This window comes from Gopherus evgoodei, chromosome 4 (assembly GCF_007399415.2).
Source record: "Gopherus evgoodei ecotype Sinaloan lineage chromosome 4, rGopEvg1_v1.p, whole genome shotgun sequence".
Classification (NCBI taxonomy): domain Eukaryota; kingdom Metazoa; phylum Chordata; order Testudines; family Testudinidae; genus Gopherus; species Gopherus evgoodei.
In genome coordinates, this window is record NC_044325.1 from 12,729,275 (window position 1) to 12,977,296 (window position 248,022).

The 248,022-nt window shown below is 45.1% G+C and overlaps 1 protein-coding gene across 6 annotated transcripts; it reads right to left on the reverse strand.

Moving 5' to 3' along the window:
* Nucleotides 1-3,005: 3,005 nt before the first annotated feature.
* Nucleotides 3,006-190,055, reverse strand: SLC35F4 (solute carrier family 35 member F4). 6 transcript variants are annotated; one of them, XM_030558455.1, is made up of 8 exons: nucleotides 189,939-190,055; nucleotides 42,229-42,417; nucleotides 36,804-37,101; nucleotides 26,110-26,329; nucleotides 10,971-11,096; nucleotides 8,580-8,772; nucleotides 5,487-5,576; nucleotides 3,006-3,343 (listed from the first exon to the last, which is right to left on the reverse strand). In XM_030558455.1, exons 1-8 carry the CDS (start codon nucleotides 190,039-190,041, stop codon nucleotides 3,102-3,104), a joined length of 1,461 nt encoding a protein of 486 aa, XP_030414315.1. In that variant the 5' UTR covers nucleotides 190,042-190,055; the 3' UTR covers nucleotides 3,006-3,101. The 6 variants fall into 6 exon arrangements, with proteins under 6 accessions (XP_030414315.1, XP_030414320.1, XP_030414317.1 ...); XM_030558460.1 differs by lacking the exon at nucleotides 189,939-190,055 and adding an exon at nucleotides 67,399-67,474; XM_030558457.1 differs by lacking the exon at nucleotides 26,110-26,329 and having other exon boundaries at nucleotides 37,010-37,101.
* Between the last annotated feature and the right edge of the window lie 57,967 nt (nucleotides 190,056-248,022).

The window sequence follows — 248,022 nt, forward strand, 5'->3', positions numbered from 1 at the left end:
AGCTAATTCCTTTAAAATAGCAAGCTATAATTTAAAATGTCATTGTCTGACTGTAATAACAGTCATAAAAATCAATCAGTGAAAGATGACTGTTATTTGGAAGCAATTTGGCTACAGAGTGATTGTTGTTTTTTTTTAAGAATGTACCAAATGACCTCCAATATCACTCAAAAAGCTATATTACTTTCACGAACATAGAGTGGAATTGTGATTACTATTTAGCGTTATTTATATTAGAAAGGAATTCAATCCAAAGATTACTGAGAACAAGCACCCATAAAAAGGAAGTGTTTACATGAGCTAATCATGTCCATATAATCACTGCATGACTAGAATTTCAGAAAATGCATCACTAACAATGGTATGCACTTGAGATCTGGAAATCACAATAGTCCTTATTCTGGACTCACTTGCACCAGTTTTTTGGGGGCAAAACTCCATTAATTTCAATACAAATACTTTTGATTTGCACCTGTGTAAATGAGCTCAGAATCAGGCCCCAATATGTCAGAGGTTTAAAAGAAAACCAAACCAAAAACATTTTAAATGATTCAGAACTGTCAAGTTCCGCATGTTGCTAACCTACATAAAGGCATGACATATGTATCAATAAGCTACCACAGGCTGTGCATTAGTAGGCATTGGTGTATCCCTGAGGTGTGTGTGACGGATGCTTTCAGTAACCTGTGAAGTGTACCAACAGCTTCCTCGTGAACACTTCTGAAGAGGCTCAGTGACCAAATCTTTCAACTTCCACCAAATTATGAATGGCTCCATCTCTATTTCACAAGGCCCTCCTCCCATTGCCCCCGCACGTCATAACCCTAGCCCACTAAATGGCCCATCCCTAGTCAAGACCTGGGCTCATAAACAGTCCCCAAATCTAATGTAGGCCAAGACCTGTTCACAACTCTAAATACGTGTAGTGCCCATGAGCTAACCCTAACCCCAGCCCTGGCCTGTTAACCCTAACCCTATCCCAGGGCTAACAGCTGGCCAAAATCCTAATGGTAGCCTGCTCAATGTTAGTGAACTGAGTAGTGTTGGAGCAGTGTTCCAGGGCTTGAACTAAGGTTTGCATTGGGATGGGCTTAGTGGCCCAGGTTAGAGGTGAGATCAGTCCATACAGCTGAGTGAGCAATACAGCTGTGGGTAGTTTATAGACTAGGAATAAGGAGAGTGGAGCCCTGGTATGAGCCTCAGCTAGGGCTAGGTTTCAGACTGGTATGGAAGCCTGGATTGTGTTAAAGTTCCGTGTTTAGGCTCAGGTGTGATTAGGGTTCCAGCGTGGCTGGATTTTTTTATGGGTGTGCCAGTTGCCAAAAAACGAATTTAATCTTTCATGTTTGTTTATTTGTTTGTTAATGTAGATCTAAAGCGTTGCATTATTCCACAGTACACTGGCCGAGCTAATGTTAACGGTTTCTGTGTCCAGCTGAAAGTGCTGCAGTGTCCCAGGGACGCAGTTTTAGCAAGAAGAAGATGGTAGCAAGTGTATTTATATGTGTTAGCTCTCTACATACTATAAGTGGCTGTTGAAGAGGGTGGGTTGCGATGTTGCCTTATGATTAGGGCAGGCTTGCCTTGTGGCGATGGAGATGTTGAGATTTTTGTATTTCGAAGGTGGTAACCTTAGGTGTGGTAATGTGAACTAAAGGTAGCATTGAGTTATGAGGGGGACAGATTCAGCAATGCAGGCTAAAGTTATGCTGAGGTGATTTCAGGAGCACGGGGGTGGGGGCAAGGTTAGGGTTAGGCTTCTGGCTGGTTTGTAGGCCTGAGCTAAGATTGGGGAAGTGTGCAGCGGTGCAGGCATTTGATGCGGGAGGACTCAGCAGTCTGGGCTGTGGTTAGGGTTGAGGCAATCGTGGTGGCCCTGCTTAGTGTTGATTGTGCTGTTCGTGAGGTCAGGTTAGATTTAGGGCTGGGGCTGACTAGTGAGCATAGATAAAAGTTATGGGTGGGGCCAGTTCTGGGACACTGCTAGGGTTAGGGTTGAGTTACTTCCTGCTCTCAGGTAAGGTCTGAATCCTCATTAGGCGTGGGGCTACGCAGGGGGTTGGGCAAGGCTTATAGCTGGGGCCTGCTTGAAGCTTTGTGCTGTGGGATAGTTGGGGCCTGATTGCTTGGATAAAACTTGCCGCCAAGCTGTTGGCCTTGACTAGGACTGGGGCAGATCATACGATTACAACTGGGGCCAGTTCTTGGGCACAGGGCAAGGTTTAAGGCCAGTTAGTATGAGCTAGAGAGGCTTGGAGCCAGTGAGTTGGGCCCAGGCAAGGATTAGGGTTGGAACCGGTTTGAACTGTAGAGCGCAAGGTATTACTCAGTGTGAGTAAGAACCTGGTCCTTTGTGGGTATCAAAATCTGGCCCTTAATTTATAGCAGATATAGGCCAGTTGTAAAACATAATGTATGAGATACCTTCACACCATCACATTTAATTGTGAGCTAAGAAATGACACTGTAGTATTTCCAGATTTTGCTCACCTAGCTTCCTCTGCACATTTAGCAGCACTGTAATAAAATTACATAGGCTAATTTATATCCTTGAGAATATATTTGTATGTTTTAATAAAAATTCAAAACTTTAATGGGAGACCTCAGTTCCCTTCATAGTTTAGGGTTCCAAGATTCTTGATTGGGTGTTTTAAAATGAATCCACTGCCTTTTTGGTACCACCCTGTAAAAATGTCAAATCATTAAATTTGAAAAGAACACAAATGCTTAACTTTGGATATAGCTGCCTGCTGGAACTAAACAAATATACAAATCAGGCCTTTGAAGACTTCACCCTTCCCCTGTTTTGCTAATAGAAGCACAGCTGTCAAGTTGCACAGTGAATTTGATTTTTTTTTTAAAAAAGGCAAGTAAACAGAATGCAGATTAATGTTTCATTACAAAAAAAATTTATTGTGGTTATTTACACCCATTCCTTTGTAAGTGTATAAATGTAAACATTTATTATTGATATGTTTATCATTTATTTTATAAGTCATCCCCAGTTCAGAGTAATACTGTCATTTTAGCATACAAGTAGTGAGAAAATTAAATTATATTCACAGAATATACATTCACGTGCAGTTAAATGTTCGCCAGCTTTAAGCCAGTGGTATAGACACTGTCCCATTGGCTCTGCTTCTGCTCCTTGTATGCACACTGGAGTCTGTGATATCTTCTGTGTGGTCTTCACTTTTCTTTTCCTTTAAGCTGTTGATGAATCGCAGGGTAATTTCATCCCATTCTTCTGGCAGCAGCATTAGCAAAAATCCAGTGCAGATGATGATTGTGGCACCCAACCTTACTACACTGAAGATCACCTCGTGTTTTAGGAGATCCACAGCTACAATGGGGGAAAAGACAATGAACTCAAATACAATCATTCTGCATGGTACGGCTTCGTCGAAACGAGCCTTATATGGTTCCTATAACTTTAACAGTGAGTTCTATTGGAAAGCCTCGTTTTTCCTCTGTGCCTTTTAACAGAAACGTGTACTGTAAGTCATTCAATATTAAGGCTAGATTGAAGAAGTCACACATGACTTGAGTAAAACTCAGAGGTACAATCTGGTCCTTGGTTACTTTCCCCATGCAGCAAGGAGGACGTCATCTTTGCTAGTCCTATGTTTGGCACAGATTACTCCTCCATCGGCACTGGCTCAGCTGTGCTGGGGAGGTGGAGTCAAAGCTCCACCCACTCCCCACCCCTACCCTGCCTCAGACCACGGCAACAGAAAGCTCACCCAGGTGCACAGCCTAGCCCATAGGTTGTTTGGGGAGTTACATGTACTGGAAAATCATATATTGACTTTTAATTTCCCAGTGAAAAATTGCACCTGCAAAATTTAAACCTCTTGCACATCTCTAGTGTTGGCAGTTTCGTGTTTATTTAAAATGTGAGTTAAGTTAGTGTAAGCAGGGTCTGAATGAATGCTTCACTGACCGCTAGCTAGGAGGGGGAGAGATTTGGAGGTGTTTATGTAAATAGAGTTTGCTCCTATTTTGCTTACATATTTAGCAGATACAGCGGTGTCAAAGTGGTCAACTTTGGCTGGGATTGGGTACAAATCATCTTAGTACTAAATGCAGGGGTAGTGAAATATGGTTACAGATGTTGTAATTATTGTGGGAATACAGAAAAGCAGGACTGTGCTTAACCTGTCCCAAAGGAGAGAGTCGGCTGAAAGAACCCCAGTAAGCCAAGGGCTCCTATGTCAGAGCCCTGTGAAAGTAAGGGGCAGATGGGTAGGCTACCTACCTGTCCAGGAGGCTGCCACACCCTCAACAAGGGTCCTCTTTAAGACTGGTTCAACCTGTTCCTTCTAACAGTTCAAAGAATAGAGCTAAATGGGCTTCATTAGGCACCTCTTTTGTTATTTTAAATTGCTAAATGAGAGCTGCAACCACTTGTGGCAGGACTATGTTACTGGCCAGTCTGCACAGAGCTAAAATCACTAAGAAATTGATGTGCAGAGGTCACAGCAAGGGGCAGCAGAAGGTGACTGACAGAGATCTGGTGAACGAGTGGTGGAGAGGCACAACAAGCAGCCAGCAGGGCGGCAGTGGAGAAGCATTACGAGCAGCCAGCAGGGCGGCAGTGGAGAAGCATTATGAGCAGCCAACAGGGCGGCTGGTGGAGAGGCGTGACGAGCGGCTAGCAAGGGGGCTGGTGGAGAGGCGTGACGAGCGGCTAGCAAGGGGGCTGGTGGAGAGGCGTGACGAGCGGCTAGCAAGGGGGCTGGTGGAGAGGCGTGACGAGCGGCTAGCAAGGGGGCTGGTGGAGAGGCGTGGCGTGAGCAGGTGACCGGCTGGGCAGCGGCAGAGAGGCACCACGAGAGCAGGGATCAGGTGGGTCAGCAGGAGTGGCCAGTGAGTACCCGAGCAGTGGAGTGAGTAAGGTGCCTCTTTATCCCCACCCCAACCCCAACCAGGGAGGGAGGTGAACTCTGCAGATGCACCTCTGAACTCTCACAAAGGACAGCAACTGTGAGTGGTGTGCAGAGAAGTGTCGAGCATGTGAAGGGGGCTTTTGGGTTGCTGGACTTAAAAACCTGAGGGGACAAGGACGCTGCCCAACCTACTTGGGAGTGGGTCTCTTACTCATGGTTTATGTTTATGAACCCTGTTTGTGGTGTTTTCCCAAATTAATGCCGAGTCACTTCCCTCTTTTTATTAAAAGTTTATTTTCTACCCTCAGACTCTGTGCTTGTGAGTGGGGAAGTATTGCCTCTCAGAGGCACCCAGGGGTGGTGTGTAAATTTCCCAGGTTACTGGGTGGGGGCTCGAGCCGGTTCTGTGCTGTATCGATGGAAAGGAACCCCTAGATATTGAACCCGGCCCTGGTTGCTGCTGGTTCCACCTGGCAGAAGGGTTACATTAGGAAACCTTTCTGAGGAAATATGGCAACATCATGTGCCCTTAAAAATTACTTCAGCTATTAGTACATTTGTTCTATGATTTTTATTCATTAATTGCATTATTGGTACCTGCATTTCCAGGAACACTGAGCACTGTCCCGATAGAAATTAGGATGGGGTAGGTCAGCACAACTCCAACATTTACCAGTATGTTAAAAGCTGTAAAGAAAGAGAATGATACATGAGACGCTGGAAGTAATAAAATAATAACAAACAGATTTTCTCAGCTTTTAAATTACATCAGGCATTCTAATAAGTTCTTGCCCATCAAGGGCCTGATCCTGCATGTGTCATGAGCAGAACGTGAATGTCAGTTTAGCCTGGGGAAGGAGAGAAGGGTTGGCTGCAAGTTCATATTAAAAAAACCTGCTCATTGAAAATGGACCACTTTCCTGTTTTGAACCCTGAACCAAAGCTGCAGCCAGCTCCGAGGAGCAATGCGTGTCTTCGAGAAGTGCTTTACACCCTGCCCACAAAAGAGACCAGGATTGTTCTCCAACAGGCTAGTCCCTCTTGGGTCAGGGTGGAATTCTGCTGTCTCAACAGGCCAGGAATGGAGTAGGGGGGTAGCATTTCACCAGCTAAGGAGGTGCTGCCTCTGGCTACACAATCCACGAAAAGAACATGGCAGCAAGAGGCACGTGCGCCTACCAGTTTTGAAGGGGAGCCTGCCCTGTCCTTTTTGTTCAGCCACTGAAAAAAGAAGGGAGTCAACCACTCTGCAGTTCACGGGGAAGTGGCCAGTGGATGAGAAGAGAGCGGCAGCGTAACTGGAGAGGGTTCTGAATTCCCTTCAAGTGCAGGTACTAGAGGCGAAGTGTTCTTTCTGGCTGCACAATCCCTTACATGTGGGGCTATAGCTACTAAATGGATGTTGCAGCATGAGGAGGCCTAGCCAAGTGAAAGATGAGCTATTAGAGCTATTAAAGTGCAGGCAGTTGAAGGACAAGGCAGGTTATACTGCCCTGTATTGTATGATCCAGCACCCATGGGAGTACTGGGTTCATTCAGGCTCACCAGTTATTCGCTTTTCCCTTTCCTGCTTCCCCTCAGTTTTGCGACGTCTTGAGCACCTATCCCCTTGGAGCAGCATTATTTCTACTACGCATTGCTGCTACCACCACCACCCAGATATACATCACCTCCGAAGGCAGCTAAGTTAGATCCCCCTGAGCTCAATTAGACTTCTGGGGCTGAACCCTCAGGTGCAGCCAAACTATGCCCCCATGCCCCAGTTCTGGAGCTGAGTAGTAGAGAGTTTGGCCGCAGTACAACTTAGAGAAGCCTCAGGGCTGCTGCTGCAAATTGCACTGGTTGGAAACAGCTCCCAAGGGGCATTTCTCTCAGTGAGGGAGTATTGTTGTGCAGTAGCCCCTTGCACCCCAGCCAGGCCCCTCTGCTCCATGGCCACACCTCCTGCTCCTACCCTGACGTTATCAGGAAGGGACATGGCACAGAGCCAGCAACACTGAGGATTTTATGTTGGCTTTCTGCCTGCTTTGTGCAACAGCTGCTCTATCCTACTTTAAAGTCCGTATTCAATCAGTTCCCTGGCTGATAAATTACACCTACCTTGGTGCTCTTAGAGTGGATGTAATTAGGTCTAGGGTAGCAAGTAGAAGAGAGTCAAATCCCTCAACACCTCTGCCATCCCTTCTGATTCAGTCTCTGAGTGGCTGGAAAGCCCATCTAGGTACGAACAATAGTTTTCCCAAAAGTATTTCCATGTAGGCCTTGGCTACACTTGGAGATGTGCAGCGCTGGGAGTTACAGCTGTGTTCGTACAGCTGTGTGGGGAAAGCGCTGCAGTGTGGCCACACTGACAGCTACCAGCGCTGCAGTGTGGCCACATTTGCAGCATTTGCAGCGCTGTTGGGAGTGGTGCATTGTGGGCAGCTATCCCAGCGTTCAAGTGGCTGCAACGTGCTTTTCAAAAGAGGGGAGTGGGGTGGAGTGTGACAGGGAGCGTGGGGGAGACAGAGAGAGTGGATTTTTGGAGCTGACACTGTTCTCAGCTCCCTGCCTTGCAAGTTCTAAGGACTGGAAGATACACAGCACCTACCTTCAATCATTTTAAAAGTTTCGACCCCTTCCCCCATCCCTCTCTTATTCACTAAATGCAAATTATGCACTCCTAAATAGCCTTCAGACCACATAAGCAGCTGTTCCAAAATGGACTCCCCTCTCCCCATCCGCCATGTGGCTTCTCTACTCAAGCAAACAGCTGTGAACATTCCAAAGCAATTTCCCTGCCTGCCTCTGCTCGAACAAACAGGAGCTGTGTTTGTTTTTTAGATAAGCAGCTCCGGGAAGCCCGGAGTTCACAACAAACCGGAAGAGTGGCTGAGCAGGCATTCTGGGATACCTCCTAATACCCTGGAGGCCAATTACAGCGCTTTTGGTGGTCACACTTGCGGAGCAGCGCTGCATCACGAGCGCTGCAATCCTTATACCCGAGGCAGAGCAGGAGTACAGCCAGCACTGCAGCCAGGGAGATGCTGCACTGTATGTGCCCTTCAAGTGTGGATGGTGAGTAAGTTGCAGCGCTGGTGGTGGGTTTACAGCGCTGCAACTCTCCAGTGTAGCCAAGCCCTTAGTGTACTTATGAGTGAGACTAAAAAAAATCTGTTCGATTCCAAACAGATGGACGCTTTCATTATTAGCAAAGGAAATAGAGTGTAAAGCAGAACAGGGTCAATTTCAATGGTTCTCTTCGCAGACTCACTAGCACTAGTGACAGTTCTTAGAAAGAGGAAACTTTGTAAATGGAGCAGGGGAGTAAAAGGAGTTAAAGGCCATGCAGCTTTTCATTTGCACCAAAGTGGAGCACCAGCTATTGCAGCATTTAGCATCTTCGTTGCTTTTTACAGCCAGACTAACACGGCTGCCCCTCTGATAATAGAATTACTAGAGCGGCTCAGCATATTTTTTTAAAATTTGGACTTTCCCCCACCCCCAAGTTTTCATGAGCTATGTTAACCATTTTCCAAGCAGGCCTAGTGGTGTCCCTTGGGATATGAGAGGGAGATTTTAGCTACAAAAGAACTCTGCCGTTGAAACATTTAGAGAAAGGATAATTTTCATGGGTGCAACTGTTTCAAAGTGATTCTGCGGTAAATAAAATGAGGCATTAGAAAAATGAAAAAAATGTTCTGCAAATACCTAACCAGAGGCCGGCTACTCCGCACAGATATCCCCACGGCACAGCAGAGAAGGGAGACCAGTATTCCACTTTCGTAAAATACAATATGATCGGGGTAAACGAGATGAAGATTAAATTGAAGAAACCCAGAGTGGAAACGAAATGAGCAGCTTCCCCAAAGTTCGCACTTCCAAGAAACATCTTGAACAAAACCTGTGGTGGAAAGGGAAGATTTTAAAACAGTTACATCCCGCTGCAAGTGAAGTTCTCCCATGTCTGCAAAGCTCTGCTGATGGGATGGATTAACCTTTCCCCTTGATAACAGAAGAGCTCTGCAAGAGGGTCTTTGAGATTTCCTCCCCCCCAGAACCCTCTCCAGGGAGTATTACCACAGAAGGGACTGATCTAGGCCTTGCTCTCCTGGGGACCAAGTATTATCCAGACCATCCTGACAGGTGTTTGTCTAACCTGTTCTTAAAAATCTCCAATGATGGAGATTCCACAACCTCCCTTGGCAATTCATGCCAGTGCTTAACCACTCTGACAGTTAGGAAGTTTTTCCTAATATCCAACCTAAACTTCCCTTGCTGCAATTTAAGCCCATTGCTTCTTGTCCTGTCCTCAGAGGTTAAGAAAAACAATTTTTCTTCCTCCTCTTTGTAACAACCTTTTGCATTCTTGAAAACTGCTATGTCCCCTCTCAGTCTTCTCTTTTCCAGACTAAACAAACCCAATTTATTAATCTTCCCTCATAGGTCATGTTTTCTGGACCTTTAATCATTTATACATGTGAGGAGACCCTTTGGCTTGAATGGTACTGCTTGTGTGAGTACTCATGCACAAGAGGAATGGTTAAACAATCTACCCCTTGCTGTCAAGAGACAGCCCTTCTGGCTGGCTCCTTCATGTGTATGATGTAACTTCTGTCCCACTACTCTCCAGGTCTCTGTCTGGTCTGTATCCCCAAGGCAGGCACTTCATTTGTGCCTATCCAGCACCCAGCAATGTTTTTTTCCAGAGGTGCAGAGCTGCCCCAACCATGGCTGAAGTTAGCCGATGCTGCAGGTGGGCACCCAAAATTGGAAGCCTTCATGAACCTTTGGGCTCCCGGCCCCAATTCATTAGAGTACTTAAGCACATGCCTCATTTTAGACACCAGCAGTCCCACTGACTTCAGTGGCGCTACTCACGTGCTTAAAGTTAGGTACAAGCTTAAGTACCTTGATGAATCAAGGCTTAAATCAGTGGTTCATGGCCTCAAAGAGTTTGAGAGAGAGAGAGAGAGCTGGGATTAAAACTCAGGTGATCCCCATTCTCAGTTTTGTGTCCACACAACTCAACCACGTCCTTCTCACAGTACAAATGGGGCCAGCTTTGAGCCAGCAACGGTAATGTTACCATATTAAAATATTTTGCAAGGAACAAAAGGTAAATAAAATACAACCCTGGAGCCAAGACAGGTTAAATATTTAGAGTGACGGGGCTCGACTCTCACCTACTGCAGATGTAAATCATGAATGACTCCATCAAAAACCAATGGGGTTATATCAGGGTAAAGCTGGCGTGAGAGGAAAATCTGGCCCATAGGTTCTCTGAAGTCAGGAGGGGAATCACAAGCGGTGTAATTCACTGTTGAGTTCATCCCCATAGAGCCAAATTCATATATTTTAAGTGATTAGTGACTATTCCCAGTGAGCCTGACACATACAATTAAGGATGAAGCTGGAAGCGAGCTTTCGATCCCTTCCACGTCACCAAGCCACCTTCTGCATCACACTCCACCCCATTAATGGCAGGGAACCTGCATGCATGTAGTGTTGTTCTCAGTAAATGTCAACCAAGGTACAAGGAGAGCACTCCTTCGAATAAAGCCTCAAAGTAGAACGTCTTGGGTAGAACTGTGCAATCTCATGTCCTGTGCGCCTCTAATCAAATGCTGCATGTACTACTTCCATTGTCCTGGATGGGAGTTCCCAACCCAGAACGGGCACAGAATATGCAATAGAGATCTGCAGTGCAGAAGAGATGAGGATTTTGCCATCATCAAAGAAACAAGGTGTTTAACAGCATTTAACATTTTCTCATTGTTGCGTGTTGCAAGCCCATTATAAATAGTGTCAATAAATTGCCATGGCAAAAAAACAATGAAATCACAGATGATAATCTTCTGGCAGTATAATAATAGAGATTTCATTAAAGGCTCATGAAGCAAAGCCCCTCTGAATACTCAGTCATAAAGTAATTATCTCTGTTGTAACTTTTCTGACACTTCCTGCTCAGAATATAAATTATGCAGCAAAGGTGAGCCTTATATATTTTTAACCTGGCTTGCTTTCAACTTGTGCATTTTTTAACGCATGATATAGGGAATAAGAATATTTCCCTGCTATTAACAAAACATTATGACCCACCTTATAAAGTGCAGAGGTGGATGCTGATCCAACAGCATATGCTACCCCGATAATTGAATCGCCATGGAAACCATCTGCATATGCCATCATAACAATTCCTGTGATTGCCATTATTGCTGCAACAATCTGTACAAGCAAAACAGAGAAATTTAAAGCTCAGAGGAACTTTATTGCTTGGAAAGAGATTAGATTATCTCTGTGTGGTTTTATGATAGTTACCAGCTACTTTCTCTAACTTTAGTTCTTCTAGTTTCCTCTTAAATAGGTGATTATGTAACTATTGAGAAAGATGTCAAATAGGAATGTAGGTATACGCATCACGAACTATATGGGTCTATAACATCACACAGTCTCATGGCACCTATTGATAGAACTTTTATCGTACATTATTTTTAGATTAACATCCACTTTGGTGCAATGATTCCCAAGATTAAAACTGTTCTAGCACATTATTGTCTATACAACTTAATTTGCTGCTAGACAAAACAAGTCTTTAGTAAAGCTACAGATAGTGTCTTGGATTTTCAAAGGAACATACAGGAGTTTGGTGCCCAACTTCCAATGGGATTTGTGATTAGAATTTCCAAAAGCACCTAGGCGATTTTGGCTCTTAAATCTCAGTGAGATTTAGGACCAGAAGGCCTTGTATACAGAAGGGAAATGACCAGCGCAGCACTGCAGAATAAATTTTCCTGCCAGACCTCCCTGTGTGCACATTCTGTTCTGGAACAGAAGTCATTTTTATTGTGGAATGGTATCCACACCTGGAGTTATAGCCTGTGCAGAATAGTTTATTCCGCAAAAGCTATGCCAGCCAATTTCCCCATGTAGACAAGGCCTTAGGGTCCTAGATCCAATTGTGACTTCCCCAGGTAGTCAAGGCCTAAATCACTTAGGTGTTTTTGAACATTTTACCCTGCGTGCCCAACTCCCATTGGCACTAAATCCCAGATAGCATTTCTCACTAAACTTAGAACAAGAGTTTGGGGATGTTCTGGACTGGGTAATATTGAACGTGGATATTACCTCAACAAGTACTGCTAGATTGTGCGCCTCTCCTCAAGTGCAGGAGCACTTTATCCAGGGGGACTGCTTGTCTGGGCAACAGTTCACTAATGTGAACCAGAGCTTCACAAACTGGCCCTTTACTGTGTTCAGAAAGCCATAGTTTGTAATGATCTATTACATTTAAGGAGCTAAATTTTCAAACATAGTTGCTTGAAGTTAGATACCTAAAGCTGGGGAGATTTTCAAAGGTGCAGATGGTAGTTAGGTTTCCCTAGGAGTTGGACACCTCTCTGCTCTTTGTGCCTTTGAAAATCGTCCCCTCTGGATTTAGTCATCTTGACCAAGATTAGATAGGTAAACAAGTGGTCTGAATTGCAAAGGGGCTGAGTGTCTGCAGCTCCCATTGACTTCTGAGGGAGCTGTGGTAGCTCAGACCTTCTGAAGATCAGGCTACAGTGTTTAAAAATCGGGCTCCATATGTATAATTTCATTACATTGTTAAACAACATGACACCAAAATATTCAGAACATAGTTGAAAAAGCCACATTTCACCAAAGATTTGATGGGTCGGTTTTAAAACAGGCATTTTGCTCCCATGACTCTGATCCTATCATAATCAACTACTTTTTATTTGTGCTCACAAAGTTGCAGGTTCAAAATAATCAGAGGATGGACTGAGGCTCCATTTCAAAATCACTTTGGATCTATTTGTCATAACATGGGGAGTCCCTGAAGCCCAGTTCTGAGTTTTTCAAAAGTATATTACAAAAAAGCATGGAAACTTTTCCATATGTTTGAGACTGTTAATAATTAGCAAGAGAACATTGCATTTTGAATAAGGCATGGAGGGAGAGTGAGGACTGTGGGGGTGGGGGCAGGAATGGTGTGGGGGAAAGGGTTAGTTGGAACGGATGTCTGGCATTCTTTGAGCCAACTCAACATTTTTTATTCAAACATATCTAGAAATGGGGCCGAAATTCCTATAATTGCTCTCTATGGCATGCAGCTAGCCTTTCCTTGGCTGCCCAGTGAGACAGGTCCCAATATCGTTGCTCTAGTCTGGGCATAAACCTACTCTTCCATTTTTGTAAAATCATAGATTCATAGATTCTAGGGTCAGAAGGGACCAATGTGATCATCTAGTCCGACCCACTGCACAAAGCAGGCCACAGAACCCTACCCATCCACTTCTATAACAAACCCCTAACCTATGCCTGAGTTATTGAAGTCTTCAAATTGTGGTTTGAAGACCTCAAGCTGCAGAGAATCCACCAGCAAGTGACCCATGCCCCACGCTGCAGGGGAAGGCGAAAAACCTCCAGGGCCTCTGCCAATCTGCCCCGGAGGAAAATTCCTTCCCGACCCCAAATATGGCGATCAGCTAAACCCTGAGCATGTGGGCAAGACTCACCAGCCAGCACTCAGAAAACAATTCTCTGCAGTAACTCAGATCCCATCCCATCCAACATCCCATCACCGACCACTGGGCATACTTATCTGGCGATAATCAAAGATCACTTGCCAAAATTAGGCTCTCCCATCATACCATCCCTTCCATAAACTTATCAAGCTTAGTCTTAAAGCCAGATATGTCTTTGGCCCCCACTACACCCCTTGGAAGGCTGTTCCAGAACTTCACTCCTCTAATGGTTAAAACCTTCATCTAATTTCAAGTCTAAACTTCCTACTGTCCAGTTTATATCCATTCATTCTTGTATCTACATTGGTACTAAGCTTAAATAATTCCTCTCCCTCCCTAATATTAATCCCTCTGATATATTTATAAAGAGCAAGCATATCCCCCCTCAGCCTTCTTTTGGCTAGACTAAACAAGCCAAGCTCTTTTGAGTCTCCTTTCATATGACAGGTTTTCCATTCCTCAGATCATCCTAGTAGCCTGTCTCTGAACCTGTTCCAGTTTGAATTCATCGTTCTTAAACATGGGAGACCAGAACTGCACACAGTATTCCAGGTGGGGTCTCACCAGCGCCTTATATAACGGTACTAACACCTCCTTATCTTTGCTGGAAATACCTCGCCTGATGCATCCTAAAACCGCATTAGCTTTTTTAACGGCCATATCACATTGGCGGCTCATAGTCATCCTGTGATCTACCAATACCCCAAGGTCCTTCTCCTCCTCTGTTGCTTCCAACTGATGCGTCCCCAATCTATATCTGAAGTTCTTATTATTAATCCCTAAGTGCATAGGCTTGGTGATTACAGAAGCCCTTAAGAACCTTAAGAACCAAAGTCTTTGTGGCAGAGGTAAACGTCCAGTCTAGTAGATAAATAACAGAGGATATGATTTTCAGCTACGGTTTGGCTGCGTAAGCCAAGCCCCCTTTCAACTCTTGCATCCATCTCTTTTCACAGCTACCTGACCGTTGGACAGTCCCACAGCACATACAGTAGGGTCCCCCCTTCTTTATTACAGGGTCAACACAAGCAAGCTGTAAGTCATTTACATTTTTGTACTTTTCACTCTGTTTCTTTATGAGAAAAAAAATCCACACACACAAAAAGAAGAACGAACTCCACCACTTTTTGTAACAATGTTTTTCCCATGAAAAAAACTGTCTGATAATTTTGATAGGTTTTTAATTTCCAGAAATTAAACAAAAACATATTTCAAAAAGACCAATACTGTATATTCTCTTCTTGCCTTAACATCAATTATTATTTCAATTTAAATGCTAACATTAGCATCCCACCCCTGCTTATGGGAGTAAAAAGCTAACTTCACCAGGTGCACTTGTTTTCTTTCCAAGCATAACTTCACAACAGACTGGCAGAGAGCCAGGGTAAACATGGCCAAACAGATTCTATGTTTATGTCACAAAAAAAAGTGTGCGGAATTTGTTGTATAAAGCAGATGCACAAAACTGTATACAACTTGAACGAGAAACAACATACTTACTTGGCAATGGACTTTGCATGGAGAATCATATATAATAGTGGCAAGTGGCAATTAATCTTTAAAGGACAGGTTGTTCAAAGCAAGCCAGTTTGTGCCAAGTAGAACTTATATTCTCGTTCAGTTCCACTTACCCCTATTATTAATAATAATGCCTATTTCTTATATAGCACTTCTCATTAGGAGATCTCATGGCACTTCGCACCCTTGTATTTTTTCCTCACAACACCCCTGTGACACAGGGAAGCATATTATCTGCATTTTACAAAGGGAAACTAAGGCAAAGAGAGGCTAAGTGACTTGCCCAAGGTTACAGAGGAAATCAATGGCAGAGCAGCGAACTGAACCAGGGTTTCCCATGTCATAGGCCAGTGGCTCATCTTTCCCTCTTACCTTCAATGGGAGATGTCAATGGGAATTAGGCATCTAAATACCTTTGAGGCTCCGGACCTAAGTCTAAGTCTCTGGACCTTTGAAAAGAGGCTTTGGGAGGGCCAGCTTTTCAAAGATATGAAGTGCCTAAAGCCCCAAAGAGGTGCCTAATAAGATTTTTCAAAAGTGCTTAAATATGTTAGGTGCTTAACCTGCTTAGATCAATGGACGTTAGGTCCCTAACCTGCTTGGGTCCTTTCGAAAATGCTATCCTATACCTCTTTTTACTAGACTATGCCTCTTCTTCAAATACCAGTAGGTGTCAGCAACCAACAGTACAAATGTGCAACCGCAGTATGTGGCAACACTTCATTTGATCCACAAGTTTATGGTTCGTTCTGGGACCTTTCTGTAAAACAGCCACTACTACGGAAAAGTAAACCCCAGAAAAATGCAACCTTGTACGAGCACTCTGTGTTTGGATGGGAGTAGTGAGGCCAAGCTGGACGGTCAGAATAGTCCCTTCAGGCCTTGGAACCTGTGAATCTATACATCCCACTGGTCATTCTATTCCTCCATAGGGGAACAGGCTTACTTGCATTGACCTCAGCATGCTCATAACTCTTGTAGTTCTTCATTAAGACAATGGCTACAGTCCAGTCTTATGCTTCAGGGCTTCAGCCGGCTCCCTGAAGGGATCAGGAAGGAATTTTCCCCAATGCACAAGAGGAGATGTATCCGGGGTTTTCTTTTTTCCACCTTCCTCTGAAGCATCAGAGACTGGCCACAGCAGGAGATGGGACACTGGATGGGGTGGAGCAGTGTTCTGAGGTAGTATAGAGAATCTTCCTTCTAGATGTTTGGCTGCTGTGTCTTGCTCACGTGTTCAGGGTCAAACTGATCGCTACATTTGGAGTTGGGAAGGAATTTTCCCCCAGGTCAGATTGCCAGGGACCTTGGAGTTTTCTCACCTTCCTGGGGCCTGGATCATTTGGGAATATCTCACCTAAATCAATTAACTGATACTGCAAGGGCCTTGGGCATTGGTGGCACCTAGGTCGTTCCTATTCTCTGCGACACATAGTCTAGGTACGTCTTACACTTAAAATGCCACAGCAGTGCAGCTGCTGGAGTTCTCCCATCGCTGTAGTAAATCCACCTCCCTGAGAGGCAGTACCTAGGTCGACAGAAGAATTAGACTTAGGTCAGTGTAACAACCTTGCTCTGGGATGTGGATTTTTCACACCCCTGAGCAATGTAGCTGGGTCACTCTAATTTTCTAGTATAGACTAGCCCTCAGTCTCCTGAGGACTGGAACGCTTTGGTTTAACTGAAGTCATCGAGCTCAGTATAGAAGTATTTGGGTGAAATTTCCTGGCCTGTGATAAACAGGAGTTCAGACCAATGGCCCCTACTAGCCTTCGACTCCATAAAACTCGATCTTTTGCCTTCATGTGGGATAAAGATTATTCTTATAACATCATATGACACAGTATGTCATACTCCTAGAATTGACAGTAATATTTCATAGCTAGATCTACATGTACATGGCATGTCATCAGTAAGCAGGATGCAGAACTCAACTATAATCTTGAAAAGCTAAATGGAATCCTTGCTTTGCAGCAATCATCAATGCAGAAATTCTACATATTAGCTTCCACTTAGCTGAACAGTCCATTAGTTACTATGCATAGATACGTAATATTTCTGTTTTCCTTTTCAACTTCCCCCAGGATATGAATTAACAAAATAAAAAAAAAAATCAGCTTTATAACAATGCAGAATTATAACCAAATCCCCTCAGAGATCAGAACTACAACTCACATCCAGAGGCTTAAAAAACTAAACAGCTACACTGGTGTGTCTTTTTAAATTTTGGGTTGCATTATAGATTGGCCATATTCTGTCACTGGACAAGTATAATATTGCAAACCTCCTCCCCAAAAGACATAACAAAAGGCCCTGAAGTAATCATCACCTACTGAAAATGTTAAAGACTCACATGTTCATTTTTATGTTACGATTCCGGGAGAATTATTTGTGAAAAGAAATCAGTAGAAACTGGTGACTTACTTCTGGAAATATAATTGTGATAAATAAGGTAGCTCTGTTACACTGGATAGATAATCAAACACCTCATGAAAACTATGGGTTCCATGCAAGTATAGAGAGATTTTTTTTTTTACCTATTTCTAATAGAGTTATCCCAGATTTGTAAGTGAGAGCGAACCTTGGCAGAATGTACCTGTTTCCTCAAAATCACATCAGTACCATTCGTCCGATGCCAGTGTACTTGGCAAAAGGTGGCACATAAGGAGGTATACAGTTTCCTGCTTCCTCCATACAGCTCTCATCTCATCAATGGAAAGCACTGTTGTTTCTAGTCTTAATGACTGGAGCAACAGGAGTCACAGAAAGTGTTCTTCAGCCTCATTGTTCAGATGTCTTTACTTCCCCTTTGTTGAAGTTCTTCAGTCTTTGCTCAGGAAAAATTCGCACTGGGAGTCCAACCATTGTGCAAAACACCATTCCCGGCAGACTCCATGACCATTCCCACAGAGCCTTCTCCCCACCTACCAAGCATAATTTAATATCCTTTCATTTGTGGTCCCTGTCGGAAAACCAACCCTGTTTTTCAGATCCGGTCATCTCTCTTACCTCCCTGTTATCTGAGGAGGTGTCTCTGTAGTTTTCTTTCCTCCTTCTGGGGATGGTCACCTAGTTTACTTCTTTCCTACATCTTTGGAGAGCTGGCCTGGTAGACTTCCCTTAAATCCCAATGGAGCCATCTTCTGGGGACTGACAGACAGCCTGTCACTCTCCACCATCCTACAGGAGGAGGATCCTCTCCTCTGCCAAAGCTATTACAGCTACTACTGACTGGGCGGGGCAAAGGGGAGATCCAAGTTCATGGAACTTCCAGTCTCTCTACAAAAATAACTTATGTATAGGATTGTTTGGCCTCCAGTCTTTCAGCCAAGATGGTGATGGCACATGTGGCTGTTAGCTATCATTTTAAATGTCTACATACCAGGAACTATTCCTAAAACTAATTTTGCACCAGGAAGACTTACCCATTGCATGTGACACCACTTCGGTGCTGTCTTGTCAGTTTAATGTTACACCCTTGGTATGAAGAGTCATATGTATTTCTATGGATGTGGATCGGCTGCCTATTTTGTTGGCTAGTTATGTGGCAGGAGCAATACCATGGATCTGAGTTCTTACACACGTGATGTTCTGAAAACCCACATGTTCACCGAATGCAGCTAACACATTTTTGCAATAGTAATACCTTTTCTGTGATCTTGGGGTCAAATCCCACTCCCTCTGAAATCATCGGTAAAACTCACTGACTTCAATGGGATCAGGATTTGATTGTTAGTGAATAGCACCTCACTAAGAACCATATTCTGGCCCTCTTCCTCCCATTACTGAGTAGTTCCTCACATGAGTAAACCCACTGACTTCAATAGGACAACTCAGGTGAGTAACTGCTCACCAATGGGGTGGGAGCAAGGGGCTCTCAGTCCAACTCTACACTAATTTTAGGGCCAGTTTTACAGTTTGCCAGGATTTTAGAAAGCCAAGCCTTTCCCTCGCAGCCTTTAGAAGACAATGAGCACAAAATGAGCATCATCTCCTCAGCCACAGGATGAATAAGACTTGACAATGGAAAAAACGGTAAGAACATTATTTTAAATTTCATATGAAGAGCTACTTCTGCAAAGGATACATTAAAGCATTGGAGCGAATGACTGGTGAGCAGTAATTGTTTTATGCTTGCTTGAGAAGCCCGAGTGCGTATCCTTCAGGCTCGCTGTGCTGGCAAGTAGCAGCAGGGGTTGAAGGGAAGAAAAGTGGCCTGTTGTAGCTGACTGCTCTTTAAACAAGGCTTTCAATTAATGGAACAAGCTGGAAACCTTCTAACAGACAATGACTAAAATCAGTTTGCATTGTCTTTTTTGGAAGGAAGTTTTGCCAGGCAGCATTTCACCAAGGAACATCTTTGTCCATGGGGCGCGTAGTACAGCCTTAGTCAGTGTAATATAAGGAAACCTGTCTCCTATCTACAACCAGCTTTCCTGAAAAGACGCTCAGACCCAGGGGTGGCAAGAGGTCCCCAAAGGATTTTCTTCTCAAATATGAGCATTTAAATAGAGCTCGGAGAGGAACACAACCAAGGCTCCGAACCTGCAGACATGTATGCACATCCTTCACTTTAAGCATCTGAAGTCAATAGGCCACCTTACAAGCTTAAAGAGTTTGCAGCACTAGGACCAGCTCCAGCTGTAGTCAACTCCCCTACAGGGAGGAGTAGAGCAATGTGTATACATTGGATACCCAACTATGCCATGAGGAATTCAGACGCTTCCAAGGAGACAATGTAGGCCTGCTGGTTATGGAATACTTCCCCATGGGACACAGTGAGTGCCCTCTGCCTATCACCCAATCCCACACTATTGCCCTCAGACCAAGTCACCTACGGCCTGTCCTACGCTGGAAACTTTTACCAGTTGCACTTCTATAGTTACACTGTTATGGTTACAACAGTATATGCACAACATGTGGACACTTTTATTTCCGTATAAAAGTGCCTTTTTTCAGGTTAGCTTAAAATCATTCCCAAGCAAGGCCTAAGGCCTGATGTCATAATCTTTATCAGCTAGGTGGGGATAGGGTATTGCAAACATGGTATGTCATCATTTTGTTTGCAAAACCTGTTAAACTTCGACCCATCTCTTCCCCCAGATAATCATTATTCACTAAAGGTATCCTCAGAGCAAGACTTACTGTTAACCTTTACCAGAAAAATAGCATGTGGGTAAAAAGTCAGCTTTATACAAGAGAAGAAAAGAGTGACCAAAACTCTGGAGAGCTGGGTTCCATCCCAGGCTCTGCCACTGGCCAACCAGGAGACCTTGGGCAAGTCACTTCCCCTCCCCATGCCTCAGTTTCCCACTGTAAAATGGGGATAATAATACTGATCTCAAAGCACTTTACAAAGGAGATCTACTGATGAAAAAACATGCTATTGCAGAGCTATGTATTATACCAGTGGTTGCCAAACTCTTCTGTACTGTGGCCACATGGTACAACAAAAAAATGTTTCTAGCCTCCTCAGACATAAAGAACGGGAAAGTGACTGTGAACCCCTGGGCTTACTAGGATCTTGAGAACAGCATAATTTGTTAAGTGATCCATGAAACGTTAAATTTGCTAGGCATTTAGTGATCATTATATTTTCATAATATATGTCTACAGGTTTTGCATCTGATGCCCTGGTCTGTGAGGAGCTTGCTTCTGAGGATGAGCATGAAGAGGCTGTAGGGTTGTTTGAAAAACAGAAGTGGGAGGGGGAGGGTTCAGGAAATATTTCTTTCAGGATCTGATCCCCACTGAGTATGGACTATAATTGTATGATGATACTCTGTGTAGGTTCACCAACTCAAAGTGCCACCCGACCGTCCAGAACAGATAAAAACCCGTAAACATATCTCCACTGCTACAATGATCAACACTCCTCACAAAACACCTTTCTAGATCCATGGGTCCTACATATGCCTATCACACATGGTGTACCTCATCCAATGGACTAAATGCCCCAGCAACAACTACTATGTGGTGATACCAATCACTATGCTCTCAAATGAACTCACACAGAAAAATGATAAAAGGCAAAAACATCCGTCCCCTGTGGGTGAACACGTTTCACAAAGCAATCATTCGATATCTGACTTCTCGTCCTCAAAAGAAATCTGCACACCACCTTCAAAAGACAAGCCTGGGAGCTTTACTTTGCAACTTTCTAGATACTAAAACTCATGGATTGAACAGACACACTAGATTTATTGTTTATTACAACAATCTATAACCCACTAAAGCCCACCCCTCCAGCTTCCCTCCCTGCCATGAATGGGCCACTTTACCTTGGTCCCTTGAACTATCTGTTAACTAGTTTTGCTCTAAACAATCTGTTCCACCTTGCTGTTCCACCTAGCTGTGACACTGAGTACCTTTTCCAGACCTGAAGAAGAGCTCTGTGAAAGCTCGAAAACTTGTCTCTCTCACCAACAGAAGTTGGTCCAATAAAAAATATTACCTCATCCACTTTGTCTCTCTGATGTGATCCAGTAGCAGGCCAAACCAGACAAAGCCAAATTTGAAAATTCAAGCGTAGCCCTAATGACCCCTGTTGACAAAAGCACTTAAGCGGGTGCTTAATTTTAAACTCTGAAGTCAATGGGATTTAAGCATGGGCTTAAAGTTAAGCGTGCGCTTAACTGCCATCCGGAATAGGAATGGCCTTTGGCACATGCTTAAGTGCCTTGCTGAATCAGGGCCCAAACTGCAAAGAATTACACACATGCTTAACTTCGTGCACGGTGAATAGTTCCCTTGACTCCAATGGAATTACATAGGATGTGCTAAGTTAACACATCAGCACATTTTTGAAGGATTGAGACCTTTGTGTGCAGTATTTAGAGGGAGTGTCCTCTATGACTAGTTATACAGATAAAGCTTATGCAGAGTAACTACACCATGGGGCCAGATTCTCAAGACAGCTCATTCCTCAGCAGCACCCATTGAGTAAGCCCAACAAGAGCTGAGTCCTTTTGAAAACCTGGCCCTGATTGTGGGTGCTGAGTATTTTGTAAAAACCAGCTCAGGGAATATTATTAGCCCTGTATTTTTCTGTTCTCTTATTTCTCAGATAACATAAATACACCTGTTCTCAGTGTGTCTCAGGAGTGAAAGCAGAACAGATCTTGCCAAAATACAAAAGGCTGGATGTCTACTGGAACTTCTCACGCTCCTTTGTCACATTCCATTTCCCAAGCACTCACCTGCCTGATTGTTATCGTTAAAAATTATCCTTGTGCACATACTGCTGGAAAAAGTACACACATGCACACATACAAAATGAGGAATGACTGCCTAGGAAGGAGTACTGTGGAAAGGAATCTGGGGGTCATAGTGGACCACAAGCTAATATTAGTCAACAGTGCAACGCTGTTGCAAAAAAACCCGAACATCGTTCTGGGAGGATGATTAACAGGAGTGTTGTAAGCAAGACACAAGAAGTAATTCTTCAGCTCTACTCCGCGCTGATAAGGCCTCATCTGGAGTATTGTGTCCAGTTCTGGGCACCACATTTCAGGAAGGATGTGGACAAATTGGAGAGAGTCCAGAGAAGAGCAACAAAAATGATTAAAGGTCTAGAAAACATGACCTATGGGGGAAAAAAATGGCTTGTTTAGTCTGGAAAAGAGAAGACCGAGAGGGGACATGATAACAGTTTTCAAGTATGTAAAAGGTTGTTACAAGGAGAAGGGAGAAAAATTGTTTTTCTTAACCTCTGAGGATAGGACAAGAAGCAATGGGCTTAAATTGCAGTAAGGGTGGTTTAGGTTGGACATTAGGAAAAACTTCCTAACTGTCAGGGTGGTTAAGCACTGGAATAAATGACCTACGGAGGTTGTGGAATCTCCATCATTGGAGACTTTTAAAAGCAGGTTGCACAAACACCTGTCAGGGATAGTCTAGATAATACTTAGTCCTGCCATGAGTGCAGGGGACTGGATTAGATGACCTCTCGAGGTCCCTTCCAGTCCTATGATTCTATGCCTAATATATTACACCTAAAGCATTAATAATTACATGTACTTGTAACAAAAGCTGACACTTTTTCTCACTCAATACTGTGCCTTTTATGGTACAAGTTAAAAAAATGGAAACAACTTCAGTGCACTTTCACAGCTAGTTCCTTTATGACATCTTTTTAGCACAATTCATCAGTTGTGTTTGCCCTTTATGAAAATTTGTTACTTTGAAATGGAGATTACTAAAAAGGGTATATGATGTCTTACTTTTGATGCACTAGATCATGTCATGACCACGAGCCTGGAGTAAGTGGCAGCATGAGGCTTCAATGTCCCAAGAGCAGACCAGTGACCCGGTGACTCAACTTATTTTTATCACTCACCATCTAAAAGGTAGGAGTGTTTCTTCAAGCTGCTACTCAGTTATTCACAGTTCAGTCCTATTTCTTCTCTCACTCAAGAGAAGTTAGATGTGCTAATCTATACTTGATTCAGCTGACTTATCCCTCCATGGCAGCTCAGTTGCTGGCTGGTGCAGTAGGGAGGGGCTGGAAGACAAGGCTCTGTCTACCCCCCTGCCCACTTTCCTCCCAGTTTTGACACCTGTTCTACCTCCCCCATAGCCAGTACAGGTGTGAAAGGAGACTCACAGCTAAGCCTTATGTTAGCATCATAGAATATCAGAGTTGGAAGGGACCTCAGGAGGTCATCTTGTCCAACCCCCTGCTCAAAGCAAGACCAATCCCCAACCAGTTTTTTTGCCCCAGATCCCTAAATGACCCCCTCAAGGATTGAACTCACAACATGGGGTTTAGCAGGCCAATGCTCAAACCACTGAGCTAGCCCTATTGTTTTAGAAACATGCCCCAGTAAAACCCCTGGAAAGCAAAGTCTTCTATCACTGCAACTGCTGCCCGCTGTGCATGGAATACATTCCTTGATTTAGTCAGTCAGCTGGGTTCATGTATTTGAAAGAATTGTTTTTTATCTGCAATGCTGATACGCCTGGCTGGGGTGCTGGCAGCAGAAATTGAACCTGAGTCTTTTAGTACTTCCTACAGGAGCCTCTACTGCCTGAGCTGAAAGAGCCCCTCTCTGATTTGCAGGGACACTAGCCTCTCCTCTTTCAAAGCCTTCCTCAAGGCATACTTCCTTCCATGATGCCCACAAGGAATTAGCTACAGAACTACAGACAGCTCGAGGGGCTGTTGATTACAGCTGATGTTTGTTGATTTCATATTTTCAAACGGGGTATATAATAGATGTGCTTCATATATATTTCGGCCCTAACCCTGCCAACACTTACTATTCCCATCCTTCCCGTAATGGGACTACTCATATACTTGAAGTTGAGCTCCTGCATAGGTCTTCGCTAAGCTTTCTGGGGACGGGACAATGGCTAGCACATTGTCAGCACTGCCATTATGTACAATAATAACTGGCCATGAAAAGAGACAGTATAGACATTAGTTACAATACCACCTAGCTCTTACGTAGCTTTAGTAGATCTCAAAGGTCTTCACAATGGAGGTCAGTATTATTATCCCCACTTTACAGAGGGAGAAATTGAGGCACAGTTGCAATACAGGCTTCCCCACAGTGCCCTGGTTCTAATATGGCCCATCTCTATTCTCAAAGGATAACCTCTGAAGGTTAGTGATTAATTACCTCTCAATGCAAACTTAATCCTAGGCATTGGTGCTGGGACTGCGAAAAATGATGCTGATTAGTGGTAACAGGGCTCTGACATATGGGTACCAGTCTGCTGGAAACTGGGCAGAGTCTGCCAAACTCATTTCACGAGTGCAACAGGACACCCGCCAAAGGGCAAAAGGTTAAATTCATTACTGATCTAGTCTGAATTGGGATGAGTCGCCTGGACCTAATTTGGCAAAACATGTAAGCATGTGCTTTGCTGAACAGAGATGGCTTTACTCATGCTTACAAACACACACATGCTTAATGCCATACCGATCTGGAGTTTATATCTTCATTACTAGGTTGGCAAGCCATCCAGCCCCTTCTCCGAAAAGGAAGTTTTCCTCTCAGTCCCCAGAACCCAAGAGCAGATTTTTCACTCAGTTTACCTGCCCCCAATTCCAAAAGCCAGGTCAGATGTCACAGACCAGGGTTCTCCTGCTCCTTCATTCCAGGATCATTTCCCAAATTCATCATCCTAAAAACAGTTGTGTCTATCGTTTTATAAAATGGCTGGCAGGAGTCCCTCAGTGAATGCACAGCTCGCCATTACCCTCCCACAGGAACTCAAATGCAACAGATCTGGTGGCCCATTCCAGTTCTAGATGCCTGAGCTGGGCCCCGCCTTTGACATGAACGGCTAAACTCACCCTGACTGCAGTGGGACCAGAACAGATCGTTAGGGCCTGACCCAACTCCCATTAAAGTCAATGGGAATATTTTCATTGACTACAATGGTGCAGAATCTGGATGTTTTTGAGCAAAAATTCAGAGGCGGCTCCTCATCCATTCTGCAAACTCAGACGTGCATGTTATATACAAGAAATAATGCTCAGTTTTCCCCAAGTCCACTTGGGGTTGACCTTTCTCTTGGTGGGAGGATGGGGACAGAAGGTTACAAAAAATATACATCCCACTTCTATTCCTATCCATACTGTTGTATCAGACTTATATACTCAATGTGAAACTCACCCCTGCATAAACGGCCTGTGCCCACTTAAGTCCCATGTAATCCCTGGTGTGTGTGTGTGTGTGTGTGTGTGTGTGTGTGTGTGTGTGTGTGTGTGTGTGTGTGTGTGTGTGTGTGTGTGTGTGTGTGGTCCTTAGAAATACATAGTATATTGAAAAAGCATAGAAAAATCTTTAAAATGATTAATTCAGTATCAGCCCAGAACTACCAGCAAAATTGCTCTAGTAAGGGCCTAAGAGTTTATCACAAAGTTAAAAAATAAACTTGTGTAAAAGTGTTTTCCGCTTCACTAATGATATTTCAGAACTTTAAATTCAAGGGCATCAAAGGCCCTCTTAGTTCAATCAGCTAATTCACCATCTGAAATTCAGTGTCACGGTTCTGCTGGACTTCGCACTCGCACCCTAGTCTCTTAAGAGACTGAGATCCAGATTTAGATTTGCACCACAAAGTTAATGAGAAATGTTTCAAAATATACATCCATTATACTAAAAACAATGAATCTTTAAATCATGGATTTAAGATTGATTATGAAAGTCAAGATGGTTGAAAATCATATAAGTCATTACCCTTACGCCCATGAACCTGTCTTTCAGCACAATCCAAGAAAGCAAGAAGACAAATGCTTTGTTACAACAGAACAGGGCAGAGACGTCTGTGGCTGTCAGCTTCTTTAAAGCCAGTAAATACAGGTAATTAGTCAAAGTCCACAGAATAGAAAAGGGAGCAGTCCTTTTAAGAAAGAGTTTCAACGTCAGACCATCTTCACCAAAAATCCGACTGCATTCCCTAAGAAAAGAAAACAGTTTAATACTCAACTAGTATTTTGTTTAATGTTCACTTGAGCATGGAAAACACGTTCTAGACTTTTATTATGTTCTAGACATAGTCAAGCGGGCTTCCTGAATACTCGGTACAGTCACATGAAACGGTACTGATCATAACGTAGCCTACTTTTCTCAGCCACTTAAAGCAGTGCAATATTGCAAATAGATTAGGAGCCACTTACCTGGAAGAACCAGCCTCTATGCAGGAACAATCAGTCATGGGTAATGTGTTCTTGCATGCATAACTCAGGGGTGTTGCTAGTTTGAGCTCCTGCCTACTAAATCCATGGATTCAAGGCCTATAAATGCCTTTCTTCTTACTGGCTTGAAAACAGGCCCACCCCCAGCGTGGAGATTTCTCTTTTCTCTTTTATAGGAGTATGGTCTAAAGAGGGACAGGGTAAGAGACTAATAACCTTCAGTACCCGGAAATAGCCAGCTATCCCCTCTAACTCGAGTACTCTAGAGCCTTGAAATAGTTAACTTCTGAATGTAATACTTCCAGACAGCTCCTGCTAGGTATGTGGAAAAATTCCCACCATCAGCAAAATTGACCAAAAAAAGACTGTTTTGCCAAAAAAAACCCAACCCACATTTTGCGGCTCCACTTTACTATATTTCTGTCAGACACACAGTGAAACACGTTCACTACGAAAAATTGAGACATTTGCTTGCAGATAAAAATTGAGAACAAAATGTGAAGATTCACAAATACTCTCTTGTTTCTTCACACAGCTCTGAATGAAGCTGTTTGGGCAGCCAGTATTGGGTGACGCAGGGATGTCAGTGCTAAAAATTCTCTTTTTAGATACAATCTAAGTGACGCTATTCAAAATGGTGTCTCAGATTAGAGGATAGATTGGGTAGGTTAGCGCCCAACCTGCTTAAAGGCAAATGATTGCACTTCTTTTGAAATTTCACTGTCTTTCTCAAACCAGGTCGGCCCGTCTTTAGTAACTTTTCTCTCTTCTTCATCAAAAGATTCCATGAGATGCTCAAAGTATGACTGAAGTCTTGTCACAGCAGGTAGCTTAACATTACTGCTTCTTATCTCACCAGTGAATGCATCATAAAAGTCAGACCCAAGTGGACTGAACCTAGGACCCATGAAACTGGAACATCATCAATACTTGGTATTATTAAGAAACCAGTCTAAATTCCTTGTAACCTTAAACCCAAGAGTGTTCCAAATGCCATATGGCAATGTTTAGAAGACTCCAAAGTATATGGGATGACTCAGTATTCCTGAGAACGTGTTGTAGTTTAATTAAAGCGCGTCAAAAATGCCAATTATTTTTGGTGTGGAATTGTTTAAAAATTCAATTTTTCAAAATTTCTCACAAAACTGTTTGGTTTTTCAAAGGAAATTGCAATCAAAACTTTTTGGGGTTCTATAAGGTGGGTTCAAGAAAATAAACACATTAATTTTTTTTTGCTGAAAACTGTTTGTTTTAAAAAAACCAAAGAACTACGATTTTTTCCTGAAAACTGAAAATGTTTTACTGAAAAATTTCTAGCAAAATGAAAATTTTCCATAAGAATGTTGTTTGATTGAAAAGCCATCTTTCATCCAAAAAAAAAAAATTTGGAGAAAAAATTTTGACCAGCTGTAGCTGTAGCACAGGTAACCAGAAATACGAGGGATTTCTAATAATCACCAAGTTCAAGAGATAAGGTAGGGAGCTACCACAGCCCTCTGGAAGTAGACATTTCATGGAAAAGCCCTTACTGCCAAAAGTAGTGGAATCATATGAAAGGTCAACAGGCTCACACTCTGGATTCTGAAATTGGACAAAGGATTTGTCATCACTGGTCAGACCACTGGTCCATCAAATCCAGTATCCTCCTTTCTTGCAGTGTCCAACGCTTGAATCCATAACAACCTAGACAATTGTGCAATGCAATACATAGCAAATGATTTTGCTTCCTGACCCTTTCAGGCAGTTAGCTTGTGTCATGAAACACGATGTATCATTCTGCTTAGCTTAGATCACTAAAAATACTACTACTAGTTATCAGCGGTCATAACAATATTTTGGTTATCATCAGCCATTTGATGACTGATGATAATCAAATTATCCTATTATTTTGGTTATCTTGCCATTTTGTCAGTACAGCCATTTGAATCGACTTTTATGCTAGTATTTGGCTCTACTTCCTGCAACTGAGATCTGCATATTAACTGTCGTATATACTGCATTCAGCAATTATTTCTTTGTATGTGTTCTGAACATCGGCATAAACTTAATGGAGATGCCCTTTGTTCCTGAACTAAGGCACAAAGTAACAAAAACAGACTCACCGGTAGAATTTACTGTGCTCTTTGGAATAACTCAATCAAGTCCCTTCTAACTCATGTCTTGGCTAAGTGCAGTATGCCTAGTTTTTTCAATCATAAGACAAAATCCCATCATTCATCCAACCACCAGGCTTCTCATCACCTTTTCAATCTCACCTCTGAAAGTAGTTGCTTTCAGGCAGCTAATAAGCCATTATCCTCGTGATTTTTAAAATCTGCCCTTTAAAAGGTCATGGTCACTGTGATAGCACTCAAGGAGGTACTATTATGCCATCAAATTATTTTTTTCCAGGGGAGCACCTATATTCACCTCCTTTATTAATTCCCACTTACTACTTAAGAGTCATCTCTTCCTTTGCAGCCACTAAACCAAGGTGCTTTATAAAGCAGTAAACTTCAGTAACAATAAACTGCTTCTCCAAACTGCATCCTGATGTGTCGTTCAACAAGTTAATGCTGGTATAGTGAGATTCACAAATAACCTCAGCTACTCCTGCTGAACAACAGATTCTTAGTACTTCTTAGATTTTGCAAAGACCAGGTCAGAAATGCTGTCTGTAGAAACAGAGAGTTTTGCATGTTCCAGAATTGTAAGATGATGTTTTGTGTCTTACATTTTTTATCTTTTTTGCCGCCCCAAGCACAGCAGTCAGGCAGCCTTCGGCGGCTTGCCTGCGGGAGGTCCCCGGTCCCACAGATTCAGTCCTTGCCTGCGGGAGGTCCACTGGTCCCATGGCTTCAGCGTACTCGCCGCTGAATTGCTGCCGAATCTGCGGGACTAGCGGACCTCCCGCAGGCACGCCATCGAAGGCTGCCTGACTGCTGGCCTCGCAGGGACTGGCAGGGAGCCCCCGTGGCTTGCCGCCCCAAGCATGCGTTTGGAGCACTGGTGCCTGGAGTGCTGCTGTGAATAAGAATGGACCTGGCATGTGCTTAAAGATGAGTACATGACTAAGTATCTTTTGTTCCAAGGGATATATGTCCTGATTCCAGTCTCGCTAATAGCCTGATCTTTTACCATTGGAATCAATGCAAGTTTTGCGACTGACTTCAGCGGGAGCAAGACCAGGACCATACATTATTATAAATCCAAGATATCTCAACTGCCGCCAGTGGAGTGGATTTGGATTTCTGCTGGTGTAAACCAAATCAGAATCTGTCTGACCGCTCATGATTCTGTACTATATAAAATATGAAGGTGAGAGGTGGTATCAGCATAACTTAGGGTGGGAGATGACACACAGCGCCAAACCCACCAGTGTGTTATGCAGGTGGTGCAAAGTGAGTGATGGTGAAAGCTTCGCACCACATCACACCCTTGTGCACTCCATATAGCCACGTCCGTTATGGGGAAATCTGATTTAGAAATGTGCTGTGGGAGAGGTTCTCTCTGACTTCCTCCATAGTCAGCGGGGCAGAGAGCTGGTCACTGGCAGACAATGGGAGCCAGCACTGGGAGCTGGAGAGAGGTCGGATCACTCACTGTTGCATAAGAGCCAGTGCCACACAAGGTGGTGTGAGTACTCTACAAGGGGGATCTGCAATCTGCCTGCCTCATCCTGTGGGCTCAAAGGCTATTCCTGCCTAGGAGGTCGGCGGAGGGGCAGGGCCGGCTCCAGCTTTTTTGCAGCCCCAGGCAGCGAACTGAAGGGGAAAAAAAAAGAAGATAAAGCCAATCGGCGGCACTTTGGTGGGAGCTCAATCGTGCCGCTCCACTCTTCTGCGGCAATTCAGCAGTGGGTCCTTCACTCCCTCTCTTCCTCTTCGGGGACCCACGGCCAAATTGCCACAGAAGACCCAGACGTGCCCCCCTACCCCTGCTTTCCATTGGCTGCCCCAAGCACCAGCTTTCTTTGCTGGTGCCTGGAGCCGGCCCTGGGGAGAGGGCAAGGAGAAGGCCCTGGAACCTCAAAAGCCATGCCTGGTGGATGGGGGAAGGAGAGAGAGCCCTGCAGGTTGCCCCCTCTCCAAACACCTCAGCGGCTTCCCCTAACAGACAGGCTTAGAGGAAAACTGGAATCCAAAGTGTAGTAAAGCAAACCGCTCATTTCCAAAGGCAAGAGCATTTAAAAAACCTGCTCTCTGGCAAACCATGTTTTTTCTATTGTGCACACAGGCCTCAGCCTCAGCTTTGCACAATGTACCACGTTCTCCAGAGCTACTGCACCTCAGGCAATTTTCTAGACCTTGCCCTTGGAGCCTGTAAAACAGAATGCAGCCTATATTACTTCATCCTCTCCATATACCCGCAGAGAAGCCACTTCACTCACCACTAACATGTGCCAACCTCTGGAGTGTAATGCAGCAGCTATTTTTAACAGCACACGGCAGCACTCCACCACAGAAGTGAATACCAAATGCAGTGGAATCTGCCAGGGAGTAATGTAGATAGGTAGAATCTAAATATAATCATGCAGATTCAAATTTGCCAGGGCATCACTTATGTTACTCTTGCAAAAAAGTACCATGAGATATTTAATGGCCACAGGTTGCCACTACCTTGCTTTTAATGTCTTAGCCAGGAGATGGCACTCCAGCAGCACAATGCTCTCGAACACCATTCTAGGCAGAGGTGGATTAGGGGTGTGTGTGAGGCCCTGGCCCAGAGCCCTCCCAGACCCCACACCCTAACTCTCTCCCTGACCCCACACCTGCACCCTGACCACCCTCCCACACCCTAACTCCCTCCTCGACACCGCACCCCCACCCTGAGTGCCCTCCTGCATCCTAACTCCCTCCCAGACCCCACACCTGCACCCTGAGCACCCTCCTGCACCTTAACTCCTTCCCCGACCCTGCACCCCACCCTGAGTGCCCTCCCACACCCTAACTCCCTCCTTGACCCCGCACCCTAAGCACCCTCCCAAACCCTAACTCCCTCCCTGACCCTGCACCCCATCCTGAGCACCCTCCCACACCCTAACTCCCTCCTCGACTCTGCACCCCACCCTGAGTGTCCTCCCACACCCTAACTCCCTCCTCAACACCGCACCCCCACCCTGAGTGCCCTCCTGCATCCTAACTCCCTCCCAAACCCCACACCTGCACCCTGAGCACCCTCCTGCACCTTAACTCCTTCACCGACCCTGCACCCCACGCTGAGCGCCCTCCCACACCCTAACCCCTCCCAGACCCCGCACCCCCAGCCCTGAGCACCCTAACTCCCTCCTCAACCCTGCACCCCCGCCTAAGCACCCTCCTGCACCCTAACTCCCTCCCCGACCCTGCAGCCCCACTCTGAGCACCCTCCCGCACCCTAACTCCCTCCTCGACCCTGCACCCTACCCTGAGTGCCCTCCCGCACCCTAACTCCCTCCCAGACCCTGCACCCTACCCTGAGTGCCCTCCCGCACCCTAACTCCCTCCCAGACCCTGCACCCTACCCTGAGTGCCCTCCCGCACCCTAACTCCCTCCCAGACCCTGCACCCTACCCTGAGTGCCCTCCCGCACCCTAACTCCCTCCCAGACCCTGCACCCTACCCTGAGTGCCCTCCCGCACCCTAACTCCCTCTCAGACCCCGCATCCCTAGCCCTGAGCCCCAGGAGGAGAATGGAGAAAAACAGAATGAAAAACGGGGGAAGGGGGGGGGTGGAATAAGAGAGAATGCTCCCCAAAAATGAAGCTGAGCACAGGGCCCCAAAAATGAAGTTGAGCACAAGGCCCCACTAACTCTAAATCCACCACTGGTGGGAGGAGGAGGAGTGGGGAAGCGTCATGTCTCCGCTCCTCCCCCTCCTTCCCAGAAAGTCCTAAGTGCTGCCAAACAGCACAGTTTGGCAGCAGAGAAGTGCTAGGAGGAAGGAGGAGGAGCGGGGACGCATCATGCTCCGGGGAGGATGTGGAGTGGGGGGGTGGGAAGAGGCGGGCCTGGAGTGGAGCACGGATGGGAAGAGGCAGGCCTGGAGCACCCCCCGGCAAAGTCAGCACCTGTTTTTCTGGGGGGTAGCTGCTGCTGCACAAGGTGCTTCCTAGTGTCCATGCCTGCCTCATTGTCTGCAGCAGGCTGTGCCTGTGTGGGGTAAGCCAGGGGCACCTCCCCACCACAGTACACTATAGTACTGTACAGTACATAATGCCTTTTGTCTGTCCCCAAAACATTTCCTTGGAACCTAACCCCCCACATTTACATGAAATCTTATGGGAAAATTGGATTCGTTTAACATCGTTTCACTTAGAGTTGCATTTTTCAGGAACATAACTACAACGTTAAGTGAGGAGTTACTGTATCTCATTATCCTGCGTTGTCCTTGTCACTTGAAATTTGATACTTCCCAGCGAAGTCGTCTCTTGCTGGCACCCGCAGCCATAAACAACGTTTGTTTTCAGGGCCTCAATGCTACTCAGCACTGGCTCGCTTTCCCTGGACACCTAGGTGCAGTAGATATTCTGGATTGAGTGCTTGAGGGAACACGCTCTAGAGCCTACAGTGCCCACCGTTAGGGAACCAGCATTTGGTATCAGCATTTGGTGCGGGGTCGGGGAAGGAGTTAGGGTATGAGAAGGCGCTAGGGTGGGAGTGTGGGGTCGGGGAGGGAGTTAGGGTGTGGGAGGGCGCTCAGGGTGGAGGTGCTACCAAATGCTGGTATGTGAGATGCCATCCAGCTATTTCCAGGGAACAACTGCAGATATCACTGTGGGTAGACTATTGGCAAAGGCTGACTTTTTAATGAGGACCACTTTCCCTGTGAGGTCCACAACATTTCATTACTCGCCCTTCGTAAAAGAGTTCGGGCTTCATGCTTCCCTCACATTTCAGGCTCTCTGGCAGGTGCTCCTTACGCTTAATCTACAACCAGTGGGAAAACGGCAGGAGCTGTGTTAAAATACTCCACCTTGGGAAGGCTAAAATGGCAAATTGAAATTCAGGGGACAGGTTGCAACAGTGAGTCACTTTTGAGACTAAAAAATGGAATCTCAAGGGTAAGCGGTGAGAGTTTCAAAACCTTTAATTTTCATAATCCAGCAAACCTAAGGCTGAAAACCAAGACTTTTGTCCTAACAGGACTTCTTTTTTTTTTTAATGCAAAAGCAGCAACAAAGGCTCTGTTTGGCTTTGGGAGGCTGGGGTGATATTTCGAAAGTAGATGACATTATTACTGCCATAGGGAAGATGTTATGGGCATAATTTGTTATGGTCTGTTGCGGAACCTATTGGACAAAATTTCATGCCTCTTTAAGCCATCAGTGAATCACTCTGTCCTACAGAAATAAAAAACATCACACACACACACACACACACTACTAGCCTAGGGATAAGCATGGGCCAGATTTGATTGAAACAAATTATCTGTTTCACAAAAATAAAGCCACCAAAGGAAATAATAAATGGTAGAAAACGCAAGTGAGAGCTCCTTAACGGGGATAATGCTTAGAGCACAAAAGTAATAACTATAAATACATTTTAAAAAACAATAAGTGATGTTTTAGGATGGTAATAATCAGAAAAACAAAAATCCTCAAGAGACCAGGAGAAGTCTGGATAGTATTATGGGATGATTTTTCACACCTAGACTTTCCCAATTACGTAGATAGATTTGGGTTCACCCAATTTATGAACCCAAATAATAATACTACCTAATTTCCCGATGCGCCTGTGTAAATCAGATACACTGGCCACTATTACAGTTCCTCCCTCCCCCCCACACACACACGCAAGCCTGAAATACCAAAATTTCACCATATGCCTAGAATTGGAAACACTCTGGGAGCTGTAGAATATCTGTTGGCAAATTCTGATGTTCTACTATCAAACACACATACACATTAGCCCTGGCACCTAACTTGCCATTTGTGCATGCTCACATACTTAATTTGCATTTGCTCATCTGGTATTTGTGTGCATAAAATTCCCATATGCGCACACATCCATCCATCCAACTTGGACAATTGGGCTCTAAAGGTTTGGATTGTTGGGGTTTTTTTAATCCGTGGGCCTTTTGTGAGTGTGGGTCAAAGCTCTCAGAATGTCCTAGTTACATTTAAGTGGTGCATGTGAGGGAGATCCCTGGAGGGCATTGTGGGGGTGGGGAGGAGCTGACAATAGAATCCTTGTAATTTGGATAAGAATATATTGAAACTCCACGACACCAGACATATGGCCCAGAGGCAATGGATTCCTCGAAGTGCTGAGCACTCTACTCTCAGGATACTCAGCAGGAGATGCTCCTCAGCTTCCAGGATCAGGCCCACACAGTCTACATTCAGCTGATAAGTATTATACATCCAGCCAACATCAACCAAAGCACCATCTTCCTTTTCAGGGCCTGACCCATTGACTTCAGATCAGGCCCAGAGAGTGCATTAATTCAAATAAAATTGTAAAACACTGTTTCACCATGTCCAGGAGCATACTACAGGGCATAAAAGTTTTAGTGAGTACGGGGTATATGAACAGGTAAAGGGGAGATGGGCTTTCTTAATAATATAAGTATTTGCAGGCTGCACAAATGTGGTGGATGTATAATCAGACACTGATTTACACACAGAAACGATTTGTTCACACAGATAATGGCACAGCATTCACCCTGACGTTCATTCATTTGCTCTGTATTTACCATTATTGGACTACGTTCCCCTTCCTAGCCTCACACACAGAAGCCAAGCAGATAGTGGTTGATGTTCTCACAAACCATCCCAGTTTAGGAAGAAGCAGGATGAAGGGATCGTTCTTGCACAAACCATTGTGATCTTTGGCTCAGCAATTAATTAATTGCAACTGTCCAATTTTAGATGGACTGATATGATGTAAATAATAGCTTAAGTCCAAGTTCAGGCCTGGGATCCCTACAAGAGCATCAGAGTGAGGGATTTGGGCCATAGGCCCCAATCCTGCTGCTGTTAAAACTCCTAGTGTTCTCAATGGAAGTATCATTCCACCCTCAGTAAGGAGTCCAGACCAGAATCTGATACCCATATATTGACTAATACCTTACTTCACAGACACTGTTGAAACCAGTGGGGTTGCTTGCAGAGCAAGGTGTTACCAACAACAGTAAGGGTACCCGACTCTGGTCCTTGTTTAAAATTGTCCTACAACTGCTTTGGCAGGATGTTTTACCCTTGTGAGTTGAATTTGGTTGCAGTCCCCAGAGCAATTGCAAATTGGCTACTGGAGAGGAACAAGGATTTGTATAGAGTTGCACCTTTCTAATGTCTGGTAACCAGATTGCTGAGGCCTCACCCCCTGCTCCGCCTCTTCCTTCAAGACCTCACCCCTGCTCTGCCTCTTCCCCCAAAGCCCCGCCTCTTCCCCTAAAACTCCACCCCCTTCTCCACAGGCCTCATCCCCTTCTCCAACTCCCAGATTTAAAAAAAAAGGGACATCAGGGCTTCTCAAATGGCACGCGGACTGACAAGCCGAAACCCAGACTATCTGAGTAAAAACCAGACAGGTGGCAACCCTAGATGTGTATGTCATTGCCCATATAACCTAAAATTATAACTGCAGTTATGCTCCCAGCATTTCTTCACTTCAGGCTAGACTGACTTTGCTCTCAGTCCATAGCAAGGGGCAGCGTGTAGCTGCTTTGTCCAAAGCGCAGACTGTGACTCTGTAGTTCACAATTCCTTCCCTGGCTCTCCCAGCATGAGGGGGAAGCAGCCTTTATGGAAAGGGGATGAAAACCATCTCTCTACTCCCCTCAAGGCAGACTGTGGCCTGATATGTGGATAGCCAACACAGGGGCGTGGGGAAATGGTTTTCATACCACTATTCCCCTACAGGGGCCCTTAAGACAAGCTGCAATCTTCCATCTCCCCAGCTTTAAGCTTCTTCTTGGCCAGCTCTGATTTATTCTGGTCAGACTTTATTTTAAGGTTGTATGTTACAGATGCAGATAGTATCTGTTATAGATGGCTACAAGCACATCAATACAAGGTATAAACCATAAGCAAGCAATTGACCTGTTGAACTCAATAATAATCTATACAAATTAACCATTTATTCAAGCATATGTAAATAATCTATTAACTTCTAATAAACTATATATGACTGGGACCTTAAAATAAAGTGTGATCTTTATTCTGCACCATCACACCAAAAAGCAAACTATATAGCTAGAGTCTAAGAAAACAGCTGTCATTTGAGTCAACAGTTATGGAGATACTTAAAGGGACATTGTCACAATAAAACCTACCTGAATTTTTTGATTGGAGACTGCTTTTCCTGTGCAGTTGCAAGGTGCCCAGAATAATAAACGGGGAAAAACATAATGTTCCAGTTTGTTGAAAACCAAGTCATGAAAAATGGATAGTCAAAGTTCTTATATGTGATTTTCACAATCTGTGTGGTTCCAACCCAAGAGGATGAGACTGATAAGATTATTAGAAATCCCCAGACAACCTTAAGAAATGTAGATGTGCAAGACTGACACCGGGTCTGTGCTTGGTTTTCTTGACTGTTGTTCTCGGTATGGGTTTGTGTCCCTTCTTCTCCTGAAAAGAAAAAAAAAAAAAAAAAAAAAAAAGAGGAGAGTCACAGGCAAAATGGATCCATTTCTAGGAATTCATAATTTCTGCCATAGTATCGGTTTCTTTAGCACCTAACCCCCCTGGACCAAACACAATGCCCCCCAGCCAAGGATTTGGAATGCTGCAAAGAAATACTTGAGTAATAAAACAACCACAATTGCAAGGTGATGGGAACAAAGCACAACCAAATTACAGTGGTACAAGGGACCAGCTGTTGCCACTGTTTCGGGTCCTTCTTTTGTCAGTCAAGCCTGTAGCGTACAGCCGCATCCCTCTCTTAAGGCCAACTACGTTACAAAGCCAAAAACTGTCTATGTTTGCTAGGTGAGCCCACAGATCTGAAACTAGGAAAAATGATTCAAAGGTCTTGACTCAGAAAGCACATTTTTATTTACAAGCTTAGGAAAAAATAGTTTGGTCATTTCCTTTTAAAAGTTCATCACATAGAACGAGACAGATTTGTGGACTAAAACTAGATCTTGGTAATAAAATCACTAGATAGAAACAAAGAAGAGCTAGATAGCTGTCATTCCCTACTCTAGTTACTGTGGAAACAGTGAAACAGTTGATTCATTTTGCGCCTTGGTCTGATGTGCCAGTGGAGTAGTGAGCTCAGCCTATCTTACTACATGAGAACGTACCATGATGGTTTGGATTCAGGGTTAATATTAAAAATCACTACAAGTAGCTACTCCACATGAACAGCAGCTACCGTAACTACATGATTTTACTGTCAACAGGTTTGACCAGCGTATGACATTAATATTGTGGGGATCGATTTGTTTATTAATGTGAAAAGGAACTATACACCAGCTGTGAAGATAGGATACATCATCATGGGTTCTGTTATGGAGCAGTTCAACATAACAACATGTGAGAAAGGCAGGATTTCAGACCAAACCTTGACTTCCCTTTGATGCAGTTGCTTTTGATATAGGATTAACATTATGTAAACGTAGTGGACCAAGTTAGTAGAGGTACATCGGGGTGAATTTGATCTTGGAAGTGTTTCTTTTAATTATATCAGAGAATGCATTATAACCAAGAACTTTATAATGAGGAAACAGTGCATTTTGCAACTGTGCAGTGGCCTCTTTCTAGAATATAGATAGTACGGAGGTACACCAGCAGGAGTTTTAACTCCTCATTGGGCCACCCAAGCCAGAGAGGTCAAAGGATAGGGACCAGGCCCCTCCAACCCCCAAGTCCCACTGGACCTCCAGGTTGAGCAGCAGGCCAACAATCTAACCTCATAAAAGGGTTAAGTTCAGGGCCGGCTGTACAGTTTTTGCCGCCCCAAGCAGCGCATCGAATTGCAGCCGTGGGCAGCGGGGGCAGTCCGTGTGCCCTTAGGGCAGCAGGCGCGTTTCCACGGCAGCAGCAATTCGGCGGCAGCTTCTATGTTTAGCTGAAGCCGCCACAGACAGCTAAACATAGAAGCTGCTGCCAAAATGCCACCACCACAGAAACTCACGTGCCACCCTACGGGCACACAGACTGCCCCCACCGTCCACGGCAGCAATTCGGTGCGCTGCTTGTGGGCAAAATAACAGGGACTGCCACCCCTTGCGGATTGTCGCCCCAAGCACCAGCTTGGAATGCTGGTGCCTGGAGCCGGCCCTGGTTAAGTTATAGAAACACAACACTGCAGCCATTCCAGCAAACTGCACGACAGACAGGGACAGCAGAGCCTTGTTCATGCCCAAAGTGACAGCTATTTAGCTGTTCCATTGTTCAATAGTGAAAAAAGAGTTCCAATAAAATTAAAGGTCTATTAATAACATGCAGAGAATAATTAGAGAGTGCTTTGAAAAGATAGTTTTTTATAAAATGCAGTCAGTTTAACATTCTCATTAACTGATGGGAGGCAGGAACCAGAGCATGATATTTTAGTCATACTAATAATGACTGACCGCTACCACTGAAAGGTAAATTATAGTTTGTTTGCAAACCAGAGATGCTTGCACAGAACATGATATATAATATCCACAGTTGGGGTTACCTGCAAGACAGAACTACCAAGCAATTAACTCTCATTGATCTAATAGTTACAGTAATGACAGAAACAGAAGGCATAAAACACCTTTGCATGAGCCCTACATTTTCCAATTACCAAACAATTATGTAATTACTATAACTGTGCATGAAGCTATTATTAGCATTTGGTGTGGATTTTGCAGTCCGGATGTGGATTGTGACAAAGTTCCTCCTCTACCTTGGTGGGTCCTGTGCTTATTGGCAGGTTTGCTCACCTCAGAGATCTTCCCCTCTGGTGGAACCCACAGTCTGGGTCAGCTCCTCCTGTGTCTGATCAGGAGTTGGGAGGTTTGGGGGGAACCCAGGCCCGCCCGCTACTCCGGGTTCCAGCCCAGGGCCCTGTGGATTGCAGCTGTCTATAGTGCCTCCTGTAACAGCTGCATGACAGCTACAACTCCCTGGGCTACTTCCCCATGGCCTCCTTCAAACACCTTCTTTATCCTCACCACAGGATCTTCCTCCTAGTGTCTGATAACGCTTGTACTCCTCAGTTCTCCAGCAGCACAGCCTCTCACTCTCAGCTCCTTGCACCTCTTGCGCCCAGCTCCTCACATGCGTACCACAAACTGAAGTGAGCTTCTTTTTAAAGCCAGGTGCCCTGATTAGCCTGCCTTAATTGATTCTAGCAGCTTCTTGATTGGCTGCAGGTGTTCTAATCAGTCTGTCTGCCTTAATTGTTTCCAGAAAGCTCCTGATTGTTCTGGAATCTTCCCTGCTACCATACCCAGGGAAAGGGGACCTACTTAACCTGGGGCTAATATATCTGCCTTCTATCTCCTGTAGCCATCTGGCCTGACCCTGTCACAGGATGTTAATGAATATAACAGAAACATACACTCCTTGTGAGTTCTTGCTTGGTTCAAAAAGGTACATGAGCCTCCGGTCTGATTAATCTTATATGGTGGAATAACCTAAGTCGCAAAAGTTCCTTCAAAAGTCCATGGGATTTCTGCTCCTGAATCACTTAAGCACTTCAAAAGTCTCATCCTCCAGCAAAGATAAAAAAACAACAACAATACTGAATATCGAGCCTGGGGCCTGGATTCCAAGAGAGTGGCCTGCAGGAATAACGGGCATAAATAAATCCATGCTAAATGGGTAGGATATTTCCAAAGATTCCATTTCTACTGGTCATCAGGCTGGAGCCAGGCCTGGGCAGGGAAGTAGAACCAATGGGCAGATGCTGAAGCGTGAGCTACCACAAAATAAACACACACATCGGTCAAAGCAACCAGTAAATAACTTTTCACAACCACCAAGATGGCAGAGCTCCTCTGTGTCTGCAATTAATCCAATCAGCAACACAGCACTAAACATCACCAGTCATGGACACAGAAACAAATTTGGAGAGCCAAGAAGCACAGAGGGAAAGGGACAGAACTGATAAGACATTGTTGCCAGCGGAACACGGTACTGGAAAGCAGCTAGTGACCAGAAAACCCCATACATTCTGTGTTTAACTTTTCACAATTGCTAACAGTCTTTGCTTACGATGCCTGACTGATAGTATGGTTTAAAAAAAAAAAAAAAGGTTTTGCAAAGGAATGGTACGTGAAACAGCATAACACACAGGTTGCTCTTCTACATGCATCAGTGTTTGCTATCCATCTTGTAGAGAGAGGGCAGCTTTACCTGAAGTTTAGGTAACTATGCTTTCTTTGTGACTACTCCTCGTGCATCTATACTGTCCCTGTGTAGCTACAGTACTTTCCCAAGACAACCTTGCTCAGATCTTATTCCTTAGAAAGGGAGGCCCAGAACTGAAAGGGGATGCAGTCGAAAGCGACAGGGTGCCAAGTTCAAGGAGAATCAGGTCAGGGCACTACCACTCCTCAGAGGGACCAAGGTCCTTCCTTAGAGAACTCACAATTGATTCTGATTTTGGTTTTGCACAGGTGTTGGCTTGAACGAAGTCAGTCATGTTCACCAATATAGGTGAGATCAGAATCAGGTCTCCAGTATCTTGGGTATGATCCTTCTTGCATGCTATGCACTGTTGTCTTAGGGTATCTCAGATATTTTTCCAGGATATCCAGCAGTTCTCTCTGCAACTCTCTACTGAATTCCCTTTTTGCCATCATATACGTTCTTTCTACAGGACTACTAGCTCCCTCGGTTTACCCAGCTGATTGGGACACTAGAAATGGCTGCCTCTTCTCAGAGTTTGGACAATGGAGAGACAGAAGCGGAGATTCATCTCCCACATTCTCAATGTGTTTGGGAGGTTCAGTCTCCGCCTCTTCCTCCTCCTCTTGCCATTTTGACGCCACAGTTTTCCCAAGGAGCTTGGGCAATGACGCTATTTCAGTCTCAACTGCTCTCCTCCTTCTAGAAGAATTCAGCAGACTTGAAAACTCTGCCTCAGGCCAATACATCATAGCTGTGTCCATCCTACCCACATGGATGAAGGAGCCACCAATGCCCGGCTGATTTGCTAATGGAGAAACCAGAGGCAGCACCATACCTACAGGTTCACTTGGGCTACACTGTTGCAGTAAAGGGGGAGGCTACATCCTGCAGTAAGCCCTGATGTCTTCCTCAGCAGCTGACTGGTGATCTGAGCTGGGGTTGGTGGTCTTGCCTAGATATCATTCCACCTCTTGCTCTTTCTCTTCCTCCTCTTCAGAGCATCCATGGTCTGAGGTGAGAGGGCCAGTGGCATTGAGAAGGAATAGAACCGGCTTTTAAGAGTCCCTGGGCTCTGGCCTGGCTGAAGCTAAGGAAACACAACCATTATGTAAAACTGCGTGTTATTATTTATCATCCTTTAAAGGTCTTCCGTGACTATTGGGCTTATACAGCCAACTTCTCAGATACTAAAGCATATATTTCTATTAGGGACCATGCCTCTTTTCCCCCACCACTCTTCAATCCCTCCAAACCCCAATTTGCAACAGATAAAGGAATGGCTTTCCTGTGGCTGTGTTGCTCACGGTACAGGAAACCATGTCAATGCTTTCTGACATTGCACCAACCATGGCATCCTTCCAAGACAGACGAAAGCGGCCTTTTACAGGCATCTCACTGTGCCAAATATGCAGCTGTTGTTCCTACCTGATCTGATCTGCCTCTCGACTCTGCTGTGCCGGCAAATTCCAGAGGGGCTTCGACTCTGCAGCTCAAGAATGGGAGCAGCAGAATCTTCAGCAACAGATAAAGGGGAGAGCTGCCTACTGATGCCAGTGCGTGTGATGGGGCAGTTGGCTCCTGGCTTGCATCGGGTGACAGATGATCGGGAGGCACCTGAGAAGAAAGAGTTTGCATAAGTTTGACTGTAAGCTCCCTTGAGGAAAAGGCATTGTGGGATTTCAAACATCTTGACAATGAAATGCATACAAATGACTCCTGGGGGAGGGGTTCACACCATAATAATCAAAGACCCCGCTGGCCAAAAATGAATTCTTAACTTCCCCTCCCCCATACATAGAAGCTCCCTACAAAGATTAACTGTTTTTCCTGAAGGAATTAGAGTCCTAAACTGGAACACATTTTTAGCTACCATGTGCCATCCATTTGGTTTGAACAGTCAAAGAGGCACTTGTACTCATGCAGGCCCTTCCTGACCACTGACACTGAAACAAGCAAAAGTGGAGGATACCATTTCCTCATGGCATGGGAAGGGATTTTTTTGGGATGATCCTCCCCTGGTGTCATCAAGGACGGCCTTACAAGAGGAAAGTTTCCTCTTTGTTACATCCTGCAGTGTCCCACCATTGGTACTTGAGGTCCTTGATGGCTGTACAGAATGAAACAGAAGCCAGTAATAACCATCTGAAACTAGGACAACTGTTCTATCACTGGAAGGAGTCTACTTTTATGACTTCAGACCCAGTTAGGGCACTGAAATACTTTCTGGCAAGCCACATCAGAGCCGCAGGTCTTCAGAGAAGTTGTCTTTTCTCATTCTGCTGGATGGAAACAACACCAAGGCGGAATAGGAGCCTATTCTTAGGAGGCTGGAGAAGAGGTAGAAGATGGCAGGTAAGACCCAGAACCCAGAAATACATGGCTGGAATCAACCAGATGTTAGGTTGATATAAATTTTGCCGCTGAGGAAGACACCATGTTCTATGAGCGAGAACTTGCAGGAATGAATGAAGAACCAGCAGATGACAGAGGAGAATGGACACATCAGCACGATGGTCTGAACCTGGCCAACTAAGCCTGGCTTGTCTCTTCCATGTTTTGTACATCTTGCCCAGATTCACAGATTTATTTTAGCCTGGGGGCTTATTTAACCGGTCAGCACGCAAGCAGCACATCAGTCACTAAGAACATGGAATAGGGAAATAAATGTAAGACATGGATTTGGAAGTTAATTGTGGCTGCCTATCCCCTCTCCTAGCAGCTGGATTTTCAATAGGTAACTTTATCACCCAAACTGGTGGTGTTATTTACACCTACACTGACAACTGACGGCTTTGCCATGACTCTAGTGGCCTTAGCATGCCAATCAAATCTGTTTTCCAGTGTAATTGAATACAAAACCTGCTTGTAAGATGCCAACTGTGCAACGATATAGCAGACTAATAGAATAGAATAGACTTCTTTACATAACCAGCAAGCTTCACTCAGGATTTTTGGGTGCGCAGGTAATTCCATGCCATAAGGGGTAGGAAAAGTTTTAAAGCTCTTCAATGAGGAAAAGCACAACATACATGCTAAGTATTGTGATTGATCTGGAACATTTCCCTCATACAACACAGCACAATGCCTTACTCTACAATAGTCAAATGGTACTTGCAACATCCACAGTCTGAAATCCAAGGGGCTAAAGTGATCAATATTTTTACTCCTAAATTTTCAAAAATTCACTAGTTATTTTGGGGGTCCTGCATTGAGGGACCTTAAAAAAGCCTGTGCTAAGCACCCACCCTCTGAAAATCAGCCTTTACGATGGCTCCCCCCAAACCACCAGTCACTTTTGAAAATGCAGTCCTTGGCCTTTACTTATCAATGATAAAATAAGCATAATACAGAAATATGTATCCCAAAGAGATTGCACAAAATAAAATTAATTGCACAGGTAGCATCCCAATTCATGAATCCAGATCTAGTGCTGGATAAAGCATCAGGATTAGCCTCAGCACAAGCTTAGTGGAATATTTGCAACTAAAACCGCAGAAGCATTTTTTCTTATACACACACACAAACAGCTCCTAGTTATTTAAAAGCTGCATAACAGTGTGGCATCAATCTTTTGGCATGTGTTGAGAACCTCGAGCAGTTGAGACTGAAATTGCCAATTAAGAGCCCATATTTAATTTGAAGACACTACTTGTTTTAGTGCAATATTCTTCCCTGATCTTCGAAAGCAATCAAGAAGCACAACAATTAATCAATAGTTTGTTAGAGCTGGAAACATAACATAACATAAGAACGGCCGTACCGGGTCAGACCAAAGGTCCATCTAGCCCAGTATCTGTCTACCAACAGTGGCCAATGCCAGGTGCCCCAGAGGGAGTGAACCTAACAGGCAATGATCAAGTGATCTCTCTCCTGCCATCCATCTCCATCCTCTGACAAACAGAGGCTAGGGACACCATTCTTTACCCATTCTGACTAATAGCCATTTATGGACTTAGCCACCATGAATTTACCTAGTTCCCTTTTAAACATTGTTATAGCCCCAGCCTTCACAACCTCCTCAAGTAAGGAGTTCCACAAGTTGACTGTGCGCTGTGTGAAGAAGAAATTCCTTTTATTTGTTTTAAACCTGCTGCCTATTAATTTCATTTGGTGACCCCTAGTTCTTGTATTATGGGAATAAGTAAATAACTTTTCCTTATCCACTTTCTCCACATCACTCATGATTTTATATACCTCTATCATATCCCCCCTTAGTCTCCTCTTTTCCAAGCTAAAGAGGTCTAGCCTCTTTAATCTTTCCTCGTATGGGACCCTCTCCAAACCCCTAATCATTTTAGTTGCCCTTTTCTGAAACTTTTCCAGTGCTAGAATATCTTTTTTGAGGTGAGGAGACCACATCTGTACACAGTATTCAAGATGTGGGCATACCATGGATTTATATAACGGCAATAATATATTCTCAGTCTTATTCTCTATCCCTTTTTTAATGATTCCTAACATCCTGTTTGCTTTTTTGACCGCCTCTGCACACTGCATGAACATCTTCAGGGAACTATCCACGACGACGCCAAGATCTTTTTCCTGACTTGTTGTAGCTAAATTAGCCCCCATCATATTGTATGTATAGTTGGGGTTATTTTTTCCACTGTGCATTACTTTACATTTATCCACATGAAATTTCATTTGCCATTTTGTTGCCCAATCACTTAGTTTTGTGAGATCTTTTTGAAGTTCTTCACAATCTGCTTTGGTCTTAACTATCTTGAGTAGTTTAGTATCACCTGCAAACTTTGCCACTTCACTGTTTACTCCTTTCTCCAGATCATTTATGAATAAATTGAATAGGATTGGTCCTAGGACTGACCCTTGGGGAACACCACTAGTTACCCCTCTCCATTCTGAGAATTTACCATTAATTCCTACTCTTCGTTCCCTGTCTTTTAACCAGTTCTCAATCCATGAAAGGACCTTCCCTTTTATCTCATGACAGCTTAATTTACGTAAGAGCCTTTGGTGAGGGACCTTGTCAAAGGCCTTCTGGAAATCTAAGTACACTATGTCCACTGGATCCCCCTTGTCCACGTTTGTTGACCCCTTCAAAGAACTCTAATAGATTAGTAAGACACGATTTCCGTTTACAGAAACCATGTTGACTATTGCTCAACAGTTTAGGTTTTTCTATGTGTCTGACAATTTTATTCTTAGCTATTGTTTCGACTAATTTGCCCGGTACTGACGTTAGACTTACCGGTCTATAATTGCCGGGATCACCTCTAGAGCCCTTTTTAAATATTGGCATTACATTAGCTAACTTCCAGTCATTGGGTACCGAAGCCGATTTAAAGGACAGGTTACAAACCTTAGTTAATAGTTCCACAACTTCACATTTGAGTTCTTTCAGAACTCTTGGGTGAATGCCATCTGGTCCCGGTGACTTGTTAATGTTGAGTTTATGAATTAATTCCAAAACCTCCTCTAGTGACACTTCAATCTGTGACAGTTCCTCAGATTTGTCACCTACAAAAGCCGGCTCAGGTTTGGGAATCTCCCTAACATCCTCAGTTGTGAAGACTGAAGCAAAGAATCCATTTAGTTTCTCCGCAATGACTTTATCGTCTTTAAGCACTCCTTTTGTATTTCGATCATCAAGGGGCCTCACTGGTTGTTTAGCAGGCTTCTTGCTTCTGATGTATTTAAAAAACATTTTGTTATTACCTTTGGAGTTTTTGGCTAGCTGTTCTTCAAACTCCTCTTTGGCTTTTCTTATTACACTCTTGCACTTGGGCTGGCAGTGTTTGTGCTCCTTTCTATTTGCCTCACTAGGATTTGACTTCCACTTTTTAAAGGAAGTCTTTTTATCTCTCACTGCTTCTTTTACATGGTTGTTAAGCCACAGTGGTTCTTTTTTAGTTCTTTTACTGTGTTTCTTAATTTGGGGTATACATTGAAGTTGGGCCTCTATTATGGTGTCTTTAAAAAGTGCCCATGCAACTTGCAGGAATTTCACTTTAGTGGAAAGCTTTGGACTATGCCATTTTAGGCTACTGAATCTAAATATATTTCAATGATATATTTTGACACTGAAGGTGAGCAGATATATTCCAGCTAATTTATCTAAGTTTACTATTTTATTAACAGCAAGGACAACAAATCACAGATTGCTGTACCATGTAAAGAAACCTCACATACTTTTTTTTGCAGGTCACAGATGCCTTCATGCACTTTACGAGTTCTGGCTTACATTAGAAGAACCAAAAGCAGAGCTTGCAAAGCCTCTGTTCTTTATTTTCCTAACAGAGCAGTTGTGTTGTCCCTCTGGATTTGCACCAGAATACTAAGAGCAGTATTTGCCACTGAGATACATATCCTTCTCTCTTTCTAGGAATTGTCACGTGGCTATTGAAGGATAGCCGATGGGTTTGGCCACATGGCTGCCCAGAGGAGTAAGAACCCATCTCTGCCTAGCAGCTCCTGGATGTGGCAAGAGCAGGGCCGGCCTTTGCAATGCAACACTAGACAAGCAAGTGGGTGAGGAGAGAGCAGAAGCAGGTGAAGTTATGGCTCTGCCCTCCCATGCACAGGCTGTCAGACGCTGCCAGGTGAGCGTGGGATGTAAGCCATGCCCCAAAGAAGGGTGAACTTACCCTCTCCTCAGAGCAAAAGAAGAGCATGGCCCTCAGAGCCCCTAAAAGCCAACTGGCAAAAGGTTCACTGTCATGGAACAGCAATTTCCTAGTAAGCCTGATAAACTCACTACACTTAACACATTGCTGTCATAGTATTTACTTATTAAAAATGCTATGTGAGGTATCAAATGAAAGCTTATATCATATTGGTCATCACGAGCATTGTGTGATGTGCATATGACTGCCAGTCAAGAAGCTGAATGTACATACTAAAAATAGGTTTGAACTATGTAACCAGGCAGAGTTGATAAGTTTTTCCCAGACGCAAAGGAATGTTGATATACCCCCGTGCCTAGATCTCTGATGTACATTGATCAGGATAAGCCAAATATGATGGAAGTTCATTTGCATCTGAGGCTAAACATGAAAAGCAAGTTAACAGGTGGATGAGAACGCAGCCTGGTGTCAAAGCACCCCGGAACACACTGCAGCAGGAAACAAGGAGCTTATCTAGGGGTACAGTTCAAAGAGATTCATTTCAAAGGTTTGCTGGCCTATAAGAAGGGACAAGAACATTTTGGTTACCCATTACTGAGGGAGCAAAAAGAACAGCACCTTTTGCATCCAAGAAAATTCGATCCTGGCCCGGAGGGATGTTGATACTGAGCGGTTCCTTTAGGTTAGAAACTTATCTTAGACAAAGGTTTTAGCCTGTTAAAAGTAAAGATCGGTCTCTTAGAAGCATGTTATACTTCTGTTTCGTTTGTAACCATCAGTGTTTCCGTTATTCTTACTCAATACTCACTTGAATCTGTTCTTTGTTAATAAGCTTATTCTCCTTTTACTATAAAGTCATTGCAGGGCTGTGATATTAAGTAGCATATGCCTTCCCAGTTGAATCAAGCAAGCTGGTGTGTATGCAGACTCTTGGGAAGCAGCAGACTTGGAAATTACCGAGAGTGCCCAGTGACAGGGGCTGCACTCTACAAGGGAACGCTTCTAGGAAGTTAGGGAACAGGGGTGGACCAAGTATTAACCTGCAAGGCAAAGTAAGGGCTGGCAGAGTCCTGAGAAGTCTGTCTGGGGTGGTTAGCAGTCAGACCTATCACCCAGCTTAGCACCAGCAAGTCTCTCTCTTGCTGAGGCGGGGGGGGGGGGGAAACACATCCCTACAGGGAGCCTGGGAGGAACTGTGACTTCAAGAGGGGTCCCCTGGGCTGGTGTTGGCACAGGGCAGCTTATGTAACCCCTATCATCTGCATGGAGCCCAAGCTATCTATGTACTTCCCAGGCTGCCATCACTGAGTATCTGAGTGCCTACAATCATTAACAGATTTACCCTCACAACACTCCTGTGAAGTATTGCTCCCACTTTACAGATGGGCAACTGAGGTACAGAAAGATTAAGTGACTTGTCCAGGGATACACCGGGAGCCTGTGGCTGGTCATCAAACCCACTTCTCCTGAATCCCAGCCCAGTGTTTTATCCAGTAGGCCAGTGGTGGCTCTTCAACTCTAAGTGAATGAATTTCCACTTATTCCTCAGAATGCAATATCAAACCTTTCCACTTTTTCTGCAGATCGTTCTGTTCAAGGAACTGAATGACGTTGCTAACTATTGTTTGAGATGTGTGCATCACACTCTACATCCCCCAAACAAGGGTACATTTTACCCCATCCACCCCATTTACCCACCCACTCCATCCATACCTCCATCAGCTCCTCTCTTCAGAACCTCCGCACTTCCCATCAGAACTCCTCACATTCCATCATGTCATTTATCACTCCCACTGAGACAGATCCATTTCTAAACTAAGCAACAGGATTCTTGTGCTTAGTTCCAGTGACTTTTCCAGGCTTTTCCTCCCACACCTACGAGATTTCTCTCCCTAGACATGGTCTCTCTGTTGCAGGTGCTGTTGGTTATGGACAGGAGGTAAGATTCATAGAGACAAGCAGTGAAGCAGAAAGCTGTATTCTGTCATGTTCGGCTCACCCTCCACACTTCTGAATGACTTTTAGTTTCACTCAGTAAAAATCAGTTTTTCAAAGGAGAACATGGAGTTAGTGTAATTGTCCATTCACTCTGCCTAGCAAATCCATTCTTACATGATTACTTTACATAAACACAGATAACTGTTGCATAATCTGTAATTTACTGTGTACCAAACCCTTACCTGACTTCATCAGAATACAGCAGAGTAACACCAGGATTGAATTTGGCCCAGGGCTTTACATTAGATGAACCACCGGTTTAGAATGAGTCTGTATTTTGCACAGAATTCGGCGATTTATTTTAACCATTTATCGTAATAGATATTGGTGCCAACCTTGCAAACAGCAGAGATGCTGCAAGACAGTACGACATCTTGCTGTACGACACGTCTCTCACCTCAGAAAGCTTATAATATAATTTTATGACAATACATAAACCCACAACTGGGTTTAACAAATAATACATGGGAGAACCGATAGTGACATCATGGGAGCACACAGAGCTAGCAAGAGCATAACTTAATGCTCTGCTATGATTATTCAAGTAAGCGAATGGTTAATGTATGATCTTAATTAGCTAACTGGTTCCTTTGTGGATTCCTTTTGTATTCTGCCATTTAGGAATTTCCAAGAACAGCAGTAAATCCAAAACTTGCTGCTCAGTTCAATTGTGTCCCATACATATGAGTATGTAATTAATTGGATTGCTCATATGAGTGACAATTGCAGGATGGGTCTCTTACACCAGGTGCTTACATCTAAGAGCTTGTAGATTAAATCTAAAAGAGATTGTACCCTACTACAACAATAAGAGGGAATAAATCTTAATAAGAGGGAATAAATGTGGATAAATGTAAAATAATGCACATTGGGAAAAATAACCCCAACTATACATACAATATGATGGGGGCTAATTTAGCTACAACGAGTCAGGAAAAAGATCTTGGAGTCATCGTGGATAGTTCTCTGAAGATGTCCACGCAGTGTGCAGAGGCGGTCAAAAAAGCAAACAGGATGTTAGGAATCATTAAAAAGGGAATAGAGAATAAGACTAAGAATATATTACCCTTATATAAATCAATGGTACGCCCACATCTCGAATACTGCATACAGATGTGGTTTCCTCATCTCAAAAAAGATATTCTAGCACTAGAAAAGGTTCAGAAAAGGGCAACTAAAATGATTAGGGGTTTGGAGAGGGTCCCATATGAGGAGAGATTAAAGAGGCTAGGCCTCTTTAGCTTGGAAAAGAGGAGACTAAGGGGGGGATATGATAGAGGTATATAAAATCATGAGTGATGTGGAGAAAGTGTATAAGGAAAAGTTATTTACTTATTCGCATAATACAAGAACTAGGGGTCACCAAATGAAATTAATAGGCAGCAGGTTTAAAACAAATAAAAGGAATTTCTTCTTCACACAGCGCACAGTCAACTTGTGGAACTCCTTACCTGAGGAGGTTGTGAAGGCTAGGACTATAACAGTGTTTAAAAGAGAACTGGATAAATTCATGGTGGTTAAGTCCATAAATGGCTATTAGCCAGGATGGGTAAGGAATTGTGTCCCTAGCCTCTGTTTGTCAGAGGATGGAGATGGATGGCAGGAGAGAGATCACTTGATCATTGCCTGTTAGGTTCACTCCCTCGGGGCACCTGGCATTGGCCACTGTCAGCAGACAGGATACTGGGCTAGATGAACCTTTGGTCTGACCCGGTACGGCCGTTCTTATGTTCTTAATCCCCCCTCTATGCCCTCGATGCACCCACATAGACTATGCTCATGTTGAGGGTCCTGGACATAGGGATTGGGAAATTAGGAGCTTTGAAGCAGATACAAGTGAGGACAGCATGGGCAAAGTCATGGCTTAACCCACCCCACACGCCAGTCAATGATGCTCACTGAGCACGGAAGAGGGGTTTGGTAATTTATCCCCTCCCAATGCAAGTGGGAAGCCCAGGGAGAAATCACACCCAAAGTTAGAGAGAGAGTCCGTATTACTGTGCAAATGGGTATTGATCTGTTTGGCACTATAGCGCTCCCCTTCTAGCTTCAAAACCCATTGAAGCATTAAATATAGAAATGTCTTTGTGACACATCTGCAGGTCAATTCAGTACAGTATGTTCCAGTGTCTATAACAAAGGGGGTCCTTGCCAACCTAGGCAGACTAGGAATAATAGAAGTGTTATGTAAAAAATGGAGCAGCATTTCCATACCAGTGAGCTACAAAAACAATCCTGGAAGGCGAGGTAGGTCAGTGGGATGGGTTGACTCAAATCCTCTAGCATCCTCAAGAGTATCTGCCACTGGAAACATATTGGGTCAGACTAGAATCACCTATTATTTGCTTAGAATTTGAAGATACCAGTGTCAAGGCTAGAGAGCTAGCTACATCTTTGCTGCCTCCTCTGGTGTCTCTGAGTGCACCGGCCTTGGCCCTTAGGCCTCGTGTACCTCCTGGGATGGAATTCTGAGATTCCCCCACCAGATCCCAGGCTATAGTACACTGAGGATCAACTGTGCTTACCCAGCGGGTCCGACTGGGTTCATCACTGGCTGTAAGCCTTCCCTTTGGGAGCTCTGCCCAGTGGCTTATTCAGTGACCAGACACTTTTCCTTCTCTTAACAGCATGAACAAAGGATAGCAAAAGAGAGAAAGGTTTTTAAAACAAGAAAAGGTCTATGCACATGCCTACCTTACCTCAAGGCTTGCCATTCCTTGGCAGAGACTCTCTTCATTGTCTCTCCCAATAACCTCCCAAGAGTGTCACTTGTATCCTCCCAGACGTCCTATGTGTCAGGCATTTGGTTCTCCTGTGTTTACAACCTGGGCTCCTTTCCCTTGGCAAGCTAGGCTGGTGAGCTCTGCAGGTAGTCGGAGGTAGAACCTCAACGCCAATGGCTCCTGAAGGGTGGTTTAAGTGTTGGCCAATGGGTAGCTATCTGAAGCCATTATACTCTTTATTGCCTTGAATCCACCCCATGTTTTCATACAGTTACCTCCCTTAAAACAGACACACATAGAGCATATAGTATTCATAAATGCTGCAGAGCAGTCTCATATCCTTCACAACTAAAATACTGCAATAATCCAGAAAGTAAATAAATATGCAGGGCCTATTTCACACAATTGGTTCCAAACAAATAATTTAGTGTGTGCTCTGTGGCAAGCTCGACCAAACTGTATGAAAGGACCCGAGATTGGGCTGCACACAGATGGAACAGACTGAAAAGAATCTACGGCAGTGTCATAACATTTAAAAATTAAGGTTTTCCATTAATTTAATATAAAAATCACTAATGCATCCGCACAGTAGCCCCGTTTTACTTATTCTGTTTTGAAATCCATTTAGTTTACACTGTTTCCACATCTTCAGTTTTCAATATGCCGCAGACTTTTGCATCACCAAAGCATTGTCTTTGTATTGACAAAGCCTATTTGCGTCAGAGAAATCACAAAAACAGCTGGTGGGTTTTGACACCATGGTGCGGTGTAGAAGGCGGTTTTGGATTGAGGAGGATAAGTACATTATTTGGATGTTTCTGCTACAGCGATTAGTAGTGAAATGCCATTTCAATTCTAAACTTTTGCTGTCAGAGTTCACAGCACCTGTTGAGACAAAGGAGCAGCTCATACATCACAGAACTCTTGTTTCAGGCTGTCCGCAAATTCAGGAAGACATCACTGCGTTGGTTATACTCCACTTTACACTTCCAGAGTTATTTGCACAACCAGGAAGGCTAGACACATTTTTTAAATGAAAGTTAAGATTCTGGTGCATAATTCTGCAGCAATACAGAGAGGAAGAAGTGAATTCTGTGGTCAGGGAACCATGGACTATATATGGCCTGGGTAAAGAAACCCAAAAAACTTTGAGTTGTAATGCTCCAGGGGAAAGTGAGGATAGCGTATTCTGTCCCTTTTAAAGCAACAAAACATCATCAGCTGTTGTGGCTTTAAGATTTTATTTTCATAAACTATTTTGCTTGTTAGCACAATTGGGGGACACAAAAATTGACACAAAAAAGCCCCACTCCATTCTCTTCTCCTCGCACTTGCCTCTATCGCTCAGCATTTCTATTATACATACCTGACCTATCCTTGACAGAGAGCATAGCCAGTAAAAACAAGGGCATTTCTAGGAGTTAACAAGCAGTCTGAGTTACAAGTGTAAGCAGAGTCAGGATGAGCTCTACCCTGACATCTGGTGGTGAATTATGGGAAGTGCGGAAAGAATTTCAGGAATTGTGAATTCTCAGATATTTGCATGGGCATCCCCAGCATAGAATTGTTACAGTCATAGATCATTAGGGTTGGAAGCCCAATGCAGCCTGGGATGGTTATTTTGACAGCTCTGGGATCCCCAATTTCTTTGTTATTGGGGCAGCATAAATAAAGTGTTGCCAGGTGGTTATGCGAATGAAGAACTACGAGACTGCTTTATGACAGAGATGTCTCAATATACCTTAAGTGATACTTGCTAAACAAGGGACATGGGTTCCAATACCCAGTGAATGGAGAGAGAGGTTGGGGACTGGTGTGTGTACCTGATGGTATTGGCCCCTTTTGAGGGCCTGGAACACCAATTGCACAGCCTCCTCTCTCCACTGTAAAAGAGTAGAACTAATTTTGATTCCATTAGGAGTCTGTCTAGAGACGGCTGAGCTGAGCTCATGTTGGGCCAATGGTGCACCAGCACCAGGGCTCCCCTACTAAGAGCTGAAATCACTGAAAGAGCTGAGCTGAGATCACTGAGTGCCGTGTTAACTAGTGGGGGAGCCTGAAGACCTATCGTTAAGCGGCTGGCAGAGCGGAGCAGTTTGCAGCGTGTTGGAGCAGCCCATGGAACAGTGAGCGGAGTGAAGCAGCACAGCTGGTGGAGTGGAGCTGGTTGTGGTGGAGGCTGCAGCAGAACTCCACGGAGAGGCAGAGCAGTTGGCCCTGGCCCACATAAGGTGCCCCTTAACACCCTGTGTGGACTCCTCCCCCCATTTCCACCCAGGCTGGGGGGGGCGTAAAACTCTGCAGATAAACTCTTGAATTCTGGGGTGGCACTGACCAGAGACTTTTGGGTTGTTGGACTTTGGGGTGATTGGACTTAAGACCCTAAGGGGAAAAGGACGTTGCCAAACGTACTTGGAGCTGGGTTTTTGTTTATGGTTTGTGTGATAATCCTGTTTGTGGTGTTTCTCCAATGGGATGCCGCATTCTTTCCTTCCTTTATTAAAAGAATTTTGCTACACTCAGACTCCGTGCTTGCGAGAGGGGAAGTATTGCCTCCTAGAGGCGTCCAGGGGGGTGTGGTATGTAAGTGTCCCCGGTCACTGGGTGGGGGCTCGAGCCAGTTATGCATTGTGTTATTGAAACAGAACCCCTGGATACTGAACCCGGCCCTTGTTGCTGCCAACTCAGAGGGGCAGAAGGGTTACACAAGGTTTGGATCTGAACCCAAACTTCAGAAAGACTGAGAGAGATCAGATATGGGGTTTCATTATGGGGATAGAAGCCATCTGCATTGGTCAGACAGGGGACTGAATGTCAGTGCTGTGAGTTGTTCAGATCTGGGGTTTATCCTGTTACAGTGATAGGGGCCAGAAACAGGGCTAAATCCTCCCATCAGTGAAACCAGCGTAACTCAGCCAAATAATTCTGTACTTACATTGGTGTATCTGAACACAAGATTTTCCCATGAAGTTCAGATCTAGGGTCAAACCTTCCCCAAGTTTGGGTGTATTCAGATCCAGCATTTTGATTCAGTTCCATGTGTGTGTTATTGTGACAAAAAGTGAAAGGGAGCAATTTGAAAGAGAAACATCAGTAATTTTTGCAGACTGCACAATGTTACACTGATTTGAGGCCTACATTTATTCTTCTATTCATTAAAGAAAAGTCTGCTCATGGCTCAGTCTTGGTATAGTTAAATATGCCACAGCTTGGTGGTATATCTGAATAGGCTACCTCTGAGACACCAGGAACACTTACGGGAAAAAATGTGTTACATTTACAGATATATTTCCCTTCAGAGTGATGCACTTTTTATTAGTGGTTTGCTTGGTTTGAGGGGTTTCACTTTTGAAGAGGAAGGAAAGGTTACACCATTTATTTTTCCTAAGGGGAAAAAAAACAAAAAAGACTTGCAGATTCTAATGAAAAACAAATTGCTCAAAGGTGGAGTGTGGCATTTCTCTGCTAGACCACGGTTCACTATTATCAAGAGCGAGTGAAAAGCAGATAGTTCTATTGTACCTTAATAGTAACATCCATCCACAATTCTCACCAATTATCTCATCATCGGCCAACAACAGCCTTTCATTTGGAAGTCAAAAGACTGCAACTTTATGCATAATTAACAATGAAACCCCTACAATTTATACATGTCTTCCTGTTTCGGTTATGAAATGAACAGGGTGGCAGCAGAGGACTATGGGTGAGGTATCCTACATTCTACCGCTGACTCTACAACTAGCTTGCTGTGTGATCTTGGGCAAGTCACTTTACCTCTCTGCACCTAAATTACCATGTCTGTAAAACAGGGATAATAATACACACCTGCTTGTATCAAGTGCTTTGAGGTCCTCTGATTCTGAGTGTTAAATAAGTGCAAATTATTGTCAGAATTTTCAAAAGAACTTGGCAGAATTGATCATCGGATAGCCCCCCATGCAATGAAATATCTGTTTTTGAGCTGGGGCATGCAGAACTGCACACAGTATTCAAGGTGTGGACAAATCATGAATTTATATAGAGGCAATATGGTATTTTCTGTCTTATTATCTATCCCTTTCCTAATGATTCCCAACATTAGGTTCGCTTTTTTGACTGCCGCTGCACAGTGAGGAGATGTTTTCAGAGAACTATCCACAATGACTCCAAGATCTCTTTCTTAACTGGTAACAGTTAATGTAGAACCCATCATTTTGTATGTATAGTTGGGATTATGTTTTTCAATGTGCATTACTTTGCATTTATCAACATTGAATTTCATCTGCCATTTTGTTGCCCAGTCATCCAGTTCTGTGAGACACCTTCGTAACTCTTTGCTGTCAGCTTTGGACCTAACTATTTTGAGAACTGTTGTATCATCTGCAAACTTTGCCACATCACTGTTATCCACTTTTTCCAGATCTTTTATGAATATATTGAACAGCACTTGTCCCACTACAGATCCTTGGGGGGACCCAGCCATTTACCTCTATCCACCATGAAAACTAACCATTTATTCCTACCCTTTGTTTCCTATCTATAACTAGTTACTGATCCATGAGAGGACCTTCCCTCTTATCCCATGACAGCTTACTTTACTTAAGAGCCTTTGGTGAGGGTGTCATAAACAGATAGCTAAGGGTTAACGTCTCTTTCACCTGGAAAGAAATAATCTGAACCACCGGACCAGAGGACCAATCAGGAAACAGGATTTTTTTCAACTCTGGGTGGAGGGAATTGTGTGTCTGAGTTCTTTGTCTTCTGCCTGACTCTTTCTCAGCTATGGGAAGGATTTTTCTATTTCCTGCTTTCTAATCTTCTGTTTCCAGTTGTAAGTACAAAAAGATCAGATAGGATTTATATGTTTTTTTGGTATTTACATGTCTATAGTTGCTGGAGTGCTTTGAATTGTATTCTTTTTGAATAAGGCTGTTTATTCAATATTCTTTTAAGCAATTGACCCTGTATTTGTCACCTTAATACAGAGAGACCATTTGTATGTATTTTTCTTTCTTTTTCTATAAAGCTTTCTTTTAAGACCTGTTGGAGTTTTTCTTTAGTGGGGAACTTCAGGGAATTGGGTCTGCAGCTCACCAGGGAATTGGTGGGAGGAAGAAGTCAGGGGGAGGTCTGTGTGTGTTAGATTTACTAGCCTGATTTTGCATTCCCTCTGGGTGAAGAGGAAAGTGCTTTTGTTTCCTGGACTGGAATTACAGAGGGTGGACTCCCGCTGCTTAGATTCACGGAGGTTGCTTCTGTGTATCTCTCCAGGAGCACCTGGAGGGGGGAAGGGAAAAGTTTTATTTCCCTTTGTTGTGAGACTCAAGGGTTTGGGTCTTGGGGTCCCCAGGGAAGGGTTTTGGGGGGACCAGAGTGCCCCAAAACACTCTAATTTTTTGGGTCGTGGCAGCAGTACCAGGTCCAAGCTGGTAACTAAGCTTGGAGGTTTTTCATGCTAACCCCCATATTTTGGACGCTAAGGTCCAAATCTGGGACCAGGTTATATGACAGAGGGACCCTTTCAAAGGCTTTCTGAAAGTCCAAGTACACTATATCCACCAGATAACCCTTGTCCACATGCTTGTTGACACCCTCAAAGAATTCTAATAGATTAGTGAGTCATGATTCTTCCCCAACATATCACGTTCATCTATGTGTCTGATAATTCTGTTCTTTACTATAGTTTCAGCCAATTTGTCTGGTCCTAAAGTTATGCTTACAAGTCTGTAATTGCCAGGATCACCTCTCGAGTCTTTAAAAAAAAATCATCATTACATAAGCTATCTTCCAGTCTTCTGGTACAGAGGCTGATTTAAGCAATATGTTACATACCACAGTTAGTAGTTCTGCAATTTCATGTAAGAGTTCCTTCAGAACTCTTCGATGAATACTATTTGGCCCTGGTGACTTACTACTGTTTAATTTATCAGTTTGTCCCAAACCTCCTCTATTGACACCTCAATCCAGGACAGTTTCTCAGCTCTGTCACCTAAAAAGAATAGCACAGGTATGACAATCATTCTCACATACTCTGCCATAAAGACCGAAGCAAAGAATACATTTAGCTTCTGCACAATGGCCTTGTCTTCTTTGAATGCTCCTTTAGCACCTCAATTGTCCAGTGGTCACACTGATTGGCAAGGTTCCTGCTGCTGACATACTTACAATTAATTTTGTGTCTTTTGCTAGTAGCTTTTCAAATTCTTTTCTGGCCTGCATTTCACAGTCACCGTAACCATCCTGGTCAGGCAGTCAGTAGTCTTTTTCTATATTGTTATTATTCAAGCATGGAATTTCTATCCATAGAGATTCTCTGGTACAGTTTGATTCATTAAGATTTTACTATATATGACTCTATGCTTTCTTTCACATGTAATCCTTCTGTCCCTCTGAGTTGGCAGCAACAAGGGCCGGGTTCAGTATCCAGGGGTTCCATTTCAATAACGCAATGCAATACCGGCTCGAGCCCCTACCCAGTGACCTGGGACAATTACATACCACCCCCCTGGGAGCCTCTAGGAGGCAATACTTCCCCCTCGCAAGCCCAGAGTCCGAGTGCAGCAAAATCCTTTTAATAAAGGAGGGAAACAATGCGGCATCACGTTGGAGAAACACCATAAACAGGATTATACAAAAACCATAAGCAAAAAAAAAACCCACTTCCAAGTACGTTTGGCAATGTCCTTTCCCCCTTAGGGTCTTAAGTCCAATCACCCCGAAGTCCAACAACCCAAAAGTCTCTGTCTTTGGTCAGTGCCACCCCAGAGTTCAAAAGTTTATCTGCAGAGTTTCCCCCTCCCCCAGTCTGGGTGGAAATGGGGGGGCCACACAGGGTGTAAAGGGGCACCCTACGTGGGCCAGGGGCCAACTGCTCCGCCTCTCCGTAAAGTTCTGCAGCAGCCTTCACTACGACCGGCTCCACTCCACCAGCTGTGCCGCTCCTCCAGCTAACCCGTGAGCTGCTCCAGCCATCCCCGCAAACCGCTCCACTCCGCTCACTGTTCCGTGGGCTGCTCCAATGTGCTGCAAACTGTTCCATTCTGCCAGTCACTTAGCGATAGATCTTCAGGCTCCCCCACTAGTTAACACAGCACTCAGTGATCTCAGCTCAGTAAGCTTAGCTCTTTTAGTGATTTCAGCTTGTAGTAGGGGAGCCCCAATGCTGGTGCACCATTGGCCCAACGTAAATTCAGCTCAGCAGCCTCTAGATGGACTCCTAATGGATTCAAAATTAGCTCTGCTCTTTAACAGTGGAGAGAGGAGGATGTGCAATTGGTGTTCCAGGCCCTCAAAAGGGGCCAATACCACCAAGTACACACACTGGCCCCCAGCTTCTCTCAGTTCACTGGGTTTTGGCACCCATGTCCCTTGTCTAGCAAGTGCTACTTAATTGATGGTGAGACATCTCTGTTATAAAGCAATCTCATAGTTCCTCATTCACATAATCAGGATGACACCACTTTATTCCTCCTTCCCCAGTAACAATGTAATTGGGGATCCTAGAGCTGTCAAAATAACCATCCCAGGCTGCCGTGGGCTATGCTAGGTGGGGTGGGTGTGCCAATGCAAATACCTGAAATTCCTTTCCACACTCCCCAAGATTCACCACCAGATGTCAGAGTAGAGCTCATCCTGACTCTGCTTACACACATATAGTGCCACTCCTCCAACAGCGCAAGCTACTCTGTCATTCCTATATGTTTTGTATCCTGGTATTACTGTGTCCCATTGATATCATTGTTCTACCAAGTTTCTGTGATGCCAATTACATCAATTATCCCCATTTTACAGATGGAGAGCTGAGACACAGAGAGGTTAAGTGACTTGCCCAGGGTCACATGGAAGGTCTATGGCAGAGCAGGAAATTGAACCCAGATTCTCACAAATCCTAGGCTAGGGTCCTAATAACTGCACCATCCTCTGCATCCTTTATTGAAGAAAACTTTTGAAAACTCCCTTGCAGCCTTTAAAACCCCAGCAATATAAGATGTAACATTTTTACATGCAGGGCCAAATTGGGAAAAAAAGGAGCTAGAGGTCTGTGCACAAAGCATGAATATATGCACCGCGTTATTAATAATATTTAGCATTTAATGCACATACTTAATATATTTAAATCACTTTTGAAACCTTATTTAATCCTCAAAGCCCCCATAGGAGGTAGGTAAATAGGTAAGTATTATTATTCACACATAACAGATAGGGAAACTAAGAAACAGATGTTGAGTGATTTGCCCAAGGCCACCCAACGTGTCAATGGCAAACTCTTGACAAGAATCCTGGTATCCCAACCCCCAAATCCCTCACTGTAATCACTGGATGAAGCTACGGCTCACTTGGATGTGTAGTTTCTACCCTCCTGACTGCATGTTCAATTTCCCAACCTCGGAATGCCACTGAAGTAACTTTGCCTACAAATGTGTACATACATGTGCCGTGGGATGACATAAAAACCTGGTCCTAAGGGCACGTTGGTCCTAAGTGCATGTGCCCTTTGCAAACATGGAAACCTGAAGGGCATGTGTCGGACATTAACCCTTGTGTGAGTGTGGAACTCTTCATCCTGTGCCCGATCCAAACCACAGCAGGACTCCTTGCGCTGACTTCAGCAGGTTTTAGAGCAGGCCCTTCACCGGAAATGTAACAAGAGGAGGCAGAGCTTGCCAAAAGCCAAATCACTATTCAAGTCCGTGCTCCATTATTCTTAGCTCACATGGTATTTAGTTCATACTGGTACTTTTATCTTGTTATTTAAAGCCCCATTAGAAGCTTGAAAATATATGATCTTTTTCTTGTTAATTTTCTTCTTCTCCACTAGCCAGATTCTTCCTCACTCTCATTTGAACCATACTCAAATGAATAGCACTGTTTCTCTTTAAACAGCAATAACTTCAATTTGTATGACACCAAAAATAAAAATCTCTATGCGCCAGCATCAATGAAAATATCAGCACAGCCCCAGGAATAATGTTTATGAGATAATTCCTGCTGTGGGGTTGGCAGATGGAGAACGAAATGCTGCATTTTGAAATATATTGGCTATATATTTTTTTTAATTCTCTCAATGAAGGAGAATGATACATTTTAGTGTACTTAGAATTTGGTCTTGACCCAGCTCAGTGGAAAGGCTTGTATTGACTTAAATGGGAATTGTACTGGGCCTATTATCTGGACCTGGAAGGTCATGGAGTCCAGCCCCCTGCCTTCACTAGCAGCACCAAGTACTGATTTTGCCCCAGGCCCCTAAGTGGCCCCCCTCAAGGACTGAACTCACAAGCCTGGGTTTAGCAGGCCAATGCTCAAACCACTGAGCTATCCTGCCCCCCTACACAAGCCCACACACAAACTCTTTGATGTCAATTTAATGGATTTTGAGAGAGATGATTTAGTTGGGGATTGGTCCTGCTCTGAGCAGGGGGCTGGATTAGATGACCTCCTGAGGTCTCTTCCAACCCTGATAGTCTATGATTTCCTGCAGAGAGGGTCTGTGGGAAGGCAGAAACTAGGCCACTGAGGGTATGTCTACACAGGAACTCGACACCCACAGCTGGTCCCTGCCAGCCAGCTCAGGCTCTGGAATTGTTTCATTGCTGTGATAACATCCAGGCTCGGGCTGGAACCTGGGCTCCAGCACTCCGTGAGGTGGGAGGATCCCAGAGTCCAGCCTTACCCTGGAAATCTACACAGTCACGAAAGCCCCACAGCCTGAGCCCCATGAGCTGAGTCATCAGTCATGGGCCCGCCAGAGGTTTTTCTTTGCTGTGTAGACGTACCATCAGTTTACCTGAGTAAGAGCTTCAGAATTGGGTCCTGGTATTTCACCTCTCTCTCTAACATATATTTTTAAAATAATGGAAAAAGGGATATCTTTTGCCACAAACATGGCAGCACAAAGTGTGCCTATCCCACTGGGCGTGACCCTATACTGACTGAAGTTAATGGAAAGATTCTCATTGACTTCAATCGGCTGTGGCTCAGGCCCCTCATCTGGTGCTCATGCCTTGGCTGTTGGGATACCTAAACACAAAACACTGGATCTACAGCTGAGCAACACATATCAAAAGCAAATCTCTTATTATGAACCATCTTTGGAATAAAACTTATTGTGCATTGCCTCTTCTAGCTTCCCAGATTTATACATTTTATTCTGAAAATAAAAGGTTATAAACCCCCCAACACAAAACACACAGACACACACACACGCAAAATAATCATTTTGAAAAGCTCAAGAATCCAATCAATGCTATTATTTAGTGCCATCTTCAGACAGACACAGCCCTGTCTATGGGCTGGATTCTGATCCCACTTTTATGGCAGTAAATGAAGAGTAGCTCCACTGAAATCTATGGTTTTACACTGGCATAAAACTGCTGTGAGAGGAGACTCCTGCTCAGTTTTTGGATATTATGAGAGAAACCACTCATATTTCAAATAATAATAATATGATTGACGGTCTCTACTATTATACAGTGTAATAAATTCACAGAGCTATATAGACCTTACAGTTTTATATATATATTTGCATTACACACACACACACGCAGAGTGATGGGGTCTATAGGCCCTGCACTGAACCCAGACTGGTAGTAGAGCTATACTGGGCTAGGGAGGCCCTGCTCCTCAGCAGATGCAGGGCACGTTTCCAGTGGAGGAACAGTTCCACAGGACACTGGTAGAAGTCCAGGAGAAGGGGGGAAGGGGCTGCAGACTGCACCAGAAAGCAAGGCTGACGCTGAGAGCTGGGTCTGAACTGGCAGCAGCCTTGTGAAGGCTGTTCTAGCAGCAGCCACTTGGATTGTCCCCCTCTTTGGGAGCTGAAAGCCCTAAAACAGAATGCTTCACAAGTCACTAAGAGATGGAGGAGAGTCTGAAAAGCCAGTGACCATGCCTCAAACTGAGGAGCTCCAGACTAGTAAGAAGTGACCCAGGGGAGATATAATTTGGGGTAGCTCAATAACTGGGACGGATGCTTTAATAAAACCCTAAGGCCCTGAGTTCAGACCCACTGGAGTAGATGGGCCTGGGTCCCCCTACTTTTTCCCCACCCCACCCCATTCCTCTGTAGTGGCAGAATCTCTGTGGGAGCAACTGGAGCACGCAGGGGGGACTGAGGCCACAGCTAGGCCCCCTCTGGCATGACTAGGCTGGCAGAAACCTGACCACCAGGCCAGCTGGTCATCGGATCATCCTGCTACACACACACACACACACACACACACACTCTCTAGGGTTGCAATTCGTGACAGGATTAAGGCTGGGTTTAACTGTGATTTGCCTAACTTGTGACATAAATAGACAAATCAAAGGATGGAATAAATGAACTATTCTTATCCTCATTTTACAGACAGAGAAGGGCCAATGGAAGGGCCAATCCATTATTTCCCAGCACCCTGTAAAATGCGTAAGTGGCATTCTGAGACAACGAGAAAAATATCAAAACTTTGCTAATATTTCCTTCCCATGGATGCCTGGAGAGGCATGACCTGCTGTGCAGACTGAGAGGGTAGCTCTAGAGATGCTCAGTACATTTTTGACTAAATGTATTTTCACTGAAATAGGCTGTTGCGTTGAAGCAAAAATGTATTGTGGAGATGTATAGATTTCAGCAAGAAAGTTTCTGAGGTGACACTAGAACTGAAAATTTGCTGGTTTTGCTCCAGAGATGGACATTTTTACACTGCTTCATGAAAACATTTGAAGTGTTTGCTTTCATGCCTCATTGGAACAAAAAATTTCAAAACCCTGAAAGCTGTCCCGAAACAGAAAGGTCGTCCTGTAACCAGCTCTAGGTGGCTCCCCAGGAATTCTCAGGTCACAATCCTGCAGATTCCTCATGAGAGACACAGAGTAGAAGTTCCTCCACACAACCCCAGGCAGCAGGTACTCTGCTACCATTTGCTCTCTCACCACGGTTGCATGCTCCTAGCCTCACCTTGGCATACTAATACTGCCAGACCAGCATCAAACTCTATGATAAATTGCCTGAGATTAAGGCCAGTGTTTTCAAAAGCAGCCTCTAGTTTGGGGTTCCCAACTTGAGCACCTCAGGCATGTTTCCAGGGCTGCTGAGCACCTACAGCTCAGAAAGATTTAAGGCTGCCTTGGTTTCTTTTTCCAGAGAGCATTCTATGTAAAGCAACTTCTCCTTGGTTCACCCCTTTGGCTGACCATGCCCCAAACCTAAATTCCTGTAGAGTCTCTTCCACATGTTACGCTTTCAAAGGGAATCCCCTGGGCTTGGTGAGGGGAAAGACAGTCAAGGGAGCTTTCAGACTTGCAACTCCTGTCCTCTCAGACCATATCCAGCACCTTTCTTTCCAACTTTGTTGCTGTTTTGTTTCCCTCCATGCTGGCCAGTAGAGGGGAACGTCATTAAGAAGATTCATGTGGAATTCCCTTCCATCCCAAGGCTTTCACAACACAGAGGAAGTCCACATGAGATTTCAGACTGTCCAATGGTGAGAACGTCCCTCCTAATTTCATCATGTGCATGGAGGGTTTTGAAGAGGCTTCTGTCACTGGGGATTCTTGGGCCAAAAGACAGTCTGAGACAACTCTGCTGTTTTTAGAGAGTGATCCCTAACAGCATTTTTCACTGTTGGTACGAGGCCCTCTTGTTCCAGGGGGATTTATACAGGTAGGAAAAATCTCTGCCACTTACTTTGGGAAAGGCCTCTCTTTCATCAGGCTTTTGGGAAAAGAGGGACAGAATACAAGATGGTATTTGTTGGGGTATCATTTAGATTTGATTATGATCTCTGGTTGGTTACTGATCAAGAAAGGTACTGGATGGAAAACTACAGACACTCCAGTTTCTGTTTATCCACAAAAGAGGTACACCATCATCGACATCAATGCACGTGTATATCTGCTCCCCCACCCACATGCCTCACTACCCAAAGATCACCTCTCAAGAACAGCTCAGCCACCCTGCTAATTCAATCCTTGGCCTCTACTGAGGCTCCCAGTAAGGTTGCAAAAATTGCTGCCAGTGGCCATTTGCTATATGAACACCTATCCCTAGGAATTGGGCAGAGACAAGCAAATCTCTTGGCGGGTCACTGCTGGTTCTATGTTGCTGTTGAAAATGGTAATTTTGAGTCTTCGTACATGGTAAGTCATAACTAAATAATTTTTTATGATGGTGTCATAATTTGTCAAACTAGGTCTGACCAGTCTGAGGCTGGGATTTTCCAGAGGAGCCTAAGGGAGTCAGGCACCCTAAACTCATTCATTTGAAGTTGGGTGCCCGTCTGCTTGAGGAATCTTTGGAAAGGTCAGCTGGAATCTTTGCAGACCTGTCAATCTGGCTGCACATATTTGCATTTAATATATGCGCTAGCAGGAGCTTTGATTTTTGTTCTGCCTTGCTAGTTTTATCTGTAGGACAAATACTTTCATCCTTGACCTGTCTGAAATGATAAATTCTGCCATCTGGCCACTTCCCCATAGTCCACAGCCTTGTATTCTTATTTAAACAGCTGGGTTTTCTTCTTCTCTGTGGAAGCGGGCCAGTGTAACCGCAGGTGGACTACAGACATTCCCGTCCCCCAGGGGCTGCAGACCAGTGTCCAGATAAGGTGAACACTGGCCCCTGGAACTGCTATTCCTCACAGTGTTTTGACCGTGGCAACCTGTAGGGAACCATCTCTTGTCACATACTTCATTTGTAAGCTCTTTGGGGCAAGGACCGTTTTTTGTTCTGTGTTTGTCCAGGACCTAAACACAATGGGGTCCTGGGCCATGACTGCTGCTCTTAGGTGCTACCACATTTCAAATAACAACAAGAACCAATAATAGCAGCTCACCAGTGGCGATGGTGAGTTAACTGAGCTGAATGATTATAATTTGAATACCATTTCTTAAAGAAAGACATTTACCAGCGGTTGAATATATGAATTAACATTTAGCACTTCTTTAAATCAGGTGCCACAGGCCCAGAGAGGATCAACACAAGAACTCATCTCTAGCGGCACTTTTGATTTTCTTTTAGACTTTTATTGGCAAAAAAAAAAAGCAAATTTAACTAGACCAGCTGCCAATATACTGTGTAAATATTCATGTCACATATCATACCTATGCCCAAGCCAAAGTGCAATAGATGATTTCTAAAATAGCTGCACTTGTACAGGAAACTAGTCCCACCTGAAATTTAGCCAGTCATGTCCTTATAGATTCAGGAACTTTAAGTCACACTACTATCATACTTTTGTTGACAGGCACTATGCAGTATTTGAAAAAGTGCCATAATTTTCTTTTCATCATGAATAAAGTACTGAATTTAACATACAATGCCAAGTAATAACATTTCCATTGCTAGCAAAAGCCACAAAAATCAGACCAGAGATACAATGCCACAGCAAGAGCATCCTTAACAACGTGCCATAAATAATACATTTAAAATGTATTTCTGCGTCAGTAAGCAACTTTCAAAAGAACTCCTCTGTTCTTTGAGATATTTTAAATTCAAATATAGTAAACTCGAGAGAAAGTACTTAAAGCTTGGAATTCCTATGGACATATATTCAAATGAAATGAAGTTGAACAATAGTAAAGGCTTTTTCAAACCTTCTTTTAATTTATACCCAGAAATACAGTGTTATACATTTTATGTTCCAAGCTTTTTCTCTACATCACAACTAACGTATAGCGATCATCTGTGACGCTGAGCAATAAGAGTGACGTGAAGTTAGCACTCAGCAGGGAATGAAAATGAGCATTCTGCTTCACTTTATGTTAGGTTGTCATCTCAGTTCAATAACATAGGAAACATTTTCCCCCCAACTGCTATTCTGTAGCGTATGTTTATTATGCAGTTGTTCATATCCGCTACTGTTCTAACAAATAAGGGGAAGGGGGCCAGTGTAACGGAACGATTACTGTCTCTTCTGTCTTAAGTCAAGAGATAGCAAGCATAGGAAGTTAGTGCCACACATTACAATGTTTAAAACGTAGGGCTAAATCTCGAGCATGGTATACAAATACTACGGACAACTGGGGAAGCTAGCACAGAGCTAAATTTTGTACCTTTTCTAACAGGGAAAACAAAAGCAAATCAACTTTTTCAGTTCTGCCTCATTTTTAATATTAGTTTCTCCACCTAAAATTGTTCCCATACCAGTTGCATATTGAAAAACTAGACATTTCTGACTGCACTCATTTTAAAATAAAAAATGAAATAAAGTGCTAGAAATATTAAAGGCTTCAGTTACTTTTTTAAAAATATAAGATATATAAATTGGAAAAGAACAAGAGTAGCATGTAAACTAATTGCAGCCCTGAGGGTAGATATGCAGTAAAAGAGCATTTACCGTCCGGTATAGGTGAATTTAATTCAGAAACACTGTAAGATGCTAATGGTGCCACTCTCGCTGAATGTTTCTTCATCCTTTTAAATTGTTCTCCTAAGACGTACACTCACTTCGTCTTTAGCCTCTGCATTGCTTTTGGTCCCCAGTACAATAGGAAACACTCGGCTATGGCTGGAATCTAGTGTTGTTCTGGAGATGCTGCAGCAAGCTATGAGTACTGATTTGCTGTTTCCCTGGGAAACCATTTGCAATACATTCAAACAATGCTTGACCTCTGCTAACACTTTTCTTTCATTCCATTGTTAAGCGCAGCAGTTAAAATATAAATGTATTAGCTAATGCTCTCCTTCAACTTTAAAGTAAGGCAACCCCTTTGGATTAAGGCAATGGTTTCACATATAATATCAGCAGACAGGAGCTTTCTCAGTGACAACTGCAAGAGAGTTCTGCAATACAATTTTCTGGTCCCCTTATTGTGAAAATATCCTACAATTCAATTAGTTGTTTTTTTTCCAATAAACTTTGAATAATGTGTCTCCTAAAGGACACTAAACTCATAAAAGCCCAGGGCAACAAAATATATATTATCTATCTATCCGTCAGCTAGCTAATCTTTATACTGTAGACATCTTTCTAGTATTTTAGGGCCCTAAACAATTGTCATAGTCTCAATAAATATATATAGGCCACACTTGGTCTAGATTCTTTCCTGTTTCCCGTGAGGCAGCTCCTACACCTTCTCCCTTTCTTTGGTGGTGTTTGTTTTGTGGCTGTGAGAAAGTTTACTTGAAGAAGCCAGTTTGTGTGTCTTTCTATGGACATACGGTGGTGGCCCGTCATATCTTGCCAACCGTCTTAGAAGACTAAGGGTCTGACTCCACCATCTTTCCTCATTTAAACAATACCACAGAACTCCATGGGGCTACTTCAGTCATTAAAGTACTATTCAACATTTATTCATAGATTCATAGTGTAACCCTTCTACTCGTCTGAATTGGCAGCAACAAGGGCCGGGTTCAGTATCCAGGGGTTCCGTTTCAATAACGCAAAGCAAAACCGGCTCGAGCCCCCACCCAGTGACCTGGGACAATTACATACCACCCCCCGGGCGCCTCTAGGAGGCAATACTTCCACTCTCACAAGCACGGACTCTGAGTGTAGCAAAATCCTTTTAATAAAGGAGGGAAACATTGTGGCATTATGTTGGGGAAACACCACAAATAGGATTCATAACACAAACCATGAGCAAAAGATCCACCCCCAAGTAAGTTTGGCAGTATCCTTTTCCCCTCAGGGTCTTACGTCCAACCACCCAAAAAGTCACCCCAAAGTCCGAAAAGTCCAACACCCCAAAGTCTCTTGAGGCCAGCAACCCAAAGTTCACTCAAAAGTCCAACAACCCAAAAGTCTCTGTCCCTGGTCAGTGCAGCCCCAGAGTTCAAAAGTTTATTTGCAGAGTTTTACCTCCCCGCTCCCAGCTGGGTGGAAATGGGGGGTGGGAGAGAAAGGGGCACGTGGGGTGTTAAGGGGCACCTTATGTGGTCCGAGGCCAACTGCCCCGCCTCTTTGTGGAGTTCTGCTGCAGCCTTCTCCACGAGCTGCTCCACTCGACTCACCGTCCCGTGAGCCACTCCAGCCATCCCACAAACTGCTCCACTCCACTCCACTCGCCGTCCCATAAGCTGCTCCAACCATCCCACAAACTGTTCTGCTCTGCCAGCCACTTAGCAATATATTTTCAGACTCCAGCACTCAGTGATCTCAGCTCTTAGCAATTTTAGCTCTTTAGTGATTTCAGCTTGTAGTAGGGGAGCCCCAGTGCTGGTGCACCATTGGCCCAAAGTGAATTCAGCTCAGCAGCCTGTAACTAGACTCCTAATGGAATCAAAATTAGCTCTGATATTCCACAGTGGAGACACAAGGTGGTGCAATTGCTGTTTCAGGCCCTGAAAAGGGGCCCATACCACCAAACACAAATGCCTATCCCCAGCCTCTCTCAATTCACTGGATTTTGGAACCCATGTCCCTTGTCTAGTGAGTATTACTTAGTTGATGGTGAGTCCCTCTGTCATAAAACAGTTCCACCGGCCCTGATTCACATAATCAGGGCAACAACACTTTATTCTTCATCCCCAATAACAGAGAAACTGGGGATCCCACAGCAGCCAAAGGGACCATTTGGGCAGCTGTGGGCTCATGCTAGGTGGGATGGGTGTGCCTATGCAAACAAGACCAGCCCCTGAAGTTCTTTTCCACAACTCGCCACGATTAACCACCAGATGAGAGGGCAGAGCTCATCCAGACGCTGCTTACAATGATTCTAGGGCTGGAAGGGATCTCGAGAAGTCATTGAGTCCAGTCCCCTGCCCTCAAGGCAGGACCAAATACTGTCTAGACCATCCCTGATAGACATTTATTTAACCTACTCTTAAATATCTCCAGAGATGGAGATTCCGCAACCTCCCTAATCAGTTTATTACAGTGTTTAACCACCCTGACAGTTAGGAATTTTTTCCTAATGTCCAACCTAAACCTCCCTTGCTGCAGTTTAAGCCCACTGCTTCTTGTTCTATACTTAGAGGCTAAGATGAACAAGTTTTCTCCTTCCTCCTTATGACACCCTTTTAGATACCTGAAAACAGCTATCATGACCCCTCTCAGTCTTCTCTTTTCCAAACTAAACAAACCCAATTCTTTCAGCCTTCCTTCATAGGTCATGTTCTCTAGACCTTCAATCATTCTTGCTGCTCTTCTCTGGACCCTCTCCAATTTCTCCCAATCTTTCTTGAAATGCGGTGCCCAGAACTGGACACAATATTCCAGTTAAGGCCTAACCAGCGCAGAGTAGAGCGGAAGAATAACTTCTCGTGTCTTGCTCACAACACATCTGTTAATGCATCCCGGAATCACATTTGCTTTTTTTGCAACAGCATCACACTGTTGACTCATATTTAGCTTGTAGTCCACTATAACCCCTAGATCCCTTTCTGCCGTACTCCTTCCTGGACAGTCTCTTCCCATTCTGTATGTGTGAAACTGATTGTTCCTTCCTAAGTAGAGCATTTTGCATTTGTATTTATTAAACTTCATCCTGTTTACCTCAGACCATTTCTCCAGATAATTTTGAATTATGACCCTATCTCCAAAGCAGTTGCAATCCCTCCCAGTTTTGTATCATCTGCAAACTTAATAAGCGTACTTTCTATGCCAATATCTAAGTTGTTGATGAAGATATTTAACAGAACAGGTCCCAAAACAGACCCCTGCAGAACCCTACCTGTTATACCTTTCCAGCAGGATTGGGAACCATTAATAACTACTCTCTGAGTATGGTTATCCAGCCAGTTATGCACCCACCTTATAGTAGCCCCATCTAAGTTGTATTTGCCTAGTTTATCGATAAGAATATCATGCGAGACCATATCAAATGTCTTACTAAAGTCTAGGTATACCACATCCACCGCTTCTCTCTTATCCACCAGATTCGTTATCCTATAAAAGAAAGCTATCAGATTGGTTTGACATGATTTGTTCTTTATAAATCCATGCTGGTTATTCCCTATTATCTAGGTACACGCAGTGCCAATCAGCATGGCTTAAAGAGTGCCTTGGCAAGGGTGCCAGAATCAGGCTCTATACAAGTATTTGCAAGTGGATATTGTCAGTAATTTTTAATAGATTCTAAGGCCAGAAGATACCACTGTGATCTGACTTCCTGCATAACACAGGCCTGAGAACTGCCTCAAAATAATTCCTGTTTGAATTAGACCAGATCTTTCCAATGTTAAAGTAGTTCAGATACTTCCTATAGTAACCAGGGCAGAGTGCAAGGGAATGCTGCAGGCAAGGAGGTAAATGTGCTGATTTGTCTTGGGTAAAGCTGGCAATATTCTAAGGGCCATCACCAATCACACTTCATGTCCATCACACGTGTGGCTTTGGTAACAACCTAGAACAGGAGTTCTGCGCCTGTGGTTTGCAACATACAGTTGGTCACAACCACTCTACCTTTCCCAGCTATGTGGGAGGAGGGCCCAGGACTGTCACAGTATGAAAGAGTTCAGAACCCATTGATCTAAAAGGTCACATTTTAAGTTTCCTAGGGAAGATAGCTTGTAGGAATCACAAAGTTGTTTTAGACACTTAATAAGCTACTTTGTCCAGTTGTACAATGATTATCCCTCTCCTGCTCCTACTTACTCATGCACTGCTCCCTCACTTCAATGGGTGTTGCGGAGTAGCAGCCAAGGACCGAAGTGGGTGCACGGTACCCAACAACCTCAAGAGGTTCTTGAGCAACTCCAGGAGAGGTAGGTGCATCAAGGCGAGTTCTAACCTGAACTCTGGTGCTTGGTGGAAGAAAGCCTGGGGTCCTTCTCCCCAGTCTGCTCGAGTTTTTCTTGTAAAGAGTGGGTTACCAGAATTGTTTCCTCCATGCTAAGGAGGAGCTGGGATTAGCAGGGGGAAGACATAGTGCCATGACCCCACAGTGAGCCCTGCACCCCAGGTGGGCACCCCAGCAGAATCAAGCTGCCCCATCCTAATGGATGCTGGTTTCTTGTTCCTGCTTGGAAGAGGGTTGGTGTGAAATACTATTTTAAAGAGGCACTCCTGGAAGACACTAAGGGCTGGATGGTGCCTAGCCCAGTCCCTGCCTCTCCCTTTCTATTCTCCACAATTGAATACCCTGCATTTCTCAGGACACTAAGGGCTGGATGGCCCCACTCCCAGAACCGGTACTACTCGAGCACTTGCTAGGGAGTTCAGGTCTCCACAACACTTTCTGTCTCTGATAGGCATGAGCTGGTCTCCACTGTGATCATGTCCTTTCCACAGCGTATTACACTGCAGCACGCAATGGAAATCTACCCACTTTTTAAACAATTATATGTACTTAATAGATTTCCAGTGCTGTGCGGCAACCAGCGTTCTGAAGTTAAAATTTACAATCGATTTTTTTCCCCCTCCAAAGGATAAAAAGACAGCCGCCTTTATGATGGACTCATCCCATTTCAAAGAAATTTTCCATTATGCAAACATTTAACCATCCACTAATAAACTTCTAGTCATTCTACATTTGCATAAAATAAACACGGCATAGAGATTGTTTTAAGAAAAAAACTTCTGCAAACAGGAATTTATAATGGAATCATTGACAAACCTTAGCTATAGCAACACTGCCACAGGATTGTGTGTAAAGCATAGTGCAATTTCAAGCATTCCACGCCACCTCTTTCAGACAAGAGCAATATATTAACACCAGGAAGGGGCCAATGCAAATAAAATTTTGAAAAATAAGCTGTAATTGCATTTTCAAAACAACTCGGGAGCCATATTCCAAAACATAAGGAGCCCTTCTAGACTTACATCACAGCAGAATTTGCTTTTGGATAACAAAAGAGACTAGAAAGAATGGAACAAAACTGATACAAAAATGTCTGCATTTACTATTTATAACTCTAGTTGCAGATTTCAATTTGAAAAAGATCAGCATCCCTGGCTGAGAAAACATGAGCTCTGGCCATCTGGTTCTGCTCCAGTTATGAATAGGCGATTGGTTTTATGTATAGGCGGTAATGTTTAGATAGGTGCTTTGATCCTGCTTGTGTGCTTTACATTTTTATATCTGCATTGTCACTGCTGTGGGAAGGACCTAAGATCACTTGGAACAAAAGGGAGACAGACTTTGTCTCCCTCACCAAAAGTACATTAGTTCATGACCTCATGTTTATGCAAGCAGCAGAGCAGGGAATTATGCCTCACTCTGCCTAAATCCAACATAATTTTACCTCAACAGCTGGTGAGTTGAAGGCCAAAGTGTTTCAAAAGTGACTAGTGATTTTGGTTGCCTCACTTGTGGGCACCCAACTCGTGACACCTGACAATGGCCTGATTTTAGAGGGCGGGTGCTTGGCACTGTCTGAAAATCAGGCCCCTCTGAGGCATCCAAAAACTGAGGTACCCAAAATCATTAGCCACTTCTGAAAACATTGGCCGAATGATTGACAATTAACAAAAGCTTTCCTTCCAGTGTTTTATGTAACTGAAGTATTTCTAATCTCTTCACTCAGGCTTTTCCCTGCTTGTTATAAACACTGGAAATTGTAACCCGGATAAACTCAAAGTGCATGTTGAATACACGTATTGATATTTCAGATTTAAGGTAAAGAGATTCAAATATTGACTACAGCTCTCAAGCCACATCTAGTATCCATTTCCTTGCACTGATTTTACTGTATAAGGATAATCATCAAAAAAGGATTGACCTATCGGGCATATTACACAGTACCCATGAGCTCCAGCCGTTATCTATCTAAAATTCTTACATGGCCCCATCATCAGAGCATCTGAGCACCCCATAGCCATTAATGTTCTGAGACTGAGGAGCAGGAGAAGACTGTTACCTCGGTTTTGTAGATGGAACTGAGGCAGAGAGAAACTAAATGACTTGCCCAAGGTTATCCAGGAAGCCTGTAGCAGAGCAGAGATTCAAACATGAATCTCCTGAGTTGCAGGATAGAGCCACAGCCAATGGATCCACTTCCTCCACTTATGGCAGGGACTGTAGATTGTGGTGCAGCAGTCAGTCCCTGTACTTGAAGGTGATGATGCATAAATAGCAGCCAAAGTCATTTAGCCCCATATCCTGCCCCCTGCACATATCTCACTGCTTGAGCTGAGCCCTGGGATCTCCTCAAAGGACTGGAGAAAGAACACTTCTCTCCTGAGGGGAGCCATTCTCTGGCTGCAATCCCAGGCTCAGAACTGGAGTAGCTCCTGCACCCCATGTGCCTTGTTTCTGTGGAGGCAGTAACTGGTTGATCCACACCCAACCCTCTGGCCCTTCTCTGGCTCACTTCTAATTTCCCCCTTTGTCACGGTGCTCACAAGCAGAGCTGGATTGTGGACTGCCGTACAGCCCTGCATGCAGTCCAGACTGCCTGATTCACCCTGTCACGAGCAGGTGGAGCCCTGCCCGCAGCACAGCCTGTTCTGTGACTCAGTCAATCTTAGCCCAGATGGGGACACAAAGGCACAGTGATGCTACATGATGTTCCCGAGACCACCCAGAAACTCGGTGTCAGTCGCAGGGCTAGAGCGCAAGAGTTGCTCGCTCCCATCCGTATTTTTAAAACATCTACACCCCGAGCCCACAACAGAAATGGACTGTTCCTGCTAGAAAATGCGGCCAGAAAGATCATGTCCTGCTAAATCTCTGACATTACCGTGCTAACGTAACCACCTGGCGCATGCATGTTACAGATCCTCATCAATGCCTGATCCACGCCCTCAAGGCGTCTGTTACGGCCCCAGCTGGAGAACGTTGCCTCTTTACCCCGAGCCGTAGCAGCTCATGCTTTTAACTCTGGAGATCCCCACTGCAATCCTTGATGTGTCAGCCAAGATGGCGGCCATCACACTAAGTAGTTTTAATTCTGCCTTTTGATGGCAGTAACATGACAATCACTTTTAACTGGCCTTGGCCACCAGTCAGAGGTGTTGGAACAATTTGTGCAGTGGGGGTGCTGAGAGCCATTGAACCAAACTGTGAACCCTCTATGTAATCACTTCAAGCCAGGGGAGTGCGGCAGCACCCCTAGTTCCAGCATCTATAGTGCCAGCCATGAAAAAATATGAACACAAGCTTCCGATATGAGGTTAGATGCTACTGGGCTGGATAGGTGCACTGCAGCGACCCTGGGTGTACCTTTTGTTGTACCTCTGCCAAACCATAGTCAGAAGGCTCACCTCACGTTCTTCCCCCAATTTCTATGAACTCCAATACACTTCTACAATGGCCATCAGATCACATACACTTTCTCGTGCCCTACACTGAGCTCTCCCTTGGCTGTTTCTGCAGGAAAGAGACTGGGGGCGGGAGGGTTCTGTACAGTCTTCAACAGAGTTTCATCTGAATCGGGCGCCATTAGGATGGGGAAGGAATATTGCTCCCTTGTGGGACAGCCAGCAGTTCTGCCCCACAACCAGTGGATCTTAGGGAAACTGCAGGAGGGCAGTGCCATCTGCACAGAGACCCCGCCTTCCCATGCCAGCTCTGGAGCTCCCTGTCCTCCCCAGCTCTCTAACAGTGCTGCTGCAATGGAACTGGCTGCCAGAGCTTTCCCAAAACGCCAATTGCTCTGGAGTGGGTATAACTGGGGTGCAATCAAATCAGTTCTGATGGGTGGAATAACTGATGGCAACTTGCCTGCCAGTGCACAGTGCAAGGGGACTCCGAGCAGAAGCCAATGAACTACCCTATGGGGGAGGAATTGCAGCGACCAAACAGCTGGCAATTATCTGTCTTTCAGCTGGCACCTAGCTCGCTGTTACTGTATCTGCTCCAGGAGAGGAGCAAAGGTTCCTCCCAGCCTGATAGAATTTAGCTCTAACGTGGCTACGAATACCCTCCCCACCTTGGGTCAGGGCTAGTCAACGGTCCAGCATTGATGCTGTGATTAATATAATTTCCAAAAGCACCTCCGTCACCCTTCATTAATCTGCTGCTCACAGGAGTATGTTGTATATTATACTCGCTGTCAAATGGTTAGTGGAAATATTGATAACACTATAAGAGCCTGCTCCAGAGCTCATTGAAGTCAATGGAAAGATCTCCACTGACTCCAATGGGCTTTGGATCAGGCCCCAAGTCTCTCAAGGGAGTCTTTGTTGCCTGAATATCATTAATACGATAGCTACATGAAATGCACCGTGTATAAATCCGTTGAGATTGGCTGGCCACTCAGCAGCCAGTTGCTAGACTATCAATATGAGACACTTATATTTCACTGGCTGTTTTAGGCTGAGCATGAGTTTCAAGATGACAGGCTAAAGGGCCGTTATCAGTTCATTTTATGTTGTTGGAATATAAAAGAGATGAATGGTACAAAAGAGAAAAAAAATTCAAACAGAGACAAAAACAGACGTAGCAAACAAATGCAAAGAAAGGGGATGCTAGGTTCGGGTATTAGATATAATTGCAGACTAAAGCAGTGTAATTATGAATCTCACTCCCCTTCTGGGAAAATCATCACAAAGAACGTGCAAGTGCAAAGCACACTGCACATGCGACAGATTTTAAAAGCGAAAGACGTTCCGAGCAGCAGGCTCTGTTTTCAGTGGAAAGGATCGCAAATCCTGCTAGCTGTTCCAACTCATCCCAGCCAGGCTAAGAGCCCAACCCTGAATTCCTTACTCAGTCAGAACTCCCATTGGCTTACAGATCCTTTCAGATCACCCAATACAGCTTTCCAACAGGATGGTATTTTCCTTTAGTGAGCAATGGATGCTTATACAGTCATACAGATGTCAATAGCCACACCCACTGATTGATGCTGTCAGGCACAATCCACTCTACTCCAGCAAGTGCTCTGAGCACCACATTCACATGGCAATCACTACTCAAATTAACACAGGCTGCTTCTCCACTCTCCTCACTGCCTATAGGAATCAGCTGTTCACTGAGTTTTAGTCCTATTTTTAGTCACGCTGATTGTCTAATAGGCCTGATCCTGCAAACGCCTACTCATGTGATTAACTCCTTACTCATGTGAGTAATCCCATTGCAATCAGTGTAGCAACTGGTGTAAGAGCTAGTCTTGTGAGCAGAAGCAGGATTGGGCCCCAGAGTTGTGTTAATGATTTTAATGTAACAATTACAAAAATAACTCGTATACAAGAAAGTCACTGCACTCACTGTCATTTAGCAGCCAGTTGCTAGACCATCACATGTATGTAGCTTATTTCAAGGGCCAGGTCCCTCAGGTCAGACCCCAGTTGATTTTGATGAGAGTTACATGTACAGATTGACTGCAGGATCTGGATCTTTTCATATTTTTAACCATGTCTCTCAAAGTCAATCTCTGCATAACCAGTTACATACGCAGAAGTGCTCTCCCATTCACCAGCTGAGATCTTATGATCTAAGAGCACAATCTGGCCCTGGCCGGTGCTGCTATACACATCAGGGATGGTGCATTGTGGGTCTTCTGCTCTAAGAATTTTGCAAGCCAGCGCAGGATTCCACAGAGTAGGTTGAGTAAAGTTCCCCCACAGCTAGACTAGCATGCTGATGACTGCAGTTTACTCACTAGGTGCTTGATCCAAAGCCCAGTGAAGCTAATGACTTTTATGGTCTTTGGCTTAGGGCCTAGATGGCTGACGGCTACACACTTCCTCAGAAGATAGGAAGATCACCCTATCTGGAAGACTATAATTTTCAATGAGGTGTGAAGGCTGGCTCACATGAAGCACCAGGGAAATATTGTGCCCTGTTATTTGCACATGGACAGGATAAAGTTAAAAACTCTTTCGCACCCTCAAACATATTGGAGCGACAGAGGACAGGGTTGAGCCCCTGCTATGTGGCATCATACAGAGTTAAAGAAACTGTCACAGAGTGAATATCAGAATGAGATGGAGCTTGGGGAGCATTGTGGAACTGGAACCACCAAAATCTGATCAAATTTAGCAATTTATTACACCAGTTCCTGGAGAGGGCCAATCTACAAATCACTGCACCTCTGGATGTTCCCAAATTGCCAGAGAATCAGGATCACATAGAATTCCTACTGCTGTGAACAAAAGCAGTAAATACAGCCAAGTGAGTCATTCTGTGCAGTTAACATGAATGTTCAAGGGCTCATTCCACTCAAAAGTGGTGTTGCATGCTCTTTGGCCATGTTGCCAGGATGGACAAAAACATGCCAGCACACCGTGCTCTCAAATTCTGTGTTGATGCCAAAGGGATGCACACCCTGACCCTACCTGGCACCACCCATGGAGTCATGCCACAGATTCATGGATTTGCAAGACTGAGCCAGATCTGGGAACTTGACTACACGATGCCTGGTGCGACGCCATCAACAGGGCTGGCAGAAACGATCCTCATAGACGATGCATAGTTGATGGCGATGAAATGCATTAGGTATTTGATTGTAAATTAAAGCAAGGTAAACACAGTCATTGTGTCATAAAGCAAAGGGCAGCTATTGGCAGTCTCAGCAGCGAGGCTGGGAAATGACCAGAGGCAGAATGATCTTCTCACAGTGCCAGAGGCTGACCCACTAGGTTGGGTTTGGGAGTGGGAGTTATGCGGGGAGGGATGATAGCTGTTCTCATTACCCAGAGTTCTCTACCACTCACCAACACTCAGACCCCAGTTCTGCAAGGTACTTAATATAACGGTCAGAGGAGGGAGGTTCTGGAACAGGCTTCCAATTAAAGTTGTGGGGGCAAACCACCTAACTAGCATTCCAATGGAGGTTGATAAATTTACCAACAGGGTTATGTGATGGGGTTGCAGTGATTCTTTCCAGTTCTATGGACCTGAAGTACACGCCTAACTTCAAACAAGTCCCTCTGAAGTCAATGGCAGTATTCATGTGCTTAAATACTTTGCTGAATCAAGGCCTGCAAACCCAGCACTGTGTGGCTCAGTGCTGCTGCAAGGAATTGTGTGCCCCTCCGTATTGTGCTCAAAAAGACAACTATGTTTTTGATGCCATCAGGCAAATGCATTGTAACCTAGTGATAAGCTTCCCAGCCATGGATTACAGAAATGAACCTAGTTAATGGCACTGATGAAACACTTCCTACTCCATGCCATTCATCCATGGTATTGTTCAGGACATACCATAATATCTCCTTGGAGATACAGTGCTGCTTCTGAGGGCCTTGCGACCTGATGGTGCCCATTCAGGCTTTCAGAAGTATTACATGAGCAGCTGCTAAATGGATGGCCATTATGATTCTCTGGGACTGGCTTAGACCATGGCAAAATCGTGAGTTTTTCAGATGTACAGTCAACCAGTGTTGAGCACTAGATACTAGGGGTCTGCTCCTGAAGTCACTGAAGGCAAGAGCAAAACTCCTACTGATTTTAACGGTGCAGAATTGTAAACTACTACATTCCATACAGTTCTGTGTATGTTATCCAATAAATGACAACCCCAAGATTTAAAAAATCATGGATGAGGCCCCAAAAAAACATGAGACTGGCTTAGAAATCATAAGATTTGTAAAATAATCAAATGGGGTTCTTTTTATATGCTTTCTGGGGTTTGAAACTTTAGGATTCACGATTCCAAGCCTTAATCTGCAACCATAAGGGCTAGAAAGTTACTTGAAAAAAAAATAAAGCTGGTTCTGATGTGATCGCATGACTCCAGGAACTGGGGGTTTAAGAAAAATACCAATTATTGTGAGAATTGCAATAAAATAAAAAGAGTTGGCAGCACTTGTATGAGGGGGGCACTGAATTTTATTTTAATATAAAAGTATATGATTATATTACATGGTTTCCTGAGATAGCAGGGGATTGCACTTGATGACCCAGTACTACGTTCCTATGAAATAATTATAAGGTAATAAATACTAACCTCTGGCGCAGATAAGAATCCAAGGATGTTCCAAAAATATGAAATCTGTGTGCGGAAATCCTTTCTTTGATTTTAATAGCTGGTGCTAAGCACTTTCACAGACATGACAGTTAAGTCAGCTAATGCCAAATGTATTTTTAGTATCTCGATACCACCTAAGGTTACACCAAGCTTCAGTTTTGACAAAGGGACCACAAAAATCTCAGCTATTAGACACTCATCAAGATCCTCATTTTAAAGGGGTAAGCAAGAAAAAAAAGGGGGAGTGAGAGAGAGAGAGATGCTTAAACAGCAGGAAAATAGATCTAAGCAGAATTGTAGAGCTCTTATTTAAGCCACACTTTGGGTATGCCTACACTGCACTAAAACCCCCATGGCTGGCCCAGGTTAGCTGACTCAGGGACAGGGGGAGGGTCCCAGAGCCCAGCTCCTGCCTGATCCCAGATGTCTACACTGCAATGTTATAGCCCTGCAGCCCAATCCTATGAGCCCGACTCATCTGCCATGGGCCTGCTGCCAGTGTTTTATTGTAGAGCAGACAAACCCTTTGATTCCTGTGCTCAGAGCCTCCCTTAGGCTGACCCAGCTCTGCTGTCCTAATCAGCAGGGCTGACTGTCAGCCTCCCGTCTTCACTAACACCCTGTGACGGGTGCAGAGCAAGAAACTCATGGGTGACACGTCCACAAGGTGACCCTAAGCAGTGATGACAGAACTATCCATAGACCCCATTTAGCCAGTGAGAACCCACACAAGCAACCAGCCATTTAAGATGTCCCATTGAAATCAGTGGGATGACCACTTTTGTAATAATTATTGGCCAAAGTGAGGGTCTGTTGGATCAGGCTCCAAAAGTCCTCCGGTTTCTGGAAAACTGTCATTGGGCGTCTCACCAGGGCACAGTCTGGGAGCCTTTGCTTTAAGTGTGCCTGCAATTCAAAGGTTTATCACATTTAGAGAGATTATTAATATTCGCAAGGCAATTCAGTAGCACACCGGCAGCAGAATACAGAGTGAGTATATGCTAGAAAGACAGTCCCTTGTATCAATGGGAGTAAATCCATTTTATTAATTTCCAACATACTGTACTGAATCTCTAGACATCATAATGAAATTGGAAGCCCAGCACATAACTTATTTTGTCAGGGAAAACTTCTGAGCTGTAATTGAATGTCAAATAATTATTTGCTTCCCCGAAGTTTTATTAACAAAACCGGCATGAGTGAAATTAGCTGTCTGCATTTCCTAATTCGGTAATTATGAAGTGCCTCTTCTTTATCAGATGAGATCCTCTGTGTTGAAAAAACTTCTGTTCTGTGCTTGTCATGCTGACAGTAGCGTATGTCAGTGCTATGATAAATCCCTTCTCATACTTGTGTATATTTTAAAGACTCAACAATTAGATAGCTGAGAGCATTCTTTAGTACCTTAATAAAAAGAGAGTATCAGACGAGAAGAACCCAATGGCTGGCTAGCTCCATGGGACAAGTATAAGTACGTTTCACAGCACCTTATTGTAGAAGGGTTTGGGAGAGCACTGCAAGCTTGCAACTTCTCGTATGTCACTCGCACTGTCCCTAGATGGCACCGCAGAGTTATTTGCATTTGACATGGGGAAATGTAAACTTTCTACATTTAAAGTTATCACATTGGTGATGTAACATTGTACAGTGGCATAATGGTTACAAATGGTCATAATAACCTTTAAATGGTTTGGCCAGTTTTCAAAAGAGTCTAGTGATTTACGGTGTCTCCAGTTGGGCACCCAAAGGGGGCCTGATTCACAGAAAGCACTGAGCACTCACCTCTACAGATCAGCTCCCTTCAAAGTCTCTCAAGTTGGGCATCCAAATCACTTTTGAAGGTGGATTTTTGTTCCTCTCTTTCCCTTCTATTCTCTCTCTAAACAGTTGCATCACCTAATCACAACTGAACCAAGGAACGTTTTCTGTTGAACGAGGCAATGAAAGAAATGCACCATGAACAGAGAATGAAAACTGGAAGGAGGAATGTTTAGCAGCGGGTGAGAATCACCAAGTGACTATCCATTTATTTTGCATCCAGAGGACATGAAGCATCCAGGAATTGTTCTTAGAAATATCCCTGGGTTTTATAAAATGGAAGATTCTAGACATCGAAGTAAAGACTAGGTAAAAGACTGGAGAATCGAGCCCTTACAATGTAAAGGAAACTGGAACAGTCTGTGTTGTATCTTGATTTGGCTTCAAGGAATTCAGAATTGAGTCCTTGTTAAGTAAACTGTGCTGTATCTTTTAGGAAGGGATCCAAGCCACAATATTCTGATCCAAACTTCTACAAAGGTTGGAGATGTTTGGATGATGTTTGGTTTAGGTTGAATGCTACTCTCTTTACTGCCAGAATTGATGGCCTTGGCTAGTCAAGAAAGGCTAGTCAAGAAAGGATTGTTTTTAAAAATTTATCTGGTGCCAGGGGAAGCTGACCTATGTAAAAATTCAAGCTATGTTTACTTAGTAATGAAAAAATAAGGGGCCAGATTCTCAGATGGTGGAAATCAACATTGCTCTGTTGAAGTCAATGTAGGAAGTTAGAGGTTAGAGTCAGTGGAGCTAAAAATGATCCGCACTGAAAGACTCTTTCGCCCATGTGAAGCAACGGATTTCTGCATGGCTGTAAGTGCCTGCCCATGCTGACCTGACTGCAGGATCCATTTTACTCTACATAGGCAGCACCACAGAATCCCGACTTGGACTTACACCCTGGGACATGACCAAGGCCCTGATCCTGGAAACATGTACACAGGAGCATAACTTTACTTGCACAAGTAGCCACATTGAAGTCAATGGTGCTTCAACGTGTGCAGGATTGGGGATCTCACTGATTCATGTGAGATTAATCCTCTTGCCTTTTCCTGCATGTAAACTGCAGAATTTGGCTTGTTTTTCAAAAAATAATTTTTGGAGTTAAAAAAGAAAAATTAGGAGCCATTCGGTGTTATCGAATTTTCCACTGGAAAACAATCATTCCTCTACAAATTACTTGAAAATGCAAATCTCAATTTTAAAAAAAATCCCTGAAATGTAGAAATTCAAAATGTCAGTATTAAATATTATCCAATTTTTTCTGCACAAATCTTGTCTAATCTTCATATAACCCTTCCTAATACCTTTCAGTGTAAATCTCTCTTACACTCAACATTTGAAAAGCAAGACAACAAAGACAGCATAGCAAAGTCTACTAAACGGCATTAGGAGATTAGAAAAGGATTAACGGGTAATGACACCAAGAAAATTTTGGCATTATGCAATCACCATGATTAGTCTGATTTTTAATATTCTCACAGAGTCAGACGTGGGGACCCTTTCTCAGATTGAGCAGTGGGAGTAAGGGTGTCAGAACCTAACCCCTAGTCTCATGGCTAAGGGCTGGCCTTCCCACCCAAGAACCTTGGAAGAGGAAGCAGGGCTGGACACTGGTTCCCTGCATTGTCTGTGTAATGCTTCCCAGGAACACCTAGCATTGAGTGGCACCTTGCTACCATCTCCCTTTAGCGTGAGGAAGCCTCGTCTGTGCCTACCAGGGGTCCCTGACTCCACCAGCCATGTGCTACACAAACGCTCCCCTCTCCGCTGCTGTCCCTCTGCAGGTTGGCAATAGGTGCACTCGAGCTTCTAAGCATCTCTCTGGAATGTCCAGCTCCTGGTCCACTGGACACTCTCAGAATTCACAGGTCTGCTACTCAAAGCATGCCACACCCCAGCTTCCCAGTCTCACCTCGTGGTCACCGCTCTGCTTAACACACAGCACTCAGGTAAATTTACAGAGAACAAAGAATAGGGATTCGAGGAGGAACAAGTAGAATTAATGGAAACAAATGGTTACATAGAAAGTAAAATCATAACACACATTCTAGAGCCTACCCTTGTCTAGCAAGATCTTTTCAGGCCCTGTAGCTTTTCTCTCACCCCAAAGTCTTTCTCCCAGCGTTGTACAGCCTGGCAGGCTGTGAACCTCCATTCATAAGACATGCATGCTGGCAATTTGTCTCCTAGGTATTGGTACAGGTACACCTGGGACCCGTAGATACAGTCGGACAATTTATTGTCTGTACTTGAGAACAAGACACCCAGCACCCACCCCTGGCTGGTATTTTTTTTCCTGTACACTTCTTTCTTTTCGATTTAGCAAACTTTGATTAGCTGGTGGCTCACATTTTAAGACTAACAATACAGAGTGGTCAACCGGGGGGGTAAGTGTCTCCTACCCTCCTACTCAGAACCTGTTCATCACCTTCTGCTGACCTGTCTTAACTTACCGACTTAAAGAACATAGTTTTCATTATAGATACATAACTCCTTAAATATCATCTGTACATACATCTCGCAATGATTAGGATGACCAGGGTGGACTGGCTATTGGTAGAGACTTCACGGGCCATCCTTTGGCGCATTATTATGCAGACATTGGACTCCGGGGATTGCTGTAAATCCCTAGGCATCCCTTATGCCACCTGCCAGTTAGCATCAAGGGGTCCCTGAGACACTGTGAGCCTATCACCTGAATGGGCGTGTGTGGCATTGGCTGATGGCACAAGGCAAGGCAGGTTTTTCCCAGATGGAACAGGCTTTACATTTCCTTACAGTGACAATCTCCCCTTTGAGGCACAATTTTGTGATTACAGCCAGGAAAACTTGCCTCTCGAAAAAAAATCCCCTTGCATGGTAACAAGACGCACTAAAGGGTGTCCTTGCTCTTTATCCTTGGGCCACAATCCTGCCTCATTTGTAGTACTGTGATTCAGGTGCTTTCTCGGGGATAAGACAGAGGAATTCTCAGACCCAGAGGCAGTGAATCTGCTTCAAAGGCGCTTCTTCTGCATAACAGCTGGAAAAGCCTCTGCAAACCCATCTGCCCCCACTTCGGTCCCTGAGTGTGGAGGAAGTACAATATATCCTGTAGCCCAGCCCCACACCAGCCCTCCCCATGGTACTAGCACACAGGAAGTTCCTGCACATAGGGTGACCAGATGTCCCGATTTTATAGGGACAGTCCCGATTTTGGGGTCTTTTTTTTACATAGATTCCTATTACCCCCCACCCCTGTCCCAATTTTTCACACTTGCTGTCTGGTCAGCTGACCTGCACAGCTGGGCACCCTGGTGCACACTCCAGGGGCAGACACCTCAGATTCTCACTCCACCCCTTACGCAGAGGAGCCACACTGGTTCCATTTAGAAAGGGGTCTGCACAGCTGGGGAGTGGCAGCGCCAGGTTAGGAAGCACAAGATTTGATCCAATGCCCGCACCGAAATCAGTGGGAGTCTTTCCATTGACTTCACTGGGCATTGGATCAAGCCTATAGTGCGACATGGCTTGGACCATGACTCTACACGCTGAACAATTAATCAAAGGAAACCTCAGGGCCCTGTGATAAATTTACATTCAAAAGCACTTTCAGTCATCCCCCCTCGCAGGACACACACAGGCAGAGGAGATCATCCTCATACTCTGGATGACGTTCTTTGCACCGGAGATCCGCGTGGAGCCATGCTCTCCACTTTCAAAATCAGCCTTTAATCTTAAACAAATTATACTCAGCCAAGTATATAAACCCAAGCCAATTCATTGCGATGGGGTAGGGTATTGATCTGGTGGTGTTTTCACTTGTCAGCTATAAATCAGATGCAGCAGCAGGATTTTATTAAGTTATCACCAGGGCCCATATTCCAATTAGAAAGCAGGCCGTATTAGTACCGCTGTGTTCCAAAACAATGAATTCTAGGCAGGTGTGTTCCCAAGACGTCCTGTGATTTGTGCCTAACAGCGAGCAGTGGCGTGTGCAGGGCTTGAGTCCAAAGACAGTATTTCCTTTTTAAAAACTGTGTGCCAACAAGTTTCACTTTTAAATTGCTTGGCAGGAAGATAGGAATTGCCAGAGCAGATCAGAGCAGGGCTCCGCCTAGCCCTGCGTGTTATCTCCAGCACTGGCCAGCAGCAGATGCTGGAGTAGGCACTTATAGAATAACCTCCTCAAAGGGAAAAGTTTCTTCCTATCCCTGTTACTTAAGCCAGGTCCCCTATCCCCCCATTAAACAAGATGGTTTAGATCCTTCTCTCAAACTCATGGTGTTTGGAATCTGTACTATTGCAACAGGAATTGCACGCTTTATTTCTTTCCTTCCCGCATCATAAAAAGAAGCCGTTTTTCAGTTGAAACCTGGCAAGCCATTTGTCCTGTTAGTTCAGTTGCAGCCAAACAGTGGCAGTTCATTCCTGAGTTACACAGAGGGGACTGCAGGCCAGCCTCGCCACATTTGGGCCACTCAAAAGTGCCGCACTCAGCACACAAAGGGAGTATGCCCACTGCACCAGCCTATACCAGGGCTCCTCTCTGGGGCTGGTTAACTGTTGTCAAGAGGGCAGTGGGATTGCCAAGATGTGTGACGCTTGGATTTACAGCATAAGGTTCCTTAATAATAATACCTAGTTCTTGTACAGGGCTTTTTATCCATAGGTCTCAAAGTGCTTTACAAAGGGCAGTATCAGTATCCCCTTTTACAGAAGGGGAAACTGAGGCACTGAGTGGTGAAGTGATTACCTAAGTTCATCCAGCAGCAGCTCAGACTAGAACTCAGGTCTTCTGAGTAGCACTCCAGTGCTCTATCCACTAGTCCACACTGCCTTCCAAGTGAGCCTTTCACTCTCTGGCCTACTGTCCCCCTACGCAAGGGCTGTCTACCACCTGTCTTTAACATTCAGCTAGAGTTCCAAGCCTATTAGAATGCCAGGGTGCCGCTGGCTGGCAGCGTGACATGCTCCCCGCACCCTTCCGTGAACAGTTCTGCCAGCTGTTCTCAGAACCCTTGTCTCCGGAAAGACAGCATTGGGCTGGTGTGTTTGTGACTAGACTGATAACCTCACGTAGCTACAATCGCAACACTGCAGAATAGAGACTAGAGCATTTGGGATACTGGAGAAGGAAGGGCTGGTACTGCATGATTTGGGGAGGGGGCAGGGAAGAAGCAGAGCAGCAGCCAGGGGACATGGCTGGCTCCCTTTGGACAAGGACGATTAGTCAAGGAGGAACCCACCCCAAAATTACCACCGTGACTTCCCCCATGTGGCTGCAAGTCCCTTCCTGAGGGGGTGTTTGCCTCCAGCACTGGGTGGAGAGCATGGTAGAACAGGTCCAATGGGAGCTGTGCTACTATGGCTACGTCTACACTACAGCATAAAATCGAAATTACTAAAACCGGTTTTATAAAACCGATATTATAAAATCGATTTTATGCGTCCACACTAGGGCACATTAATTCGGTGGTGTGCTTCCATGGTCCTAGGCTACCATTGATTTCCGGAGCGGTGCACTCTGGGTAGCTACATTAAAGGAATGAGACCAATAACTTCGATTTCCGTCCACACTAACCCTAAATCGATATAGTAAAATCGATTTTAGGGTTACTCCTCTCGTTGGGGAGGAGTACAGAAATCGATTTGAAGAGCCCTTAAAATCAATTTAAAGTGCCTTGTAGTGTGGACGGGTACAGAGTTAAATCAATTTAACGCTGTTTAAATCGATTTAACTGTGTAGTGTGGACCAGGCCTATGAGACAGCAGGAAGTCACTGAGGCCCTGGGGCTGTGCACAGACTGTTCTGCCTCTTGCTGGGTGTCTCAGGGTCAATGTGGACCACAAGACCTAGGTGCTCATTTAGGGGTCTGTGAGAGACACAACTCCAATTTTTTTCATTCACCTCAGGGACTGCAAGTGGGCTAGATTCACAATGGTTCCTACCAACACAGCTTCCTGTCAGAGGTCAGCCAAACATAGATCCTTTTATCCTACCCACACCAAGCCTCTTGTGGGTTTGGTACAAAGGATACAAACATCGGTTCGCTGGGCTCATACGAGTGCTCTAGCTGTGCGGCCAGCACTTTGAAACTGGGTCTCCTTTGTATCAAACTCCCCTCTCCTTATCTCGACCAGCATTTTCAATTTGCAAAAGCAAAGCCGTCCTGGTGAGGTTTGGCAAGCCTCTCATACAGCCCCTATGCTCATCTCTATTTACTGCGAACGCCAAGTCTTCCCTTCTCTCTCTAAATAAAGTTACTTCAGAATAGCTTCTATCCAACTATTACCGGGAGAGGTTGCAATTACAGGAAACAAGCGAGTTTGACTTTGAGTTTATTTCCAAAAGCCATTACTGAAGGCTTCACTCCACTTGTTCTTTTATCTCCCCTTCTCTTTTATATATTCCCTGCTCACTCTCTCTGTCCATCATGGGACTTGGATGTTTAATACAACCCTCTACGCTCTGTGTCAAATGCAACAACACTGGCGCTGAAGAGCAGTCAGTGGTACCCCCACAGGTCCATCCAAAACCAGGCTTTTACCCACGTTAACAAATCATTTTTTAAACCAATTTAAACCTTGAAGGCTGCTCTAGCTTACATCCTGGATGCATTGTTACCCTAAGGGATTGTCTGTCTAGGTGATACTAGATAGAACGAAGCCCCCTCCCACTGCATCCCTGCCAAGTCCCTTGTGCCGGAGACTGGGAGGAGGGGTGCTGCAGTGTGGGACTGGCAGTTCTCATGCAATGGGTAATTGCAAGGATCACGTCCGGCCCTTTACACAGCTCCACAAAACAGATCCAGGCCTGTGTTCTAGGGCGCTGTGGGGTCTGTCTCATAGCATTTTGGAGCAAGCAGAAGTGAGCCTCCCAGCGCGGGTCAACGAACTTAGGCTAGCCAGGCTCGCACGCGTGCTCTGAAAATAGCTGTGTAGCCAGGGCTTTGAAGTTGTGGCTTGGGATGGAGCTCAGGCTCAGAATCCCAGCCCCCTCGCTAAACATCCAAGTTGCAGCCCAAGACCCAGTTTCAAAGCGCTGGCCACACAGCTATTTTAAGAGCACTTGTGCGAGACCTGCTAACCTAAGTATGTTTAGCCAGGTGGAAGAGCTCACTCCCCCTCGCTCCAAAACGTAGACATACTCCCAAAGCCGGTGTTAGGTGGATCCATAGAAAATTGACGCTGACTGGACTGTTCTGTCCTCAGAAAAGCTTAGAGTAATATAAAATGGTGCCAAGCCTTTCATTTGGCTCCAGAGCATACAAAGGACTTCCTGGAGGAAAACTGGCAGCTTTTGGACCAAAACAGGGAATTGCTTTTGCCCAAACATGACATAAAAGCTCATTTATCCCTCGTCTGCTACATTTTGTACTTCAGGGTGCAGGGGAACATGTAGCAGCAATTGCTATCGATATTACGGAGATTGCTATTGATATTACAAACACAGTCACTGCGTTCTTTGCCGCTTTTATGCCTTTTTAGCTCTCCAGCCATGCTTCCCAAATTACTGGCTCAGTTTAATTACAAGCAAATGTGTCTTCAATACAGCTGCGGAAGCTTCCAAAACCCCTAACTTGTCAGAAGCTCTGACTTATTTTTCCATCTTGGCGGGTCTCAGCGGATGAGATTGTGTCCCTTTCCAGGGTAAACAGTCGCCTTCCCAAATGTCCTTTTTGTGTTTTTCTCTCCCTCTGCCATTGCAAGTGGAACTCCGCTCACTGAAATCCCTCTTCAAGGTGCCCGTCCCATGCAAGGCCTGCGTGCGCGATCCAAGTTTAAATAAACAAGTGAAGCAACATTAAAACACCAAAGAGATTTCCACACTGCATTGAGGTTTGACCATCATACGTATAATAATCCAGTAGATCATGCATCTATGTTCTTCCAGGCCCAATACTACAACTCCTATGCATGCAAAGAGCCTGTCATAGGACTAAGGGAAGAAAGATGACTCATTTAAAGGGTTCCAGGACCAAGCTTGTGGAATGTAGCTTCCAGAGGGCAGGTTCTGCTAGCATTAGGGTGACCAGATGTCACGATTTTGGGGGCTTTTTCTTATATAGGCACCTACCAGCCACTCCCTGTTCCAGTTTTTCACACTTGCTGTCTGGTCATCCTAACTAGCATCAATCACATTGATGCTTCCCAGTATAATCAGAATAGTACTTCAGTGATGACCATTTGCTTTGGGTTCTGTCAGGTTTGTATATGAGTAGTGGTATTTGTTTCTTCTTCCCTTTTCCCAAAGAGTTTATCAGCCTCTAACACTACAACAGAGTAAACATGCTTGTGTTTATTTTCTGACAAGCATCTGTGCCAGTGAGCCTTGCAACTGGAAGGCTACATCCTGTTATGTTTCTATAACTGCTAAGGAATACAACCCCCGACCCCACCCAAGCCTCAGCTGCAACTGCAGAGTGCCCTGCGCAACTTCAAAGAGGGATACAATGGTGGCTATAAGCCACTTGTATGTTCCCCTGATCCTGGACTGCTGTGCTTGAAGCCATTTAAAGGCTGCTCTAACTTGTGCCAACTGCCACTGACCACAAGAGGCCATTGGAGCAGCTGGAGGTCACAGCACAGAGAAATTCCGGTTCACTAGCAGGCAGGGAAGGGAGGTGATACATGATGCTGTTCTGCGGGCACTATAACATCAGAGTACCCTACCATGTGGTAAATCTTCCAGGGCTGGCTGCAGAGGCTTTAAGGCAGCTTTGCACCGGTGGAGCAGCAGCATTCAGTCTGTCCAAGGCAATATGTACAGTAATCTACACCTCCAAAAGATTCTCACCTCTGGTAACGAAATAATGGGCACGAGTGTTTCAAGTATAAACAGCTAAACTGTTCTGATAACACTGACATACTGTATCCCCTTTTAAAATGTAATGCCGTACGCACCCTACACAATAAATACAAGCGAGGCAGCCATCATTTTGGCTCTTTTCCTGCGAGCGGTAAAAAACAAAGCGAGAGCATCTAGCTGAGATAGTCATATGGAGTATGATGAGGTAAGTGAAAAATGTGATCTATAGATGGGCATTTTTACTAGTGCCCATCAGCATAGTATCACAGTGCTGTGAAGAGAGCCATGCATTCTCAATTGATCTGAATCATAACCAGTGTTATCACCTCTTATCTTCGTTTTTCCAGTGGCACATTCCTAGATTTCTGCTTTCAACAGTGAAATCATTTTCTATATACTTGTCAGCGTATTTGAGTCCCGTTCTGCTCCAGCTGAAGCTAATGGCAAAACACCCAATGACTTCAGGAGCATTGGACTGGACCCACGTTGTGCTAACTCTAAAACAATAGTTATATGGCTGCACCATCCACAGACGCCATCACCGCAGCTCCTATTGGCCACAGTTCCCAGTCAATGGTCGCTGCAGAGCTGGTGCTTGGGGCAGGAGCAGTGTCCAGAGCCCCCTGACTCCCCCTATGTGTAGGAGCCGGAGGGGAAACATGCTGCAGTTTCCGGGAGCTGTGCGGAGCCACAGCAGGCAGGACACCTGCTTTAGTCCTACTGCGCCACTGACCAGACTTTTAACGGCCCAGTCAGTGGTGCTGTCCAGAGCCATCAGGGTCCCTTCTCGACCGAGCATTCCGGTTGAAAACCAGACACCGGACAACTCTCTTGCTTCATATTAAGATCTTCTTCTGGCTGAGGTATGTTTTCTCCATAGGTGGTGAGTTATATGGGCCCATGGTGCCTGTGCTCCACCAATATTTAGGAACAGGGGCCCAGCTCCACCAATGTTTGGGCTTACCATGCTTTGGGGGGCCCTACGCTTCAGGGGGATGCTGGATCTAGGGTAGCCTGGGAGGGTTGCGGGCAGTCTGGTGTCGGCAGCAGCAAGCAACCCAGCCCCAGCCCACCCCGCTCTGCTTTTTCCCACCCTGCTGGCTCCCAGCGTCGCTCAGGAAAGGGGGCATGAGCTGGAAAGAGGAGGAGCGGGGGCTTGGGGGAAGGGGTGGAAAGGGGGTGGGGAGGGGATGGAGCAAGGGTGAGCTGGGGCCGGGGCTCTTGTTGCTGCCAGCACCAGGCTCCCTATGGATGAGATGGCTCTGCTTGGATCCGTTCTGGCCACCACCAAACATTATACAAACCTAGCACCCATGGCTCTGCCTCTCCCCCCACTACTCCAGTCTCAGTTTCACCTGCCTTGGCAGTTCCCAATCTCCTCCAACTTCTCCCCCACCACAATGCCGGTCCTCACTCCTGACAGCTTCACATGTCTCTACTGCTGCCATCCTGCCCACCCTGGGTCTTTCCTTCACAGCCCCACTGACTCTTGTAATGGGTATTTTATTACCATTCTCGTGCCTCAGGAGCCTGCATCGCATGGAGCTGGCCACACTGCTGGACCTGCAGTATCCTATCTGAACCAAAAAGGGCCGTAGCAAGAGGGCTAGTGGGAAGATGGCTCAGTACGAGTGAGGAAGACAAATTGTTGGTGTCAGGAAAAAGCAAATCAGATCCTCTTGCTGCTGTAGCACGGACCCTACGGTAGCTTCACTGAACAGGCAGAGGACTTCTGGCACACTAGTTAAAGGACACCCGAGGACAAAAGCAGACTAATCTTCAAGCACGTACCAGACACAGCGTGATTAACAGCTATGCTGTGCCTATACATCAGTGGAGAAGAGGATGTCTCCTTTTACCCCAGTGCATGCTGGGAGCAGACAGAAGTCAGGAGAAGGAGAGAAGAACAGAACTCAGAGACATTCTTTGTAACTGTAACGAGGCGGTGTGGCTCCCCTCCTCACCCGGGAGGGTCGAGCCCCATCAATCATCCATGGGGCGGGGCCTCTAAGCAGAAGTCCCGCGCCCCAGAGGGTAAAGCGGCGACCCGGAAGGATAAAAGCCGGCCCTCAGCCCTCAGTTGGAGCCCAGCCACCGTCAGGAGCAGACCTGTCCGCGGGAGCTCCTGACTGGGAAGCTGCTGAGGCCGCAGGCCAGTGTCCGGACTGGCCGGAGCTTCCCTGCGCTCGCTATAACGAGGAACTGCCAGAGCTTCCCTGCGCTCGCTATAACGAGGAGCTGCCAGAGCTTCCCTGCGCTCGCTATAACAAGGAACTGCCAGAGCTTCCCTGCGCTCGCTATAACGAGGAGCAGCCAGAGCCGCCCCGTCCCTGCTGCAGCCCCGAGGACACCCCGGAACAGGCCTGGCCAGACTTCCCGGAGGAGCTGCCGGACATGCTGCCCAGCCCTGGCCATGAGGAACCTACGTGGTGGGACATCCCCGAAGCTGATCCCATGAACCAGATAGGCCCGGAGGGGGATATTGGAAGTAGTCCGGGGGCAGCTGACCCGAGTCCGGCTGCAGACTTCCCGATACTCATGGCAGTGTGTTGTGGTCAGGATCCCCACTGAACACCTGCAGCGGTGATCACCACTACTAGGGCCCCGGGCTGGAACGCAGTGGAGTGGGTGGGCCTGCGTTCCCCCTGCCACCCGTCCACGGGTGGCAGAATCTCCCTCCCCGGCCTGAAGAGGCCAGCTAAACTGAGAACTGTGTATCTGGTGCCCGCCTGAACCAAGGGCTGGGCCTCCTTTGACTGTGCCACTGCTCGGTCCTGTCCCAAAGGGCCCGAGCAACCCGCACTCCTGCCAGCCCGTCCCTGAACCAAAGGGCCGGAGCTGAGCTAACTGTGTACTGGGTGCCCGCCCGAACCAAGAGCTGGGCCGCCTTTGACTGTGCCACTGCCCGGTCCTATCCACAGGGACCGAGCTACCCGGGGCGGTGGGCGACAGTTCCGAGAACCGAGACCTTCAGACGACAAGTCGAGGCCGGTGTGGCTCCCCTCCTCATCCGGGAGGGTCAAGCCCCGGCAAGTCTCGCTTACAGTAACAAAACTTGGATTGAGCTAGGTAGGCCTAGAAGCAGCGGGGGAGGGGTCAGACTAGGCCCAGCAGCAATAAACTATCTAGGATGACATTTAGGGGTCAGTAGACCCTAGCTCTCATTCTGACTTGCTGGGTGACTTTGGATAAATTACTTTATGTCTTTGTGCTTCATTTTTTACATTTGCAAATTGAAACAACAATTTTCGAAACTTGGGTGCCTGAAATCAGGCTCCTAAATCCATATTTGGAGACTTAAAAATTAGTGGCCAGATTTTCAGACCTTCTGAGCATTCATAAACCCCACTGAAACCCAGGGGAGCTACAGTGCTCATCACCTCTGAAAAATCAGGCAACTTGTATAAAGGAGCCTAAATATGAATTTAGGAGCCAAACTTCCAGCACTTGGGTTTGAAACGCTGGGCTGCTATTTTGCCTTCCACTGAACTGTGTTTCATTTAGGATTTATACTGTAAGCGTTCTGGGCATCCAGCTACAAACCTGAATGACAGACAAGAAGAACATGAAGAGAAATGAAAGCAGATGTATGAAGAGTGCTTTAAAAGACACTGAGGAAAGCAGAGCAGAGCAGAGGCAGCACGTTTCCTCAAGCAAAATCACATGCCTCAGAAGAGAACCAGGCAAGTCAATACATACTGCACCAGCACACGGGGAGGAGGGACCTTCTTGCAGTGAGCAGACACAAAGAGGCAGAAGCAATATGCAAGTGAGCAACGTGTCATCCAGAACCTAAGACTGAGAAAACAGGAACATGGAACATGGCTTTTGGTTCCTCACTTAGTGTGATGTATGGCCCATTAGTCACCAAATGCACACAGATGCTGTGGTAGTGGAACAAACCAGATATTGAAAACTCTGCGAAATACCACATAACCTATGCATTATAATTTTCAGTCTAATGACTTACAATGTATTTGATCAAAGCCAAACATTTAAAAAGTGAAGAGGATGAGAGCTGCCAAAGAACACACACAACTGGACAACTACATCACATACGCCACTGTCATAAACAGATAGCTAAGGGTTAAAGTCTCTTTCACCTGGAAAGAAGTAATCTGAACCACCTGACCAGAGGACCAATCAGGAAACAAGACTTTTTCAAATCTGGGTGGAGGGAACTTTGTGTGTGAGTCCTTTGTTCTTGGGTCTTCTGTCTGCCTGTATGCTCTCTCGGCTATGAGGAGTGATTTCTATTTCCTGCTTTCTAATCTTCTGTTTCCAAGTTGTGAGTACAAAGATCAGATAGTGATTTCTATATTTTCTTTTGTATTTACATGTCTATAGTTGCTGGAGTGCTTTGAATTGTATTCTTTTTGAATAAGGCTGTTTATTCATATTTCTTTTAAGCAATTGACCCTGTATTTGTCACCTTAATACTGAGAGACCATTTGTATGTATTTTTCTTTCTTTTTATATAAAGCTTTCTTTTTAAGACCTGTTGGGAGCTTTTCTTTAGTGGGGAATTCCAGGGAATTGAGTCTGTACTCACCAGGGAATTGGTGGGAGGAAGAAGTCAGGGGGAAATCTGTGTGTGTGAGATTTACTAAACTGACTTTGCATTCCCTCTGGGTGAGGGGGGAAGAGAGATTAACTCTCGGTACTTCTGTTTTCCAAGGCTGGGAACGGGGAGGGTGGAGTCCCTCTGTTTAGATTCACGGAGTTTGCTTCTGTGTATCTCTCCAGGAACACCTGGAGGGGGAAAGGGAAAAGGTTTATTTCCCTTTGTTGTGAGACTCAAGGGATTTGGGTCTTGGGGTCCCCAGGGAAGGTTTGGGGGGACCAGAGTGCCCCAAAACACTCTAATTTTTTGGGTGGTGGCAGCTTTACCAGGCTGGTAACTAAGCTTGGAGGTTTTCATGCTAACCCCCATATTTTGGACGCTAAGGTCCAAATCTGGGACTAGGTTATTGACAGCCACCCTTTCTGTATTTAGATTTTGGACTCAGACGCACACCACACCAAAAGTTAATAAAATACTTTGCATTTCTTCATTAAAGCCTTTTGTCTAAGGATCTCAAAGCACTCTGCAAACACTAACTCATTAAGTGTACATACTGGTGGGAGATAGATTGGGGAAACTGAGGCATAGAGGCATCCAGTCAAATTTTCAAAAGTGACCACTAATTTTGGTTGCCTCCGTTTTTGTGGGGCCAACCTCAGGCACAAATGTAGGCACCAAACTCAATGGCCATTCTTGGAAAATGCTGACATGAGAACCCTCAGCTACCAATAAGTTTAAAACTGGTGTTTTCTTTTCTAGTGGCAGGTAAAAAACACAGTCATTTATTCCACAAACACAGCAGAAGCCTTTATTCCCTCCACCCAGTCGGTCTTTGGTACTTCGGAACTATGGAAAACTCTTCCCTTGCATTTCAGTAGTCAGCACCAACTTGCCCTCACTGATGGAAAAAGCCCCCCTTCCAATCTATTTTTCAGTTATTTTAGGGGACCAACCTCACTTAAAGTGACCTCAGCCTCTCCAAAACATTACTACTAATAGATGCCTAGACTGTCTTCCAAGAAACGGTCTTGTTTTGATACTCATTTTTCGGTTCAATAGACATGCTTTTATCCCTTGGTGAACTACCTGCTGTATTTTGCAAACCTCTCCTGAGATTCTATAGCTCCCTCTTATGACACAAAAGCATTGTTTTCCCTCACATGTACTGAAGATGTACATTTGTTGACCTCTGTGCTATCTGTTCTACATCCTTGCATACACCACCCCTAAGCACAAAATCATTCTTTTGCATCAGAAATATAATACAACCCACAAGGTCTCTTACTAATATTCTCATGGTAAAGCCTGCAATCATGTATTTTTCATGCATCCTGCTTGCATGCAATTCTTTTCTTCATCAGAGTCATAAATTAAGACCGTCCAAGGCAGTGTCCAGTGATGCTGGGCCAACTGATGAAGCCAGTTTCAAGCAGTATTCTCTGAGGTCGACTCTAGAGCTGAATGAACTAGAAAGTGAAGCCCAACAATCCCGCACTAGGAAAGGAGGCCAGCTGTAGTACTCGGAGTACATTTGAAGCTAAGCTTGGAAATGGAAATTTTTACATTTTAGAGGACTGAATTATTCATTTTCCAGATTAAAGAACAAATTCCTTCCAAGCTAAAAACAAGTCCTGAGAGAGAAGAGGATCAAATATAGGAGATGCCCAAACACTCTCCCTTTCTCAGATGCGGCAGCAACGCAAACATTTCAAGATCCCTTCTTTTCACAGTGCAGAACTGTCAAGCTGTCCAGTTAGATTTACATTAAAAACAATGCATTTTCCATGACGGTCTCAAGATGATGCTTTTCACCTGCTAGCTTGTTTTAATAGCCCCCTGCAAATTCAGAGGAGGTGAAGAGTTATGTAAGGACGAGCTGAATCAAAGCCATGCCACATATGTACCCAATCTTGCCCACAGAATATTGCTGATTTATTATTAGCTTCGGGTACTGAATGGGAACACCTTGATGCTGGGTGAACAACAGTGACAGAGAAATCTGCACTGTGCAGCTGTACTTCACAGCGAATCTTTGAGGGATGTTAGCTTGATATTAGTCATCATAAAATGAGCTTAATGTCGTCATGTGCAAACGCAGGTAATGAGAACTTGGAACTTCTTTTCAGGGTGACTTCATCCCACTCACAAGCAGAACTCTGGATCCTGTGCCAGATATATATGTGGAATAAGTCAACAGCTGGAAAATTCAAACATGGATTTTCCAGGTCTATTTTTCTTTTGTCCCTCCCCCTGTGTAGAAGGAGGTGCCAGTTACTGTTCCCTAAGGATGCTGGAGTGCGACAAGAAGAGACAGGCTCCCCCAGTGTCCCCCAGTACCAGCCTGGGGTGGATTTCTTTCCACAGTGCCTTCTCCATAACAGGGAGACTTGGGGACAGCTATGGCCAGGGAACACACTGATAGTGTGGTCCCAATGGAGCCAGTCTGCCCGATGGGGCTCCAGAGCCACTGCAGAGGCACAGCACCTCCCTGCAGAGGTGTGAAGAGAAACAGTGTAAAGTGAGGGCGAGCAGGGATTAGAAGGCTAGAAAACCTTCACAAAGGAAGCAGAATTAGAACATTGCAGAAAAGCTTTACATTAATTTTGCACGCTTACAAACTGTGATGGATGCACCCCTGTAGTCACACCCGACACACCAGGGTAATCTATGTCAAGAATATGCCTTACGTGGTATCATTTGAAAACTAAGAGCTTGCTGGTCAATAATATCATGGGGAAATCTGTGTGGAAATGTTATATGTAAAGATACGAACATAAACTGAAATTATGAGTGAAATGTGTTTACCAGACAAGCCTTGGAAGGTGGCAAACCCTGTTCCTCAAATACAAAAAGCAGCTGAGGCCTCTAGTCAGGCGTCATCAAAGCTGACTGGCAATCACCAGTCAAGTGGCCATTCTTCAGCAGTAGAGGGGAGCAAGAACAGATCGACCTGCATTTTAACAAACAACAACATGAAACCTCTTTCATTACAAGAGTCCATGTCTCCGTACTCACAGTGGGAAGGAACTTTATCAATGGGCAACGCTCAAGAAAATGTGTTTCAAAAGGTGAGTGGACTATACAAGTGAGGGGCAAAAGCACCCCAGGTAGTCTCTCTCTCTCTCTCTCTCTCTCTCTCTCTCTCTCTCTCTCTCTCATTCTTTCACCTAAGAGGCAGATCCTGACTCTAGAATATGGTCAGGTATATTGCTGAGAACATGTGGTAAGGATTTTACCTTGAACCAAGTCTAGTTTGCTAAGTCTTAGCTACTAGGAAGTGCTTTATCTTTATTTCTCTTGTAACAATTTCTGACTTTAATACTTTGTAACCACGTCTCTCTCTGTAGTTAAATAAACATGTTTTATTATTTAATCCGACCAAATCCAGTGTTGTCTTTAAACTGAATTGTTTGATAACTCCAGTTAAAGTAGCAAACTGTTATATATTGACCCCTTACATGGGCAACAGACCTCTAATATGTGAGCTGTGCAAGAGGAGGCTGCAGAGTGCAGGGCACACATTTCTGGGGGAAAATCCAGGACCTCAAGTGCGTTGGGGTCACCTTGCAAGTGGTAACCAAGGCTGGTGGAAGCCAGAGTGTAACTGGAGTGTGGCTGGCAGGCTACAGCTATCCCCAGACACGCAGAGTGTGACATGCATGCTGATTGGCTGTTTTTGAGGGGCCCAGGTGGGAGCTACTTCAGCAAGTCTTTGTGAGGTACCCCAGGTGGTGACACAGCCCCTCACTGGCCTGGATTGCACCCCAGAATGTGATACAAACACTTTCACTTTCATTAAGAGGGCTTCTTTTCATTGTCATCATAGATCTGGTTTTTGCTCTCCCTGACAAGCACAGTAACCGGCTACAAACACACACACACGTTCAGAGAACCCTAGATACAACATTCTGACTGCTTCTGGGATAGGTGTGATAGGGAAGAAACGGGGTTCCCTGTATCCTTTCCACACACGTCTAATATCTCTGCGAACAGGCAGCCACAGCTTGTTTAAACTCCATTAACCCTTATGAGACCAATGGGCCAAACTCTCTGACGGCGTTGCTCATTGACCTCACTAGAGTGACAGCAGCAGTGAATTTGCCCTGATGTCTTCTCACAAGCGAGCCTACCACAACGCACACAAATCTAAAACTTTCAGTAAGAGTCAGTTTCCTTTCGATGACTTTCCATTGCTAATATGACCAAGCAGAGTAAACAAAAGCACCATTTGCCCCTCAATCAAAGTGATTTTGGAAATTTACTTTAGTTTGGGATCAAAAAATTGATTATTATGGGCCAGGAAATGTTCCCATTCTCCAAGCTAAGCTATAATAATACTTTGTTTCAATGACAGCTCTCTCTGTACAGAGCGGTGGCCTATCACAAGTGTCGGTCTTTTTGCACCATCCTATAAAGCCTGTGAGAAAGACTCCCCTGATCTGAAAGGGGAGATCAGTTGTCATTAGGAAGCCCCTGAACTCTGGGGTTTTCTCAAGTTTGATGGTCTTTGCACCTCTTCCAAGGTAACTTCAATGAGACAAATTTCTCATTGCTGTGGGGAAGAAAACACAGGATTCTTTTACCTCTTGTAAGGCTCAGTAATGGTTACTACTGCCCCTGTAATTCTTGGTCCTCAATTTCCCCTCATGTAATCCGTTGATAATAAGCTTGCCTTCCTCACCACAGTGTTACAAAGTTAAATTCAGGAGGGTTTGTAAGGCATGCTGTGATTCTCAGATGGAAATTGCTAGACGCTGCAAACACTCCGACTATATCCACATTTCAACCTCTCTTAAAGACCCGCTTCTGCCGTGCTACTTATAATGAATCAAGCCAACCTTTCTATACATTTGTTTTTTCCCTAATCTCTGCCTACTTGTCTTTCTGTTCTGAGACATCCTCAGGACTGTCCTTTCCTGAATACCGTGAAATCCCATTGTGGGCGCCGCTGCAAACAAACACTGTATGATAATGTTTTAATAATATTTTAAGATGTAATTTTATGCATAAAACTTGGAAAACTCAAAATTGAACTGAATGAGGAAAATACTCTTCCAGACATTCATGGTTTGCTAAGATTTAAGGCCTCTTTAACTCTTTCGGACTTTGGAATCCAGCCCTTATTAAGCCTATGTTCATTCTAGGCAGTCAGGCCTCTATCTCAGAGAAGATTTTAGGATCCATCACATGGAACTCTGGAGAAAGATCAAGCACTTCTTACACACAAGAGCATCCTCTACCTGCAGCAAGAAGGTCATTGCAGATGATGTACAACAGGTTCTTTCTGAGGACTAAGATCTGGCTGAAACTGCTGATATAGGGTCTCAAAAAGATGTTTGAGCACTTGCTTAATGACTACTTCCTCCAAAACACTTTGCCGTAAAAGGAAGGGTTATGGTTCTCCTGGACATCCTTAAGGAAAGAAGACTATTAACAGCACTTTGTCTTAGTATCCATTCCACTCTGATAGAGGGGAGCTGACTATTCTCAAAAGAACCAGGCAAGCTGTGGACATAGATTATAAATAAATCTTAATAATTAAAGGCCCCAGCTACTTAGGTGCATGCATCTGGCTGCAAAGGGTCTAAAGCCACTCAGACCATTATACGAGAGAGAGCTGTTAACCCCCCTTCACAGACACAATGGGGTGATGCTGAACAGAACATGTCCATCTCATGTTGGTTTTAAAAACACATGCCTTGATCCTGTAGCGAGCTCTATGGATGGAGCCAGGCGCCCGTGCGGAGTTCATTGCAGGATCTAGGCCTTAGAGGCAAATCCCTGCAACCACAGAGAACTCCAGGTATGTCAATAAGTCTCTCTGTGGGCCATGTGAATTCAGCTTAAGCATCTGGCCCCTACAAGAGATGGGTGGGGAGAGACTCTCAAAAGCACAAATGAGTCTATAGAACATATATTTATCCTAAGGATCCTGACTCTTGAACCAGGAATATATCACAGAAAGGACTTCAGCTGATTGCAGAGGTGACCTTACTGCATTTGTATGCAGAGATCTGTAATTCAATTGCTATTGGAAAGCTTCCTCTTAAATAAGGATAATCCTTCATTTTAAATTGTTACCTTTCCGTGTTTTGTCCTGTCCACATGAAGCTTTTAGCAATCTTTGCTTGTTCTTGCCAGAACTTCATTACTCTGTGGCTGTTTTTATTACCATTCTCGTTGATTCAGCACTTTTATCCTAAAGACTCTAAATTCATCATTTTATAACTTTCCAAAATATTAACTTTTAAGACTGACATTTATCATGTTTGCTCTCAATCCAGTGGTGAATTTGCCTGGGAAGTTTTGAAGAAAGCCTGTACAGTCACTTCTTTACAAGACTCCCCTGATAAGATACTTTACTGACAACTTGGCTCTGTGGATGAGGGAAAAGCAGTGGACATGTGATTCCTTGACTTTAGCAAAGCTTTTGACACGGTCTCCCACAGTATTCTTGCTAGCAAGTTAAAGAAGTATGGGCTGGATGAATGGACTATAAGGTAGGTAGAAAGCTGGCTAGATCGTCGGGCTCAACGGGTAGTGATCAATGGCTCCACGTCTAGCTGGCAGCCGGTATCGAGCGGAGCCCCAAGCCCCAGGGGTCAGTCCTGGGGCTAGTTTTGTTCAGTATCTTCATTAATGATCTGGAGGATGGTGTGGACTGCACTCTCAGCAAGTTTTCAGATTACACTAAACAGGGAGGAGTCGTAGATAAGCTGAAGCGTAGGGATAGGATACAGAGGGACCTAGACAAATTAGAGGATTGGGCCAAAAGAAATCTGATGAGGTTCAACAAGGACAAGTGCAGAGTCCTGCACTTAGGACAGAAGAATCCTATGCACTGCTACAGACTAGGGACCGAGTGGCTAGGCAGCAATTCTGCAGAAAAGGACGTAGGAGTTACAGTGGATGAGAAACTGGATATGAGTCAACAGTGTGCCCTTGTTAACAAGAAGACTAACAGCATTTTGGGCTGTATAAGTAGGGGCATTGCCAGGAGATTGAGGGATGTGATCATTCCCCTCTATTCAGCATTGGTGACGCCTCATCTGGAGTACTGTGTCCAGTTTTGGGCCCCACACTACAAGAAGGATGTGGAAAAATTGGAAAAAGTCCAGAGGAGGGCAACAAAAATGATTAGGGGGCTGGAGCACATGACCTGTGAGGAGAGGCTGAGGGAACTGGTCTTATTTAGTCTGCAGAAGAGAAGAGTGAGGGGGGATCTGACAGCTGCTTTCACCTACCTGAAAGGGGATTCCAAAGAGGATGGAGCTAGGCTGTTCTCAGTGGGACCAGATGACAGAAGGAGTAATGGTTTCACGTTGCAGTGGGGAAGGTCTAGGTTGGATCTTAGGAAAAACTTTTTCACTAGGGGGGTGGTGAAGCACTGGAATGGGTTACCTAGGGAGGTGGTGGAATCTCCTTCCTTAGAGGTTTTTAAAGTCAGGCTTGACAAAGCCCTGTCTGGGATGATTTAATTGGGAACTGGTCCTGCTTTGAGCAGGGGGTTAACTAGATGACCTCCTGAGGTCCCTTCCAACCCTGATATTTTATAAACTTTGCTTTCTCTTTTTTTTCCCTCTTTCAAAAACAAGAATCCATTAAGATGGAGATTCAGGGCCTGAATGAGATCTTCAGTGGGAACAAGAGCAGGCCCTTTCATTGCACAAAGTCAGGAAACCGAGATGTAAAGTTCCAGCAACAATGTTAATTCTCTCCCTCATGCGCATTTAGGACATGTCTGATCCCAGTGCATTGGGCAAAGGGCTTGTCTTCACATACAGCGCTGCAGCTGCGGAGCTGTAGCATGTTAGTGAAGATGCTTCTAGCGGGAGAAGCTCTCCCGTCAACATAGCGCTGTCTCTGCTGGGGGTTAGGTTGGTATTACTGTAGTCGGGGATGTCAGTTTTTCAGACCCTCAAGTGACGTGGTTACACGGATCTAGGTCTGTAGTGTAGAGCTGGCCAAAGTGACACACTCTTGGGACAATAATATAAAATTAGGAATAAACTGCATTTATTCCTCTGCTGCCGATCCTCTAGTGAGACCCAATACATAATTTAACTGCACCTGTCCTGTAGCCTTACATGCCCACACGTAGGATTTGGTATTACTGCATTTATGCTGCGTAAGAATATAAGTGCATGGGGACACAGCTAAGATTTAGTCTGGGAATCTTAACTGAATTTCCTGACGTTGCTAAAATTAAAATCTCAACCTTAGTCTTCAATTAATGTGGGGGAGGCGGTTGTTTGTCTGCTTTTATTCATTTTAATGAAAGTTGCTGTTTTTAGTGGAATCCTTAGAGTTCACGTAATTATTTATCTTCTTTTTCTCTTTTGGAAATTTTAACTTCCCCCCGACACACATACACTCCTCCAGTGCTCAAAGCTTTAGCCACAAAACTTCTACAACTCATTAATTACCCACACGTCATGCTAAAATTCACTTGTGAATGTTTATCCGGCATTGAAAATTAAACTATCAATTTAGTTGCTTTTAGATCCAGCACTTTTATATTAATATTTATTAAACAAAATGTAGCTGGGTAGATGGCCTTGCGCTGAGACTGAATAGTGCTTCACAGGACTTGTAACTGTGCTTAGTGGGTCTTATGAGGGCTGTTCACAGGCACTAATATTCACCCTAGGTTTGGATAGTTTGGCCAAAGTTTGGATACAAATCATTCAAACATAACTTGCCTAACATGTCTGATCTGCTAATATCATAATTAATAGCAACCATTTTGGAAGGGATATAAAATCTCAGACTTCAGAGTATATGTCAGTTCTAGCTCAGCGATCAGGAGATCTGCATGACCTCTGAAGTAGCTGGTACTGGCCACTGTCAGAGACAGGATACTGGGCTAGATTCTCAGGTCTGATCCAGTCTGGCAAGGCCTGTAAACCGGTGGTCACCAAACCATCGATTGCTATCGACTGGTCGATTCTGGAGCCTCTGCCAGTGGATTGCAATCTCTGGCCACTAAAAGTCTGGTGGAGGAGTGGGGCTTAGGCATGCGGCTTGCCTCCCCTCACCCCACAGTGCTCCCAAAAGCAGCTGGCTGCTGGCCTGTCTCTGCCTCCCCTGGGGGGCAAGGCAACTCCGTGCACTGCACCTGCCCCAGCACCGTCCCCGCAGCTCCCATTGGCCAGAAACCGGCCAATGGGAGCTGCCAGGGCGGCATTTGCGGGTGTGGGCAGCGCACGGAGACCTGCTACCCCCCTCTCCCTCAGGAGCCACAGAGACAGGCCAGCAGCCAGCCACTTCCAGGAGCAGGGTGGGGCCAGTGAGCACCCCGACCTGGGAGCCACCTGTGGTAAGAGCCTCCCAGCCAGAGCCTCACACCCCCTCCTGCACTCCAACCCCTTGCCCCAGGCTCAGCCCAGATCCCCCTCCCACCCTCCGAACCCCTCAGCCTCAGCCCAGAGTCTGCACCCCCTCCCCCACGCCAACCCCCTGCCCCAGCCCAGTGAAAGTGAGTGAGGGTGGGGGACAGTGAGAGACGGAAAGAGGGGGAAATGGAGTGAGCGGGGCAGGGCCTCAGAGAAGGGGCGGGGCCTTGAGGAAGGGGCAGAGTAGATCCTGGGTTAATCTTAAATTCAAAAAGTGATCTTGTGCATAAAATGTGTGGAGACCACTGCTGTAAACCATCCCGTTACAGCTTTAGCCACCATTATGCAATGTCTATAGCAGACTTGGTGGCACAACTTGGAACCTGCCCTCTCACCCCAGAGTAGTTCTGATTGTACCACTGGTCACTGATTGTACCACTCTATACATTTAAAAAGTCACCATCACCCCCGCAATCTGGGGAAATTCCACGTGACTGCTCACGGGAGACCAGATTACTCATGTATCAGAGGGGTAGCCGTGTTAGTCTGGATCTGTAAAAGCAGCAAAGAATCCTGTGGCACCTTATAGACTAACAGACATTTTGGAGCATGAGCTTTCGTGGGTGAATACACACTTCGTCATACCTGCATCTGACGAAGTGGGTATTCACCCAAGAAAGCTCATGCTCCAAAACGTCTGTTAGTCTATAAGGTGTCACAGGATTCTTTGCTGCTTTTACAGATTACTCATGTAAGAGTTACAGGAGCAGACATTTGGTTTGGGCTTGTGAATGGAGCACATCAACGGCGGAGTTCGGCTACCATCTTTTCCAACTTTGCCTCTGGGATATAGACTCTGCACCCCAACCTTGAGACATGCAGCTCGTAGTGCTGTGCCACTGCATTGTGTCCCCTCCGACGAGAGCTTGGAACTACTTAATGCCCTGCAGACATTGGACCAACTCACTGTAACTGGGGATTGTCCCTAAAAATAAATGGGGTGCAGGGGGAGGGGGAGATAATTCCATTCAGGAACTTTAAGATTCCAAGGAGGATTTTCTGGACCGAGACAGAATCTGTAGGTGACTCATACTCCGGTTCGGATATCAACCAGGGAAAATTTCAGTGTGTGTAGGAAGAGAGGAGTCTAGCTTTGATTGGATTCTTACTTGCACCTAGTAAGGAGCATTGCCATAATTACAGTCATGCACGGGCTATAATACAAACTGAACTATATGCCACCAAACAGCTGCTGAGGTCTGCGGAAGGTCAGGCACCAATTGACAGTCTGTGTCTAAGGAAAAGAAGAGAGAGCCTGCCCTTCTAGTGACCCGTTCTCGAGCAGGTTCACTGAGACGCGCTTTCATCTGCTTGCCAACACAATTCTCACAACCCCATTGAGATCACCTTATTTCCCTCGCACAATAATGCACAAGATTAGCAATTACATCCTAAACAGCGAGCAGAATTCCATCCTGACTAGCACAGAGCAAATATCACCGTCCTTTGTTCTGTTCCTTCCTGCTTGGACATCTCCTACCTCTCACTTTAATCTGTAGCTTTTGAACAGTCTTAGCGATGCTGTTCCACTGAAGTTTTTACATGATACAAGTGGTCTATTTCCCGTGAGATCTGTGGTCAAAGTGGGGGAAACCGTCAAATACAGCACTGAAGGTCAAGCTGAGGACCAAGTCACAGCAGGTGAGGTTAAGCAACTCACCTGACCACTGACTGCCTAACTTAGGTACTTATTTCATCCCATCACTGTAATAGCCTCACAATCTTTAATGTATTTATCCTCACTTCACCCCAATGAGGTAGGGCAGTGCTATGATCCCTATTTACAGATAGAAAACTGAGGCACAGAGAGGCTACGTGACTCACCCAAGAAGAAAAACATCCAAAAATATTTAATAAATTTCAACTGGCATTCTATTGTTTAATGATGAGATTCAAACAGCGATTAATTGTGATTCATTTTTTTAATCAAGATTAATTTTTTTGAGTTAATTGCATGAGTTAACTGCGAGGAAGCGACAGCCCTACTAGATATATGTGTGGCAACATTAAGCCATAAGCAGTGCTCTTAGCATCATTCAACCTCATTTGACCTGATCATCCCTTTTCTTTTCTGCTGTTGCCTGCAGATCAAAATGGGCCAAAATGCTGAGGGCCAGAACCATCGTCAGACACAGATCAGTAGAGAAAATGACCAACTTGATTACTTTATTATCCTTATTATTTGTATTAGTGACCCCAAACAAAACCATGACCCCTCTGTGCTAGGTACTGTACATATGGAAGAGAAGAAACAGTCCCTGGCCTGAAGAGTTTGCAGTCTGAATCGACCAGACATACAAAGGGCACGAGAAAGGAAGGATTATTATCCTAATTTTATAAATGGGGAATTGAGAAGCAGAGAAATTAAGAGCCTTTACTCAAGGTCTCACAGGAAGTCTAAGGGAGAGTCAGGAATAGAAGCCAGATGTGAGTCCCAGTTCAATGCCTTAACTAGAAGCCCAATTGTCCTCCAATTTACTGACATAAAGCTAACACCTGGGGCCAATAGGTGCTGGCAGCAGTTGTAAAGGGAGGGGGGAGTGACAGGAATTCTATTTCATCACAGGACATCCACCTTTTGGTTCTTGTATCTAAATATCCAGTGAACCAAGTGTCCCAGGCCAGATGGGCCCCACCTACCCTAGGCCAGAGCGGTCTGCAATCTGCACAAGAGCATGCTGCCTAGAACAGCAACCACCACATGAACTGAACCAAACATGTGCCTTGCATTTATGGCATGGAACGTGACCTACGTCACTGCTTAAACGTAGACGCCATGTAATGGGGTGTCCGCCCCACACTGATATGTAAGGGTTAATAGGGCCGCAGGAAGGCTGTGCAGGAAGCAGCTAATAGGAAAGAAGCTGTGAGGAGCAGCCACTCTGGACTCAGCAGGCCCATATAAGAAGAGCCGCAGGGCGGAGCAGAGGCAGTTACTCCCTAGAGCTCAAGGAGGGAGAACTAGTTCCTTGCAGGTGGAGGGAAGCTAGCGCCCTGGACAGAGCAGTGCTGGGCAGGAACAAGGGAGTGAGAGGGAGCTCCTGGCTGGCTGCTATGACTGGCATGCTGAGGCCTTGAGGGAAGGGTGAAGAAGATGCTGGAGCTGTGGGAAGTGGCCCAGGGGAATGTACTGGGGAGCTGGAGGGGATGCAGCATGCGGCTGTCATCTACAGGGTCCCTGGGCCAGGACTCAGAGTAGTGGGCAGGCCTGGGTCTCCCCCCTCTCCCCCAACACACACACTCCCACTGGGGAAGTGGCCAGAGAATTGACTGCAATCACCACTGTGGGAAGTGGCTGGACAGTTGACCGTGGGTCCCCCGGAAGCACAGAGCACAGATCATGACACAAACGGAGTTGCTCCTTGGACCCTGCTTGACCCAGCCTTGGTGCCCCACCTGATCCAGCCAGCTGCCTTGCTGTACCTTCCCCTCAGATTGGATCTCCTGGCAATCGGCTCTCTTGCATGAACTCTGACCATTTATCAGCACTGCCCCTCAGGCATTACAAAAGATTAGCACGAAAATTAAAAAGTGCCAGAAAAACAAATGCACAAGGCCAGAGCCAAGTGCATTCTCTAAAAGCCCCACAAAAATGACCTGAACTTCAACTCTGTTACCTGATGTCCTCCACATCTAGAAATAGGAATAATTGTCACGGTGAAAATGGGATCATAGAAACTTCCGAGCCAACCTGAAAGAAGCATCCCATGTAAAGCACCAGGTATTCTAATTCTTGTACCCAATTCAAAGGAAGAGTAAATCACACATACTTTTATATCTTTAAAAAAAAAATCCAGCTTGGAGTTGCCACCTAAACAAATGTCACAGTTCTTGCAAGATGAGATTCATATGCCAAAATTTTCAAGACCAAAAATGGGATTTTGGGTGCCTAACCTGAGGCATCTTAAAGGACCAGCTTGTTAGAAAGTGCTGAACACCTGCCCTCTGAAACCAGGCCCCTTGAGGGTGTCATAACCCAAGTCAAAAGTTGCTTTGGCCATACCCAGCCCACCTCGGCCCCTAAAAATATACATATGGAGATGCTGCAATAGACTTATTTCACTCTTCTGGCCAAATAGCTACCCTCGCCCTCTGTCCCTTGATGTCTGCCTCCATTTACCGGGGGGGAGCAGGAGGTAAAGGGGGTAGAGGCAGCTGCTTAGCCATCTATGCAGCACAGGGCACTATGGGGGCATGCCGAAGCTGGACCGAGTGGCAGCCTGTCAGCTTCAAGGAAACAACCCGCTAGACAGATTCTTTGATCCTCAGCATCTGCCCCAGCCAAGGACCACTTTAGCTGGGGGAAATGGACAGGAGGCTATCTTGCACGCATGGCAGCTGTCCCCATCCCTACTGCTCTACGGTGTCTGTGAGAATCAAAGACAGGAACAGGCAGGAGGCACCACAGCCCTCACAAAGCTGTACTCTCTGTTTATATCACATATGCCAGCCCTCAGGCCACAAGATGCCAGCAGCCAGAATCTAATATACACCTCTACCCCAATATAACGCTGTCCTCGGGAGCCAAAAAATCTTACCGCGTTATAGCTGAAACCACATTACGTCGTACTTGCTTTGATCGGCCGGAGCACAGAGCCCCGCCCCCCTGGAGCACTGCTTTACTGCGTTATGTCCGAATTCGTGTTATATCAGGTCGCGTTATATCAGGGTAGAGGTGTATCTTTAAATGCGTCACTCAGTGTCTGGACCAATACCTCAGAGACTGGCGGTGCATCGGGAGATGGTGAGGGAAATGAATCAATGCATTCCGCCCCTTCCATTTGTTTATTGTTATGCTTAACTTGATAACAAGTGTTATCCATGCAGCGTATACAACGTTCAACTTCTAAGGCATATGCCCAAGTACTGTAAATATAGTTTGTGTTTATTCTTGTCCATGCTATGGAGTAGGGTTCGGGGACCTTTTTAACCACAGGAGAGTATTTTTATTTCGTTGGTATTCACATGTCATGCAAGTTGACAACAACAATAGTTGCATGCAGGATTGTTGTAGCTGTGTTGCTCCCAGACTATTAGACAGATACGGTGGGCAGGTAATAGCTTTTATTGGACCAACTTCTGTTGTGAGAGAGACCAGCTCTCGAGCTTCCACAAAGCTCTTCTTCAGGTGTAAGCCTGCAAGCTTGTCTCTCTCACCAACAGAAGCTGGTCCAATAAAAGCTATTACCTCACCCGTCTTGTCTGTCTAAGAAGAATAGTTGACAGGGAAGAAAATGAGGAATCTAGATTTTAAACTGCTTTGGGGAGCAGAGGGAGGACTGATTGGTTCAAAGTGTTTTGGTAATGGCATTGAGCCTGACTGCTCTACAGGTCAGGGAGAGGTGATTGGCAGAGTGCGTAAGGCTGGAGAATTCCCATGGCAGCCATGTCCAGCCTGAGCTCAGCTCTACTGAGTCAGAGCTGACGGCAGATTCTTGTTTCCTCTCTTGCTGTTCGTATCTGCTTGTTTGTCAATGTTTCTTTCTTGTAAGAATTGCAAGTCACAGTTTTCAAGCCTCTATGCCTAAAGTTAGGCATGTATGTCCATAGTTCAGCAGCTGAATCTAAGGGCAGGTCTACACTTAAACGCTGCTGCGACATTGTCGTGCTTCGATGAAGGTGCGACTTAGGCCAACAGGAGGGCTTCTCCTTTCAGTGTAGGTTCTCCACCTCCGCAAGAGGCAGTTGCCATGTTGATAGGAGACGCCCTCCTGTGAACATCGCTCTGTAGGTCAATATAACTATGTTGCTCAGAGTTTGTGTAGCTCCTGAATTTGACATTCCTGCCTGTACCGCAGAATTGGACAGTACTGCAGCCAGCCATCTTGTGTGTTCAGCCACTGCCAGCTGAAAAGCAAACATCGCATAGCTAGGAATAACCTTAGGCCCTGAGAGGCAAGGCCATGCAGCTGCATGTTTGCAACTCTGTAATCAGAATGGAAATTTGGGACAGCGAGTTCAGGTTCCAGGAAAACAGAAGGAATATTTGGTCAGCCAACCTTGATTTTCGGTGCCCCTGAAGTAAGTCTGACAGTCCTACTCATAACAACAATAAAGCGATTTAGAAAAGTAATCGCGATTAGTTGCAAGATTAAAAAATTTAATCACAATTAATTGCATTTTATTTGCACTGTTAAACAATAACAGAATACCAGTTGAAGTTTATTATAAATATTGCTGGATGTTTTTCTACATTTTCAAATATACTGATTTCAATTACAACACAGGATGAAATATGAAGGGGCATACGAATGTTTAGCATATCTGGCATGTAAATACCTTGCAACGCCAGCTACAAAAAAACCACGTGAATGCCTATCCTCACTTTCTGGTGATACTGTAAATAAGAAGAGGGCAGCATTATCTCCCATAAATGTAAACAAACTTGTTTGTCTGAGCAGTTGGCTGAACAAGAAATAAGACTGAGTAGACTTGTAGGCGCTAAAGTTTTACATTGTTTTGTTGTTGAGTGCAGTTATGTAACAAAAAAATCTACATTTGTAAGTTGCACTTTAATGATAAAGAGATTGCACTACAGTACTTGTATGAGATGAATTGAAAAATACGATTTCTTTTGTCTGTAATCAAAAATAATAATATAAAGTGAGTACTGTATACTTTTTATTCTGTGTTGTAATGAAATCAATATATTTGAAAATGTAGAAAAACATCCAGCAATATTTCTAATAAATTTAAACAGGTATTCTATTATTGTTTAACCGTGCTATTAAAACTGTGATTAATGGTGATTAATTTTTTCAATTGCAATTAATTTTTTGGAGTTAATCACATGAGTTAATTGTGATTGACAGCCCTAATTTAAGAGAAGAAATGCTTTGCTGATAAGAACAATGAATTGTTATTGGCTGGTTGCAAAGGTCCTTGAAAAGGAAGGCGAGCAGCTTATGTTTGACGCATCGCAGAAGGAGAAGCTGATGGAGGGATGCAGACAGAGGAATGATGTGATCAAAGCGACAAGCCAGAAAAATGATCTTTGCTGCAGTGTTTGAATGGAGATAAGTGGGGTAAGAAGGGATCTGTCAAGACTAACTATCTTTCACTTTAGCCACAGAAGATGTGAATGGTCCAGGGAACAGCCACAGCCAGCAGATTTTCTAACTCAGTCACTCTAGCCAGAAGTTACCTGGCATGAAGAGCAGTAAGATTGACGAACTCTAAGCTCCAGACACTCCAGCTGTGACTGAACATAACTGAGCTCTGCGCTGCAATGTGCTGCTTGCATTAGTAGAATGGAAAGTTTATGTTCCACAGCACTGTCACTTCCAATCTGTATTTTCTAATTTTCAGTACCTCCTTTTTCTATAAAGCAGTGTAAGGGCAGGTCTACACTTCAAACGCTGCAGTGGTAAAGCTGCCCCACTTCAGTGACGACACTATATACTTCAACGGCAGAGCTTCTCCTGCTGGCATAGGTACTCCACCTCCCCAGGAGGCAGTAGCTATGTGGATGGGAAAATTCTCCCATTGACCTAGAGCCGTCTACACTGGGGGGTAGGTTGGTTTAAGTGCATCACTCAGGGGTGTGGCTTTTTCACACCCCCTGACCAATGTAGTTAAGCCAACCTCATTTCCTAGTGTAGACCTGGCCTGAGATATGAAAATGTAATAAAGCAACACTGAGTTATTGCAACGATCTGAGGTCTGGGAAACCTGCCTCATTGTGCGAGACTAAAGAAGCACCTGCCTACTGCAGGGTTTCTTGCACGTTACTCTGAAACAGCTGGTGCTAGCCACTGTCAGAGATTAAATGGACCTCTGGGGCTGTTCTGGGTTTTTGTTCTGTGTTTGTACAGTGCCTAGCACAATACAATACAAATAAATGATAATAATTCCTATGGTCCAAGTTTAGAGCCCTCAGGCCAGATTCTGGCTCCTCCTCTGGCTGTTTCGTGTATCTCCAGCAGCACAATGCAGCGAGAAAGCTGGCAGATCAGGCACCTCAAGGGGTGGCTTAGAGCCACCGCAGCAACTTCTATGCCACTCCTCTCCCTGCCCTCAGCACAAGGGCTTGCCCAAGAGAAAGGGGTGTAGCTCAGCATCTCTGTGCCCTTAGTGATCCCCAGCTGCCAGAAATGTTCTCAGGGGCTACTGGCAGCCAGCAGGAAGGAAAGCAGCCCTGAGACAGCTCTATTTTTTGAAAAAGGACCAAGGTAGCAGCCAGCCAGTCCCATGTGTACAAGTGTGTTAACGCCACCTTTGCTCTCTCACACACCAAGCTGTGCAGACTGCAGCAATGTCAGCTCACAATCTGTGTCTGATTTGGTCAAGTAGCGTAAAGGTCAAATTCTGACTTAATTTACAGGGGGCACTCTTGAAAAATTGCCATTTACTTTTCTGAAGTTAGCTGAAGTATTTACAACAGAGGTGCCCGGGGGGGGGGAGGGGGGGGGGGGGCGGAACATGCAGGGTCACGTGCCCCCCACCCTTCAGGGTTGCTGCTTGGCTTGTACTTAGGATTGCCAGGTGTCCGGTTTATGACCAAAATGCCCAGTCAAAAAGGAACCCTGACAGCTCCGTGTGGCACCACCAACTGGGCCACTAAAAGTCCGGTCGGCAGTACAGCGGGGACTCGGGGGTAAGGCAGGCTCCCTGCCTGCCCTAGCTCTGTGTGGCTCCCAGAAGAGGTTGCCAGATCCCTGCAGCCCCTAGATGTATGGGTGGCCATGGAAGCTCTGCGTGCTGCCCCCGCCCCAAAGGCCAGCTCCCCAACTCCCATAGGCCGGGAACCACCAGGCAGTGTGTGGTGCCTCCCTGGCCATCCATGCATCTAGAAGCTGCACGGACCTGGAGGCCACTTCCTGGGAGCCATGGTAAGTGCCACCAGGAACCCTCTCCCACAGCCAAACCCCCTGCCCCAACCCGGAGTCCCCTCCCTCACCCAAACTCCCTCCTGGAGCCTGCACCTCCCCAACACCCTGGCTCAGCCCCCTCCTGCACCCCATATCCCTCATCCCCAGCCCCACCCCAGAGCCCACACCCCCAGCCAGAATCCTCACTCCCACACACACACCCCAACCCCCTGCCCCAGCCTGGAGCCCTCTCCTGCACCCCAAAACCTTCATCCCCAGCCCCACCCCACAGCCTGCACCCCTAACTGGAGCCCTCACCCCCATCCTGCACCACTACCTCCTAACCCAGCCTGGTTAAAGTGAATGAGGGTGGGGGAGAGCGAGCAACAGAGGGAGAGGAGATGAAGAGAGCAGGGGTGGGGCCTTGGAGAAGGGGCAGGGCAGGGGCAAGGCCTCATGGAAGGGGTGGGACTGGGTGTTCAGTTTTGTGAAATTAGAAAGTTGGTAACTCTACTTGTACTGAACTTGCTCACACAGACAGAGCATGCTCAGTAACACTGCTGAAAAATACTACCCTCATTCCATGCCCCCCTTCCCCCTCCCCCCACACACACGCACACTATCAGCAGGCATGGGTTCTCTCTGATGTACAGAAACCCTCACTCTAAGTATCAGGGCTCCTGCTAATACCATAAACACCTTATGCAACAAAAAAAAGTAAAATGACATTTTAAGGATTCCCTAGACACTGGTGTAAAGCCAGATCAACCCCACTGAAAGTCAGCTGCAATGAACTATAGATTCCCAGCAGTTTCACTCAGACTGGAACACTGTATTAAAGGTAAGTTATGCCAGTCATCATGAAACTCAAAATAGGCTGTTTTTTCAACTGGAAAGTCAGCCCATGTAAAGAGCTTGCTACAAATAAAAACACAATATGAGCACTGAGCTGAAGCATATTTTCTACCATGTAATATCTAGTGCCCATAGTCTTACGGGGAATATGTGCACTACATTATTCAGTAGCCTAGAAATAGACAACCTTTTCAGACACTTCTGCAGAAAGCAAGTTGCCTCAGGTAACAGCCAATACCATTCAGTCCAGCACGCTCCCACATCATTTATAGTTCTCCACTTTTCCACAGCTCCTTTGCTCAGCAAAACACAACCAACGGTCTAGTGACAGGACAATATGCTTTAAAAACGTGTGCTGAAATGATGTCTCAGCTGACCAACTTCATTTATTTAAAATACCATTGGACTTAAAATACATGGAGGGAAACACAATGTTTCCAAGTCCAAATTGTCAGGGTTTGTCTCTAGATGGATGTTTTATGGGAGTCTGAACTTCCCATTTAAAACCATATAGAGAGAATGTCACAGAACAGGTGTCACTTTGGCATCATAAATCAGAGAAAACACTAGCAAAGAGTCAGATTGCCAAGGCTCAAAACCAGCAATTGACTTTGAAATGTGGCAATCAAAGCTCATGAATAGAAGTTCTTTAGTTTTAGATAAGAAACAACCTCCCCTAACCCCCCCAAAAAACCCATGTCTCTTCCTGCTCTAACCTCTACTCACTGGGTGTTTGCAGGAGAGGGGGAATACTGTAACAAACTGAGGAGAAGCAAAGACAGTTTTTGAGAAAAAATAAAGAGTATCTTGTTAAGACATGAGACACAATGTGCATAAGAAACTGAGCTCAGCCTGCTTACTATTAGTGAAAGAGAAATCACTGGAGTGAGAGGATGGCCCTTTGGGACTGGGATTCAGGTGATGTCTGTTCATTTCCCACCTCTGCCACAGACTTCATCTGTGACCTTGGACAAGTCACTTAACCCTTCGGTTCTCCAACCCACTCTCTATAAAAGGGAGATGACAACATTTTTTCTTTCTCCCACATTTTCTCTGTCTTATCCATTTGAACTGTAAAATCTTAAGAGGAGGGCCTGTCTCTTACACAGAACATGCATGTCTGCAGTGCCCCTACTGGGTTGTGCTGTGATCTTCTAGGCCACAGGTGAAAATTGGATGCCCCTTGCCTTTTGTAAGACATGATACCTCCTGAGCAGCTGGGTTCTTATTTCAGTTGTGACAACACTACAGTACCTCAGGCATTGATCTTGTAGATATGACAGTCTCAGATGCATTGAGGTAGGTCGGTAACTGAACTGGAAACACCACGGCTGCCCTATATAGCAGCCCGTTTGGCTTCTGGATTGCTAGCTGGTTTTTTCCCCTCTATTGAAAGCCTTTGAGTTGTCAATTTCAACAGAAACTCAAAGCTGGAAACAGCCCAGTCACCTGAAATGTTAGCAGCAGTGGCGGGCAAAAGCGAGACGCACAGAAGCCAGGGCTGGAATGCTTTCAAGTCAAGCCTGTGATCGCAAAGCTATACTGCAAACTGATCAGTGCTTCAGCTTTAGCTTCTTAAGTGACAGTAAAATAAAAAGGTGCCCAGCTGCCTCTGAAGTGTTGTACTGCACAGCAGCCGCAGAAGGGAAGAATACAACTGATGCGTATGCCTCTACTGAAGGTGGGCCACCCACGGCCAGCAGCATTCTGCACACAAAGGAAAGTTTCCTCGGCACTAGAGCCCTTCCAAGATAGATGGGGCAGTGTCACTCCTCCTATTGGGTTCCTGGAAAAAGGAAGTAAAACATCAGAGACCAACCTTCCCTCTGAGCCCAAACCAACTCCCACTGAAGTTATGGTGGACTGGGGCCCTGTTTGAAGACAGTGATTGCACACAGAGCAAGACTAATAGATTAGGAAAAAAGAAACAAGCCAAGGCTGGAGACTGCTCTGCTGATGAAAGCTCAAGTACATCTTCCACTGAACTTGGATTACTAGAGTCACAGTTAGAGGGCAAACACCTCAGGGCAGGGACCTCAGGTTGGAAACATGTCCGTGCACTTGTGGTACTACAGAAATAAATAATAATATACCTTTGTCCAAAATAATTTTAAAAACTGGGGATGAGGGATTTACCCTCTGTGTTTTTTCTTTTACTCTTTGTTTTGTTTTTTACTGAATTTAAGAGCTGAGATTATTCAACTCGGACAGCTTGTTCCTGGTGCCTTATTTGAAATCATGCCAAGAGCTACGTAAGAACGTCAAGATCTTGTCTTTTCAATATTTACAAGCCAACTGTTCTATGATGAAATCTGGATATGACGCAGCTCCATCTAGACCAGGGGTAGGCAACCCATGGCACATGTGCCGAAGGTGGCACACGAGCTGATTTTCAGTGGCACTCACACTGCCCAGGTCCTGGCCACCAGTCTGGGGAGATCTGCATTTTAATTTAATTTTAAATGAAGCTTCTTAAACATTTTAAAAACCTTATTTACTTTACATACAACAATAGTTTAGTTATATATTATAGACTTATAGAAAGAGACCTTCTAAAAATGTTAAAATTATCATAGAAATTATCATAGAACACCAGGGTTGGAAGGGACCTCAGGAGGTCATCTAGTCCAACCCCCTGCTCAAAGCAGGACCAATCCCCAGACAGATTTTTGCCCCAAATCCCTAAATGGCCCCCTCAAGGATTGAACTCACAACCCTGTATTACTGGCACGCGAAACCTTAAATTACAGTGAATAAATGAAGACTCGACACACCACTTTTGAAAGGTTGCTGACCCCTGATCTAGACTTTTAACCACATTGGAGGAGGTGACCCAGGTAACAAGCTGCAACAAAAATGTTTCATTTCTAAGATATGTACAATTTTGACTGAAAAAGTTGTTGACAAGAAAACAACTGAGATGAAAAGATGGGAGAGTGATTTGGACAAAGAAATTGATCTGGGTGAGTGGGTCACTATCTGGAAAAGGAGATATACATCTTCAATTTGTGTAGCTGAGAAAGACAATTTTATAAATTACTGTACAGATGGCATTTGCCTCCAGTTAAGATCCATCATATTTTTGTTACTAGGGAGGTGCTCTGTTGGGGAGGCTGCAGGGGAAGGGGAACATACTTCCACAGGTAGTGGTTGTATCTAGGAATTAGACAAATTGGGGAGAATTATTAATGAGACTAATTTTATGACAAAATGCCGGCTTCCTAGAGATCCCTCAACCTGCTTCCTTAAAGCTCCAGTAAAGGATCTACATTTTAAACAGAATGGCAAATTATTGTTTTTATTGTTAGCTGCTAGATTCAGTATCGGAAAAATGTGACACACACACACACACCCCACCTTGGATGGAAGTGGGGTATAGTAAAATGTGGACTGTCCCTGTAATGGAAAAACCTTCACACCAAATATGTACACAAGAGAAGCACTGAAACGAGAATAGGGATTCAGAAATTTCTGAATCTTTTCTAGTATATTCAGTGGAGGAGGACTTCCCAGCCTGCAAGCCGGACTCTGAAATCAGGTTCTTTGAATAGTAACCTGATCCTGAATAAGGAATGTACAATGTAGTATAGTTACATTTTATTTTAACTTTGCCTTAATAAGAACATTTTTTAAAATGATGCTGAAATACTATTATATTATTTATTATAGTATGTTACTTTTAAAACATGATTTCAAAACCTATGTATGGTAAAAGCTGTGCTATCTGGCACTTTACAGCCAGAAAGCTCTATTAACCAGCATTCCTGATATCTCCCAGTACAAATCTTAAGTCTAATAACCGGGACTAGTGCACTGCCCAGGAGGTTACACAATGGCACATTCTGCACTCTGCTTGTATGCAAAAGAGGCAGAAGATAAGTAAGGAAGCTGATATCAGCAATTTATTCAAAAAAGCAGCTTCCACAGTGTGTCATAGGGTCATTACAGATTCAGCCCAATCCCCTACACCTTCAACATCTGCAATGATAACTGATGTTGATAATGACCCTGAGGCACTGCAAGATCCTGAAGTGCCTTCTGAAGCACGTTCAGTACAGTTTTCGTGTTAAATGTATTTTTAGTGATCTGGATGCACGCCATGTACTGCCCATAGTGATATGTAGTGTCATAAGATAACCTACTGTATAGAAAACTTTGCCTGTATACACCTAAGTGCTTCAAGAAATCAACCACTCTGCAGTGCAGTACGACTATTGGATTGGTGAGTACCTGTAAACTATTTTCTGCTTTATTCATTTTATTGTATTCTAGTTCTTTGAAAATTGGGATTCCATTGGTAAGTGTAACTCTCTGTTAACTGGAATTTTTGGCTAACCAGCACCTGCCATTCCCCCAATATGCCGGATAACAAAGCTTGTACTCTATTTCACTGATTAATAATGGGGCAAATCCTGAATCTTTATTTAGTTTTTACATCATGACTGGGTAAGGACTTCAGAATTTGATCCAGTAATAATGCATTAAGATATTCCAAGCTGTAGGCTAGGGTGTAATAATTCACACCTTCCAGGTTCTTAGGCACAGAGCCTGAGCCCATGCAAGTTGTAAATTACTCTCACGTTGCTGTGTCTTATTGCTTAATACTGTGTCTGATATTCCATAAATTAGCCGTACAAAAAGCATTGGAATCACTATCTCTTCTACCCACAGAAACTTTAAACTTATTGAAATGTAGTGAAGAAACACTGAAATTAAATATATTTAATACAAACCTCTAAGACACCGAAACTCACCTAGACATTTTTGTCTTAAGAACCCATCTAAAAACATAGGCGCAGATTCTCTCCTGCCCCAAGATCTGCTCAGCACAGGAAGTGGGAAGGTCACCAGGGAGCTAGTTATAACTCCACAGTTTGCAAGCTGTAGCTGATCCATCCCTAGTCCCAATCAGGCATAAATTACAGCAGCCTAGTGGCTGATCTAATTTATGCCAGTTGGCTCTGGTTATTCCCGCTGGAATTCTGTGCCACTGCGCAATGCAGAATTTGCACAGAATTAATGTTCCCCACAGAATTTTATTTTTTCATGCAGAATTTGTGATTTCCATTGAAATGCTTCCCGCCGTATTCAACTGTCAAGACACATCAAGTTTTGTATTAATATGCTTAGTGAGGAATCCATTTGTCAAAAAACATTTCCTGAATCTTTTTTGTTGTCTGTATTGTTATAGACATACTTGCTGACAGGTCTTTTGAAATAAATTACTAAAATAATTGAAACTGGGGTGATTATATTGTGTTATTTTGACATATAAAAGATGGAGAATTTTAAAATACTGTGTGCAGAATTTTTTATTTTTTGGCACAGAATTCCCTCAGGAGTACTTAAGGTGAATACCCCAGCTGCACTCCACCCCAGTCAGGACATGTCCTCTCCTCTCCCTCCTTGTCACATTGCCCATACCTACATGGGAAGGCAGGATTGATATAGAAGCCAGCTCTGCCTAGATACTGTTTAGATCAGTTGAGAATTTCTCTCCCACGCCCACCAGGGAAATTCTCAGTTGGGCAGCTCTGGCTAGATTCTGGGTCCTTTGGAAGCACAAAGGGGCTGCAACTGCATAAGGGAATCTGGCCTGTGGCTTTATGATTCATGTAGTTGTTTTCTACTGTCAGGCTAAAACTATGCAATATACAAATATTATAGAGAAATTCCACTCTTTCCACAGGAACACCATATACAAGCTATTCATGGCCACTCCAGCATGGGCACACTATGAGAAAAGAGGGAATCTGTATAATTTGCCTGTGACTATATATTTTGAATTTCAGTGAAAAACAGAAGACATTTTGATGGCATTTTAGCAAAGTCTGCTTCTTGTTTTTTCAGCCAACAATATTCATGAGTGCCAAGGAGGGAGCCTAGTAGCCATGCCAGTTGCATTTGCAGCCCCAGAGGTATGTGGGCTGGCTGTACTAGAAGGAGCAGTGGTTGATGAGTTAAACAGCATAACTCATCACTGCTCAGGAGGTATCATGTCTTTCAAAAGGCAAGGAGCATCCAATTTTCACCTGTGGCCCAGAAGATCACAGCACAACCCAGTAGAGGCACTGCAGACATGGGCTGGCTGTGCTCTGGGCCAGTGTTCTGGTGCCAGTTAGAGCAGCCAAAAGACTGCTCTAAATTATACCTGCTGCCAATGGGGTCTTCATGACAGATGGGAATTGCTGGAGCTCAGGGCAATTCCTGGCCACAGCCCTGTGAAGGAGATGGCACAGCAGCTGCTATGTCAGCTCCACACTACTGCAGACAATGTCAGAACAGCTCTATATTAATTCAGTTATTAACAAAAATTGGAGTCCATATTAACTTTAAAAATAGGAAGCAATAAATAAATAGTTTTCATGAAGCACTCGGAAAACATACCCTCTGGAGTCTGATTCTCTTCTCAAGCCAGTGGGTGAATTGCTAAGGTGCAAGGAAACATAGCTATTGTCATCACCTGCACAATGGTAAATGGTGTAACAGGATTTGTGTCACCCTGATGTTTTCCAGTACGTACATGCTGCCCTTTGTACTATAGTCTATAGGGATAGCTAGCCTGCTTGCTTGCATATATATATATCTATAGATATAGATAAATCTTTTCTTATGAGTTTGATCCATTATAGGTTTGTTATTTGTTATTATAAGAGGTTTATCAATTTGTATTATGATATTTTAGCTGTAACGCAAGGAACCTACAGGCAACATCCTGTATGTTTAGCTAAGGTAAGTTAACATACATATGAGTGAGACCTTTACTCTAGATAGGTGGTGATGAGGCTAAAGTGTAGGTATATATGTTTGTGACCTTCCACATAGATAAGTGGGCAAGTTAAAGCAAGTTGTTAGGTAGGACGAGCCAAGTTCGTGGCATTTTTCAGACTTAACAGGTACACTACAAAGAACATGAAAACAACCAGCTGGGACAGAAATAACAGAGGTGAGGATGAGCTAATGGTCTCTAATGGTTTTGCATCTGTCATTAGTACGCACAAACATGCCAGCCTATAGCGTAAGTAAGTGCACCCTAACATTTTTGTGGGCAAGGAAGTTAAGTTTGGACATGGAAGGAGGCACTCAGGGCTCAAGCCCTAAAAGAGGAGCAACCCAGGAACCATATACAATGGAAACTTCTCAGAGAGAGCACGTAGACAGTGGAGATTGCTTGATCCACGTCATAGCAAAGAATCTTTCCAGCAAGCTGGAAAAAGCTATAAAAGAAGTGAAATGACATCACTTGGCCTCTCTCCCACCACAGCTCAACACCTGGAAACATGTCTGGAGAACAAAAACGGAACGGGTGCGGGTAGGGGGGAGGGTGTCCCCAGGCTGGAAAGAAGAATCCCAACCTGTGTATTAAGGAGCTATGCCATCTACTAGGGTGGGACACGGCTTGATTCAAATCCTGTCTAATTTATAGAACTCAGACTGCTATTTTACTTTTATTTCTTAGGTAACCAACTTTGATCTGTGCACTTATTATTTATAATCACTTAAAATCTGTCATTAATAAGTCTGTTTTATATTTTATCTGAAACAGTGTGTTTTGGCTGACGTGCTTGGGAAATCTGCTCAGGTTGCAAGGCTGGTAGAACGTTCTGATGCCCACTTTCCTTTGTCAGGTGGTGAACTGTGCAATAAACTTACACTAGTCAGGCTTTTGACCAGGGCAAGACAGTACAGCCCTGAGGGCCTAGGCCGGGAAGCTGGGAGAACTGTTGGTTCATGAGTGGCTGCCAAAAGCATTCATGTAACTCAAGGAGGTGTGTCTCTGCCTGCGGATGTCTCAGTAAGTGCAGTACCTGGAGAGGTTTGTGGCTTAACAATAGTATTACAGTGTGAGAGGGAACCCTGGTTGGAGGCACAGAGGGCTCAGCAGTACCCCAGTTCCAGGCTGCACCCTAGAGAACCTCTTACACTACTCTCAGTTGCACACGGCACCTTAGCCGGCTTCACTGGGAGCCAGATACACGTCCAAGGGCAGAGTGGGACCCAAAGCAGGGGTTCTTATACAGAACACAACAGCAGCTTGATTCTAGGTTGCACTCAATTGGGCAGGTGCTGAGGAGTAAATGACTGTTTGAAAAAAGGTCTGAAATACAGCAGGGACCAGACCTGTGGGATATTCAGCGTTTTTAAATGTTCACGTCCAGGTTTAAATAAATTATTACTAAGATTTCTTAACATAGATTTTAGGAAGGAAAGTATATTTCAGCAAAGAAAATGATCCACTTTCAATAGCACATGCTTTGCTGAGCGTACTTATACAGTACATTTAAGCCATCCATTTAACTTAAAGTGACGGATTGCCTGCACATGCAAAATTGAAAGCACTTTATTTTTAGGCTTGGGTGGTAAAACTTCAACCTGACAATGAAAACCATCACACTGATTTAATGACCACACAGTTTGGCCAAGCCAGCAGTTTGCTGACATTCTGTCCGTGGATGTAAAGCGTCTGCTACTGAGCTTTCTCATAGTGATTTCTTTTTAAGCCAGGAGTTTTAAACGTACCATATGGCAGACTTCAAGCCCAGAAATAAGAAAAGAACATCTTCAAGTACTATTAGTGTATTTATGCAGCTACTGCAAAAGTTAGTATAAAGGGCATACATTATTTGGTGTAAAAGTCAGTTCCTTCTAAGAAAAAAGAAGAGAACATGAGAGAGTTGGGGAGAGGCTGAGATGCAAGAGAAAGAAGCACCAAAGGGAAAGCTGGGGGAAATTATGGGAAAGGCAGCTTGAAAGAAGAAGAAAGCAAGAAGAGAGGATGGATTGCCCAATGTTTAAGTCACTCGCCTAGGGCTTGGAAGATGTGACTTCAGTCCCCTGCTCTGTCACAGACCTCCTGTGGAACCTGGGCTTAGCTTCTCCAGGCCTTCATTCCCCATCTGTGAAACGGGGGTAATACCCCATCCCTACCTCACAGGGGTGCTGTGAGGATAAATAAATATATTAAAGATTGTGACGTGCTTTGAGAGCTATGAATGAAAAAGTGCAATGCAAGAGCTAGGTATTATTATTATTACTGGAGAGTAAGCGCTAGAAAAGCTGGGAGACAAAGTGCGAGGAGAGAAGTTAGTGGAGGATTGGCACAGAAGTACAGCGCTTAAGTGAAAGCATCTGGAAACATTCTGCCTGGGCTGGTCCGAGGCAGGAGGCCTCCAGAACCAATGTGAAAAGCGAGCTCATTTGTCTCACTGACTGCAGCTGTTGAACATTGTGTGTCTCTCCTCGGCACACCCTTGCAGCCATTTCTTTGTTCAGGAAGAGGACAGCCCTCACATCGTATGTCACCTTGGGAGCATTCAACAGTGCTCACAGGCCACCTTGTACAGAATGCAGATAGCCAAATCACAGAATATCAGGGCTGGAAGGGACCTCAGGAGGTCACCTAGTCCAACCCCCTGCTCAAAGCAGGGCCAATCTCCAGACAGATTTTTGCCCAATCCCAAAATGTCCCCCTCAAGGATTGAACTCACAACCCTGGGTTTAGCAGGCCAATGCTCAAACCACTGAGCTATCCCTCCCCCAATGATGGCTGCCCCTTCCATGGAAGCAATAGGCAGCCAGCACACCCTACCCAGGTGTTGGGAATGGTTTGGCCTGATGCATTTCAGATACCAGGAAACAGTTTTACTAGGCAACCCGGCTCTGCCCTCACTCTCCATGTTTCTCGCCACAGGAACAGAATATTACATTTCCAGTGCTATTTTCCCATTGCCACTTCATGCCGAGTCACCGAGCATCGCACAACATGACTTAACCAAACATAACCCAACATGCAAAAGAGACACTTTCCTCTCTGTATATACAAAATGCTATTTGGATATGACTAGATGGTTCAAAGTTCAACCAGATCATTCCCCTCAACTGCAAAATGATTTAACACATTGCACTCTACACTGGCTCCAAGTTAATCAGCTGCAAATAGAACTATGTCTGTCAATACCATCCCCAAATCCTTCCTTTTGTCTGGCAGCCTGAAAGAACCAAATGCACAGCTCCAAAAAGTGAAGTTTAATTACAGCTCGATGAGAAAGCTACTGTCCAGCACTAAAAAATCCTTGGTGCACTGACATAGGGGTTACCAAGCAGCCATATATTTTGTTACGCGAGAATATTGCCCACACAGCCACTCCAAGAGCTGCACGCCTAGACTTACCAAACAGACCAGTGATTTGGGGTGCCCAACTCAAGACCACTTAAAGGGATTGTTTTTCAGAAGGTGAGTTTTCAGCCTTTTCTAATATATATCCCCTTTAAAATGTCTTGAATTGGGCACCAAAATCATGGCTTGAGGGCTAAGTACCCTGCCCCTCTAACTTTCCCTCAGTTTCTCTCTGCCTTCTCTAGCCTTATTTGGAACAACAGTCTCTGAAGTTGAGGGAAAGAGGAAGGGTCATTATGGCTCTGTGGCACCAACAGCAGAAAACAAGAGTTGCTGTTAATAAGTAACCTGCTTTGATTTTGGAGGTGAAATCATGAAGGAGAAAGAGGGTTACTTATCAGCAGGGATCCTAGACATCCACTTGCCTCAAAAAAACCCACTGAATTTGTGTTTTTTACAGAGAATCTTTAGTTTATATATTTTGCGAAAAAAATATATAGAGAGAGGAGAACCCCATCCATCTGAGCCTCCATTATCCGGCTCTCCATATTAACCAAACCAGGGCTGACAGCGGGCTGATACCCCGAGTCCTGCCATCTTGGGCTGACAGACACAGAAATATTTGGTATATGTAAGAAATGCAAATTGCAATTCTATTAATTTTATTTTATTATAATGAATGATGACACTGATAGGCTTCGAACTTGCTTAAAATTGTAAATATATCAATAAAACATTGCATTCAACTGATACCTACATATATTGTGGTTAGAGAAACTAAAATTCAGCGTTTCATTTTAATCGTTGAAAAATGTGGATTTTTATGGATTTTAAATTGGAGAATTTGGGGGCTTTTTAGCCACAGAATCTCTAATTACCGTTATACATTGTACATTGGCCAAACTGGACAGTCTCTATGTAAAAGAATAAATGGACACAAATCAGACGTCAAGAATTATAACATTCAAAAACCTGTCAGAGAACACTTCAATCTCCCTGGCCACTCGATTACAGACCTAAAAGTCGCAATATTACAACAAAAAAACTTCAAAAACAGACTCCAACGAGAGACTGCTGAATAGGAATTAATTTGAAAATTGGACACCGTCAAATTAGGCTTGAATAAAGACTGGGAGTGGATGGGCCATTACTCAAAGTAAAACTATTTCCCCATGCTTATTTCCCTCCCCTGCCTGTCCAGTTCCTTACAACTCCTTGTCAAGTGCTGGAAATGGGCCATTTTCATTACCACTACAAACAGTTATTTTTCTCTCCTGCTGACAACAGCTCACCTTAACTGATCACTCTCCTTACAATGTGTATGGGAACACCGATTTTTTCATGTTCCCTCTGTGTGTGCGTGTGCGAGTATATATATAGATATATATATCTATATATCTATAGATAGATAGATAGATAGATAGATAGATAGATAGATAGATATCTTCCTTCTGTATTTTCTACTACATGCATCTGATGAAGTGAGCTGTAGCCCACGAAAGTTTATGCTACAATAAATTTGTTAGTCTCTAAGGTGCCACAAGTAGTCCTGTTCTAATTACCAACAGTAACTCCTGTTCTCCTCTACTGCCTCTAGAAGACCCCCCTGAAGATAATTAGCTAGTAGGGACCCCCTCTCAGAGGCAGGTTGAAGAGTTCTGCTAAGTGAACAGTAACTGAGATACTGTCCACCTTAAACCTACACCTCTTCTTTGTGTGGCATCCAGAGAACAGTGAGCCATGAAGGTGTGAACCAAACTCCATATAGCAAGAAGCCCTACTGGTCTGAGCTCAGGCCACACAGGGGATACCTGCCATTGAGCCAACTGAATACTGAGATGTTAAGGCACAGGAACATCAGGTAGACCATGACATGATCTGATGCATTTACACTCATGCTCACTTTAAGGCCCCTTAGAACAGCCAGAGCAGTGTAAAGTGGCCCTGGTATAAATAAGAATCATGTTCGTTCTCTTTGAATATCTTTCAGCAGAGATGTTCTGAGTTCCAAATGTTTCTCTACGGGCCACAAACAGTTTATTAAACTGTCAGTGACAAAATAACTGATGTTCCTTTGACCTCAAGGGGCTCTGCCTATGGACCTTTGGGGAAAACACAGGCAGTGACATCAACTAATTGAGATGAAAGTCCAATACAACCTTTGTTACAAATTTGGGGTGAGGGTTAAGTACCACCTGGCTTTTGGAATATAATATAAAATGGACTGGCCATCCCATGCACGCCTCTCGTGCAAGTGAATTGCGTCCACCACCAAGCATTTAGTGAATATCCAGCCATTTCAAAGGCTGGTATCTTGCGCTAGTAATGAACTCAACATAATTCTTTTGCATTTGCATTATCGAGAGGTGGAAAGAGGCATCTCAAAGGTCAAGGACCATGAACCAGTCTTGAGAGTTGAGCAGGGATTATGCTGCCCAGAAGAATCAATCTGAATTTAAATTTTCCTTAGATATTAGTCCAGTTTGCAGTGATTCAAAATAGGATGAAGTCCAGTGTTTCTTTAGGGAGATACAGAAGTAGACTATACTAGAGGATCTGGCACCACTTGTATGTCTTCTATGTTCAAGGCAGCCAAGACTTCTTCTTGTAACAGTTTCTCTTAAGAGGGAGCTTTGAAAAGGGAAGGGGAAAGGAGCTCGGGTTTGACATGGCCTTGAAATGGAGGAGGTACCCTTCTTTGATGATCTCTAGGATCCAGCAGTCTGAAGAAATAGTTTGTTATATTTGTCAAAAATGAAACATACAATCCCAAAGTGCAGGGGCAGGGAAGAGAAGAGTGAGGATCTGGATCTAATCAGCCTTCCTGCCTGGATGCAGTACCACAAGTCCCTGGGTCTGAGGAGGAAGATCTATATCTCTTCTGATGGGGTCAGAAAGATTTTTCCCAGACTATCTGGGCATCTGCTGGCAGCCTGTCCCAGAAAATATCTACTGTGACTGTCCCTGGTGAAACATAGAAGCAAAATTTTCTGCCAGACACAGACTGTCTGAAATCCAGAGGTTTAGCCATGGTTTGGTGGCCTCTGATTTCTCCAAAACCTGAAGTGTCTCTGGACTAAGAAGCTCTGTTTCTTCAAAGGGCAAATTCGTTAGTTTGGCTTGAGCTTCAGCAGAAAAGGTCAAATTCAAAAGCCATCCATGTGTCCCATGGCTTATTTTCCACTTCAAAAAATGTGAAACCCTTAAAAGCCACTTCTGCTTGACATTTCAAACTTATTGAGCAGTGGCGGTGGAAGGCCCTGTTTGAAATTTTCTCTATGTGCTCTGAAGCAGAGAGAAGGTGGTGGCGAGAGAGAATCACGTATTCTACAGCTGATTCCCCTTTTCCTCACCAGGTTTTCTCCCCTCATTCTGATGCAGCAGGCCTGCACACACACTAGCCTGGGTCTTGCCAGTTATCCACATCTGTTATGGAGATGGGCTGTCTTTCCTGAGTCAACAAATAAAGGTGGCAATATATCCACTGCCAATATTTTTGTCAACTTTGCATGATACAAAAGGGCTATCGGGTCTAGACGATGGAACTTAAGCCAGGCAGGCAAGACAGAGCATCACACAGCAGCAGTAGCACAACTGAAAAACCAGCAGCGTTTAGGCGAGAGAATCTTTTCATAATTCATAGATTCCAAGGCCAGAAGGGATCATTGTGATCATTCTTTCTGACCTTCTGTATAACACAGGCCACAGACCCTCATCCAGGGTTTTGAGGATTCCTGCCTCAAAAGCAAAGATTTCTGGTTGAACTAGAGCATCTCTTTTTAAAAGATAATTGGTCTCGATTTAATGAGTCCACATGACAGAGGATTACACGTGTGGTAAATCATCTTCTGCAGCAGCTGTCACAGGTGCACCAGCCTATTTCCACTGGCCTCCCAAAGTGTTCCCAAAGCATTACTAAGTCTTAGGAAGCGTACATTGCCCACAGTGTCACAGGACACAGTGTGGTGATCAACACAAAGTAAAAGAAGATAAAAGTCAGGCAGGAGCAGCAGAATTGGACAGATCTTCCTGCCAGGTCCCCAGCGGGCATCTTTCCCTTGGTTGTAAATTTGTAGTCAAAGCATAACTAAAACTGACTTGTACACTCAGCCAGACACATGCTGCACTGCACACATTGTAACAAGCCTATCTAAAGGACTTTATACTAAATTGGGACATTGCCCTTTTAAATAAAAAGTGCCTGTCCTCTAGGGTATGTCTACACTACAGGATTATTCCGATTTTACATAAACCAGTTTTATAAAACAGATTGTATAAAGTCGAGTGCACGTGGCCACACTAAGCACATTAATTCGGCGGTGTGCGTCCATGGTCCGAGGCTAGCGTCGATTTCCGGAGCGTTGCACTATGGGTAGCTATTCCGTAGCTATCCCATAGTTCCCGCAGTCTCCCCCGCCCCTTAGAATTCTGGGTTGAGAGCCCAGTGGCTGATGGGGCAAAAATCATTGTCGCGGGTGGTTCTGGGTAAATGTCGTCAGTCGTTCCTTCCTCCGGGAAAACAACAGCAGACAATCATTTCGCGCCCTTTTTCCCAGGATTGCCCTGGCAGATGCCATAGCACAGCAACCATGGAGCCCGTTCAGCGGTTTGTGTTTTTTTACAGTCACCGTATGTGTACTGGATGCCGCGGACAGAGGCGATCCTCCAGCGCTACACAGCAGCATTCGTTTGCTTTTGCATGATAGCAGAGATGGTTACCAGTTGTTCTGTACTGTCTGCTGCCAGTGTAATTTGGCAATGAGATGACGGTTATCTGTCCTTCTGTGCTGTCTGCTGCTATCATGGGTGCCCCTGGCTGAGATCGGCTGGGGGCGCAAAGGCAAAACTGGGAATGACTCCCCGAGTCAATCCCTCCTTTATGGTTTCTAAAAATAGAGTCAATCCTGCCTAGAATATGGGGCAAGTGTACTAGAGAACCAGTGTATCAGAGAGCACAGCTGCTCTGTGTCAGATCCTCCAGAAATGATGAGCTACATGCCATTCACGGGGGGTGCCCCTGCAACAACCTCACCCGTTGCTTCCCTCCTCCCCCAACCTTCCTGGGCTACCGTGGCAGTGTCCCCCCCATTTGTGTGATGAAGTTATAAAGAATGCAGGAATAACAAACAGTGACTTGTTAGTGAGATAAAATGAGGGGGAGGCAGCCTCCCGCTGCTATGACAGTCCAGGCAGGACATTAAGCGGTGCGGGGGAGAGGAGCCCAGCCTGCCGCTGCTGTGATAGTCCAGGCAGTACAGAATCTTTTCTTTACACAGGAAAGGGAGGGGGCTGATGGAGCTCAGTCCCCAGTTGCTATGACGAAGACGGTTACCAGCCGTTCTGTCCCATCTACTGGGAATGACCAGGAATCATTCCTATTTTTACCCAGGCGCCCCGGGCCGACCTCACCTGAGGCCAGCCAGGAGCACTCACGGGCTGATGGTGAAGACGGATATCAGTCATATTGTACCGTCTGCCACCAGGGAGGGGAGAGGAGCAGATACTGCTCTTCACTGCTGCAGCATCGCGTCTACCAGCAGCATTCAGTAGACATAGGGTGACATTGAAAGAAGTCAAGAAACGATTTCTTTCCCTTTTCTTTCATGTGGGGGGGGGAAGTAAATTGATAAGCTATTCCCTGAACCACGCCGGACAATGTGTTTGAACCTACAGGCACTGGGAGCTCAGCCAAGAATGCAAATACTTTTCGGAGGCTGCTGTGGACTATGGGATAGCTGGAGTCTTCATTACCCTCTCCCTCCCTCCATGAGCATCCATTTGAGTCTCTGGCTTCCCGTTACGCTTGTCACGCAGCACTGTGTAGCCTGTAGATTTTTTTTTCAAATGCTTTGGCATTTCGTCTTCTGTAACGGAGCTCTGATAGAACAGATTTGTTTCCCCATACAGCGATCAGATTCAGTCTCTCCAATACGGTCCATGCTGGAGCTCTTTTTGGATTTGGGACTGCATTGCTACCCGTGCTGATCAGAGCTCCACACTGGGCAAACAGGAAATGAAAATCAAAATTTCGCGGGGCTTTTCCTGTTTACCTGGCCACTGCATCCGAGTTGAGATTGCTGTCCAGAGCGGTCACAGTGGTGCACTGTGGGATACTGCCCGGAGGCCAATACCATCGATTTGCAGCCACACTAACCCTAATCCGATATGGTAACAGCGATTTTAGCGCTACTCCTCTCGTTGGGGAGGCGTACAGAAACCAATTTAAAGAGCCCTTTATATCGATATAAAGGGCCTCGTAGTGTGGACGGGTACAGCGTTAAATCGGTTTAACGCTGCTAAAATTGGTTTAAACGCGTAGTGTAGACCAAGCCCTAGATAGCTTATGGCCTTCAGAGGGCATTCAGATCAGCCTGACCTGAGGAGAACAGAACTATTATAACCTGTATCCTTACGTCTTGTGCTTTTTTAACCCAAACTAACAAGGTATTTCTATTAAGTGTGCTTAATTGTGTCTCTTGCTGACAATAGCTGAAGATTGTAAGCAATAATGAACTCAACATTCATCCCCAGGGGCTCTGGCCAACAGGGGGGCCCCCGGAAAAATGGGTGCCCCCGAACCCCAACCCCACTCCCCAGCAGGAGTGCCAGGCTGGGGGACAGGGCAAGCCCGCATGCCCTGACCCCATTTCCCCTACTTGCTCTGGCCCAGGGCCCCACAACCTCTAATCCACCTCTGATTGTAAGCCCTACTGGAAATTCCAGTAGAGTCCATATGAATATTTCAGTAGGTTTCAGTTGGTTTCCACCGGTCTCTGCTGCTTTCATTTGGAGAATCAATATCCTAAGTAACCAGGAGCTGAACGGATCTGTTGTTTTGTTCAAAAACTAAAATTGGCCAACAGGAACCATTTGAACATTTGCAGCTGAACTTTCCACTGGGGAGGACTTTAAGTCCTGTAAATAGCATAAAAGGTCAAACGCTTCCTTACATATTTTACTCTATCTTAATCTAACGTATCTGTACAAACCTCAAGACATGACACCACACGGAGTACTCTCAGACTGGGAGGAACTACATTATACACTTTCCACAGCCACTTGGGTTAGACAAACCCACAGTTTTCCTCCTTTCGCTTGTTAATCCCCTCGTATTTTTCTTTTCCCCTTCAAATAATTCTTGCCCTGCTTCGAGTGGAGTAAAATGTAGAAATGTGCAAATCCCAGCCTCACCCAGGCAAAGCTGCTCATAAAAGTATGCAGTAAACCAGCCTTAGCAATACATATAAAAAGGGTGCACCAAGATCAGCCTCAATATAGCAAAATTATGTACAAATCCAGTGAGAGGGAACCCCTAAAGATTTTGGGGCTGATTCTCCCCTGCCTTGCACTTTGTGTCGTCAGTTACACCCGGGCAAGGTACATCAGACAGAACAGTGACTTTTCAAGCCCATTTTACTCATGTGTATTGACCAGGTGAGGCACCAGCAGTGGAGGATCAGGCCCTTACAGTCAGATTGGGATGCAGAATGTAAGGGTGGGACTGTAAGCATTGCCCTAGCCCTGTTCCTGTTGAATTCAACAGTATAACTCCCAGCATAGCGTGGCTCCCTGTTGCTGACTGACAGGGCATGGGGTTCTTGCGTTCCCTCTGTCTGCAAAGCAGCTAAATTCTATATGAATTAAAATCAAACACAGCTACAAGCAGGGCTTAAATTCAGCCGAGCTGTCTGGACAGGATCTCCAGTAAATATTTTCAAACCCACGCCCTGGAGTTTGTATAGCATGTTCCAGTCACTCTGGGGGACTCCAGGAAATGTTCTATAAGAATTTAAGCCCTGGTACAAGCTTTGAACAATCATAACTTCTTGTGCTGGTTCTATCATAGTAATCTCTGAGTTACTTAGCTCAGTGAGGTCTCTGTTTATAGCAAATGTGTTGGGATGCAGCCAAAACAACCACAAGATATACTAATCAGAAGGGGGAAAAAACCCATTGAATCTGTGGACGCTAACAGATCTACCTTCCACATCCAGCCGGGCTAGTGAGCAGAAAACGTGGATGGGCACAGCTTCACAGAAGAACATCACCGACATCTAGGTTTTCAGGTCAACCAACTTGGTTCTCAGAACAATAAACCTCTATGCCTTTGGCACAGCTCTTTCATTTAGGTGAGCTGATGGGAAACCCAATAATTCATACACCCACACAGAGACACATGACATTTTTATTAGGCAAAATTTATCTAATTTAAAGTAGCTGATGGCACAAAAAATGCAACCTGTTATCCAACTACCTGAAAATGTGCTGATCCGGATTAGATAGAATCCAAATCCAAACCCCATCTCTGGTTTTTGATTTGCAAAAAACAATATAATTTAAAAAGAGATCCCAGGCTTCCACACCTGGCAGTTTCTAAGACTTGCATAGCCAGACAGGGTTTGTCTGCTGAACAGGACCAGCTCCAGGCACCAGCCCAGGAAGCAGCTGCTTGGGGCAGCCAACGGTGAGGGGCGGCACGTCCAGGTCTTCGGCGGCAATTCGGCGGTGGGTCCCTCACTCCCTCTCAGAGCGAAGGACCAGCCGCCGAATTGCCACCAAAGACTGAAGACTGCTGCTTGGGGCGGCAAAAATCCTGGAGCCAGCCCTGCAGCTGAACCACACTATGCTCAGGCCTGTCCTCCTGAAAGACATAGGATATTGATTCATAGATGCAGGTGCATCTGTGAGAGAGACGAGTGGCTGGAACATCTTTCTCTGAGGGAGTGAGGGACAATACAGGAAGATCCTGCAGTGATAATTCCACAAAGAGTGAAGCATTAGGAGAACACTTAGGCTGTTGTACTTAGTTGGGACACTAATAAAGCCATCCCACGGGGAGGCAAGTTAGTTATATATTGTGTGGATGCTTTATTAGGAGCGGGATGGGAGCTCCATCCAATACTAGCCAGTCACAGAGATGGAAGAAATCCCAAAGCTTTTATGTTGCATCTTCCTCCTCAACCTTAAGTCATTCAGATCAAATGGGCCCCAGATCTGAAGCACAGCTGATTTGAGGCTTGCTTTTGAAAAGCCAAAATGTATCCTCCTTGGGCAACCTCTGATTTAAAGCTGGACTGATTCCCCTGCTCATCGGCAGGTTTTCAGCAGGCTACTTATAACCAGCTGGCTACACTCAAGTATATTACTATAAAACTGACAGAGGAGAAAATATTCATGATCCACATTTTTGTTTCTCCCTATGAAGAAGCTCTTACCTTAAAGGGAAACGTCAGTAACCAGTTAAAATAGCTTAGGACCAAATCATGCAGTCATTACTCAGGCAGGGTGCTAGAACTATTTTTATAGTGGGGGGGGGCTGTGAGCCATTGAACCAAACTGTAAATCATGTTTATAATGGAAACCACTTCAAGTCAGGGGGTGCTGCAGCACCACCCATACTCCTACTTCCAGCCCCTGTGTATTCAGGAAAAACTCCCATTGAAATCACAAGACTTTGCTATGAGTTACCGATGAGGATGCAGGAGTGCATTACTGGACAGTAATCTAAACCATGACCTCGGCCTCCCTCAGAAATACCCAAATCCTCGGTGACTCCAAATTCATTGGAAGATAGTAACTACATCCCAGACAGCAATGAGCAATCTCTTTATTAGATATCTGAAGCTTCTCTGAAGTATCATAAAAGGTTAGCTGAATTCAACTGCTTAAAAGAGAATTGATAAATATTGTGTAGCCTGTAAAATATTATCCAGTATTTCAAAGATAATTCTAACCTCTACCACTTCTATTTAGTCTGTCAAATACCGCCACTAAAGGCAGCCCGGAAAGAATTATATATACCCTGAATGTGACATATATTGACAATAATCCCATAGGCAAAGAAAACCCTCTGCTGACCCTGCTCATGGGAAGCAGTAGCATTCCCCTGGGTGTACAAATAAATTAGGGAAATAGCTTGTAAAATCTATAGGCCAGCTCCTGGCCTGTGATAAGGCCCCTCTGTACTGCTCCAGCACAACAGAGGTACCAAAGTGCCACCAACAAGCAGCTTGGGATTGTCTCATCATGGAGGAACCCACAGCTGATGTAGAGCTGGCTTAGCCGACTCCATATCACCCTCTCTAAGCCTCTGCCCCAGGAAGCCAGACAGGGGACAAAGTGAGTGATGACCCCCAGCCAGAATAACAAACCAACGTAATTTAGAGCAGCCCTGAGATGGCTCTAAATTATGCCAGGATCAAAATTTCTCCTGGATGTCCCAAGGATCAAGGGAGCACAAATTTGGCCTATAGCCCTCCTTCCTTCAGCTGCACTTAGCAGAGCTCTGGGATATAACACTACATCGCAAATCTGAATCTAAACTCTAGTTTGACTTGAGCTGTTCCAAAGCAGCACAGTATTGTCCTGATAATGTTCCCTTATCTTTTCAATGCCACTGCTGCGCTCGATGCCAAAATCTCCCTTGGAGAAACCCACAGAGTGCTATGCCAAGAGGTAAATACACAGACGATCCTGAACATTCCCCCAAACAGAGCATTTAATTCACCCAGTGCTTTAAAAGGAGTTGATCAGCCTGGTGAACCCAATGCCAGGTCTACAAATATAGCAAGTCAGAGGAAAGCCACCTCCCCACAGGTCCTGTTGAGATCCTGTCCACCCCAGTCGCTTTATTAAGCAGTCAGACTCACAAGTAGCATTCTGGTTTGGACAGGCAAATACAGAATGTAAAGTTAAACCCAGGAGACTAATCCCTTCCACATTGTGACCCTGATTAATTTGTGGGCCTCTTGGTATTCCAGAGCTAGGAAAGAAACTGCTCACTGGTTGGAAAAAGGAAGGAATATATCCCAAGAGACGCAGCTGGATGCGAGTTTGCTAAGCATGGCACCTGTATTAAAGTGGATGATATTTTAGCGAAACACCAAGAAGAGAGGAAAATCCTCTCTCTGATTATGTATTCACTGAAGAGTTAACTCAAGTTACCTATACTCAAGTTAGCAGGGCCATAAATAACACACTGCACCGAGTGACTGCATTAGCTGCATAGAGTGATTGGATTCAAGTCGATGAGTTGTGCTAACCAGAGCCGACGTGCCAGCTAATGCCAGCTAAAATCACCACAGCACTCGAGTTAAGGAGTTTTGTGTGTGGATGGGACTCAAATTTGGGGCAACACACGAGTGGTAATTCAAATTGACTCGGCGGTGAAGACAAGGCCTCACATGTTCGCTCTTATAAGTATCATAGGGGAGCAGATCAGTCAGGCCTCCAAGGCTGTGTCTATGCTACAAACACTACAGCGGTGCAGTTGCTTGAAGACACCTGCTACAGCAATGGAAGGGGTTTTTCTCCATCACTGTAGCTAATCCATACACCCCAAGAGGTGATAACTAGGCTGACAGAAGGATTCTAGGAGCTAGTGGTGTCTATGCTGAGGCTTAACCATGTCTCTCATGGGTCTGAATTTTGCACAGTCCTGTGTGACGTAGCTAAGTCGACCTATGTTTCAGACGCAGGCCAGGCCTTAGGGTACATCTTCATGACAACTGGGAGCATGCTTCCCAGCTCTTGTAGCAAGATGCACAAACTCTGCTTGAGCTGGTATGCTCAAAATAGCAGTGGAGACGGGGGCACCACTGACAGCTCATGCTAGCTGGCTGAGCATGCATTCAGGGGGTCAGGTGGGTTGGTAGCCAGGTGGCTAGCCCGAGCTTTCGCCCGTGTTACCCACTTACACTTCTATTTTTAGTGCGTGAGCTCCAGCAGAGCTGGCGCATTTCTCTACCCATGCTGGGAAGCACACTTCCCTCTGCAGTGTAGATGGGCCTTTAAGGGTTCACACACAGATGTAATTCTTAGTTCTCCGAGGACCTGATCCTGCATCTGCTGAAATCACTGGCAAAACACCTATTGGGTTCAGTAGTACAGGATCAAGAAGATAAAAATGGAGCACGAACGATCCTAATTGTTCTGCCACACTGAATGAACAGGCGAGAGACAAGGACAGGCCAGAATTCCTAAAACTGGGTGTGTCTTTTTTTATTTTATTCTCACTTTATTTATTTCGGTTGCAGTGAGACAGACACACGCACAGAGGAGAAGAAAACAACCAGGTTCATACAGAATTAGACCAATACTTGTTAAAGGAAAACGTTGTGGCAGAATGATAAAGTGGGGCAGATAATTAGCGGTTGAAACATATGCACCAGCAGCAACCATCATTTATAAAACACAAAGCAAAACAATGCACAAAAGGGTTTAATGTGGTCCAGCAAAGCACCTGCTAATAGCAAAGTAAGTATATAGCAACTAGCACCCAACACAGCAATCTATAATCCTGACAGGAACGTGTACTGAAGCAATGGTTTCTTCTCAGTCTCCTCATGGTCCAGAGTGAACCAAAAAGACGGAGGGGGGGAATGGATGGATGGATCTCCCTCTTTTGGGGGTTTTTATACATATATATGATGTTTAGCTCCATGGGTGAGCAGTGGGTGAGCAGATTATTAGTGAGTTTGGCAAGTCTCTTGAGAAAAGGCCATTTTTCAATAACAAATTCCAAACCTTCTAGAAACAACAGTTTGTTTTAGGCCGATGTATACAGACTTGTAGCTTTTCAGGTTGCTAGGGCCAGGACTATTTTTAAAAATTAATTTTGCTGTTAATCAAGGGGGATGATTTTGTTAAGAAAATCATGAATGTTTCCAAGTGAAGCTGCTAGATGCGAGGTATAAAGCTGGCTAGAGAATTTTTAATACACAAAGATGTTTCTGTGTCTCAGAGAATTAATTTTCCTTAGTAAATAATTTTCTTATTAAACATTTAGTGAAATTTTACTTTTTAATTTGCATGCAAAGATTTTGCTGACTTTTAATTATGTTCATAATACGTTGGTGCAGTTCAGCAAAGCACATGTTCCATTCTCTCAATTAAAAGGAAATCTGAAGAACTATTGAAGGATGGTAAATTGAGTTTAAATGTCTGGGGAACTATTTTTCTTGTGAAGTCTCTCTAGGTTTTATATCTGAAATTCCAAATCTTTGCCAGCAGCTCTCGGTGCCTTTTTTATGAGAAATTACAAAAGAGAGAAGTTCCAGAAGTAGCTGCTTTGAGCATTTCCCGCTGGAGATGTGGGTAGATCTACAGACAGCCAACAAATGCAACTCTTGCTCTTCCAGCAAATAAGGAGTGACTTCTCTGTCACTTGAAATCTTTATATCAAGACTGGATATCTTTCCAAAAAAGATATGTTCTAACTCAACCACAAGTTGTGGGCTTGATGCAGGAATCACTGGGTGAAATTCTATGGCCTGCTGTGTTATACAGGTCAGACTAGATGATCATATTGGTCTTTTCTGGCCTTAAAATCTGTAGGGCAGATCCTCAGCTGGCGTTAATTTTCATAGCTTCATCAATTAACAAAGAGAATAAAAATCCTTGCTTGTCTTAAAAGTGTTTAGATGCCCAACATCCCTTCAGTCTTTCCTTGTATTTGTACAGTGCCTAGCACAACAGGGACGCAATCCTGATTGTAGCCTCTAGACACTACAATAATACATACAATAATCATAATGCCGCCCTTCTGCTGAGCAATAACAGACATCCGGGATGTTGTGGTCAGCTTCCAGTTGGAGGAGAAATCAATGAGGCAGAGTTTGGGTGTACTATACATGTAATTTGCTTTATTTACAAACAGGCAATAGTCCTGCAACAGAGATGGTCAAACAGCATGCAGGACGACCTCTCCTATCTGGAATGTTTTGCAGTGTTGCTATACCTCATATTTGTAAAGTCTTACTCATCAAAACAGCTGTACTTTCAGACACACCAAGGGTAAAGCCATGTGTTTTGTTAATTATATGAACAAGCAGCCAATGGATTGTGGGGGGGAGATATTTATTTTCTGACCTATTTCTGGGCCTGACACCAGTGGTTTCACCATCACCTCTAAGCAGCCATTGGCAGCAGCACTCACTAGAGAAGCCATGGCAAACCATGTAGCATATTCCCCACAAATGCACACAGCTGGGAGCCTTCCAGACCAGCTGAAATGTATGCTTGCCATTTGGATAACCGCAGAGTCTCACTTTCGGCTTCTCTGTTGCAAAAGAACAAAAAACCCTTCAAAAACCCAGGTCACATCTATTGTTTCCTGATGGTATTCACAGTGGTCCAGAATCTGCTTTCAGGGACACTGGTGCAATCCCACGTGGACACACCAGTATAAAGCCAGAGTCCTGCAAAGCACCCATAGCCTGTTTCAATGCCCTTAAGTCAATGAGAATCTTTCAATGGCTCTTAAATCTGCCCTTATTTTTAACCATGTGAATAGCGAAGTCAATAGGACCACTGATATGCTTAAAATTAAGCATGGGCTGAAGAGCTTCCTTGGATCAAGTCTAAAACGTGAGCAGAATTTGAATCCATGTAAAGTGTATAATGCAAACTTGGCATCCACTACAAGCATCTACGAAAGCTGGTGAGATCCTTCTCCACTTCCACAGCTCATTCAGGATGTACAAACCAGCCCTAGTTCTCTTTACTCTATGGCTGAACACATTCTTGATCAGAGATTAACATCCACAGTATAATGTTGTTGTACACTTTGGGAAAAGAGTATTCTGGCTCTATGCTGGAATCACTCTGGAAAGCCTACATGGTGGTTTCAGAGTAGCAGCCATGTTAGTCTGCATCCGCAAAAAGAACAGGAGTACTTGTGGCACCTTAGAGACTAACAAATTTATTTGAGCATAAGCTTTCGTGGCCTACAGCATCCGATGAAGTGGGCTGTAGCCCACGAAAGCTTATGCTCAAATAAATTTTTTAGTCTCTAAGGTGCCACAAGTCCTCCTGTTCTTTATATGGTGGTGTTACCCCCATCTCTGCTGCTATTTTGAGCACACTAACTCAAGCAGAGTTAGTGCATCTGTCTACTCAAGTTGCGGACCATGCTCCCAGCTGTCATATAGATATACCCTAAAGCCCGGCCCACGCCTAAAACATAGGTCCACCTAGTGACGTCACTCAGGGCGGAGCAAAATTCACACCCATGAGAGTTTAATGGGTCGGGATGGGAGGGGGGTTGAAGATGTGGTGGAACTCTGTGAGGGAGTTTAGGTTGTCTGTCCAGAGGATGAAAATATCATTGATGTATCTCAGGTATATCATTGATTCTGTGGTGCATCTGCCCAGAAATTATTCCTCCAAGTGGCCCATTATGAGACTGGCATATTGTGCAGCTTTCATCAAATGCCCCAACAACAGCTATAGGGATATAACCAGACAATCACTATGCTCTCAAATGAATGTAGGAAAATGATAAAAGACAAAACCACCCTATTATCTGTGGGTGAGCGCTTTTCACAAACACTCACTCCAGCACTGACCCCTCAGCCCTTGTCCTCAGAGGTAACCTGCACAACACCTTCGAAAAATGAGCCTTTCGGGTCCTTGCATACGGCTCAATTTAGCTCCATTAGGCCACCGGCACATGCAGTACCCAGTGTGCGAGCACAATTGTGTGAATTGCACTATTGTGGTTGGAAAATCTTGTGTTGCAGTCACTTGGCCCTTGTGCATCACAGTATCCCCTGAAGCATGCAGTATTAACAGAGAAATGCTGCCCGTGCCTCCTTAATTGTTTTGTTTTGGCCCTAAGTTGCAAGTAAAACAATAAATAAATAAACAAAATAGTGCTTGGAAATACAAATGACCTCTTTGTACTTCACCACGATGCACTTCAGACTGAATTGCAATGAAAGGATGCGTCCTCGCCTTTAATTAGCTGTAATTTTATAGACCCTTTTCTCAGGAGACGGTGGTTTCTATTGCATTGTTCTAAGTGGATCATTGGGGAGGAACCATTACAATACACAGGATTTATTGTTGTTCTAGTGGCTTTCCCCCCAAGAGTTTTATTTCCATTTTTTTTCTGCTACTTTTTTTGCTTTGAGTGCAAGATAAACTGTACCGTGTATTCACAGGGATAAGTTACTACCAAGCAAGAATGGTTGCTCTGGGGTGCTGATCACTTTTGAAACCCTGGCTACTTCAATTAGCTACCTAAAAGGGAGCTTAAATGTGTTGACAATCCAAGCTCAACTGTGCAGGTGTAGAAAATCTGACCCCAGGTCTCCTTACTCCCCATGCCATGTCTATGTCACGACACTATCTTGATCTTGTAACTGTCTACCCTGATAGCTGAACAGTAGCAATGCATATTTTCCCCTTGAGCTAGTTCATTAATCAGCTGAATGGACACAGAAATCACCACCAGACTCCTTACCATGTATGATATTAGTAACTGGATAGTCACATTCTGCCAATCCAAAGCCTTCTCTAGTTTCAGCTGAGGAAATTATCCTTTGCTGCCCACCTTAAAAACACCTTATTGTGTAGTGCTGCTGCCATGTTCCACCCCAGAAACAACTGCATTTCCAGTGTGGGTGAGTGACCCCAAGCTGTAAAGTGCTTTCGGAATCTTCAGACTGAGTGGTGCTACCTCAATACGAAATGTTGATGTTACAATATGCTGTATTAGGGTGGCTAGGTGTCCAGTTTTCGACCAGAAAGTCCGGTCAAAAAGTGGACCTGACAGGGTCCAGTCAGATCCACTGACCGGACACCAAAAGTGTGTGGGGGGGGCATTGGCTTATCACCAGTGCCTGCCTCTACTCTACTATCTGCATTGGGAGGCTGCAGCTCGCAGTCCCGGCTCCACAGGCTAGTCCCTCACAACCTAAGCAGAGGGGGAGGGAGAGAGGGGAAAAGCAGTGGGCTACGGAAGAGGCGGGAGTGGAATGAATGGGGGGCAAGGCCTCAGGAGAAGAGGTGTGGCAGGGATAGGGCCTCAGGAGGGAAGAGGTGGGACAGGGAAGGTTCTGGCACGCCTGCTGGAGTGTCCAGTTTTTAAATATTATATATTTGGCAACCCTATAAAGCTATATGCAGAAGCCAACTGAATTATGGCCCAAAGTTATATGAGGTGGTACTAATGTGGCAGCTCTTTACTGGTCAATCTAGGGGGGGAAAGTCCATTACTTCTGATCTGTATATTAAAATCTAGCTGTTACCCTCCTTACCTGTGTCTTTAGTGTCATCCAGGAAATGTTTACAATAAAAGCGAGGACTAGAAGGCACAGGTAGTTTGTAGACTTTTCCTTTTTCCAGGGCTAGCAGACTTTAGTCAGTGAATAGACATGCAAATGGATTTTTCATCCAAGTTTGGCAAACATCTGTGCCTTCCTTCACTTGGTCTGGTTTTCTGAGTGATGGGCAAGTGGGAGGAGTTTACTTCAGGGTGCTTTTTTCAGCACTAGCTTATTTGATGGCAACCAGTTAGGCATTCAAGAGTGATTCCAACATAGCCAAAATAGGCCGTCCCCAGAGTCAGGGCTTTTCATTTTCAGTTTTTATTTTATTTAATTTTTCCCAAGAATTTATCGGTGTTTATTATCACAACAACAACATGAGGTGAAAATCAGTGGAAAAAACTATAATTTTTCTGGGTAAATATCAGGGTTTATTTTGGTGGATGGAAGGACGGGGGAAAAGTATTCGGAAGATTAATGCTTTGATTAATGGAATGGAATGAGGTTTGCTGCAGAACTAAAACAGAACTCAAAACAAAATGCCACCTCTGAGTTTAAGGAAACAATCCCTAAATAAAACTTTTCATTGGAATAAACAGTTTGCCATTGTAGACTCAGAACTATCAGCCTCTAAATATTTACATTTGATAATTGGGACACACCACTTGCAGCGCATGCACTCAACTTCTTTTTCTCCTGTTTCTGTTTTTTTAAACTTTCGAATACTGCCTTGTGTTCTGAAACATATCCTGATACAGATTTTCATTTTCTTTCCATTTTAGGGTGTCAAATCTTTAAACCGTTATCTGCTAACAGCTTGAAATGTGTATGTGGTGAGCATAAGATTCATCAGATGCAGATGCACTTCAAAGCTTATGTGCAGGTTTGTTTATTGTGTGTATCTTCCAGATAGACTAATACAGAGCCTTACTTCAACAGGCTGCTTTCGTGTACACACGGACTAATGCATTATTGTAATATATATATAGAATCATAGAATCCTAGGACTAGAAGGAACCTCGAGAGGTCATCTAGTCCAGTCCTCTGCACTCATCTCAGGACTAATTATCTAGACCATTCCTGATGGGTGTTTGTCTAACCTGCTCTTAAAAATCTCCAATGATGGAGATTCTACAACCTCCCTAGGCAATTTATTCCAGTGCTTAACTATACTGACAGTTAGGAAGTTTTTCGTAATGTCCAACCTAAAGCTCCTTTGCTGCAATTTAGGCCCATTGCTTCTTGTCCTGTCCTCAGAGCTTAAAAAGAACAATTTTTCTTTCTCCTCCTCATAACAACCTTTTACATACTTGAAAACTGTTATGTCCCCTCTCATTCTTCTCTTTTCCAGACTAAACAAACTCATTTTTTTCAATCTTCCCTCAGAGGTCATGTTTTCTAGACCTTTAATCATTTTTGTCACACTTCTCTGGACTCTCTTCAATTTGTTCACATCCTTCCTAAAATGTGGTGCCCAGAACTGGACACAATACTCCAGCTGAGGCCTAAACAGCGCAGAGTACAGCGGAAGAATTACTTCTTGTGTTTTACTTACAACACTCCTGCTAATACATCCCAAAACAATGTGTGCTTTTTTTGCAACACCATTACCCTGCTGACTGATATTTAGCTAGTGGGCCACTACGACCCCCAGATCCCTTTCCACAGTTCTCCTTCCTAGGCAGTACATGTGCAACTGATTGTTCCTTCCTAAATGGAGTACTTTGCATTTGTCCTTATTCAATTTCATCCTACTTACTTCAGACCATTTCTCCAGTTTGTCCAGCTCATTTTGAATTTTAATCCTATCCTCCAAAGCACCTGCAACCCCTCCCAGCTTGCTATCGTCTGCAAACTTAATAAATGTACTCTCTATGCCATTATCTAAATCATTGATGAAGATATTGAACAGAACTGGACCAAGAAGTGATCCCTGCAGCACTCCACTCGCTATAGCTCATGCAATTTATTGTATTTTCCTAATAAAACAAGTTATTTTTCATATATTTGAATAATACAAAAGTAGGATGAAAATTGGAAAAAAACTAATAATACTTTTTGTAAAACCCAGGATTTTTTCAGTAAAAATCAATTTAAATTGAAAACAAAGGGGCTTATCTAGAGTATACAACTTCTTTATAAATACCTTGTGTTTAGCTGTGACACTTTGATTACCTTTCCCAGAGCTGAAGAGCTCTGTGTAGCTAGAAAGCTTGTCTCTCTCCCCAACAGAAGTTGGTCCGATAAAAGGTATTACCTCATCCACCTTGCCATTCTCTAAAAGATGAGACAAACTTTCAATGCCTTGCCTGCCATACTGTGCATTTGCTTAGATCCTGTGACTCAACAGATGTCAGGAGTTTCAGGTGCTGTGTACTAACTAGTGGAAGTGGCTGAATTTTCCTCTGAGTTATTGCTGAAGGACCACACTCTGTGCTCAGCAGTTGATATTTCCTAGAGAAAATACCCCTCCCCCTGTAATGAGGAGAGGCAATGTGGTTTAGGTTCGTGGAAGCTAAAATAAAAAGTTCCCTGGTGCAATTAGTCTTGTTGTCTCCACTTGCAGGACTTTTGACCATGAAATTGATACCATGTTTAAATCTCAAAGGGAATGTTCTCCCAATTTTCTTGTGCAGTATTTGTCAGGGAGTGAAGTAGGAAGGGGCTACAAAAGCATATGCTCCATGAGGCTCGTTATTTCCTTTATAATTAAAAACACGAAACTGGTGGAGAAAATGTTTTAGATTTATGGTTTGGTTACATATACACTGGAGGATAATGTGGTAGCATTAACCCAAGTTACTGCAGTCACTTTTGTTTTCAGTGGAGTCTCTGCACAGTTTCTATGTACAGTAGTTTCTGTGAAATAAAGCACTCTTGCTACCTCTGATGATTTTATCACAAGTCTCTCCATGTCTTTCCAAGCTCCAGCTCCTGGAGTCACATGATTACATGAGACTCTCAGCTTTCATTTTTAAAAAATAGTACATTTTTTGCCCTCAAGGTTGTGAAGAAAAGCTCAAAAGCATGACCTGAGTGCACCCTTTTGGTTCAGAAACCAGAAGACAAATAACAGAGCCCAACATTTTTTATCTCTCATGATTTTGGGGGGCCTGACTCATGATTTTTGAACAAGTGGGGTGGCAATACCAAGGTTATTCATATTAACTTAACATGCGTCGCTCATGGCACCTTGGTCTTTTAGCTCCTAGCAATGTTGTTGCACTCCAGCTCAACTGTGAGCACAACTTAAATATAAGACCGAGGGCTCGCATGACAGAGTGCTGGGAATCTACGGCTCAGCCAGCATTCTGATCACACTAACACCAATTAACTCCCCCAGAGCAGACCTGACTGTGCCTAGTTAGTGGATTATAATGGGCTAGGGAGGACTAAAGAACTAATTAGCCCATTAGCATAAAGGGTAGAAGATGGCACAGGAATAAAGTGCTTGGGGAGAGGCAGGCTAGCGGAGCCAGAACAAAGGATCTCTGCAGGGCAAGATCTCTTCTCTCCCGTCTCCTTGGCAGAGAAGGAACTGATGGCATAAACACTGTGGTGCATGGATCAGTAAGGTCATGGATGAGCAATGTAAATAGAGCAGAACCTCAGAGTTGGAGGTTGTTCATAACTCAGAAATGTTCATAACTGAACAAGACGTTCTGGTTGTTCTTTCAAAAGTTTACCACTGATGCTTGATTTAATACAGCTCTGAAACGATACTAGGTAGAAGAAAAATGCTGCTTTTAACCACCTTAATTTAAATGAAACAAGCACAGAAAGTTTCATTAACTTGTCAAAAAAGATTAAACTTTCCCTTTGTTTTTTTGTTAGTAGTTTACATTTAAAACAGTATTGTACTGTATTTGCTGCTTTTTGTTTGTTTGTTTGGTCTCTGCTACTGCCTGATTGCATACTTCCAGGTCCAAATGAGAGGCATGGTTGACCGATCAGTTTGTAACTCAGGTTCTACTGTAAACCAGGGCCAGCTCCAGGCACCAGCATTCCAAGCAGGTGCTTGGGGCGGAAATCTGCAAGGGGCAGAAGTCAGTGTGTTTTTGCGGGGGCAGTCCGTGTACCATTAGAGTGGCATGCATGTTTCCGTGGCAGTGGCAGCTTCTATGTTCAGCTGTCCATGGCGGCGCAGTTTCTGTCTTCCAGCTGAAGACAGAAGCTGCCACTGAATTGCTGCCACCATGGAAATGCGCATGCTGCCCTAGCGGCACACGGACCACCCCCCCCCGTCAGCGGTGGCAATTCGGCACGCTGCTTGGGGCAGCAAAAACAGTAGAGCCGGCCCTGCTGTAAACTACAGGGTGATGGTGGTTAACAACTGAAGATCTCTGAACAGCCTGTATAGGCTGAGCAGACGGCAGAGGTGGGCCCTATGGTGCCTGCTCATACATTCCCGGAAAATGGGATATTCAGACACTTCCAGGAACGGTAAGGGCTCACCCCTGCCTGCGTGAGCCCATACACACGGTGCGTGTGAGGTCATGCCACACAGGGGACGCCATTTTCAAGAGCGTACTGCCCCATTCCTGCCAGCCTGAACTCACACGCAGTGTGAGAATGTCGTCGAGCAGGCGGAGGAGGCAGAACAGCGCACTGTTCAAAGGGGTGTGCCCTGTCTGATACCAGACAAAGACACCTTGGTTCTGTCCCTTTACCAGATGGGGACAAACCAGCCAAAAAGAGGACTGTCTGGTATCAAATGAGCCAAGTGGCCTCTCCTAGTGGGACCTTGCCCTGTCACAGCCAGGCAAGAGTCCTCTATGCTAAGCAGAGGTATATCTTGAGCCTCTTATGCTACCAGTCCCTAACCTTGAGGGTCATAGGGATGGCGTGTGTGGGGGAAGACTGTTATGTTTGAGGAAACATGGATTTTTATATGATCCTCAGCATGCAAATGAGGTGCTTAGCTACCCCTCTCTGACCTCACTCCTGCTTCAAGCAAACAACTTGGTCGCTGCATGGCAGCACTCTCCTTCGGGTGGGATCTGCTTCCCCTGGACTGCTCTTATGTTTTGTCTTACACAGCAGTCTGTACCTGCACAGAGCAAAATCAAGCCCTGGAAATGGATCCTGGGAAGGACTGTCTGGTTGGAGGCTGCCTTTTATGAAGTGGGAAGGTAACTCAGAGCCCCGAGGTGCATACTTAACAGTTCTTAACAGTCCCAGATTCTGTCCCAGCTGGTGGCTGCAATGCTTCTGCAGCCATGATTCATTAGATACACACAATGGTATCTAATGCAATAGGGAGACAGGATGGCCTACTGGCTAGAGCACTGGACAGGGACTCAGAAAACCTGGATTCTATTCCTATCTTTCTGTCATTGGATTCCTAGGTCACCTTGTGCAAGTCACTGCACTGCTCTGTGCCTCAGTTTCCCCACCTGTAAAATGCCCACCTCCTTTGTATAGCACTTTGAGATGAAAAGCATTATATAAAGATAGCAATTATTTTAAAAAGGAAGAGAAACAATGAAAGGATTAGAAAATAGCAGCTGAGAGGAGCGGACAAAGCAAGTGAGTATTTGCAGTTTTGAGAAGCAGAGGCAAAGGAGGAGGAGATGACTATCCACAAAATTTAGACAGGTGGGGTTATCCAGACCATAGTGAATGAGAATAGCACAATGAAAGAGAAGAGAGCTAAATTGAGTTCAACTGTATAATTCCTAGAAGCCAAGGCAGTGAGATGATCTGCCTGCAAGAAGTAGCGAAAGCACCACCACAAGAAGCATTTTAGGGTAGATTAGAACATAAGACACACCGAGCAATAAGAGCCTGATCCACAGCTCACTGAAGTCAACACGAAGCTTTGAACTGACTTCAATGAGCAGTGGATCAAGCCATAAATGCAGAGGAAAATTCCGCTCCCAGTTAGATTAGGTGACTTGGGATACCATTTTTCCAGCCCTAATCGTCTACAAAAACAAAATAACTACAAACGGTTTGAAACTTTTCCAAAAAATTCACTTCTAGGCAAAAACCGAGAACAAGACATTTCTTCTCAGGTGGTAATTTTTTTTGACAAAAATTCATGAGCAGCTGAAAACAGGTGGTTTAGAATGAAAGAGGCAGCTCAGCTTTCACGCTAGCTCCAGTCCTGAAGTGCTCTCATCCGTATTATAATAGCAATACAAAATTAAGCTTTTACCCGTTGAAATTTCTATGTATATAAGAATGACTTTGAATTACAACTTCTGCAAGCACTACAATGAACTACTTCACCCTACTATTGGAGTAACTTAATGCAGACCCAGAAAGCATCCATTCGGAATTCTGATCCCTAGAGCCACGCCTAATGCTGATTTGTGAGCTCTAGCGCTTTTACAATTATTACCTTTTTAGGCTCTGTACTCAGCCCCAAACAACTCAGCAAATCAAAGAATGTAAAATTACAAGGACGAGCCACCCTCATTTCTGTCAGTGCACTGATCTCAAACTGATATTAACAAGCACAGGATCAAATACAGGTTATGTAGGTTTGGTCTGATTCTCCTCTTGCACGGATATAAACTGTCATAAGCTGACCTCTAGGTAGTGAAAGATAGGAAGAAAGTTCCCAGTGGGAAAGTTATTCCATAAATGCCTAGTTTAAGGTTTCTTGCACTTTCCTCTGAAGCCTCTGGTGCTATTCAGTCACTGTCGGAGAGAGGATACTGGACAATCTGCACTGTGGCAATGCCTGTGTAATTGAGGAGCGATGTCCCTGAAACCAGTGGAGTTCCACTGGTGTTGAATGGATATAGGTGACAAGAGAACGAGGCCCTAGATTGATCCTCACTTCTCTATCAAAGGTGTAGACCAAAGGCTTGGCTACATTACCCACTGGATTGACGGGCAGCAATCAAGCCAGCGGGGGTCGATTTATCGCACCTAGTCTAGACACGTATAATCGACCGCTGAGCACTCTCTCGTCGACTCCAGTTCTCCACCAGGACGAGAGGCACAGATGAAGTTGATGGGAGAGCGTCAGCTGTTGACTTACCGCAGTGAACACATTGTGATAAGTAGATCTAAGTACGTTGACTTCAACTACGTTATTCACGTAGCTGAAGTTGCATAACTTAGACCAATTCCCCCTCCCAGTGGAGAGCTTGCCTAAGTCTAAACCACATGGATGCATCTTTGTAAACCTATGTGATTTTATTACACTTAAATTATGGAGCCATGATTGTGATCTTATAGTGAAGGTAACTAACTGCAAAATATATACAAGGGATATTTAATTCTAACTTCCTCAAAAAGGCTCCTTCTCTTCAAAATTTTCTCCAACATGATCTCTAACCTAAGTAGAATTTTGTTTGCAACGTTCATTATAAGCCAGAGAAGGCACAGCAGAGATGAGAGGTTTTTCCCTTTTGGAAAAAGTCTAAGGTTTTTGGATTTTTCTGTCTCAAAAGGGTTTGGTCTGGAAAATCAGATTTCTCTTATTCAGTTGTCTGAAATAAGACATAGTGTCTGAGTATTTTAAAGAAGGTTTGGGGTTGTTAACAGAGCTGAACAAATAATCTGCAACAAGAAAAACCACTAAAGAAATGTTGCCTTGCTTTCTGTTCAGGATAACAAAATCCATTTGTGAAAGCTATTTGTGAATCTCTTCAGCAAGTGATTCTTAGTCTGTAGATCACGCATGAATAGCTGTTGTGATTATTTATTTGCATTAATTTAGTAACATACCAAAAACGTAGCCCAGGTCTTAATGGAGCAGACCAGCGCCAAGCGGAAAATCAACAACCCCACCAAAACAAGGTCTTAAATCTGGCAATGCTAAATGAAGACTAGTGTCTGAATCGATTTAGCCATCTTCCATGGAACTAGGCAGGCTGCAAAGGTAACTCAAGACCCCATTAGTCTCAGATAACTCTGTAGGCTACTTTTAGACATTTCCACATGCAACAGGCCAGGAGACTCACTGTAGGACAAAAGCCCTGATATTTGGAGAAAGGCAGTGAAACGGGCTGTGCTGGCTCTTTAAGGACAGACCCAGATCCAGCATGGACATGTTATTGATGTCCACCCAGGCTGCAAACCAGAAAGCAAGGAATGGTAGGGAAAAGGTGCTTTCTTAGATCCCTACCCACTTTCCCCACCTCCTCAAAGGGCCAGAACAGCCTGGGACAGAAATAGGCAAAAAGCCTCTCTCTTGCCCACATGCCAATAACCAGCAATTACAATAATGCAATTCAAGTTTCAACTCAGAAAGTCCATGTAAAAATCATTCCTAAAAACAGAAGGGAAAAAAATATTGAGCGTGTTGGAAAAAGAAGTAAAGAGGAGATGGGGGGAAAGGAAGACAGGGAAAGAGAAAGCTGCAGGGGAAAAAGAGAGCAGAGAATAACAGAAAGCAAACACTGTAGACAGGGAACCTGCAGAATGCAAACGTCAACCGGGAAAAGGAGTCTATCACAGGATAACATATAGAAGAATCCCATTATAGCTTGAAACTTGGCTTTGATATATCACGGTTTAAGGCATGAATAGAATGAAATCACTCTAGGGATCTGTGGGGAAGGCCCGCTCAGACCCTCCATGTCTCTGAGAATGCAGGTAAAACTTCAGAGGCAACTGCTCGTAGAGTGAACAGCATTTTCTACAGGCAGAGCATGAGCCCACATGCTGTGCAGACATCACCACGGTAAATGGTCAAAAATAAATAAATAAGGAACTTGGCTCTGCGAGCTGAAGCAGAACATCTTGTTCTCACATGCCGTCCTGTCTGTTTTTCCACAACCTCTCTAGCGGACAAGCTGCCATGTGGCACTGCCATTCTTGATACCTAATGGGCCCAATTCCACTTTCACTTAAGCCAGGAGTAGCACTGGTGAAGTGGAATTATGCTTCTCAGGGAGTCAGGCCATGCTGAAGGCAGGAATGGTGGCGACAGGGAGAGGCAAAGGTAGCTTTATTCACTCCTCATATCCTGAAGGTTTGGGAGCTAGTGTGCCCCTGGGAATCACTCAGAGCAGCCTTTAGGCTGCTCTAAACCACGGGAAGCAGAGAATAGCCACAGCAAAGACCACTCCAGCCACACACTGTCCTACCTCTCCCTCCCTTAGTCTTCAATAAGAAGAATAAAGAATCAAAGAAATGTAGAGCTGGAAGTGACATCAAGGGTCATCAAGTCCAGCTGCCTGTATCGAGGCAGGACCAAGTAAACCTAGACCATCCCTGACAGGTGTTTATCCAACCTTTCTCTGAAAAACCTCTAATGATGGGTGTGACATTGGTAAACCAAGTGCCAGCTCTGGCCTACACTGTATTCTTCATCCATAGCAAAGCAGCTGAATCCCTGCTTTAAGTGCAAACTCCAACTCCACCTTAACTATGGAACCGCAAGTGGCACTTCCATAATATAGGGTGAGATTTTTCAAAAGTGCCTAAGTGGTCCGGGAGCATAAATCCCACTGAAATTCATGGTTGCTCCTAAGTCACTTTGGGCCAGACTTATAAGGGTATTTAGGCACCTAAAAGGTGCAGATAGGTGCCTGGGAGGATTTTCAAACACTCTTAAGCATGTTAGGTGCCTAACTCTTGTAGATTTCAGTGGGAATTAGGTGCCTCATCTGTTTGGAAGCTTTTGAAAATCCCACCAATAGTCTGACAGGTGATGAGTCAAAGAGAAGCATGGCAGCCCAGCAGATGGCTCACGTAGTGTCCCCTGCCAGGAGGGGCACGGCTAGGGAATGGAGGCAAAACCACATGGGATCCCATCTGACCATGTGGCTAAGGCCCTGGATTTCCATATACTGACTCTCAGGCAAGCTTCTGATGGGAAGGATGCTCTGGAGATCTGGAATTTAAAACTGCCCTTCTCAGGAATAAACCCCCTGCACCAGGGGGTGCAAACTGCACCATGCTGCTAGGATGGGGGTGAAGCTGACCCAGGGCACAAATCCAGTGTGTGGGTTTGGTACTTTATCCTCTCAGTCTGAAATGGTTTGGATCTGACCATAACCGGGCCAGCATTTTAAAATATCAGTTGCCACTTGCATTATTGCACTGGATTAACAGAAAGGGAGACAGCCCCCATCCCAAATATCTTACAATTGAAACAGATAAGTATTAATTATTTGTATAGCAGCTACAGTGCACTGGGGGCTTAAAACCAATGGTCCTTGCCCCCTAAATCTTACCATTCATACTTAACAGCGGACCAGGAAGGGGACTGAAGAACAAGGGTTCTGCTCCTGGGTTTGCTTGGTTCTCTCTGTGAGCATCATGTTGGTTCCAGTGTGGATTTTGATGACTTAATAGGATGGAGCTTTGGTTTGCAAAGTACATCTCTTGGGAAGTGATAGCCACACAGCTACCTCGTGCCATTTATACACGCTGCCCAGACTAAGGAGTGAACACCAGGAGGCATCTACCTCTGGGCAGCGGAATGACTCCCATTCCGAAGAACACCCGCAAGTGTGCCGCTTTCAGGGATTCGCTCTGTGGGTCAGTGCATGCAAGAGTAGGACCATGGCCCATCCCCCTCCCCTTGGGGGTGCTGCACACCACAGAGGGAGCAGATATAGAGCAGCCTCTGCATGCTGCAGAGTACAGAGGAGCTGAAATTCTGCTTGGTCTTATGTAGGCTGCTCAGGGAGGATGCAGGGAGAAGTCCCCTTAACCCCTCTCTCTCCATTGCACATCATGCGAAGGCCAGGAGGAACACAGTCTATAGCACTGGATCAGATCTTCAGCGGTATAAATTGAGGTAGCTCCAATAAATTTCCCTGGAGCTGTACTGATTTGCACCAGCAGCGGATCCAGCCAACTAAGTGTGTATGATCCACAGCAGCGTTGCAAATCAGGCTTTGAAAGTTAGTTTTTAGAAATAAGAAGCTAAGTATAGCAATAGTATTCTTCAGCCACTTACGTTAGTCACAGGTGTGTATTACCACAGGTTTAGCCCAAGGGATGTAACCCAGCCACTGTTTCTTATTAGAATATAGTAGTTTAAATTCAGATTGAGGATGGTAACCTATATTGTATGTCAACAAGCTGCTCCAAGCATCCCACATTTTTTTGTTATATATGCACTTTATGAAGAGTGGGCCTGATTCCTGGATCTGCTTGGTACCAGTGTCCCAGCCAAATCAACTTGGCAGATTCAGCCTATGGGGGTAATGCTGAATGTCATAGCAGCACCTATGCTGCCCCCTCGCCTGGCAGAGGAGATGTTCCAGGCTAAAATGGGGCACGGCTGGGATCTCTCTCTACTCTGGTCGGCCCCAGCTTCTGGAACAAGGCCATGGGTAACCAGTGTAGCAAGCTGCAGCAGGGACTGGGCTGGCTCAGAGCCATCCCAGGATTGAGGGGATGGTGCAAATGATGCCTGTGTGACCGACCTACCTTCTTCCCCAGCTATTCCCAGGGCATATTGGGTGTAGATGAGAACGAACCTAAGAGATGGTGTAACATAGACCCCCCACACACCCAGCTCCGACTGAAGACAATGGCAAATGACCCAGTGATTTCAATGGGAGCATGATTGTCCCCTTCACATTACAGACCAAGTGGGATCTGCTTTAGCTTTACTACCTATCACAGATGAGGTCCTGTGGGTTCCTATTCCAGTAATATTACCAGCAAAAAGACCACTGAATACATCAACAAGGGATGATTTCTGCTGACCCTGTATTACCAGTCCGCAGTTCAGCAAAACAATAATTTTTGAATTAGCCAAGAATCAAGATTACTTGGTGCTCCATCACAGTCTCTGACTGATTAGTGCTCTGTTGTGCTGGTCTGTTTAAATGAAGTGTGGATGGAAAGTACCGGAAAAGCTACATGTCATCAGAGTAAGCCTCCTGCATTCACCTCCTTAGCAGCTGTACCTCAGAGCAATCAAATTAGATGTAATTTCACTGTTGGTTAAAATGAAACAGTTCAGTTAAAAATAATGGTCACTGCTCTACACCAGCATGACTAATCCAGTGATGCAAACCCAGTGCAATCTATTTCATTACTGTTTTAATAAAAACATGATTTCATGGTTTCTTTCTCTCCCCTCCTCACAGATGCCAACATATTGGCAATTACTTAGATTTATGCCAGCGCTCATTCCGTTCAGCAGCCCATCCCACAAGGCAGCTGTGATTTAAATATGCAATTCCACTGGGGGCCTGATCCTGCTGAACACTTCCTGGGAAAGGATGGGGCCCTTCAACGCCCATGGACTCAAAAGCTTACATGCATTATTTCTTGGCACCATTGCAATTCTGACACCTGTCACTGCACCCATTTACAAATGAGGAAGGTGAAGCTCAAAGAGAGAGATGTTTCCATGGGCAGCAGCCTTTGGATTTCTTTCTGCTTTGCACCATTAGGCTCTCCATCACGTGACCCAGGATGATTCCTGAATAACTGTTATTGGGTTTTAGCTTATTTTTTGTCTCGTAATAAAGCAAAGAAGGAAGGAGGGTTGTAATGGCTCGTTGCCTGCATCTGTTTGTGTGTTTCCTGCCTGCTGCAGATGCCAGCAATCCGCGTGCTGGCTGATGATTAAGCAGCTAGGCAGTAGCTGAGTATTAGGCCTTAGAAGTTAGTCTTTGGGAGTTAACTGAATTTTATTTGATACTTATTAGAGGCTCTAATGAGGTTCTTCCTTAGCTCCTCTGAAAAGGTTACTTTGTCTTCTGTCTCTGGCCTTCATTTCAATGTTTATTGACTAGAAGCTGGGACTGGATGACCAGGGATGGATCACTCGATAAATTGCCCAGTTCTGTTCACTCCCTCTGAAGCAGCCGGCACCGGCCACTGTCAGAAGTCAGCATACTGGGCTAGATGGACGATGGGGCTGATCCAATATGGGACATTCTTGTGTGAAAATATATTTGCAACACTGTTCCCTGGCTTTTCCTGGGGACCCCATTCTTTGGAGATGCATTCTGCATTCCTGGTCTTCAAGGGACAAACAGTAATATGTAATAATAAATAAGATGGTCTCCAAGGGACACAAAGTAATATGGAGTAATAGGAGTAGGAACATCTGCTCACGCACAAAGTGCTACTTATTAGTTTAGCTCTTAATTCTATTGCTTGTTCCATCCTGCTAATATAGAATTCCTCCCATTTTACAAATTAGATTATTCTCTCGCTGCCAGGTGTCATGCTGATTCAAGGGTTTCGCTATAAAAGTTGATTTTGTGATTAACCCTATAGCTCTGGGAGTTGGATTCTGCCTCTAACTTTGTCATGCTAACCCCATCAGTCTTGGCTTGTCCACCAACGCTACCAGTCTCTTGGGAAAGCTTAGGTGCCATGCCCCAGCCGGAGGAAGGAGTTATCTACCGGAACCGATGGACAAGGACCATTGGGCCATGTGAGCCAAGAGAAAGTTTCCTGTCTGTTGCTTTTGAAGAGTGGGGAGAGCCCAAACTCTGCCTCTCAACACGCAGACACACACTCACAGTGGAGTCTCAGGCTGAGAAACTGAGGCAATACAACATGTCAATCACAGGCAGGCCATTCTCCCCCATGGAGTCTAGGAAGGGAAGCCTCATATTGAAGGTCAAATAATTTGTGGGATATCACCAATAGTATCATGGAGGCACTGAGCTACTCTCCTGGACCTTCTGTTGCTCAATAGCGTCCTCTATCATGAGTGGCAATGAGGGACCTCAGCAAAATAACCCACTACATTGCAGGGCCTATCCAGGGACAGGAGGATACCACAGGCTCGACACTGTTCCATGCCCTTCAGCTCACCACATGCACACTGCACTCGGGGGGAGGGGCAAAACACTAGGGGCAAGTCACGGTGGGATAGGTGAAGGCCTCCATACTGGAAGGGGCCGGTCACAGGAAGACTCCAAAATATCCTCTAAAATAAACGGCATGATACAGACCAGAGATTAGAATGATCCCTACAGCTGCCTTTCAACGACCATGGCTGAGAAAAATATGTTATAGGAGGTCAAGCTAGATAATCTGATTCTCTCTTCTGGCCTTAAACTCTGTGAACCAAGGTTCAAGCTAGGTACCATGGTCTAGTGGACAGTACGTGGACCTGGGAGGGAGGAGACCTGGATTCTATTCTAAGCTCTGCCACTGACAGGCTGACTGAGCTTGGGCAAGTCATTTCATGTCTCTGGGCCTCTGGTTCCCCTCCCACCCTTTCTGTCATGCATATTTAGAGTATAGGATCTTTGGGGCAGACTGTCTATCATTATGTTTATACACAGCCCCTAGCACAATAGGGCCCTGAACACAATTGGGGCCCTCTCCGCACAATCATAATACAAAGAAATAATAATAACAATAGTCTTCAAGACTCCATGAAACGCACTGGATATTGTTTTGCCTTTTGTAAATTATTTGTGAAGTGTATTTGAAAAGCATAAAGTGCAAACTTCATATTTTTTTAAACAAACACTTCTCGAGCTTCAGAGGATGAAATAAGTACACTCCACAGAGAACAGTATTTTTAGCTCCTCCGATCACATGACATGGCAATGGCTTCTGTCAGGATCATCAGTCTTGCACATTTAAATTGATTGAAGTAATAAGAGCGCTTGGCAAATGTACACAGTTGAAATGTGGAAAGGCCCAGGACTTCTAGTCAAACAGCAGGAAGGCAAAGCACACCCCTTCATAACATCCTTGCATAATTCATATTATCAGTGCCTAAGAAGGAAATGTATTACGTTTCAACCCTGAAAAACATTATTTCTTACCCTAGACTTATTCTTTGTAGTCTCATTTACTATATCAGCCATTAACCTTCATATTGACATCCAGTCCTTCCTTTCCAAATGTTTATATAAATTAGTCTTGTTGTTTAATTAAAAGCTCATTAATTCAGCATCACACCAGAATTTCTGCTGCAAACAAATCCCAGTGTGTTAGGAGTCATTCTTGCATTGCAGTTATCATAGACAGGTGTGTTGTGCTGTGCAATACATTAAGTGTTCAGACCAAAATATGTTAGAAGTCTGAATTTAAACTGATCAAAGGCAGAAGAATCTGAGAGAAGGTCGAGATAGCCTCAGTCTTTCTCATTGTAGTTAGGTATTGAAATAAAACTCCCAACAGAAGGTGAATTTGCATACAGGAGGCCAGATGTTCAACTGGTGTAAATCAGCATCACTCCTCTGACTTCAGTGAGACTAATTCACACTAGCTAAGGATCTGGCTGGCATATATATTACAATAACAGCTGAAAACAGTCGGGGAGATTCAGGATACACGAGATGAGCAAAAGAAGAGAGAAGCAAAAATAACTGAAGATGAAAGTGAAAGTCTATATTCATGGCCCAAGGTCAGTGAAGTGCAACTGGCAAACCATCCACACAGATGGCTTAACATGAATCAGCCATTTAAAAATCTTTCTGTTTTAGTGAAGTCATGTGTTTGTTGAAACCCAGTTACTGTAAGGACATTTTTTTAAAAAATAATTGGCCCTGATTTTCCTCTTTATTACACCAGTGTAAAACTGGAGTAACTCCAGTTAAAGGAATTATTGGTTTAAAAGTGGTGGAAGTAACTCCATTGGTTTCAGTGGGGTTATTCCTGATTTACACCAGCAGAAACAGAAGAATCAGCCCCAGGATCTTTAATCAGAATTTTTGTAAGACTTTACCAAACATACTCTGTGTCCAGTGTAGGACACCGTGTGCCAGCTGGATCCCATGATTATGGCCAAATTTAATTCTGTAAAGAGGGGCTCGAAAGAGGCACCATGACATACAATTAACTACTGTAGTACTACATGAAGGACCAAATGCACCTCCATGGATTTCAGCTGGAGATATATTAGGGGAGAGCCTGGCCTGAGGTCTCTATACTACAAACACCTTTCTGTAATTCAGCAAATTGCCTGTACTATCATTTTTCCCAAATTTTACTTGAAGGTGAAGAAGTAGTGACTTGATCATGGTCTATAGATACCTGTTACAACCTTGAACGGGGTCCCCCTGGTGGACCAAGTTGCTGTTCAGCCATATGCTAACCCAGGGGTGGCCATCCTGAGAGTGAGAAGGAGCCAGAATTTACCAATGTACATTGCCAAAGAGCCACAGCAATACATCCGCAGTCCCCCATCAGCTCCCCCACCCCCACACCCAGCAACTCCCACCCAATCAGCCCCGCCAATCAGCACCTCCCCCTCCCTGCCCACACCTCCCGATCAGCTGTTTCGTGGTGTGCAGAAGGCTTAGAGGGGGAGAAGCAAGGGCACTGCAGGCTCAGGGGAGGGGGCGAGAAGGGGTGGAGAGGGAGCAGGGCCTGTGGCAGAGCCAGGGGCTGAGCAGTGAGCACCCCCGGGCCCATTGGAAAGTTGGCACCTGTAGCTGGAGCCCTGGAGTCAGTGCCTGTACAAGGAGCCGCATAGTAACTTCTAAAGAGGCGCATGTGGCCCCGGAGCCACAGGTTGGCCACCCCTGTGCTAACCCATCACACTACCTATAGAGGGAAGAGATTCCTGATAGGAGTAGGATGACCAGATATCCTGTTTTTAAAGGGACAGTCCTGTATTTAAACCCTCCTGCAGGTGTCCTGACTTTTTCTTTAAAATGGGCAAATTGTCCCATATTTTCTATCTCCCTCTCATCAGTACTGGTGGGTCCTGCTACTGGCAGGATCCCTGCTCACCAGCCACGAGCAGTGAGTGGGGCGGGGTCCAGTGGCCGATGATGGGGGTGGGCATGCAAGGCAGGTGGCGGACGAAGATGCAGCGCATGGGGCTGGCTGCTCTCCTGTTAGTCTATCAGCGCAGCCCCTGCTGTGTGCCAGCTCTTGGCCAGCAGGCTCCGTCCCTCATCCCATTTCTGGCCAGTGCTGGCTGCACGTTGCAAGCTGCGGTGGCTGGTGAGTGCGGGCAGGTGCCAGGCGGCGGCCAGTTATGTGTCACCTCTGCTGCCTACCCATCGGCCCTTTACATGCTCCCCCTCTCACTGTCCTCTCCCTGCTTTTCCCCTTTGCCCTCTCAACCCCGCTGCTCCTCCACACTTCTCCCCCCACACCCCCCAGTAGGGCACACCCTCTTCCAGCGCTGTGCGGAGAACCAGCCCCAGGTCGGAGCACTCAGCTCACCAACAGCCTGGCTGGCAGGCTCCTTCCTTCCCCCACGGCCTCTGGCTGGGCCAGTGCCCCGGGTAAAGCCCAAAACCCTCTGGCCTGGGTCGCTGGCCCGGAGGAGCCAAGCCCTGCGTATGCCAAAGCCCCACACAGTGCTGGCACTGAGAAGCCTCTCTGCCCCTCAGCTAATCTCCGGAGTGGGGGGGGAGCGATTTCCAGCCTGTTCCCGCCCCAAACCTCCAGGCTCCATAGCAGCCCTCAGGGCAGGGGCTTAGCACCCTCTTCACCCGCTCTCCCCCCGGGGCCTGCCCCCAGGGAGTGCGGGGCTGCTCCATCCCCTAGACACCCCTCTGCTGAGCCCCCTCTCTGACCGGGTTCGCTGAAGCCCCTGCAGTCAGGTTCCCTGGGCCCTGGTGCACAATATGTCCTTAGGACTTAACCTCTTCCTGCCCCCACTAGAGCTGGGGGGAACAGGAGGTGGCTGGATTATGTCAGTGGCTAGCAGCAGCCTGGAGGGGTTAGCTGCCTTTCAACACTGTGAAGGCAGGAAGAGACAAGCTGCTTCTGGCTGGGGGGTGGGGGGGAGAAGAAGAAGAGATGAGCTTTGCAAAGACATGGGCAGGTCATCCCTTCCCCCTACCCCCATTCTCCTCCCTGCCGCTGGAAGCAGCTCCTGTCCCTTCCCTCCCACGTAGGCCCAAAAGGCTGCTGCCTGCCACATTGTGGTGTGAACCATGGCAGAAATCTGGAGGGCGGGGGCATGTGATCCTGTGTGCCCCCCCCCCATACACATATTGCCTTGGCAAGATGCGGTACCAGGAGAGGCGGGTCCATCTTGCGGGCCCAGCCAGGCATGGAGAGCAGAGAACACCGGGCAGGGAGGGTCGAGTCGGTCGGTCACGTCCTTGTGTGAGAGAGGTGTACGGGAGTGTGTGTGTCACCTCTCCCGGGGGGAGGGGGAGGTCACCCCTCCCTGTGTGAACCCTAAAGCCTTAAAGATAAGAAGATAAATAAAAAGAACCCAGCTACTCAGTATTTCTTTTTAACGGGGGCTCAGTCAGCTTGATGTAAATTTGAACATTTGTACTGCATAGTTCTGATTGATTGCCATTGAACTTGCTTGAATACGAGTAATTTTACCGGGTGTCCCATATTCAGCACAGGGAAATATGATCACCCTAGATAGGAAACAACTTTTTAATCTAGCCAAAAAAGGCATAATGAGAACCAGTGGTTAGAAGCTCCAGCTACTGAAGCCAACATGCTGTCAAGATGGTGGAGCCTGGATACTGGTCTAGGCACACTCTCAAGGTGTAAATCTAGCCCCACTTTCTGAGAGATCAGGACCCCACAGTCCAACTGCTCATACCCTGGAGCTAGTGCTGGCTCTTCCAAGCCTCCCCAGTAGCTCTTGCACACTCCCGGATTTCCATCAAAGTGATGGGCCTCCTAGATTGTTTCCCCCTTCCGAGATTCTGTGATCATAACAGCAAGGGGGACAGAGACTTTCCAAAGGAATTTCTAAATCAGCCCCACTTTACTCACAAACAAAGCATAAGAGGTAGACAGATCTATGGAAAAAACACCAACCAACTGCATGCACAAGCCCTGCCTCCATCCGCCTCATCACACCAAGAGCCCTCTGGGTTTTGGTCAGTCCTTTCAGGTCCCAGAACCCTCCTCTCCATCTGCATAGCCTGACCTTTTTATTCTGGTCTCTTCTTCCCCAAACTGGCCAATAAGAAAGCATTTATTTTATATAGTTCCTGTCTCCCCACACACTCCTATCAGGCGAGTCTCCTTAAGCTACTCATCAGATGTTCTATTGTTTGGTTACAAACCCTTCTAGGAGAACTGGTTCTTCTGGGCAGCAGCTAGCTCATTGCCCTAGGGAAATTCCATTTTAATGGGAGACCCTCCAGCTTACCAATACCTGATTGCCCTGTATTATTAACTTCATGGCCAATACCACCTGGAATTCCAGTCCAAGAGGGAGGTAAAAGGACAACCATGACGGCAGAGCAGTTCACTCCAGTTAGCATTCACAAAACAAAATGGAGTTTGCAGGTGGATATAGACATGTGCCACCACAGACTGATCTGTCACAATACCTAGGGAAGAGATTACCCATGGGAGACAGCACTTTAATCTAGCAGAAAAGGGTAAAATGAGTGCCAATGGGTAGATGTTGAAGCTAAAAAAATCAGAAATAAGATGCACCTTTTTAACAATGAGAATACAATGAGAGCAAACTAGGTGATCTTCTGGCCTAAAAAGAAAAATCTATAAATCATGAGGGCCTGAATCAGCCCCCGCCAGATGGAATGAAAACCAGGCAGGAAGAAGAGAGCCATTTGTGTGAAGTCATACACTTTCACTTGGACCATGTAACAGCTCCTTCACAGAGTACGAGATCCACTCTCTGGAAGGGGATGGCCGGGGCTGAGGGGTTGCAGCAGGGCCCGCTCTCTCCTGCCACTGCTCAACTCCACAAACAGCTCAGAGATCTTTTTGCTGGTAAAACACCCCATGCGGTTTATTGGCAACATTACTCTCCAGCACTCTTATACGCTAGACCAGTATTCCCAACCTCTTCCGAGTGGCGGGCACTGGACAACGAGCCACCGAGGACCATGGCCGGCAGACAAGCATCCGCTGAAATGCCGCTGAGAAGCAGCAATGTCAAGAGGCGTCGCTGCCGAAATGCTGCTGGAAATCAGCTGCATTTCAGCGGCAACGCCTCTTGGTGACGTCACTTTTCGGCAGCAACACCTCTTGATGACTCTGCTTTTCGGTGGCATTTCGGCAGATGCTTATCCACCGGCCAGTACACGGGCGCACATGGATGACATGCCGGCTCTGCCTGGGAGATCCATACATATCTCAGGGGATCAATGAGCTTTTGAAGGGAACCACTTGTTTGTTCCATATCCTCCTTCCAAGTGGAAATAATGGTGGAAGCTCTGTAATGGGAACCTCACTGGGCCCGTGTCCCTTACACACGATTTCCCATAGAAGTCACTCTCTGGGCCTGTCGCCATAATTACAATTAATCATCAGGGACACATAAATACAAGTAACATTATTGCTCTTAGGAGCAGTTCATTCTGAGTGACGACTATTTCTGCTACACACAGAACATCAATGCCTGTTACACTCAAGAAGTGATATTTTTAGGAATTAGAGACCTGATGAAGGTCATGTTTCATTAGCGGATGCCCTATACTACAGAAGCTCAAAATAAAGTAGCACACACTTGCAAATACTTTTTGACTCTGTATTTGCCCTAAGGAAAATAGGGAGTTTCTTCTACACTTGTTTTCCTTAATACAGTATGTGCAGTAATCACATTAATTAGAGGATGAAAATCATTAGACATAAAAGTCTACCCACAGAGCAGAAAATATGCAAGGTACTTTTAAGTTCCTGTCATTAGCTCCCAATGTCCTCATTTGTGACCTATAAAGAAATGGAAGAGTTATATTGGAGCCGAAATTGTTATTCAGAACTCAGTATGGAAAACCGTAATGCTGGTGTAGTGGGGTTTTGTAACGTGCACTGATTGCCACTTAAGGAGAGGAATAGAACAATCTTTACCCGGGATGCCTTGTACCATAATTAACAGAGGTAATTTTGCAAATAAAAATGCAGCTTCTGTATGGCAGGTTTCTACCCAGTTCAGATGCAGTTTTCAAGGACCGCTGCATGTCCGCTGGGCTGCTGAAAGGCAATTTTCAACTCCCATTGACGTATTCAGTTACTGCATGTCACTGTAACTAAACAAATGGAGCTACTGCAGTATTTATGTACCCAGTAAAAAAATTAAGTGTTCAAGTAAAATCCTGACAGCAGTTACTTCCGTGTAAACCTAGAGTAACTCCTTAATGTTGTAGAAGAGTAAGGATTTATTTGTAAAGAGTAACTATGGATTTACACTGATGTTCCTGAGATCACAATCTGGCCCATGAAAATCTTAAGGCAAGACAATTCAATTAGAAAAATGTAAAGAATTTGCTCCAACGGGAAAATATGTTCTTTGTATCTACATTTAAAAATGTCCTGCATTGTCCGCAGAACTCCACGGTCAGACACTCAAGTACTGCTCTATAAATAGATTCCAGCCATCCCCTGAAATGCATCAAGATAAGAATGATCAGACATGAATAGGGCAAACAAACAATTAAGGGATCTGATTTTGATCTCACTCATGCCAGTTTTATACTGGTGTAGCGCCACTGGTTTCAATGGAGGTATGCCTAATTTACCCTGGTGTAAGTGAGAATATAAATAAACACTACGGTTTGATTCTATTTTTAATCCTTGAGATTAATTATTAACACCACATGGCATGGTTAAGATAAGGACATATTGCTGCTCTAGAGAAGACTAATACAGGGAGGCTTTATTACTTCTCCAGATAAAAGAAAACAACAGAGACACAATTGTTTCTAATTTCACAAACTATTCCTGTATCTGTGTGGTGTCTAAATTAATGGCAATGTTATTCCTTTAAGAAACCATTTTTATTTTTCAAATACAAAGACAACAACAAAGGAAACAAAACCTAAACGTGGCATAAATGCTCTGGCTTCCCCCTTTGTTTCTCTCAATTTTGCAAACTGGGATGTGCAGAAGTAATTACTAAACGATGCAAAAAAAAAATCAATTAGAGACAGACTACTGATAGGCAGGTACCTGCAAACAAGCACCAAGATCAAAATTAACTCACTTTATCCACCAATAAGTCCAGTCTATTTGCAAGCAGACTCAAATCAAACAAAATGCAGCAAAATGAAAAACACCTCGGGCTGCATCCTGCGGACCTGAATCAGGCAAAACTCCAACTGAAATCAATTGGAGTTTTGCCTGAGTCAGGAGTGCAGATTGGAACCTTAATTAGAGCTGAACAAAGTATTCACAAACAATTTATTCAGCAAATTTAGTACTTTTTCCTGTTCACAAACTGATTGGAATTTTTATTAACTGTTTCGCCATCAGAAATGATTTGATGAACTTTTTCTGCAAGGAATCCTAAACCAGTGGATGGCTCACAAATTGTCTGTTGCAAGCATCTGAAATTTAAATTGTATGTCTAGTCACCAGGACTGGATTAAGGCATAGAAAATGTAGGACTTTATCTATGGTACCAGCTCCCGGAGTCATGTGATTACATCAGAACCTTAATTTTCTTTCTTTTTTAAAGTAAATTTCTAGCTCTCAAAGTTGTAAAGAAAACCTTGAAAATGTGACTCAATTGCAATCGATGCAGCATCTGCCACAGTCTGCAAAGAGCCTAAAACAAGAGCTCTGAAAGGCATGAGCTGCCCCATGGATCTCAATGGGATTTCAACTCCAAGACCCCAACAAGGGACTCTGTGCATGGTAGGAGGCAAAAAGTTCAATGAGCCCAGCCCACCCACTCAGATACATCCCAGCTCCTGGAATAAGAGCCATCCTCCTCCTGCTGCTAGATCTGCTTCCCCGGGGGAGCATTGCCCCTGCTGTCACTCCTGTGGCAGGCCCCATGCTGCTGCCCTCTCTCTCTGCAAGGGAGACCCCTCTGCAAAGCCATGGAGGTGGCAGCCATGGGGCAGAAGGGCTTAAGCTGTGGTGCATCTAAAGCCCCAGATTGCCTAAATCTGGCCCTGCCATTCATTTAATCATGTGGTCCCATTTCTGCTCCTTAATGGGATGAAATCTTTTATGAAACATGTCCAGTTCTGCATAAAATGATGTTAGTTTGGTCATTAAACAAATTTACTCTGGGATTCAGTGAGTCCCAGATACAGGCCCATAATTCACTTTATGGGGGAATTTCACCCCTGTGAAGAAGGTCAGCACAATGCCTAGGTACTGCTTAAATCCCACCCTAAGGCATCAATGGGATTCAAGTGGTGGGTAGTCTTTGTACTGCCAGGTCGAATTACATACAAAGAAGCCTTCACGCACACAAATTCTGGCAACAAGCTTAAAATAATGAAAACCGTTGAAATACATTTCTATTTAGAAGTCACTGAACGGTTCACAAGTTCTCTCACTCTCTTTCCAGCACTGACTGATCTATAGACAAATATAAAGAGATTATAATAGGAATGTATTTTAACATACAAGTTTTATTTAAAGTTTTCAGTGGAGCAATGGAAAACTGTATAGTACATGTGCTTTAGTAGTCAATTTGCCCCTTGGTACGGTATATTTCTGAAGAATAACTAGATAGCCTTGGACCCAATCCACTTTCAGTTATACTGATAACTTCTTGACCTCTATTAAGTTTGCACAGAGTCCGTCTTAGAACAAAATTTGGCCCTGTGCACCTTTTAAAACAAGTTATATGCCCCAAAACTAAGGTTGTTAGTCATATCCTGTTATTAATCCACACACACAACTCACAGGGTTGCCAACTTTCTGATTGCAGAAAACCGAACACCCTTGCCCTGCCCTCTGCCCTATCCCTTCTTCGAGGCCCCGCCCCTGCTCACTCCATCCCCCCTCCCTCCATCACTCACTCTCCCCCTTCCTCACTCACTTGCACCAGGCAGAGGCAGGGGGTTGGGGTGCAGGAAGGGATGAGGGCTCTAGCAGGGGATGCAGGTTCTGGGGTGGGGCCAGGGATGAGGGGTTTGGGTTGCAGGAGGGTGCTCCAGGCTGGTTCAAAGGGTTGGGATCTGGGGGCGCTGAGGGCTCCGGCTGGAGATGCGGGCTTTGGGCCAGGGATGAGGGGTTTGGGGTGTGGGAGGAGGCTCAGGGCTTGGGCAAGGGGTTGGGTTGCAGGGTTCAGATTGTGGGAGGGGGCTCCAGGCTGGGGCAAGGGATTGGGGTGTTGGGAGGTGAAGGCTCTTGGGCTCTGGTGTGGGGCCGGGAATGAGGACTTTGGGGTACAGGAGAGGGCTCCAGACTGGGGCCAAGAGGTTTGGAGTGCAGAAGTGGTTGCGGGGTGTTGGCTCTGGGAGGGAGTTTGGGTGCAGGAGGGGATTCGGGGTGTGGGTTCCAGGTGGCGCTTACCTCTGGTGGCTACCAGAAGTGGTCGGCATGTCCCTGCGGCCCCTAAGTGCAGCAGCAGCCAATGGGCTCTGTGCACTTCCCTCACCCTCAGGCGCTGCCCCCGCAGTTCCCATTAGCCGCGGTTCCTGGCCAATGGGAGCGGCGGAGCCAGTGCTCGAGGCAGGGGCAGTGTGCAGAGCCTCCCTAGACGCCCCTGCATCTAGAAGCTGAAGGGACATGCCGGCCACTTCTGTGAGCAGCGCAGAGCCAGAACAGGCAGGGAGCCTATCTTAGCCCCACTGTGCCACCAGCTGGACTTTTAATGGCCCAGCCAGTGGTGCTGATTGGAGCTGTCAGGGTCCCTTCTCGACCGGCCTCCAGTCAAAAACTGGATGCCTGGCAACCCTAACTCCTCATCACTGAAAGCAAAAGTCAGTAGGCCAAATTTCGAGGCCCTTATGCAGGACTGTGGGATTTGGACAAATGGCAGAATATAGTCTAAATAGTTTGCTTGCAATAATTGCATACTCACATCACGTGGCAATGTACTTGCGGAGTGAGCTACTAGTCAGCATGAGAAAGAACAGCAGACACTGACCCATAACCTTGATGCATGTTCATACTTTCATTAAGAATTAAGACTGTTTGTTCTTTTGCACCTATGCACTTTTCCTACAATTACCAGAAACCGTTCTGTAGCTATCCAGTAATCATATGCAATTATGCAGGGTTAGAGAAAGAGCAGACATAAAACATTCTGTTCTATCTCTCTAGTAGTTGGTGGCGGGTTGGGAGGGCTTACGAATTTGGCTGTAAGACATATGAGCCCATTTTCCCTTTAGCAGTTCCAAAGGCTAACCAGAAACTGCACTACAGGAATACACAGATTTCAAATCCTTTCCAAAAAAAACCATGGCTGAGACTTTCAAAACAGTCTAAAGGATTTAGACGCACCTTCCATTAAAATTAATGTATGGGATGCGTCTAAATCCTCTAGACTGATTTGAAAGTTATATTCAAAATTATTTTGGGAAAGCAGCGCTCATTTCAGCTGCACCGGATGTACACAGAGTAGGGACCAAAAGGGACCACTAGAACGTATAGTCTGAAATTCAGTATGTAATAGGCCATTAAATTTCACCCAGTTACCACTGTATTGAGCCCAATGACTTGGGTTATTGTGGAACACGAAGGACAGGAGTCTATGGTGGGGCAGTCATGGGTGGTTTTGGTTCCCCATCATTGTGGTGGAAGCTTCTCCAGAAGAGCAGAGAGTTGAGCATTGTGAATTGGGTCACACTTCACAGTTAAGGTATGTTTGTACAAGTTCATAAAGGGTGAACAGATCTTCTGGGAAACGGTTAGTCAACTGTTCTAGATTGTTAGCACTGATGTCGGGACCACAGTAATGAACCGACGTCCGCCTGGTCCTTAGACGATGTCCCTCACCTCCATGCCATAGCAATGTGCTGACCCACTCCCCCTAACCAATCGCCTTTGTGCTCAGGGCCGCCTGGGGGGGGGCAAGTGAGGCAATTTACCCCAGGCCCTGGGCCCCAGAGGAGCCCCCACGAGAGTTTTTCAGGGCCCCTGGAGTGGGGTCCTCCACTCGCTCCGGGGGCCCCAGAAAACTCTCGCAGGTCCCAGGCCCCCAGAGCTTCTTCCACTGAGAGTCTTCAGCGGCAATTCAGTGGTGGGGGGGTCCTTCCGCTTCGGGACCCGCCCCTGAAGTGCCCCGAAGACCCGCAGTGGGAGATCCTTCCACCCTGGGACTCGTTGCCAAAGTGCCGGGTCTTCGGCGGCAATTCGAAGGTGTGGGGGCCCCACACCACCAAAGACCCCAGGCCCCCTGAATCCTTTGGGTGGCCCTGTTTGTGCTAAAGTCTTACAGACCCCCACCACACCCAATGCCAACTGGCTGGACAGACAGCATTCTCGTGAGGTACCTGGACTATATAACGACCACCACAGGAAGAGAAAGCTGTCTGAGCAACAGGCCACTGTCTGCTGGTTGTTGCCTACGGCACCTTGCCACGCCACCTCACATAACTGTCCTGCCAACCTGTCCCCTTGAATTGGCTCTCCAGGCTACTGATCCCCTGTGAGAACTCCAGCCCTGGCCCTGGACTGCCCCTAGCCCACTTCAGCCACTGGGCATTAAAGGCAAGTAGATTGACAGATCATCTATAACCCTCTGGAGCGCCTTCCGTTGATGTGCTTATAATCATCTGTACTGCATACAACTCACACCTGGAATATGGTTATAACATCTTTCAGTCGCCTCTTTATAAACGTAACCTTCATATAAAGTGAGCTGAAACAGTGCCCTAGAGGTTAAACTAAATAAAGTTATTTTAGTGCAGTCCCTTGTCCGGACTCCCATGTTTCGGGTTCCGGCTAATTACAGCACAGACATGCTCTCTTTATAAAAGAAACACTTCTGTTGTGCATGCACTGCAAACAGCTTCCTCTGTGCACCTCTTTATATCCGTTCTCAACCCACCGCTTTGTAAACAATTCATATACACCTCTACCCCGATATAACGGGTCCTCCAGAGCCAAAAAATCTTACCGCGCTATAGGAGAGACTGCGTTATATCGGACTTGTTTTGGCCCTCCTGCTCCCTATCCTGACTGCCCCGCCCCCTATCCACACACTCCCTCCCCGACAGGCAGTCACCAGCAGTGGCGGGAAGCGGAGCAGCCCAGCCCCAGCCTGCTCCACTCCAGCTCCCAGTCACGGTGCTCCACTTCCGCTGCTGCTAGTGAGTGCTGGGAGGTTGGGGAAAGGACACCCCTGTATTCACCTGCGTTGGGAAGCAGAGTGCCACGACCCCAGAGCACTCTGCTTTCCTTGCCCTGGCCCCAGATGTGTCACTGGGGAGGCGGGGTAGGGGAAAGGTACCGCACTCACCGACAATGGCAGAAGCAGAGCAGCCCAGCCTGCTTCACTCTGCCAGCTCTCAGCTGCAGCGCTCCACTTCCCGCCGCAAGTGAATAAGGGGAGGGGGCGTCCTTTTCCCAACCTCTCCGCACTCACCGGCAGCGGGAAGTGGAGCGCCGCAGCTGGGAGCTGATCCACTGATCCGCCGGAGCACTGCTTTACCACGTTGTATGCGAACCCTTGTTATATCGGGTCCTGTTATATCCGGGTAGAGGTGTATAGGCATGTGGCTACTGTGAGGAGGAGAGCTATCCTCTCCAGGATGCACTGACCATATCCACTGCAGAAACCAGTACACTCATTTATATACTAGGAAGCAAATGCATGGGGGTCTTGATGACCTAACCTGGTCCCTGTTCTCTTGGGATAGCTGAGATGAAGACTAAACTACTGCCCCCTAGAGCTGGTCCTTCCTGAGCAGAGTCGAAGCAGATCGCTGGGCATGGCAAGGAGGCTTGCCCTGCTGCCCATGCTGCATCGGTTCTGTGACTAAAAAGAGGACTCCATTCTCTAAGGCTGTCACCAGGCAACTTTCACACACACTGGGGACCTGACTGTCCAGGGCTTATTCCTGCACTTGATACAAAGTGCAGTATATGGCTTAGAGCCACCTTTGAACTACTTCTACTCTCAGGCTGCCTGGAGCCTTGCCTAGCCTCTAATATAAATTAGAGCAGCCTCGAGTCTGCTCTAGTTTACACTCTAGCTGAAGTGGCCCCTTATGGACAGTCCATCGCCTAAAATTCCTGGAGAACTCAAGCAATGCCCTCTACCTCCCCAACAGGCCCCTTGACACCACAGACTATGACAGCAGTAGCACACGGCTAGTGCAGCAGCTCTGTATTACTCAAGAAATCCCTGTACACGTAGGTATTCCCTAAGGGCAGTTATGGCCCTCTTTATGCAATCAAAGCAGCATAAAAGGTCTAGTATCAGGGGGTGGCCATGTTAGTCTTTATCCACAAAAACAACATGGAGTCCGGTGGCACCTTCTCCATGCATCTGAAGAAGTGAGGTTTTTTACCCACAAAAGCTTATGCCCAAATAAATCTGTTAGTCTTTAAGGTGCCACCAGACTCCTTGTTTTTTTATAAAAGGTCTAGGGTCCCTAAATTTACTTGTACAGTAACTTCAACATTTCTTTTTATACATGTGCTCTCTTAGTTTCCAAGTTTGCCTTCAAGGCTGCACAGAGCTTAACTAAATCCACCATAAACCCACGTTCAATGTATTTGTGAATTATATTTCACTATATTTTTTACAGGCTAGATCTTTGCACCATTTCTAAGCCCTAGTGCCAGATTTGAACAACTGCACACAATTAAGTACATTCCTTTTACAGTGATATGGACAACCCAACAGATCTTGTGGGCCAAGGCTTCTAACTGCGATTTCTCCAAAGACTATTGTAATCCGAGTCTAGGGAAAGCAACGACTTGCATTCACAAACTATCCTGCAACTAAGTTCGGGTAAGAGTGGCTCAGGCCAAAGTTACTTTTGGGAGGAGGGGACAAATAAGGAAAGAGCAATTGATCTGTTGTAATCTGATCTGAAAACATTTCAGAAAATTCAGGGCAGATGAGGACAAACTAAAGGGGAAAAAAATCTAGTGCAGAACAACCCTGAAATAAAAATAGCAGCATTGGATAAAAACAACCCTTCAAAGGGATGGCAGACTTTACATTAGTTTGTGCGAAAACAGCAACTAAAAAGTCTGCATGCTGTCGCCACATGGCAGTATGAAAATCATCAGTTGCTTTTGGGAGAGTGGGGGACGTCACACGGCAAAATAATCAAATGCAACCAAAGAAAAACCTGTTCTGAATTATATTGATAAAATCCTGGAGTGTTTTCCTTATTTAGCTTGGTCACAGCAATGTCACATGCTAACTTTCTACGCAGGTCAGAAATGTAATGACTGGCAATCCTCTGCAGTGCGAGCAGAGCGAAATCACTGCTAGGAATTTAATTCTTTAAATAAACAGGCATGGGATCATTTCCTTATTCTTATTTTTTAACTAAAGACACAGAGCTACTCAGAGCATCAATGAGCTGTTCCATGCACGGTTTTCCTGAACATTTCCTTTGGCAGCCAAAGAGATGTCTGCAATGACTGCACTAGCCTTTATTTCAATCTGCAAGGTAAAAAAAACCAACCAAAACTTCCCTTTTATTCCCAAGAGGCCCTGGCATATTTGTGAGCCTAATAACATCTCTTCAAAGTAGATAAAACATGAACTATCATCTTTACATTACCCAGGCAGAGAAATAGGGAGCTAATAAGCAAAGCCAGTTATTTTGCAAATATGAAATTAAGGTTGGATTTTATTATTTCAAATAAGTATGGATGATAGTCATGAATATTTGATAAGAATTCCTGCATTCACTCCATTTTTATTAACTATAAATCTGAACTGGCTTCCTGCCATAGCATATAATAGTTTGGAGTCTTTTACTAATACTGGTACGCCTGCAAATTAACCTCTTACTGATCCAATTTCAGGCCAAAACTTGAAACTTTTATGAGGGACCATTATAGTAATTTATATTCCAGTAGCACTCGAAGTCCCAACCCAGTGCAGACACATCGTAAAAAACAGCCAGTGCCCTGAAGAGACAAAGGGTGGGAGGGAAAACAGAGACACAGAAATTAAGTGACTTTTTCAAGGTAGCAGACCTGGGAACAGTACCAATGTTGCTTGATCCTTAATCCAGTACCCCACCCACTGGACCATGCTGAATCTGTGAGGAGTAAGAGAGATGTTCCCTTTGTTCCAGGATAATCCCTATTTCACACCAGACGGATCAATCCTTTATATTTCTCTCTCCCTCCCTTCATTATTACCCATATGCCTTTGAATAAAAATACAGGGTCCGATTCTGTCTGTCAACAGACATTACCCTCATGCAGCAGCTGCAGAATCACTATCCATGGGGCTGGCAGTAAAAGGAAAAAAGAATCAGAAGGGATTCTGTAATATACGAGAACAGAGAACCCCCTCCAAACCACCCGAGAGGTACACATGCCAGGGAGGAAAAACACGGTGGGGGTGAAAACGGAGAGCGTGAAGTTCTTAGAAGAGCAAACTGCTTTAAGCTGAGCAAACTGCTCCAGAAACCTACACATTACAGACCTACTACAACATGCTCTGCCATTCTTTTTCTTTAGAATCATCCCTGCCACTTGCTTCCAGCCCCTAACAGCCTGCTACAAAATGTCATAAATTATAGAGTACAAATGATGTCACACCTTGTCCTCAAAGCGAGGCTGGAAACAGCAATCATGTGTTCGCCAGCTTTGGATACACAGAAACAATTTTTGCTCCTAGTCTGTCAAAAAAAGGCCCCATTACAACAAAGGCACCAAATATATTTCCTAACAGATCTCCACCCCAACCTGCCCAATACCCTGTCGCTGACGGGGGCGAGGGAGAGGGCAAGTGTTGGCCAAGGTCAATGGCCTAATCCACTCAAGCTACAGGAAATGTAAGTACAGCAGGGGACCTGACATTGCAGATTTTCAGTTCACAGTAGTGTCAGCCTTCCTCTGTCTGGCCTCTAGGGAAGCCGGCCTCTGAACACATCAGAGGAGATAAAGTCTGGGGCTGCAACTGTCATCTGAGGATCTCTGCACGCTCCACATTTCACCCCCACGCAGGGCCATTGTAAATGACAGCCTGCAGGCTGCTCTGAGTTACCCCAGCTGTCACTGGTCCCAGAGGGTCACCACGTCAGTTGGGAAATGCCACGGCATGGGAAACACCAGGGTGCAGATATGCCCAGCCACATCTTTTCCTCTGGCCATACCATCTCTGCCAGCCACATGGAGGGTGTGTAGCATAGGTGCCATTATGGCAGCTAAACCCCACAGGAGTTTTCCCTGCGCTGGGGTGATCCTGCTGCACTGGGGTTAGCACTACTTTGTACCACTGAGCAGGGTGAGGCAGATGGAGCAGAGCAGAGTCTGGGGCCTTGATATCCAGCTTGAGAGTAGTGTTCAATGGGGGAAGATGGAAAAAGAACTAGGTAGGGCTTCGCTTTTGTCTAGAACCGGGCCTAGAATCATCCCTCACTTCTGAACATCCCTGAAGTAGGAGAAGCTGTGGAATCCAAACCTGGACCCATGGAAATGACCTCTCTCTCTCTCTTTATACAGGGCCTGTCATAAATACCACTATTGCAGTATCCTATTGTGTCCCCAACTGTGATTGGGGCCCCAATGTGCTGGGTGCAGCACAAACAGAGAGACAGACCCTGCCCCAAAAAACTTAACATCTAAATAGATTATTGGCTCAGTTTAACGATGAGGAGCCAAACCCAAACCCTGGATCTTGCCTGCACGTTGTACATGTGCAGGGACTCCTCAGCCGTGCTGCTGGGTTTCTTTTCCACTCCCACCAGGACAAGTTTGCTTGGCTTGTCTTATTAAGACTGTAAACTCTTCAGCGCTGGAAATGTCTTATCTATGTTTGTAAAGTGCCATGTAAATTTATGCACTGTATAAATGTTTTATTATAATAATCAGCAAGGAGCAAGTTTTCAAAGGCACTCTAAGTTATGCCTGTAATGTTTCTACGGGCACTGCAAATCCCTCACGCACACTGGTTAGTAGTGCATCTGCATACCCCTCTGCGCGTCCATGTAGTACGTTTAGGTACCTGCCTTGGAAATGCTGGCTCGGTGAGGTGGCTCTTCATGTGACAAGGTCCATCCGTGTCTAACTGAACTTTCTGGACACCACTGATATAGTTATGCAGTTTTGGTCTGCAATGTTGTATACCCTCCACCCTGCAAAATTAAGGAAATTCAGAGCTAAAAATGTTACTAACTCTTCAACAATAGCAGTGGAAACTGAGGCAGGAGCAGGCAGCGATTAGCCCAGGGAACCTTCTAACAAAGCAAGGAACAGAACTACTCTCCTAGTTCCCTGTCTTCCACTTTAGCTTCTCCCCGTCTCCAGTGCGTTCTCTTTATCAACATATAATGATGGGATAGCACAGTCTATGTTGAGTGACCATACATCCCGTTTTGGCCGGGACAATCCCTTTTTTAAGCTCTGTTCCGGCCGTCCCAACTCTTTTGGCAAAACTGGGCATTTGTCCCATTTGCTCTTGCCAACCGATCATCAGTTGGCAAGAGCAAACGGGACAAATGCAGTTTTGCCAAAAAAGTGGGGTTTGACTCCTAGCGAGGGATGGAGGAACGTGTGTGCGGGAATGGGGACGAGTGGCAATGCTAGCCCAGAGTGGGTGGGCAGTAGAGGTGGGCCTTGGGCCGGCCCCATGGGGGCAGGAGGTACGGGGACTCAGGACCCCGCAGGAGTGGGGGGCCTTTAGGAAAATATGGTCACCCTAAGTCTATGGTCTTACTTTTGTAAGAGAAGTTAATAAATAATAACAACTAGCATCTTATATAGCACTTTTCATCAGCAGATCTCAAGGCACTTTACAAAGGAGGTCAGTATCATTCAGTTAAATAAATTGTCTGGTTACACAAGTCCTGGAATAGGTGAAAGTAACATGTCGACCACTGCAAATAATGGTTGAGACGGCTGTGTTTATGGCGTACTACATCATCAGCCTCCAATGGTGCAGTGGATACGATGTCGCATGAGGGATCTTGGCACAACAAGATGCAACTTCTTATCTCTGAATTTCCTTGCTTCTTTTAGTGCTGATATTTGGAAAATTTGGGTGCAGGATTTTCATCAAAGTTAATGTGGATAAATCAGATTTGGAAATCTGGAGGGGGGCGGTTGAGGAAGCATCTTTAAACAGATTTTTGTATCTTCTTGATTTTGTTTCTTTAGTGGCAGTTTTTTTTAAAAAACCTGCAATGTTAACTCTTTCCCTTGTAGCCTGTCTCTTGTTTTTAATATGGAGTCAATGAAGGGATAAACATTAATGTCTGTCTTTTGTTGTTGTTTTTTTAACAAAATCAACTCCAAAACCCAATTAACAGTGTGACACTTCAAAGCAGAGCAGTAATCTTAACTTTCAAAAATTCAGAGTATATTTTTGCTTGCCAAGAATACTTAATACTACAAACAGGAATCTCATACAAAATCCCAGTGAGTGTAAATTCATAGTCAATGTCATTCGAGTTTCTGAAATTTTTGCTGACATTTACAGAAAACGTGAAAATGGCAGATGTGCTAAATGACTTTTTTCATCAAAAGGGTTAGTAGTGATTTGACATCTAACATAGTGAATGCCAGTGAAAATGAAGTAGGATCAGAGGCTAAAACTGTGAAAGAGCAAGTTAAAAAGTATTTAGACAAGTTAGATGTCTTCAAGTCTCCAGGGCCTGATGAAATACATCCTAGAATAGTCAAGGAGCTGACTGAGGAGATATCTGAGCCATTAACAATTATCTTTGAAAAGTCATGAAGGACAGGAGAGATTCCAGAGGACTGGAAAAAGGCAAATATAGTGCCCATCTATAAAAAGGGAAATAAGGACAACCAGGGGAATTACAGACCAGTCAGTGTAACTTCAGTACCAGGAAAGATAATGGAGCAAATAATTAAGCAATCAATTTACAAACATCTAAAAAATAATAAGGTGATAAGTAACAGTCAACATGGATTGGTCAAAAACAAATTGTGTCAAACCAACCTAATAGCTTTCTTTGACAGAGTAACAAGCCTTGTGGATGGGGGAAGCAGTAGATATGGTATATCTTGACTTTAGTAAGGCTTTTGATATTGTCTCACATGACTTTCTCATAAACAAACTAGGGAAATACAACCTACATAGAGCAACTATGAGGTGGGTGCATAACCGGTGGGAAAACTATTCCAAGAGAATACTTATCAGTGGTTCACAGTCAAGCTAGAAGGGCATATCAAGTGGGGTCCTGCAGGGATCAGTTCTTGGTCCAGTTCTGCTTAATATCTTCATCAATGATTTAGATAATGACATAGAGAGTACACTTATAAAGTTTGCAAACGATACCAAGCTGGGAGGGATTGCAAGTGCTTTGGAGGATAGGATAAACATTCAAAATTATCCGGACAAACAGGAGAATGGTCTGAAGTAAACAGGATGAAATTGAAGAAGGAAAAATGCAAAGTACTCTACTTAGGGCAGAACAATCAGTTACACACATACAAAATGGGAAATGACTGTCTAGGAAGGAGTACTGTGGAAAATGATCTGGAGGTCATAGTGGATCACAAGCTAAATATGAGTCAACAGTGTAACACTGTTGCAAAAAAAGCAAACATCATTCTGGGATGTATTAATGGAAATGTTGTAAGCAAGACAGAAGAAGCAATTCTTCTCCTGTACTCCGCACTGATTCGGCCTCAGCTGGAGTATTGTGTCCAGTTCTGGGTGCCACATTTCAGGAAGGATGTGGACAAATTGGAGAGAGTCCAGAGAAGAGCAACAAAAATAATTAAAGGTCTAGAAAACATGAATTGTGAGGGAAGATTTAAATAATTGGATTTGTTTAGTCTGGAGAAGAGAATACTGAGAGGGGACACAATAACAGTTTTCAAGTATGCAAAAGGTTGCTATAAGGAGATGGGAGGTAAATTGTTCTCCTTAACCTCTGAATATAGGACAAGAAGCATTAGGTCTAAATTGCAGCAAGGAATATTTAGGTTGGACATTAGGAAAAACTTCCTAACTGTCAGGGTGGTTAAGCTCTGGAATAAATTGCCGAGGGAGGTTGTGGAATCTCCATCACTGGAGATTTTTAAGAGCAGGTTAGGTAAACACCTGTCAGGAATGGTCTGGATAATACTTTGTCCTGCCATGAGAGCAGGGAACTGGACTAGATGACCTCTCAAGGTTGCTCCCAGTCCTATGATTCTATGATTCTATCGTTAAAATCATCATAGATATTACCACATGATTCCCATTAATATCAAATCAGCTCCTTTTGACCTTGACCAAACAAGATGTCAATAAACATTATTTTGCCCTCAACTACAGGGGTTCAGCTACTATAGTTTTAATTTGTATGGTGCTCCAATGGAAGTTAATGCCATGCAACTACGAGCAGAATTGTGCACTTGTCACCAGGGAGCTCAGTTCCATTTAGGCACCTAAATGCAATGTACAGAAGATATGGCCACTGTATTTAAGTGTATAAATGGGAGCTGAACATTTCCAAAAATGTGTCCATTAGAATGTAAATCTTAAAATGAAAACATCCACAGAAGTCATCGGAACTTTGTCCAGTTTTCATACTACACAATACAGAGAAAGAAAAATAAGGTACAGGAAGCTGACATTTTTCAAACGTAAGTAATTTGGATTTATAAAGCATTTTATAAATAAGTGATTGGTCCATTTTATCCTCAGGCTTCTGTGGAAGCTTACAGAGAACAAACATGTTCATTTAGCCGCAAAACAGGAAAGTGGTGACAATCTAGCTAACAAATATTTTGTTTAAAATGTAGCTACTTTGCTCTTGAACTTCATGGAAACAAGCATAGACTTTTGAAATCCTGAGAATTTTACCATTTTTATGCATGACAAGATTTAACCCAATTTAAATCAAATATTGTAATAAAATAACATTACGACTCTCATTGAATTGGTAAAGGGATCTAGTATCAGAGGGGTAGCCGTGTTAGTCTGGATCTGTAAAAGCAGCAAAGAATCCTGTGGCACCTTATAGACTAACAGACGTTTTGGAGCATGAGCTTTCGTGGGTGAATACCCACTTCGTCAGATGCATGTAACGAAGTGGGTATTTCCCCAAGAAAGCTCATGCTCCAAAACGTCTGTTAGTCTATAAGGTGCTACAGGAATCTTTGCTGCTTTTAAAGGGATCTAGGAAGAATTCAGCCAGGCTAGAGTACAGCTGCACGAATACTGTGTTTACTTTGTATCCTGCTTCTGGTTGTTACTTAAGCACCTAGAGGCAGATTTTTAAAGGTGTTTAGGTGCCTAAAGATGCAAAAATCCATGTAAGGTAATGAGGCACTTTTCAAAATCCCACAAGGTGCCCATCTGTCTCTTTAGGTGCCCAGATCTTTTAAAAATTGGGGACTCAGATACTGCAGGGATGGGTGCTATAGATAAGATAGTGTCTCACACCTTCTGGTCACCAATGAGAATCTAGCCCATCTAGATATTGACTGAAAGTTGTGATTATGGGTATGTCTACACAGCATTTTGGAGCAAGGCTCCCAGCCCAGGTCAACAGACTCAGGCTTCTGAGCCCAAGCTGCAACCTGAAAGCACTGTCAATACAGAGATTTGTAGAGCACTGGTGTGAGCCCCACTAGCCCAGGTCAATCGACCCAAACTGGGAGACTCACTCCAAAATGCTGTGTAGACATACCCCGTGTGGCACTCTGTTCTCCGCAGACAAGTGTTCCTACCGCATTGGCTTGAATTGCTAAACCTTGCTGGCAGAACTAGTCAAAGTTTTTCATTTGAAAAAAAGGTTTTGACAAAAAGGCCTTTTTCCCCAAAACAAACATTGCGGGGGTTGTGAAATTTTCCAGGTTTTTGACAAAAAAACAGAAATTTTTCAGTTTTCAGAAACATTTTTTTGGCCTACTTTTTCCAGTGGAAGAATGGAAATAGGATGAAGGGGAGAAAAAAAAGTTAAACAAAAAAATGGTGGCCAGCTATATTTGCTGGTAGTCTCCTGAGGGAGGCCAAGTATTGAGAATTAACTAACTGCTTTCTCATACCCAGAAGCAGAGCCGATGTAGGGGCTGGGGTGTCACATGCCCACCTCCTAGCCTTCTGCCAGGGTTTATATCTTTATTTCTTTTTTTTCTCCTAGGACTGGGTTCAGAATTGTGCCTCCTTTCCACTATCAACAGTTATGTGTCGCCTCTGCCCAGAAGTGATCCGCCCAAGGGCAGACACACTGGTGAGGGCTGTGTGGGGAAGTCTCCACTTTACTGCACATGCTGTATGTCTCCAAGATGTTCATTCTGCAGAGTGGTAGAACGCATCGTGAATCACGTGTAAGTAGTCGTAGGTTCAAATCCCATCTACTGCATTGCACAGGAGACTGATATTACTGCCGCTGTCCTGTGGCACTAAAACACGCAATCAAATTTCACCCTTGCAGGGCTCAAAACATGCCTGCCAAGTTCTGTCTTATAGAGAACTAAAAGTGACTGAGCTTAAACCGATCAAAATGGAAGTTCCTAAAGAAAATGCACTAGAAGATGATATTTTAAATCAAGGCTGATCAATTTAAACACACATCACACTAGCTAGCGCAGCCTGCTGTCCCAGAAAGCCCTGACAGATGACATACATACAGTCCCAGGTTCTCAGATAGCTCTCTTACACATTGGGCTGAGTTCTGTGTGCTAAATCTCACGGAAAAGGCTCGCCAAAAGACCCAGTCTCCACACAGAAGAGAGATGGCTACACAGCGTCTTTCCTCAGCAGCTGAGCACATTTGCACCATTGGCTTCAGTTCCAGAAAGTCGCTTCCCAGGCAGTAATTCAGTGCTATAACCTGGGCAGAGCGCAGTATGTAAGACAGGAAGGAACAAAAATTGGAGAGGAAGGTGATTTATACCTGGTGCTTTGTCCCTCCCCTTGTTCTGTATATGGAGGCCTAGTCACTGTTTAACCTGAGTTGCATTTAGTGGAGTCATCCCCGGGACAGAGCTGTCACCATTGCCCATCAACAGAACTGCCAGTGTTTGGCCAAGAAAGTCGTAATAAGATTGGAACAAGCACAGGAGCTCTCACTGTCCCACACAAGGAGCGAGGGGAGCTTTGAAGGAACGCGGCTCCCCGAAGCTAGAGAGCAGAGGGAGAGCTCTCCTTGGCTGTAAGTAGAGGAAGGGGGAGCTGAGCTCTGCCCCCTTCACTCCTGCTCCCAATGAAGCTGGAATAGAAGCAAACTAGCTTCTCTCTCTCCCTCTCTGAAGAGAGCAGGAGGCTAAACCTGTGTCAGACCCAGTCTGGCTCACCCACTCTTATTTTACAGTAGCTCACATATAACTCACTAACAAAAAGTAGTGAACTTACACTTCCACAAGGGAAAAGTCTAGGGTGAGGTTTTACCAAATGGTTCAGAGACAGCTTTATCACTACATTCCTGTGAAAGGCGAGAGACCAGCTCAAGAGCGAGGACATAGGTGTGACAGCCACCCTCTTGGCTGATGCACCAGGGACCTCTAGAGCTAAAAGGCTGAGCTGCTAAAGCATGAGTGGAAGAGCCCAGGCTCCACAGCTGGGGGCCATAACTATTCACATCCTCGACAAACAGGCACAGGGGGGCTCTGTAATGCACACTTCTCAGTAGGTTACACAGGCACCCTTGTACCTAGGCTAGAGCAATGGGAGAACCAGATCCAAGAATGGTAAGAACTGTTGTATTAATGCTCAAACAAGACATCTTCTGAATTCAACACACCAGATCCACAAACAAGGAACCCAACTACTGAGGGCAGAGTGCTAAAGTCTCTACTCTTTCATCATTTTGGCCAAGAATAAGAGAACCATCTCAAGGGGAAAAAACATGGCTTTTCAGCCTGGCTGAGGCTATGTGGTAACATGCAACAGCCTTGTTTTATGAGTCCTAGTTGCCTTACAGCTTGGGATTCTCCACTGTCTATCTGAGTATTTATACAGTCACCCATTATTATGGACCCCTATGGTATCTAAGCATTAAAAACAGGTTCTTCAAAGTCAAATCCACACGCAGCTGGAACAGACTTTGAAATCAGAAGACAAGGAAAGATCATGAGCCAGCATGAGGCCACAGAATTATACAAGAAAACCAAGCCAAACAGGAGATTTTTTCCATCAGATAGAGTGCTGATAATATGCAGATGACACATCCCCACCTATCCTTCACCCCATACAACCACACCACTACCACCAAGACAGATGAAATCAGCTCATGGATGCAGAAGAGTTGGCTAAAGCTGAACCCAAGCAATGAAGAGGTGATGCTGGTGGGCAGAAGAAAGTCTTTTCAGAACTTGCATCCAGGGTGCAGGCTCCATGGGTTGCAAGTTCAAAACCGCAACTGGTCACTTCAGTCCGTAGTCTAGAAGTTCTCTTGGATTCCTCACTGATGCTGAGCTCTCACAAAGCAACAGCCACGAGTAACATTTTCTACCACAGAGGTTCTCAAACTCCCAGAGGGTCGGGACCCCTCAGGGGGTCACAAGGTTATTAAATGGGGGGTCGCGAGCTCTTAACCTCCACCCCAACCTCGCTGTGCGTCCAGCATTTACAATGGTGTTCATATATAAAAAAGTGTTTTTAATTTAGAAGGGGGGGTCGTACTCAGAGGCTTGCTATGTGAAAGGGGTCAGTAAAAAAGTTTGAGAACCACTATTCTACCATTTCTGGTTGGCTAGGAAACTCTACTCCATCTTTGCATACAAAGACCAGACCTCAGTTATTCACACCTTCATCACCTCTCACTACAGCAATGTGATATACCATGACATCTTCAGCACTTAGGAAACGCCAACTCGTATGGAATGCTGCTGTGCCTCTTCTCAGCAACGCAGGCTACCATGAACACATCACACCTGTTCGTTGCTCTCTATGCTGGCTTCCCACAGAATTTCTAAGCCAGGTCAATGTCTCAGTGCTTATCTTCAAAGCACTCCATGGCCTGGGCTCATGATTGTAGGGACTTATCCTCCCTACTCTGGTCGGGTGCGGCGCTGGACCGGGGTTGTGTCCGGGCTCTTCACGTAGAGCCGCCGCCTCCTCGCTGCCTCCTTGCTTCCCCCCGGGCCGGTCTCTCTGCTGCCGCCATCCGGGGGAGGAGGCGAGCGGCTCGGGCCGCGGCCCCCGCTCCTCGCTCCCTCTCATGCGCTCGGACGCCGGGCGCTGCTGGGGCCCCAGCCGGGCAGCGCGGGGAGCCCAGGCGGCTGGGCTCGGCGCCGCTCCTGCTCTGATGTCGGGTAGGTGTGGGTCCCTGCGCAAGGCGCTCCGCGGGCAGAGGTGGGCGGCAGCTGTCACACGTGGGTGTCCGTTGCCTCCTCAGCTGGAGTCCTGTGGCTGTGGCTGGGGGGGCTGGTCCGAGCCGCTTGTTCTCTGTGTTCCACACGGAGCGATTGGTTCAGGAGAGGAGAGGGGAGGAGGCTGTAGATCCTTCTTTGTATGGTCGGGGATTGCGTTGTTGCGGTTGGCCAATCGCGTGATTAGAGGCATGGTAAGCGCGTGATTTTTCTTCTTGTCCAATTAGATTGCTAGCATGTATGATGTTAGCCCACATGATTGGTTCTTATGTAACCAGACTTAACTATATAAGGAGGTGGTGGAAGAGAATAAAGGTGATTCCTGACTTGTTTGCAGCTGTGTTGACTGTGTGAATTTTCTTCGCTCCGCATGAGATACCACACATGATACCTAAAGATCATCTGAAGGTCTAGGACAAAGACCACAGTTGACAACTTCACTCCTTTCACAATGAGAAGCTGCACACCTGTGGCCTTCACTCTTGAACGTCAATCAACATCTAAAAATCTCAAGCAGACTCTTATTTAGTTTCCTACAACTCTGTCATTCTTGTGTTAGAAAAACCCATATATGAAGCAAGCATGACTATAGCCTTGCCTCTCTTAAGTGTGAAACTCACCCCCAGGCAGAGAGCTAGGGTAAAGCCTACTTTGAGGGCATTCTGCTAGGAGTGAATTCCACCCTTATCGAGTAGAGTGGGTCCAGCGAATTCAGCCCTTTTTCTATTTGCAGATTATCCACAACGAGACTGTGATTTTTACAGAGGTTTTCATACCCAACATCAGGTGTACGTGAACAAATCCCAGCCACTGGTGGGTCAACCAGCAGCAAGTGGGTGAGCCAGAAAAACAGCCATTTGCCAAGCGCTTGCACAAAGGTATGTTTGCATAAACAAATAGCTAATAAGAAGGGAACACATACAGATAAAGCAAACAGCTGCTCAGAATTCAATCCAGGGCTCCTAACCGTGTTTTACAGTATTTGCCTGGGACTGCACCACCAGCGGAAGAATGGAAAGGCGGCTTATTGGCAATATATCCAGAGGAATAGTGGGAGGAGAAGAGAATGAACTGAAAAGAGAAAGAGATGAACTGAAGGGTGAACATAGGGAAGGTGATTGTTTTTACACAGAAAGCTTTTGGCACATTAAAGACAGCTAGAGACACACAGCTAGAAGCAATTGCTGTAGGCACCACATGGGTTATGCAACTGTAAATGGGAGAGGAGGTTGGTCCATGACAGTCCCTTGATCAAGATGCGGTGTGTGCCAGGGCTGCCCAGAGGATTCAGGGGGGCTGGGGCAAAGTAATATCAGGGGCCCCTTCCATTAGAAAAAGTTGCAATACTATAGAATACTATATTCTCATGGGGGCTCCTGCAGGGCCTGGGGCAAATTGCCCCATTTGCCCCCTCCTTCCCCGCAGGTGGCCCTGGTGTGTGCTATACTGGGCTTTGAGATCCCCTAGCCTCAGTACTATACAACACAGTTACCTCTGTTACTCTACGCAGTGTGATGCAGTGTAACGCCCAGGAATATCCAGTGAAGAATGCAAATAAACATTTCACTGACCAAAATGAAAGGCAGCATTTCTTTGAAAACGAGCATCACTTAAGTATCTTTACAAATCTGGGTCTAGGTGACTTGCTGAAGGTCACAGAGTATTGAAGCCAAGTACTGAAGCTTGATCCTAGCCTATAAGGCTGAACCACAAGACCATCCTTCCTTTGGAGGGCCTTGAGTTCCTCACATGAAAGACACTACCGAAGCATTATTATTAATACCAGAGTATCATTCACAAGCACATTCTTGAATACCACACACAAGACTTTAACAGAGGTGCAGCAATATTACTAAATGCAGCAACTACCCAAAATATGGATTTATTACATTAAAAATGATGCGCACTGAACAGCCAGAATACGGTCAGTAGAGAATATCTATTTCATTCCTTTCACTTATGAGAAACACGTTCATACTGTATCAGAGGGGCAGCTGTGTTAGTCTGGATCCATAAAAGCAGCAAAGAGTCCTGTGGCACCTTATAGACTAACAGACATATTGGAGCATGAGCTTTCGTGGGTGAATACCCACTTCGTCGGATGCATGTCATAATGTACTTCCACTTGGGGCTCTCGAGAGTTATATACATTTTTCACATCCTGAAAGACAGATAATAATCTCCTTCCTGGAGGAACTATCTCATCCCTTTTCTAGTCTGCTATGGCAGCTTCTTTAGACTACACTTTGAATCAAAGATCACTCTTTCCCTTCATGCACAGAAATCTCATATCTTAAAAAAAGCCAGATACACATGTATTTGTTAACGTTGTGCTTGTAAACAGGCTGTAAGGTAATACCTACACAGTTACATGTTCTGTAACCGAATCTCTGCTTCACTCACTCAGAACTGATGAGATTTGTGAATTATGGGTTAGATCTTTGGCCCCCATGGCACCAAAAAAAGATAGAAAGTTGCCCTGACAGATCAGCCTGGGATTCCCATGCATCAGGGAATTCCTGGCTGGTGTCAAGAGGAAGGAACTATGGCATTAAGGCTGTGCTTTCGCTGGAAATGCTACAGCTGTGTCACGGTAGCACTTCAGTGTAGACACTGACTACAGTGATGGGAGGTGTTCTCCTGTCCTTTACTTTATCCTACTTCCCAGGAGGCAGTCACTAAGTCAATGGAAGAATTTTTCCACTGCCCTAGCACTGCTTACACCAGCGGTTAGGTTGGCTTAACGTCAATCAGGGTGTGTATATTTCACACCCCTGAGCGATGTAGCTGGGTTGACCTTTCAGGATAGACCTGGCCTTAGTCACCTTTGCCCATCTTAGGTCCTGCCCCAAACCTAGCTCATCCAGACTTCTGTCATCTTCCAACAGGTTCAAAGGATCTTCCTTTACAAATTCAATTAAACCACCCACTCACACGTTCTGTATGCACAGAGTAGCTTAAAATCATGCTTTGGCAGCAGAGCAGAGGTCTACAGAAAGCACAACAGCAGTGTCAGGCTAGTTCCAGAAAACAGATCAGGACTTAATTTTCCTCACTGAAAGTGGGGACCTGCCTGCAGGGCATGTCACTTGGTAAATGTTGAGACGTTCTTGTTCTGTCACGTGCTTCTCACTATGGCAGAGCTATTGATACAGCTACTGTAACAGCCAGAAGACAATTCACTGCGTTGTTTTGGAGTTTGTTTCTGTTTCGCGACTTCTTATTTTTTAAAGGCTAAAAGCTGTGGCCTGGAGCTGTGGAAGCTATGGCCCTGATTCAGCGAATCACTCAAGCAAGTGTGTAATCCCAACCTGATCCAACAAAGCACGTGCTTAACCTTAAACGCAGGATTAAATCCAATGGGCTTAAAGTTAAGCAGGTGCTTAAGTGCTTTGCTGAATCAGGGCTCAAATTGCCAAAGTAAATCACTAAAAACTGGAAGCTTCTATATCAAGCTAACAAAATAAATGTCTTATTTTCTACTTCTGCTCGTACACAAGGCCACATTCACTCCTTCATCCCAGAGTGCTAAGTAAGGTCATGGTGCAGCGATAAAGATACACAGTGAAGTGGTAGTAAACTATACTCTGCATTCACTGTAAGAATCCAGGTAAAGTATTCAGCTGTGTGGCCCGTAAAGAGGACAGGACTGCTGTTGGTGACACTGGACAGCTCCCTCTGCACGTGGTCCTGATGCTGCCCAATCACCAGACAGCCTGGCCCCACTGGCAGCTTGCCAAAAAATGTCTGCACACAGCAAAGCCCTATGGCATAATAATATGCAGCATCTGGGCTGATGTCAGTTGATATCAGGGGGCATATTCTGTAGCAGCATCTAGATTCTTTCCCAATCCCTGTCAGCCAGCCCAGGCGGTTCAGACTCACGTACACACTGTTCATGCTGCAGGGTGTTCATTCTGCTCAGAGTGTGTCTGCCGACCAGGATCCTAGCAGGGACCCATAGAACACCTGTCTGCAGCCCCTGTGGAGTCTTAGTCTCAGGTGAGGCTTGTTCTGAGATCTCTGCAATAGACTCTTACTATCCTTAAGTGCTTAGATACTACAGTGATGAGTGCTGTAGAAAGACCTAAGATAAACAGAATATTAGGGTTGGTAGGGACCTCAGGAGGTCATCTAGTCCAACCCACAGCAGAACCAATCCCCAGACAGATTTTTGCCCCAGATCCCTAAATGGCCCCCTCAACGATTGAGCTCACCCTGGGTTTAATCAGGCTGATGCTCAAACCACTGAGCTATCCCTCCCCCCCAGAGAGATAACACATTAGTGAACACGAGGGTGGCCAACAGTCCAGTTGAAAAGGGGCCCCGATAGTGTCCGGTCGGCTCTCCTGCAGGCAGGGGAAGCACCGAGTCATCACCTGTGCCAGGCCCTACTCAGCCAGGGTCACCTCCTAGCTGCATCGCGCGGCTGCAGCTCCCAGCCCTGGCTCTCCAGGCGAGTCCCTCCCAACCCACACAGGAGGGGAAGAGCCGTGAATGAGGGTGGGGCCTCATGAGGAAGGGGCAGGCAGGGGCGGGGCCTTGGGGGAAGGGGCATGGTAGGGGTGGGGCCTCAGGGAAGGGGCAAGGCAGGGAAGGTTCCATTTTTTATATATTACACAGTTTCCAGTTTTTATATACTATAAAGTTGGCAATTCTAGTGAACACGCTTGTCCACACAGAAGGGATGGCTATTGTGTCTCCAATTCTCCCTTTCCTCTCCCACCCTGCTTGCCGGTGTGCATTGCCTAGCGCTCAAGGTCAGAACCTGGAATCTCTTTTCTGGGCCAGTGCGCCTACCGTGCAAAATGGACACTTGTACCCTTGCAAATCCTATAGGGACCTAACAGGAAAAAAGGGCAGCCTCCTCCTTAGCTTACAAGCTAGGGAGCTTTTACACACTTCTATACATTTTAAATTGGGGAATGATGGTGTCAAGTTATACACAAATCACCTTATACACAGGAAGACATGATATTAGTTTTTGGAAAGGGCTCATCCATATTGGGAGTAGGCGGGACAGAGAACTATCTTCTCTTATTCCTAAAAGAGGGGCCCAAGCGCCAAATGAGATCAACTACATACAGACAGATGGGAAAACTCACCCCTGTAAATTAGTATATTCAGAAGGATCTCAATTTCTAATGCTACATTTCATGCGATGTAAACTTTTTGTAACATATGTATTTTAGCAAGGATCAAAATCTTAGTTAATGGTAGAGTACAGTAAACCTTTTACTTCTTTATCTACTTTTTTTAGAATGAATAGACAAAAGAAAAATATCTATTACTCTGCAGACTGATAGGACTGTCATACGCACACGCACGTTTTCCATAGCTCCACGCTCACATACTGTACCAGTTGGAGTAAAGACATTTCCTAGAAAATACTGTGTTTTTGCCTTTTTGTAAGATCAGCTATTAAGTCACTCATTGATCTTCATCGTTATATTTCACCGACATTATATCTTTATTTCATCTTCCCATTACTTCACACTGGAAATACACTTTGGTCTCTAGTGGGTGAAATTCATCCCTGTCGTGCGGGCCAGCACGAGGCCTATGCACTACGCTGTACTTGGAGGTCTTAGAGTGAAATCCTGGCTCCACTGAAGTCAATTTAGAATATCAAACTATTTAGTATCTATATTCTTAATATGTAGAACGTCTGGATTCTCAGAATTACAACTGTATAAAACAGTGCAAAGTACGAGAGACTCATTTTTAAAAATCACTAAAATAATTTCAGAATATATTTTAACCTAAATAAAGTAACACAGTAAAATCTCCCACCCAATATTTTCAAAAGTGACTACTGATTATGGGTGTGCCAAGATTTGAAGTCCCCATCTTGAGACACCCGAAAGGCAGCTGATTTTTCAGAACACCCACCCTTTAAGATGTCTTACCTTTGCACCCAAAAACTGAGTCAGCTAAAATCACTAGTCTTTCTGTATTGCCAGTTGCAAGCCCTCAAAAATCACAATTTCGGGCTCCAAATATCATGACACTGGCTTAAAGATCATGAGATTTTTTTAAAAACAGTATTGTTTTTATTTGCTTTCTAGTTTTTGACTATTTAGGTGAACTTGGGTCAGTTTTCAAGCTTTTCTCTGCAACCACGAGGACCAGAAGCTTATTTTGGTTTGTTTTTTTCAAATGAAAGCCACATTTCTCACCTAATCACCTGCTTCTAGTCCCTGGGGTTCTAAGGAAAACCCCACATATCAAGAAGCTTGCGATATAACCATGAGTGTTGGCAACACTAAATCTTGGCCTCCAAGAGTGTTTTCTGAAATCTGTAACGTGTTCAATTTGTAGGACATTTAAGACCCTGTTCCTGCACTGAGTACAATGCAGGAAACCCCCCTGCACCCAGGCAAAGCCCCACCGACTTCAGCAACCTACCTATGCAGCATTGCAATATCAGGGCCTCACTCAACCATGCATTTTGATACAGAGTGTGTGTAGAAGGCTGTATTGCAGCAGATATAAAAACCCTGTTTTGCTGCCAAAGCAAACCTGAGGCAACGTGCTTAAGTCTTTCCCCCTACCCATATTTAGCAAATCTCTCGATTGTTCTCCACTGGAGTTTTTTTGCCAGACTTCAGGAATAGGCCCACCTTGATCAGATTTCACTGGTCAGTGGACTGAACCATCACATTACTTCCACATGCTTTTATTCCTGTTTGGTGCGTCTTCCTAGCTCCTCTTCAAAAAGTCCTGGCTTGACTGTGTTGCTAGAGACACATCAAATGACCTACCTACTCTATTGCTCAATGTACCTAGCACACTGCTGGTACCCTACAAATAATCTCATGTGGTGGATTTACTCAGTTTGTTTGTTTCCCAGCTGCATGCGAAAGAAGAATTTTTTATTGTGTTTCATTGTCTGGCTACTATCTCTCATATCAAGTATAAAGCCTGTGAGCGTGTGTCTAGAACTGACACTTTGTTGGTTGATCCTCGGTTTATTCTTGCCATTAAGGCTGGCTGGCTGTGTTGTAGCTTTTAGAAGTGGTTAATCTTTGATTTCACACAGAGTTTAAACAGTCGTAGAAAACAGATTGTTCTTTATTTTTTTTCCACTTAATTTTTTTCTGTTCATAAATATACTGGCTACTGTTTCAACTTCGAGTTTTAGTTACTGCATTTTAAGTATCATGTGTGGCCATTTGAGCTTTTGCAAAATGTAAAATAATTATTAAACAATAAAATCCTACTGTGTAACTTTTGCACAGATGGAAAACAGTGAATCACTTTTCATTAAATTAACTTCCATTGTTTAAAAAAATAAATGGTTCTAGAGACCACCGGGACATTTATAGTTCCACAGAAACATTCTAAAGCTTTACCAGCTGCCAAAACCCCACCGCTCTTAATTAAAACCATCAAAAGCAAAAATATTTAATTCTACAGGGAGCACTTGCTTTAATTTTTGCTTCTTCAGCTTAAAAAAAAAAGGGCCTTCACCAGAGAAGTTTTATATTAAAGTAGCATGAAGAAAATTCACTCTGTAATTCATTGCTTTTTTTTCTGGAAAAGTCTAACCCTATACAATTAAGTTTTGTGCAGAAAATGAGTATTCTACCTGTCTTATGTTAAAACAGCTACTAGAGAGGAGTGATATATATTTAAACCTTCCCAAAACAGAGTGAAATGCTAAAACTATTTTTTCAGAGCTTCACTGTCTGGACTGAGATTAGTGAGTCAAGCAAAATTCCCGCAGACTTCAGTGGGAGTTTTGCCCAAGTAATGACTGCAGGACCGAAGCGTTAAACACAGGGCACATTGACTGCACAATCAACATTCCTTGTCTTCTTCTGAGCTCTGTCATTTTATCTGTTCTACGGGGATCGCCTAATTAGCTGGCCTTAGCCATGAATTTGTTGTAGCAAATCAGGATCTAAATCCACGATCTCTTAATCCCTCATTTCAAAAAGCAAAACCAACCCCGTTTAGTGTAACCTGCCAATAAGTAAAGTATTCAGAGAAGAGAACAAATCATCTCTGCGCTACAGGCGGGTAAATTCTAAAACAATGGCTTGTCTCTTCCATAATATCGGACGGGATATGAAAGAGTGGCTCCAGACATAGCTGGAAAACTAATGACCGCGAGAAACCTGCTACACCGTATGGTCTGTAAAGATGAGGGATGGCTCTGCAGCAGCTCCAGGCATCACAAATCTCCTAGGGATTCAGCAATCCTATGCTCTAACTTACCGGAAAAGACAAGGCTACCTGTACAGCAGCTTGGTTTTTGGTGGGTGGAATAAAGAAGGGGGGAACTTTACAATCCCATCTGACTTTTAAGGGAGTGTGTGTGGAAGCGGGTATCTTTTAGGCGAGCAGCACCACATGCCATCTACCAAGGAGAGGCGGTTGTTGAGATCCTCCTGGGTAACTAAATGGGGGTGAAACAGTTTGTGGGCGAGGAGCCGCACTGCACACCGAGCAGCAGCCGGGCGCTGGGCTGCCGGACTCCGGTGCTGGCTCCGTTACTCCGCAATTGCCAGCGTTTGGCTAACACGCGAGACCAGGGCAAAGCCCCAGCGCGCAGCCACAGCCACGCGGAGAAACCCAGCCAGCCCCGCGCTGCCCTGCAAGCAAACCCCAGCGAGCGCCCCCCCTCGCATCCCTCCCCCACCCCAAAAACCACGCTCCAGGGCAGCTTTTGCAACCCCCCATTTGCAAGTGCCGGCTAAAAACTAGCCCCCTGGTTTCCTTTGCAACCACCCCAGGCTGGGGGAGAGGCACTTGCCACAGCCGGCCCCTGACGCCCACGGCTGCTCCTGCTTCTGTGCAATGCCGGCTCCTGCCCCCCGAGGAAAATCCGCCCCCCACCCAGGGGCGAGGGGGGGAACTTACTTTTCTGGCTGGAGTAGCCGGGGTAATAGCCATAGTAGCCCGTGATCCGTAAGATCCTGTCCTCGATGGTGGCCACCCCGTTGGGCGCTGCCTTGACATCCATGGGGAGCGGCTGGGGGGCAGGTGCGGAGGCGGCTGCTGCTGCAGCTGCCGCAGCTCGTGGTGCAGCCGCTGCTCTGCTCCGGCGCTGGGGCTCTGGCTCCGCCGCCTGGCGCAGGACGGGCTCCCCCCCGCACCGCTGCAGCCGCCGCCGAGTCAGCCTCCCGCGCCGCTGCCAAGCGTCCTGCGGCTCCGCTCGGGCCACTGCTGGGCCGCTGCTGGCGGGCTGGAGCGCCGGGTGAGGAGGAGTGCGGTGGGATCGGGCAGCAGCGAGGCTGGGGGCAGGGACACGGGGGTCAGAGGCTGGGGGAGGTCAGAGGCTGGGTGGCAGGGATGTGGGGGACAGGAACACATTTGGGGTCAGAGGTTGGGAGATGGGGGGCAGGGAGTGGGGAGGAGTGTGTGGGATGGGGCAGCAGGGAGGCTGGGGGCAGGAACATGTTGGTGGTCAGAGGCTGCGGGGGCATGGGAGCTGGAGCATGGAGGGGGCAGGGAATGGAGGGAGGAGTGTGGTGGGGCAGAAGGGATGTTTTGTGGACAGGAACACAGAGGTCAGGGGCAGGAGGTGGGGGACAGGAACACATTGAGGGTCAGAGGCTGGTGGGCAGGGAGGTGAGGGGCAGGAACACGGTAGGGGTCAGAGGCTGGGGAGGTAGGAACACAGTGGGGGTCAGAGGCTGTGGCAGCCAGGAGATGGGGGTCAGGAACACATTGGGGATCAGAGGTTGGGAATACTTTGGAGGTGAGGGGGCTTGGACAGCAGGGAGACTGGTGATCAGGAGCTTTTTGAGGTCATCATCCAACCCACAGCTGCTCCTTCCCTATGTGCCCTCCGTTCTGGGCAGGAAGGGAGCAGGGTCCTGCTGTGCAAGGACAATGTAAGGGAACCTTTGCTCCTTTCCTCCACCCAGCCCTTGAACTGAAAGGGTCAGGAGCCTAGTTCTTTGCTACCCTTCCCAACTTGGTGCTTGATCACAGCTGCTATAGAGAGCGTGGGACCTCACAGGGAAATTCATGAGTGTAGAGGCAGAGGCATGACATTTGCTTGGTCTATTGCCCAGCCTAGGTGTAGTATCAACTACCCTTCCAAACTGCATGCAAGCCCCTCTCCTTCTTCTTGGATCTGCCTCCAGTGTATGCTGTGAAGAGGGGGCAGAGGCCTTCAGTCCTCCCCGCTAAAGCAGAAGTGCTCTTCCCCTCCCCTGGATTTGGAAAGCATTGTGGGAGACTTTGAGCTCCTCTACCATACCCAGCTCAGGACTGTTTGGTTCTTGTCTCCTTCATGCAGTCAGATCTGTACCCCAAAGCGCCTCCTTTTGGTAGGATCAGCTCCTTACCCTTGGGGAATCTTGCCTCTTCTGAACCACCCACCATGTGTCCTGTTGGTGTTGGGGTGAATCCTGTAGCCTCATTCACTCTTTAGCCAAAGGAGTCAATGTTGGCGGTGGAGGGAGAGGGAGTTATAGGATCTGACCCTAAACCCACTAACCAGATGAGCAGAGTGTGGCATATTGCAAACTGTTAAAATTGTAATCTGACACTTTAAATTCTTTGAGGTTTTCCTCGTCTTGCTTGCAGGGTAGGGGGCTCTGGAGGGAAGCAAGGTAGAGTGAGTTGTGCATTGCTGTCTTAGGGAGCAGCCTGCTTTATCTCTCTCTGTTTTTGGTTCTTGGGCATTAGAGCTCTGGATTCTAAGAAGTCAAGTAGTGCTATGTTGCAACCTTCCAGAAAGAATAGTTAGTTTTTATCTAGTATCTCTGTTTGTATTCCATGAACATAACATGGAGAGTATATAAAAAGATAGGGCTGGATTAACCACAACAGTTTAGCACCTTCTTTCATTTGATCCTTTTCCTCCCTTTGGTCTAGATGGTGCCCTCAGGCACAGTCTTGAGCAAGGATTGGTACGTAGACTGCACCATCCCAGGAGCAACCCCAGGCGGCACTGTTCCCTAGGCCTTGTCTATACTCAAAAGTTTTGCCAGCATCGCTATAGCAGTTAGGAGTTTGAAAAAAATCACCAGCCTAGCTGACAGAGCTATGCCAGCCTAAACCCTAGTGTAGATGCAGTTAGAGTGGCAAAAATTCCTCCTGGGGTGTTGCTTATTCCATGTGGGGAACCGATGTAAGCTATACAGCAAGCTGCAGCTATAGCTATACTGGTATATTAGTATATTCCAAGGTGCCAATTCCCCCAGTTCCCGGGGGATGCTTGGCCCCCGGTCCGCCCACTCCACCTCTTCTCCCAAGTCCCCTCCCCTGCCTCTTCCTGCCCCCACTTCCTGCCCCCACTCCTCCCCCTCCCTCTCAGTGCCTCCTGAACACCGCGGAACAACTGATCACGCCAGGCGGGAGGTGCTGGGAGGGAGGGGGAGGAGCTGATCGATGGGGCCCACTAGTGGGTGGGAGGCCTGGAGGGCGAGGGGGAGGAGCTGATCTGCGGGGATGTTAGTGGGTGCTGAGCACTCACTATTTTTTTTCCATGGGTGCTCCAGCCCCAGAGCACAGCATGGAGTCAGCACCCCTGATATATCTATACTGGCATATCCTGTCTAACGAACACAGGGCCTTTGAGACACTATGGCTCCCGTACTCTCTTCTTGCTTTGGGCCAGGGAGTAGCATTACAGCCCTTTACAGAGGGCTGGTCCACACTACGGGGGGGAAATCGATCTTAGATACGCAACTTCAGCTACATGAATAACGTAGCTGAAGTCAAATATCTAAGATCGGATTACTCACCCGTCCTCACCGCGCGGGATCGATGTTCGCGGCTCTCCCTGTCGATTCCACAACTCCATTTGGGGTTGATGGAGTTCCGGAATCGATATAAGCATGCTCAGGGATTGATATATCGTGTCTAGATTAGACACGATGTATCGATCCCTGAGCAATCGATTTTAAACCGCCGATACAGCGGGTAGTCTGGACGTAGCCAGAGTGCAGCACAGCTTAAAACAGTGTAAGGCCAGAAGGGACGGTTAAATCATCTAGGTCTCTCTCTCTCGTGCAAGTATGCAGACGTTGGAGATGGAGGTCCCGGTGCTATAAGCAGAGGATAGCCTCAGGAGCAAGGGAGGCTCGGCCCTGTAAACTGCCCTCCTACTGTCAGGTTGGGCACTTTTCCACCACATGAGCTGCCCCACAGTCACATGTGGGAAGGAAACCAGGCCAAGCTAGTGCATAGTTGCCGCAACTCTGTGTGAACTGGAGAGTAGCCTGTTGAGCCTGATCCAGGGTGTGTGATCAAGTGGCAAGGAGACAGGTGTAGCAATGGGCTCCTGAATTTATGCAGCATCTGTCTACACTTCAAATGCTACAGTGGCGTAACTTCAAACGCAGAGCTTCAGCACAAACACTCACTATGGTGATGGGAGGGGTTCTCCCATCACATACTTAAACCACCTCCCACAGAGGCAGTAGCATCCAGTCTTGATCTGATGACATCAAGAGATGGAGAATTCACCACATCCCTTGGCAGTGTGGTGCAATGGTTATTCCCCCCCACAGATAAAAATGTGTGTTTTAGGTCTCATTTCTGGCTTCACCTTCCAGCCATGGGTTCTTGTTCTGTTTTTCTCTGTGAGATTAAAGAGGCTTTTAGATACCCCATATTTTCTCCCCACAAAATAATCAAGTTACCACTCAATCTTCTTTTTGATAAACTGAACAGATTGAGCCCTTCAAGGCTCACTGTCAGGGGTTCTCTCTTTTCTGCACCCTCCCTGCACTATCCCCACCTCACATCCCTCCAGGAGCTGGTGCATGGGGAGGGAGGTGGAGTCACTTCCCCTTCACAACCCCAGGCTTCCAGCCCCTGCTCTTCACGCCAGGATGCCCATCTTATGTAGCCATGCAAAGAAGTGGGCTCTGGGGCTTAGTTCCCCACCCCCTCCACATGGGGATGTAAAATGAGGCCACAATACAAGCCTTTTATAAGCCCAAACAAAGACATGTGTAAAAGTAGGCACTGCACTCACTTAACACACCAGTTTGTAGGTATTCATTCAATGGTTAATGTTAGTGCAGGGCTTTGAAGATTGGAATTTCTTGTGTGTGAACATGTGGATATAATAGATGCTGTAAACTCACCCCTGTGGCACCTCCTGCTGGTGACTCTGGGGAATTAGCTCTTTTTCCAGCCAGGAGCGCCTTCTGCAGGCCAGTGATCCGCCTGTTCTCTTGGCCCCCGTGTCCCTCCCTAGACCACAGTGCCCTTTTAACTGGGGTGCTGCCCCCTGGCAGTACCCCACCAATCTGAGTCTCCCCTCCCTGGGGAGCCCCCAACCCACTATCCCCAGTTTTGGCTACTGCCCAGTCTCCATCTAGCCCCTGTTCACTCGGGCAGACTGCAGTATCAGCCACTCATCACAGGCAAAGGCATTTGGACCTGCTGCCTTTGCCTACCCCTGGGCTGCCCCCTGCAATCCCCAGTACCCCTTGGCCTTATGCTAGGCCCCAGCCTGGGGCTTTCCAGGCTGGAGCTCCCCAGATCCTCTGCCTTTCCCCAGCCCTGCTCCACTCAGGTACCCTGTCTCTAGCTCCCTACAGTCAAGCCCATCTCCCTCTACAGGCAGAGAGAGACTGTTTGCTCCTGGCTTCCCTGGCCTTTTATAGGGGCCAACTGGGCCTCATTGGGGCATGGCCACAGCTGAGCCTGCTTTCCCCCCAGTCAGCCCAGGCTTCTTGCCCCAGCCACAGCCCTCTCCTAGGGTTGTTTTAAACCCCGAAGGGCAGGAGTGAATAACCACCCTGCTACAGATGCATTTAAGAGACTAAGTACTCTTTTGATCTTGGTTACTTGTCTCCTCTTGCTCTGCAAGAGACTTTTACTGGTAACTAGTGTACTGGGTGTTAAATCAGCCACACATCGGTGAGAATACACTCAGTCAGGAATGGGAGAATAAATCTAATGTCCCGGGTTTTCATTGCCTATGGTGGTCTAATACCACACAACTAACCTGTGTTCAACTACTAATTAACCTTGAGAGGTGCTGAGTCAATAGGAGTTGCGAGTGCTCGCAGGATCCAGGCACTCTAATACTGAAATTCTCTATAACTCGGAAAGCATAAGTCACTTGCATTGTGTGTTGTTTGGAATCACTGAGTAAATGACAAGGCATCCCCATCACTGTTCCAGCGGGAGCCACTGTTATGAAACAGTATCGGCATTGATCTCAGCTTCAAAGTCAACTTTCAAGACTTAAAAGTGCTACTTTAGAGAGAAAAGAATTGATCTGGTTCATTTGAAGGTTAAACTAATAAGACCAGAAACAACTGTAAAGTTCAAATTGTTTCTAAACACCATAGATTTGGTTTAATATTTTGTCGCGTCTTCCTTTTACCCTTTGTCTTTCAAGGACATGCTGTGCATGTCAAACATCCCTAGATAATAATGTAAAGCATAGTAATTCTTGAAATTGCTCCTGGCTAGGTTTCCCATCCAGCATCTGACTATATGCAATAGACACAGCAGTACTTCTGTGTCTTTGAAAGCTTATAATGAATTTCAGCTTGGTATTATTTCTGAATTCTTGCTATGCTGACAACTTTAAACAAAAATTAAGCATGTTACTTTTTATATGGAAAAGCTTTTTGAAATGTTACACACAGAAATACAGTGGGAGGTTCAATAGGATAAACTGTATCAAGCATCATTTATTACTAAGAAACAGGTATTTACACGATTTAATGCACTTGGGGACTTATTTCTTCCAACTTTTCAAGTTAACAGTTTCAATCTAAATGATTAGCTGCATAAATATGCTAAAGTGATTCTAGAAAGATTTATACTTCCACTGCTCTGACTAAAAACTAAGTCTCCTGTTCAGTAAAGCACATAAGCAGTAGCTTAACTTGAAGTCTGTAAGTCGTCCCATTGACTTCACACAACTCTGACAAATAGGAAGCTTTCACCGGTGAGTGAGGGGATTTATATCACCAATATCCATGGACTTTAAGCTTTCATTTTAAATCAAGAGGCTAGCCCTTCTATTTACAAAGATAACCTTCTAAATAGGAGAATAATGTAAACACCACATTACTGTCTTCTTGAGTCTGCAGCCAGATAACTCTAGTGCCTCTGTGGCTGCTCATAGCTTTGCCAAAGCAGTACTGATGGAAATCAACAAGGTTCTGCTCAGTTTGGAAGTTCTCTTTCAGAACCCTGTGGGAGCACTGTAATTGTAAAGAATCATGTTAGTTTCACGCTGCTGCTGCTGCTGCTATATGCTATAGTCTTCTGTGTCTCTCTAGGTGCACACACATACTGTGATGAGAGGGTAGCAGCTTAAAACATTAAAATAGTTGCCTATACTAATGAGTCATTTCTGATATGACTGTCCAGCCAGCATTGTTTTCCTTTGTTCTTGTCTGCACTGTTTCTTTAATGTAGCATGAAGAAAACACAGGAAGCTTTTAATAAACAGGTACCCTATTCTCTGCATACAGCTAAACTATAAACCCAGGAATGTTGGTAACTGAGATGAAATCAAATCACATTCAGTGAGGCAATGTGCAAAGCAAAATTTAAATTTTTAAAGAAAAATAAATTACAATTCTTATCCTAAATTAAAACCGCAGTACTCAATTTTCTATGAAAATATTGAACAGTTTGCCTTAAATAGCTATGGCAATTTGACAGGGGTGTCCAAAATAAAGTAAATCAGCATCACAACTATTTTCAGATCTTAAAAGGCTTTTTTCCCTTACGGTTTTTATTATCCCAGTTCTCTTCTCACACCAGTGTAAGTCAATGGAGTTAGTCCAGTTTAGAAACTGATGTAAATGTGAAGAAATTAGGCCCCTAGATAGAAGAAAGGGTGTCATGTAGAAGGTGTGAAATGACTGAGTGTCCACTCACCACTGTCAGTGTAAAACTCCCCAGAGCAGATAGGTCTCCATCTTTTTGTGACATACCTGTTTCCTTTTGCATTCTGCCCCAGATGCACTACGTATGAAGAATGACATAGTATCTCCTTCAATGAAACTGAAAGTTACCTATTGCAGAGATCAGAATATATAGTACAGAGATACCCAAAGCAGAACTCTTGGATCCAGAACCCATCCCCTCCCTGAAACTCAGGAAATTCCAGTTTGGGTTCAAATCTGAAATCAAACCTCAAAATCCTCCCATGACAATGGACCAAAGGAGGCCCCAAATAAGCTGAACACTGTTGAACTTTGGGAGATTACGATTCAGACCTGAGTTAAGGGGGCTGGGGCCCATATCTCTGTACTAATCAGTTTCATTGACCAGTGGAACAGTAAGAAGCGCTCAAGCCTGCATGATCCAAAGCACAAGGGTGACATTGTGGGTGGTGGAGAAGAACCCAAGACAAAGGAAGGAAAGGCAAAGGAAAGAGAGAAATAGTGGAAGAGGAAAGCCAGTGAGAGATTTGGGCACACAGACAGGCAACGGAACTAACGTGACGTTGTGGATTTAACATGACATGAAATCCCGCCGAAGACCCAGAGTGAGTGAAGGACCCAGCGCCAAAGTGCCACTGAAGACCTGGATCGCTGCCGGGTGAGTAAAAATTAAAAAGTTAGGCTCTCTTCTTTCGGGTGCAGGGCCCTCTTAGCCATGGGCGCGGGGCCCTCTTAGGCACAGGGCCTGATTTGGGGGAATCGGCCTATAGCTGGTCCTGATCATTTCAGTAGGAGCTGGTCTCTCTCTTTGTCTCAAGAGGGAACACACACAAAAGAGCCCAAACAAAACCTTCCCCCTCCCCAGATTTGAAAGTATCTTCTTTCCTTATTAGTCCTTTTGGTCAGGTGCCAACCAGGTTATTTGAGCTTCTTAAGCCCTTCCAGGTAAAGGACGCATTTTATGCTACCCTTAAGTGTATGTTTATGACATGCCCCCCCAAATCACAGACAGTGCTGGACAGCCTGTTCCACAATGGCTGTGATTTCTTCCTGGAGCTCCATGTCAATGGAGCAGTATGCCGTTCGGTCCGTCCTGTGGTGGCTGAGAACATTGACGTGAAGCTAGTGCACAGCTTCTTGATCTACTGTCGTTGCATACATTCAAGGGTCATGGAGAAGTTCACCTCTTCCATGCCACCATCACTTTTTCCTTCATAGTAGACACCTTCAGGCCACTCAGTGTCATCTCCTTTCTAGGCTATAAACTGACAAACCTTTAATTCTCTGGAATAAAAGGGCTTGAGAGAATTAACATGGTACACTTTAGGCTTTAGGTTTGAGGTGGGGGATACTATGAGATAGTTAACAGCTCCCAGGCTCTCTTGGACTGTAAATGGTCCTTCCCATGATGCTTCCATTTTATGGGTTTGGAGCACCTTCAAGACCATGACCTGGTCCCCTACTTTGAAGGAACACTGTCTGGCATGTTTATCACACCAGGCCTTTTGCTCTTCTTGAGCATCTTTTAGGTTTTCTCTAGCAAGGGCTAAAAACGTTTGGAGGTTTTGTAGGTTGTTTACAAAGTCCAGAATGTTAGTTCCTGAAGAAGGCGTAAACCCCTCCCATTGCTGCTTCACCAACTGTAATGGCCCCTTAGCTTTGTGGCCATACACAAGTTGAAATGGTGAAAACCCTAAACTGAAGTGTGGTACAGTCTGTAGGCAAAGAGCAACTGATGCAACACTAGGTCCCAATCACTGGAGTGCTCATTTATAAATTTATGTATTATGGCCCCCAAAGTTCCATTAAACTTCTCCACCAGGCCATTTGTTTGATGGTGGTAAGGGATGGCAACTAAGTGGTTCACCCCATGAGCTTCCCACAGGCTTTTTATGGTCCCTGCCAAGAAATTAGTTCCCGAATCCATAGGGATGTCGGAGGGCCAACTTACTCTGACAAAAATGTCTGTTAATGCCTGGCACACACTTTTAGCCCTGGTGTTGCTTAGAGCTACTGCTTCCGGCCATCGAATGGCAAAATCTATTAAAGTCAGTATGTACTGCTTTCCCCTGGGGGTCTTTTTTTGAAAAAGGACCCAGACTATCCACAGCTACTTGCTGAAATGGAACCTCAATTATGGGGAGTGGCTGGAGAGGGGCTTTGACCCGGTCTTGGGGTTTTCCCACTCTTTGGCACACCTCACAAGACCAGACATAAGTAGAAACGTCCTTGCCCATTCCCTCCCAGTAGAAGAACTTCCCCAAATGGTCTTTGGTCCTTTTTACCCCAGCATGGCCACTAGGATGATCATGGGCTAAGCTCAAGAGCTTTACCCGGTACTTAGTTGGAACTACCAACTGTCTGCGTATGCCAGTCTTCCTGGTTCCGACCAGAAAGAGTTTCCTTGTATAAAGGTCCTCTTCCTACAACAAACAAGGATCGATTCAAAGAGCTGAGAGGTGGTGGGTTGCTCCGAGCCACCGTCCAAGATCCCTGGAGGCTTTCATCTGCTTCCTGGTCAGCCTGGAACTGTTCCCTTGAGGCTGGAGACATCAGTTCCTCACTGGATTGTGGACTTGGACTTGGTCCCTCTGGAAGCGATGTAAGGGTTGGGGCTGTTTCTGTTGACTCTGAACCACTCTCTGCTGGTGCACTACATTGTGTTTCAGGATCCGGATGAGCCTCTTGCATAGGTTTAGCTGATGCTGCCAGTGCAGGCTCAGTGGTGCCCTCTGATGTTGGAGTTGCAGACGGGGTTGCAAGCACTGGATTCAGGGCTGGCAATGGTTCTGGTGCTGGTTGCTCCACCAGTTCCAGTTCTGGCACTGGCTCTGGCTGGGTCTCTGTGACTGGGTCCACTACTGCTGTCACAGACGTTGGCCTGGGGTCCAATTCCACCACCTCAATCTGGGTTTCTGGTAACACAGACTGGGCCCTTGTAGAAGGCTCAGGAACAGAGCAAGGTCTGAAGGTTTGCTTAGCCTGGCTGCAGGTGACCATTCCCACCCTCTTGGCTAGCTTCACATGGTGAGCCAAGTCTTCTCCCAGCAGCATGGGAATGGAATAATCATCATAGACTGCAAAAGTCCACATTCCTGACCAGCCCTTGTACTGGGCAGGCAACTTGGCTGTAGGCAAGTCAAAAGAGTTTGACTTGAAGGGTTGAATTGTCACTTGGGCCTCTGGGTTGATGAATTTGGGGTCCACTAAGGATTGGTGGATAGCTGACACCTATGCTCCAGTGTCCCTCCATGTGATAACCTTCTTCCCGCCCACACTCAGAGTTTCCCTTCACTCTGAGGGTATCTGGGACGCATGTGGGCCTGAGGACCTTTGGTGTGACCCTAGGTGCAATGAACTGTAATTTGTTGGGGTTCTTGGGGCAATTGGCTTTTACATGCTCCAGCCCATTACATTTAAAACACTGCCCAGCTGACTGGTCAGTGGGGTGAGGTGGGTTGCTGGAGAATGGTGTGGTGGGATGATAAAGTGTCTGGGGTTTTCCTTGGGATGTAGGTGGGGCTGCCCCTAGTGGTATGGTGTGGTCTCGGGGTATCCCTTCTGGTATCTGCCCAAACTGCGACCAGGGTTGTTCCTCTCTGCTACCTCCACCTGTTTTGTTTCAATTTGCCCTGTCTCTCTGGCGGTCTGGGATTGCTCGTATTGATCAGCATAAGAAGCAAGACTTTTCTGCCGAGTCCATTTTCTTATCCCATAAGCACTGTTTTACATCATCATTGGTCATAGTCAGGAACTGCTCCTGTACGACCAAATCACACATTCCTTCAAAGCTAGTTACACCCCTTCCTTTGACACATTTATCTAACAGATCATTCATCTGGTTTACATAAGCCACATTACTTAGTCCAGCCCCTCTCTTAAGGGCTCTAAATTTTACTCTGTAAGTTTCAGATGTAATTTGAAATTGTTTCAAAACCAAATCCTTAAATTTACTATAGTCAGAAGCATCCTCAATAGGCATCTTGTTGAATATGTCCAGAGCTCTTCCAGTGTGGTCATCTTGTGATCTTCAGGAATTGCATGGAGGGTGCACAGTCTCTCAAAGGTGATGAAATATTCAGAAATATCATTGGATTCATCAAACTGTGAACAGAGTCACTCCCATTTGTGGATTTTAGGGGAAATAGAACCAGCTGCTGAAGAGTTCTGTCTTTTCAACTCCATAACAGCCAGTTCATGTTTCTGGGCCAAAATCTGGGCCTCAGTCTGGGCCTGTATTTCTTTGTCTTTAACTCTAGGGCTCTTTTATGGACAGCCTCCTCCCTGGCTATTTTTGCCTCTAACTCCAAGCACTTTAAGGCCATCTGTCTTTCAGGTTCTTTCTGTCTCTTTTCAGCTTCCAATCTGGCTAATTCTAGTTTCCTTTGGATCTCACTTTCCATCATCCTAACCTCTCTGTGCTTAGCCTAGCCTAACCTGAGAGCTAGAAAGAAAAGAAAAAAACAGTTTGTGAATTCCCTTGCAGGAACTTAACTACTTTGCCTCCAGGCAAAGAAAAAAAACTCCAGCTGCTCTCAGCTAAAAAAAAAAAGAGGATCCTTTAAAAAAAAAACCTCCCTGGTTTTCAATCAGTCAAACAAAAAAATGTTTTTAAAATCCTGAGGTCTGTGCTTCTGGTTCAAAATGATCCCACCACGCTGCCACCATGTCAGGGTTCCCTCCCCACTCTGAACTCTGGGGTACAGATGTGGGGACTCACATGAAAGACCCCCTAAGCTTATGTTCCACCAGCTTAGGTTAAAAACTTCCCCACGGCACAAATTCCTTTCCTTGTCCTTAGGCGGTATTTCTGCCACCATCAAGTGATTTAAGCAAACATTCAGGGAAGGGCCACTTGGACCCTTCTCCCCCAAAAAATATTCCCCCAAACTACTTCTTTCTTTCCTGGGGAGACTTGAGAATAATATACCAACCAAATAGATTAACAAAGTGAACACAGACCTGACCCTTGGACACTAAAAACCAATCAGGTTCTTAAAAGAGTAACTTTATTATAAAAAAAATAAATAAAAGAAGCACCTCTGTAAAATAAGGATGGAAGATAAGTTTACAGGATAATAAAAAGATTTAAAACACAGAGGATTCCCCTCTAGGCTCAACTTCAAAGTTACAAATCAAGAATAAACTTCCCTCTTAGTCTTGACATAGGGAAAATTCACAAGCGAAAACAAAAGATAATCTAATGCATTTCCTTGCTATTACTTACAAGTTCTGTAATTTTAGATGTATAATTTCAGTAGGAGATGGATTACCTGCTTGGTCTCTCTCTTTGTCTGAAGAGGGAACACAAACAAAAGAGCCCCAAAAAAACCTCCCCCTCTTCTCCAATTTGAAAGTATCTTCTTTCTTTATTGGTCCTTTTGGTCAGGTGCCAACCAGGTTATTTGAGCTTCTTAACCCCTTACAGGTAAAGGAGGTATTTTATATTACTGCATACATAAAGGCTGTTACCCTTCCTTTATATTTATGACACTGGCCTTTGCTTGTTTGTTTCTTATATTCTTGGCACTGCTACTGGGAGAGGGAAATAGAGCGTCATCAACCAAGTCAGGGAGCATGAAGGTATATACATTTTCCAACAGAGGGGCAATGCTCCCTAGGCAGAGGAAGACAAACTCCCAGCTGTCTAAATCTTTTCTAACTGAAGCCAACACAAGGGAGATTGTTTCAGGGCACACATCACTTGTATTTCCAAATATCCAAGTCATGCAGCTATCTACTTTAAATCCAAACCCTCAATCATTTCTTGAAAACATTTATTGACATTTATTTGAATGAGTGATTACGATCAGGGAAGTAAAAATTGCACCTTGTTACTGCAAATATTTGCTCCCTTTGGGTCTTTCAGGTCACGCCTGTTCATTTTCACCAACAAAAACAATTTTTCCTCCTACAGCCAATACAGTTGCAGATGGGCAGGCTATTCTGTTCTGCATGCCAATACAGGGACCAATTCTGCAGAGTGCTAATCACTCCCAAGAGCTCTTGCTCCCCTTCAAGTCAGCAGAATTATACCAACTCACACCAGCCAAGGAACTGGCCCTGTGAATCCAAATTTAGGGCCTGATCCTACAAGTTGTTGTGCATTCTCCACTCCCATTGACTTCACTGGGAGCTGAGAACTCTCAACAGCTCTCAGGAAGTGATCAGCACCTCACACAATTGAGCCCTTTGCTGTCTTCAGTAGAGGCAGGCCAATTTACACTGTCTGAAGAGATTTGTTGCTCGGGGTGATGTATGTAGCAGAGAAAGCCCAGCTTGACTTTCAGATTCCAGGTTGAATTTGTACTACTGGCAATTTGCAAACAAAAAAACTGACTTTTGACTTGAGAAAGTAACGAGGTAGTCTTTGAATAAATACGAGACCCCAAAGATGCTATTTCTACAGGGCCTCTTTTCTAATAATTACTGCACTTAACGCTCAATCAGGATTCCGATCCGTGAACAATATTCAGTGTAAAGAGGGCTCGGAGGCATTTGGATTTTTCATTGTGATAATGAAGTCATATGCATAGACTCCTTTTCATCTCTTTGGTATCTGGTTAGAGTCCCTGTATCTCCATTTCCCCTCCCTTTCGTCAACTCTAAAAGTGGAGGCTGATGCCACTTGAGAGTAACCAGGCCAGTGGACTGGCACATGGGTATTCTCAGAGGTGACCTACAGTACGATCTTTATATGGACCTGTATCCGACTCCTTCTGTCTGTCTACCCAATGGAGACTCCTTGGTCTTCTGATCCTTTATGACAGGAGTCTTACTGCCACTGCAAACAAGTAATAAGACACAGCAGGACCCTCTTCCCCAGTTAAACTGGAGAAACCTTTGGAACTGGACTTCTATAGGAGCGGTGGGTTTTTCAGGTAATGAAGCCAAGGCCCATCCAATGTTTTTGTAACTATGAGGTTCCCCAACTTACATTCAGAGCAAGGCACAGAGTTCATGGAACTTAATGAATTAAAAGCCTAAGAATAATGTTAGCTACATAGCAGTATCCACAATTTGTTCTTCTGTATATCACTATAAAACCCTCACCCTCTATTCATACAGGGCCTGATCCAAAGCCCTTTGAAGTCAGTAGAAAGACTCCAAAACCCATGCAAAAACTCCTGCTGACACTCATATATAAGGGAGGAAGCATTTCAAGACAGATCCCACTAAAGCAGGCTTCTAGCCCCTCACCATCTCTCCCTAGGTTATGGATGGACTCCCTTCATTTAGGTTCCCTGTCCAATTGATTGGGTTGGAGAAAAGATTCCCCACCCCCCTCCTTCTTTCTCCCCCTATTGGTGTCCTGGGCTGTATCCTGTACACTTGGGGAAATTTATCTACCCTCCAAAGTCACTGAGCCACAAAAAGGCACAAATGCAGATGAAAAATTAAAGAGGATTTGGCCCCCGTAATAAAGGAGGGGATTCTGCAGGAAAGTGCACACATATCCTCATGCTCCCCCAATAGGACGTCTCCCAGATGCTCCAGACTGGTAGTCCCCAGCGTCCCACTGGACAGCTCACAGAATAACAAATTGGCTACCCCACTGGGGAGAAGAACGTGTGAGTAGTATACACCCCTCAACCTCTCCTAAGCAAGATAAAATCCTATTCACAGGAGTTCAAGGGCCCTCTAGTGGCCCACTTGCAGTAACACCCCCGGGAAGAGTCGCCAGAGAGCTCCCGACGGTTTTACCGAAAGCTCTTTGCACCTCTTGAGACAGCCACAGCAGTGTCCCGAAGCTGCAGTGGCTGTTTGAGAAATAAGATGGACTTTAATGAACCCACCTGGTCAGTAACAATCACTTAAGTTGAGGCTGTAGCACATTTGCTAAGACTTCACAACCACAATTCACAGAAAACAGCCTGTAGTTCTCATGGCATAGGCAGATCTTGTCTGTTTGATTTCAAGACACCTCCTTCAACCTCCAGTCAGGCAGATTGCCATTTTCACTGAAGATGGGAGTGCCTCATTTTTAATCAAGTGATCCAGGGTCTCCACCACCATATTGAAGCTAATTGGTCTTTGTACTATCTGAAGGTGAGACAAGCACATCCTTCCTCTTCTGTTGTCAGGAATATTTCATCCCGAGTTATGTCTATGTCCCAAGGGTCTGAGGGCTGGTCTACACTACGGGGGAAAATCGATCTTAGATACACAACTTCAGCTACGTGAATAACGTAGCTGAAGTCGAAGTATCTAAGATCGAATTACTCACCGTCCTCATGGCGCGGGATCGATGTCTGCGGCTCCCCCTGTCGATTCTGCAACTCCATTCAGGTTGGTGGAGTTACGGAATCGATATAAGTGCGTTCGGGGATCGATATATCGTGTCTAGATGAGACGCGATATATCGATCCTCGAGCAATCGATTGCTACCCGCCGATACGGCGGGTAGTGAAGACGTACCCTGAGAGTAGAGAGCTTTATTCTCTCTCCACATGGACTCTCTGAAGTATGAGTGGAATTCTCCCTGGGCCAGATCCCCAGGTGATGTAAATAGGTACAACTCTATGGAATTCAGTCAAGTCCATTTTATACCATGCATTTCCATGGAGAATTTGGAGGTGGATACTAACAGATCCATTCCATTGGTGGCATTACTGATTTAGACTAGTGCTTTCTGCCTCTTTTGACAGGCCATTTGACTGCTTTTTTCACCCTTATGGAACAGAGATCTTTTTCCATCAAAACCTAACATCCAATCTCATGTAAAATATATCCTATTAAGGCCATTTCAAAAAATGGGGGTAAAAAGTCCACACTCACTTGAATTTGTGCAAGCAGAAAAATGTTTAAGCACTGACTGCTTTGCTTGTGCCAAGAACTGCACTTACATTTTCTCCATTTGTGCATGTAGCAACTGTGCACACAGATGTGCAAATGCACATGTACATGCTCAATAGTCTGCAGGGTGGATTAAAATTGATTTTTTTTAAATGGATTTTTTTAATTTAAATCAGATTTTTGTAAATTTAAATTAGAAATAAACCTATTTAAAATTAAATTTGAAATTGACAGTTTGTGTGCAGGCCTAAGCTTACCATAATCTATTAAAATCATTTAAATTAAATACAAAAAATGATATTAAGCAGTACATATTTGCTACTCAGTTTTAAAGAAAGTCAAATCACTGACCTGATAGAAAGCACTGGCTAAGTACCTGGAGCCAGAGTTTGCTGAAGCCCTAAACCAGCTTTTGACTGCAGAAGCCTCTTTCCACAGTTGCAGAGAGAATATCTTTTTATTTCTGTTTAGTCAACTAGTTCAGTACAATGACTAGTTCGTTCAAAGTTAAGAAACTCATTGGGAATTGAAAAAGCATGAAAGCTTGTTTTCCCTCTTCCAATCTATGAATAAAGCCTTGGTGAGAGAGGATGAGCTCTACTAGTTCTAAAATCTTGAAGAACTTGGTGATCAGAGTCAGTCAGTTACATTCACTAACTACAGATAATAATTCCTTTGTTTAATAAATAAGTTGGTTTGAAATTCAAAACACCTTTTGATACATTTTTTTCTTATGTATCCAGCACATGGAAGGTAGTTTTATTTTATTACAAAAATTAATGCTTTTTCTGTGCATTTTTAATTTAATTTGAACTTGCATCCAAGGAAAGCTTGGATACAAATCACAAATAAGAGATTCATCACCATCTTGTAATTAAAAAATGCATCACTAACCAATTTCTAACATATAAAAATAGAAAAATTAAGAATTTGAATAAATGTAAGTTAAATTGTATAATTGATTAAATAAATGTGTACAGCTGTAGTGTACCCTTCTGGTTACCAAAAAGAAGCACCAAATTTAATGTAAATACTATATTTACTTGGAAATCAGCATGTTTTAATGGTTACCAATGAGAATCATTTTCTTTAGGAAAATAACTATAAAGTACAAATGCAAAACTCAGTTAAAATCAATTTATTTAAATTGTGGTTTCCTGCTTGCTGATTTAAATAATTATTTAAACTGGTGATTTAAATCAATCCACCTTGATCCTGTGCCTTTTGGAAGTGGGTCATTATTGTCTCACCCTTCTGTCAACTGTCTCACTGGGGATAGGGGTTGAGTTTTAATCCCCACTCCCCAGCTGTTCACCTTGCTTTACTAAATTTAGCAAGTCCCAATTAGATATCATTACCCATCCTCTGCTTATTGCCTTCATCACATTGCACAGCCCAAGTGCTGTAGCAATCCCCCTAGTATCCTCAGGGGAGATTTTCAGATGTGCCTAAGGGATTTAGGAGCACAATTTGCATTGAAAGTCTCTCCACAGTAGTCTAAGCGGGTTTTCGCCATAATATTTACCGTTCTGCATATTTTAGTGACAAATTGAATTTCCAGTATCTCCACCTATTACACAGCTGTGGGAGCAAAATTGCACTAACTAGGATGTGAGCTAACAGAATCCTTTGTCGGAACTTGGTTTTAATGTCTAGTTTCTCTCTCTGGAAGCGCCCTAAAGTAAATACATAGGTTTGGGATTATGATTAAATTTTAAAAAATGGTATCTTGCTCCCCCTGGTGGTGCAGTCTTCACCCACAGCTCTGCACCAAACAGTCTGGGTGTTCCAGTCTCCAACTTCTGCTGTCTAGAAATTGACCACTCTGTCCAATGAGACGGGTTGGGGGAAAACAGCTCATTTCTCAATAGATTTTCTAATTAAATCAAGGGTGTCCTGGAAGGTGTTGTATATTATGCAGTGTTGCTTTGGTCTTCCCCCTGCTCCTGCTACCCAACCACATCTTCAACTATTTGTTCTGTCTTGACAAAGATTTCAGAATTTACTAGTATCATCATGGCTCTTATTGCATAATCAGCCTCCCAGCTCCCATGAGAAATGATTCCTCTATAAACACGTCATCACCATGCTTCTGCTTGCAGTGCTGCCGTATTTTAGAACTTTATGTGATATTCCCCAGACACTGGCCCTCCCTTTCCTCTGACGTCCCATTTCAAGTATTATCATGCTTCGTTGGCAGAGCATTATACATCTACAACATTGAATGGACACATTTGTTAGTATAATCTCGAGAAAACATGAGTTCACTAATCCCATAGAGGTGGGTATAGCACTATTGAAATTTAGAGCAGCAATAACTCATTCGTAGAAATCAGTGCATGGTGGTCTATGAGTTTCTAGTCCATTTCTACAGTTTATAATAAATTACTTCCTTTCCAGTTATTTGATTATGGTATAAATCATTTGACTCCATTTCAAAGAGATATCAGGTATATCTGAACGCGCACTGCTGCTTTCTATTTATTACATCAAAAATCAGCTACATTGGGAGAATGTAAAGATTGCAAAGTCAAGCACTCAAAAGATAGAAAATACCAGAATTCAGCTTGCCTGTGCAATCTTCTTTCATTGTATGCATTCAGATACCGTCTTTAATTACGTGATCGCATGCTATGTCTTTTCTACAGGATCCCTGCCTCATTCAGTGCACAGGACAGATGGCTCTCCCTGAATTATTCATTACTTCCCTTCATGCTTATCCTTCAATGTGTGGCCCCAGGCCTTTTTTACTACGCATTGTTCAAACCCTGCACTGAATCCACAATTAGTAATTTCTTTGTGGGGTTTTCTATGATACTCTAAGTGTTTCACGAACACTAATGAATAAATCTATCTTTACGTGATTTGTAAGAGAATATTGTTATCCCCATTTCACAGATGGGGAACTGAAGCACAGCATTGCCAACATTCTCAAAAGTGACCACTAATTTTGGGTGACCATCTTGAGACTCCAAGGGCCTGATTTTTCAGAGCAATTTGGATTTTTACACCTTAAATGTTCAAAGCACAGCTCCCATTGACTTCAGTTGCAGCTGTGAGTGCTCAGCACTTCTACAAATCAGGCCCTAGGCATTTCAAATCAGACACCCAGAAAATGAGGAACACACAATTAGTGACCACCTGTGAAAAGTTTGGTTCAAGAGACTTGCCCATCACATAGGAACTCCCTAGCAGAGGCAGAACTCAATTCCCCAGAGCAACATTCAACTGCATTCATCATGACACCATCCTTTCTCTTCTTGCAAGCCCCAGCATCCACACATCTTCTAATTTGTCTATGACAGGCAAGGCAGAGATTCCTCAGACAACAGTTTTGAACAGCACACAGCCCTGATTCATTTCCAGAGCACTATCCACTCTGGTCACAGAATGAGGTGGGGTCCTGTGAAAAAGGCAGTATGTGATCATGCAATTAACAACTGTATCATATAGGAGGCCAAATTAAGATTGCACAGACAATGTTAAATCTGGCATTTCCTAACGTGCTTAACTTTACAGCCTTAATCTTATTTTAATATAGAGAGGTTGGGAGGTGGGGTCCAATAAAATTTCCTAAATTTTTAAAAAAGTAAACTGAAAAAATTGAAAATTCTATCTTATGGAACCATATTAATCACATGGGTTATCATCAGGTTTGGGCCCTTTAGGTCCACAGCTAACTGAGTAACTGGCAGCAACAGTAGGTTGTTATTCTCCAAGTGGGCCAGTCACTAGAGGGCAAAGAGAAACACATAACCATTTCCTAGACAGCAGAGGAATGTTGAGACTCAGGAATCTTGGGTTCAGATCCAGGTTCTGGAATGAGCCTAGACCCTGCTTCCCACATCCCTGCAGCCTGTCTCTGTGCTCCTCTACTTCCAATCTACCTCTGTTCCCCACCTCCCTTCTCACGCCTCACTGCTCACTTCTCCCCTCTGCAATCAAGTCACTCAGGCTGCTTTTCTGTCTCCTCTTCACTGGCTGGCTGTTAAGGTGGGGGTGAGAAAGCACTGAGGGCGCAGAAGAGACAGTTTTCCTGCTCTCAGTTCTGCTACCTAGAGACCCAATGGCCCTCACAGCCAGGAGGAACAATTTCAGGAAAAGCCCTGCTTAGTCCCTGCAGCCTTTGGATGGTGCATGCTCAGTCCACTGTGGGGATGGTGTATGCAGCATCCAGTCAGTATGAAGGAGCTGTGTGATATGGGCCATGCTCAGTGTGTGGAGAATATCTGGAGACCAGGGCTGCCAGTCTCTAACAAAGCCTAAGAAACTTCTCCTGAGCATGTGTGAACTGTGATTTTTCTGAGGCTTGGCCGCATTTCAGAGGCTTGTCTCTGGGAAAGCAAGCTCCCTGCCACCAGGGTAACCTCCCTGCCAAAGTTCAAGCCCCCGCTGCCAAGTACGGAAGCGCTAGCGCGTCTCAGCACAACAGCTGTAAGAATTTAACACCAATGCCTTTTTCCCTATTCTCATTCTTGGAAACGGCTGAACTTTTTGGCTGAAACTTTCCCAGATAACTCAGCCATAGGCAGACACCCAGCATGGAAAATTTCAGCTCAGGCCCTACTCCTTGCATTCCAGGCACACACTGACTGAGAACATCTCGCCCAGAGTGATGCTACACTCCCCCAAAGGTAGGTGAGGCCTGCTCTCTTACACATTGGCCAGCAGAGCTGGAGTGGCCGTGACTGCTGCTGATGTCTGTAGTGGGGACCCCTCAGATTGGCATGCCCTAGGGCTCCCAATGGCCTCAAGCACACTGTTTCTGGGAGCAACCATCAACGTGCAAACCCAGCTCACCCCTCAGCCCCCCCACCAATGTGGGCGGTGGTTTAAAACCACCGTCTTGCCCAATATGTGTAACCGAGATGGTTTCTGTGCAGCTGAAGAACGGAGCAGCGCTTGAAACAATCGTCTGTCATTTGTATAGCACCAGCAGGGGGAGCTGCAGCTGAGGCTCAAGGCCATTATATGAACGCTGCCCAATTTATTAGGTGCTTTGGGAGCTGTTAACTGAGTGACTGTGGCACTGATGTAATGTCTCTGGTTACGTCTTTAGATTCAGAGTTCCCACTAGCACAGTTTTCCCAAAGATGTCCAGCCGAGGTGTCCTCGAGTCTCCCTTCATCCGTGTTTTCCTCAGAAACTTATGACCATTAGTTCCTGTCACCAAGCAGGGAGGGGTTGCAAGCTCTTTTAGAATCCAAATCAACTTGGATTAGAGAATGGGTTTGAAATCAACAAGATGAAATGCCATAAAGACAAGTACAAAGTACTACACTAGGAAGGAAAAATCAAATGCATAACTGTAAAATGGGGACTATTTGGCTACATAGTAGGACTGCTGAAAAGGATCTGGGGGTTACAATGGATCACAAATTGATTATGGGTCAAAAATGTGATGCAGTTGTGAAAAAGGCTAACATCATACTGGGGTGTATTAACGGAAGTGACAAATGTAAGACATAGGAGGCAATCGTCCCACTCTGCTCAGCGCTGGTGAGTCATCGCTGGTGTACTGTGTCCAGTTCTGTGTGCGACACTTCAGGAGTGATATAGACAAAATGGAGAGAATCCAAAGGAGAGCAACAAAAATGACAGAAGGTTTAGAAACTCTGACCGATGTTTTGAAAAAAAGAAAACTGAGGAGAGGTACAATTGTTCTCCATGTCCACTGAGGGTAGGATAAGAAGTCATGGGTTTAATCTGCAGCAAGGGTCATTTAGGATAGATATTAGACAACCTTTCTAACCATAAGGGGTAGTTAAGCTCTGCAATAGGCTTCCATGAAAGGTTGTGGAATCCCCATCATTAGAGGTTTTTAAAAACAGGCTGGACAAACACCTGTCGGATGGTCTAGGTTTACTTGGTCCTACCTCAGCACAGGGGGCTGGACTTAATGATTTCAAGGCCCCGCCCTACATTTCTATGATTCCCAGACACCTTCCATCTGTCCCATCTTTTCCTGTCTGGTTGAGCATATCTAGTCTTGTTCCTGCTAGAATGGACACACTCTGGTTCAGCCCCCTCCATCCTGGCCAGGCTTGTACTGCGTCTTCTCATCTGCTGACTGGCTTCTCTGCTTTGATAGAACTTCCTCCTGTGCTAGCCCAATCTAGTTCTTCTCTTCTCAAAACAGCTCCTCAGACCCACTCTGGTTGCTTGCTCGGCATTGTGCTGCACTGGTGACTCTTCTAGATTGTCACGCAAGAAAAGCCAGCATGTCCTCATAGCTGCCTCCCACTTACTATTTAGATTGCAGTGACACCTAGGCCCTAGTCATAGGCCCGGACATCTTGGAGCTAGGTGCTGTACGAACACAGAACCCAAATGACAGGCTTGAAGGCATTATATAAGAACTAATTACCATAGCAGTAGGCACATTAGAAAGCATTCTGCACCATTCCTGATGTTATGGGTTCCCCAATAATTTCCTCCTCAGAGGCTCTTCACTTAAGGTTTCTGTACCCCTAACATGCGGCCCACAGCTCACAGTGCATGGTTACAATGATGGAAGCAGAAGTAGGACAGTCAAACTTTAAAGTGTTAGATGAGGCAAAAGAACTATTAATTAAGCTAGTGGCAGCATGTTTGTAGAGTAAAATATATGTACATATGTTCATTATCGAACAATAAAGAACTCCAAACCCCGTGGCTCAGATGGCAATGCTGTGATGCCACACGGGGAAGAGAATTTGCATTTAAGGAGTGACTATTGGCTTCCAGTCTCCAGGCCAGTGCAGCTAGGAAAACATCACTTAGCTGACACTTTAAATCTCCTGGGAAGAGGCAGAAGTGTCAACCACCCCACCTCTCACCCCAAAGAGACTGTCAGTTCCACTCGGCCAGTCACAGGATGCACCCAGAGAGTGTTAGAAGCACACTGGCATAGGGTGATCAGACATAATGGCAAAAGGGATGTCAGCCTGAAATACAAGATGAAGAAAGTCATGGCTCCCCTAAAGAAAGCTCCGTTGAGTAAGTACAATGGGCAACTAAAAGGCTTGCATTCCACCTCTTCTTCTGTCCCCAGTCCATGTGCTCAAAGGGTTCCTGGTAACACTTTAAAAGGGAACAACTCCTTGGTTGGTATACAGTTGATATAACCCTGAAAGCAAGGACACATCAGAGGATTTGCTTCTGCCTCATCAAAATGAACAGTACTGTTTGTAGAAGAAAGATGGTACAAGTGAGAAGGCAGGTTACGGTGAGGGCAGGCATGGAATAGAATTAGCGACGAGACACAATAGAGAGGTCTGGGTCAAAACAAGAGGAATCTTTTCTTTTATGTCCTACATTCCCCCATCGTTGTGTCTTATCTCTGGTCTGACTCTAAGCTCCTGTAGGGACTGAGCCAGCCACTCAGCTGGTGTAAACTGAAGTAAATGGAGCTACACCAATTTGCACTCGGCACCATGAGTCCCAAAAACTGACCGGGGCCCACTGGCTGCTGCTGTAATACAAAAATAGTAATAGCATCACCTTCCTGGGAGCAGAGAGAGAAAAGCCATACACAAGAGCCCAAACAGATGTCACTTTTCAGTTGCTACTGTTCTTATTTCCATGCAAAAGAGGGGAAAGAGGAAAGTCAAAACAGGAAGATCAGAAGAAAAATAATCGGGTTCAGATGAAGGCTCAGAACCTCGGCTGATGTAAATGTAAATGTTAAAAGAAAGAATCATCTTTGCTTTTTTTCCGCATCCACAGAAGATTTTAAACAGCTTACTGGGCATAAACAATAATAATTGTAATTAGTGCCTAGCTCTTATACAGTGCTTGTCATCAGTAGATCTCAAAGCATTTTAACAACGGAGGTCAGTATCATTATCCCCATTTTACAGATGGGGAAATTGAGGCACAGAGCAGGGATGTGGCTTGTCCAAGGTCTCCCAGCCAGCCAGTGGCACAACCAGGAATAGAAGCAGGGATAGCTCCAGACCCCAGCACGCCAAGCGTGTGCGTGGGACGGCATGCCGCAGGGGGCGCTCTGGTGGTCGCCGGGAGGGCAACAGGCAGCTTTGGTGGACCTCCCACAGGCGTGCCTGTGGAGGGTCCGCTGGTCCCGCACGGCTTCAGTGGAGCGATTCCCACGGCATGCCACCCTGCTTGGGGAGGTGAAATGTCTAGAGCCACCCCTGAACAGAAGGGAAGTGCAGATCCATCAGAGTGATTCAAGGACATTTCTTTGTCGTCACCCTGCCTCTTACAACAATGGTTCTGGTGAACAAACCCCCACCCCCGAATGAACATCTGCAAGAGGTAAAGTGTTTAGCATCCCATGGATAAGGATATCCCAGCACCGTCTTGTGCACAATGACAAATATAAAGTATTGTAATAAGAAAAAACTAAACTGGGATAAAATGGCTATAAAACAAGGTGAAAGAGGGGTAGATAGCCAACCAGTTACTAAGTTTCCGCTTGCAAGGAGTGAGAAAAAGTACTTAGACTGAGCATACCACACACAGCCAAGCAGGATGACCAGATGTCCCAATTTTATAGGGACAGTTCCGATTTTTGGGTCTTTTTCTTATCTAGGATCCTATTACTGCCCCTAGCCCCACCCCCGTCCTGATTTTTCACATTTGCTGTCTGGTCACCCTATAGCCAAGTGAAAGTGATTTAACGCAATAGCCTAGAGAGGAACTTGACATGTGCTTATGCAACAGTGCCTGCTTCCGTAGCGCAGTGCCTGTTGTAACTTCAGCTCCATCGTAATGGATTTGCCAGCTACAGCCTATGAAACGCTGTTTCTACACCACACAGCAGCGATCAATATAAATATCACATTAAGATGGTAAATAACATGATAAAATAACCTATAATATCAAATAATAAATTACTGATATTCTAATAAAAGAGTCTCCGGACAGTAACAATATAGCACATTACTGCCTAGTTATTACATTTCAGTCTGGAGCGTAAGATCTAGAGTAAATAAAGCAGAGTTTTGGATTCTAAAGATATAGTTCAAGATTATTTAACTAAGTGGGATTTTGAAGTCATTATAATGGCTTTCACAAACTACTAATTTTTATACTGACAGTTCACAGGCCCATAGTAAAGATCACTAGCAGGCATTCAACAAGTGAGTAGCTCAAACTACTGCTACACTCGAAGTGCGCAAACTGAATAAAAAGGCCAACCAATATTTATGCAGATTGTGTTACCAGAAATCACTTATTTGCAGATAAAGTGTAACAGTTCATTGATGAAGTCACAGTAATAAACATTAGGCTACTGCAGCTCTTAGTGAAAATACAATTAACTTAGTACAAAATTAGACATACAAAATCCATAATAAGTATAAGCAGATTACTACTCCCTATGGGTTGCCCATAAGAATATAACGTTTCAGCCATCACTGCACATAACCACTTCTAGATCGTCTCTGAATGCCTGGCATTTATTTTAGTCCCATTCTAGATACACATTTTTATTATATTTTATATTATTGTAGTAACATATCCCCATCTTGTGGACACCTCCTCATCTCCGCTCACAGCCTTGCATGAGACCCCCTACTGGGCTCTCCTTCCAACCTTCAATGTCCTTTCTCAGCCCGTGTCTACTCCCAACTACCCCTTTGGGTATTCTGTGGCTAAAAGTCTAAAGCCCATATGGGGCAGCATGACCAAGTCCAAATGAAAGTCCAAACAAATCTTCAAACTAAGCACCTTTCCATCCCTCTTAGGGCCCACTCTAGTTCTCTTGTTGGCTATGCCTCATGGCTTCCCCTGCTGGAGCTTAACCTGCTCCTGTAGCATTCAGCCTCCATTGTATTCTGACCGTTAAACACTATCCCAGGGCTTGTCTCCACCAGAGACCTGTCTCCTCTGCAGTTGCTCCAAAACTGAGCTCCCTTGGTCTACTTATAAGGCCCAGCTCTGCCTTCTTTGGCCAGGAGGCAATTAGCTAATGACCTTCCAGGTGCGGCGCATGACTAAATGGGGGTCTTTCCCTTGCCTTGCAGGGGATGCGGGGTTAAGCCCCATCACAATTTATATATAATTGTGTGTATATATTACACATACACACACACATGCCAGGTCGTCAGCTGGTGTATATCAGTATGGGCCCACTGACTTCAGTGGAGCCGTATTGATTTGCACTTGCCAAGGACCCAGCCTGTAGTCTTGCACAAATGCAATTTTAATAAAAGTGCTTGTACTATAGAAGATGTAAACTTTGATAATCTGACTTCCCTTTCACTGACCCTGACCTAGATCAGGAGTAACCCCAGTGAAGCTGGTGACATTACCATGGTTTAAAACTAGCGTAAGCGAAAGGAGAATCAGACCCCATGCACTTTGTATTTGTATTCTAGGCACCTTCCAAAGAGAAATACATCAATACACTATTGCAGTTTACAGAAACCAGGCCAGTGCAAAAAAACAAAAACAAAAACAATGCTACCTAGGCGATTTCAGTACGATAACAAAGTTCGGGCTCTGCAGCAACTGTTTGAAATTACAGTGCTTCCGCCAAATGAATTTACATTCCACACAGTCTCCCTTCTCCAATATATGAAACAGAAAAGAATGTGACATATGAACCATTGAAAGAATACTCCTTTTTGTGCACTTGTACCTCTGCAACTTGGAGGCTGTTTTGAGAATCGATTAAACTAATTTGACTGCCCTTAATACCAGTATTGCTCTTTGCCTTTCTCATAATGGGTGAAACTCATCCCCACACCAAATAGGGATGAGCTGACACAAGGCATATGCACCATTTAAATCCTATTTAAGATGTAAAGACCCTGAGGGGCTTAAATGGGACTTAAATCATGGCTAGACCTTGTGCTGGCTCTCTGCTTAGGGGAGAGTTTCACCTTCTCTGCATAGCTATTATGACCATTGGGAATCGCAAGCAAGAGCAGAGAGGTTATTTGGTACTGGTGCGACCACTTCTGGAATATTGTGTCCAGTTCTGGTGTCCACAATTCAAGAAGGATGTTGATAAATTGGAGAGAAGAGCCATGAGAATGATTCAGAGATTAGAAAACCTTCCTTATAGACTCCATGAGCTCAATCTATTTAGCCAAACAAAGAGAAGGCAAAGGGGTTACTTGATTATAATCTACAAGTAGCTATATGGGGAATAAATATTTGATAATGGGCTCTTCAGTCTAGCTGAGAAAAGTCTAACATGACCCAGTGGCTGGAAGCTGAAGCAAGACAAATTCAGACTGGAAATTAGGTGTAAATTAATTATGAGAATAATTAACTATTGGAACAATTTACCAAGGGTCATGGTGGATTCTCCATCCCTGACAATTATTAAATCAAGATTGGATGTTTTCCTAAGAAATCTGCTCTAGGAATTATTTTGGGGAAGTTCTCTGGCCTGTGTTCTACATGAGGTCAGATGAGATAATCACAATGGTCCCTTCTGCCCTTGGAAGCCATGAAATCCTTTCAAGTCCTTACACAGTCTAAAGCCATGTTGAAGTCAAGGGGATAGTTTGGCTAAAGGCTTCAGGATGAGGCCCAGTATTTGCAATTTGACCTTGACATGTTTGTTCATGAGATTGAGGTTCCAGATTTAGTTCTCCGTTCTAGAGATGGGCCCATGCCACAGAATTCAGATGTGGATTTCAAAAGTTTGGGGATGTTCAGATCCAGAGTTTTGACTCTTCTCTATTCAGCATTATGTTATGGAACAACACTTTCCATTTTCTACAGCTTTCCGATCGCCCTTGACATGAGAGTTAAATGTTCCTAAACTTCTCTGGTTCAGCCAGCTGTCCCTTCCTGCCGCTCCATCCACTGACACCCTGGCTTAACTAAACTGTTCCGAAGGTTCCCAGTGAAACCTCCAGTGAAACCTTTTCTTCCCATTCAAGAACACATTGCATTAAATAAGAAATGCTTTCCAAGAGGAAATTTCATTCTGTTACCCCTCATAAGGTAACAAGGAATCGGAAACTTTTATAGGAACATTTACATCTGAGAAGTTCTTTCAGGACTATGATATCACTGTCATGTGGTGCACTGGTCTACTGGTGTCCCCTGGAGGGACCCTGAAGAACCGCAGCTCCCAGAAACCCACCAGAAGGAAGTGGTCTTCGAAGTCAGCCAGTGGTGTGATGTGTTCAAAAAACGATATTTATGAAAGATCACAGGGAGAAAGGGGGAAAAAAGAGTATCATCTTAAAAACAGACAAATGTTCTTCAGGGGCTCCTGATTGTTTAAAATGTGAGGGGCCAGCAGGTGAAATTCCTGGGTGATCTCCAGCACAAATTGAGCCGATACCCATCTCACTAAGCAAAACGAACACCAGCCTCCACCCTGGTGCAAAGTCCATGGTGACGGAAGTTGTGACTGCAGATAATGATTGTCCATCACCCACAGAACTCCAGCACAGCTCGTCATTACTCATAAGAGATGGATGGGTAACAGCTGTTGCTCAGAGAAAATTTACTGAGGCAGAGACAACTACTTTTCTCACTGGCAGCTCTATGGCTTTGGTATCAGAAGCTGCAAGCCCAGGGAGCAGAGATTATCCTTTACAGGTACCAGGAGGAAACTATCAGGCCAAATATGAGGCAGAGGGTCAATACAGCCACACGATCACTTTGGTGTATAGCAGCAGGACGGGATGAAGGTTCTACCCTACAGCTAAAATGGGGGTGAGCTGCAGCATTAGAATGTGTCTTGGACCTTGCTGGAGTTGGGATCTGGGATTTGAGTCTGAACCCATCTCCAATCATAAATCAAGAAAATTACTGAGACTAGTACCTAGGGGTAATAAATAGCCTTTTAGACCCAGTCTGTTGTTTCATTTAAGTGCCTGTGGCTTTTGTACAGAAGAGTGGTCACTGTGCTGGAAAGGAACTGTGATGCTGAGAGCCCCTTTATGCCAACTGGCAAAGGGCACATCCAACCCACTGTGGTCAGAAATTTGGCCAGACAGAGTCTTGTAAGGTATCATGTAAAAGCTGGCTTCACCCTGGTCATGAATATCAATGTGCAATGCCCATATGGACTGCACGTACAGAGTTATGTGTCTGCTAGAAATATGGTCTTAAACTACTTTGTTGATAAACAAGCCTCCCCTAGGCAAAGCAATGTGGATTTAGGGCCACGTCCAGACTACCCGCCGTATCGGTGGGTTAAAATCGATTGCTCGGGGATCGATATATCGTGTCTAATCTAGACGCGATATATCGATCCCCGAGCACGCTTATATAGATTCTGGAACTCCATCAACCCCAACGGAGTTCCAGAATCAACACGGAGAGCCGCGAACATCGATCCCGCGCGGTGTGGACGGGTGAGTAATCCGATCTTAGATATTCCACTTCAGCTACGTTATTCACGTAGCTGAAGTTGCGTATCTAAGATCGATCCCCCCCCCCCCCCCAGTGTGGACCAGCCCTACGTGACTGCATGGATCAAGCTAACATGCAGATGAGGAAAACAGCAAGGACAGCAGAAGCACATTTGCATCTAAAGTAAACAAAGTGATCAAAACAATCCAGACAGCAAATTGACCTGACGATGAAGAAGGGACTTGGTGCCTACACCCCAAAGAAGAAGCAACAGGAGAGAGGAACTTTATCTGGCTTTACTTTTCAAAGAATAAATTTCAAAGGTTTTTGGGACTATAAAAGGAAAGAACAGGGACTCCTTTGTTATCCATCACTTACAGGAAAAATAGATTGATACCGTCTAAGTCTGTCAGTGGTGGATCCGCTCGCTGGAAGAGCTGGAGATGCTGATAGCTTGATGTTTAGACTTGAAATTAGATGAAGGTTTCTAACCATCAGAGAAGTGAAGTTCTGGAACAGCCTTCCAAGGGGAGCAGTGGGAGCAAAAGACATATCTGGCTTCAAGACAAAGCTTGATAAGTTTATGGAAGTGATGGTATGATGGGATAGCCTAATTTTGGCAATTAATTGGTGTTTGACTATTAGCGGTAAACATGTCCAATGGCCTGTGATGTGATAGGATCAGAGTTACTACAGATAATTCTTTCCTGAGTGTCTGGCTGGTAAGTCTTTCCCACATGCTCAGGGTTTAGTTGATTGCCATATTTGGAGTTGGGAAGGAATTTTTCTCCCGGGTGGATTGACAGAGGCCCTGGGGTGGGGTTCACTTTTTTCTGCAGTGTGGGGCACTGGTCACTTGCTGGAAGATTCTCTGCACCTTGAAGTCTTTAAATCATGATTTGAGGACTTCAGTGGCTCAGACACAGGTTTGATACAGGAGTGAGTGGTGAGATTCTGTGGCCTGCATTGTGCAGGAGGTCAGACTAGATGATCATAACGGTCCCTTCTGACCTTAAAGTCTATGACTCTATGATTCTATGATGCAGCGGAGAAAGGCACTTAGGCAAAGATTTTAGCTTGCTTAAGTTAAGTCCTAGGCATGAGGAAGCATGTTATTTTTGTTTTGTCTGTACCCACACCCTGTCTTTTCTTCTCTTGCTTAGTACCACTTGAATCTGTGTTCTTTATTAATAACCTTAGGCCTTGGCTATACTTGAGAGTTACAGCGCTGGTGGTGACTTTACAGCGCTGTAACTCACTCCCAGTCCACACTGGCAAGGCACATACAGCACTGTATCTCCCTGGCTACAGCACTGCATGTACTCCACCTCGACGAGAGGAATAAAGAGACCAGCGCTGGTGCTGCAGCGCTGGGGTGCCAATGTAAACAGTGATTAATCTTACTACGCTGTAACTGACCTCTGGAATCTTCCCATAATGCTTTTAAGTAAAGATTACACTCTTTGTTTTGGTGTGATGCCTCTGTTTGTTTTGTTGTGAACTCGGGCTCCCGGAGCTGCTTATCTAAAAAACAAACACAGCTCCTGTTTGCTGTGAATGAGCAGCAGCAGGCAGGGAGATCCCTTTGGAAGGTCCACAGCTAGTGTTTGCTTGAGGAGAGAAGCAGCACAGCGAGCGGGCGGGCGAGCGGGGGGGGGGGGCTATCCGTTTTAGAGCAGCTGCTTATCTGGTCTGTGAGGAAAAAAACAAAGAGAGCTATTTGCATTTAGTGAATGACAGAGGGGTGGTGGAAGGGTCGGAACTTGCAAGGCAGGGAGCTGACACAGTGTCAGCTCCAAAAATCCTCCCTCTCTCTCTCCCCCACTCCCCTCTTTTGAAAAGCACGTTGCAGCCACTTGAACGCTGGGATAGCTGCCCATAATGCACCACTCCTAACACCACTGCAAATGCTGCAAATGTGGCCACAACAGTGTGCTGGCAGCTGTGTGTGGCCACCCTGCAGCGCTTTCCCCATACAGCTGTACAAAGACAGCTTTAACTCCCAGCGCTGTAGAGCTGCAAGTGTAGCCAAACTTTTAGTCTTAGTTTTACTACAGACTCAGTGCTATGTATTAAAGAGAAGAGTGTGGATCCACAGCCTGGCTAGCATGTGTGTACTGTCTCGCTGGAAACAGTGGACTTAATTTCTGTGAGTATCCAGTGAAAGGGACTGGACACTACAGAGAAAAGTCTCTGGGGAACAGGGGTTCACGTTAGCTGCAAGGCAAGGTTTAGACTGGGAGAGTCTCACGGAGTTTGCTGGTAAGACAGGCAGAGTGGTGCAGCAGGGAGCTGTCACAGTTTAAGCTCCAGCAAAGTTGCCTCTTGCTCAGCCAGAGAGAGAACGCAATGGCTTACAGTTCTGGGCTCCCTGAGGGAAGTGTCACAGTGATCTTAAAAATCAGTGTGGAAGGGATTTTCAAAAGATGGATTTATAGTCGGTGCAGTATTGCCTCCAGTGGAGAGCAACAAAAATGATTAGGGGGCTGGGGCACATGACTTATGAGGAGAGGCTGAGGGAACTGGGATTGTTTAGTCTGCAGAAGAGAAGAGCGAAGGGGGATTTGATAGCTGCTTTCAACTACCTGAAGCGGGGTTCCAAAGAGGATAGAGCTCGGCTGTTTTCAGTGGTACCAGATGACAGAACAAGGAGTAATGGTCTCAAGTTGCTGTGGGGGAAGTTTAGGTTGGATATTAGGAAACACTATTTCACTAGGAGGGTGGTGAGGCACTGGAATGGGTTACCTAGGGAGGTGGTGGAATCTCTTTCCATAGAGGTTTTTAAGGTCAGGCTTGACAAAGCCCTAGCTGGAATGATTTAGTTGGGGATTGGTCCTGCTTTGAGCAGGGGGTTGGCCTAGATCACCTCCTGAAGTCCCTTCCAACTCTGATATTCTATGATTCTATGACTGATTCTATGATTTTCAAACATTTAAATTTCTACACAGCTGAATTTTTCTATGAAGAAAAATTTTGGTCAAAAAATTTTGATCAGCTCAAGAATTTGCATTTCTGCACAATCTCCCCTGATGGGCCACCATCCCACCTCCAAAGACTGCACAAAGGAAAAATGCCTTTTCGTCCCGGTGCATCATGAATCACGACAGAACCCCATTATGAAAAACATGCACTGTGCAGCACTCCACACGGAGAGAGTATCCAAGTTATCATGTCACCTACGCTTCCGTTCTAGTCCACCTACATCCAATTCAGTCATGCCATTGTAATAAATTAAGAGGTGTGGTTTTGCATATAGAAGCCTTGGGCCACTGAAGCTGCATCAAGGGGACACACCTGCCCTGACAGGATAATGGGGGATTCCCCTGATGTAGAGAGAATGCCCAGGTATGCAAAGCTGGTGTAACTCCCTAACACCTACTCTCAACACCAGGCGAGGGCGCATCCAGGTCAGGCCAGAGATGTGCCATGGGCAGGAGGGGATGGAGCTGGAGTATGATGCACACTGGCAATCCCAGGCCAACAGAGGCTGTGCAACTCAGAGCATCTCTTTGAGCACCCTTAAGGAGTCCTTACTCACATGAGCAGTCCTGACAATTCAATGCAACTAACGAATGCCAGTAAGGATCAACAATAAATTCAGTCTCGGAGGTGGCGAAAGTCTCACATAATCTCATTTCCCTTTGTTTTTTAAACATTCATCCAAATAATTTAGATGCACTGTGATGGCGAGCCACTTTCCTAGCTACAATCTGAAATGCATGTAGATCTGAAACACTACCCAGCATCCAGACACTCCCCTAACCCAAAATATACATTCAAATGACAGAGGGGCCAAAATCTAGCTCCACAGTCAAAGCTGGACTGAGATTTTCACATACAACCTGATCCAGTGCCCACAGAATGTAATATGAATGCTTCCATTAACTTGAGTGGAGGTTGGCTCAGGCCCTTAAAGTGGGAATTTAACGTCTTTGTTTTACACAGACACTAAGCAGTACAGTTTCAAAGTGATCAAAGGACTTATTGACACGGTTAACAATTATAGAATGGGAACCAGATGGCCAAATATGGGGGATCCTACTTACCCCTAATGAAACAGGTTTGTAATGTCAACTCTGGAAATATTCCTTAGAGCACAGTTCAGCTGAAATCCTTGAGTAGTTCTTCAATATTTAATGTAAATAGTATCTTAATCACCAAGGAGCCACTGGGGCTCTGTGCAATAAATATTACAGTTTAAAATTCATAAACTGAACCCAATAACCTCGATCAATAGGTCACCAAGATCACTGATCCCTGTTAGTCTGCAAGGAAAGCCTGATCAAACCCACTTAAAGACAATGGGATTCTTTCCATTGATTCCAGGAGATTTTGGAGCAAACCCTAAATTTGCTTGGTTAAGTTTCCCACTGAAATAAGCCACTTGTGTTTTTTTTACCCAACTAGTACTTACTTTAGACACGCACATATGCATATGGATTTTAACTCAGGATATTAATTTGGAGAGGTAGAACCACAGATTAATGGAATGAAGACCATCCATGAATATTTAACAGCTTTACAATCTAAAGCAATTCTACAGTAATCTGTCACATAGATAGACCCAATAATCAGTCAGATTGAGAGTTGGGCTGCATGCATTGTGAATTATTCATTTCACCATAAAGCTGTGCCAGCATGTCTGAAAAATGAATGCAATGCAATTTGAGTAAGTACAAACAGAGATAAGGGGTTTGTGGGCATGTAGGGGAGACTAATCACTTTTTTTTCCTTTTACACTCAATAGATTTTAAAGCCAGAAGGAACCAGTGTGATTATCTAGTCTGACCTCCTGCATAACCCAGGCCAGAGAACTTCCCTGAATTAATTCCTGTTTGAACTGAAGCAGAACTTTTAGAAAAACATCCAGTCTTGATTTAAAAATCTCCAGTGATCCAAGAATCCACCACAGCCCATGTTAAGTTTTCCAGTGGTTAATACCCCTCATGGTTAAAAATTTATACCTTATTTCCAATCTGAATGTGTCTAGTTTCAACATTCTGGCCATTGGATTGTGTTAGACCTTGGTCTGCTTGACTGAAGAGCCTTCTGTGATCAGGTTTCTATTCTCCACCGAGGTATTTATAGACTGTGATCAAGTCACCCCTTAAACTTCTGGTAGACTAAATAGATTGTGCTCCTGGAGTCTGTCGCTATGAGGCATGTTTGCAAAGCCTTTAATCATTCTTGTGGCTTTTTGCTGAACTCTTTCCAATTTTGGAGAGCCCTCTTGAAGTGTGAACATCAGAACTGGACAGTGTATCCTAATAGTAGTCATGCCAGTGGCAGATAGAGAGGTAAAATAACCTCCCTACTCCTACTCAATATTCCCATTTGTACAAAGGATCACCTTAGCCCTTTTAGCAACAATGTCAAACTGTCAGTTGACTATCCACCATGACCCTCACCAGGACTTTTTCAGAGTCACTGCTTCCCAGGATAGAGTCCCCCATCCTGTACCTATAGCTTACATTCTTTGTTCCTAGATGTGTACATTTATATTTGGCCATATTGAAATGCATGTTTGCTTGGGTCCTGCTTGCGAAGCAATTCAGATCACTCTGTATCAGTGACTTGTCCTCATCATTATTTACCACTTGTCCAATCTTTGTGTCAGATGCAAATTTTATCAGTAATGATTTTATGTTTCTTTCCAGGTTGTTGATAAAAATGCTAACTAGCATCGAGCCAAGAATTGATCCCTGCAGACCTCACTAGAAATAGCTACTCGATGATAGCTTCCCATTTACAATTACCTTTTGAGACCTATCAGTTGGCCAGTTTTTAATCCATTTAATGTGTGCTGTATTGATTTTATATTGTTCTAGTTTCTTAATAAAAATATCGAGCAGTACCGGGTCATAGGCCACAAAGTTATATTACATCAACACTATTACTTTTCTCAACCAAACTTATAATCACATTTAAAAAAGGATATCAAGTTAGTTTGAAAGGATCTATTTTCCATAAATTCATGTTGATTTGCATTAATTATATTACCCTCCTTCCATTCTGTATTAATAGAGTCCCATATCAACATTCCATTATTTTGAACAAAAGAATGGCCAAATTAGGTCACACAAGTATCCCATCTTATGTTACCATTCCTTTTGTTCCTATGTACTTCAAAAATCTTTCTTATTGTCCTTAGCTTTGCTAGATATAGCGGTCACCTCATGTCCTTTTGCTTCCCTTATCAATTTTCTACAATTCCTAGCTTCTACTATATTATTACTATTAATTTCTCTTTTCTTTCTGTTATATATGTGTTTTTTTATTTTTTTATATAGTCATTTCACTTCCCTTCTAAGCCAGGCTGCTTTTTAAAACTGATCTAGCCTATCTCAGCTGCGGGATTGTGGCTTTTTAGAAAAATATTCTTAAGCAGTTTCCAATTATCATTTACATTTTTCTGTTTAATTTTTTTCTCCAAGCTGATTTGGCTCATAATTGCTTTCAGCATTGTGAAATTGCCTGTAGTAATTGATGGTCAGTTTCAGTTTCTTCTTTTGGGAGAGGACTTTCTTGGTTTTTTTGTTTGTTTGTTTGTTTAAGAAAAAGATACCTCCATTTATAAGAACAGTTTGGAAGTTGTGGCTGTGTGTTTAAACTATTTTTGGCCTCTTCTTGATGCTTATTTTAACTTCCTATGACCATGCGAATTAAGATGTCCACTCTCATGTCTTTAACAGCACCTGGAAACAAGAGCCTGATTTACACCTGCAGTAGGCCTGAAAGTGTGAATATGAATTTCTCTTTTATAGTTGTTGCATAAGCATGCATGAGGCTGGCAAATATAGGCCCCTTTGCAATTGTGCATCGTGAGGATTAGGTCGGTTTGTACAGCCCCAGATTGGTGTCTGGATTAGACATACAAGACAGGCTATGCAACATACAGCCTGACTGGTTCATACATAGGAGGTTAATATTCTCACTTCCAAGTGTGAAGCTGGCATGTGCTTCCAGCCCTAAAATAGCACTTTGAACGTTCTGTGCTGCACAGGTGCTCAAGCTGCCATGCCAGCCCCTTGGGTCCTTGATGAGCCTGTGTGTCTTCTTGATAGGTCTGCTGCCTCTGGTGCCCCATGCCCCATCCAGAACCATGCAGGGCGCTGGGGCCTCACACATAAAACAAGGCTACCATCCAGCCCTAAATAAGCCAGCTCACACAGCCCTTCTGTTGTTGAGATGTTTAACATGGACAATGCAGAGTGCCTATAGGCAGCGTGCCGCACTAGCTGCAGTGGCAGGCACAAAACACAACAACCGGCTTGTGATTTGTCCCTCCTTTCCAGGAAGCTCACCGAGCCATTATTTTGCTTCCCCTTCCCCCTTCTCCCACCCTTACTCAATGCAGTAAGCCCCCAGGCTCTCCGCCAAGGCAGAGGTTTCTGTGAGCGCTGCATTTAGTTTTTAATTACTTAGGAAACTTAGATCAGCATCCTTCCTGCATCAAAACATTCTCCATCTAGCAATCATAATGGGGAGGCTGAGAGAGGCACTTCTAGGTTTTCTCCTTCTCGGAGGGCGCTGTTGCTCCGTCTCTCATTTTATCGCTTTGATTCCACTGCTGTTTTGTAATTAAGATGGAACTGAGATTTATTTACTCCTTGTTAGCCTTGAGATCAAGAGGTTGGTTTGTGAAGTGCTTAAGGACTGCCTCTATTTTGCCTGGAAATTAATAGGTCAGCTTAACTCTTCTTTCTACAGGTACATGCACTGGCTACATTATCGAGCAAGTAATGCTGTTCTCCATGCACTCTCACATTCAGCCAACCCTTCTATGAATCTGTTCTCTCCAGGATATGTACATACATTTACCATCCAGGACACTGGATGTGTGTGCGGTAAGGGCAAATTCACATAACGCAAGAACTAGGGTCACCCAATGAAATTAATCGGCAGCAGGTTTAAAACAAACCAAAGGAAGTATTTCTTCACACAGTGCACAGTCAACCTGTGGAACTCTTTGCCAGAGGATGTTGTGAAGGCCAAGACTATAACAGGGTTCAAAAAAGAACTAGATAAGTTCATGGAGGATATGTCCATCAATGGCTATTAGCCAGGATGGGCAGGGATGCAACACCATGCTCTCAGTGTCCCTAGCCTCTGTTTGCCAGAAGCTGGGAGAGGACGACAGGCGATGGATCACTCAGTGACTGCCTTTTCTGTTCATTCCCTCCAAAGCACCTGGCATTGGCCACTGTCAGAAGACAGGATACTGGGCTAGATGGTCTGACCCCGTGTGGTCATTCTTACGTACTAAAGGAGATCCTCAGAGAAGAGCCATATTCTGCTATTTATTCACATTGGTAGAGCCTTGCTGCATGAGTAGCCTAGCTGAACATAGTAAGACTACTCACAGAGTAACGTACTTCTCAACTTCAGCAAAGGGGGCAGTATCCAGCCCTAATGTAATTGCAGAAATACATGGCATTTGCAAGCTATTGTTAGAAGGCAGGTTAAAATACAATGTGTCCAAACTGCAGGGGCGGCTCCAGGCCCCAGCATGCCAAGCACGTGCTTGGAGCGGCATGCCGCTGGGGCGCTCTGCCAGTTGCTGGGAGGGCGGCAGGCAGGCCGCCTTTGGCGGCCTGCCTGCGGAGGGTCCGCTGGTCCTGCAACTCTGGTGGACCTCCCGCAGGTCGGAGCCACGGGACCAGCAACCGGCAGAGCACCCCCCGCGGCATGCCGCCGTGCTTGGGATGGCAAAATGTCTAGAAAAGCAGCAAAGAATCCTGTGGCACCTTATAGACTAACAGACGTTTTGGAGCATGAGCTTTCATGGGTGAATACTCACTTCCTCAGATGAGCTTTCGTATTCACCCACGAAAGCTCATGCTCCAAAACGTCTGTTAGTCTATAAGGTGCCACAGGATTCTTTGCTGCTTTTACAGATCCAGACTAACACGGCTACCCCTCTGATACTTGAAAAATGTCTAGAGCCACCCCTGCCAAACTGAAGCCAAGAATACCCATTAAAGCAGTCACTGCCGTACCAGGAAGAGAAAAGCCACCTCCTCACAGCACAGCGACAGGCTGAGTTTGCCATTCCATTGCAAAGCCTCTGTCCCGCTTCATTATGATGTTCTCTTTCACTTGAAAAGTGTTGCTTTATTCAGTGACATGGTGGAGAGCTGAACCAAAACAGAGAGACAGAATTTCTGTGATGCACAAGAGAAAACTCAGGATATGTTTACACAGCAAAAGAAAATCCATGGTGCCAAGTCTCAGACGGGGCTCAACAGGAGCACCGGAAGTGCCCTAAAAGCGAGGGGGCCACAGGCACCTGAACTGAGGCCCTGCCTACCCTGCCCTGCACCGCCCTCCCAAGGCCCCACCCCTGCACTGCCCCCTGAGGCCCCACCCCATACCACACCTTCACCCCAAGCCCCATCCTCTTACCACCCCTTCCTCCAAGGCCCAGCCCCCACACCACCTCTTCCCCCGAGGCCCCACTCCTCAGCCACCTCTTCCCACCCAAGACCCTGTCCCTCTCTCGCTCCTCTCTGCCCCTTCCCGCCATTGCTCATCCATATGGCTGGTAAAAAGTGGGAGAGCATAGCCACTTTTAAATGTGGGGGGCCATGGCCTCCTGACCCCCCCCACATTCCAGCACCCCTGGGGCTCAGGCTGTGGAGCTAAAAATAACAGCATACTTGTTCAGGCTTGGGCTGGAACCCAGGCTCTGAAACCTGGCCAGGGGACAGGGCTTCAGAGCATTGGCTCTAGCTCAAGTGGGAATGTCTACCCTGCAGCCCAAGCCCAAGTCAACTGACCCAGGCTCTGAGACTCGGTGTCCCGGGTTTTCCTTTGCAGAGTAGATCTATCCTTAGGACCATGTTCTAGCCATACCAGGCCCTGGGATTTCTCCTCTTTCTGTGGAGTTGCACCCACCTAGCCATTCTACAATTACTCACAATATTGGGCCAGATCAGCATATCTCCATTTGGCCCGGTATATTTTAGGTCTCCTATTAAGAGAGAAAGGTATCGTTCAAATGGAGAAGTCTAACCCTTGGTCAAGCTTTTGCTTTATTGAAGCAAGATGCAGAGCAAGTTAAATCTGAGAGGCATTAATGTGGATGTGCGAGCAGATATTGATGCTAACCAAGGAACTGTCTTTATCTGGAGTCCATAACTCTTCCGACCATTTTTGTTATTAGTGTCTTCTGTTATTTCTCACCATGTTTCTATGATGTTCAGAGAGACCAGAGAGGAGTCATTCTGTGGCTAGTTTAGCATTCGTAGATGGACTATAACTAAAAACGACGCAGCCTGCTGGATGGAAGGCAGCATATTACAAACCTAGTGGAACAAACTCTGCTGTCATTACACCAGAGTATTCATCCAGTTAATCCAGATTTATATTGGTGTCATGAGAGCTGAATTCAGTCCAACAAATTATAAAATTGGTACAAAGTCTCACTACCTACCCAATCTATCATAGGTAGTACCCATGACCATAATGTCTAAGTGCTATTCAGTGTTACCCAGTCAATTCCTTGGGACTGGGAGTTATACACATTTAGAGAAGGATTGGATGTGATAAGGATTGGATTGGATTTCCATGAAGTCAATGGCAAAAATTCCGTTGCCTTCGAAGAGTGCAGGAGCTCACTCTATTATTAAAAAAATTAAAGCTATCAGGAAAAATTCTGCTGTCAGATAAACTAGTGTTGCTGACAGCAGAATTTGATAAAGAACATCTCTCACTAGTGGGGGAAGCCATGTTTTTATTGGGAAATTCTTTGTCTCTTTTATTCCATGTCATTATATGTGCAACAATTCATTTTGTTCTCCCAGGACACAGTGCATTTAAAACAAAAATAACTGTTCAAGTAGCAGTGCAGTAGTACCCAGTATTGTTCAATTTTCAGAAGATTCTGCATCCGTCTGCATCTTACTATGAACTAGGAAATGGATTTAAGGCCTTCACATTCGTTTTTTTTAAATGGTTTGTAATTCTTGATACAGTCCTTCTGTTGCAATAACGGGAGAGATAGGGGATCCTAATCACCAAAATAATTTCTCTAAATTTGCCACAGAGGATAAATTTGGATTGTATAGCCTAGTCAATAAAGCTTCATATTTCAATTGTACCACGTTTTAATCTGGATAAGGAAAAGGTTTCTATTAACTTCATGTACACATCCATGAAACTATAAATGAATCACTACAACTTTCTAAGTCTCATTCCCAGCTGGCTTTGGAGCAGATCTTCAGCTAGCGTGAAGCAGCACAGTTCCATTGCCTGTCTACTTACATGGCCCACACCCCAGAGTACACCATAGTCACTGGCCTGGTCTACACTTGTGGGGGTGGCCGATGTAAGATACGCAACTTCAGCTATGGGAATAGCGTAGCTGAAGTCGACGTAACTTATTTCAACTTACCTCCCGTCCTCACGGCACGGGATCAACAACTGCAGCTCCTCCGTCGACTACACTTCCGCCTCTCGCCCTGGTGGAGTTCTGAAGTCGACAGGAGCGCGTTCGGGAATCGATTTATCGCATCTAGACAAGAAAATGTGGAAATGGTGGAGGTGCTAAATGATGTTTTTGTTTCGGTTTTCACCAGCAAGTTTAGTAGCAATTTGACGTCTAACATAGTGAACACCAGGGAAAATCAGATAGATAGAGAACATAGCTTCATTCACAGACCTCTCTAGACAAGACACAATAAATCGATCCCCGATAGATTGATCACTACCCACTGATCCAGCGGGTAGTGTGGACATACCCACTAACTGATATAACACTCAAAACACTCTTGAGAGAGGCTAGCCCCATTCTACAGATATCTGAAGCAGCAGGACAGCTGAGGGGATCTGAGGCACAGAGTAGACCAACTAGCTTGAGTAAGGAAGTCTGCAGCTGATGTGAGACTTAAACACGGGTCTGTAGCGTTCTAGTCCAGTGTTCTAGCTGCTAAGCCATCCTTCTTTTTACTGGGCTCAATAGAGTTATGCTGATGGAGACCAGCTGAGGATCTGGCCTTCCATCTGATCCCAAACGCTTTTCACATAGAAGATGCCAGTTCTCCTCCACTATAACACCTCTTTCAGAAACTGAACGAAGAGCCACACTCTGCCATCAGCCCTCCTTAGTCAGCTGTAATACCATTAGCTCTGGGCCAAGCTCTTCCACTGCCTGTTAAAAAACATATTAAAAAATTTGAGGCATTGTACGCACTGAATAAATAAGTAAATTATAACTATCCAGTGCTGACTTGGCGAGAATTGCTTTTACAATAATCCTCTGGAGGGGGGGACGCTCAATTGTCTTCTTTTTAATCACACTGAAAAGAGTTGACTTAGGAAACATTTCTTTTCTTCTGCAGCCTCCCTGCAGGAAGGAGCAAGTTAAAGGGAAAGACAAGAAAACATGTGCCCTGGTCATCAAAAGTCCAGACCACTAGCCAGCTCTTACTGAAGTCAATTGGAGGTGGCTGGGTATGGATTCAGGAGACTGACTTCAGGCACCCATTCTTTAAAAGCTTGGCTCTGTAAAATGGAAGCAACTGCACCAATTGATAAGCTACACAATATCACATGGAAGATAGTGGATTTGAGGCTTTTACACCATTCGTAGCTTGGTTCCCAATGCCATTTCACTTCCAAAAAGACAAAGCACCATAAACTATAGTATATGCTTGGCTGTGAGTGTGTTGTGAACCCATGCTCATAGTATTTGACAAGTCTGGCTTTGCACCTTTCTCATGTTTCTTTGCTCGTGTTTCTCTCTCAGTGTCTCAGACAGAGAGAGAAGAGACATCTTGCACCTCTCCAATGCCAGCAAAGTGAAATGGGCTCATTGAAATAAGCCCTTGGCTCAGGTGAAAAGGGCTGTTGGTTTGAATTAGTAGGGCCAGAGTTCTGGTCTCAGGTCTGTGAATGAAGCAGTGTGCTCCATCTAGTAACCATGCCTGCTCTGTGCACCTGGAGGCATTTCGAGTGCATCCAGGTCAAATTACAAAAGATGAGTATAAACAAATAACATGAGCACAAAATTAGAAAGGCCAAGGCACAAAATGAGATTAAACTTGCTAGAGACAAAGGGTAACAAGACAACATTCTACAAATACATTAGAAGCAAGAGGAAGACTAAGACCAGCGTAGACCTGTTACTCAATGGGGGTGGGAAGAAGATAATAACAGAAAATGTGGAAATGGTGGTGGTGCTAAATGATGTCTTTGTTTCGGTTTTCACCAACAAGTTTAGTAGCAATTTGACGTCTAACATAGTGAACACCAGTGAAAATCAGGTAGGATCTGAGGCTAAAATAGGGAAAGAACAAGTTTAAAATTACTTAGCCAAGTTAGATGTCTTCAAGTCATAGACTCATAGACTCTAGGACTGGAAGGGACCTCGAGAGGTCATCGAGTCTAGTCCCCTGCCCTCATGGCAGGGCCAAATACTGTCTAGACCATCCCTAATAGACATTTATCTAACCTACTCTTAAATATCTCCAGAGATGGAGATTCCACAACTTCCCTAGGCAATCTATTCCAGTGTTTAACTATCCTGACAGTTAGGAACTTTTTCCTAATGTCCAACCTAAATCTCCCTTGCTGCAGTTTAAGCCCATTGCTTCTTGTTCTATCATTGGAGGCTAAGGTGAATAAGTTTTCTCCCTCCTCCTGATGACACCCTTTTAGATACCTGAAAACTGCTATCATGTCCCCTCTCAGTCTTCTCTTTTCCAAACTAAACAAACTCAATTCCTTCAGCCTTCCTTCATAGGTCATGTTCTCAAGACCTTTAATCATTCTTGTTGCTCTTCTCTGGACCCTCTCCAATTTCTCCACATCTTTCTTGAAATGCGGTGCCCAGAACTGGACACAATACTCCAGTTGAGGCCTAACCAGCGCAGAGTAAAGCGGAAGAATGACTTCTCGTGTCTTGTTTACAACACACCTGTTAATGCATCCCAGAATCATGTTTGCTTTTTTTGCAACAGTATCACACTGTTGATTCATATTAAGCTTGTGGTCCACTATGACCCCTAGATCTCTTTCTGCCATACTCCTTCCTAGACAGTCTCTTCCCATTCTGTACGTGTGAAACTGATTGTTCCTTCCTAGGTGGAGCACTTTGCATTTATCTTTATTGAACTTCATCCTGTTTACCTCAGACCATTTCTCCAATTTGTCCAGATCATTTTGAATTTTGACCCTGTCCTCCAAAGCAGTTGCAATCCCTCCCAGTTTGGTATCATCCGCAAACTAATAAATAATAAATAGTAAAGTCACCAGGGCCTGATGAAATACATCAAGAACAAATCATGTCAAACCAACTTAATAGCTTTCTTTGACAGGGTAACAAGGCTTGTGGATAGTGGGGAAGTGGTAGATGTGGTATATCTTGACTTTAGTAAGGTTTTTGATACTATCTCGCATGACCGTCTCATAAACAAAGCAGGGATATACACCCTAAATGGAGATACTATAAGGTGGGTGCATAACTGGTTGGAAAACAGTTCCCAGAGAGTAGTTATCAGTGGCTCACAGTCATGCTGGAAGGGCGTAACGAGTGGGGTCCCACAGGGATTGTTCCTGGATCTGGTTCTGTTCAATATCTTCATCAATGATTTAGATAATGACATAAAGAGTACACTTATAAAGTTTGCAGATGATACCAAGCTGGGAAGGGTTGCAAGTGCTTTGGAGGATAGGATTAAATTTCAAAATGAGCTGGACAAATTGGAGAAATGGTCTGAAGTAAACTGGCTGAAATTCAGTAAGGACAACTGCGAAATACTCTACTCAGGAAGGAACAATCAGCTGCACACAGGAGTGGCTCTAGGCATTTTGATGCCCCAAGCACGGCAGGCAGTCTGCCTTCAGTGGCTTGCCTGCAGAAGGTCCGCTGGTCCCGTGGCTTCGGCGGACCTCCCACAGGCATGCCTGCGGGAGGTCCGCTGAAGCCGCAGGACCAGCAGACCCTGCTAGGCGGCTGTAGAACAGGGAACTTAGGGGAATGGGGAGCTGATGAGGGGCTGCCGGTCCACCCTGGTTCCAAGCCCCCACCAGCTAGCTCCAACAGGCTGCTCTTCCGGAAAGCAGTGGACAAAGCAGGCGGCTGCCAAACAACATTAGAAGGGAGCATTGCACAACTTTAAAAGAGCATATTCCCTAATTAATCAGCAACGGAACAATGAAACAACATTAACTGGGATGACTTTAAGTGAGGAGTTACTGTACATCACCTGGACAAAGGTAGCTTATCCTGCATCTAAGGTTCCCAACAGTTTAAATCCTGGACAAGCCCCCCACCCACCCCATTACTATAGCATCCACTATCTTAACCAACATGCATAGGATTGAACAGGAGACCTCCAGAGCTAAAAGCATAAGCTGCTTGAACTGAGGGGCTGAGGTTTCCCCAATGGTGGCTGCAACAACTCACATCCTTTGCGGCTTGGACACAAAGGGGGACATGTAACACACACACCGGTGGCTTAACATGGACAGATCTCCTGAAATCGTTAGTCTGGGAACTAAGCCGGAACATTAAACTGTATTAAAGTTCTAGGATTTCTCTTCTGCTCTCTCTCTCTTTGCTAAGGAACATAAGTCATTCATCAGAGGAGTCAGACATTTGACACACAAGAATCAGAGCACACCACTCCTGTCACATGTTTTGTTCACATTACCTGGGGGCTGTAAAACATCTGCATGCTGAGAAATCATTTAGCTTCCAAGTATGTTACACCTAGTGGAGAAGATTAAATGTCATCATTTAAACTGTTTGACATTAAACATAATCACATGTGCCATTGCAGGTGAAAATGTACCATTGATAAAATACTGTCCCCTAGCTCAGATTCTCTGTCAGAGAGATTGGGGCGTGCAGCAGAAAACAACAACTGAGCTTCCTTTACAGAAATCTTTCCTTCCCTGCTAACAAAGGCTCGCGCAGTCTGTCCTATCGTCACTTTGGCCCCAATGCAAAAAGAGACTTGGCCAGGCAGCTAGTGCGTATACACGGTTCTTTGTGTTAACATGCTACTGCCTTGTTTCACAGCATGCATAGCTTTAGATAATCTGTCACGCTTCGTGGGACCGGCATTTCCAAGTGAGGCCAGGATGGTCAGCAGCATCGGAGGGCGAAGAGTTAGAGAAATAACTCCCCAGCAATGCTTGGCTTTTCGCTTGTTAACAATAGGGTCATCTTCCATAAAGGGATTGCAAAACAGCTCAGGCTGAGATTTGTCAAAGCTGCAGAGGGGATCTGGATGCCTCATTCCAGTTAAAAAGAAATCTCAGCCTAACTGTGTATATGAGACATTACTCTTTGTCTAACACCCAACACCGATGAACTAAGATAATAACTGCAGATAAGCCTGAACCTAGCTCCACATCTGGACAAGGTGGGGCTCTGGGGAAATTCAGATCCAGGCTTTGCAGCTGGGCTTGCTATGGAGCTGCTGAACCAAAGATCTGGATCCACAAATTCACAAGCTCTGTGGCTTAGCCCCATCCAAGATAATAAAATCATTTAACCCAGTGCCCAGAAAAATGCACAAGGACTTTTGAAGTGGAGTTGTTGGGGAGGGAGGGGATGAGGAAAGAAAATAGATTGTGCATCCATGGTTGATGTTTAATTATAGTTATCACTTGATGGGTTTCAGAGGAGGGACAAAGTCTTAGTACAATGCTGGGGCGAGGGAAGGAAAGGCAAATTTCCCTGGCTTATGGAGGGGGTTTGGCTATGGCAGTAGGTGAAATCTCTGCCCCTCTCCCCTTACTGCAGGGGAAAGCAGAGCTGAAGGAACTCTCCAATCCCACTCCATCCCTGGCAGTGTGGCACTCAGTTGTGGTGACATGACGTCACAGCTGACTGGCCTGGACATGGTCCAAAGCAAAGCCCCTGAAGGACCTCGTGCAGAAACTCCTGCAGGCTCCCTTCCAAAACACTTATAGGGGCGCTGAGCCTTCCACTACTGCATGCTGCCCCACAGCAGCACCTTCTCCTATGGTTGCTCTGGAAGGGAGAACATGAAGGCTCCCCCCCGACTAAGAACAACCATAGCAGCCAGCCAGGCCTGAAAGCTTCCATCCATAGCGCCAGGTATCAGGGGATGCACGGATTGTAGCTCCGAGAAGGGGTAGCAAGAGAAGCTGATGTGGCTCTACCGTTCTCTGCACCGAGAAGAGGGTTGTGAAGGACCAACAGTACAGGAAGTCCTCCTTCACAGACACTCCTCTGCTGCGTTTCCCATGCACTTAGGGGTGCTGGAACAGGGGGATCCAGGGGGCCATGGCGCCATCACTTTTTACCAGCTGTAAGGGAGAGCAACAGGGGGAAGGGGGCAGAGAGGAGTAAGTGGGGGGTGGAGGCTTGGAGAGAAGGGGTGGTGTGAGGGCGGACCCTCAGGAGGAAGGGGTAGTGGAGGGTGGGGTCTTGGGGGGGAGGGGCATCACAGGAGGGTGGGGCCATGATTCAGGCACCCATGCCCCTTACACGCACACTTTTAGGGAGTTTCTGCCACTCCTGCATACAGCTCTCAGTAACTGCTGCCCCGGGCAAGATCTTTCATCCTCTCTGAAACAGGAGGCATCATTGGCTAAGCTCCCTGCTATTATATAATAAGGCAATTATCACACTGGGGACACACGTGGCTGGTCAGTTAATGGCACCTGTACCATCTTTGAGGCCTTTACTGACTTCAGCAGCATCCCTGGAAGTCAATGGCACTGTTCATGTGCTTAAAGTGCTCTACAGGACAGGGGCCTAAAATAAGAGCTCCTGCTTCTCCTACCAATATTTCTTAGGCACATCGAGTCCAACTCATTCCCCAGCAGAACCCCGCTGGAGCCAGCAGCCAACCAGTAACGACACAGGCCCCAGCTCAGCAGAGAACTTAGGCAGAGGCCTAACATTAAACAAGCCAGCCATCCCATTGAGTATTCACCTGCTTCAAATTCGGCAGGTGCTTAAGTGTTTTGCTGAATCCGGGCCTGGGTAAAGCTAAATTGGAGTTTAGTCAGTTCTTTTTTAATGCTGTAATGGGTGTCCATGTAGCTTTGTGACATAAGAAGATCGTGAGATATTGGTAGCCCAGTCATGTACTAAGGCTTTGTCTATACTATATACACACCTTCTGGGTGTGGTGTTCTGTCCCATCTAGTAGCACCGAGACCTCTCAGAGAGCAATTAATGAGCCTGCTCTGCAGCCTTAGATAACAGCCAGTTGGTTTTTAGCTCATGTGGTAGAGGCACAATGTCAGACTGTGGAACGGCGTCCTAAGGGAAACGCTTGGAGCTCCAGCACTCAAGGTATCTGAAACGTGGCTTGACCAAACACTAATGCATGTAGTGAACCTGCACTGGCAGGGGCCTGGACTGGATGGCCTAACAGGATTTCTCCATCCACCATTTCAATGTGGCTCAGAGAAGAATGAACATGTTTCTATTCCTGGGGACGTAGGGCTGACGTACATGCCATGAAGGGCAAGCTGGTTATGGAGTATGTTCCGCCCATGCTCTATAGCAGTCACCATCCTTCTGCAGCAATCAGACACATCATAAATATAGGCACTGAGGAGAGTTGTGGGCAGCTAAGAAGAGGACGAATCAAGAGAGGGGCTGCACTGTGTATCTGATGTTACTATTGCCAGATCGGCCTGTAGCAATGTAATTTTGGGTGTCTGGAGCTGGTCAGGCAGCTGCAAATGCCAAAGGTGTTTGTGTCACCACGAGGCTTTCACAGTTTTTTCCACTGGGGAGTCCAATATGGCAGTATGGTTGTTTGAGGGCACACGGGGCTGCTCAGGAGGAAGCATCTGGCAGGGTGGCATCTGGAGTAGGTGACCCTGCCAGATCTTTTCTCCTTTTGTGGCTTGATGAGCCTATGAAATGCTAACAAAATGCTGCACCTGCTGTCGAAGCTCTTCAGTGTACTTTGGAGAAAGTGTCAAGCGCTCGTTTTGGGAGAGAGAGACACTCTGCTGAGGTGGGGCTGCCCTGCCCTTCTGAGCGGGAAGACGGAGACGAGGGTGAGGAGGGGAGCCTCTGTCTGTGTGAAACCACGGCCACCGTCAGATCCTTCATCTCAGGAGCCGTGCTGACACCATAAGGTGCCAGGCTAGATTCTCCATTAGAATGTGGCCACTTTACACCAGGGCCCTGACCTATCATGGCCACAGCTCCTTTCCTACCAGCCTCAGGTCGGGGGTTGTACTGGATCCATTGTACATGACTAAGATGGCCTTTGGGCTGCTTTGTGCGATAGCACATGCTCACACATGGACAAGGAAGGGCCCCAAGGGCCAGTGCCTTTGCCAGAAGGGTGTCATTGCCCGCAGTGGACCTTCCATGATATAGCAGGAAACACCCTCTAGACTCCCTGTTAAACCCCTTTGACCCGTCAATTGAAGTAACAGATCCTATTTCTGCGGAACACGCAAAAACCATGTGAACGGACTCAGCTGGGTTCTCTGTTTTCAACAGACAACTAAAAGACGCTATTTCCAAAGCTCTGCACAATAGCTGCCAACCCCCATCAGCGCTACTGGTGCACAAATAAGAGAACACAGAGATCCACCATGGGAATTTCAGCTTCATTCAAAACCCCTGGGAATAGAAAGGAGGCCCTTGCCTTCAGCCAGGTGCAGGGAACAAGTGTAAGGAGATTATTCACTGCATTCCCTGGGTTTTCCTGGCTGCACCTCTGTCTTTATGATTACAGGAATCTGCGGGAAAGACAGAGCTTTGCTTTTTAAGAGCTCTTCTGCTCCCATTGCTTAGTCCCCCATTCATAATCTTGTGTCGGGATCATTTCAATAACAATCGTCCCCAACCCTCCAGCCTGGCAATAAGTACAGGGGCATCGTTATTACTCAGCATTTAAAAGGCAGTTACAAAATGAGTGATGAGCCCTCTAGCCCCCAAGCCAGCCTAGTGTGAGAACTGCCTCAGTGCACCTACTCACACTGGCCCTGCTCCTTCTCCCACTTAACAATGGGAGGTTTGCCATCAAATTCAGCAGGGTCAGGAGTGAACTGAGACGTATTAGCAGTCAGGGGGTTGAGCCATCTTGGGGGCTGGGATGGTAGAGAGTAACCCCACTGAAGCCACTGAACTCAAAAGGCTTGAAAGATGCGGTCCTTTCCCTCCATCTTGGCCAAGCTTTCACCCTGGCTTCCCTCTCCCCATTACACTCTAGTAAAGCAAATGACCGAGGCAGCTCTTGAGAGGTAAAAGAGAGTTGTGGGTGCAAAGTATTGCTCAGGACTTAGTTGAAAGGGATTGGGATTGAAGGATATCATCTTGCTGGACTACACATTGCCCTGGTTTCCTGCATCTGAGTGTGACTTAGGGACGGTTCACCTAGTTTCCACTGTACCTCTGCTGGAAGAGTAAAGGGCTCAGTGCCCTTTGGTCCCAGGCCAGCTGAACATATCCCCCTGGAGTTTTGCTATAGGCGCCACGGGACGGAGCAGAATCGGCTGGGCTCATGACAAAGTGACCGTAGCTGGACCATTTCCAGGCCATCATTTGCTCAGTCTATTTCCATATTCCGTGCCCCATCACCAAGGTTTATGCAGACAGGGATTTCAAGAGAAAAACAGCACCCCGTCCCAAGTTACTGTCCTCCCACCTTTGATTGCGATTAAGGCTTTAAGCGCTCCTCTCCCTAGCACTTACAAAGTACTTCATAGCCAGAGCGCCCAAGAGTGTATTATTGCACACATACAGGGCCATGGTGCCAAAATAATGCACGTGCCAAGGAGCATCTATGACAAGACTGGTGATATTAAAAGGGAAACCAAATACACAGAGCAAATTCTTGCCCTGCCTTGTGCAGCTGCATTGCTGAGGGCAAGAGGGTGCAGGGATCCCACAACATTTCAGCACAGGAGGCAGCCAGGATATAGACCTAGCCCTCCCTGGAGCTCAAGGCAGTGGACCCAGCTCATTTATCAATGCACTAGAGGGGAGTGCCATTCATCATGGAGCAGCATTTAGGAGCACTGTGGAGTGCATTGTATGAGCTATCTCCACCTACGCAGACAGCATGACTGAAGGACCCTTTACTTGACCTCTGCCAGTCTGCTCCCAGCCCTGCAGGTCTCAGAAGCTGTAATGGCAAAATGTTGTTCTCTGCAAGGTACTTGTGGGATCTTGGACTTGCAATAGATGCGACTGCACATTGCTACTAGAATGGTTTGCAAGAAGATTTCTAGGCAACACATCTCAGGCACAGACACATTCAGGAGCTGCAAGTGTCCATCATTCGGCTCTGGGTTTTAGCACAAAATGTGGCCCATTCCACCCAGCAAAACCCATCTCAGTCTGAAGCGGAGCCGTTCTGTTTGCCAGTGGATCCCTTTACTTCCCCTGCATTGAGATTCAGGAGCTACGGGTCAGCTGTGCTCACTGCAGATGGACAGCAGAGATGCCAGAGTTATGAATCAATCCACATGAAGCAGCAGTTGGTAAAATAGGCTGCTATTCATGTACAGAAAACAGGAAAGTCCTGCAAAGCTCAAAATCAGTTTGACAACAGGACAGGGATTTTTTTTTGTTTTTTGTTTTTACTTACGTACCCTGATGAGGGAGTCCTGGAGGCTGTTGTCTCCTGAAAGCAGCAAAGCTCCATTCTCATCAGGCCAAAAAAACAAAAAAAAACAAAAAACCCAAAACATATTTCTCATCTCTTGGCTGTCTTAGTGTGAGGGAAAAATGAACCTTCTGGCAGACTGACTCGGCAGGGAAATGCTTCACCCTGGGGAGTCGAAATTGAATCTGGAAGGCGCTATTCAGACTCGCTGAGATTTTCTGTAACAGACTTTTCATGCCATTGCAGGGAGCCGGACACTGACAGGTTCATATTATGGGGGCAAATTGCTAGCGATTGCCACAAATGAATTTTTGGCCTCATGGAAGAAACTGTTAAGCAACTTCCTTCTTAAAGTGAATTGTAATGCAAATGTATGTGAATGCAAGTAAAATTAAGTCTTTGTGGTCTTGACTGGTAGGACCTCTAGTCATCAGCATCCTCATCAGAATGGGTTCATCGAGGTCTGCTTCTCAATGGACTAGTCATGAGAAGGAAGTCTTAAGAGACTGCAGAGGGAGAACATTATTGCAACCTGAGTTGGGGTGTGCGCTATGTCAGTGGGAGATGTTCTCCCGCCAGCATAGCTTCCGCCTCTCGCGGAGGTGGAGTAACTATGCTGACAGGAGAGCACTCTCCTGTCGGCACAGAGCGTCTTCACCAGATGCGCTGCAGCTGCACCGATGTAGCGCGTCTAATATAGACCAGCCCTGAGATTCTGAAAACTACTGGTTAGAGTGCAAGAGTCAGTCAACTTTTTTCCAGTCTCACACAGAGACTACACCCAGCGAGCGATTACTTTTCCTGACATCTCTCCCTGCATGAACTGTCTATCGCTAGCTGGACCCATAGTGGGCTCTCAGGATCAGCAGTTTTCGACTCGGCTGTAGAATACGAATACTTCTCACTTCTGCAGCACTTTTAGTGGGAGGCTCTCAAAGCACTTTGTGAGGATACGGTAAGCCCCTCAGCAGGCCTGTGAGGTAAGTGAATATCTATTTGCTGCTGGATATGTGAAGAAAATAGGGCTTAACTGACTTCCCTCTGCCCACGCAGCGAGTCCCACCTTGACTTTATTCCTCCATAAGGCAGGAAAGAGAAGCCAGGGGTCCTGGGTCTGAGCGCTTTGCTCTAATCACTAGACCATACTCCCTCCACCTCCTGACTTGAATCACCCCATTTTGGTTTCCCTATGTAACTTTAGGAAGGGAGCAGGTCCCACAGGAAGGCAGCTGCCTAGACTGCGTGGAGTTCAGCTCGGAGCAGGCGCTGGGGCAGAGGGGCACAGGCAAGCCTGTTTAAAGGAGGCAGGACAAAGCACAAAAGAGCTGACTGCTCAGTGACAGGCTCAGGCAAGCCATCCTGCTACGGGCCAGTGGAATGGCTGCAGGACACAGCCCCGGCTATTATGAGGTCGGCCCCACCGCCCCAATGCACCCTGGGAGAATTAGGGATGCTCTCGTCTTTAAACACATCCCTGCAGCAAAAGTTGTCGCACTTGTTTCAGAAACAGTGTTAGTCTTACTGTAGCAGGGTGAGGCCCCCAGCTGAGACTGGGGGGCCCATTTGTGCCACATGCTGTATATGCCTCATGAAAGAGAGTCCCTGGCCCAAGAAGGTTATCATCTAAATTGGACAGGATAGAGGGGAAATGAGGCACAGAGAGGTGAAGTGACAACTAAACTCACGCAGCAGCTCAGTGGTAGAGCCAGGAATAGAACCCAGCTCTTTTGAGTCCTCATGCAGCATCCTACCCACTAGCCCACACTACCTGCCCTGGCTCAGGGTATTACCCTCTGTCCACAGGGCTGGACCAGTTCAAAGTAAAGGCACCATTTTAAACTGTTTCAGTTAAATCATCGCCGCTTTGTATGTGGACCCTCTTCAATTGCTTTAAACCTGGTTCATAGCTGGTTCGCTTCCCTCAAGAAATTTACAGGGCCAAGCTAACCCAGTATCATCAGTCTAAACCCAATGCGTGTGCGCCACCCAGGCATTTAACTCTGCTTCTAGCGGGGGTGTAATTCCCAACTCGAGGAGACATCCCCAGGCCAGCTCTGAGCAAGCTAGCACATTAAAAAGAGAGCATAGCCACAGCAACAAGAATAGCAGAAGGGGCTAGCCGCTCTGCCTATGTGTCTTGGTCTCCATCTGGTGGGTACTTAGGGCAGCCAACTCTTCCCACCATTCAAGCTGGCAATGTTACACTGTTTTTAGTGCATTTGCTCACTCAGAGCCAGCACAGGAGAGTTTCCTCAAGCTGGGAACTACCCCCATCCCCCACCTTGAAGTGCAGCCAGACCCTAACTGGTTAAATTAAGCCATATTTGTAGCTGGACAAGGCCTGTTGCTCCCAGGGCTCTCTGAAGGAGAGTTACTGCTGGTAGCACGCTTCCAAGCAGACAGCTGCCTCTGAAGAGAAAAGAGCTTTGACCAGGTGCCACTCAGTGGACCCTTTCCAATACTCCTTACCCCCGACATGTCCATGCTGTGAAAAACCCAAGAGCAGGGATGTGTCAGTCCTGAACTGACACTGCTCTCCAGAGGCGAGTTGTTAAGTACCAGAACTCACCAATCCACGCCAAAGGGAGCAGCTTCTCTCCGAAAAGTTTTAATAGCAGATGTGGCACTGAGGCCCGCTAGTATTAATGCCAGGTTATTTTTGCCAAATAGACAGCTGACCCGTTCCTAGTGCAGCATTCAGAACATCACATTGATTAAAAGAATGGATAAATAAGGCACCAAATCACGCCTCTCTCAGGCTAGTTTAGTCTATGTCTTCCCTCACTCCCTGGTTTGCAAAATGCAATACATGCCAGTGGGTTCCCAGTCATATGTGCAAATTAGTGTGGTTCCACCGTGCTACACGAGAGGCTTCCTACAGAACCCTTAGACCATATGCACTCCCATTTTGTGTAGCCAGCATCTGGTCTGGTCCCACCACCACTCCCGTGTGTGTTTGTGAGGGTCATGTGGGAACACTTGCCTTATATAACTATACAACATAAGATGCCCTGAGTTATTCTTAACCATCAAACAGCCAAGGAGCACATAAATCATTTTGCTAAAAGGCTTAAATTAATTGCTAGGCTTCTACTGCCCTTGGGATTAAGAGACAAGGCTCTGGCTTTAGCACCCTTATGTGTGCTGGCAATGCTAGGAAAGGGGGAACGTTGCAGGTGGAGATTTCAGATAAAACTCTGGCTAGCATTTGTCCTTCAGGGACTTCCAGGGAGCACACACCGGAGCCATGAAGCCACAACCCTTGCAGTGGTGTGTGGATACCTGTACTGTTTCTTCAAATCCTCTCTCAGGAGGTAATTGGCATTGGCCAGCTGAAAGCCTTGGCCTTTTCTTTCACAGCAGGAGTCCCATTTTCTCAAAGCAATTGGCAGTGCAATTATCCATCGTTCCATGGGAAGATACAGGGGGTGCACCTTCCCCCTTCTCTCCAGAGAAAGGACGTGATATTTGGAGGAATCTGACTCTAAGGAACATTAGAGAGAGTGGGCCAAATTCAGCTCTGTTACAGCCTGCAGCACCAGTGCTTCCTCCTGTTAGCTGCTACACCCTCCCACTGGCATGTTAGTTAAACCAACTTATGCCCCTATGCACATCAGCTTTGCCTGGGGATATTTGCCACTTGGACATCAGCATCAGGCGGGAGAGTGCACAGAGAGAAAGGGAGGGGGGTGGGCTCCTCAGTCGTTTGGCTGGTTGCTCTCAAGCCCACCCAAATGACCCATAGGTAGTTCTACTCACCACCAGCGCAGTACCCCCTCGCATCACAACATGGCATTGCAAGGACTCGTTCATTCTAGCAGCCGCTATCGTTGGCCAATCTGGTTCTTCCGCCCTCCTCGTCCGGGTGTCTCTGGCCAAGTCACACTTAGAATTCAGTCACCTTCCGCGATAACAAAGTCCACTTTGAACAACAAAACCTCCTGCCAGTCAAGTTCCTGCCCCTTGTGGGGTTGACGGTTTTCCCACGGTCTCCCCTCCCTGGGACTCAGAGGCTTTCTCTTAGAGACCCCCCTCTTTCTTACAGGCCTTCCCACAGGAACCTATACTATGGCTTCTATCCCAGATTCCTCCTGACTATGCTCTCTTAAGTGTTCAGTGAGGCCCAGGTGTTCAGCAGACCAACACTTGACCCCCTACGTTCTGCCCCCTCAGGCTGGGGATGCAGCTAATTACAGCACAGGCCGGGATAGCCACAGGCCACTCTGTTACCCAACACTGCTACTGAACGTCAGCAGGAGAGCAGGCCAGCTCTTTTTTTTTTAAAGATACATTCAGCAGTTATTTGCAGGGCACTTTCTCCCAACTGAGAGTAGTCACCATACACCACTCAGGTGAACAGACGCCTTTTAACACTGCTGCTCTGCTTTAGCAAAAAAATTGTGAATAGAAAGGAATTCCTTCAGACAAGGATTTCACTGTTCAGCTGTCCTCGCTGGGAAGGGAGAGCAAACACATTGCGTCTGGGCACTGCCACACATTGTGTTCTCTCATTTCTTGAGTCCCTTGCTACAGCTGACCTATAGATACAGTCTAGAAAGCAACTAGCTACATAGTCAGAGATTCCAAGGCCAGCAAGGACCCAGTCGGACCTCTGGTCTAACACAGGCCATAGAACTTCCCCAGAATAATCCCTAGAGCAGATCCTTTAAGGAAACATCCAATCCTGATTTTAAAATTGTCAATGATGGAGAATCCAATTGCTCCAATGATTAATTCCCCTCACTGCTGAAAATTTACACTTTATTTCCAGTCTGAATGTGTCCAGCTTCAATGTCCAGCCATTGGGTTGTGTTAGCCCTTTCTCAGCAAGACCGAAGAGCCCATGATTAAATATTTGTTCTCCATCTTAACAAGAATATTAACAGGAGTGTCCTACGTAAGATCATCGTCATCATGTTCCTATTACGCTTCTGGCGTTTAGGGCTGTGACAAAGGTAATTGTTTTGCCGTACATGGCTCTAGTGAGGCCTCACCTGAAATAGTGTGTCCAAATCTGGGCGCCACTCCTTCGGAAAGATGTGGACAAATTGGAGAGAGTCCAGAGGAGAGTAACAAAAATGGTAAAAGGGTTAGAAATAGGGGCCTAAATAAGGGCCAAATATTCAAACACTGCGCAGCACCTAGTGGCGCCCACATGACGCTTTGAGCCAGACTTGCAAAAGAACTTAGTACGCTGCCCCCTTGCACCTAAAGTGAGGAGCTGCTTTGAAAATCTGGTTCATGGTGCTATAGTGCAAATGCTACCAGAAATGAGCTAAACTACATATGAATCTGGTTAATTGATTTCATGATCTAGATTTTGCATATACAACAGTGGCTGCGTCAGCTCTCTCTTGGTTTAGTTCAGAATATTTATGTATATGAATAAGAAATTTTTGCAAATGCTTTTTAAAAAACACATTACCCATTTATTCTCTACATAAAAGCTGCTTAAAATTAAAGTGTAATGGAGCTTGGTTAATATGTCAGGCTCCTTTTTCATATTCCAATTTTGCTTTCCATGCTCCAAGTGAAAAAGATTTCAGTAGTTAATATCCTCAGAGATTGTAGTTTATCCTTAGAGTTCTTTTGCCTGCAATATCTGGTAAGGTTTCATTTTGCTTGAAATAGTCCCATGCCAGCCAGGAACACTCCCTTGATTTTTGCAGCTCAGCCAGTCTTTCTAATTGTATAATGTGGATGTCAGATTATTGGAACCACGTTAGAATTACTTTGCAAACTTTGTTTGCAAAACAAACAGCAATTCATTCACAGACACACCTCCAGCAGAAACTGCATATTCTCGGATGCATGCGTGCAGCTTCCAAGAAAGACAATCAGCGGAACAAGTGCACACCTAGGGCAAGTTTACACGGCAGCTGGAAGGTGTGATTCCCAGCTCAAGTAGACTCACATATGCTAGCTCTGCTCAAGTTAGCGCCTAAAAATAAGGGTGAGGGCATGGCAGCATGGGTGGCGCTGGTTAATGGCCCAAGTACATACCCAGGATATCGGGCAGGACTATACACGAGCTGCTACTTGAGCTATCACAGCTACACTGCTATTTTTAGGTACTCGCAAGAGCAGAACTAGCACAGCTATGTCTAGCCAAGCTACGAATTGCACCTCCCAGCTACTGTGCTGACACACCCTTAAGGTACATCCACAGGGCGATATAAAACCCAAAGCACCAAGCCTCAGAGCCCAGGGAAGCCAACTCAAGCTTGTGGGACTCAGGCTGCGGGGCTAGGGTAGACATTCGAGCTCAGGCTGGACCTCAGACGGAGACTCTCCTCCTGTGCAGGGGCTCAGAATCCAGGCTCCAGCCTGAACCCAAACACTGACAATGCAGTTTTTTAGCCCTGCAGCCCCAGTCCGAGTCAGCTGAACCAAGCCGTCCCCAGGTATGTTATAGCAGCATAGATGTACCCCTAGTGTCATCATTTGGCCATAAATACTAAGAGCTGGATTCCCTGGTCTGCTAAGACCTCATTACACAGCACAAGGAAGCTTTAAGCCAGCCAGAACTTCCAAGTGGAGAATTCCATCTGTTGTGTCAGGACCAAGTTCTGCCACACCCAATACTTCCCTGGTACAAGAGGTGTTATGCCAGGAGCACAATTCAGATGAAATCTAATTTAGACTGGGGTCATGTGGCCTTGGACCAGGCAGCTACAATCAGCTCCCTGAGGACACCACTGCTGATCACATCCAAGTCCAGATCAGGCATAGTGGAAAATTGAGGCCTTAAGTAAGATGCAAGCTTGCTATTGGCTACGTGTGAGCAGAGCCTGCATGGGTGGAGACTCCACCAGTGTAGAGCCAGCTGCAGGATCATGGCCTTAGACAGTAAATCTTTGAAAACCATGCGGTATTTTAGCTGTTTACCATTTTATATTCTGTGTCCTGGCCCGTTAGATTTCTAGAAGCCTGCTGTCCATCGGAGAGGGTCCCATTGTGCGTTCAGTCCAGATGCAGCTTGTGGCCCAGTGGACAGTCACACTGTGCTCTCTCCTTTTTAATCTCAATTTTTCCCATTTATTCTAGCACACAAATTCATTCAGATGGAAAGATAACGGGAAACAACAAAACCAATGCTGGAGTTTTAATTTTCACAACTCCATAGGTTTGAAAAATCCATGGCAAATGTTCAGCAATCTCTTTCCCCCGACCTCTTTATTATTTGTAAAACATGCAAAAGCAGGGAGAGTACTTCATGGGATAGAAAGCCGAAGTCACTGTCCTGAAGAGTTGGCAATCTAATGATAAATGTAACATTAGGGAGGGCATGGGGTGAGGAGTTGCAACAATACAACCTTGTCATAAAGCAGTACAATGTGACTGTCCAGCACTGAAGGAAGACTGATGCACACTACCCGGCAGTAAGCTTAGACAGCAAGTCAGAGAGCTATGCCCCATTTGTACCCAGTGAAACATTTCACTTTGCAATATCATTGTTATTATTTCTGGTTGGGC

Coding starts and splice junctions, on each gene's coding strand:
- SLC35F4 (XM_030558455.1), bottom strand. CDS start 190,041: ATGGATGTCAAGGCAGCGCCCAACGGGGTGGCCACCATCGAGGACAGG. Junction 11,097..26,109: donor ACAGGTTCATGGGCGTAAGG/GTAATGACTTAT, acceptor TTGCTTGTACAG/ATTGTTGCAGCAATAATGGC. Junction 3,344..5,486: donor CAGTGTTCCTGGAAATGCAG/GTACCAATAATG, acceptor CCCCCATTGTAG/CTGTGGATCTCCTAAAACAC.